Source organism: Lissotriton vulgaris, chromosome 8 (assembly GCF_964263255.1).
Source record: "Lissotriton vulgaris chromosome 8, aLisVul1.2, whole genome shotgun sequence".
Taxonomy (NCBI): Eukaryota; Metazoa; Chordata; class Amphibia; order Caudata; family Salamandridae; genus Lissotriton; species Lissotriton vulgaris.
Genome location: NC_141696.1, coordinates 59,288,571 through 59,576,928, shown reverse-complemented (window position 1 = coordinate 59,576,928; position 288,358 = coordinate 59,288,571).

The following is a 288,358-nucleotide window of genomic DNA, read 5'->3' as shown; positions in this document are numbered from 1 at the left end:
CTTCTCCCCTCTGCCTTGCACCCTTCTCCCCTCTGCCTTGCACCCTTCTCCCTTCTGCCTTGTACCCTTCTCTACCTTGCACCCTTCTTCTCTCTCCCTTGCACCCTTCTCCCCTCTGCCTTGCACCCTTCTCCCCTCCGCCTTGCACCCTTCTCCCCTCCGCCTTGCACCCTTCTCCACTCTGCCTTGCACCCTTCTCCCCTCTATCTTGCACCCTTCTCCCCCTCCGCCTTGCACCCTTCTCCCCCTCCACCTTGCACCCTTCTCTACCTTCCACCCTTCTCCTCTCTTCCTTGCACCCTTCTCCTCTTTGCCTTGCACCCTTCTCCTCTTTGCCTTGCACCCTTCTCCTCTTTGCCTTGCACCCTTCTCTTCTCTGCCTTGCACACTTCTCCCCTCTGCCTTTCACCCTTCTCCCCTCTGCCTTTCACCCTTATCCCATCTGCCATGCACCCTTTTCCCCCTCTGCCTTGCACCCTTCTCTACCTTGCACCCTTCTCCTCTCTCCCTTGCACCCTTCTCCTCTCTCCCTTGCACCCTTCTCCCCTCTGCCTTGCACCCTTCTCCCCTCCGCCTTGTACCCTTCTCCCCTCCGCCTTGCACCCTTCTCCCCTCCGCCTTGCACCCTTCTCCTCTCTACCTTGCACCCTTCTCCCCCTCCGCCTTGCACCCTTCTCTACCTTGCACCCTTCTCCTCTCTTCCTTGCACCCTTCTCCTCTTTGCCTTGCACCCTCCTCCTCTTTGCCTTGCACCCTTCTCCTCTTTGCCTTGCACCCTTCTCCTCTTTGCCTTGCACCCTTCTCTGCCTTGCACCCTTCTCCTCTTTGCCTTGCACCCTTCTCCTATCTGCCTTGCACCCTTCTCCCCTCCTCCTTGCACCCTTCTCCCCTCCGCCTTGCACCCTTCTCCTCTCTACCTAGCACCCTTCTCCCCCTCCGCCTTGCACCCTTCTCTACCTTGCACCCTTCTCCTCTCTTCCTTGCACCCTTCTCTTCTTTGCCTTGCACCCTTCTCCTCTTTGCCTTGCACCCTTCTCTTCTCTGCCTTGCACCCTTCTCCTCTTTGCCTTGCACCCTTCTCCTATCTGCCTTGCACCCTTCTCCCCTCCGCCTTGCACCCTTCTCCTCTCTACCTGGCACCCTTCTCCCCCTCCGCCTTGCACCCTTCTCTACCTTGCACCCTTCTCCTCTCTTCCTTGCACCCTTTTCTTCTTTGCCTTGCACCCTTCTCCTCTTTGCCTTGCCCCCTTCTCTTCTCTGCCTTGAACCCTTCTCCTCTTTGCCTTGCACCCTTCTCCTCTTTGCCTTGCACCCTTCTCCTCTCTGCCTTGCACCCTTCTCCCCTCTGCCTTGCACCCTTCTCCTCTCTGCCTTGCACCCTTCTCCCCTCTGCCTTACACCCTTCTCCCCTCTGCCTTGCAACCTTCTCTACCATGCATCCTTCTCCCCCTCTGCCTTGCACCCTTCTCCCCCTCTGCCTTGCACCCTTCTCGGCCCCCCATTTCCCTCTCCCTGCGGACGCCCATGGTGTGTTCTAACAAGCGTGCTTACCTGAGGGCACCATTTTTCTGCCTTGTCCCTTCTCATGTGAGCTTTGCCCTGGAGAATACTCTGTCTGGGGGGCCCCACTCCCAGCCTTGTCAGGGTCCCGAGCACTGCTCTGTGCTGTCTCTTGCTCTTGCTCTCTGAGGCCCCCACCCCATCCTTGTCCCTGTCTCTTCTCTTCTCTTGTGGGGTGGGCCCCCCACCCTCTCTTCTCTTCTATTGTGGGGCGGGCCGCCCACCCCATCCTTGTCCCTGTCTCTTCTGTTCTCTTGTGGGTGGGCCCCCCACCCCATCCTTGTCCCTGTCTCTTCTCTTCTCTTGTGGGGTGGGGCCTCCACCCCATCCTTGTCCTTGTCTCTTCTCTTCTCTGGTGGGGTGGGCCCCCCACCCCATCCTTGTCTGTCTCTTCTCGGATGGGGGCCTGTCCCTGTCCCTGTCTCTTCTGTTCTCTTGTGGGTGGGCCCCCCACCCCATCCTTGTCCCTGTCTCTTCTCGGATGGGGGCCTGTCCCTGTCTCTTCTCTTGTGGGGTGGGGCCCCCACCCCATCCTTGTCCTTGTCTCTTCTCTTCTCTTGTGGGGTGGGCCCCCCACCCCATCCTTGTCCCTGTCTCTTCTGTTCTCTTGTGGGTGGGCCCCCACCCCATCCTTGTCCCTGTCTCTTCTCGGATGGGGGCCTGTCCCTGTCTCTTCTCTTCTCTTCTCTTGTGGGGTGGGGCCCCCACCCCATCCTTGTCCTTGTCTCTTCTCTTCTCTTGTGGGGTGGGCCCCCCACCCCATCCTTGTCTGTCTCTTCTCGGATGGGGGCCTGTCCCTGTCCCTGTCTCTTCTGTTCTCTTGTGGGTGGGCCCCCCACCCCATCCTTGTCCCTGTCTCTTCTCGGATGGGGGCCTGTCCCTGTCTCTTCTCTTCTCTTCTCTTGTGGGGTGGGGCCCCCACCCCACCCCATCCTTGTCCTTGTCTCTTCTCTTCTCTTGTGGGGTGGGCCCCCCACCCCATCCTTGTCTGACTCTTCTCGGATGGGGGCCTGTCCCTGTCTCTTCTCTTCTCTTGTGGGGTGGGCCCCCACCCCATCCTTGTCCCTGTCTCTTCTCTTTTCTTGTGGGGTGGGCTTTGTTTATCAAGAGGAGAGAGTGGGGGCCGGCTCTGTGCTGCCTCAGAGGAGCAGTGGAGACTGCTGTCTCTGGGGCCCCCATCCTCTTTCTGGGACTGCCTCTGGCTCTGACTGAAGAGAAACAATGTATATTGATACTTTGTTTCTCTTCAGTCAGAGGGAGGGGGCGAAGGGCTCCGAGCAGGCTGCACCTGCTTCAGATGCAGAGGGAGAGAGGCTTGCTTCAGCGCAGACTTCTCTCACAGCTCTCAGAAGAGCTGAGGGGGCCGAGGCCCCCTGGGGGCCCCTTCATTAACTGTAGAGAGTGAGCCCCCCCCCCTCCCCCCCCTGCAGGGCGGGGGCTGCGGGGGCGTTTGTTACGCCCCTGATCCTCGTTTGTGTTACCTGGTTTTTTATCTAAGATTTCTTCCCTTTTCTAATTGGTTATGCTTGTATTTTGCCGCATTTCTTTGTTTATTGTTGGACTTGATGCGATGGTTGCTGTGGGGCTTGATGATTTTATTTCCCCCATGTTTTTTCCCCCTTTATTTTTGCTTATGTCTTGCATTAATTCATTGTTTGATATTGGGCTTGATGTAAAATTTAATGGCTTCGGCCATGACGTTTATGAAGTGTTATGACGAGTCAATTCCATTTGGGTTGTGTTTTGTTCCCTGTGTATCTGGACTTTGAGTATCTGGGGCTCTTTATTGAGTAATTTCTGTATTTGCGGTACTGTTGGGGGGTTTTGTGTATTGGTTTCTGAGAATTTTTTTAAAAAGGTTAGTGCTGCTATTGGTGTTTTAAGTTCTGCATTGAATGCTGATTTTCCTGTGCACGTCGATACTTCCTTCGTCCTCGGTAGGCCCGGAAGAGATTGTTGGGTCGTAAGGAGAGTGGCTCCTGGATTTTTCAGAAAGAAGAAAGCTTTGTTTGCCTCTAGTTTCTCCCTCTCGCCCTGTTTTTTTCTGAACATTGATGCAATTGGAGAGATAAGCTGGGTGGGTAGCACTTTTGTTAGACCTTTTTTTATATTTATTTTGTTTGGTGGTGTTTTTTCCTGATTTGCTTTGCACTGGTCAACTGGTAGGGATTTCTTTGCCTTTGGTGTCCGTTTAGTTTGCTTTGGTGGTGTCCTCCTTATCCTGCCTGATCTCATCCTTTAGGGACTGTGTGGATGATTTCCTAGAATACTTGTAGCCCGTTGTCTATACCCCCTGTGCCGCCTGCCCGCACCAGCCTTTGCCTCCCACTCCACTCCCTCCCAAGCCCGTCTGCCCCCACTGAGCAGGAGCAGCTGCCGTCAGGGAGGATGGTGAGGTGTAACTGCAGTACGAGGAGCGCTAGGAGCGGCTATGCTAGAGCCTGGCCTCTGCGATGGCGATGGCGTAGAGATTTTGATGAGGCAGGGGTGGTGCAGAGGAACTGTGCAAGATACAACAGCTAATAGTTAGTAGTCAATGGGAGGTTGTGGCGTCGCTTTAAGTAATTTATCACAGTTGGTGCGAGTTAATTACCCCCTCTGATCTCACTGTGAAGCGCTATGCCTCCCTCCTGGCAAGTGGTATCCGCGAACAATGGGCAGCAGTGTAGGCTGACCTGGCAGGGCGAGAAGTAGGGGCTTTGCTTGGATCCTTGACCCCTGCCTCCAGCCTCTGCCCTTACAGCCTCAGCTTAGTTCTCCCTCTGCCACTACTGCCTCTCTCTGCTGCCAGCACCTGCAACCAGCAGCCCCCCAATGCCCTAGACCTGCCTGCAGTCAGGCAGTCCGGGGGTCTCCAATGCGGCACCCACCTGCCAAGAGGCTGTCAGTCAATCGTGCCAATCCTGGGCTGTGGCTCAGACGCCTATCCAATGCGGGCTCTCTCCGACCTGATCCTCTGTCCTCTGTCCGCAGCCACCACCACACGCTGCCTTGATGGGGAGTCGGACCTCGTGGACCTCACGGACCTCGCAGCTCCTCCCTCTGCACTCCCTCTGCACTCCGTACTCCACACGGCCTTCAGGGGGCGAGGCAGAAGCAAGGCAGGAGCGAGGAGCGTGGGCAGGGATCCGGGGCCGGCCGGCGTCCGGTGCAGCAGTATCTCGGGAGAAAGCGGAGCCTTTTCGTACACCAATAGGCTTTCGGTTTTCGGCTTCTCTGCAGATCCGACTTTTCGTCTTGCCGCCCCGCACCAGGGGCCAAGGACCAGGGGGCCGGGGAAGCGGGGAGCTTTTGGCAGGTATGAATATGGCAACTGGTGGCTGGTAGCTAGCGTTTTGCTTGCTCGCTCCTGCTTCGCTTCTGCCGCTGTGACTCCCTGCTGTCAGATGCTCTCTGCCGCTCTCTGCTGGCCAAACTGGTGCTTCTCACACACACAACAAATGACTGGTGGCGCATCACACACCTAACAAATGACTGGTGGTGCATTACACAAACACAACAAATGACTGGTGGTGAACACACAACACATGACTGGCAGCACACCACACAAGCAGAACAAATGATTGGTGGTGCATCACACAAACAAAACAAATGACTGGTGGTGAACACACAACAAATGATTGTCAGCACACCACACACACACACACACACACAGAACAAATGACTGGTGGTGCATCACACAAACAAAACAAATGACTGGTGATGAATACACAACACATGACTGGCAGCACACCACACACACAGAACAAATAACTGTTGGTGCATCACACACATAAAAAAAATTATTGGTGGTATATCACACACACAACAAATGACTGGTGGTGCATCACACACATACAACGAATGACTGGTGGTTCATCATACACACAACAAATGACTGGTGGTACATCACACACACAACAAATGACTGGTGGTGCATCACACACATACAACGAATGACTGGTGGTGTGCCACACAAACACGCAGACCAAATGACTGGTGGTGCATCACACACACAACAGATTACTGGTTGTGCTTCACACACACGCACAACAAATGACTGGTGGCACATCACACACATGCAACGAATGACTGGTGGTGCACACAGAACAAATGACTGGTGGTGCATCACACACAAATGACTGGTGGCACATCTCACACATCCAACAAATGACTGGTGGTGAACACCCAACAAATGACTGGTGGTGAACACACAACAAATGACCGGCAGCACACCACACACACACAAAACAAATGGCTGGTGGTGCATCACGCAAACAAAACAAATTACTGGTGGTGAACACACAACAAACGACTGGCGGCACACCACACACACATACAGAACAAATGACTGGTGGTGCCTCACACACACACAACAAATGACTGGAGGCACATATCACACACACACAGAACAAATGACTGGTGGTGCATCACACACACAATAAATGACTAGTGGTGCATCACACACACAACAGATCACTGATGGTGCTTCACACACACACAAACACAACAAATGACTGGTGTCGCATCACACACATACAATGAATGACTGGATGTGCACACACAACAAAAGACTGGTGGTGCATCACACACACAAATGACTGGTGGTGTCTCAAACACACGTCACAAATGACTAGTGTGACATCACACACACGCAGCAAATGACTGGTGGTATATCACACAAACACAGCAAACAACTTGTGGCATATCACACACACACAACAAATGACTGGTGGTGCATCACACACACAATAAATGACTGGTGGTGCATCACACACATAACAAATGACTGGTGGTGCATCACACACGTACAACGAATGACTGGTGGTTCATCATACACACAACAAATGACTGGTGGTGCATCACAGACACAACAAATGACTGGTGGTGCATCACACACATACAACGAATGACTGGTGGTGTGCCACACAAACACGCAGACCAAATGACTGGTGGTGCATCACACACCAACAGATTACTGGTTGTGCTTCACACACACGCACAACAAATGACTGGTGGCACATCACACACATACAACGAATGACTGGTGGTGCACACAGAACAAATGACTTGTGGTGCATCACACACATCCAACAAATGACTGATGGTGAACACCCAACAAATGACTGGTGGTGAACACACAACAAATGACCGGCAGCACACCACACACACACACAGAACAAATGGCTGGTGGTGCATCACACAAACAAAACAAATTACTGGTGGTGAACACACAACAAACGACTGGCGGCACACCACACACACATACAGAACAAATGACTGGTGGTGCCTCACACACACAACAAATGACTGGAGGCACATATCACACACACACAGAACAAATGACTGGTGGTGCATCACACACACAATAAATGACTGGTGGTGCATCACACACACAACAGATCACTGGTGGTGCTTCACACACACACAAACACAACAAATGACTGGTGGCACATCACACACATACACACATACAATGAATGACTGGATGTGCGCACACAACAAAAGACTGGTGGTGCATCACACACACAAATGACTGGTGGTGTCTCAAACACACGTTGCAAATGACTGGTGTGACATCACACACACGCAACAAATGACTGGTGGTATATCACACAAACACAGCAAACAACTTGTGGCATATCAAACACACACAATAAATGACTGGTGGTGCATCACACAAACAACAAATGACTGGTGGTGCATCACACACACACAATAAATGACTGGTGTTGCATCACACGCACAACAAATGACTGGTGGTGCATCACACACACACACAACAAATGACTGGTGGTGCATCACACACACAACAAATGACTGGCGGTGCATCACACACACACAACAAATGACTGGTGGGACATTACACATGCAACAAATGACTGGTGATGCATCATACACACAACAAATAACTGGTGGTGAATACACAAATACAAAAAATGATTGGTGGTATATCACACACACAACAAATGACTGGTGGTGCATCACACACATAACAAATAACTGGTGGTATGTCACACAAACACAAAAGCAGCGTGTGGCATATCACACACACACAACAAATGACTGGTGGTGCATCACACACATAACAAATAACTGGTGGTACGTCACACAAACACAACAAACAACATGTGGCATATCACACACACACACAACAAATGACTGATGGTGCATCACACACACACACAACATATGACTGATGGTGCTTCACACATACACAACATATGACTGACGGTGCATCACACACACACCCACTACAAATGACTGGTGGTGCATCACACACACACAAATACCCTAACTCTACAACAGTATGATTTGAATTAAAATCGGACCCTGTGTTACCACACATTAATTCTAAAGCAGACCTGTGTCAGTTGGGGCAACAAGACATACACAGGTTTCTAGGCCAGACCGGGTGGGGCGGGGGCGGGCCAAGGGATGACAGCAGAGCCTGGGCCCTAGGGGTGGTGGTTGAGGACATTTGTTCTCTGTGTCCTGGGGTACTACTTTGGCTCTAGAAATTGGGACAGCTACAACCCTGCAACATTTCTTGACTCTGAAGGTAGCGAGGTGCTCTATGGAGTGCATTATGTATTTATCCCTTTCTGGTGTGTTATTTCCTGGTGTGCGTGTTGACCCTTGTGCCTGCCCTCACACGTGTCCTTGGTTCCCTTGTGCCCGAGTGTCTGTGTCTCATGCCCTCAGAGTTGTCCGTCCTGTGTTTCTGTAGTATACTTATGCTCCTCAAAAGATGGCCGCCTGTGGTCATTAGACCTTCCTTTGTGTTCCCACCTCCCCAGCCTCCCAGAATACCTGTGTGCATTCTAACTTGTACTGTCTGAAGGTTCCACTCTTGTCAGTTCATGGTCTGGTCAGCTGGCAAGGTGTGTGCTCTGCTGTATTCTTAATAAATCTATCTTGTAACTTAAAGGAAGTGTCCTGCTGCCTACATAACCACTTACAACAGTTTCCCTTCTTATTTGCTTACTATGCTATGTTCTGAGCCTTTGAATAGTGCAGATGTGGCCTCCCTTTTGTAACTCCTGGCTGTGGGGCTCAGTGAAGGATACACTAAAGTCTTGTGGGGAGGCTCTTTCACTTTAACTCACGGGCAAGCAGTCCAAGACTTCTCATGGAGGCCATGAGTGGGCCACAGCTCTGAACTCAACAGTCAGTGGGATGCCCACCTCAGTACTTATCTTTTAATTACTTTTAATCTCACACCAGAACCTTATACCACATAAATCAATGAGAACATAACATAGAATCGAGCCCAAGATGTGCTTCACAGTACGGTGCTATGGTCCCACTCTGCCAGTGATCTTTCTCCGTGCTTGGATTGGGATTCTATGTCTACAGTCCCCAACATGCCACAGTCTAGGCATGAATGAGACATGAGTCAAATCATCTTTTATCCCTCTTGCAAAGCCTCAAGTGCTTGAGGCAGACTCATCACACACTTAGCTTCTTGTCCTAAGTTCAGTCTAGGCCAGTGTTTGCCTGCTGGGTGTCAGTGCTGCTGCAGCATTGCAGTGGAGTGATGTCACCCTACACTGGTGGTTCCTCTCCTCTGGGGGCGGTAAAGGCAGCTTCACAGTGGCAAAGTGTTTGCAGAATGAGATCAGTGAGGTAGTGCTTTGTGACAATCCACCTCTTTACAACCAGTTGTAGACAAGAGCTTAGATTCAACAATTGATGTCTCCAGGCAAAGTCATTCTGAAGCGATGGCCTTCAGCAGTTGCGGTCTTCAGGACGATCAGGGCTTCCCTCTTTGGCTTCCATTTGTTGGTAGCGGCACAACCAGTCTTTTCAGCACTCAGCAGATTGCCGGCATCACAGTGGTACTTGCTCTGTAACAGTCTTATTATGGCTTATATGGGAACCTCACAGATAGACCAAGGAATCCCATAAAAGCACAAGGCAGTCTTTGCTTCACTTTCTGCAATAGATGGCTTTCTCTTGCTCCTCCACACACTGGCAACATGCTGAGCTTCTCCTCCTGGAAAGTCTCTTGCCATGCAGGGTGAGGGTGAGACATGCTCCTTCCCTCTCTCTGCAGGAATGCAGGCTTCTAAGCACTTCAGGCGCACAATAAGATCCTCCAGCAAAGCATGCACACTTCAGTCGATGTACCCTCACCTCTGGGAGACTGGCTGTCTTGCAGACACCAGCCCTGGGTGCACAGCAGCTTTTTGGGTACTCTATGGAACACTCCATCCTGGGTCAAGAAGAACTTGAGACTGGAAACAGGGGAGTGGTTCAGATCCCTCATAAATGCATATGTGCAGACAGAGAATATGGATCCACTCTCTAAGGTTCAGATCTGGCATGGGTTGGTTCTCTTTTAAATGTCATTTGCAGGCTGCTCTTTTGACAAAGCCTTTGTGCAATGTGATGGTTCACACAGCAGCAGGGTCAGACTGGCTATAGGGCAATCAGGCAGTGCTCGATGGGCTGGTGTAAAAGGTCTAAAAGATCAGTGAGTGGGCCCGTTTTTTAACTTTTGATTTCCCTGATATTATCACAAACATTGCCAGCAGCAAGCAGTTTGCCATAACTTGCAAAACACTTACACAGCGTTTTTTTACAAGTTCAGGACAGGCTGATTTGCAAATGTGGCCCACTTTTTTAGCTATCGGTTCGCAAATACATGCAACTTTTATTTTGATGCCTAAGCCTATTTTCGGCCCCAGTTCGACCCTGCACAGCTAGTAGCAAAGGTGCTGGTTTGAAGCAGGAGGGCGAACACCAGGCAGCGGTCGCACCTTGATGAATGTATGACTACAGGGAACTGCTCCTACCTCGCCATTTCACGTCTACTGACTGGCAGAACTCGATTCCTCAAGAGTGTGAGTTACAAACCCTTATCAAGAAGGGAACAACTCGAAACATCCTTAATTAGGACTGGAGGGTGTTTTGATTAGGATCCTGATGAATGCGGGAGTGACCCAACACTGAGGGCGCAGTCTCATCGGTAAAAACAAGTCGACAATTTTGCAGTAAGGACAGGTGAAAAGATACTAACTTTTTCCTTTCGCCACCATCTTTCACGTTTTTAACCCTGGCTTGGTGGTCCAGGAATAAAATAGTACCACAGACACATCCAAGACAGGTTTAACTTTCACAAACTGCACACTTCTTTGGTGATCCCACTATGTTATGTTTGTATTGTCTTCCCCTACCTTTTGCTCCACCCCAGGCATTGGTCTGCACAGGGGTGTCAGTTAGCAAGCCCCATGATAACGCTTTGCACAATTTGTGAGTGAGGGCAGTCTTTTCTCATAGAGCACGTGCCACTACAGAACCATAATACACATTCCCACCTCTCGTTTGTGTATAGGTGGGAATGCACCCCCCCCCTTCTTTTTGTGAATCTTGAATCAGGAGTGGTCAAAACATTGGTACAATGAAGTGTGAGATCTTTGCAGCCTTCATAAGGCAGTGATCAGATAGGCAGCTCTTGCTTAGAAATGTCCTCACCATTAACAACAGAAAGTGAAGTACTGCACTTCACCCCCATCTTCCAAATGGTAGTGCTCAGGAAGAACTAATCATCAGTCCTTTGCTAACAAGGCCCGCAATGAATTTGTAAAGTCTCCATCCTCCCTCGCTTCAGTGTCTGGGTCGCCGATGGGGTCTGGGATACTTACAGCCACAGGAATGCAGACAATGTACTTCCATTGGTTAGAGATGCTGTCTTCATCCTTCATCTTGTACTATGCTAAAGCAGGGGGAGTCAAAATAGATACTGGTAGCCCAATACTCAGACTGACACAGTGCACAGAGACCCACTACCACACACATGCTACACACTCATTGCACATTCAAGAATGTCATCGTTTCATATTACAAAAGAACTTTACATTTGAGGAGTCAGTAGACTTGCATAACCATGACACAGAGAAAAAGGTCCAGTTGAGTAAAAAAACACGGTACACCCCCACCACTGCATTATGTGATATAAATGTGGCATGGACAGTCGCCCAGTGCCTACTATGGGGGTTTGCATGTGGCACTATGTGTATTTTTAATGCTATGCATATACATGTAGTCATTAAGGTTTCTTTGTAATTTTTGTTTAACAGGCTTAATGGGCTGTTATCTGGTGTGGTAAATGTTTTTATGTGGGCAGTAAGTGGGTGTGTTTGTACTGTAGGATAAGTGCCCTTTTTTTGTTTTTTTAGCAATATGGGTGCATATTACATTTTGAGGTGCATAGTGAATTTTGCTTTTGTGTTAGGATGTGTTTGGGCTAGGTATTACTTCGTGACCAGGTGGGCAGTGGGTTGGAACATACCCTGTATATTCTTCATAATTCCCTGTGTGTGGGGATGGGTAAGGTGATACCCTGAGCGATAGATGTGTCCCTTTTGTGTTGGGTTGGATGACAATCTGAGCAAGCAAACAGTTATTTTATGTGTAACTGTCTATGGTTGTAGCCCTTTTATGTTGAGTTGTCTTTGGTTGTATGATACCTATAATTTGCTAGCGTGATGTGCAGTAGTGGCAACATGAGGATTCCTTTGTGCTGTAGTAGTTCTGCAGTGAGTACAGTTGTGGGGTGTGGAGGTTGCACCTGCCGGGAACACGTGTGTTCCTTTGCTTAGCAAGATGTGGTGTGCTGCAATGGTTCTGTAGTGCATACAGTTGTGGGGTGTGGAGGTTCCATCCTGCCTGGAGTATGTGCGTTCCTTTGGATAACAAGATGTGATATGCTGTAGTGTTTCTGCAGTGGGCACAGTTGTGTTCATCCGCTATATATGTAGATTTGGTGTTGTCTTGCAGGAAATAATGATATATGATATTTCATCTTTATGTGTGGTCTATCTTTGCAATGACCTTCCTTTACAAACTTCAGGAATGTAATTATGCGTGCAGTGTGATGTAATCTTATGCCATCTTTCTTTACAATTCTAGTAATGTACTGATTTGTGCAAAATAATCCCATGGATCATAGCGTTCAATTTTAGTACTTTGATTATTCTCGAAATGTGACTTACATGTAATGTATGCAATATATTGTGACCCTTCCTTGTGATTTAGGATTGGGTTACTTACATTTACAGGAGGTGTGGAATGCTTATGTTCTTTCACTTTGCTTCCTGTCATTTTTATTGTTTCCTGAAGGAAGGCGATGTGTTCTCTCCTGTGTCTCCTAGTTCCTTGCTGCTCAGCCTGTGTGAGTGTGATGCAATAGAAGGTTCATGAGTGCATGGTTTGGATGAGTGGTCAGTTGGAATGAGTGGGACTGAGCAGTAGGATGCTGTTCCCGGGACGGGGGTGGGAGGGCTGTACCATTTTACCTGTAACTGAATAAACCTACATATCTACACTACTGGCTAAGGTGCCGATTACTTACAAGGACTTTACTTTGTTTACAAAAGTACTTGCCATCTACCCAGATGGTAGCTCCTACCTCTTGACGCGTGGCTCAAGGCCCCGGTTTGTGCCACACATTTTAACAAGGGAGTCATGGCTTATGAGGACGCTTCTCTTTTTTGTGACATTTCTTTCCCATTGTTTAAGTGACTTTAATACCTTTAGGTCTTGTTCATTAATATCTTTCCTCATTGACAGTCATGCGGCGTGATTGTTTTGTGACGCACAAGCTGGAGTGAAGTGTGAGGCCTGTGATATTTGAAGGGAAGTTTAGACTCAGATCTATTCCGGGCACGGGGGCTTGTGTGAAAGAATGTGCCAGGAGTTTGTGACTGTTAGAAGAAGCGCTAAAGATGCTCCTTCTGTCCCGGTGCGAAGGTGACAAGGCGACGTCATGTGGGGCTACTAATATCTCAGGAACAGAGGTGCTCCTCTGCTTCCTGCCTTGTCTCCTTTCCCAACTATCTCTTTGACTATTAAGTACAAGTTTCTTCACCAACCATTATTGACATTTAAACAATCCGCCCCTTAACCCACCTGTCAATCATACATGTACATGACACACCTTGACAAGTTGGTCGGGACTCGCCACTAAGGAAAGTTCTGAAAAAGTCTCTCGGCTTCGGACTTGAAATTATTCCTTCTTTCTCTATTCCTTTGGAGCAAACCTCATCACACCTGTCCAATATCCAAAAAAGACCTTTCAAGGGCGTAAAATGTGTTTGAAAACTTGCAGAAGTACTTAAATGTTTCACGAGTGTGGCCCATAGCTCTAAGCTCTCCGTGCTTCCATTGTCCACAGATGTCACTCTCCTGCACCGGTCACTGATGGGCACCAGAGCACCCTGGTCCTGTCCTCCTTGGCCGGAAAACCGAGCCATATTAGTTTCCGTCTAGCCGCCCTGTCAAGATTCGTCACTTCCGTGGAAACTGATTGGCTGGCAGCCCTTCCCTGCTGGTGCAGCTCAACTCTGGAGCTTGCTTCCTGTGGAAGTCCAGAACTTCAAAAGGATTACGATAAAATTGAGGACCAAGGGCCCGATGTAGGTAGGGCATTACCGATCGGTATCGGCCGAAAATACCGATTTTTGGCCCTTACCGATCGGTAAACAGCCATCGCGATGTAGGGAACCAAAAACAGAACGAATCGGACAGAAAACCGATTCGGAATGAGTACCGAATGGGAAAGAATCCGATACGTACATACCGAAAATCGGATATGTAACGAATCGGAAAAACACCGAATCGGTTACAAAGACCGATTCGGTCCTACTACCGATTCGTTAGTGACACCGATTCGGAAAATCACCGATTCGGTCCTACTACCGATTCGTTAGTGACACCGATTCGGAAAATCACCGATTCGGTCCTACTACCGATTCGTTAGTGACACCGAATCGGAAAATCACCGATTCGGTCCTACTACCGATTCGTTAGTGACACCGAATCGGAAAGTCACCGATTCGGTCCATGTACCGAATCGGAAAAAATACCGATTCGGACATGAGCCGAATCGGTAATCATGCCGATTCGTATGATTCTCCGATCGGGAAATTCCCCGATTCCGACAGTTGGGGAGATGTAGGGAGGCACAGAAACACCGAAATCGGCTCAAAATCGGTAGAATTCACTCGGTATTTACCATGGATTGCAATCAGGTGGTAACCAACTCCAACCCATATAAACAGTCCCAAAATGCATTGCAACTTGCAGGATGGCAGCTTTCTATGTCATTGCGAGGCGGCTACGGCTACAGCAGGAAGGACAGAGGGAATGGCTAAGAAATGAACAGGTCTACAGACAGAGGATAACCCTGTTCATGTTCACTGAGGCAGAGATACTACAGAGATACAGGCTGGACTCTGACACCATACTTGAGCTCATCAGGGACCTTAAGCCATACTTGGACCACCACACCCCAAGGGCACACGCCATCCCTGCGCACGTCCAGGTGCTATGCAGCCTACACCTGGTAGCGTCTGGCAGCTATCAAAGTGGAGTAGCAGCAGCAGGAGGGGTGAGCCAGAGCAGCCTGTCAAGGTTCTTCCACATATTCCTTGACGCCATGATAGACAGGATGGACCAATACATCTCATTCCCTGCAACCCACGCAGAACTGCTACAAACCAAAGCGGACTTCTACCAGATGGCACACTTTCCCCAAGTCATCGGTTGCATAGATGGCACGCATATTCCGATTTGCCCACCAGCGGACACCGAATACATATACCGCAATCGGAAATCTACACACACCATCAACGTGCAGGTGATCTGCAATGCCAAGTGCACCATCACAGACCTGGTAGCAAAATTTCCAGGAAGTACCCATGACTCCTATATATTCCAACAGAGCGGCATATATGCACGGCTGATGGCTGGCGATTTTGGAGAAGGATACCTCCTAGGTGAGCCACATCATCAGACCCCCATTACACATAGTAGGTAGGTGTAATACATGTATGCATGTGTCTAATGTGACCCCTTTCTCTTCCAGGCGACAGTGCATATGCCCTCCGCTCATTCATACTCACCCCCTACCTCAACCCCTCCACACCCAGCCAAAGGAGGTATAACCGGGCCCACATACGCACCAGGAATGTTGTTGAACGGACCTTTGGCATCTGGAAAAGTAGATTCAGATGCCTGCACAAGAGTGGAGGTGCAAGGCAGTATACCCCCATCACCTGCTGCAAGATCATAGCTGTATGTGCAATGTTACACAACCTTGCGGTCAAGAAGGGCACTGAGGTGGAGTTGTCTGACTACGAGGACTATGACGACGACGAAGCTGTGCCACTGGCACAGCCAGCTGGGGTGTGTACGCCATGTGATGGCAGATACAGACGTGAGGAGATCACTGAGAACTATTTCTGACTGAGTACAGATGCAAAGACAGCTAAATGTTGCTTGCAAAATCAAATTTTTAATAGTGATGCACCACAGTTACATCACTGAAGTGCATCAAAAAATGGAGTCTGTAAAAACAAATAAAGTCCAGGGTTCTGGTTTGCCCATCCCCCCTTGCCAGCCTATTTTTTGGCCCGCTTTCCAGACCCACTGGGGTGTCCCTCGGCCCCCTCCGAATGGCCTGCAGCATCAGCGGATCGCCTGGTGCTCCTCCTTGGCTCTGATGCAGCGCTGGCCGGGCTGCTGCGGCTGCTGCTGTCTCCAGCATCACCCAGGTCCAGGGCAGGATTGGAGGCGGCGTTAGATATTAACATGGCCTCCATGGCCGTGGTGATCCTGGCCATCCCCCTGGTCAGCTCAGCCGTATGCTGACTGAGCACCGACTCCTGATTTGCGCTCCGATGGCACAGCTGTGCGGTCGCCGCTGCAAGGCGGCCCATGGCCCGGTTGAGCACCCGGGCATCCCTCCTGCGCGCAACCTCATGCTCCTCCTGCCTGGCAGAGGAGTGGGTGATGGCAGTGGTCAGCCTGCCCAACCCTGCTGCCACCTCCTTGTTGCTGTCCACAACAGCCTGGAAGCCCTTCACCAACTCCCCCATCTGCAGGTTGTGCTGCAGGAGCTGGCGTTGGCAGGCCATGGTGGATCTGGCCTGTTGGCGCTGGATCTTGACCATCTGGCCCTCCAGGCCCAGGAACACACTGCCCTCCCGTGCTGGTGCAGCAGTGGTGGTGGTGGTGGTGGTGGTGGCACGGCGTCTGGCACTGCTGCCTCCGGCCTGCTGAGTGGGCAGGGGTGCCACTGGTGGGGGTGTGGTGCTGGCCGGTCCCGGAGCCCCTGCTCCCAGGACAGGTAGGACGGGTGGCAAGGCCACGGTTGTGGCAGGTGCTGTTGTCGGCGGAATGGTCTGCCTTGTAGGGGAGTTCTCAGGTGAAAATTGCAAGGGGGGTGTGCTGGCCAGTACTGGGGAGTGCACTGCTTGGTAATCAATCACCAGGACTCCCTCCGTTCCAAGCCCTGAGTTGTCTCCTTCCTCATCCTCATCCTCCTCCTCCTGGCCAGGCTGGCTGGTGCTCGGCCCTGCCACTGCAGTATTTGATGTTGAAGCTCCCTCTGCTGCCACAGTGGTGCCGCCTGATGGTGCCCCTAGGTACAAAGAAGCATTTGTTAACTGAGTGCCGATGTATTACAGTCAGTACAATTATGGCATTCCACATGTCCTTGCATCTCCTTACAGCGTGTCACACTGTTTCCTGTCTTGTGATTCTGCACTGACATATTTGGCTAACTTCTGCTGACTACATGTACCATGATGCTTGTCTCTTGTATGTTGGTGACAGTACAGTGCTGGTGTTTGCCTATGCATTGTGTCTAATGGGGAGGTGTCTGGTAGGGTGTGTCATGATGCGCATGCTTCTTACCTGTAGCTGTGGCCATCGCAGTGCTGTCCAGGGTCCCGATCCCTACGATGCTCTCCCTCTCGATGGTGCTGGAGACAATTTCCTCCAGCTCGGTGAGGGGTGGCGCCGGGTTCTTGCCTCCTCCAGTGTGTCCAGCCTGCCTTTGGAGGTCGGCCAGCTTCCTCTTCGTGAGGCTGCGGAGGTCATAGAACCTTTTCTTAAGTTCCTCAATGGACCTGGGGGTGACTCCAGCAGCATTGACCTTCTGGGCGATGTCGGCCCACAATCTCCTCTTGGTGCTGTCTGGCACGTTGAGGGACAGCTTGCCAAAGAGCTGGCGGTGCACCCTCACCACCTCCTCAACCAGCACCTGAAGTTCTGTGGTGGTGAATTTGGGCTTCCTCTTTTGGGAGGACTTCTGGCTTCTTGCCTGATCTGCCATTTTCTTCTGCTCCTGCTCAGTCTGCAACCTCCTTCTCCCACTGCTTCTAACTGTGTGTTGGGCTCAGGCAGGCTTTCCAGATACTTCTAGAAACTTCTTAATTGGCTGCACCTGCCAGGGTTGCCACTCCCTGTTTGGGTGGGGGAGGGGGAGCCACCTCATTGGCTGAATCGCCTATTGCCGAGTCTGCTTTTACCGATTCGGTAAAATCCGATTCGGTAAAATCCGATTCGGTATTTTCCGATTCGGTAAAAGCCGAATCGGTTCATGCAATGCATTCCTATGGGCTTTTTCGCCATGGGTCTATGATTGCCGATTCGGTATTTACCGAATCGGCTTTTACCGATTCGGTATTCGCCGATTCAGAAATATCCGATTCGGTGGGAGCCGAATCGGTGTTTTCCGATTCGTTGTTGGCCGATTCGGTAATTTCCGATTCGGACCGAGCTGAATCGGAACGTACCGAATCTCATTACCGATGCCGACCGAATCGGTTTTCAATCGGTATTTTTTTCCTACATCTCGTTTTCCGATTTCAGAATACCGATTCGGCCCGCCTCGGTATTCTGAAATCGGAAAATCCCGTTTACCTACATCGGGCCCCAAGAGAGCAATCATAACAGGCGCAGCAAAGCAAGGAAGTCTAAACCAAGAGATCTGCGGGCGACTGTTCTCTCAAGGAAAGCGTGCACGTGAGAGAGTACACACGGCTCCGATTGCACGAAATCCATCAGTGATTGAGCTTGTGACTCCCTGACTTAAAAAGTCACAGGCACGCGTTTGAAAAATAGTAAATACCCTGACACATTTTAAAGTAGCAAACATTGATACAGTGTGAGCGCAGTCAATGAGACGCAAACTCTTGATTTGGAAGAAACATCTTTAAACTTCGACCCACGTGTGAACTGCTTCATTTACGTAGGTGTTCATTGGAAGCGGGAAACAGCCTTTACAACAAGGTTTTAACCTTTACTATGCATTTTTTAAGACATGGCCCTGCAGTTCGGGCTGGACTGTTCCCATTGGGCGCAGGGTCAGACTGATTTGCATATGTCTGGGTCCAAACTGGAATGGCATGGTGAGCAAAAAACGATGGATTTAGGTACTGGAGTGAATGTATGACATTGTTCTGCATTCTGTCCATCAATTGTTCTTTTTGTGCATGCATTTCTTACAACACATGTTTTTAGAAAGCATATGCTTTAGCATATGCTTTTACAACGTATGTCTTTGACAAGCATTTAGGGTAAGTGCATATAAATATAAACAATGCATGGTAAAGGCATACGTTGGAAAAGTATATGCGATCCTAAAAAATGCATGGTAAAGGCATGCAGAGTATTTTCCAGCGTTGTTCCGTCATACGAGCATTGAAAACACGTTTTCAGTGGGCAAAGGTCGGCATACTGGGTTCCGGTCAAGTCCTGCTTAATGCACACAGAGAGTCCTGGGTTGGCAGGAGCTTCCTCGCAGTGGCGGCTCTAGGCTCATGGCAGCCCTGGGCAGGGAGCATAGGTAGGGGGCCCTGGAAGAGGAGGCCCGGGCGAAGCGGAACGTGGAGGCCAGTGAAGAGGGGGGTGTTTGGAAGTGGAACAGAGCCGGAGGCCACTAAATCTCTGCCAGGGGCGCTACACAAATATGTATCCATCTTCAGAGGATTATTATATTAAGGATATATATTGGCGTGGTGACCCCTGGGGTTTGGCAACCCTGTGCAGGTGCACAGCTTTATTTATGCAATTTTTTTAATTTATTTATGCCATTTTATATAGCGCGAACTTTACCCGAAGGTGTCAGAGCGCCTTACATAGGATCCAGTTGAAAACATAAGGACTGACGGTTGCATGCGTAAGATGATTGCAAATTTTTGCATTACATAAGGACCAGTTGAAAGCATACGGATTTAGGATTACATGCGTTACAAAAAAGGTACAAACAGAAAAAATTGCAAATGTACAAGAGATAGAATCACACAAGGAGGAGATACAAATGGATATACTCTAGGCCTATACTAGTAATATCTCTATCAACATAGGGAGGGGATACACATGGATATACTCTAAAAGTCACCTAGGAGACCAGTCGTAAGAGTCACATACGAATGGTGGAGAGGACAATGGTCTACAGCATATACTAGTGATTAGAGCTATCTCTATATACATAGGGAAGGGAAAGGACTGGATATACTCTAAAGGTCACAGAGAAGGCAAGCATGTGAGATAACGAACTTTACCCGAAGGTGTCAGAGCGCTTTACATAGGATCCAGTTGAAAACATAGGGACTGACGGTTACATGCGTAAAATGATTGCAAATTTTTGCATTACATAAGAGCCAGTTGAAAGCATACGGACTAAGGATTACAAGCGTTACAAAAAGGTATACAAATGGATATACTCTGGCCTATACTAGTAATATCTCTATCAACATAGGGAGGGGATACACATGGATATACTCTAAAAGTCACCTAGGAGACTAGTCGTCAAAGTTATCTCTATATACATAGGGAAGGGATACACATGGATATACTCTAACGGTCACATAGGAGACTAGTCGTTAGAGTTATCTCTATATACATAGGGAAGGGATACACATGGATATACTCTAACAATCACATAGGAGACTAGTCGCTAGAGTTATCTCTATATACATAGGGAAGGGATATGACTGGATATACTCTAAGAGTCACATAGGAATGGTGGAGAGCACTACGGTCTACAGCATATACTAGGGATTAGAGCAATCTCTATATACATAGGGAAGGGAAAGGACTGGATATACTCTAGGAGTCACAGAGAAGGCAGGCACGTGAGATAACCGAGAGAGGGAAGTAGATAGTGGTGAATAAGACAGTGAGGAGTGTGTCAGAGGCAACAGGAGAGACAATAGGAAAGTCAAAAGGACAGTGAGAGATCACTAAAATGGCAGAAGAAAAAGTTAGAAGAAGAGGCAAGTCATACAGAGAAAATGGCGGGGAGCACGAAGGTCCAAGTCCGAAAGTTCAGGAAGAGGGCTGGCATAGCCAGCAGGTCCAGGGGGAGAAAGGCAGTCCGCAGCAAAGTCGCAGCCTCATCGTTCAAGAGGAGCTGGGGCAGAGGAGATCAATCCGGAGACCAGAGGAGGGTCAGGGGAGAAAGACCACAGGCGCCCAGGCAGAGATGGAAGGCAGCAAAGTTTGAAGCAAAGGTTTGAAGGGAAGGAGGGGCCTCTCACCAGAGCCCAATTAAGCACAATGTGGGTGGTGGCGTTGAACGTGTGGGGGTGAAGACCGTGTTTAAGCTATGGATGCGGTCGCGCTCGTTCCCGGAGAGTTGCGAGTGGGTTCATCCGACCTGGCATGCGTTCGTGTCCCTGGAGCCTGTGTCCGCCGGTCGTAGGAAGCGTGTCCCCAAGGGCGCCATCTTGGAGTCAGGCACCGTTGGCACGAAGCAGCGCGGTCAGCAAGGGGGGGGGGGGCACATCTCTGCCCTCGGGCCCAGGCCCGTCTGTTGCGGAGAACGGAGTATGGCCCCCGGAGCAGGTAAGCGAGGATGGCATGCCTAAGGCCGCCCCTGATCCTCGTCACTAGGGAACCTGCACCACATGGCGCAGGTGAAGATAAGGGCGACAGCCACCCTCTTCTCCTGGTGTGCTGGTCTTGTGGATACGAGCTCTTCTTCTGGTACTTGAGGTGAGTGCGTCTGGAGCCACGGTCTCGTTGGTTTCACAGCAGTGTTTGGCAGCGCAATAAAGACATGACTCGATGGACGGAGGTATTACTCTGTGCCACTTTGTTACCTAAACTAGTAACTTGCCAGCTGAAGTTTAATGTTCAAGACCCCCTTGTCTTCAAGCGAAAGTCTACATGTTGAGCGCACTATGCCTCGTGAGCACACTACCATGGTGATTGTCATGTTTTTGAGTTCTGCCTTCAAGTTGAGTCAATTGTTGGCGTTCTCTCTAGACATCTGTTGGCCCTCTCTAAAATCAACTGCCGGGGGAATTATTTGCAAAGAAAGTGACTTCACTGAATATTGTCTTTAGCGGAGAGTGTATCTTCCTGTTCCACATTCAAGGATCCATGAATATCGGCTTCTTAAATCAGCAACTTATTTTATTCTTTGACAAAACCAGAATCATCTGTGATTTCTTCATGGTCAACCGTGGATGGCTGCGGTTGGCCTTTCGTTTTCATTGTGGTTAAAACGGGGCATGGTGTCTGCTGCTTTTTGAGAGAAGCCGCTGACCTTAGACCGGAGGGTGTAATCTCCTTTCACAGTAGGTGCAACACTATCAACACTGCAGTTTTTACTCACACGCTTCACACCTGTACTGCGGAACACAGAGAGAAGACGAGCTAAAACCACGTATTGCTCCATGCTAGTGCAGATGGTGTGTCGTGGTGGTGTCTGGATAAAGAATTGTCCATCTGAATTTCCACTCCTAATGCAGACACACCGGGGTTAACAACTAGAATGAGTGGGGACCCTCACATTTTGATGATGCTGAGATGTGGTTGATTTCAGTTCAAGGCTACAACTGCGGTGTTAAATGGAAGGATAATCGCTCATGGAAAACAAGCTGTGGTTGATGGATCTGGAGATTACAGATGAGACGGCGGCTTTTCAGCTAAGCGCAATGTGAAACACTTTATGAGTGTGACATTGATAAACCCCACAGTAAGTGTTTTTTCTGTTTCTCACACTCACCTTGGAGTCCACAAGTGAAGCTGGCAGGCACATGTTTGTGGGTTGGTGCACAGGGCTGCTTAGTTGGAACTGTGAATAAGTATGATTGTTAAATGTGGGATCTTTTTTAAACAAAATTGTAGTGATTAATGCATGAGAAATCAAGATCACGCTAACTTAGGTGAATTTTCTGCTTTCTACAATTATGAATGAGGCATTGTTATATATCACGTGATCACTGTTACATTTCTTTTTCTCATTGTAGTAAAGAATTGTGGGCTTTAAACTGAAAAGACCAAGACTTTCCCAGTCACATTAAACACGATGTACCTAACCAAGGACAACTTAAGTCTCTCAGACTGAATAGCATACTATTTAACAAGTCATGGCTCCTGAAAAGACTCTGGGAATACCTGGGTCTAATGTAGTAGAATTGAAACGGGAATCCTTCAATGTCTTCTGTAGTAAATTGTTTTTTTCTTGCTTGTTCCCCATGGGTGCATACCTTGAGAACCATATATTTTTGTAGTGAATGCATGAAATCCTTTGTCTAAAGTTAAAGTTCTATAAAAGGACCATTTACTCTGTTTAGTGGGCTCACACCTTTTCCCTTTCTTAGAAGGCGATCTGTGCTGGAATTTCTCTACAACCTTACTGAGTTCTTCTTGTTCTCCATCTTATGCTTATATTATTAAACTGACTGAGGGCCTAGCTTATGTATTCTGTACTTATATTCTTTAAGTAAACTTTTAACCATTAGTCCTTTTCTGTCAGGCTTAGTGAGAATGGCTACAGCTTTTTCCTAATGTTTGAGATTGGATAAATAGAGCCGGGTCCATCGGGGAATGTCAAAAGTCCATTATGGACCATAACGCCCCGTCGAAGTAGTTGGAACGCTTTGGGCATGTAAACGAGACACAGGCTTGTGCACCGACAGAAATAACTCCTTTCCGCATAGCTCTCTCTTTAAGACCCTCTGGACCAGTGTTACTAAGGGCTTGTGCTGCCCTTGCATCACGCAAAGTGATGCAAGGGCAGCACAAGACATTGAGTGAGATTTCCCTTGCGATGCAGAGCCGCCTCCTATGGCTTTACATGGCACAGCAAGCCCTGAGTAACATATGGTAGCACAAGTTGTTGCCTTGCGTTACTTTGCCCCAGGGCGGCGTTCCATGGGGGGTGTGTGGGTGTTCCCACACATCCACCCATGGGTTTTGGTGCATTCCAAGATTTACTATCGGTAGTAATCCTAGAATTGCACCTAAATGATACGACTTTCCTTGCGGAGGTATTACAAGGAGAAATGTGTTTATTTATACTCGTTGTTTCCTCTTTCTATGTGTGCTGCACACTTAGATGAAGAAAAAGTCTCAGTAGATTTTTTTTGTGCAGGAGGGTGTCCTTTCCTTCACAAAACCAGTCCTGCCAACCACGCAGGCTCCTTTGCACCGTGCACAAGGGGGCCTGCGGTGGTCCCAGGCAGCACTCTGTTCGCCAGCGCAGAGAGAGAGCAGGAATGCAGCATATCGTAGATGACATTTAACGCAGCGCAGCAAATTGCCTTGCTGCGTTGCACTCCATCTAATGTTAGTAAATCTGCCCCTACATTTTTGGGTGTGATTTCAAACTCTGCCTTTCCCTTCTGTCTTCTTTGACGTTTTAAAGTCTGCAGCAAAGAAATTCACATTTCAGTCACTTGCTTGGATCATGAATATTCCCTTTTGTAAATATTTGTTACACGTTGTTAGAACTGGCTATTTCTGGTAGGCTAAGGCTGACGCCAAAGCCAGGCAGAAACCACCATTCTAGTCAGGGCAAGGGAGTCACACGCCAAGATAACCCCTGCTCACCCCCTGGTAGCTTGGCACGAGCAGTAAGGCTAAACTCGGAGGCAATGTGTAAAGCATTTGCGACAGCACACAACAGCAACAACATCCTAGGCACACCACAAAAGGAACTCCACACAAGGTTATTATAAAATAACTTTTGTATTGTAAAAACACATCAGATAGTATCACACAAAATACATGATGCCAACTGGCACGGGCACTATTCACAAGGGATTATGTACACAAGACAGGGCCACGTGGGCCACTGTCAGAATCAGAAATAGCACTTCTAGAATAAAGAATAATAAAGAATAAAAATCATAATAGCACAAATTAGCAACTATGGCACACAACCAGTAACCACTGGTAACAGGAACCAGGACCTCACTAGGACCACCTGTACTAAAAGAACAACCACCTAAGAAAAAAATACATTTAGGGGTATAAACAAGAACATGATGCATGAAACACATTCAGAGGAGTAGTAAAGGAAAAACCCATGATGCCTAAAAACATTCAGAGGTGTAAGACAAGGGAAACACATGATGCACAAACCTACACATTCAACGGTGTTCAGAACAAAGCACATGATGCAATAAAATACATTCAGAGGTGCAGCGCAAGAAGACACATGATGCCTAAAACATTCAGAGGTGCAGCGCAGGGAAAAGGAAGACACATGATGCCTAAAAACATTCAGAGGTGCCAGAAAATCCAATAGCGCAAAAATCACATGATGCCTAAAAACATTCAGAGGTGCAGGAATAACACATGATGCAAGAAAACACATTCAGAGGTGCAATAACCATACAATTGCGCAAAACACACAGTAGGCAATTACCATCCTAAACATAGCAGGTAACCACATTGCGCAAAACTCACATTAGCAATTACTATTAAAAACATAGAAATCACATTGCGCAGAAATCACATACCAGCCCCCATCTAATAAAGGGACTAAAAGAGCCCTGTGTCCAGAATGTCAGGGCGCGCTGCCATGCAGCGCCAGTCAGTGGTGCGCCACTGGCGCAAAACCTAAACGTAGCAGGTGCCCACTACTTGCTGGGCACCTGAGAACACTCACAAGGGCCTATACGCTGCAGCTGGCACTAAGTGCTGAGCAGCTGTGACTGGCTGGGCACCTCTGTGCCATTTCTGTCCCTCTCAGGGACTCACTCTCCATCTTGCCCCTAAACGGTGCAGCTGCCCACTAACTGCTGGGCAGCTGGAGATCAACAAAACTGCGCCAGGGCCCTCACTGACCCTTAGGCGCAAACTGCGCCACTGCTGGAGCCACACAGGCTCTGAACTGCGCACGTTGGAGCTACACAGGCTCTGAAGCACTCGTGTCCCTTGGAGCCCTCAGGCTCAGAAACCAACTGTGCCCTCAAGAGCCTCTCTGGACTCCAAACAAAGAAATGCGGCGTCGTTGGAGTCCCCTACTGGGGACTCTGAACTCACTATGGCCCCCAGAGCCCTCTCAGGGCTCTAAAAAAAGGGATGCCGCCTGGAGCCCTCGTGGCTCGAACACAACTGGGCCGTCGTTGGAGTCCCACTCGGGGGATTCTGAAGCCACAAATGCCCCCAAGAGCCTCGGGGCTCAAAGAACAAAATGGCCCTAGAGCCCTTTTAGGGCTTTCAGACAAATGGGGCCGCGCGGGGGCCTCTCAGCGCCCCCCGCAAGGACTCGGCACCACTGGAGGGAGGGCGGGCACCGGCAATGTGCCCCGAAGCCCTCCCCTCCTTCTCCACGCACTCACCGGCTCTCTGGGCAGCGCGGGGCTCCTCTTCGGTCCCGGAGCCCCGCTGGTACCTCCAGCCTCCTCTTCTCTGGGTGCTGGGCTCTCCCAGCCTCACGGGAGCCCCGCACCATCTCTGCCGCACTTCTCCTTCTCTCCTCGCCTCGCGGCTGCCATTCCTCGGCACCCGGGCTGCGGGGGCGGGACTTCCGGCCAGTCGCGCTAGGATTGGCCGGCCGCCCAACCACTTCTGGGTCGGCCCCGCTTAGGCAGGCAGGCGGGGAATCACGATCCGAGGGGTGGCACCCTCGATAAAAACAATAAAACCGCTACAAAGCGCTTGGGGGCAAAAAGAAAGCGCTCTCTGCGCTATAAATGAAATACAGCGCTTCTTGGCCAACATAAGGCGCTGGGGGAGAGATAAGGCGCTCCAAAGCGCTAGAGGCAACAATAAAGCAATTAAAAAGTCCTTCAGCAGTCCAGGACCTCAGCAGTCCAGGAATAAAAGAGGGAGCAGCATAGCCCCCAGCAGGAAAATCCTCCAGCATCCAGGAAAAGTCCATCAGGTGTCCAGGGGCTGGGCAGGGCCCAGGGATTCCCCTGAGCACAAGCAGCAGCACGCCCCTGGCAGATTCAAGTTAGAAACAAGAACAAATTGGAAGGGGACACAGCCCCTTCTTATACAGAAAAAAGTATTTGAAGTCTTTGTGCAGGCAGTGTGAGAACCAGCTAGAACTGGTTATAGGGAACTCTCTTCAGTGTCAGGGACAGAGGTGACAGTCGCCCAGCGGGAGGTGGAGCCAGCATTGTGGTCAGGCAGGCACAGCCCTAGTCACTCCCAGGTGCCATCTCCTCCCACTTCCCTGGCAGCAGATGCAGCCTTTCATTCACGGGCTGACTCAGACAACCTCCTGGGGCTCCCCAGCCCCTATCACCCTCAAACCAGACAGTCAGTCCACAAGCAGGCCCAGGCACTCCTGGACCAGGCTCACCAGCCAATCACACGCCAGACACAAATTACACAAAGATGCCAACCTCTAAAAGTGGCACTTCTAGACTAGACACAATCATGCCGCATATACCATTACGCAGCATTCAATCTCATGAGTTTGCACATATCAAACTCACCCCTGCACTCCCCACACATCAGGAACTACCATGGGCATACATATTCGCCATTCATTCCTATGGGAGGGCAGGTCACTCACCACACATACACAGAGAGCTCAAGCACTTTACACTGTACCACAGTGAAAAAGTGCGCAGAGGCCTAAAATCACCACCACCAGGTTCCAGAAACAGGCTAGGAAAAAGCAAAAAGTCTCGGGGTGAGCCTGCCAAAAGGGCCGGGTCCAACACAACCCCCTTCCAGCCAAAACGCAGGGTAGACCAATCACTCCACTGATGAGCTTCCCTGCTTTGGGCGACAAAACACGGACACGGACCCGCACAGCAGGGATACCTTCCGGTTTTTCGCCACTCTGAACCCACCTGGTGACCTCCAAACCAGAACTCTCTTCTCCTACCAGATCAGGACCTCACTCCCTCACTGGTCTACCACCTGGAAACTATTTCACTTCTGAGGTACAAAGCACACAGCACAGTTCCTCTTCAAGCAGGTGGGGGGGGGGACACAGCACACAGCAAAGTCCCCTTTCCTCTACCTTAGTGGAAACAACAAACTGCAGGTGAGCTCTAGATCACACAGCAAGGGCAGCCCCCTCAGTCTCTTCAGCTGATCCACTTTGATAGAGATTCCTCTTGACCTGGAAGCTTCCTAATCTCCCAACCTAGGATCTAAACCCTCAGGTTGCACCGGGGTCAGAAGTACACCGTCCCTCTGCACCCCCTTCCAGAGTTCTGCACCCTCCCACCTTGGAGCGGTACCCCTAGAAGCAAAAACCGGTCAGGACACTGATTACAGATGCCCTTCCCTCCAGGTCAGGCTGAACCTGAACCTGGCCTCCCCCCTCCTCGGGGAACAACCTCCAGAGGCCCCACAAATGGTCAAGCACTCTAGACGGTCAAATGCTCAGCGAGACAGGACTTCTGCTGCCTCCACTTAGGAGTGGTACTGCCCAACAGTAGGACCGCCGGAGTTCTGGTTACAGACACTCCCCGTCCTCTAGACACAGGAAGATCCTCCTCAAATGACCTGTATGTACAGCCTAGGCCCCTGACCTGGCGCTCCCATAGGGAACCCTCCAGGCCCTGAGGTAGGGTTTCGGGCCAACGTGGGACACACCGTCCCACACTCACTCCGCCTCAACTGAGACAGGGCGTGAGCCCCTACACCCCTACCATATTACTGGGACCTAGCTGGGTTACACATGAACCTCTTCCCCTTCACAGGATCATCAGATACACAAGCCACTCCTTTTAGAATCACTCCCTAATGCCTCTGCAAGACATCTAGCACACCGCCAGACATCCACCTTCTTATCCAGTGCCTCTGCAGGACCTCCTGCACACCACCAGAGGTACACCTCACGTGCAAGCTCCTTAAAAAAAACTCACACCAACTCCTCCAGTTCAAGACACCACTCATCCACACACTCCCCCTCCAGACTGTTGAGACAGTTCCTCACTGCCTCTGACTCTCAACCTGTACCCCTCTTACTGAGCACCAGGCACCATACTCTGGGAACTGGGATTGGGACTTCATACGCACTGGACACATTTAAGCTGCCACCACTGGATCCTACCATACTGGGGAATCCAGACACACACACTACACTCAGGGAATAACCACCCTCCCAAGCTAGTCATTTCTCCTCCACACTCCCTCTCTTCCATCTACCCACACAGGGACAGGAACAGGGATGGGCACTGGACCCAGCAAGGGATTCCTAATCTATGGGAACCTCCCCCTCTACTGGCGTCCCGCCCTGTCACTTTCTCTCATCTGCCACTAAACATAAAGCGCAGAAACACATTTGAAAATGACACTCTTGAGGAAAAAAAAAATCAAAAACAATAATCCCAAACATGTGACTATCTAGAAAATGCAGAGTTTTGTAATGTAGCCAGCTGTCGCTGTGGCACTGCGCAAACACAAGTCCAAATCCGCACCGCTGACCAACAATGTTAGAACTGGCTATTTCTGGTAGGCTAAGGCTGACGCCAAAGCCAGACAGAAACCACCATTCTAGTCAGGGCAAGGGAGTCACACGCCAAGATAACCCCTGCTCACCCCCTGGTAGCTTGGCACGAGCAGTAAGGCTAAATTCGGAGGCAATGTGTAAAGCATTTGCGACAGCACACAACAGCAACAACATCCTAGGCACACCACAAAAGAAACTCCACACAAGGTTATTATACAATAACTTTTGTATTGTAAAAACACATCAGATAGTGGTATAGAGACAAAATATCGACTCCAAAATATCGACTGGACATAATATCGAGTTTTAAATATAGACTGGACAAAATATCGACTGGACATAATATCGACTACAAAAATATCGTTTTTCAGGTAAGTGAAGTAATATCGACTGTATAAAATATAGATAGCAAAAATATCGATTTTTTAATAATATATAATATTTTATAGTGTATTTTTATGTAATAATATGTGTGAATAGTGTGTATTAATGTTATTAAATATTTTATTACATGAATTTTGTTTAGATAATATTTGCGTAATGTAATTCTGTAGCGGGTTGTGGGTTTATAGGGGAATAGGGTGGGAAGTAATTTAATAATAATTAATTAATTAATATATGTTTGTTAATATTTTTAATTAATAATTAATTGATAATTAATTAATAATAATTAGTTAATTAATTAATATAATTTTGAATATATTTTGTATTAGTAAATAATTGTTAATTAATTCATTGTAATTAGTTAATTACATTAATTAGAGTACATTTTTTATATATATAATTTTGTGTTATTTTTAAGTAATTAATTTTGATAAAATAATATTAATTATTAAAATAATTACACCTAATGTTCTAATATATTAATTTATTGTTATTGTTAATTAATAATTAATTGGTAATTAAATAATATTGATAAACTTTGGGTAAAGGAGCATTTTTAGGGTTCAGGGTCAGTTTTCAGTTCATGGGTAAAGGGGTATTTTTAGGGTTCAGGGTCAGTTTTCAGGTCATGGGTAAAGGGGTATTTTTAGGGTTCAGGGTCAGTTTTCAGGTCATGGGTAAAGGGGTATTTTTAGGGTTCAGGGTCAGTTTTCAGGTCATGGGTAAAGGGGTATTTTTAGGGTTCAGGGTCAGTTTTCAGTTCATGGGTAAAGGGGTATTTTTAGGGTTCAGGGTCAGTTTTCAGGTCATGGGTAAAGGGGTATTTTTAGGGTTCAGGGTCAGTTTTCAGGTCATGGGTAAAGGGGTATTTTTAGGGTTCAGGGTCAGTTTTCAGGTCATGGGTAAAGGGGTATTTTTAGGGTTCAGGGTCAGTTTTGGGTTTTTGGGTAAAGGGGTATTTTTAGGGTTCAGGGTCAGTTTTGGGTTTTTGGGTAAAGGGGTATTTTTAGGGTTCAGGGTCAACAAATAAGATTTTAAAAAATTATTTTTATTATTTTCATTTATTATTTTATTATTATAATTTAATTTAAGTCGTTTTAAGTATATTTTAGTAATTAAAATTTAATATTAATTTAATTTAACACTGTTTTTAATAAAGTCGATATTTTTTACATCTATATTTTTGTTAACGATATTTTGTACTCGATATTTTTGTACTTACCTGTTTGTAGATACAAACTCGATATTTTGACTGTCGATATTTTGTCCACGATATTTTGGCAAGTCGATATTTTGTCAGTCGATATTATTTCAGTGATCCCAGATAGTATCACACAAAATACATGATGCCAACTGGCACGGGCATTATTCACAAGGGATTATGTACACAAGACAGGGCCACGTGGGCCACTGTCAGAATCAGAAATAGCACTTCTAGAATAAAGAATAATGAAGAATAAAAATCATAGTAGCACAAATTAGCAACTATGGCACACAACCAGTAACCACTGGTAACAGGAACCAGGACTTCACTAGGACCACCTGTACTAAAAGAACAACCACCTAAGAAAAAAATACATTTAGGGGTATAAACAAGAACACATTACCCATGATGCATGGAACACATTCAGAGGAGTAGTAAAGGAAAAACACATGATGCCTAAAAACATTCAGAGGTGTAAGACAAGGGAAACACATGATGCATAAACCTACACATTCAACGGTGTTCAGAACAAAGCACATGATGCAATAAAATACATTTAGAGGTGCAGCGCAAGAAGACACATGATGCCTAAAACATTCAGAGTTGCAGCGCAGGGAAAAGGAAGACACATGATGTCTAAAAACATTCACAGGTGCCAGAAAAATACAATAGCACAAAAATCACATGATGCCTAAAAACATTCAGAGGTGCAGGAATAACACATGATGCAAGAAAACACATTCAGAGGTGCAATAACCATACAATTGCGCAAAACACACAGTAGGCAATTACCATCCTAAACATAGCAGGTAACCACATTGCGCAAAACTCACATTAGCAATTACTATTAAAAACATAGAAATCACATTGCGCAGAAATCACATACCAGCCCCCATCTAATAAAGGGACTAGAAGAGCCCTGTGTCCAGAATGTCAGGGCGCGCTGCCATGCAGCGCCAGTCAGGGGTGCGCCACTGGCCCAAAACTTAAATGTAGCAGGTGCCCACTACTTGCTGGGCACCTGAGAACACTCACAAGGGCCTAAACGCTGCAGCTGGCACTAAGTGCTGAGCAGCTGTGACTGGCCGGGCACCTCTGTGCCATTTCTGTCCCTCTCAGGGACTCACTCTTGCGCCTAAACGGTGCAGCTGCCCACTAACTGCTGGGCAGCTGGAGATCAACAAAACTGCGCCAGGGCCCTCACTGACCCTTAGGCGCAAACTGCGCCACTGCTGGAGCCACACAGGCTCTGAACTGCGCACGTTGAAGCCACACAGGCTCTGAAGCACACTTGTCCCTTGGAGCCCTCAGGCTCAGAAACCAACTGTGCCCTCAAGAGCCTCTCTGGGCTCCAAGCAAAGAAATGCGGCGGCGTCGGAGTCCCCTACGGGGACTCTGAACTCACTATGGCCCCCAGAGCCCTCTCAGGGCTCTAAAACAAGGGATGCCGCCTGGAGCCCTCGTGGCTCGAACAACACAACTGGGCTGTCGTTGGAGTCCCACTCGGGGGACTCTGAAGCCACAAATGCCCCCAAGAGCCTCGGGGCTCAAAGAACAAAATGGCCCTTAAGCCCTTTTAGGGCTTACAGACAAGTGGGGCCTCGCGGGAGCCTCTCAGCGCCCCCGCAAGGACTCGGCACCACTGGAGGGAGGGCGGGCACCGGCAATGTGCCCCGAAGCCCTCCCCTCCTTCTGCACGCACTCACCGGCTCTCTGGGCAGCGCGGGGCTCCTCTTCGGTCCCGGAGCCACGCCGGTACCTCCAGTCTCCTCTTCTCTGGGTGCGGGGCTCTCCCAGCCTCACGGGAGCCCGGCGCCATCTCTGCCGCACTTCTCCTTCTCTCCTCGCCTCGCGGCTGCCATTCCTCGGCACCCGGCTGCGGGGGCGGGACTTCCGGCTGGTCGTGCTAGGATTGGCCGGCCAACCACTTCCGGGTCGCTGCGGGCAGCGCAGCGGCCCCGCTTAGGCAGGCAGGCGGGGAATCACGATCCGAGGGGTGGCACCCTCGATAAAAACAATAAAAGCGCTGCAAAGCGCTTGGGGGCAAAAAGAAAGCACTCTCCGCGCTATAAATGAAATACAGCGCTTTATGGCCAACATAAGGCGCTGGGGGAGAGATAAGGCGCTCCAAAGTGCTAGAGGCAACAATAAAGCAAATAAAAAGTCCTTCAGCAGTTCAGGACCTCAGCAGTCCAGGAATAAAAGAGGGAGCAGCATAGCCCCCAGCAGGACAATCCTTCAGCATCCAGGAAATGTCCATCAGGTGTCCAGGGGCTGGGCAGGGCCCAGGGATTCCCCTGAGCACAAGCAGTAGCACGCCCCTGGCAGATTCAAGTTAGAAACAAGAACAAATTGGAAGGGGACATAGCCCCTTCTTATACAGAAAAAAGTCTTTGAAGTCTTTGTGCAGGCAGTGTGAGAACCAGCTAGAACTGGTTATAGGGAACTCTCTTCAGTGTCAGGGACATAGGTGACAGTCGCGCAGCGGGATGTGGAGCCAGCATTGTGGTCAGGCAGGCACAGCCCTAGTCACTCCCAGGTGCCATCTCCTCCCACTTCCCTGGCAGCAGATGCAGCCTTTCATCCATGGGCTGACTCAGACAACCTCCTGGGGCTCCCCAGCCCCTGTCAGCCTCAAACCAGACAGTCAATCCACAAGCATGCCCAGGCTTTCCTGGACCAGGCTCACCAGCCAATCACACGCCAGACACAAATTACACAAATATGCCAACCTCTAAAAGTGGCACTTCTAGACTAGACACAATCATGCCGCATATACCATTACGCAGCATTTAATCTCACGAGTTTGCACATATCAAACTCGCCCCTGCACTCCCCACACATCAGGAACTACCATGGGCATACATATTCCCCATTCATTCCTATGGGAGGGCAGGTCACTCACCACACATACACAGAGAGCTCAAGCACTTTACACTGTACCACAGTGAAAAAGTGCGCAGAGGCCTAAAATCACCACCACCAGGTTCCAGAAACAGGCAAGGAAAAAGCAAAAAGTCTCAGGGTGAAACTGCCAAAAGGGCCGGGTCCAACACACGTGTACTGTAACAGAGTTTTTTCCGATATGACGGCTCTTGTCCCCCTCTTCCATCACTGCTTGCCCCGAAGGTCTCTCTCTCTGCCGCCATGTCAGATGTGAGTTCAAGAGGGGAGCTTTGTTTGTGCTGTTCTCATCTTGTGATCTGTTGCTTCTTCTTAACTCTTGTGTTTGGACCAGTTTGTTTCAATATTTGAGTCCTCTACCCAAACAATAACAAGATCACACCATGGAAGTGGATTCCAAAGTCACACGGCAGATCCATGGCAGTCTCTTCCCTCCAGTCTACTCGCTGCAACAAAAGAAAACGATTTAACAACACTTGTTGTACTCTATGTGGGATGCATCATTGAAATTTTGCAGGCAAAGCTTTTATGTGATGCTTTGAATTACAGCTTTGCGTTATAGGGAAGCTCCAAAGGGTATTGCAATTTGCAACTCTGTATGGACAGTTGTGGTAAGTTCAGAGAGTTTGTATTTTGTACAGTTTCACACTTCCTGAGCTTTGCACAGTCCTGCTGGGAAATTATTCAGCCACAATTGTATTGGCCTAGAGCCTGGTCTGACTGGATCCACTGTGAGTTTTGCTCTACGCTACAGAATTAGCACTAAAAGAAGTATTGATCACACAAACTCTATCACTTTGGAATGTAACACGTGAGTGATTTGTCATTTAGAAACAGAATTGTATTTTTTTGATTTCAAAAGATTTTATTATTTTGAGGGAGCAAATAAGGAAATAAGGTATAAACATTAGTGATACCATAGAAATCAGATAAGTACAAGCAACATATGAGGCTAAAAAATAAATGTCTCAATGCATATGTCTAATACATTAAAGCTACTGAAGTCAGGTAAATAAATCACTAAAAGGAGAAAAAGTAATAAACAGTAGCCGTAACTGTCAAAAGTAACACTATCAGTTAATATATTAAGGGAAAAAAGGGGGAGGGAGAAGAAAGAATAGAAAAGAGGAAAAAGAGGACAGGGAAAGGAAGAAAGAGAAGAGAACGAGAGAAAAGAACGAGAGAAAGTGGACTTCAAAAAAAACCTTCCTAAAAAGGAGAACTCCATTTAAACAGACAAATCAAAGGGAAATTGAGCAACCAACCCTTTCAAGGCTGAATCCATGTATGAATCTAAGGCAGACCAAACACCAGCGGATATGGTAGGAGAAAGATGAGCAGGATCAACTGAAGTATGAGCACTCCGTAAAAAGGAGACCCAAGCCCACCAGGTATGATAGGAAAGTGAAGAAAAAGACTTCCATTCCATGAGAATGATTTTCACTGCCACGGTTAACAACAGGTCCAACAATTGCAATTCCGTAAAAGCCAAAGGAAGAGGGACCGGGGGAGCTAACGGGCCTAATAGAATTAATGGAAAGGAAAGGTGGAATTTAATACCAAAAATAAGCATAAGATGCTTATGTATTAAATCCCAAAAGGGTTGGAGGAGGGAGCACCCAAAGAACATATGCTGTAAATCCCCAGGTAACAAACCACAACTCCAACACAAGTTATCGTCTTTAAGATGAAGCGAATGCAAACGAGTAGGAGTCCAATGAAGGAGATTCATAGAGAAAAATTTAGATTGCATTAGTGAAGGGGCAATTTTATTACGAAGAGAAAACTTACCAATAAGCTGCCAGGTGTCGGGAGAGATATGGTCCGTAACGTCATGATCAAAGTGATGCAACCATTTCCGTTGTGTAACAGTTGAGGTAGGTAATAGAGAAGACGATAAGAATTTATAGATTCTGGAGGCTACATGTCCAGACCGTATCCATAAGTGAAAAAGGGTGATTGTGGGGGAAGAAGGATGAAGGTGCACCTTGGCAAGTGCTACTTTAATCTTAAGGAAGGTATAAAAATCCAAGTTAGTTAAAGAGAATTGACTTGCCAAGGAAGAAAAAGGTAACGTTTGATCATCAGCATCAAAGAGATGTTTAACAAGCGAAATCCCTTTGTTAGCCCAATAGGACACCAGAGAAGGATCAATATTGATTTTTATTTTAGAATTTCGCCAAATAGACGACCATCTAGATTTATGCAATGGAACCGCAACTCTTCTATCAATCTTGCGGACCGCAGCAATAGTATCTAAAATAATGGAACAGGAGAAAAGGATAGAAAGGGTGTTCGTAGTCATAAAAGAAGCGATCGGTAGTGGGGAGGCAAGAGTTTGTTCTATCAACAGCCAAGATGGAATATGAATAGAGGGGGAAGAAAACCATAAAGCACCTTGAGATGCCAAGAAGGCAACTTGGTACTTCTCCCAATCAGGAAGATTACATCCACCCATGTCACAAGGTTGACGCAAAGATTTATAGGCAATCCTAGCCCGTTTATCATTCCATAAGAATTTAGAAGTGAGAACATCAATTTCATGAAAGAAGGAAGCAGAAAGTTTAACCGGAAGCATAGTGGAAACAAAATTAATAATAGGGGTAATCATCATCTTAAGCGTTTGCAAGCGACCCCACCAAGAGATGTGTTTCGGAGACCAGGTTTCCAAAAGACGCCGCACTTTAAGAAGGGTTTGGGATTCATTATAAGAGACTGTAGCAGCTAAGGAAGAACAAAAATAAATACCCAAATATTTCAATTGTTTAGTTTGCCACTTAAAGCCAGCAGACCCCATATGGTGAGAAAAACAGTACGCATTCAAAGGGAACATCTCAGTTTTATCCCTATTCAAGGTGTATCCAGAGACCTTTGAAAAGAGAGAACTCGTGTCAGAAATGGCAGGGATGGCCAATGCAATGTCATCAGAGAAAATAAGGACATCATCTGCATAAGCAGCTGTTTTGAAACAATGCGAACCAAAAGAAAAGCCTTTAATATCTGGGTGCAGGTCAATCAGTCTGAGAAGAGGGTCAATGGATAATAAAAATAAAAGAGGGGATAAAGGGCAACCCTGTCTAGTACCTGGCGAAGGTTAAAAAAGGATGATGTAGCACCATTAACTCGTATGTTAGCTCTAGGGCGAGAATACAGAGACATAACCATCTGAATAAAGGAGTCCCCAAGATTATGGGCACATAAAATCGCACGCAGGAAAGGCCAAGAAACCTTATTAAAGGCCTTCTCAGCATCGAGTGCCAAGGCCGCAGCTGGAAGTTGAGAACGTTTAGCTGATCCAAGAATGTGACAGAATGTTCGAATATTGTCACGTGCCAACCGACCTTTTACAAAACCTGTTTGCGAGGGATGTATCAGATGAGGAATAAAGGATTCTAAACGTTTAGCTAAGATCTTCGCAAAAAATTTAGCTTCCATGTTAAGAAGAGAAATAGGACGAAAATATTTGGGGTCGGAATGATCCTTACCTTCTTTCGGAATCACTACAATCGTAGCATCAGCGGCAGAACCAGAGACAGAGCCATCTTTAATAAAAGCATCAAAGACGGATTGTAATTTGGGAACAATTACAGGAAGAAAGGTTTTGTAAAAAAGAATAGGGTAGCCGTCAGGACCTGGGGTTTTCCCAGAACGAGTATCTTTAATTGCAGCAGTAATTTCGTCAGAAGAAATAGGGCGATTCAAAAAGGAACTATCTTCCACTGATATCGATTTTATTGGAATTGTCTTTAAAAAGTCTTGACATTGCTCAAAAGATGCCTGATTAGAGGGAGTATATAATTTATCATAAAAATCACGAAACACCCCAAGAATCTCCTCCGTCTGAAATTTCTTATTACCCAAATGATCATTAATAGAAGAAATCCTGGTAGATTTACAAGAAGATTCCTGAAATTTTAAAGTAGCTGCAAGAATCTTACCATACAGAAAGGGGGTGGTGATGAACAGAGTGTCTGAATTAAGCAGACCACTCTTACCCAGTCAAGAGATCAGGGCTTGATCCATCACCGTTATTTAGCTCACTGCATCACCCCAGTTCAGAACCTGGCTATATGCAAATTAGTCTGACCCTGTGCCTCATGGGAACAGGGCAGACCAAACTACCAAGCCAATTCTTCACCGAAAAGGAGACAAGCTTCCAGGGACCGGTTTCTGGCATTTCAGCCGTTGTCGGCCCGGCTTGCTTGAATCCTGGTGGTGCAGTGAGCAAGGGACTCATGTCTGAGTATACCCTGCCACACCTGTAGTGGCCAAATACGATACAGAAAGGGATGGTGCAGTGAGCTAAAAAACGGTGATGGATCAAGCCCTGATCTGTTGACTGGGTACGAGTGTTCTGTTTAATTCAGATACTCTGTCCATCACCACCCCCTTTTCTGAATCGTTTTGTCCACCATAAGCGTGGAAGGGTATGCTCAGATGTGAGTCCCTTGCTCACTGCACCATCAGGATTCAAGCAAGCCGGGCCGAAGATGGCTGTAATGCCAGAAACCGGTCCCCGGAAGCTTGTTTCCTTTCCAGTAAAAGAATTGGCTTGGTAGTTTGGTCTGCCCTGTTCCCATGATGCACTGGGCCAGGGACAAACTAATTTGCATGTAGCCAGGTTCTGAGCTGGGATGGTGCAGTGAGCTAAAAAACGGTGATGGATCAAGCCCTGATCTGTTGACTGGGTACAAGTGTTCTGTTTAATTCAGATACTCTGTCCATCACCACCCCCTTTTCTGAATAGCAAGAATTTTACCAGCTCGATTTTTTAATAAGAGTACCTTAGACTTCTGAGCCTGAAACCCAATATGAGCCCTTCTGGTAACAATAGTATTATATGTGTATTTTAAGTGTTTAATGGATTGTAGACAGGATTTATCCTTAGAGTGACGAAAAAGAGATTCTTGTCTTTTAATCTCATCAGCTAAATCTGTTAGTTCCTTTCTAATAGCAGCATTCCTCCTTGACATACATTTAATGACCTGCCCCCGGAAAGTGCATTTAAAGGAATCCCATAGCATCACTGGTGAATCAACTGAGCCTTAAAAAAAACAGAATTGTATTTAACGCAAATATAATGTAACGTGTTCTAACCTTCAGGAGACTCCTCAAGACCTGGCTCTTCGAACAGTAGCAGCAAACCCCCCCCACTCCTCCCCCCCAGCGCCTTGAGACCCTCACAGGTATGTAGTGCGCTTTACAAATGCTATGATTGATTGATTGATGGATTGAATATGATTTGTAGCTAAAAATAAATATGTAAATGATCTTGTCTTGGAAAACTGATATGGTGATAAACATTTGTTCCTAGACACAGGACTTTGAGGCAGAGTTCACAGTATAAGGGCGCTGATTGCTGCATTTCCCTGTGAATTATAACTGTTGGTCTCTCCCCCCTAAAGGGATCCATACACAGACCTATGACCCATGTGGTCAGAGAGTGAGAGTATGATGAGTCAAGGTAAAGAGAGGAATCTGTTATCTCTGTAAACATATCTCGTGTCCTTGTTTCACTCTGTGTGTCCTCTCAGAGCCCCCTAAAGATGGCCAAAGGGGGAACCCATCCTCTGCTGCATCACCAGAAGAAAGCACAGAAGAAAAAGCCATCCAAAGTAGCCTGGAGCATGGTAGCCTTCTCGTTTCCACAGTAAGGTCTGTCTTGTGGAGATGTAAGATGGTTGCTGCAACGGGGGTATCTCACAGGTGAGGGGTAGCATCTCTCCCGCCAGCTGCCTGCTCTTCCGCCTCCTCCTATGGTGATGTAGGCACCATGATGCTGCAAAAAGCCATGCAGGAGCCGGGGCAGCGAGGAAAGAAGGGAGAACTATGGCCTCAGAGGATAATCAAGAGATCACAAAACATGGCCTAGGGAGGGAGGGAGGGAGTGAGTGAGTGAGTGAGTGAGTGAGTGAGTGAAAAGTTTTTATTGCGCGATTACTTAAAATCATTGCATTAGACCGAAATAATGCAGTCATATTTATCCCCATTAAAAACACCACTTGTCAAACCTGCAGTCAACTATTATACTAAGCATGGGTGAATTTTGCGAATCTGGCGTTCGCGAATTTTGCGGATTTGCGAACTCGCAATCCGCAAAATCCGCGAATTCTCGCGAATTATTTTTTTTTTGGGTGTTTGCAAGTGTTTCTGCCAGTTCGCGAGGATTTGGTACTAGTTCGCAATTGCAAACTTACTTGTCGGCTCGCAACGTTTGCGACTATGTTGTTTCTACGTCTGGTTCATCATCACAGCCTCCCAGCACCCTCTGTTTCACCACTGCCACCCTCTCTTTGACCCATGCCACCCTCTGTTACATCAATGCCACCCTCTGGTTCATCATCACTGTAGATGATGGGGGGGAAAAGCAAGCACACCTGCCCTGCTTCAACTGACATGAAATAATTTGGGGTTAGTTTATTAATGTGTCACTGTTTTAGAATTCCAGGTCTGGCACCTGCTTCCTTATCAGTAATTTGCTTTCTGTTGCAGTGCAATTTTTTTTTTCAGGACCTTTGTGGCCTACTTCTAGCTATTCTATGAGCCTGCTGTGAGGGTCAGAGCAGGGTCATACAATTGTTGCAACTAGCAACTGAACTCTGGAGGGGCCCCAGTCAGGAAGCACTACAGTGAATTGTTACTAATGATGAGTTTGAACTCTTGCACCTGCCGATTGCTTTCAGTTTTGCAAAACTCGTTTTTCTGCAATTTCGCGGGATTCGCGGGGCGCGAACACGCGCGAGATCGGATTCGGAAGCCGCGAATTCGTGTGAATATGCGATTTCTTTTTTTGCGGTGTGTTAGTTCGCAAGGTTTTTTGCGTATTCGCGAGCTTCTTGTAGCGCAAGGCGCGAAGTTACCCTCGCAGTCGTTCAAGGGCGCGGCCATCTTGTTTGCATGATGTATTTCCGTTTCCGGGCGCTAAGTGTAATCTCGCAAAGTGTGCGGCTCGCAAGTACAATTTCGCGAGTGTTCGCGAGGAACATCTCGTGCGAACTTACCCGCACGGTCGTGAACGGGCGCAGCCATCTTGTTTCTCAGTCATTGCTATGGTTTTGGGCATGCTTCTTGTATCCTCTCTAAATCTGTGCCATCCTTTGCTTGTTTGCAGTTTTTTTTAATCTATTTTACTTATTATCTACCCCTCTATTTTTCTAGCCCTATATTTTTGTGTTTACTGCTACTTTTTGTTAATTCTAAACTACTTTTTTAAACTCTTTTCTTTTCTTCTCTTCCCTATTCTATTTTCTTTATTCCTTTCCGCCCAGACCATGGTGAAGGGAGCCGGGAAGCATCCCGAGAAGGGGAACGGTCCCGCACCCCGTGCTCGGCTCCCGTGCGGGCGTTTGAGGGGGGAGACAGTTGCACCCCGGGAGATTTTCAGCCCGGAGGAGGTGGGCGCACTAGTGTTCTATGTACAGCGCCACCTCCCCAGGACCATAATGGCAGGCGGCAAGATCGGAGGTGGGTACGCGATGTGGGATCGCCGGAAGCGGTGGGATAAGGTGTGCCGGGCCATGTACCACCACTCTCAGGTCCGGCGCACCTACAACCAGGCCACCCACCGCTGGACGGATGTCCTGACCCGTGAACGAGATCTGCTCGACCTGCTTGGCCTCGAGATCCCCGGGCTTGGTGAGTAGTAGTAGTAGCTATTTCTTTACTACTCTGTTTTCTCCTGCTGTGTTATTATATTGCAATTTTTTTTTTTTACCAAGAGCAATAATGCTGCTCATTACATTGTAGGTATATTATATTTCAAAATCTTCTGTGCATTTCAGGTGCACTGCTCTCCTTCTCAGTAGTGTTGCTACTATGCTTATTTGTTTCCGATTTTGTGTTCATTTCATTGGCCTGTGAAATTATGTATGAGTGTAGTTTAAAGAACTGCGTAATGCTACACACTAAGGTTCAGATGTTTAATTACCGGCGCATCCCTGCAAAGTAGCAGGGATGCGCCAGTAATTGTGTGCCACGCCACTATCACCCATGGTGCGCCGTATTTACAATGCGGCGCACCATGGGCCCAAAACGTCACCAAAGCGTTACGCATCTGTGCCGTAAGGGCGGCGCATTGCTGGAGTTGCGTCGCAACGATGGCGCAGCTCCATCAATGCTCTGGGGTGCCCTATCTCCCCAAAGCTGCGTCAAGCCGTACGTCTGCTTCAAGCAGGCGCAGGGTTTGAGTCACGCATCATTGTCGTTAAAGTGAGTGATTGAAATCTTGTAGATTTCCCTCAGCCACCTTTAGGATGCGTTCCTGCGCAGGAACGCCCTCCCTTGCGCCGGAACGCCCCCTGATGGCGCAGGGCTTTACAACGTGATGCATCTCCCATATGCGTCACGTTGTTAATATACGCCGCACCATTGCGCCTCTTTTGTGCTGCCGCTGCGTCACAAAAGTCACGCAACAATGGAGCAAAAGAGCCGCAAGGGGCTTCTAAATCAGCCCCTACAGACTCAAGTCCAGTCCTTCCTTTGTACACATGGCGATAAGAAGAAATAGTGGTGGTGGATTGATAGTTTGAGTATTTTAATGACTGGTTAATGTAGTAGGAAACTTTAGTGTTGTCGCTGATCTGCAATCACGGTGGACTTTGGCTGTCACTTCGCGTGCTGCGGACTGCTGCCTGCCAATCCTAGGCAAACCTTTTTAGTACTTTGTGTAGTGAGTTACATAAGAAGTTTACAATTCGACGGTCCGCAAATCAAGCAATACTAATAACGTAGTAGACCACATGAGATTGGTCAATAATATATCCAGTTGAATAGTTGTCTATTTGCTATTTCGCCAAAATATTTTGTTAGTTCTTTTGAAATGTTTGATTTGGTTGACAAATATCATCCATGTTTTCTGTTTTTCTTTCTTTCATGTTGTACATCAGCTTCCCCCAGGGGCAAGAGGAGGACACAGGAGGAGGAGGAGGAGGAGGGTGCTGTTGAGGATGCAGGCCAGGATCGGGCAGGCGAGGGCTCCTTTGCTAGCCCCAGTACGTTTTAATTTTAATATAGAGTACTTATTTTTTCCCAGCGTTCCTCATTCGATTTTTTCTAAATCGTCTTTGATATTCTTGTAGACTGGATCTAAATTCTTATCCTGCCTCGACTATGACTGCGTGTGGTATTACTAGATTATTCTTATTAGTCTGTCTGTGTAGCTAACTAAGATTGCATATTTGGCAATTCCATTGGACTCCCATTCTAGTCAGCAATAGCTCTATGCACAGAGTGCAGTCCTCTGGGATTGTCCATAATGTCTTTTCAAGTCTTCTAAATGTTTATGCTTTGACAATTGCCAACAATAAAAAGGTGAATGACCACCAAGAAAGAATAAGATACTACTTTACTTTTGGTTTGGATAGAAGGACAATCCATTCTACTACTGTTGCAGGGACAAATCTGCACAAACAGAACTATGGACACTGTTAGAACTGGCTATTTCTGGTAGGCTAAGGCTGACGCCAAAGCCAGGCAGAAACCACCAATCTAGTCAGGGCAAGGAAGTCACACGCCAAGATAACCCCTGCTCACCCCCTTGGTAGCTTGGCACGAGCAGTCTAGGCTAAACTCAGAGGCAATGTGTAAAGCATTTGCGTCAGCGCACAACAGCAACAACATACTAGGCACACCACAAAAGAGACTCCACACAAGGTTATTATAAAAATACCTTTTGTATTGTAAAAGCACATCAGATAAAATCACACATATACATGGTGCCAATTGGCACGGGCAATATTCACATGGGATTATTCACAAGACAGGGCCACAAGGGCCACTGTCACAATCAGCACTTTAGTAGAAATGAAATACTATCAGAACTTAGACTAAAAGAGTATAAAATCACTGTAGCACAAAGTAACAGTTATGAATCACATCCAGTAACTACTGGGAACAGGTAAGTACACACTACGCAACCCTAAACCCCTTAGGAGCATGTCACGCAGGGAACCAGGACCTCACTAGGACCCCCTGTATTAGAAAGAACAACCACCTAAGGATAAAATCCACTTAGGGGTATAAATCAGAACACATTACCCATGATGCATGAATATACATTCAGAGGAGTAGTAAAGAAAGAAAGCACATGATGTATAGACCTACACATTCAGCGGTGTTTAAGAACAGAGCACATGATGCAATCAAAATACATTCAGGGGTGCAGCGCAAGGAGACACATGAGGACCAAACATTCAGAGGTGCAGCGCATAAAAAGAAAGACACATAATGCATAAATCATCCAGAGGTGTCAAGAGTAATACCATAGCGCAAATATCACATGAGGCCTAAAAACCTTCAGAGGTGCAGGAATAACACATGATGCAAGAGATCACATTCAGAGGTGCAATAACCATACCATTGCGCAAACTCACATAAGCCACTACCTGTGGCAGTCCCTAGGCCAAGGGCCTTGTTGGGGCTCAGACGCCCTGAGTCTCAATGTCAGGGTGTCAGTCTCAAAGTACAAAAAGCCTAAACGTGGCAGGTGCCCACAAAGTGCTGGGCACCTGGAGAACAACAGAACTGCGCCAGGGCCCTCACTGGCCCTCAGGCACCAACTGCGCCACCGCTGGAGCCACACAGGCTCTGGGAATAACACACATGCCCCAGACGTTGGAGCCACAGAGACTCTTAAAACACTGGTGCCCCTGGAGCCTCACCGGACTCTGACACGTTGGGGCAACCCACTGCCAACTGGGGCCGCCCTTGAAGCCCTCGTGGCTTCGCACTGGCAACAGGCGCGCTCTCGCGCCACTAGGGGGGGGTGGACACCGACGACGTGTCCCGGCGCCCCTCCTCTCTTCTGCCCCCCTCGTTGGAGTCCCCTACGGGGGACTCTGACCTCTCAAAAATGCCCCCAGAGAGTTGCTGGAGCGGCCCTCTGCCAACTGGGGCCGCTCGGCAGTGCACAAGAAACTGCCCCCGGGTTGTGGGAGCCTCTACAGGCTCTGCGCGACGTGGGGGCGGCCCGCTGCCATCTGGGGCCGCCCTACATTCACCAGCGTCTCTTGGCCGGTCAAACGCCCGAACCCCACTCACCGGTCTCCTGGGGCGGCGGCTGCATGTGAAGGCTCTCTGCTCCTGCCGCCGGAGCCCCGCCTGCTCCAACAGACGGCGGCTCCTCCCGCCGGCTTCAAGGTGGCGGCTTCCACTGGCGGCGGGGGAATCTCCGGTCTCCCTCTGCACACGGGAGACCGGCAACGACAATCAGAGCTTCCCCCAGGCAGGGGGAAGCGGGAACAGCTCTCTCCCGGCCGCCATGCGTCCTTCCTCCTCCTCGGCTCCCCACAACGTCATGAAAGCAGCTTCCAGGAGTCAGCCAACCACAGCGCGGCTCCTGGACCAGGCCCCCGTCCAAGGACCAATCAGAGCACGGCTCTCCTCGGGTCTCGGCCAATCCGGTCGCGGCCCCTTCGTGGTTTGTTTTCCTCCGCGGCAGATCGAGGTGGGCACTCGTAGATAATTAAACCAATGCAGGCAGGAATCCTCAGCGCATCCAGCGCTATAAACAAGCAGGAAAAGCGCTCCTAAGCGCTAGAAAGTCCAGAGAAAGCGCTCTCAAGCGCTTGGGGGAAATGAAGTGCTCCAAAGCGCTAGACAGCAGGCAGAGCGCTCCCCAGCGCTATCATCAAAGTAAAGCGCTCCTCCAGGGCTGCAAGCACCAAAGCGCTTCCAAGGCGCTAGAACACAAAGTTTCAAGGTCCTTCCAGCAATGCAGCTCCACCATGCTGCACAAAGGTCCCAGAGAGTCCCAGGGGGCTAAGCAAAGTCCCCCCTTCAGCCCAGGCAGGGCAGAGGGGTCCCCCAGGAGTCCAGGCATCCAGGGGCTGGGCAGCGCCCACCCCTGGTAGATCCAAGTCAGCCACAAGAGCAAGAACAAGAACAAGTTGGAAGGAGACACAGCCCCTTCTTATACACAGAAATGCCTTTGAAGTACTTCGTGCAAGGGACCCCGAGTACTGGAATGTTTCTGGTTTTCGTCTTCCTGACAGCTTCAGGGCCAGAGGTGACAGTGGGCCGTCAGGATGGAGAGCCAGCAGGGTGGGCGGCAGGCACGGCCCGGCACCACCAGACGCTCTTTCCTCCCATCCCTGACAGCAGAGGGGCCTTCATCTACGGCTGACTCAGACCCCCTCCTCTGGGGCTTTGCAGACCCTGCAGACCCTGTCCTACTCAAACCGGACAGTCCATCCACCAGCAGATCCAGGCACTCCTGGGCAGACTCACCAGCCAATCACACGCCAGAACCAACTTACACAAATATACCAACTTCCAAAAGTAGTACTTCCAGACTAGGCACAGTCATGCCGCATACATCATTTTGCAGCATTCATTCTCACGAGTTTATACATACCAAACTCGAACCCTGCACTCCCCACACAACAGGAACTACCATGGGCATACATATTCCCCATTCATTCCTATGGGAGGGCAGGTCACTCACCACACCTATACAGAGAGCTCAAGCACTTTACACTGCACCACAGTGAAAAAGTGCGCAGAGGCCTAAAATCACCAACACCAGGTTCCAGAAAGAGGCTAGGAAAAAGCAAAAAGTCTAGGGGTGAACCTGCCTAATGGGCCGGGTCCAACACGACCCCCTTCCAGCCAAAACGCAGGGTAGACCAATCACACCACTGATGGGCTTCACTGCTTTGGGCGACAAAACCACGGACACGGCCCCGCACAGCAGGGAGAGCGTCCAGTTTTTCGCCACTCTGAACCTACCTGGTTACCTCCAAACAATAACTCTCTGGCACAACTAGACACCCCACTGGTACTCCCTAGTCATCCACAGCCAAGACCGTCCAAATCACAGGTCCTAACTAATCCACAGAGCGGGGGGCAATAACCCCTGGCACACAATAGCCATTCTCCACTCTTTCTCTCAGTGTAGCTACAACTACCACTGATCCAACAACCTAGGGTCCACACCCTCAGGCTAACCAGAGGTCTTGGGCAAGAATGCCCCACCCTACCTCTACTTCTGGGTTTCCGCACCCTCACAGAGAAGCATTCACCAGAACACAATTCTCCTACCAGATCAGGACCTCACTCCATCACTGGTCTACCACCTGGAAACTATTTCACTTCTGAGGTACAAAGCACACAGCACAGTACCTCTCCAAGCAGGTGGGGGGGGACACAGTCCACAGCAAAGCCCCCTTTCCTCTACCTTAGTGAAAACAACAAACTGCAGGTGAGCCCCAGAACACACAGCAAGGGCAGCCCCCTCAGTCTCTTCAGCTGATCCACTTTGGTAGAGATTCCTCTTGACCTAGAAGTTTCCTAATCTCCCAACCTAAGATCTAAACCCTCAGGTTGCACCGGGGTCAGAAGTAAGGACACCGTCCCTCTGCACCCCCTTCCAGTTCCATGACTACAGGCCCAGTATGTCTCAGGCTAGACAGAGCACACGCCAGCGGCGTATCAGCGACACACTCTCCTCCAGTACTTTCTATCTCAGGGTGATTCTCAGTATGTCCCAGGCTAGACAGAGCACACGCCAGCGGCGTATCAGTGACACACTTTCCTTTAGTACTCCCTATCACAGGGTGATTCTCAGTATGTCCAAGGCTAGACAGAGCACACGCCAGCGGCGTATCAGTGACACACTTTCCTTTAGTACTCCCTATCACAGGGTGATTCTCAGTATGTCCAAGGCTAGACAGAGCACACGCCAGCGGCGTATCAGTGACACACTTTCCTTTAGTACTCCCTATCACAGGGTGATTCTCAGTATGTCCAAGGCTAGACAGAGCACACGCCAGCGGCGTATCAGTGACACACTTTCCTTTAGTACTCCCTATCACAGGGTGATTCTCAGTATGTCCAAGGCTAGACAGAGCACACGCCAGCGGCGTATCAGTGACACACTTTCCTTTAGTACTCCTTCCAGGTCAGGCCACAACCCCAACCCGGCTTTCCCCCCTCCTCGGGGAATGACCTCCAGAGGCCCCACCAATGGTCCAGCACTTTAGACGGTCAAATGCTCAGCGAGCCAGGACTTCTGCACCCTCCACTAGGAGCGGTACTGCCCAACACTAGGACCGCCGGAGATCTGGTTACAGACACTCCCCGTCCTCTAGACACAGGAAGATCCTCCTCAAAGGACCTATGTACAGCTTAGGCCCCTGACCTGGCGCTCCCTTAGGGAACCCTCCGGGCCCGGAGATAGGGTTTCAGGCCAACGTGGGACACACCGTCCCACACTCACTCCACCTCCACTGAGACAGGACGTGAGCCCCTACACCCTACCCTTTCTACTGGGATCTAGCTGGGCTACACATGAACCTCTTCACCTACACAGGATCATCAGATACACAAGCCACTGCTTTTAGAATCACTCCCTAATGCCACTGCAAGACATCTAGCACACCGCCAGACATCCACCTTCTTGTCCAGTTCCTCTGCAGGACCTCCTGCACACCACCAGAGGTACACCTCACGTGCAAGCTCCTTTTTAAAAAAAACTCACACCAGCTCCTCCAGTTCAAGACACCACCCATCCACACACTCCCCTCCCTCGGATTGGTAAGGCAGTTTCTACCACCCCTGATTTCTCAACCTGACCACACGTGACACAGGTACCAAACTCTGGGAGCGGGGAATGGGATTTCACGCGCACTGGACAAATTAAAGCTGCCACCACTGGATCCTACCACACTGGGGAATCCAGACACACACACTACACTCAGGGAACAACCACCCTCCTGAGCTAGTCTTTTCTCCTCACACTCCTCTCTCTCCAATCTACCCACACACACATGGGGATAGGATTTGGGATTGGACACTGGACCCAGCAAGGGATTCCTAATCTATGGGAACCTCCCCCTCTACTGGCGTCCCGCCCTGTCACTTTCTCTAATCTGCCACTAAACATAAAGCGCAGAAACACATTTGAAAATGACACTCTTGAGGAAAAAAATCAAAATCAATAATCCCAAACATGTGACTATCTGAAAAAAAACAATTGTAGAGTTTTGTAATGTAGCCAGTTGTCGCTATGGCACTGCGCAAACACATGTCCAAATCCGCACCGCTGACCCACCAATGTTAGAACTGGCTATTTCTGGTAGGCTAAGGCTGACGCCAAAGCCAGGCAGAAACCACCAATCTAGTCAGGGCAAGGAAGTCACACGCCAAGATAACCCCTGCTCACCCCCTTGGTAGCTTGGCACGAGCAGTCTAGGCTAAACTCAGAGGCAATGTGTAAAGCATTTGCGTCAGCGCACAACAGCAACAACATACTAGGCACACCACAAAAGAGACTCCACACAAGGTTATTATAAAAAATACCTTTTGTATTGTAAAAGCACATCAGATAAAATCACACATATACATGGTGCCAATTGGCACGGGCAATATTCACATGGGATTATTCACAAGACAGGGCCACAAGGGCCACTGTCACAATCAGCACTTTAGTAGAAATGAAATACTATCAGAACTTAGACTAAAAGAGTATAAAATCACTGTAGCACAAAGTAACAGTTATGAATCACATCCAGTAACTACTGGGAACAGGTAAGTACACACTACGCAACCCTAAACCCCTTAGGAGCATGTCACGCAGGGAACCAGGACCTCACTAGGACCCCCTGTATTAGAAAGAACAACCACCTAAGGATAAAATCCACTTAGGGGTATAAATCAGAACACATTACCCATGATGCATGAATATACATTCAGAGGAGTAGTAAAGAAAGAAAACACATGATGTATAGACCTACACATTCAGCGGTGTTTAAGAACAGAGCACATGATGCAATCAAAATACATTCAGGGGTGCAGCGCAAGGAGACACATGAGGACTAAACATTCAGAGGTGCAGCGCATGAAAAGAAAGACACATAATGCATAAATCATCCAGAGGTGTCAAGAGTAATACCATAGCGCAAATATCACATGAGGCCTAAAAACCTTCAGAGGTGCAGGAATAACACATGATGCAAGAGATCACATTCAGAGGTGCAATAACCATACCATTGCGCAAACTCACATAAGCCACTACCTGTGGCAGTCCCTAGGCCAAGGGCCTTGTTGGGGCTCAGACGCCCTGAGTCTCAATATCAGGGTGTCAGTCTCAAAGTACAAAAAGCCTAAACGTGGCAGGTGCCCACAAAGTGCTGGGCACCTGGAGAACAACAGAACTGCGCCAGGGCCCTCACTGGCCCTCAGGCACCAACTGCGCCACCGCTGGAGCCACACAGGCTCTGGGCATAACACACATGCCCCAGACGTTGGAGCCACAGAGACTCTTAAAACACTGGTGCCCCTGGAGCCTCACCGGACTCTGACACGTTGGGGCGACCCACTGCCAAGTGGGGCCGCCCTTGAAGCCCTCGTGGCTTCGCACTGGCAACAGGCGCGCTCTCGCTCCACTAGGGGGGGGGCGGACACCGATGACGTGTCCAGGCGCCCCTCCTCTTTTCTGCCCCCCTCGTTGGAGTCCCCTACGGGGGACTCTGACCTCTCAAAAATGCCCCCAGAGAGTTGCTGGAGCGGCCCTCTGCCAACTGGGGCCGCTCGGCAGTGCACAAGAAACTGCCCCTGGGTTGTGGGAGCCTCTACAGGCTCTGCGCGACGAGGGGGCGGCCCGCTGCCATCTGGGGCCGCCCTACATTCACCAGCGTCTCTTGGCCGGTCAAACGCCCGAACCCCACTCACCGGTCTCCTGGGGCGGCGGCTGCATGCGAAGGCTCTCTGCTCCTGCCGCCGGAGCCCCGCCTGCTCCTCCAGACGGCGGCTCCTCCCGCCGGCTTCAAGGTGGTGGCTTCCACTGGCGGCGGGGGAATCTCCGGTCTCCCTCTGCACACGGGAGACCGGCAACGACAATCAGAGCTTCCCCCAGGCAGGGGGAAGCGGGAACAGCTCTCTCCCGGCCGCCATGCGTCCTTCCTCCTCCTCGGCGCCCCACCACGTCATGAAAGCAGCTTCCAGGAGTCAGCCAACCACAGCGCGGCTCCTGGACCAGGCCCCCGTCCAAGGACCAATCAGAGCACGGCTCTCCTCGGGTCTCGGCCAATCCGGTCGCGGCCCCTTCGCGGTTTGTTTTCCTCCGCGGCAGATCGAGGTGGGCACTCGTAGATAATTAAACCAATGCAGGCAGGAATCCTCAGCGCATCCAGCGCTATAAACGAGCAGGAAAAGCGCTCCTAAGAGCTAGAAAGTCCAAGCGCTTGGGGGAAATGAAGCGCTCCAAAGCGCTAGACAGCCGGCAGAGCGCTCCCCAGCGCTATCATCAAAGTAAAGCGCTCCTCCAGGGCTGCAAGCACCAAAGCGCTTCCAAGGCGCTAGAACACAAAGCTTCAAGGTCCTTCCAGCAATGCAGCTCCACCATGCTGCACAAAGGTCCCAGAGAGTCCCAGGGGGCTAAGCAAAGTCCCCCCTTCAGCCCAGGCAGGGCAGAGGGGTCCCCCAGGAGTCCAGGCATCCAGGGGCTGGGCAGCGCCCACCCCTGGTAGATCCAAGTCAGCCACAAGAGCAAGAACAAGAACAAGTTGGAAGGAGACACAGCCCCTTCTTATACACAGAAATGCCTTTGAAGTACTTCGTGCAAGGGACCCCGAGTACTGGAATGTTTCTGGTTTTCGTCTTCCTGACAGCTTCAGGGCCAGAGGTGACAGTGGGCCGTCAGGATGGAGAGCCAGCAGGGTGGGCGGCAGGCACGGCCCGGCACCACCAGACGCTCTTTCCTCCCATCCCTGACAGCAGAGGGGCCTTCATCTACGGCTGACTCAGACCCCCTCCTCTGGGGCCTTGCAGACCCTGCAGACCATGTCCTACTCAAACCGGACAGTCCATCCACCAGCAGATCCAGGCACTCCTGGGCAGACTCACCAGCCAATCACACACCAGAACCAACTTACACAAATATACCAACTTCCAAAAGTAGTACTTCCAGACTAGGCACAGTCATGCCGCATACATCATTTTGCAGCATTCATTCTCACGAGTTTATACATACCAAACTCGAACCCTGCACTCCCCACACAACAGGAACTACCATGGGCATACATATTCCCCATTCATTCCTATGGGAGGGCAGGTCACTCACCACACCTATACAGAGAGCTCAAGCACTTTACACTGCACCACAGAGAAAAAGTGCGCAGAGGCCTAAAATCACCAACACCAGGTTCCAGAAAGAGGCTAGGAAAAAGCAAAAAGTCTAGGGGTGAACCTGCCTAATGGGCCGGGTCCAACAGACACTAAATAATGCATTGCTTAGCTTATCAATTATAATAGGTGCTGTTAGACTTTCCACATACCTTAGTGATAACAGACTTTGTAGTTGAGCCCCAATCTCCTTACTGACTAGATAGTGTGGCAGAGTCATTTAGCTCCCAAAGTCACCGATGATTATGATTATTCCCCAATGATGTCAGAGGCACGGACTCATGCTTGCAAAAATTGCAAAACCTTTAGCTCATCCACTCTAGTCTGGAGGACCAAAAACCACAGAGTCTATTTAAGTTTAAAAGCTTTATTAAAAGTAAACACATGTATTAAAATCAAGTTTGTCATAAAAGTAAACGTTTAACTGAAAATGGAAAAGTGCTTAGTGCTGACGATTAATTGGACACATTTCTTGTGGTCGAGCCGAGCTCTCACCTGGTTTGAACTTGATCCTGCTCGTGTTCTTAGAAGTCAAGCTTCTGTCTGTTAGGAGAAAAAGTGGTTTGTGTTAAAAATAAAAAGCAAGCATTCATCAGTTGTGCCAAAAAGTGCAGCAAGACAACAGCCTTCCCTGGAAAAAGGGACATTTTTACTTTACAGTAGACAGTCACAAATTATTAAATTATGTACTGTTTTTTTCACATTTCTTTCTTCCTCCTAGACCAAATATTATATAGTAATGAGTGGTGTATTCTAACATTATTAAATGTACTTTGTAGGTGGAACATCTGGAGGCGGGGCCAGCGCGGAGGTGGTGGTGGCATTGGACGAGGAGGACAACTCTGGGGAGGAGGCGGTGGAAGTGCCGGACAAATCTGGGGGGGATGACACGGTGGTGGCGGGCAGAGGTAAGCTATATATTCCTTACTCATTGAGATTGAAGACTGCAGAGTGTGCTTTCTGCACGGGTATATTATAAATAAACCAGGTAGTAGCCTCCTCTAAATGTACTTCGACTTAGCTGTGAAGTTTTTGGCGAGAAGAATCCCAATCAGATCTGAGATGAACTTGATGAATGGGATGAACGAAAAGCGAAAGAAGGGTGTAAGTAAGTGTGGAAGGACAAGAAATGTAATGATGACTGGCAAAGAAGAATGATATGTGTTTGCTTGGTCCCCGAGGTGGCTGGGAAGGAAAGAATATGGTATGGTGCATGGCTGGGTGAATGATGAAGCAAGGATGGGTGGAAGTAGAACAGCCTGGGTCGGTGAAACAGAAACTGTATGTGTGCATATACTTTGAATGGATGGATGCCTGGATCATTCATGGTACTATCTGACTCTTAGATAGCATACGTGTATCTAGAGAGTGTAGACGGTCACTGGATGAACTAGGTGTTACTTTGAAGAGCATGTAACACCACACCCGCACGTCCGTTCCAGTGTAGGAAAGGCAAGAAAAAGAAGTTGTAATTTTGTCCAAATACTACCATGAATAGTAGCAGTAGTTTGTATTGCAACTGCAAGCACAGCATATATCCGGTTATTACGGTGGACACTCCCTACCTCTCTTAATAACTTTAGTTTAGTAGTAGTACGTCATTCATGTGTGGGTGTATCACTGTTCACTCAATAATAAGCAAAGCACCTAAAGTCATCCCATATGCCATCAAATACATCCCATGTGAAGTGAAAGATAATCAGATTATTTAGCTTCTTCATTTTCCTTTTCTAATACTCATTTGCACTGTAGGGTGAAAGCTAAATTAATTAAGCAGTAGCCCTTTTAACAGAGTATTCTCAGTGCCACCCGTAATAGAAAAGTAAGAGCTTCACCACCTGCATGTACTGGACCGGTACAGTAACGCAAGTCTGTCTCACTCACCATGGTGTGCGTCTGTTTTTCTCGGGTGGAAGTTCACTGCGCTGGCATTATGCCGGCTTGCATAAGATAACGTACCAATTTTCCTAAACAAGAGAGAAGAAGAAGAATAAGACTGGTGTACTGTCATAGTCGACTGTAATGGAAGTCCATAGTGCTCGTAGAATTTGTTCCTTAAACTCCCACTAATGTTAGAGCAAGGATGAAGAAGTCGGAGGTTACATAGCTACTGTCCTCAATAGTTATGTACTGTGCTTTCAATTTGCTACTTGTACTGTGACAACTTTCTGCTCAATCATTTTGTGTTAATCTTAAGGAGCATTGGTTACAGACTATGTCTTTCTTTCTTCATGTAGTTGCTCCTTCCAAATCCAAGAGACCATCAAGGAGGAAGGAGCTGGCTCGAATGGCCCGGCAACGGAGGCTGGATGCCACTGTCGCTGAATATCGGCGGCTGGTGGCCCTGGAGGAGGAGGAGACGCAGTCTGGTAATACAACAACGTCCACTGGGACAGCTGCATCCTCTTCCGTGCGGGCTGCCAGCCAGTGCAGTGCTCCAGCGGTACGGAGCCGGGCTACCAAAGCCAAACGCCACCGCGGAGCAGCAAAGACAGCAGCTGCCCCCCACAGGATTTGCAAGGCACGCCGGCGCCGCTTATCCCTCAGACTGTCCTACCTGGAGCAGGAGGTCCTGAACTATAAGAACTTGGTGGAGGGCCTCCGCTTCGAACTTGCCACCCTCCGCAAGGAGCATGATGCCCTGGCTGCCAAAGTCAACAGCACCCTGCCATAGTGTCCCTTGCCCCTTTTTTAGAGACTTTTGGGGGGTGGGAATTGGGAGTTGGGTTTTTGGGGACTTTTGAAGGACAATCGTTGGGGTTAGGGAGGGTCTTGCTGGAGATTATTTTTTTAGGGCTATAAAGATATACTTTTTGAAACTTTATCTGACCATACCTGTTTTTTACTGCTTTTGAGTCTGGTGGGTGGGGTTTAACAGTAAGTTTGTTTTCCTGAATAGTCCTCGGACTTTAGTAGTACTACCGACAATCTCTCGTCTCTCCTAATACTCCATTATACTCCCTCCAACCAAACGCTTATCTTACCTGTAATTTCTGTTTGAAAGTAGGGCTAGGCCCAGGGCTGGCTCCACGGGAAATGGCGATTAAGGTTGCAATCCAGGGCGGCTGAAATTTCCTCCTCCTTGTGGTGGTACTAGTGGTGTGACACAGTGGCAGTTGCATGGCTATGGAAAAAAAGAAAATGAAAGCTCGTTTGTCCTTACTGTAGCATTACAACGGTACGATAGAGAATATAGCAGGTGACAGTACACTAGACTACAACAGTGCCACAATGTAGCCTAACAAATGGTAAAGTATTTATAGTATAACTTGTACTTGCGTAGGATTTCTTTGACATTGGCTAATACTACAAGAAATAGTACTGAAGCTGAGTAAGTCTAGAATATATCCTCGGATTCCTTCACCAGCCTGTTGCTATGACCTTATCCTCCCCAGCAAGTGTGTGGAATTATTGATGTCAGTTAGTCACACATCAAGAAAAACCACACAACCCGGGGGAAGAGGGTTAGGGTTTGTAAAATGGATAGGAATGGGGGTTCTTTTTGGGTAGGTTTTGTTGAGAGAAAAAAGAAAAGCACAGCATGGACAAACAATAATTGAACATAAAGAAATTTTTAGTTACAAAGCTAACCATAAATCTTTTACGTGACATAAAGGAAGTGCATGCACTACTGAATGCATTGTTACAGAAAAGTAAGTAGTACTTTCGACAACCGTGAATGCCAGAATGCGACAGTACAGGGCTACATTAAATTAGGTTAAAAAAATTGCCGAAGTAAAACATATAGAATGGCTGTAGGGATCAATTTAGAAGCAGAGAGAGATCCAAGAAATGCAGTCACACACACTCATTGAATAAAATAATGGATACTGTATCTGTATTGTTGTAGTTGTCCTGTTGAATTTGGTAAGTAAGTTGTATGCAGCAAACAATTCCTCTTATTAGCGGCACTCCTCCATTCCAGCTGACGCTTCGTCCATCAATGTTGGTGACCAGAAGACACCCTGTACACTGCCTGCCTGGCGGATGCTGAATTGCGGCTCTCTAAATGTGAAGCCAGACTCCATCCTTTTTTCCCCATTGCAGACTGAAACCCGGCCTGTAATTATTGAACGAAAAACAGCACTGATAAATAAATATAAGGTATGTACGCTGTGTAGTGCAAAAAGTCACACTTTGATTTTCCTAATAGACAGTACAACATTTTTGAAAGTGCATACTCTGTCTGAGTCACCTTTTCAAGGATAAATAAGTATGGGCAAATTAATTTAGGGGATCTTTCCCCTCAAGCTAGGTGTACTGTAAACTGTGTTTTAGAGCAAAATTAGACCTTCCCAGCAGTGCTTCCACCCAGACCCTTACTAAAGCCAGTTGCAAAAATGTAGAAGACCCCCAATCAGATCTCAAAAAACGAGGCCTAGCAAAAAACTGGTGACAAAACGTACTTCGAAAGTAAAAGTAGGCCCAAATACCCCCTTACCCACCGTGGATTGTATTCAAACCACTTGCAAGCAAGCAAAAGTATCCATAGCCAGCATTGCTCCAAGACTCGAAAACCCCCCCACCCAAACACATGCAATAGAAATACTGCTAACCCTAACGAGCCCTAACTTAAGAATAGTGGTAGAGGCTTTCTTTAACTATGCCAAATCCCCCCTTTCCTACCATGGATTTTCTTCAAATGACTTGCAACCAAAATTACACATTCTCACGAGTGCTCTAAGACCCCAGAACTCAGTTGCAAAAATCTAGAACACCCCAAAACACATGCAATCCTGCTGCTAGGGCTAACCCTAACGAACCCTAAGTTACAAAAAGTGCCAAAAGGCTTTTCCTTATGGATTTTGTCCCAACCACTTCTATCCGGTATTAGACCTTCCCAGGAAAGCCCCAAGACCCGCCAACCCACCCGCCAAAAAGCACAACACCCCCAAACAGCCCAAAAGCGAAATCTCATACTTACAATATTTCTCGGCCGTCGATCCAAACGAACTGTGTAGCTAGGCCATAACTCCGGTTTACCACAACGGATTTCCTGAAAAGCAAATGCAATCAAGAGTAGACTGTCCCAGCAGTGCTCCCAGACCCCGAAACCCACCCACAAACACCAGGAAGCCCCCCAAACAGGCCCCCGAAAACGCTACATTGAGCAAAATGTCAGAAATAGCAACAAAAAAAATCAGCGTGGATTTTGTCCCAACCTCTTCTATCCGGTATTAGACCTTCCCAGGAATGCCCCAAGACCCGCCAACCCACCCGCCAAAAAGCACAACACCCCCAAACAGCCCAAAAGCAAAATCTCATACTTACAATATTTCTCGGCCTTCGATCCAAACGAACTGTGTAGCTAGGCCATAACTCCGGTTTACCACAACGGATTTCCTGAAAAGCAAATGCAATCAAGATTAGAGTGTCCCAGCAGTGCTCCCAGACCCCGAAACCCACCCACAAACACCAGGAAGCCCCCCAAAGAGCACCTCAAAGGCAAGCAAGTCAGCAAAAACACCCAAAAAAATTCCGCCTCCGATTTGGTGCAAACCACTTTTATCCGGTATTAGAGATTCCCAGCAATGGCCCCAGAGCCGTCAACCCAGGAGAAAACGAGTAGAAGACCCCCAAACAGCCAAAGAGCAGAAGTACAAAAATGGGGACTTAGTCATTTTTTTGCCAATTTCCCAAATCACTCTGCGCGCGCTCTGCAGCTAGGCCCTAACTCCCCTCTGCCACCATGGATTTGCTTCAAACCTCTTGCAAAGTAAGGTATCCATAGCCAGCAGTCCTCCCAGACCCCGAAACCCACCCACAAACACCTCGAAGACCCCCAAACAGGCCCCCGAAAATGCTACATTGAGCAAAATGTCAGAAATAGCAACAACAAAAAATCAGCGTGGATTTTCTCCCAACCACTTCTATCCGGTATTAGACCTTCCCAGTAATGCCCCAAGACCCGCCAACCCACCCGCCAAAAAGCACAACACCCCCAAACAGCCCAAAAGCAAAATCTCATACTTACAATATTTCTCGGCCTTCGGTCCAAACGCGCTGTGTAGCTAGGCCATAACTCCGGTTTACCACCACGGATTTCCTGAAAAGCAAATGCAATCAAGATTAGAGTGTCCCAGCAGTGCTCCCAGACCCCGAAACCCACCTGTGAGAAGTTGGCCCGATATGCAACGTTCGCTATTCTAGCGACCGCTATGTATCGTTCCAACGACCCTTATGGTGTTTGGTTGTAAGTCAACCTATAGACCAGCTATCCTAGTAGCGTGGATACGAGCAGTCTAAGGCTAAAGACTCGAGAGGGCGCGTTAAGCCAGCTGTTTACCACACATGTACCCCTTGAACACCCAGTGAAAGGACACCACACAAGTGTTATGAAAATAAACAATATATTTATTAAGAATCACAACAGCCCTGTACTCTTTATGAGGACAGGGTACTAAGCACAAACCAAATCTCTTAGGCAAATACTTAAAGTGCACAGTTTAAAACAAGTGTCCGGAGACACGGAAAGGTTAAGGTCTCGGGCGGACCCGATAAGGCAAGTCGGAAGCGAGGGACTCGGGACCCTAGAGTAAAGAGGCTATGCAGGCACCGAAATGCCGAGTTACCTAGCCACGAGGGCTGCGGCTGCACAAGTCTTACAGGCGTCGGGGTCTTCGCTGACGAGCCAGGAGCCGGAAGAAAGGAGTTGCTGGCCGGCGACCAGTGCTGAATAGTTCGAAGAGATCCAAGCCTGGATCAGAAAGTGATGATACCTGAAAGCAGAGGGGACCAAGTTCGTACTACTAGCCAGTAGTTTGAGTGGTACCAGGAAGGCACCGGTTGGCCGTCACCTCGACTAGGTGAGTGGGCGACGCTAGGCTCTGCAGTCTCACGGACCAGGAGGCGTTGTCGGCGACCACGGTGGAGGTGCGAGCTGTCCCACGAAGGATGATGCTGTCGGCGTCGCTGGGCCCAGGATGGGGCAACAAGCCTTGGCAGTTCTCAGGGCCACGTGGTGGGCCTAAGATGGCGTCTTGAGTGGACCAGGAGGGTCCGGGGTGCTTCTCGAAGAGATGGAAGCAAGGGCCAGTCTGGAGCAACCAGACTAGCAGCGTTGGTTGTTGGTTGTCGTCAAAGAAGGGCACAAGCCAGCGGCTAGTGACCAGACAACGTGCTGAGCAGCGAGCAGAAGGGCCCCACGCAGATCGTGGAGATGCTGGGGGGCTGGACTTCGGTGCTGGAGCGGCTCAGGGTCGGGGCTTCTCGGACCCCAGAGCACTCACCAGGGAATTGCTTCTTAGGTCGTGCTGATTAAGAGCGTGCAGGTTCTGATGATGGCCGGTCCCTCGAGGTCTCGTCGCACCCACAGATCACAGCTGAGCTGATGACGTGGGTAGAGGTCAGAGGTGCCAGGGAAGCCGGTTCTCGTCGAGCTGGGCCGTCGGATTCCTTGAGGAAGGACTTGCAGCAAACCGCAGAGTTCTTAGATGGTGCCCGCTGATGCAGGGTGACTACTCCTTAGTCACAAGGGAGAAATCTTGAGAAGAGTCTCGAATGTCCTTTCGTAGAAAGTAGTTCTTGATTCAAAGATGATCTAATTTGGAAGGGTCCCCGCTCCGGCCTTTATCCTAAAGAAAGGGGCGGGTGCATGACTAGGTCCTGCCCTAAGGGTGGGACCAGGAAGGGGGGTAGTTACACCCCTCTCCCCCTGTCGGACTTTCCCCAGGCCAGGGCTGGCGCCCCTGGAACTGGTTCTGACCGGCAGATGCGTAGTGAGCACCGGGGTGCCACTCCGCAGTCACCTTCTCGCAAAAGCCCTACCTACCCAGAATACACAAACCCTGTCTGGGACGGTGCGAACACCGCCCTCGACAGGAAACCCTTTGTCCAAGCTCTCCTCGCTGGAAGGACTCCCAGCAGCAGGAGGTCAGACTTGTGTCTGTGGTGGCAGCATCCATTTTGTGGAGCTGAGGCCTTCGTTAACTTTAACCGGGGTTCACAGTTACGTACATGTCGTGTCCCTCTAGAAGGGCGGAATGCTAACCTCGTCGCCAGAGTTGGTGAGAGGGCAGCATCCCGATTCGTATGACACCTTACTCGACATGTCTTGATAACGCGGCACCGAAGTTACCGATGTGGTACGCGTTATCATGGAACAGCCATTGGGTCTTGGTTCCGCAAGCTGCAACCGGGCTCGGCTCGGGCCAGAGCCTAGTTCACACGAGCCCATGCACTCTGCCTTCAGGATTGTCAAGGCCTGCCATAGGAGTGACTGATAGGGACTCGAGTGTCCATTGGATGGTTAGATATAGGGCTACTATATCTATAGCAAAGCGTGAGTACACGACTTCGCCCCAGCTGTCGTGCAGCCAGTTGTGTCAGATTTAGGCGGCCAGCCAGGGGTGGCATAATACATGCTGCAGCCCCTGGCGGCCCTGGGTACACCTATGCCCTGAGTTACAGGGTCTGATAAGGTGGCCCAGTACCAATTGGAAATGTACCTAGGGTACATGGAATCCATTTTAAAGAGAGAGCAGTAGGCCTGGGGTCCTGATTGGCAGGGTCCCAGGTCGACTATGTCCAAAACCAGCTAAAACACAGGGCAAAAAGTTGGGGGCAACCATAGTCAGGAGGTACCTTCCTACACAACCCCCCCCCAAACGAAAGGAGATAAGGCTATCCTTGTCCAGGTAAGCCTCTATTACCTAAGTGGCCATATAAGGAAGGACCAGCTCTGGCTTGGTTTCCCCCTGTGTCATGGTCCACTAGGCAACCCCTCACCCTAAGGGTATCTGAGGGTCTCCACCATAGGGAATCTCTGTCTCTGGTGTGTCTTGGGAAAGAAGAAGGCTGATGCTGGGATGGAGTACTGAAGTGAGGCTCCTCTACCTTTGGGCTCAACTTCCTCCAATCACCATCCATCATGTGTGCCTTTCTTTCTTTAGCTGAGATGCACTGAGCTCTCAGGGTCAGCCTCTGGCTACCTAAAGCTGGAGGCTGAGTCCCTCTGTTTGGCTTACTGGAGGGACAGGTCAGGTTAGGGGTTTTTAGGCCCCAGGTTTGGCTGTGCCCAGCAGTGTCCAGCTGTGGGAGTTCCCTAACTAAGTTTAAGGGGGATCCCTCAGGAGTCTGACCTATTTTCACTTGGCTAGGTTTACCAGCTTCAGTGACCCTAATCTGCTGATTAAGTGGTTCTTTTGGACAGGGGGCCCTTTGGGGTCCACCACTGGCCTTCCTGACCTTTACAGCCCTGGGCTGATGGAGGCAGGGTAGAGAGGTGCAGGCTACCTGCTCCAGACTGGGTCCCACCTGTGAAGGGTCCACTGCCATCAGGGGCTCTGCCAGGCTAGGCCTGACTACCTCTGGGGCAGTTCCTTCAACAGGGGTAGAGTCAGTTCCCTGAGGAGGCTGGCTCTCACCTAGTGTCTGGGAGGGGGAAGGCTCTTCTTCCTCCTCAATACTCTCTGTTTGAGTGGAGTGATCCATTATTTCAGGCTTCACAACCTCACTATCCGTCTGAGTAGAGGCTGAGACCATTTCAACCTTGCCAACCTTTTCAGGAGGGCACTCAGTCTGTGTTTGGGCTGTGACTGTCACAGCCCTCCTATCCTGATCTGGAAAGTCTGTCTGAGCCTGGGCAGTGGCTACCACTGCCCTTCCAACCTTTTCAGGGAGGAATGGTGCTTGGACTGGGGCTGTAGCTATTACTGCCCCACTAACCTGTCTGGATAGGCCTATCATTCTGGAATGAGTTTCTTGCTCCACCTCAGCCCATGCTGAGAGTTCCAGGTCATTCCCCAGTAAACAATCTACAGGTAGGTTATCTGTCACTGCCACTCTCAGGGGCCCTGTGACATTACCCCAGCTGAGCTTGACTACTGCTGTGGGATGCCTTCTCTTCATTCCATGAATGTCTGTCACCTGATAAAGGAAACCAGGGGTCAGTTGAGCAGAGGGGACCAGATGGTCACTCACCATGGTGAGGCTGGCCCCTGTGTCTCTGAATGCCTCAACTTTCTGACCATTCACTAAAACTTCTTGTCTATACTTGCCCAAAATGTGGGGCCCAGTAGTGAAGTTGGCAAACCCCATGCCAGTCTCACAGACAAGAGTGTGGTCAGGGAACCTGGCTAAGCCATGGTCCTCCTGATTTCCCAAAGTAATGCCCACCACATTCTTGGGGGCACTCCCACCACCTGGGGGATTACCACTAGTGGTAACAGGAGGTCTAGGAGTATTACTTGGGGGTATGTTTTCCTTATTGCTATTTTTAGGGCATTTGGCATCACTTTTGTAATGGCCCACCTGTTTACAGGTATGGCAATAAGGTTTCTTCTGTTCGGAAGGAGTGTTCTGGGACCCACCACCCTTGTTGGAGTTTTGGGGCCCTTGGGAAGTCTTCTCTGTGGATTTATCCCCACCCTTCTCTTGAGGCTTGGTCGATTCCTTTTTCTGGTCACCGCCCTGGTTTTTAGGCCTAACCCTGGTCCTGACCCATTTGTCTGCCCTCTTACCCAATTCCTGTGGAGAGGTCAGATCAGAGTCTACCAGGTGCTGATGTAATAACTGGTTCTGACAATTATTTAAGATTTGCTCCCTCATAATTAGATTATACAATCCTTCAAAATCAGTAACCTTACTACCCAGTAGCCAGCCTTCAAAAGCCTTAGTGGCACAATCGACAAAATCAGACCAATCTTGAGACTGCGTTTTCGGGGTATCCCTGAACAGCACCCTGTACTGCTCAGTGGTTAGGCCGAACCCTTCAACGAGTGTATTCTTCAAGACTTGGTAATTGTTCGCGTCCTCTACCCTTGTGGTGAGGAGCTTGTCTCTTCCTTTACCTTCAAAGGAGAGCCACAAGATAGCTGCCCACTGACTCTGGGGAACGCCTTGCACAGTGCAGGCCCTCTCCAAAGCAGTTATCCATTTGTGGATGTCGTCCCCTTGTTTAAAGGGGGGCACTATCTTCCCAAGGTGTTTCGTATCGAAACTCTTTTCCCTATTGCTAGGTACATTGCTGCCACCAGTGGGGACTACCCCACTTAACTTTTGCTCTCTCGCAAAGGCAAGCCTCTCTTTGGCCAGGGCAAGTTCTTCCCTTTCGATCCGCAGATTAGCTGCCTTTTCCTTCGCTTCGTATACTCGTCGTTGAGGGGATGTCATCCCTCTCTGCGAAGAGTTTTGAGAGCCATTGGTTCGAAGGGATCTGCGCGAGTCTCTGGACAGAGATCGGGCTCGTCCGTTCCCAATGTTAAGCATACCCGACAGTGGTCCCGGGGGTCCCCCAGTACTGCTGTCGTGTTTACTTAAGTTGGACCTGCTGAGTCTGACGACTTCTACCTGTCCCTTTTCTGCCTCATCCCCAGAGGGATCCTCATCCTCATCATCCTCCACATCCTCGTTCTCGGGTGAGAGGTGGATGAGGTCAGGATCGTCTCTGGTTCCCTCAAGGGGAGGCATGTCTCCTTCTGGATGAGAAGGGCCGAGGCGGGCCTCAGCTTTTCTGGCATCATAAGTCTCCAAGAGACCAATCAGAAAGGACGTAGTGGGGTTGGACCCCTGCTGAATCTTCCGGGAGTGACACACTCGTCTTAACTCCTTGAAGCTCAGCGCAGTATATCTTGAGAGGATGACCTGTGGAGGGTCAACTGACACAAGGGGAGACTCAGAGTTTCCTCCTTGGTTCGACATACTGGTTCTAGTGTGGTGTAAGTGATGCACCTACCTACACTATGTGTTTACCTACTGATCCCTTGCTAAGAGTTGTAGCCAAGGTGTGCTAAGCCTTGAGGAGCTACAACAGCTGGTTCAGTAGAACTCAGAGTATTCTAAGCTTTAGTTATATGTACTAGCAGTACTCGTGTGATCTTTCAACAAGATATTCTTAGGATACGTGTGGTAAAACAACAGCAAGCTCAAATCCCAACCGCTGCTCACCAATGTGAGAAGTTGGCCCGATATGCAACGTTCGCTATTCTAGCGACCGCTATGTATCGTTCCAACGACCCTTATGGTGTTTGGTTGTAAGTCAACCTATAGACCAGCTATCCTAGTAGCGTGGATACGAGCAGTCTAAGGCTAAAGACTCGAGAGGGCGCGTTAAGCCAGCTGTTTACCACACATGTACCCCTTGAACACCCAGTGAAAGGACACCACACAAGTGTTATGAAAATAAACAATATATTTATTAAGAATCACAACAGCCCTGTACTCTTTATGAGGACAGGGTACTAAGCACAAACCAAATCTCTTAGGCAAATACTTAAAGTGCACAGTTTAAAACAAGTGTCCGGAGACACGGAAAGGTTAAGGTCTCGGGCGGACCCGATAAGGCAAGTCGGAAGCGAGGGACTCGGGACCCTAGAGTAAAGAGGCTATGCAGGCACCGAAATGCCGAGTTACCTAGCCACGAGGGCTGCGGCTGCACAAGTCTTACAGGCGTCGGGGTCTTCGCTGACGAGCCAGGAGCCGGAAGAAAGGAGTTGCTGGCCGGCGACCAGTGCTGAATAGTTCGAAGAGATCCAAGCCTGGATCAGAAAGTGATGATACCTGAAAGCAGAGGGGACCAAGTTCGTACTACTAGCCAGTAGTTTGAGTGGTACCAGGAAGGCACCGGTTGGCCGTCACCTCGACTAGGTGAGTGGGCGACGCTAGGCTCTGCAGTCTCACGGACCAGGAGGCGTTGTCGGCGACCACGGTGGAGGTGCGAGCTGTCCCACGAAGGATGATGCTGTCGGCGTCGCTGGGCCCAGGATGGGGCAACAAGCCTTGGCAGTTCTCAGGGCCACGTGGTGGGCCTAAGATGGCGTCTTGAGTGGACCAGGAGGGTCCGGGGTGCTTCTCGAAGAGATGGAAGCAAGGGCCAGTCTGGAGCAACCAGACTAGCAGCGTTGGTTGTTGGTTGTCGTCAAAGAAGGGCACAAGCCAGCGGCTAGTGACCAGACAACGTGCTGAGCAGCGAGCAGAAGGGCCCCACGCAGATCGTGGAGATGCTGGGGGGCTGGACTTCGGTGCTGGAGCGGCTCAGGGTCGGGGCTTCTCGGACCCCAGAGCACTCACCAGGGAATTGCTTCTTAGGTCGTGCTGATTAAGAGCGTGCAGGTTCTGATGATGGCCGGTCCCTCGAGGTCTCGTCGCACCCACAGATCACAGCTGAGCTGATGACGTGGGTAGAGGTCAGAGGTGCCAGGGAAGCCGGTTCTCGTCGAGCTGGGCCGTCGGATTCCTTGAGGAAGGACTTGCAGCAAACCGCAGAGTTCTTAGATGGTGCCCGCTGATGCAGGGTGACTACTCCTTAGTCACAAGGGAGAAATCTTGAGAAGAGTCTCGAATGTCCTTTCGTAGAAAGTAGTTCTTGATTCAAAGATGATCTAATTTGGAAGGGTCCCCGCTCCGGCCTTTATCCTAAAGAAAGGGGCGGGTGCATGACTAGGTCCTGCCCTAAGGGTGGGACCAGGAAGGGGGGTAGTTACACCCCTCTCCCCCTGTCGGACTTTCCCCAGGCCAGGGCTGGCGCCCCTGGAACTGGTTCTGACCGGCAGATGCGTAGTGAGCACCGGGGTGCCACTCCGCAGTCACCTTCTCGCAAAAGCCCTACCTACCCAGAATACACAAACCCTGTCTGGGACGGTGCGAACACCGCCCTCGACAGGAAACCCTTTGTCCAAGCTCTCCTCGCTGGAAGGACTCCCAGCAGCAGGAGGTCAGACTTGTGTCTGTGGTGGCAGCATCCATTTTGTGGAGCTGAGGCCTTCGTTAACTTTAACCGGGGTTCACAGTTACGTACATGTCGTGTCCCTCTAGAAGGGCGGAATGCTAACCTCGTCGCCAGAGTTGGTGAGAGGGCAGCATCCCGATTCGTATGACACCTTACTCGACATGTCTTGATAACGCGGCACCGAAGTTACCGATGTGGTACGCGTTATCATGGAACAGCCATTGGGTCTTGGTTCCGCAAGCTGCAACCGGGCTCGGCTCGGGCCAGAGCCTAGTTCACACGAGCCCATGCACTCTGCCTTCAGGATTGTCAAGGCCTGCCATAGGAGTGACTGATAGGGACTCGAGTGTCCATTGGATGGTTAGATATAGGGCTACTATATCTATAGCAAAGCGTGAGTACACGACTTCGCCCCAGCTGTCGTGCAGCCAGTTGTGTCAGATTTAGGCGGCCAGCCAGGGGTGGCATAATACATGCTGCAGCCCCTGGCGGCCCTGGGTACACCTATGCCCTGAGTTACAGGGTCTGATAAGGTGGCCCAGTACCAATTGGAAATGTACCTAGGGTACATGGAATCCATTTTAAAGAGAGAGCAGTAGGCCTGGGGTCCTGATTGGCAGGGTCCCAGGTCGACTATGTCCAAAACCAGCTAAAACACAGGGCAAAAAGTTGGGGGCAACCATAGTCAGGAGGTACCTTCCTACACCACCCACAAACACCAGGAAGCCCCCCAAACAGGCCCCCGAAAACGCTACATTGAGCAAAATGTCAGAAATAGCACACAAAAAAATCAGCGTGGATTTTGTCCCAACCACTTCTATCCGGTATTAGACCATCCCAGGAATGCCCCAAGACCCGCCAACCCACCCGCCAAAAAGCACAACACCCCCAAACAGCCCAAAAGCAAAATCTCATACTTACAATATTTCTCGGCCTTCGGTCCGAACGCGCTGTGTAGCTAGGCCATAACTCCGGTTTACCACCACGGATTTCCTGGAAAGCAAATGCAATCAAGATTAGAGTGCCCCAGCAGTGCTCCCAGACCCCGAAACCCACCCACAAACACCAGGAAGCCCCCCAAACAGGCCCCGAAAACGCTACATTGAGCAAAATGTCAGAAATAGCACCAAAAAAATCAGCGTGGATTTTGTCCCAACCACTTCTATCCGGTATTAGACCTTCCCAGGAATGCCCCAAGACCCGCCAACCCACCCGCCAAAAAGCACAACACCCCCAAACAGCCCAAAAGCAAAATCTCATACTTACAATATTTCTCGGCCTTCGGTCCAAACGCGCTGTGTAGCTAGGCCATAACTCCGGTTTACCACAACGGATTTCCTGAAAAGCAAATGCAATCAAGATTAGACTGTCCCAGCAGTGCTCCCAGACCCGGAAACCCACCCACAAACACCAGGAAGCCCCCCAAAGAGCACCTCAAAGGCAAGCAAGTCAGCAAAAACACCCCAAAAAATTCCGCCTCCGATTTGGTCCAAACCACTTTTATCCGGTATTAGAGCTTCCCAGCAATGGCCGCAGAGCCATCAACCCAGGAGAAAACGAGTAGAAGACCCCCAAACAGCCAAAGAGCAAAAGTACAAAAATGGGGACTTAGTCATTTTATTGCCAATTTCCCAAATCACTCCGCGCGCGCTCTGCAGCTAGGCCCTAACTCCCCTCTGCCACCATGGATTTGCTTCAAACCTCTTGCAAAGTAAAGTATCCATAGCCAGCAGTGCTCCCAGACCCCGAAACCCACCCACAAACACCAGGAAGCCCCCCAAACAGGCCCCCGAAAACGCTACATTGAGCAAAATGTCAGAATAGCAACAAAAAAGAATCAGCCTGGATTTTGTCCCAACCACTTCTATACGGTATTAGACCTTCCCAGGAATGCCCCAAGACCCGCCAACCCACCCGCCAAAAAGCACAACACCCCCAAACAGCCCAAAAGCAAAATCTCATACTTACAATATTTCTCGGCCTTCGGTCCAAACGCGCTGTGTAGCTAGGCCATAACTCCGGTTTACCACCACGGATTTCCTGAAAAGCAAATGCAATCAAGATTAGAGTGTCCCAGCAGTGCTCCCAGACCCCGAAACCCACCCACAAACACCAGGAAGCCCCCCAAACAGGCCCCCGAAAACGCTACATTGAGCAAAATGTCAGAAATAGCAACAAAAAAAATCAGCGTGGATTTTGTCCCAACCACTTCTATCCGGTATTAGACCTTCCCAGGAATGCCCCAAGACCCACCAAAAAGCACAACACCCCCAAACAGCCCAAAAGCAAAATCTCATACTTACAATATTTCTCGGCCTTCGGTCCAAACGCGCTGTGTAGCTAGGCCATAACTCCGGTTTACCACAACGGATTTCCTGAAAAGCAAATGCAATCAAGATTAGACTGTCCCAGCAGTGCTCCCAGACCCCGAAACTCACCCACAAACAGCCGGAACCCCCCCAAAGAGCACCTCAAAGGCAAGCAAGTCAGCAAAAACACACAAAAAATTCCGCCTCCGATTTGGTCCAAACCACTTTTATCCGGTATTGGAGCTTCCCAGCAATGGCCCCAGAGCCGTCAACTCACCCGCAAAGAAGTAGAACACCCCCACAAGTGCTGAGTCTTTCTTCATTGGGCGTAATCCAGCCCTCTGCTTTGATGGGAATAGGAGTCTGGAGGAGGAGGATAGAGGAGCATGTTCTTCTGAACTTGTGAACCTGAGGAATGCAGACTGCGGTACCTTCAAATCAATAAGCAAACAAGTGAAGACAGTTCTGCTGATGGGCTTGTTTTTGTGATTAGGTGATTAAAGTTTGAATTATATTAACTGTGCACAACAAAGAAAGACAGACACACAGGAATGAAAGTGAATAAGGATGAAAAAGAAAGTTATTGATTCATTGTCTCATTTTCAGGGCTCGGTGTTAAGGTCCAGGAATAAGAATAAGGCTTCGTCTTCATACTCTGCGAATTCAGGCAGGGTGAGCTCAGTGTCACCTGACAGAGTAGAAATTCCCTCATCTACGTTGCTGTCCACCTCGTCTTCATCCGGCGCGCTTTCTCGTACTCTGTAATCTGGTGGTATGAGGTGCTGATTCATCTTGATCATTGTTAACCTCTCCACATTTTTGGGCGAGAGGCGGCTTCGTTTGGAAGTTACAATGCCACCAGCAGCACTGAAAACACGTTCAGAAGACACTCTTGCGAGTGGGCAAGACAAGTCGTTTAAAGCCAGGTTGGAGAGCTGTGGCCACAATTCTTTTTTCCCATGCCAATACGCCAATGGGTCAGCATTAACATAGACCTCTGTTGAGTCATTCAGATAGTCCTTCACCATCGACTCAAGGTCCTCATCCAAGGTTCCTCCACTTTGCTTAGCTGTTGCTGTGCCTGTGACCTTTTGAGAACCAAACCCAAGCCGAGCTAGCCAATCCTCTTCAGCCTCCAATGTTTCTGTTGTGTCTGGTGCAGATGATCCGGTTGCCGGTGTCTTTAACAGCTGAGAGGTCACTTGTGCCACAGCCACAGGTGCAGAAGTGGATTGTTTTGACTGGGGATGGCCTGCTGATGCTGATGTACTGCCTTTTCCTTCAAATTTCTGCTGTTCTCTTTCAAACCTCTTGGCTGACAAGGCTAGCCAACGTTTGTACTTTGGAACATGTTCATCATCAAAAGGAAAGAATGCTTGGCCTGCCAGCGCCTTTTTGTAGCGTGGATCCAGAATAGTAGCACAAATGTAATGCTGTTCTGAGTGGATCATTTTAAGACGTTCATCACCTTTGAGGCGCTCTAATAATTTCTCCGCCAAAACAAAATGGTCTTTGTTTTGTTCATCTTTTTGAAACACAGAACACACCTCCTTCAGTTGGTGCTCCAGCATGTACAACAATGGGATAGCTTTTCCCAAATTACAGTCCTCCTTGCTGACTGCACGCGTGAATACCTCAAAAGGACGAAGCATGCGTGTCAGGCTTTTAACTATGTGCCATTGCTTCGCACCCATCCTCAGGTCCTTCTGAGCTGTACCCTGTGTTAAGAAAGATTGATCGAGTACCGTATACTGCTCATACAGACGCTCAAGCATGTAGAAGGTTGAGTTCCATTGTGTTGCCACCTCCTGGATGAGTGCTTTCACTGGCATTCGACGGTCATGTAGCAGGCTCCTCAGATGCTTCCGGGCCTTAAAAGAATGGCTGAAATGGTTGCACATTTTTCGGCAGGTCTCCACTACCTCGTACGCTGGACTCTCTTTATCACTCAAGAATTTTTTGACAACCAGGTTTATACAGTGTGCCAAACACGGCACTCTGAAATAGTGACCCAGCTCCATGGCCTTAACTACATTGGCTTGGGGTTTAGGTGGACGCACTGCGTATGTTGAGAAGCGTTTCAACAGCTGTAAGGTGCTCCGGAGTAACACCCTCCGACAAGGGGTGTAAGTAAATACTTGAGGTTGCACTGCCCAAAGTTGAGAAGTGACCCCCGGGCTCCTTGTGAGTCCTGATAAACAGGTTTCCACTATTAGTCATTCAAGTTTTAAACGTTAATTTTTTATTGTGTTTGACAAAACTCTTGTTGCGTTCACAAGAATATAATTCATTCAATGGATGAATTCATTTTTCGAAACAACATTTCAATAAATCCCAATGCATTTCGGCAATAATGCTGCCTTCTTCCAGGGGATAATTGTCTACAATGAGGAAAAGAAAAAACGAATCAAAACTACAAAACGGATATAAAGTGTTTAGATTTGACTAAAAGATGTGCCATTTAAATTCCGCTGGTCGGGTGAAAAAAACTGGAAATAGAAGTCCGTGCACATTAACACCAGTAAAAAGGGTGAGGGGTCAAAGCGGGTTCGAAAGACCGAGTGGAAATCATGCGTTCCAAGAAAAACGTCCGTGAGCATGCAACTTACTCGTAAGTGAAACGAGATGTCTTCGTTAACCCAAATGTATACAACCCACGGTTAGAACGCTTACCATGCTGGTGGTGTCGATGGCTTCTTAATGTGCCGGGTCCGCACTGTTTGTTAAATCCCGGAAGAATATGAACAGTCGGGTGGTTACTGCGTGACTAGTGACGTAGCTGCTATGCGCCCAAGGTGTAGGATAGAGATAGAAAGGACACTAAGAACGGGTGAAACTGGAAAGAGTGTAAAGATGGTGTCTCATAATGAACTAAAACGAAGGTGATACGAATAGTGAGCATGTGATGGGAACAAGATCGTAAAATAATGTATTATCAGTAAAAAAGATGATAATACGGGAAACAAATATTAGACACTGTGTGGTGTCAGCTAGAACTAGAATGTCAAACAGAGGTAAATAACACTAATGTGTATTTAAGAAACAGAAATAAATTAACTGAAAGGGAGATGTCCATCAGTCACAGTTAGGAACAAGTTCAATGAAAACCAGATAATGCAATGAAAATTCAAAGGTAACAAGCAAATTCCACACGGTCATTCAGGCCATTCGGTTTCATGCTGGACAAAGTAAAGATCCAGTAGTTTTCGCGTTTCAGAAGTTCATTATGGTTATCTTTGCCCTGTTCTCTGAAAACAGTCTCCAATGCGCAAAATCTCAATTGGCTGATTCCATGGCCTGCTTCCAGAAAATGTTGTGCTACCGTAGATTTAGTTTGGCTAGTTCTGATGTTGGATTTGTGCTCCGTTAATCGTGTTTTCAGTTTTCTTTCGGTTTGCCCAACATAAATCTTGCCGCAAGGGCATTTCAACATGTACACGACATTAGAAGTGTCGCAGGTTGCTGTGGCTCTGATTTTGATTTGATTCCCTTTCATGGGGTGACTGACTGTCGTACCTTTTATTACATTGTTGCAATGATTGCAATTCCAGCATGGTGTGGTACCTTTGTATTTATGTCTTACAGTTGTGGAGTGTTTAATGAGTTCACCGATGTTTTTAGCTCGGGTATAAGCGAAGATAGGTTCTGTATCAAAGATCCTATTGAAATCAGGTTCCACTCGGAGTATATCCCAATGTTTTTTGATAGTTTGCTTGAATTTGCGGCTGGAGGTAGAATACTTAGACACTATGGTGATGACATCGGTTTTTTGATTGATGGAATTTTTGAGTAAGTCATCTCTGGTTTTGGTTGCACATCTTGTTTTGGCCTGGTCAAGAATCTGGTCAGGGTATCCTCTGGCTTTGAAACGTGCTGTAATCGTGTTGGCTTCAGTGTCATATCTGTTGGATTCAGACGTAATTCTTTTGGCTCGAATGAGCTGACTGTAGGGTAAATGGTTTTTGAGTGGTTGGGGGTGGAAGCTTGAATAGTGTACCGTATTGTTCCTGTCGGTTTGTTTTCTAAACAGACTTGTCTCAAATCCAGTATGGGTGTTGGTAATTTTGACATCAAGGTAGTTAATGGATTGTGATTGAACTTCAAAGGTAAATTGTAACCGTGGATCGATGGAATTGAGTTTGATGAGTTCATTCATTAAAATCTCTTTAGGGCCTTGCCACATAAGGAAGATGTCGTCGATGAATCTGACAAATATTTTCAAGTGGTCATTCCATATGGTTTTACTCAAAATGTGATCCTGTTCAAACCTGTGCATAAACATATTCGCATAGGCCGGTGCGGCCGAATTGCCCATTGATGTGCCGGTTAATTGGTGAAACCACTCATTTTTCCACGAAAAGTAGCTATGCAGTAGTGAAAATTCCAGAAGTTCCATTAGGAATATTTTCAGATTTTGATCCAATTCTGTCCTCAACAAACAGTGTTCCACTGCCTCTATTCCCATGGAATGGGGGATGGATGTGTATAGAGCTGTTACATCCACTGTACACAAAAATAAGTTCGTGAAATCATCAACTTCCACAGTTTTGAGTTTGTTTAGAAAGTGGGTAGTGTCTCTCAAAAAAGTAGGTATTGAAGAAACGAAAGTCTGAAAGTGTTTGTCCAAAAATGTCCCCACCGGGTCATGTATACTTCCACATGTGGATACTATAGGCCTACAGGGAGGCGTCTGGAGATTTTTATGAATCTTAGGAACTAGAAAAAATTTTGGGCTCTTTGGGTGTTGTGTTGTTAGATATCTGCTGGTTTTAGTGGTGATTACTTCATTGTTTAGAGCTTTGCTGATGATCGAATCGAGTAATACCTTATATTCGGTAGTCGGATCATTCGGAAGTTTGTGATAAGTATTGGAATCCAAGAGGTGGAGGGATGCCTGCTCTTCATAGTAGGTGGTGTTTAAAATGACGATAGCCCCACCTTTATCAGCTTTCACACATGTTATTTGCTGATTAGATGCAATGGATTTGAGCGTGTTGTATTCCTTGACAGTGAGATTCTTGTATTTGGACTTGGGTTGGAAGTTCAATTTGGCAAGGTCTTTTTTAACCAAAGTCTCAAAGGTGTCTAAACTTTTATGTGACACAGGAGCTAGAAAGGTACTACGAGGACGAAGTCCCATAAGTTGGTCTTCTTCCAAAATGTCAGAAGGTTGAACAATATTTTGAAAGTAGTGTTTAAGGCGGAGTTTTCTCATTAATTTGAAAAATGAAACTTCCAGTTCCAGTCTGTTGGTGCTTGACGTTGGTATAAATGAAGTGCCTTTCTGTAAGGTTTTAATTTGGGTGATGCTGAACTGAAAATCTGAAATGTTTATGACTAGGTTGTCTGTTGTTGTTTGCCCTTCACTTTGTCCTTCTTGCTGGTTGCAGTCCGAGTCTGTGGCGGTTCTTTGGTTTTTTCTTTTTGCCCTCCTGGGTCTTCTTGTTCTGGGCCTACCTCTAAAAAAGGCTCCGTTGATGTTGATTGAACTTCAGGTGCCACTGGGGTGGTAGTTGGTTTTTGAAGGGTAACACAAGTTCTTCTGCTTTGTGCATTCAATGAGTCATCTTCAGATGATGAAGTTTCTGTGTTGGTTGTATACGGTTTGTTTTGTCGTCTCTTTGCGTAAATTTCCGCCAATGTGTAAACTTCTCCCATCTTATAGTCGATGGTGTCTCTCCTTAGTTTCCTTATTTTGCGTTCATTAACTTCGGTGGTATGTTTAGCAAGCTGTGAGTTAATATCCTCAATAATTTTTGTCAATTCTTCTGTAGTATAGCTGTTTTCTAATTCGGTTTTTACTGCAGATATCTCTTTGGATAATTCCTCCAAAATGTTAGACAGTTCTTCGATGATCAGTAAAATGAGATCCAAGCTGCACTTATTAAGGATGGCGTACCATCTGTCTTTGAATCTCTGTACATTTTTACAAAGTGAAGGTTTTAAGGGTATCCTGAGACCTCTTGGGATTTTTTGCGCCTTATGATACTTGACCAAAGTACTTGCGTGCAGGCGTTGGTTTATTTCCTTTTTAGAAAGGTAGAGGAGTTGTCTTATATTTTGTTCCTTCGTGCGACTGGTAGACAGTTCATTGGTTTCCTCATTGATGAGTGAGTAGATTCTTGTTGCTTCTTCATTAGAGCAGGCAAATGTTTCAGCTCTTAGATCCGTGAGCCGTATTATATCATCCATGCTTAGGGGCGTGCGGGTCCACTACATTGGCGCCATTTCGGAGAGTAGGTAGTGAGGTATTGTCAGCGCATAGCCTATGCAGCAATAAATCTACAGCTTACTATCTCAGAACGGGGCATCAAGGGAACCACGGACAGCTACCACCCACCGCTGTCAAGAGACAGTAAATTACAAAAGTAATTATTGTCACAATAACAAGTTTTGCAGAGTTCCCTGAGCACAAAAATATGTAAGTGTATCTGTATGATTTACAGATAATATCAATTCAAACAATGAAAGTCCATATCCATGTATCCAAGTTTGAAAAAAGTCCTTATTTTATTTTTCATCCAGATGATCACGAAGACTTGTAGATATAGCAGTACAGTCTTGAGATAATTTACAACAGCCAAACGCCAACACGTGTTTCGTCAAGGGGCATCACCCAATGACTTCCTCAGGGCTGAAACAACAAATTATACCCTATTATAAATCCCAACAATTGGGAAAACCAAGTCAAATTAAGAAATACCACCACCAAACATTGCACCTAAGTGTGCCGTTCAAAGAGAAAACCTCATACCAATAAGTAAGCCATCTCATAGGTCAAAAGGAAAAGAGGGAAAAGAAAAAGGAAAAAACAGAAATACGCCAGAAATAACAAATAAAACTAATTCCAGAAAGACGACCATCAGATAGAACCCTGTGACATAGGTAAAAGCATGCACATAGAACCAAAAGAAGAGAGGACACAAAAGTGAAGAACCTAAAGCGAACACCTAATCAGAGCAAATATGCTATCCAGTTAGTATAGTGAAACAGACTGAATGCAAATCAGTGCCATCACTAGGATGTATATAAACAACCAAGGACCTAGTAGTTTGTGTTGTGCTCAAGCCTGAAACTCACCATAAAATGATATCACTTGTAGATGTGAGAACGGCTGAGTATCAGGAAATTCTATAGAGCAATCCACTGCGAAATATAATATAAAAATCACAGAATACTTTAGAAATAAACTCAGTATAAAATCACTTAAAAAATAACAAAGTTTTAAGAGAAGTTGCCACATTAGGTAAAAACGATAATTCTCTTACCCTTTAAATGATATCGTAATTTTATTCCTCACTAGTGTCTTCAACAGTATAACAATCTCATTATGGAAACGATAGGCAAGATAAGCCTGTAAATCTTGGAACCATCAAGTATGTCTGTAATAAAACGTCAAGCAAGCAATTGTTTACCAATAGAATCTCCAATTTTGAATCATATTGACACTATAGGTGTCTATTATATGCATAGAATGCTTAACATCTAATGGTGCCAGTGTACTGCTATCGCGCTGAACCAAAGTCAAAACTTATGTTTTATGTTGTAAAAAATCCCTTCGGTATGCTCAATAGCGCCTAAACACAAAAATACTAAACGACCGGTATGCTAGTCCTATCCCCCGTAGTCGGAAAAAACATTGAATTATGTTTCCGACATTACGGCCATAAGCTGCCAATTATTATTAAATAGAGTAAGCATTAAACTCACCTCGGGTTCCCGTACACGATCATTATCATTCGGACGGCGTGTTGCACCCGCGCCATCTTGGGTAAGTATTAAATACTTACGCTGGGGCATGGATGTCGAGGAAGGACTCGACACAATGCCAAAGTCACCCCAGACAATTCAGACCATCGGCCGATAATAGTTACGGCCATCAAGATTACATTTAAAAGCTAATTTGTTGTGTTAGTAGTACTTTGCCTGTTATATTGCGGGAATTAACGCAATTATAAATTAGATCGTGAATCCGATCGTAATTAATTGAAATATAACGTTCAGTAGTACATTAGCGCCGGCACCATTATAGAGTAGTACTAGTAAGGGTAATACTCAAAACATATATATTTGTTAGTAAAACCAAATTAATATGTATTTTTATAAAAACGACTTCAAAAGTCCTTAATACTGCTGTATTTCCAGCAAAGGCTTTTTATGAGCAGTGTCTAGACACAGAAGGATTGAATTAAGGCAGTCTTAGTGGGAAAATTATTAAAGGAGAGTAGAAACGGAAAAAGGACAGCATTGAGGCAGCCCAAGTGAAAAAGAAGGAAGGAAATTAATCAACATTACTGTGTGACAAATGTAACCATAATTACATAATCAACTTGACATTCCTCATATAAGTGTATATGTGAATACATGAGCTGATCTTAAACATACACATCAATGTATATCATCATATGTACATTAGAGATAGACATAAGATCACTTGATCCATATTTAAAGCAGTACTGGGAAGAAACTTATATAATAAATCACCTCATAAAAGTTTGTTATAACAGTTAGCACTGAGGAGAAATATGGTTAGATCACATTATCTTCCCAGTGGACCCATATTTCGCAGTGGATTGCTCTATAGAATTTCCTGATACTCAGCCGTTCTCACATCTACAAGTGATATCATTTTATGGTGAGTTTCAGGCTTGAGCACAACACAAACTACTAGGTCCTTGGTTGTTTATATACATCCTAGTGATGGCACTGATTTGCATTCAGTCTGTTTCACTATACTAACTGGATAGCATATTTGCTCTGATTAGGTGTTCGTTTTAGGTTCTTCACTTTTGTGTCCTCTCTTCTTTTGGTTCTATGTGCATGCTTTTACCTATGTCACAGGTTTCTATCTGATGGTCGTCTTTCTGGAATTAGTTTTATTAGTTATTTCTGGCGTATTTCTGTTTTTTCCTTTTTCTTTTCCCTCTTTTCCTTTTGACCTATGAGATGGCTTACTTATTGGTATGAGGTTTTCTCTTTGAACGGCACACTTAGGTGCAATGTTTGGTGGTGGTATTTCTTAATTTGACTTGATTTTCCCAATTGTTGGGATTTATAATAGGGTATAATTTGTTGTTTCAGCCCTGAGGAAGTCATTGGGTGATGCCCCTTGACGAAACACGTGTTGGCGTTTGGCTGTTGTAAATTATCTCAAGACTGTACTGCTATATCTACAAGTCTTCGTGAGAACTGGATGAAAAATAAAATAAGGACTTTTTTCAAACTTGGATACATGGATATGGACTTTCATTGTTTGAATTGATATTATCTGTAAATCATACAGATACACTTACATATTTTTGTGCTCAGGGAACTCTGCAAAACTTGTACATTGGCGCCATTATCCATGGAAACATAACCAATCTGGCGTTTTTTGGGGGACAGCCAGTCAAGGACCTTTGTGTTAAACTCATCCAAAATGTTTTCTGCTGTGTGACGTTTCTCCAAACCAAACATGGCTAGTGTTGCATGTTTCCGAGCAGCTTTGAAAACTTGGTCTGGGTCAACACCTGCGTTTAGCTTTGCTTTAACCCCTGAAAAAGAGACCCAGTGTGCAGTGATGCACATGTAATCAGCGCCTGCGCCACTGGTCCACATGTCTGTTGTCAGATGTATAGCGTGAACAGCACTCTTCTGCAAAGCTGCCCCAATCACCTCCAGCACATCTTCATGTAGTGCTGGAACCGCAACTCTGGCAAAATAGAACCGGCTAGGAACCTTCCATTTAGGGCAGAGCGCTGCCACTAATTCTAGAAAACCAACCCCTTCTACAAAAGAAAAAGGGAGAAGGTCCAGAGCTAGCATTTTATCCAGCTTAGTGTTATACAGACGCGTCAGTGGGTGGTTGCGTTCATATTGCGCTTCTGTAAACAACATCTTTTTAATGTTGCCCTGGACCAAGCATTTACGGGATGATGATGATATCTTCGACCCAGTTACGCTCGCTGATGAACTTTTTCTCATTGGTGTTTCACTCTCTCCCACACTCTTAGTGTGGCTCACATGAGGTGTGCTGCTGACAGGGGTACTGGGTGTAAGAGAAGTGTTTGACACATCTTCTTCCTCCTCGTCATCATCAGATGAAAAATCAACATTTTCATTACGTGCAATTAGGGCTTCCTTGATTGCCTGTAGGTGCGCAAACCATTGGACAGGGTGCTGTCTCTTAAGATGACCTCTCTGGCCTCCGGTACCATAGTTGGTACCAAACTTACCACGACTAACTGCAACCTTACAAATGCTACAAATGGCGAAGTTTTCCCTTTTTGGGCAAACACTAAAGAAGTCCCAAGCTGGGGACTTGAATTGTCTGTGGGGGCCGGAGGAGGCGGCGATACTGGTGGCGGTGGTCTTGCTGCTAATGCCAGATGAAGTGGAGGATGTGGATTGCCGAACTTTAGTACGTTGTGCACTTTCACCACCACTAATTGAGGTCGAGGTGGATGGAGGTCCCTTCTTGCGAGGAAGAAATATGGAAGCGGTAGGTGTTGGTGTACTAGTTAACTCCAATGATTGTGGTGTTTCCATTGCCTCCTCGTCGACATCATCATCACGCTCAGCAGCTTCTCAGACTAGGGTCAAAATGTCTCTTTGCTGCATGCCCGCTGGGGCTGCAGTGACCTTTATGATGACTGGCTCGTCGTCGTGAGAGGCTTCATCAGCAGCAGTATCCGTCACTTCTTGTTGAGCCTCATCACACTCCATAGCTATGAGTTTTTCGACGACCTTCCTTTTACGCTTAGGTACCTTTGTCAGATCATGGTGTGCCTCACTCTCAGACGGCCGTGATGGTTCCCAATCTTCATCCAGATCATCAGAAGGAGGTGGGCTTGAAGAAGATGTAGACACCCCCCTTGATATTTTCCTTGCTAGGGATGTGGAAGACAATGAATGATCATCAGGAGGAGTGGCTTCCTCAAATGATACCTCGGTTTAATTGTCGATTTCCTGATGTGCCCCTACTTCGGGAGGAACAACTATTGTGGGCACTTGTGACCCTCCATGCACCTCTGCTTGCGCATCTTCTTGCGCTGCGTCTCCTTCCACATGTACTTGGGCTTGTACTTGCACATGTGGTTGTTGTTGCGGCTGTGGTTGTTCAACACTTGTCAGATGAGTTACAACAACCTGTGTTGATTCAGGGACATTGCTGCTACTTTCTTGCGATGAGCCAACATCACTGGTCGATGGTGATTGAAGAAGTACACTGACTGCCTCTACAGCACTCAAGGGCTTGGACTTAAGTTGGCGTGGTGGTGGTGGTGGCGGCATTGAGCCCAATGGAGCGGGGGTGCTGCTCCCAGCTTGGTCCCCAGCAGATCCCGCTGCTGCTGCAGGCGTACTTTTTACTCCCAAAAAACGTGGCGGCCGGCACACCAGTCTCCTTGATAACTTGCTTCTTCGGCTCCTTACTGGAAACTTTCTTGCTAGAGGAGCTACGGGGAACTCTTTTTGGGGCCATCTTCTTCAGAGCAGGTCAGAACAGCAGGCCGCAGTTGCACGAGTTGCAGAGTTGTCTGTGGCCAGACGTGACGTCGCGTGATGTTATGCTGCACACACACACCGCTGCAGGACTTCTTCCTGGCACTGGTGGTTCTCTTGAGTCTTGTGCACCTAAAAGCAATGGAAGACAGAAGAACATCAGTTCAGTTATACACCCCCAAAAAATCGAAAAACACAGAAAAATCAGCACAATCCCAAGCCATCCAGCCCCTCCATGATGTTTAAATTCAAGACAACCCACAGAAAGACTAGGCCCATGCACCACTCACTACCCCTGGTGAAAAGGCCACAACAGGCCAAAAAAACGAAAATTACAGAAAAAGCAGCACAATCCCAAGCCATCCAGCCCCTCCATGAAGTTTAAATTCAAGACAACCCACAGAAAGACTAGGCCCATGCACCACTCACTACCCCTGGGCATAATGGATGGAAGCTAGGCAAAATGGGTGCAGGCCTGAGAACACTGCCTGCATTCAAAATGGCCCCCTCCCTCCCAGCACATGGCCAGGGCCTGTAGCAGCACTCAAAATGGCCACCAACCACATGGCCTGTCCCCATGAACACCCCAAAAAATCGAAAAACACAGAAAAACCAGCACAATCCCAAGCCATCCAGCCCCTCCATGATGTTTAAATTCAAGACAACCCACAGAAAGACTAGGCCCATGCACCACTCACTACCCCTGGTGAAAAGGCCACAACAGGCCAAAAAAACGAAGATCACAGAAAAATCAGCACAATCCCAAGCCATCCAGCCCCTCCATGATGTTTAAATTCAAGACAACCCACAGAAAGACTAGGCCCATGCACCACGCACTACCCCTGGTGAAAAGGCCACAACAGGCCAAAAAAACCAAAATCACAGAAAAATCAGCACAATCCCAAGCCATCCAGCCCCTCCATGATGTTTAAATTCAAGACAACCCACAGAAAGACTAGGCCCATGCACCACGCACTACCCCTGGTGAAAAGGCCACAACAGGCCAAAAAAACCAAAATCACAGAAAAAACAATCCCAAGCCATCCAGCCCCTCCATGATGTTTAAATTCAAGACAACCCACAGAAAGACTAGGCTCATGCACCACTCACTACCCATGGTGAAAAGGCCACAACAGGCCAAAAAAACGAAAATCACAGAAAAATCAGCACAATCCCAGGCCATCCAGCCCCTCCATGATGTTTAAATTCAAGACAACCCACAGAAAGACTAGGCCCATGCACCACGCACTACCCCTGGTGAAAAGGCCACAACAGGCCAAAAAAACCAAAATCACAGAAAAATCAGCACAATCCCAAGCCATCCAGCCCCTCCATGATGTTTAAATTCAAGACAACCCACAGAAAGACTAGGCCCATGCACCACGCACTACCCCTGGTGAAAAGGCCACAACAGGCCAAAAAAACCAAAATCACAGAAAAATCAGCACAATCCCAAGCCATCCAGCCCCTCCATGATGTTTAAATTCAAGACAACCCACAGAAAGACTAGGCCCATGCACCACTCACTACCCCTGGGCATAATGGATGAAAGCTAGGCAAAATGGGTGCAGGCCTGAGAACACTGCCTGCATTCAAAATGGCCCCCTCCCTCCCAGCACATGGCCAGGGCCTGTAGCAGCACTCAAAATGGCCCCCAACCACATGGCCTGTCCCCATGAACACCCCAAAAAATCGAAAAACACAGAAAAATCAGCACAATCCCAAGCCATCCAACCCCTCCATGATCTTTAAATTCAAGACAACCCACAGAAAGACTAGGCCCATGCACCACTCACTACCCCTGGTGAAAAGGCCACAACAGGTCAAAAAAACGAAAATCACAGAAAAATCAGCACAATCCCAAGCCATCCAGCCCCTCCATGATGTTTAAATTCAAGACAACCCACAGAAAGACTAGGCCCATGCACCACTCACTACCCCTGGTGAAAAGGCCACAACAGGCCAAAAAAACAAAATCACAGAAAAATCAGCACAATCCCAAGCCATCCAGCCCCTCCATGATGTTTAAATTCAAGACAACCCAGAGAAAGACTAGGCCCATGCACCACTCACTACCCCTGGGCATAATGGATGAAAGCTAGGCAAAATGGGTGCAGGCCTGAGAACACTGCCTGCATTCAAAATGGCCCCCTCCCTCCCAGCACATGGCCAGGGCCTGTAGCAGCACTCAAAATGGCCCCCAACCACATGGCCTGTCCCCATGAACACCCCAAAAAATTGAAAAACACAGAAAAATCAGCACAATCCCAAGCCATAGGGGGCGTGGCTTGGACGCCGATCGGGATGGCGGCGTGAGCTCGCAGCTCCGCGCGGAATCCCGCTAATTCTCCTGTTTTCGGGACCCTAGGCGACCCGAAGACGACGCTCCTGCCCCCTGAAGTGTACGGGGACAGCTGGGCACAATCGGAGAGTCGTTGGGGGACTGCCGGCCCCGAGAAGATCGAGTGAAGGGGCGGCCGAGGTGTTGCCGAGGGTGCGAAGAAAATGGCGGCGAGGAGGTCGGACGGCCCCGAACTTCAGCCCTGAGCCAAGTTGTCGCCGACTGGCAAGAGATCCTGCAATCGGCTGATCGAGGCACTAGGATCGGAGGTGCTGTGCCCTGAGATCAGGGGACGCTGACCTGATTCGCCCAGGAGCTTGGGGACCTTCGTTGGCCACCGCCCTGAGACTCATCCTTCCCCCCTCAGGCTTCGGAGGGGGGCGTTGGACCGGAGTTCGTCTACTGGTCATTGCTCCTGAGCGTATCGGTGGGGACATTGCACTGACCGGTGCCCGGTAACTGGCACAGAACTACGGGCGCCGACGCAAAACGGGAGCCTGGCCCTGTGACGCAGCACCCTGGCATGGCGGCGATCGGAGGGCCGATGCCCGGGAATCGCGCTGAGGGGGGCTCGGCGACATCAACTCGGCTGAGCGAGAGTCCCTCCCCGGAGCTTGACCAAGAACAGCGGCTGAACCGGCGTTTGGATGCCATACTTGATGCGATCACTTCTACTAAGGAGGCATTGCACCATGACATTGCCCAAGTGGCCACGGGCCTGGGGCTGCTACGCGCGGATCACGCGAAGCTGGCTGACAAGGTCAAGGACCATGACCAACTGTTGCTGGACCTGAAGCCATCGGTGGTGTCCGCGGAGCACAGGATCACGGACATTTTGGCCCGACTGGACTCGCTGGAGCGGAGGGCGGAGGATGCCGAAGGCCGCAACAGACGGAACAACGTGCAGGTCGTAGGCCTGCCGGAACGGATTGAGGGGGAGGACGCGGTGGCCTATATGGAGAACTGGTTCCGCACTGTGGTAGCGCCGGAGGGGCTTACTCCCTTCTTCACCCTGGAGCGAGCTCACCGAGTGCCTGCCCGCCCGCCGGGGATTGGCCGCCCCCCCCTGACCGATGGTGGTGCGGCTCCTCCACTACAAGGACCGGGATCTCCTCATCCAGCGGGCCAGGATGTCGGGCCCATATGAGGTGGAGAACAGTAAGGTTATGATCTTCCCGGACTACACTCAAGCGGTCCAGAGGAACAGGGCATCGTTCCTCGCGGTGAAGAAGGAGCTCAGGGAGGAAGGCATCCAGTACTCCTTGCTCTACCCGGCTAAGCTGCGGATCATACTGGATGGCTCTACGCACTTTTTTCAGACTCCGGATGAAGTTTGGCAATGGCTGGAGTCATATAGAGCGGGGACGGACAGATCGCATAAAAGTAGGCGAGACCAACCCAAGCAGCCCCGGGTGAGGCAATCACAACGCATCAGATCCCGCAACAGGCGCCAGCGGGAGAAACGGGAGGCTCAAATGGCGGCGGAGAAGAGGGGTGCGCTCGCAGCGACGGCGGCCATTACAGGGTCACAACAGAACAGTGAACGGGCAGAAACGGACTCGGGAGGGGAAGGCAGCAGGACGGGAGAGGACCTCTCAGAGGCGGAAAGCTCGAAGGGGCCGATAGTGACACCACAGACATCGGATGGTATTTTCTGCGGCTGAGATTGACTTGGGACTAGATCGAGACTTCATGGTAGGGTGGTATCCTGTTGATGGAGGGCGGGTTGCCGGGTGGGGATGCTGTGTGCTTCGGAGGGGATGAAGGCGCGGGGCGCGGGCTCCGCTTGCTGGGGTCGGCGGTGACTCACCCCCCTTGGGCCCTTAAGGCCGACTGTGGTGGAGACCACAGGGTAAGAGTGCGAGAAGTTGGTTCAAGGTTTGGATGGGGGCGGCCATTGGGTTCGTGTGCTCTGTCCTGGGGAGTGGGGTTTGGGAAGTTTTTCTGTTTTGGGAATGTTCGGGGGGGGCAACTGCATTGGGGGGGCTATGAACCTTTGTTATTTGAATCGGACTGTACGTAGCTGGAATGGGGACATTACCTAATTTGAAATGCCTGACGTGGAATGTCCGGGGGCTACGTACTATGGTGAAACGCCACAAAGTCCATGCATATCTAGTACGCAGGGGGGTTCAGATTGCTATGCTCCAGGAGACTCATCTCACCAAAAAAGAGTGCGCTGCCTTGCAGAAAAGATGGCGGGGCCAGGTGTATGGCACCACTTACTCAGCGTATGCCAGGGGGGTGTTGATCTGGGTGAGGGCGGGGATACCCTTTCAAGTGCTGAATCAAGTGGTGGATCCTGATGGCCGGTTTGTGGCGGTGGAGGGGAGGTTATATGGACGGGATGTGGTTTTCTGCTGTGTATATGCACCGAACACTGATCAAGCTCAATACTTCGACAGCCTCTCGGGGTCCTTGGCCTCTTTCCTGGCGGGCCCGGTGGTGTTAGGGGGGGACTTCAATTCGATCACGGATGTGGCTCTGGATAGGTCCCATCCCCCCCTGGTGGACTCACCGGTGCGCAGGCTGGCCGCGCACAGGAAGGACTGGCAGGAACGTTGGGGGTTGCTGGATGCCTGGAGGGAGCGGCACAGGGGAGCCAGGGATTATTCCTTTTATTCTGCCCTCCATGATCTACATGTCAGGATTGATTTGGTGCTCTGTGGTGGATCCCTAGCCCCATTGATTTCTCATGCGGAGTACCTGGCTAGGACTATCTCCGATCATAACCCCCTATTGGTGCACATTCAGTGGCAGAGAGAGCGCTCAGTGATACCAACATGGCGGCTTCGGCCGGAGACGCTTGAGGATTCTGTGTTCAGCGACGCGGTTCGGCAAGGCATTGATACCTATTTCGGAGTGAATGAGGGCACGGCCACTAGTAGGTCCACTGAATGGGATGCAATGAAAGTGGTGGTGAGAGGGGTGTGTCTGGGGAGGTTCTCGAATGCTCGCACGACTGTGTTGAACGACCTAATGAAAGCGGAAGAAACTTTGAGGGACTTGGAGCGCCGCAGGCCGTCTAGGCCAGATTTACAGGCCCAGTTATTGGAAGCGAAGGAAGTGGTTGCCACCGAGACGGAACGTTTAAGGTGTTATGACCACAGGCAGTATATCATCAGGGCACATGCAGAAAGGGACAAGGTGGGTACCCTCCTGGCCAGACTCGCTAACCCGGAACTTAGGGGCTGCCCGATCCTCAGCATTAATAATGCGCAGGGAGAAGTGGTGTACTCCCAGGCAGCGGTATTGGAACGTTTTAGGGGGTATTATGAGGAATTATATCAGAGTCAGCTGGGAGTGGGGGTTCAGGACATTGCGGAATACCTGGGGGAGAGGCAGCTTCCGGTCATGGACGAGGAGGACGCGAAGGAGCTGGGTAGCCCGATCACGCTCACAGAAATACGGGTGGCCATCAAACATATGGCCCGCAACAAGACGCCCGGGGTGGACGGACTGCCGATTGAATTTTATCAACAGTATGTGGACAGTTTGGCTCCCAGGCTGCTGGTGGTGTATACGGAGGCTTTCGAAGCGGGGGCATTGCCTGGGTCCATGCGGGAGGCCTTGATTGTACCGCTCCTAAAGCCTGGCCGGGATGCCGCGGACGTGAGGTCTTATCGCCCGCTATCCATGCTGACGGTAGATTATAAGATCCTGAGCCGAATCCTAGCCACCAGGCTGGCCCCACATATGACGAGCCTGGTACACAAGGACCAGGCCGGGTTTATACCCACGAGGAGCACAGCGCTAAATATCCGCCGCCTGGTGGGAATAATGGACGCCATCTTGGACGGGGAGGGAGCTCCGGCGGTCCTGTCCGTGGACATCGAGAAGGCCTTTGATAGTTTGGAATGGTCTTTCCTGGATGGAGTGTTAGAGAGGTTTGGCATGGGCGAGGGGTTCCGCAGGTGGACGAGGGTCTTATATGCCTCGGCAACGGCGAGAGTGCGTTTGGGCGGCCTGGTGTCTGCAGCATATCCGGTGGGCAGGGGCACGCGACAGGGATGTTCTCTCTCCCGCCTATTGTTTGCTCTAGCGATGGAACCCTTGGCGGTCCATGCGAGGTCAGGTGACAGGTACGCGGGGATAGTCAGCGGGTGGCAGTGGCATTATATATCGCTGTATGCGGATGACTTGCTCCTGTACCTGGCTGACACTTCGGGGGCATTGGTCGGAGCGATGGATCTGTTGTCTGAGTTTGGCCGGCTGTCAGGCCTTAAGGTTAATTGGGCGAAGACTTGTGTATTCCCGCTGCGAGCGGGATCGCCAGTTCCGGGCAGCGATTTGGGCGTAGTATGGGAGCCCTCTTGCTTCACATATCTGGGTGTTTGCATCTACCACGCGACTGCGGACCTATTGGAGGGCAACATTGGTCGCTGTGTCCGGGCACTGAGGGGCAGCTTGTCTTTCTGGTCGACCCTCCCGCTGACGGTTCTGGGTAGGATTGCACTTTTGAAAATGGTGGCGCTCCCCCGCTTCCTCTATTATTTCCGAACGCTGCCTGTCTGGATTCCCCAGGGGGTCTTTAGAGATCTGCGGTCAATGATTATTGGCTTCCTATGGGGGCATGGCCGACGCAGAGTGGCCCTGAGCACGCTACTTCGCCCCAAGCCAGAAGGGGGCATGGCTGTGCCCGACTTCGAGCTGTATTATCTTGCGGCGCAGTTGCAGGTCCTTACACAGAACGTAGCTAGGGTGTTTCGGGGCCCAGAGGAGGACCGGGATCGGGGGATACAACGCCACGTGCTGTCCTACATCATCATGCAACAGAGGCTCGAGTTACGGGCCCTCACCATGGAAGAGCGGACGCTCCGGCTGTGCTGGCAGAGGAGCCTTCGGAGAGCGAGGGCATCGCGGCCGTATGCACCGGAGATCCCGATTGGAATGCTGACGGCTTTGCCGCATGGGGGGGATTGGTCCCCGTTGCTGGATTGGGAGGAGGCGGGACTGCAGGTAGTAGGCGACCTATACATAGACGGGACTTTGGCGCCGTTCGAAGCGCTCCGGGACCAGTTCGGGCTGCCCGATGGGGGTTTCCTCCTACACGCGGCAGTGGTGGCTGCCATACAGAAGCACTGGAAAGGGGGGCTCCTGGAACCCACAACGACTATGGCGTGCCAATATGTGGTGATGGCGGCTGGTACGTTCAAAGCTGTGACGTGCCTCCATAATAGGATGCTGCATGAGGGACTGGACCCACTCCAAGGGCTCAAGGCTAAATGGGAGGTGAGCGTAGGCCGACCCATACCGGATACGGCATGGGGCCACATCCTGCGGCGCACGTGGAAGGGCACGAGAAATGCGCGCTTTCAGCAGGTGCATTTCTATGTGCTTCATAGGGCTTATTTAACTCCTGAGAAATTACAGCGGCACTTTCAGGTGCCGGATGCCGGATGCCCACGGTGCTCGTCTCTGGGAGCGGACATGGACCATTTGTTTTGGGGGTGCTCACACCTGGGGAACTATTGGGCGGAGGTAGGGGAACTCCTGAATGAAGTGACTGACAGGGAGGTGGAATTCGACATGGCGGCGTGCCTGCTGCTCTGGTTCCCGCATACTAAACACACCAAGGTGACAAGCAAATTCATAGACCTGGGTCTGATATTGGCGCAGAGGGAAATAACGTGGCATTGGAAGTCCAGGGGGGGACCCTCACTGCGTAGATGGAAGAATGAACTGCTGCGGTGGACTGACTGCGAGAGTGTGCTCCGGATGAGGCAGGCTGTCAAGATGGGGAATGAAAAGGCATTGGAAGCGGCGCGTGCATGGGAATTAGTGGTACAAGCTTTGCGTGATTCTTTGGTAGAGGATGAGGATGGTGTGAACTAAGCCGCTGGACACCGCGGGGCGAACACAGAAGTATTGTACCACGCACTGTAGTGGATCCATTCAATTCAACGGGACGAGGCACACACCTTAGCAGTTGCCAGGGGAGGGGGGGCTTTGGGGGGTCCGGTTAACGGGAGTTTGGGGTGGGCCGGAAGCCATTAGATGGTAGCTCGTTAGGGCACCTTGGAACTACTGGGACGGTGGGTACTGCGTGGAATGTGGAATGGCTGGGGAGAGCGGCCAGGCGTGTCAGACCCATAGCGCCTAGGGCGGGTCCCGACCAGGGCGGTACCACTGATTATCACTGGGATGGCTGACGGGAGTGATGTTGCGGGTGGGGGGGTAAAAGCAGATACGTAAAACGACATCTCAACCATGGTCCCTATGGGACGTGCACCGTGATGTTTTCCTATTGAATGAAGTAATATGCCGCCCGGCCTCCGGGATGCGGGCTGAATGGCTGTGTACGATTGTGATTTCTTATTGGACGGGGGGATATCACGAGTGAACTGGCTGATTAAATTGTATCCTGTGGTTTATAATTCTGCAATAAAAATATAATTTAAAAAAAAAAAAAAACAACCCCAAGCCATCCAGCCCCTCCATGATGTTTAAATTCAAGACAACCCACAGAAAGTCTAGGCCCATGCACCACTCACTACCCCTGGTGAAAAGGCCACAACAGGTCAAAAAAACGAAAATCACAGAAAAATCAGCACAATCCCAAGCCGTCCAGCCCCTCCATGATGTTTAAATTCAAGACAACCCACAGAAAGACTAGGCCCATGCACCACTCACTACCCCTGGTGAAAAGGCCACAACAGGCCAAAAAAACGAAAATCACAGAAAAATCAGCACAATCCCAAGCCATCCAGCCCCTCCATGATGTTTAAATTCAAAACACCCCACAGAAAGACTCAGTGCACCCACCACTGAGTACCCCTGGGCAAAAGGCCCCAAAACAGCCCAAAAATCGAAAATTCCAAAATTGTAGTTGCAGCAACTGTAATGCCCCAAACAAACTTACTTGGGAAATTTCTAATCCAAAAGTGATCCAAAGAAAGTCAAAAAGGCCTCAAATCCAAATATCCAGCAGCATCCACAAAAAGTAATCCTTCCAGCTCCAGATCCAAATGAAAAGTGACCAGGAGATGGACAAAGCAATGGGAGGAGCCTGCTGGACAGGAACAGGAAGTTGAAGACTGTGGGGCACTTCCTTCCTCCCACCCCCACCCCTCCCCAAAATGGACTCCTCGCAAAAAAAGTGCAGGCAAATGTCAACCTGAGGAGTTATTCAGATAAAAATCATCATTTCCAGAAGGTTTATGCTGCTTGCTGGTGGATTTCTTGTGCAGAATTCCAAATTTTGTATTTTCGCGAGTGCGAGATTGTTGCTGCTCGCCGCATCTACAAGCTCGCAATTGCGAAGTACCGCGATACGTGATCACGGCGTACTCGCGTTGACAAACTCTCGCTGTGCAAGTTGGCAAGCCGCGATTACGTAATCGCGCTTGCCAAATTCCCGCGGGATCCCGCAGCAAGATCCAAAATGGCGCAGCACTCGCAAAATATCAAGAAAAACAACTCGGCAAACGCTGAATGACGGTAAGTAAACGCCGCGCGCCGCAAAATTGTATCACCAAGAAAAAAAAATCCGCTGAGTGCGAAATTACAGATTTTCGGTAAATTCGCGAGCGTTCGCGGATTGCGAATTTACCGAAAATCCGCAAAATCCGCGAGCGTAACAGATTTTGCGCCCATGCATATATTATACACAATTCCTAGTCTTAAGACAAACAGTGAAAAAACGAATGGCAGCCACTCATTATGCGTATCATGTGCTTCTTTTTTTTACATGTTCTAGTATATATCAATTATAAATGTAACTAAAAGAGTAATAGTCCCTAACTAAAAAAAAGCTGGCTTCAACAGTGCTCTGTGTACTTCGGTTTGCCAAAGTGCGTGTGTTTGCCACCTAAGAGCTTCTGCACCTCCAAGGCTGTCTCAGCCTCATGTATGGTTACTTGCCATTTGGATTTACAGATCACCGTCAGGACATAAGATCCCAGTTGTTCAATCTGCAAGTTGTGTCCTAACTAAAAGACCTAGCCACTAAAGTGCCAATGTGCTTGTTGTACCTCAGTGTGTTAAAGTGCATCCTAAAGGAACCTGAGGACATCTTCGTCTCCCAGTCCAATCAAACCTCGTGTTTGGTTGCTTGTCATTTAATCATACAGGTCAGAACAAGCGAATTTTGTTATGCTAAGCGAATTGGGGGGGTAAGGAAATTTGATAAAATTTGGAAATCTTTTTTTGAGTAATTTTGGAAGCTGTATTATGTAATCTGATTTTGAATTGTTTCATTTCAATGTAATATATGCATTTTTCTGTATTATTTGAATTCAATATAAAACTTCAATAATAAAATGTGTTAAAAAAAAAAAAAAATTTAATCATACAGGCCACATTCAAACCCTCATGCCCTTTTGTTTGGTCAGCGGGGAGTTGTTGGTGAATCCTGTGAAAGAAATAACTTTTTTTTTGTTTTTATTAAACAAGCCGTAGGATAAACATTGGTACATTAAATACTTCATAATTAGACAGAAATTTCCAGACAATATACAAGAGACAAAACTACACAAACTGCAATAACGTACGACTAAACGTTTTTCCTTTCATAAAGTGCTAAAACAAAGACGTAGTCAGATTGGAAATATAAAAACTATTGGTATGGAACAAACATCAAGATTGCAATACGGTTGATAAAGTGCTAGTGCAATGTAGTATGAAAGCCGCTAATTTAAAACAGCAAGAATATTATTGTACATTTTTTAAGTGCTAGTGCAGTAACATGTAAAGTTGGCATATATAAAGAGACTAGTGCGTTAAAGTGCGTGGAGCGACAATATATATCAGGAGGAGTATTATCATATTTCTTTAAAGTTCTTTAAAGTACAAATGCAAAATCGCGCAACATTAACAAATAAATATGTATATGATAAGGTACACAGACAACTGATATAATATAGCAGATTAAATATATAGTTGAAATTCTTTAAAATGTAGAAGCAATACAATCTAAAAATTTGACTTAAATAAGACAATTAACTTCCTTTTATCGATTCAAGCATCTCAAAATATTTCCAGTTCCTTTCAAACCTTGCAATCGCTCCCACTCTACCTGCATAGGCTCTCTCAAAGTTACATGTTCTTCTCATTTTATTAATCCATTTTAATTGGCATGGGGCTATCATAGATTTCCAATTTTGTAAGATCAAAGACCGTGCTACCGCCGTAGAGATAAAAATAAACACTTCTTCTGATTTGTTAAACCTGTTCCTTTCTTTACAGATACCGAAAAGGGCTACCTCTGCCTCTGGTAGTAGAATTTTCCCAATTGCCATCTCCAAGTCTGTAAAAATCCCTTTCCAAAAGGATTCTAACTTAGGACAGGAGAAGAAGATATGATACCAGCCACCCTGTTCCCTAGTTTTACATCTAAAACATTTATTCTCGTATTCAGGAAATATTCTCTGCAAAACCTCAGGGGTAAAATATAAAAACCAACGAGAAAAAAAGGACATACGTTTGTAATTAGCTGCTCGGAGTGCTTTGTTTCCTAAATGACATATAACTTCCCAGTCTTTATCTGTAAAAACACACTCAGTCATAAGGCTTATTTTTTTTAAGTGACAAGCAGTTATAGGAGATGGTCCAGAGGGGAAGAGCTTTTTATACCAGAATCCAGTACCCGTATGTTTCTCCCCACATAGAGCTGTTAACAAAACATTGGGTGTTGTGTCTAACCCTCGTATTTCTTTTTTTATAAAATTGACCAGTTGTATATATTCGAAAAACCTAATACGTCTAGGATGTGCTCTATCTATTACCGTTTGCCAGCCAATTACAGAATTTTGGATGAGTAGGTGCCTTATTTCCCCAAATCCAGCAGATTCCCATTCTAGCAGGTGATTCAAAGATATCTGAAGACCCATCTTAGCACATTCTATCAGTTTCAAATAAATAGATCCATCTGAGCCATATTTTTTCAATAAAAGCCGTAATCTTGATGCATATCCTATCAGTGTCTTATATCTGGTTTTCTTAGGAAGCTTTGCAATTTTTAAAAAGAAAAAAATTTGAGAGCCTGATTCCTCAAGCATTTTATCCCAAAAAAAATTGTCTCTTGTCTGTCTATTCCTTAATAATCCCGCCACTATGTCAAAAAAAGCTGCTTCATAATATGTTTTAAAATGGGGCAGAGCGAGTCCACCTAGGTTTACTGAAAGTTGTACCACCGAGAGCTTAGCTCTTGAGGCCTTTTTATTCCAAATAAATCTTCTCATTATGGATTCAAGTTCATTAAAAAAGGCCATGTTAACTTTAATTGGAATATTGCTAAACAAGAATAAAAGCAAAGGCAGTACGTTCATCTTTACCAAAGCCACTCTGCCAATCAAAGACAAAGGCAACAGGTCCCATTGTTCAAGTAAGCTCTTGATTTTGTTCTTCGTTCTTAAATAATTTAAACGAAAAAGTTCTTGATACTCCCTGGTCACATAGATCCCTAGGTATCTTATTGGATCCCGTTTTTCTGCTTGGGGCTGAAGTTCTAGCGGAAGAAAATCTAAATTTGAGCATAAAACAAGAACTTCTGTTTTTTTCTCATTGATCTTATAACCCCCAATCTTTTCATATTCCTTAAGATCTTTCATAAGATGAAGAATATTTTCTTTATCGGGAGCCATATATAAGATAATATCGTCTGAGAACAATTTTAGTTTTGACATTCCAACGATTGGGGGAGATATTGCTACATTATTCCTTAATTTTATTACTAGAGGTTCAATAAAAAAAGTAAAAAGCAAGGGGGATAAAGGGCACCCCTGTCTAGTGCCTCGATTTATTTTTATCTTCCCTGCTTGCCTAGCATTAATTATAACCTGGGCTGATGCCCCTTCATAAATATTCTGTAGCATATTAATAATTAGAGCAGGGAACCCAAAATAACCCAGGGAAGTAAATAAAACTGACCAGTTAACTAAATCAAACGCTTTTTCTGCATCAATCATTAAGATGCATGCAGGGATTGAGTTAATATTAAAAAAATCTAACGCCTGTATCAAATATTCTGTGTTAGCAGCCATATAACGACCGGCTATAAACCCCACTGGTCTTGATGTATTACCTCCTGGGCTGCGAACACAAATCTTTGAGCCCAGATTTTCATAAAGACCTTATAGTCCGAATTCAACAGACTAATTGGTCTAAAGGAATTCACATCCTCGGGGTTCTTATCTTTCTTAACGAAACTAATAATTGTGGACTCTTTGAACTCTGAAGGAACCGTACCGCCAATTCGAATATAATTAAATAGATTTTTCAAGGGATCTTCTAGTTCCTTCAAAAACACCTTATAAAACTCAATTGGGAACCCATCTATACCTGAGGCTTTCGCTCCCGCTGTTTCCTTTATACCATTTTGTATTTCCAGGGAACTTATTTCGCTATTTATTTGATTACGCCTGGAGACAGAAATTTTGGGTATATCCAGATTGTCAAAATATTCCCTGATTAATGTTTCTTCCACTTGAATAGCTGGAGAATAAATTCTCTTATAATGATCAAGGAATATTTTCGCGATCCCCTCGCTCCGAGTCTCTGTACCACCGAGGGGATCCTGAATTTTCAAAATAATAGAGGACTCTTGTTTTTTTCGGATCGAGTTAGCCAAAAGCTTTCCCATCAGTTGGCTATCTTCATATAGTTTTTGCTGGAAGGCCTTTGAGCTGTTTATCTCTTCCAGAATAAAGAAGTCCCTGAGCGATGCTTTGGCTTGTTCCCATTTATTAGGCATTTGATGCAGTTTTAATGCGTACTCTTTCTCAGCGATACACTGAAGGGTAGATATTTTTCCCTTACGGGCATTTGCCTTGTTGCTGGAAAATGCTATAATCTGTCCTCGGGCTGCAGCTTTAAATGCGCCCCATACTGCAAAAGGCTCTGCTGAATCCTTATTAACCACAAAAAACTCTTTTATCCATTCTCTGAAGCTCTCTACCCATAATGTATTCTGTAAGAGGGTACGATCCAGCTGCCACCTAGGACGCACCCCCTCCATACCCTCCAGAATCAATTCAATTTCAATCCTCCCGTGATCTGAAAACGGATTACAACCTATCAATGCGTTGGAGATTTGAAACGATCTGGAGGATAGAAATAAGTCTATTCTGGAGGCTGTCTGATATCTATTAGAATAACATGTGTAGTACTCAGTGTTGGGATTCAGTGAGCGCCAAGTGTCCCACAGTTGGTATTCTGACATAAAGGCCTCTAGCACCCTTTTCGTTTTTGGTTTTAATTGTTTCTTATTCTTGTTAGAGGTATCCTTCTTTAAATCCTGAATGTAATTAAAATCACCCCCTATTATAATTTGCCCCAGAGTACCCCTTAACGTTTCACTAATTTCAGTCAGGGGTTAAAGTGCATCCTAAAGGAACCTGAGGACATCTTCGTCTCCCAGTCCAATCAAACCTCGTGTTTGGTTGCTTGTCATTTAATCATACAGGCCACATTCAAACCCTCATGCCCTTTTGTTTGGTCAGCGGGGAGTTGTTGGTGAATCCTGTGAAAGAAAGAAGTGCGGTTAATAATTCCAAGATACCACACTGAGGTCAGCACTTCCAGCAACCACCTACACAGGGCATCTCTTTGATAATTAATTTAGAACAGAATAATGCGAAATACAAAGAACAAAGATTGAAAAGACACAAAACGTTCAAGTTATTTGTGGATAGATTTGTGCGTAGGTAATTGTGGTTGTGTCGTCGAATGATGATGAGGTTCCAGTCGCCGCATGGTGGGCGTGTTGGTGTAGATTTTTGGTTGAGTGGTGGTATATGATGGTGGATGAATGGTTGAATGACGGTACAAGTGTTGCATAGGTTTGGAAGCATGATGAAGGGTGTGTTAACATGGTGGTGGTGGTTTAGTGGTTGGATGGTGGCGTTGTACTTGTGTAATTCTGTGTATGTAGTCATGAGATGATGTTTGTAAGGGTTTTTGCGGTTATAGAATGGTGCCTGTGTGTATTTATAGGACGAAAGCTAGGCCATATCTGTTACTTAATGGTAAACAACCTAAAAGGGAAAATGGGCACATTAGTGACATCATTGTCAATGAAACTGGTAATGGCATTTGTGATGTCACCAGCGACATGATGTCATCAGTGCTGAGAGAAAGGAGATCATAGACAATGCATCGCAGTGGGGGGGGGCAGAGTTTTAAGGTTTTGCAAATGCATCTCAGTATTACTTTATTTGTGGTTTTTGCGGGTGAAAAGATAAAGGTGCTTGATCTACATGAGCAGTTCATTCTTTGAATCTTTTCTCATTGAAAATCAGAAGTTTTTCTTTAAAAAGTAACATCCTCATGAGTTTTTCCATTTTTTACTGGAAGTTTTCTGGATATGTGGTGGTCAGTGATAATGAGTCTGTGTGATGTTATACCAGTCCAGCTTGCAGCTCACTATCACTTCGTATACACTTCTGTCCTGAGCGAAGGGGATTGGCAGCAGACAACCAACCTCCCATGAGACCAACCGCAAGGTACTCGGGCTGTTCACTGGATAATCCCAATGTTGGTATCTGAACTCTTGTGCATGTCTGTCAAATGTCACCAAATTTCTTAGCAAATTAAATCTTTTTTGGTAATCATCTGATTTAACTTTGCCCTCCTTTGTTGGATCTACATGAATCCAAGCATCTCTGCACCAATAGAAAATTAAATATGAAAATTCTTGCCAAATAGTGTACGGAGTTGTCAAAGGGCGCCAAAACCATTACTCAAGTAACAGCTTCTTGGTCCACTCTTAGCCACGCCCCCTTGACAGATCTTCATGAAATTCAAAATATCAGAAGTGAAACATGCAAAGTGTGTGCAAAATGTATTTCAGATTCATTAAACAGTACAAACGTTATTGGCACATGAAAATGTTTTTGTTCCTCCCTTAACTATGCACCCCTTTGAAGGATTTAAATAAAATTGGCCCTATCACCAGAAAATTCAAAGAAAACTAAACAAGTTAAATGTCTTCAAATATCATGTGGATACATCAACAAAAGCCACAACTATTTGCAAATTACCAGTTTTTCCCCTTTTAACAGTTCTATCCCTTTACAGATCTGCACAAATTGAAATACAACAACAGTAAGTGACGCTAAAGCTATAGGCACATGAAAAAATACCTTTTCAACTGCCAAGAAGTTTCTAACTCTTCTGTTCCTGCTGGAAATATATTTTAATTGCTAATATCTCTAAAACTACAGAACGGATTTACACCAAACCATAAAGAACGTTCTTCTGAGTGAATCTCACATTTTGTGCCCTATTTGTTGTACACACCTCCAGCAGTTTATTGCTAAGTAGAGAGTTACATTTGTGGAGGAGCTTAAAGAGGAAAATACAAAAGTATGGGGAATTTACCTTAGGGAAAATAACTAGATTCGTCACATCTGCTTCCATCCAACACTATCTTTCCACCTTATTCAAGGAATGTAAGCTGCCTGGTGACTCCAGCACCAAAAACATGAAGGAAGTCTTCCACACTCTACTCAACCTTTTGAAAATAAAATGACATGTCACTAACCCAACACACTTCATAGGCGACACATTAGACATCATCCTCTCAGCATCCCCCAACATCCACTGGCAGACCCCTATGGCCCTGGTCTGGACTGATATTTTGGCCATCCTTTTCTCCATCATACATGCCACCCCGTCCCAGAAAAGCCAGGAGAAAAAAGAAAGACTAACGGCCACATGCATCAAGGTATTTAGGAATCGCAAACGGTGCGATTCGGTAAAATCGTCCGTTTGCGATTCCTAAATACCTTTTTAGTATGCATCAATCATTTTTGGAAAAATTACTATTTTTAGCGATTTCCAAAAATGCGATTGCTTCTAAGGAATCGCAAATTTGCGATTCCTTAAAAGCAATGCATGATTGTTTTTGAAATTGCGAATTCGCAATTAGGGGGGGCAAATTACCACGAGGGTGAACCTCGTGGTAATTTGCGAAAAAGGTTGAAAATGCTCAAATTAGCATTTGAAACACTGTCATGTTACAGACACACATGTCCGTAGGACATGTGTGTGTGAAACATCCATTTTAAAATACATTTCAGGGGTGCAGGGGGGGTCCTTTGGACCCCTCCTGCACCCATGGAATGCATTAACATTTTGCGAATTCCAATTTGCGAATTCGCAATTCCCATTGATTCCTATGGGCCTTTTGGCCCATAGGAATCAATGGGAATTGTGAAATCGCAAATTGGAATTCGCATAATATTTGCGATTCGGTAAAAATTGCGATTTCTACCGAATCGCAAATTTTATGCAATTTCAATCATGCATCCCGTTTTGCGATTCCTTATTTGCGATTCCCTAAAAATCGCAAATAAGGAATCGCAAAAACGGACTTTGATGCATGTGGTCGTAAATTCTCTCCTTCAGAGAAATCCTTCTGCATAAATTTCAAGAAGAAATGCTCAATCTGCCCAAACACCTCCAGCACTCAACAGACATCAATATCCTCAACAATTACAACTCCACTACGAGAGGACACTATGCTCTTCTGAAATGTCCAAGTCTGACCTTGGTATATTAAAAAACATACCAATACTAAGTGTGCCATACGATGACAGCAGTAGAATCAAGAAGATCTACACTCCAAGAGGACTTAACCCTTCTGACGCACTTCACTCCAATCGCTGATCCATCATCACCATAGCACAGGCTAAGGGGTAATCAATAGAAACAAATCACTTTCTAAAACTGTCAAACAGCGTGCCAATCCCAAACCAGAACCCTCAATCTCATCCTCGACTGAGAAATGTAATACTGTCATCCTCTTTTTCATGCAGAAATCAGCAAAATCAGATCTAACATTGCCATCACATCATCAACATTTCTACCACCAAGCACCTCCAGTTCTTATTAAACTAATTGGATCCCCGTCAACCTCCCTAACATCCTGAACTTGCTGAAGGCCACCTCCTACGAAGAAGGTATGCTTCCCTCCTCCCTCATCAAGTCCTGTTATCCCTTTTCATCGTCTACGTGTCACTAGCAGAGACACCTTTTCAGACAGCCTCAAATCCAGAAAGATCATCTGCTTGCTAAAGAAGCCGACACTTCTGACCTCACCAACTTCTGATTATATCCCACCTCCCATTAATTGGGAAAATCATTGAGAAGGCAATATGCACTTGGCTACCAGAGAACATTGGCGAGAATAACCACTGTAAGACTACCAATCTGAGTGTAGACCATGATACAGTATTGAAACAGCCATGCTCCAAGTGGTTGACAGTGCCTTTCCCCTCAACCTCAACAGCGAACCCCGAATCCTGGTCTTGTTCGACTTTTCCACAGTCATCGACACAGTTGACCATGCATCATTAACCCCACATCCTGAAAACTCACATCGGTTTCACTGGCTCAGTCCTGAAAAGCATCACATACTATCTCATCAATCAACAGCAACTGGTTCAGAGAGAAGAACCACTAGATCCCGTATACTTCTGCCCACCCACTATATTCACCCGGGTCCATCCACATGTCCATCATTTTTAACCCTTTTATAGGAAGCCTTGGAGTTATTCTTGAATGCACAGTAACATGAAAATCCAACAGTATACTGATGATTCCAAGCTTAAACTCAAAGGGGCATATTCAAGCCCCTTGCACAGCCAGTGGGTCACTTTTTGTGACACTCTGGCGGCGCATTTTGCAGTCCCATATTTACAAGGATATGTAAAGCCACCCTGCGTGATTTTTCGTGTGCTTGTAAATATGGTCTGTTTTTATGCAGCAATTTGAGTGAAAGGAGCTTGCCATGGGTGTTGCTGTGGATGTTCCCACGCAACGCCCATGGCTTCTGCTGCATTCCCAGATATACAACCTTTCCTAAACCTGGGAATGTGTCAGATTGCTAAGCCTCCCCAGAGGAGGGTCAACGAGGATAAATGTTTTCATTTCTCCACGTTTTTTTCTTTTTTTCTATGTGTGCTGCATTCTGCAGAAAGAGGAAATCACCTGTCTTGATTGCTTTTGTGCAGGAAGGTACCCCTTTCTGCACAAAAAGAATCTTCCCTAAACTGCAGACACCCTTGGACTATGGCAAAAGAGGGCCTGCGTTGGGGCATGGCAGGCCATTGTGCCCCAGCACAGGGGAAAGCACAGGGATGCGACATATCATTGTTGAAGTTGAAAGTACTTAATAGAGCGCACTGCGACCAAGCGGTTTCCTGGCGCTGGGGTTTGACAGAAGCACAAAGAGGCGGACCTGGGGAAATTTAAGAGGGATAAGCTTGGGCAAACAGGTTGGTCTTAAGCGCTTTGCGGAACTGGGGGTAAACAGTGATAGACCTGATGGTCAAAGGGAGACTGTTCCAGAAGCGGGGGGCTAGAATGGAGAACCTGGTTCCACCAACTCTAGACTTGCGGAAGCGAGGGACATTGAGAAGAACCTGATTGGAGGAGCGGAGGGTGCGACTGGGAGTGTAGAGACTGATCAGGGAATTTATGAAAACCGGGGCAGTGCGGGCACGGGCCATAAAGACCAGGCAACCCATCTTGAAGAGGGTTCTCTGAAGAATGGGGAGCCAATGAAGTGACTTGAGTAGGGGAGTGATGTGATGAAACTTGGGAAGATGGTGGCTTGATTCTGGATGGCCTGAAGGCGGAGCAGTTCGTAGGCAGGAATGCCCACGTACAGTCTGTTCCCGTAATCTAGACGGGAGAGAATCATAGCCAAAACAATAAGTTTGAGGGCATCAGGGGAAAAAAAACGAGAGATTTTACGGATAATATGGAGGGATAAGAAGCAGGATGAAGCAACTGAGCTAATCTGGGGATGCATGGATAGGTCCAGGCTAACTTTAATACCCAAAGTCCTAACTGAAGCAGAGGGGACCGGGGGAGGACCAAAGGAGGGGGGCCAAAAAGTAGCAGACCAGGGGCTTGAAGAACTACCTGTCAGGACCAACTCCGTCTTATCCGGATTAAGCTTAAGATAGTTATGATTCATACAGTCAGAAATAAAAGTAAGGGTAGTGTGGAATTTCAGGAGGGAGTCAGGGGAAGGGGAAAGGTTGAATACAAGCTGAAGGTCATCCGCGTAGTTATACACGGAGACCTCCATGTCAAGCAGAGAAACAATAAGGGGGTGAATGTAAAAGATTAAAAAGGAAGGGGGACAGGGAAGAACCTTGGGGAACCCCACAGGGTACCAAGCGGGTGGGGGCAGAGAAGCCTGAAAGATGGACCGCCTGCGACCGCCCTTGGAGAAAGGAGGCGAGCCAAGAGAGGGCGGTGCCCTGAACGCCCGCTGCCCTGACACGGTCGAGAAGGAGGGAATGGTCGACCGTGTCAAATGCAGCGGACAGATCAAGGAGCACCAAGGCTTGAGGAGAGTTGGAGTCAGCCTTGCTCTTCAGCTCGTCCAGGACGGAAAGGATCACTGATTCAGTTGAGTGGACCGGACGGTATCCCGCTTGGTGGGCGGCCAGGAGGTGGTTGTCCTCGATGTAAGCAGAGAGGCAGGTGGTAATATGACTCTCCAAGATCTTCCCTAAACAGGGGATTAGAGAAATGGGCCTAAAATTAGCAGGGAGGGTGGGGTCTGAACCAGGTTTTTTAAAATGGGAATGACTATGGCCGATTTAAAGGATGATGGAACTGATCCTTGAGATATAGAGGCATTGAGGAGAGAAAGGGGGGGATCAGGGCAACTAAGGAACAGCTCCCTTAGGATGCGAGCCAGCCCACAGTCCGCAGGGGAACCAGACTTAACTTTCCTAAGCAGGGCAAGGAAAGATTCCTTGGAGATAGGAGGAAAGTGATCAAGAAGGGAAGAGGGCAGGGGAAGGAGAGGGGGGGAAGGAAGAGAAGGTACCAGAGGAATGTTACGTTTGATATTAGCGATCTTCTCTTTGAAGAAATCATTAAGAGAAGAGCAAAGAGCTTGGGAAGGAACAAGATTAGGGTTGACTGTCAGAAGCAACCAAATTGTGAACAATGGAGAAGATCTTTTTAGATTTATTGGCCACCAATATGATCTTCTCAGAAAAGTATTTGGTTTTGGCTGAGAAGACAGCTCTCTTATAGCTGTTAAGAAGAGATTTGTATTTGGCCCGCAAGGCGGGGCAATAATTGTGCCTCCACTGGCGTTCTGACCGTCTAAGGTCCAATGTAAGAGTTTTAAGTTCATTAGAGAACAATTTGTTGGCTTCATGGGGGCGACAAGCCTTAACTTTCGTGAGGGGGCGACCAAGTCGCAAGAGGCGGACAACCAGGAGTTTACGGCGTCCACTTGGAGATCGAGGGAGAGCTCAGTTAGATCAGGAGAGGAGAAGGCAAGAGAGGTGCAAAGAGAATTGAGATCAACCCGGTTCCAGTTCCGGGTTAGAATGTTCTTGGGTAACAGGGGTTTATCTATTGCGCCAAGGTCGATGGAAAAAGAGATCAGCGAGTGATCCGACCAGGTGCATGGGAGAATAGTGGGAGAAAAAATGGCACGACTGGCGACCAAATGTGGTCCAGGGTGTGGCCATGAACATGGGTGAGGGCGTGAATGTGGGGAGAAAAATTAAGGCAATGAAGAGTAACCGAAAAGTCTTTAGAGGTCTGGTCTTCCCTGGGGTCCCCAGGCCAATAATTAAAGTCGCCCAAGAGAAGGACCGACGAGTTATTAACCACCAGAGTAGATAGGAGCTCCTGCAAAGTAGACACAAAGGAGGGCATGTTTTTAGGGGGGCGGTAAAGTAGGACTATAGTCAGAGGGACCAGGAGATTCACTGAACGGGCAACTAGAAAATCCACACTGGGGATGGGGGGGGTGAGGAAGGAGCTGGAACTGAAGGTTGGACTGGATGATCATAGCCACACCCCCTCCGGCTTTCCCGTCTGGGCGATCCGCCCGGAGGGCATAATAAGAGTCGGGGAGAGTGGATAGGACATCAGGCAGAGAATCTGCGGAGAACCAAGCTTCTATAAGGAACAAAAAATCGGGGTTTTCAGTATCCAGGAGATTAAAGAGTTCCAGCTGATGCCTGCCTGCCGAGCGGGTGTTAAGGAGATAAGCAGAGGCCACAGTAGGTGGAGGGGGGAGGAGAAGGAAGGGAAACCAGAGGGACAGGTGACGGGGGCATAAGCAAGGTCAGAGCAGAAGGGGGGGGAAGGGGCAGAGAGGTCTAATGCGGCAATACGTTTAAGCAGGGGAGTACTGAGGGGCCAGTTGCCATAGTGAGCGAGAAGTTGAACAGAGGAGTAAGTCAGAAAAGGGGCAGGGTCAGTGGCCCCGGGTCCCGACCGGTCGCGGACGGGCGCAGATGGGCTTAACTTAGGCGCAACTTCGGCGCACCTCCATCGCGCCTGCTGCGCGGCCCGGAAGATGGCGTCATTATGTAAGGAACGGAGGGGGCGTGGCGGGGGGAATGGCTGAGAGACACCACCGGCAACCCCAGAGCACCCTAAAGATGGCGGCAAGACCTCGCCCGTCCCCGCTCCAGCAACCAGGATGGCAGTGAAGGGGAGCGATCAGCGAGCAGGCGCTCTGAAATGCGGGCAGGTAATGAAGTTAAAAGCAGCAGCAGGAGGTGTGCACAAAGTCCAAAGTTACACTTTAAAATAGCAGGAAAACGTTGCTCCCGGCAGGGCGCCTCAGGAGATCTGCAAGCGATAGTCAAATATGATGCATCCTTGTGCGTTGAAAGTGACTCAATGCGGTGCAGCAAAATGGCTTGAGGTGCCACACTGAGTCACTTTCTTGCATACAAGGACTGAAAGATCGACTCAGGTACATTCAATACATGATGTCAACATAAGCCCAGTCCAGATTTCCAACAAGAAGGTGTTCCCCATTACCATTTGCAGAGGCGTGGCTTGCGTGGGATGCAATGTACAAATATCTCGAAAATAAGGTCCAGGAGTACAGTGTATGTTATGAACAGTGCATGTGATGAAAAAAGTGGACTTTCAAGTTGTGAGTTAAGGTGTGTAATCCCTGGTGGGTGTGCAGAGGGAAAATAGTATACACAGATCCACGAGTAGTTTACAAGAAGGGGACAAATGATGTTCCTTTGGAAGATGATTCCAGAGGGGAAGAGTATTGGACGTGAAGAGGGCATTGGACAAGAAGAGGGATTCTGTGGGGCTTGGATGAAGGAACGGAGATGAGGGTGGTTTGGGCGCGTGGTCATGTACGATGAATCAAAGAAGGCTGCTAAAACAATCAGTTGTAATTCCACTACAGTAAAAGGATTATATTCTTAAATACAGATGAGAATAAGGATTACTTGATTGTGCATGTACTTAGCACTCAGTTGTGATATATTTACTCTATGCAAACTGGTGATTACATGTCATACAGATTCTGTGTCACATTGAGGGTGAACTGGAAGGCCATTTGGATGGGGAAGCTGGACTGGAGATCAATTTACAGATGATCTTTATCTAACAACAAATCATGTCAAGTTATTGTGTGAGGACTGCATATGTTTAGTCCCTCCACCTTCCCCAACATGTACACAATGGTATGTGGACATGGAGGTAGGGATGGGCCGGGCAGATTTCTAGAGATGAACTCAAGTGGGGCCTGGTGACAACAGAGGTGGCCCTGTGAATTATCTCACAGTCAGCATCATGGCCTGTGAGCATTATTAGCCTCTTGCCCTGATGGTCTCCACCTTTGTCTCACCAGTCCTCACGGGGGCCTAATTAAAGTCAAGTGGATGCATAAATGTTGAACCAACACCTGCAGTTACAGTAGTGGTATGTGGACTACCTGCAGCAATACCCAGCTCTGTCTGCCAGTACCCACCCCCAAGCATGTGGAAGGGATGCATAGCAGTGCGTCTCCTGGTTCACTTTGCTCCCTACCCTCAGGAACAAGACGGTGCTCTGAGAGCCAAAGGCGGAAGCAGAACTGTGGCATGCTGCCAGAGCCACAGGTTGCAGTAGAGCCATCTTCTCCCAAGACTGCAGCTGAGAAAGAGAATCCAGGCCCCTTACCTGTGGGAAGCAGGGAGGTGCTAGCGAGTGTGGCTCATGTTGGCAAACAGATGTATTATTATCCTTGCAAGGGCCTGGTCTACCTCTCTGTTCGTAAAGGAACAATTATCTTACACATGCAATGATATCTATGTCCACCCTTTGACCGACATAAAGGCTCATGGCTTGGCGCTCGTCTCATATGCTGATGATACCCAGATTATTGAGTCTCTGTGCGCACAGGATGGCATGAGTCCACCAGGTCTTAGCCTCTGCCTTGCTAAGGTCGCTGGTTGGATGTGGAACAAATCTCTTGAGCGGAATAGAAATGAGACTGCGGTGCTTGTGGTGGACAATTAGCCTCAATTGTGGGGTCCATAGTGGTGGCCGGACGAACCAGGGACACGTCCCTCCCCGGGCACTGTGGTTGAGAATTTAGGCTTTTGGATGGACTCTAAGCTCACCATGGATCACCAAATAAGATGGCAGCTTTGCTGCTTTGGTCTGCTCAAAGGTTTTGAGGAAAATTCTCTGACTTCACCCTTCTTCAACTCAACAAACCATCATGCAGGCTCTGATCATTTCTAGACTGGACTAGTTTTGTATTTGGGTGCCAGTAAAAAGTCAGTGAACAGACATCAGATTGTGCAAAACATGCCACCTTTAAAGCTTTGCATGTGTGCGTTCCAATAGCTTCTGAAGACCTAGATATTCTAATTGTGTTGGCTGCCATATGCAATTCACTTAGCGATCGGAAGCCCTGTTAGGATAGCCAGGCACTTTACAAATAGGTACATATCTATCTATCTACAGATAGATAGATAGATAGATAGATAGATAGATAGATAGATAGATAGATAGATAGATAGATAGATAGATAGATAGATAGATAGATAACATTTGAAGCCCCCAGAAGGCATTTTGTGGTTTGGTGACAGGACGGTACTGTCCTTGCTATCTTCATGTATTAAGTCTAGTTGATATGTGTGCCCCCACTCCTTCAAGAATATCCATCGACAGCTTAGAGACAGCACCTTGAGATTTCCAACCAATCAAATAATGATTTCTAAGTGGCGGTCAAGAGAAGGCTGCATAATGCATAAAGAGGAGACCAAGAAAGGGGAGAACGAGGGACCTAGGTGCTTTAAATAGCAGCCACATATACCCTTCTCCTAGTGGGCTTGGAGGCAATTGCACGCAGGCAATGATGCATCAAACAAGCCCCACTGAGACTCGTGTGTGCTTACACAAACTGGGGTCACGTTAAGTTTGGCCAGAAGTTGTTTATTCTCAATTTCCAGTCCGGGCAAAATGTCAAAAGCAGCAAATGCTTCCACAGGAGAGTAATCCATGTAACTAATTGTTCTGCCACTGATAAAAGCCTCTTCCAGGGATATGGCCAGATGAAAGATCTCTTTCTAGTTGTTGGAAAAAATGTTGGCAAAAAAGTTCACTTATTGTGAGCCCGCGGGTGTCTGCAGCTGATGACAACAGCATCACAATACAGTATCCCACATATGGATCTGAGCTTCTATGTCCTCTCCAGCTCCCCTATCTTACTGCCCAATAAAGCATCTCAGTCTCTGGCTTCCATTAATAGATGTCTGGATAAGAAAGCTCCAGCTCAGTAAGTGCAGGGTCCAGAGTGGTACATGCTGCCTGGCTGGGGCAGCTGGCAGCCAGAGGTGGATAGACATTAAGGACAATTAGCCTAATCCATCCACAGATCTGATCTAACTTTAAATGCTGTAACACTCGCAGAGGCTTCCCCACCATTACCTCTCGGCCTCTAAACTTATTTGCAGTGACAGCGGCTAAGCTGCCATTTGGAAGGTGTCAGTGGCTATCACGACCGGACCGAGGAGCCCTTAAAAGGATGTTCGTCTTACTTATCTACCATGTTTTATAGAATGCTAACATTGTCATCTCGTGGCCACTTCATAGTGCTACGACTGTTGCGAGCTTAGGTTAGAATAGTGCAATGACTAGTCGCTGTGAAAGGGGAGTTATAAGGCATGCAAAGAACTTGTTGTCGGTTCTTACCAATTGTAGACTTTGAAAGTGTAAGGACAGTAGAGTTTTCAGATGTTTTCTGAAGGGCAGATGGCTGAGTCCTGCTCTGAAAAGGGGATTCACTGTGTTCCACCGGTGGGTTCTTGAACTCCCAGCACCTTACCCCTTTATTGCTGAAGGTAGTAAAAAAATCAAAAGACCACCTGTGGAAATGGAGCATCCATGACAACAGCCTTGCGTCAGTTGGAAAGGGAGACAAATAAAAAACCTTTACCTGCGATTCAAACTTTGAATATAATGAATTTTTGACACTCTGAGGACTGGGTGCAGGAGCTGCAAACGTAGTCGTCAAATCATGGTGCATTTCAGTTGATTTTTTATCTTCAACACTGAATCCCAGTGTTGACACTGAAGCCTGTGAAGGACAACGCCTCACTGATGAGACCCTGTATGCCACCCGGGACCACAACGCTACAGAATGTGTCTGCATCAAACATGAACTTCTCAACAACAACGACTATCAACCGTGGTGGTGGGGACACGCTCTCTCAGGAGTCTTTGCACCACAGAGGTGAACATGAACTAAGGTGGTACCTGTCAGTTCTTGTATTTTGTGTTTTACATTGTTCTTTGCTAAGATGTATTACTTACGTTTTGTTGAAATGTTGTCTTTACGCATCCACCAGCTCTCTCTGAGGTCTGGAACCTACGGTGTTTGAAAAGACAGTTGGTGGTTGGCGCGGTACAAGACAGGACGCTGGCTGGTGGGCTCACCTACATCGCTACTTCTACATTAAAGACGTTTGCTCTTTTTCACATATAATAGTGAGTGGGGATCTTTCTTCAAGCACACCACCAGTGCAGTGCATTGTGGGCTAGAGATGAATCACAGCTGCCTTAAAATGGCAATGCCCTTTTCTTTACAAAAAGTTAGCAACCTCTCGTTTTTTTTCTTTTTTTACTTTACGATAAGGCATCCTAAGAAAAAATGTATAGCTGCAGTTATTCACTCCTAAAATCTATTTTATTCTGCTGGATATTTGAAAACTAAAATTGAAGCCAAGTAGGATGCCTCTTTGTTGCAAAAAGAGAGCTTCTGTCTCTTGAAAAAGTGTTTCTAGGTAGGCAGGCACACCGCGATATAGAGTACTGGTGAATAAAGTCATGTATGGTTTAAGCATTGTTCCACTTTAGCATGTTATGTTTAATTACTCTAATAAATGTTGTAAAAATGTAAACACCTCAGGTGAAGGGCTGTTACGGTTCAGCAATGAAACGTGAAAAGTGCAGCAATTTCCAAGGCCAACTTTTACTACCCTTCTTTCACCCCAGCCTGTCACACTTACTATGATCTCAGTATTTAAAGGATCTTAAGATCTCGGCATAAAAAGGATCTTAGGATCTCAGCTAAAAAAACATCTCAGATCTCAGCTTAAAAAGGATCTCAGATCTCAGCATAAGAAGGATCTGAGATCTCAGCATAAAAAGGATCTCAGATCTCAGCATAAAAAGGATCTTAGGTTCTCAGCATAAAAAAGGATCTCAGCATAAAAAGGATCTCAGGATCTCAGCATAAAAAGGATCTCAAGATCTCAGCATAAAAAGTATCCTAGGATCTCAGCATAAAAAGGATCTCAGGATCTCAGCATAAAAAGGATCCTAGGATCTCAGCATAAAAAGGATCTCAGGATCTCAGCATAAAAAGGATCTCAGGATCTCAGCATAAAAGGATCGCAGGATCTCAGCATAAAAAGGATCTCAGGATCTCAGCATAAAAAGTATCCTAGGATCTCAGCATAAAAAGGATCTTAGGATCTCAGCATAAAAAGGATCTCAGGATCTCAGCATAAAAAGTATCCTAGGATCTCAGCATAAAAAGGATCTCAGCATAAAAAGGATCTCAGGATCTCAGCATAAAAAGGATCTCAGGATCTCAGCATAAAAAGTATCCTAGGATCTCAGCATAAAAAGGATCTAAGGATCTTAGCATAAAAAGGATCTCAGGATCTCAGCATAAAAAGGATCTCAGGATCTCAACATTAAAAGGATCTTAGGATCTCAGCATAAAACGGATCTTAGGATCTCAGCATAAAAAGGATCTCTAAATCTCAACATTAAAAGGATCTTACGATCTCAGCATAAAACGGATCTCAGCATAAAAAGCATCTCAGCATAAAAAGGATCTTAGGATCTCAGCATAAAAAGGATCTCAGCATAAAAAGGATCTTAGATCTCATCATAAAAAGGATCTTAGGATCTCAGCATAAAAAGGATCTTAGGATCTCAGCATACAAAGGTTCTCAGCATAAAAAGGATCTAAAGATCTCAGCATAAAAAGGATCTCAGGCGCTCAGCATAAACAGGATCTCAGCATAAAAAGGATCTTAGATCTCAGCATAAAAAGGATCTTAGGATCTCAGCATAAATAGGATCTCCGCATAAAAAGGATCTTAGGATCTCAGCATACAAAGGTTCTCAGCATAAAAGGGATCTAAAGATCTCAGCATAAAAAGGATCTCAGGCGCTCAGCATAAAAAGGATCTCAGGATCTCAGCATAAAAAGGATCTTAGGATCTCAGCATAAATAGGATCTTATGTTCTCTGCATAAAACGGATCTAAGGATCTCAGCATAAAGAGGATCTCAGGATCTCAGCATAAACAGGATCTTATGTTCTCAGCATAAAACGGATCTAAGGATCTCAGCATAAAAAGGATCTCAGGATCTCAGCCTAAAAAGGATCTTAAGATCTCAGCATAAATAGGATCTTATGTTCTCAGCATAAAACGGATCTAAGGATCTCAGCATAAAGCGGATGTAAGGATCTCAGCATAAAAAGGATCTCAGGATCTCAGCATAAAAAGGGTCTTAGGAGCTTAGGAAAATAGCACAAATATTCCAGCCCAGTTTAGCTGTGCTTCTTTTGCCCACATTTATTAGCATCTCAGCTGGTGCATGCTGATGGTTTTAAAGGGGGTCTCCAGTGAATGGTGTCACTTGCACCTCGGAACTCCAAGGTGACGTCATTGAACGTAGCGACATTCTAGATCACCTGTTGTTGGTGATTGTTAGAGATGCTAGACCGGGTAAGGAGAGCTGTGTTTTTTTGCTCCATTCGACTGCCCCTTTAAGGATTTGTAGCCAGTTTCTGAAGCACCCAGACTAGCACTTGTGTTGTGTTCAAGTGACAGACAGTCACTTGAACACAACACAAGTGTGCTAAGAATCCGTGTATAGACTCTGTAGCACAGCAGCCATCTTACATAAAGACAGTGCTCCTGGAAGTGTCCCTAGTGTCTGATAAATTATAGTCTGAGTCAACACAAGGACACTTTGCAGGCGCATTGTTTCTCTTTGAGTAGCTGAGAAGGTGCTTATTACCCAAAGCTGCCACTAAAACATAAACCTTTGTCTGCATTCCTGGAGCTTCGGATGCCTTTTTTGCTGACGCGTGGCAGTTGCCTTGGAATTAAATGCATCCAGACGTAGCCCTCAGACACAGGAAGTTTTGTATGAATTCTTCTTTATTCCTCAAAAGAAGTAGTACTGGAAAAAAGGTGCTGCCAGCTTGAAGAAGAACACAGGAATGAGCTCCACTCCAAGCACAAGCATAATGACATATATACATTCTAATGATGACCTTCAACAATTCTAACATTCTTTAAGTGGCATATTAAATATTTAACAATACTAAAATGGATTAATAAATAGAAGCATCACTACACATCCTCTCCCTTAAATAAATAAAAAAACAAATTAAAAAAACAAATTATTAACAAACAAAGTTGTTTAAAAATTTAGGAGCAACAACACTCCTTCCACTTCTGGTACAGACTGGAGATTGCAAACTCTTAGAGACAGAAGGATTGGTATCACAAGTAATCTGAGAAGAATCAGAGCTAATACCCTCAGGAATTTCAGATGAAGAAGATGATACTAAGGGGTCAGACTCTTCACCAACGTTCTGGGAGTCCTCAACCAACGACTCAGACCCGACCTGAGAAGATAGAAGTTGACTATCCAGATTGTCACTGCCACGAGAACCTATACTGGGATCTAAGGTCCCAACTGGATTCATCCACCAATAATCATCACCCTCACTCACCTCCCCTTTCTTATTTTTGCAAGAACCAGATCCTCTGTCAAAAGCAATCTTACTCATATGATGAATGGACCCATCATCTAACAACACAGTATTGCGCATTACTTTAGTAATGGTTTTGGGATCTGAAAAGCGAGGTTGCAACTTACCAGTTTTCTTGGAAGACTTAACTCTAACTAATTGACCCACCTCAACATGAGTATCTTTTGTACCATGTTTTCTATCATAATACATTTTGCTTTTGTCCTGAGATTTGCAAATGTTGTCGATAACATTGCCGGCATTCCAAATATATTCTTTGCTTCTGCCCATCCAAACAGGATTCAACTTGGAATAGGGAAACCTACCTCTCATTAAACCAATAGGACTCTCACCACAAGTTTCATGAATAGTAATTCTGTAAGACCATACCATCTTATCAAGTTCAATGTACCAATTCTTTCTGTTCTTGTTGGCCAGTTGAAGGGTCCCTTTAATGACTCTGTTAACCCTCTCTACAACAGAATTACCTTGAGGATGATAAACCGCAGAAAATCTTTGCTTGATGCCAGATGATTCCATAAAGACCCTCATGGTATCAGATTTGAACTGGACCCCGTTGTCAGTTAAGATAGAAGCAGGCAGACCTTCTCTGATAAAACACTCATCCAAAAATGCTATAACAGTATCAGTGTTCACTTTGTTAACCACTTTCAATTCTATCCATCTAGAAAATAGATCTACCAAGACTAGGATAAATTTGACAGAATCATCTTGCCACACAATAGGTCCCATAATATCTAACGCTAAATCCTCCCATGGTAATTTGGGACAGTTGAGAGAAGACATAGGAGGATTAAGCGTCTTCTGGCTCTTATCAGAACATTCACATTGCACACAGTTTCGAACAGACCTTTCGATTTCCAAATCAATACCAGGCCACCAATACAAGGCCTTTACAACTCTTTTAGTTCTGGCTATTCCAGGATGTCCCTCATGGCCCAAGGAAATAATCTTTTGACGTACACCTAACGGTGGTACAAGTTTGTCACCACGACATAAAAAATCACCGTCAACACTGAGCTCATCCTTGACCTCCCAGAATGGTTTATATTGGATATCTGATTTAGCTAAAACAAACCAGCCTTGGTTGATTTTTGTTCTAATAGTTTCAAGTACTACATCTTTACTAGATGCTGAATCCCAATCATCCTTTGATAAGCCATGAGGATCAGAAAAAATTCCTGCAATGCAACAATCATTCCAACTGTTCAAATCAATTTCCTTCATGGGTAAGGGTAATCTACTTAAGAAGTCAGCGACCACATTCTTTGCTCCCGGTACATATTCCATAGTGTATATGAAATCTTGAAGTCTCATGGATAAACGGGCAATCCTGGCTGAAGCTCTGGACAAACCTTCCGTGGTGAGAAGTTTTGTCAGAGGTTTGTGGTCTGAACGTAAAATAAATTGTTTACCCCAAATAAATTTACGGAAATGTTCCATTGACCATACCACAGCAAGAGTTTCGCGCTCGATCACAGAGTACTTTTCCTCACAAGGCGATAAAGAACGCGAAGCAAAAGCCACAACGATTTCATCACCTTGTTGAGAAACCTGTGAGAGAACACTACCCAACCCAACTCCACTGGCATCAGTGGTCAAATATGTTTTACCCGAAGGGTCTAAACCTTGTAGCATGGGTGCATTCACTATGGCATATTTGATCTCCTTAAAAGCAGCTTTACATTTTTCATCCCAAACAAAAGGTGACTTGTTCTTCATAAGAACACGCATGTGAAACGTTTTGTGTGAGAATTGATTAACAAATTTAGAGTAAAACTCAGCTAATCCAAGAAATGATCTGAGTTCATCCTTGGACTTAGGTTTAGGAGAGTTCACAATAGCTTCTACTAACTTTGCTTTAGGTTTTATACCCCCATCACAGATTTCATGACCTAAGTAAGTAACGGAACTCTCCGAAAATGTACACTTGCTGAGCTCCCCCACTAGACCATTATCAGCCAAAATTTTTAGCACTTTTCCTAGGAGGTTGTCATGGTGATCCTTATCCTTCCCCATGATCAAAATGTCATCTTGGAAAAAAATTACCCCTTTGATACGTCCAAACAGGTTGGCCATTAGTCTCTGAAATACTGCCGCAGCAGAAGCTAAGCCAAAAGGCATCATTTTAAACCTAAAGCATCCAAATGGGGTGGCAAATGATGTTAAATGTCTACTTTCAGGATCAAGAACAATCTGATGATAAGCTGCCGATAGGTCTAACGTGGAAAATATCTTTGCATCCTTTGTTAAAGACAACATTTCATCAATGCGTGGAAGTGGATATTGATCAACCAAAATTTGACTGTTCAAATATCTCAAATCCACACATAAACGGGCCTTACCATTGGCCTTGTGTGCGACGACCAATGGCGAAACCCATTCAGCTGCCTCAACAGTTTCGATAATGTTAGAGTTTAACAATTTATCTAATTCGGATTTGACCTCATCCTTAATTATGATAGGAATGTTCCTAGCTTTGTGGATTTTTGGGACTGCTTTGTCTTTTCATCTGATTTGATGATTAAAACCTTTTAGTTTGCCAATAGTGCCCGTAAATACAGAAGGAAACTCATCAATAACCCATTTCTTGGTGTCTTCACTTATGCAAGAAACCAAAACCTGTTCCTTACTGTTGGGATCTAAAATTATGTGTAGGCTTTTTTGGTCCCTCCAACCTAACACCGAAGGGCCCTCCTTAGATACATAAAGTTTACAAGTGGCATGCATCCCTTTAAACTTGAAAATCAAAGACCTGAACCCTAAAATCTCAATAGTGTTGTCAGTATAACTAACAGGTGAGATATCAGATGGTTCCAACCCATTACCAATTTGGTTAACAAATTTCTGATCCCAAACATGCTTATTCACAATCGTGTAGGGTGATCCGGAATCTGCAGCAAGTTGTGTTATGATTCCACCTAATGAGACTAAGCATAAGGGTTTACTGGAATCAATGTCAGAAATATTCAGTACCACCTTTTTTTTTACAACATTTTGCACCAATAGTATTTCTTCATCAGAAGATGAGGCACACTCCTGTGGGACCTCTTGAATGCAAGCAATTTTACCTTTGGAATTCTTAAACATTTTCTTCTTACAAACCTTAGCAAAATACCCTATAACCCCACAGTTCAAACATTTAGTGTTCTTAGCAGGACATTTAGGATAATGAGCAAGGTGAGAATGACTGCCGCATCTGTAACATACTGGTTCAGAAGTTTTTTTATAGTCAAAAGTTTCCTTTCTATTATTACCAAACTTGGAATCTTTGTTGCTTTTAACATAAGATTTCCCTTCGGAAATTTTGTTAACAATTTCAGTTTCTTTTTTATCACTAGAAAGAGAAGCCTTAGCACAACGTTCCGAAAGTTCTGCTTTTTTGACCATGGCAATAATTTCCTTCAAAGTTCCATCACCTTCAACCCATAACTTGTTTTGAATAGATTTAGTTTTAGTATACAGGACCACCTGATCACGAATGAGGTCATCATGAAGTTGAGCAAATTTGCATTTAACAGCTAATTTTCTAAGTGCTGAAACGTAATCCTCTACTGACTCGGATTTCTCTTGTTTACGTTGAAAAAAAGAATGTCTGGTGACCGCAATGCAAACACAAGGAGAAAAATAATCATCAACATCTAAAAGAGCTCAATTGAACACATCAATGTCACCAGAAGATCTATCAGTCTTGTCCAATTGATTGTAGATTCTTAATCCTTCAGGACCAAGACCTAATAATAAAATTCTTTTCTTCCTTTCAGGAGTGAAGAGTCAACTCACATCTTCAAGATTTGCAACATAGTTCAAGAAATATTCTTTCCAGTCCAACCAAGCAACAGGTGGATCCCCAGGAACAATCAAAAATTCTCTGGGAACATTTAAGTTCAAGCCATGCAAAGGCTTTTCAGTAGATGTAGTGGCACTATTAGTGTCAGGCATAATGTAAAAGAGTAAGGTAATGTAAAGTAATGTACTACTGTAAATCAGTATAATTAAAATTGAGGAAGAACAAACTTATTGCAGGCAGCACCTTAAATGAACAAATTCTGTGTAAAATTGGAAATAAATAGTAATATTGAAGATAACACTTGTTAAATACCATGAGAAACGAAGTTCCAAGTATCCGATTCAAGGAAAACGAAGTAGTTGCAGTGAAATGCGCAGGAAAATTCGTGAAAACCAATCCAAAATGGCCACCGGCGTGACCTTACGTGGGGTCGTACCCACAATGCACCGCACAGAAGGCTGACGTAGTTTGTAGTGACGAGCGGCAGCAAAGAAAGGTTCGGAGCAGAAATGCCGCGACGTTTGAAATACCTTGAGCAGGAGCGGAGACGCTGCAGCGGTTTGCCGAACGGCAATGTTCGAAAGATGCAGGGAACTGAGATGGTAGGAAACGCCGATGAAATGGATTTCTTTTTGAAAAATAAGTAAAAATCTCACCGCAATGGTAGTCACGTAGTTTAGATGAGAAGCGAAGATTATTTTGAAACGAAGGGTTTTCCTTTTAAACGGGAGGAAGGAGTTGTATCCTTGGCATAAAAAAAAATGAAGCAGAATACTTAAGAGTCTTCAATGATCACAGGTTTCCCTCGTCGCCAAATTTGTAGTGACTCAGACACAGGAAGTTTTGTATGAATTCTTCTTTATTCCTCAAAAGAAGTAGTACTGGAAAAAAGGTGCTGCCAGCTTGAAGAAGAACACAGGAATGAGCTCCACTCCAAGCACAAGCATAATGACATATATACATTCTAATGATGACCTTCAACAATTCTAACATTCTTTAAGTGGCATATTAAATAATTAACAATACTAAAATGGATTAATAAATAGAAGCATCACTACACCCATACACTGGCAGCAGACAGGGCATGGGCTCACCCATGTCTACAGAGGCTGGTGTGATGTTTCAAAATTTTACAGTATAGAGCCTTTACCACCTCTGCCCTTCTGTATACCACTGTGGTCTCACAGTATTACATACCAGAATGCTTACATTGGTTCATGTTTGGAATAAAGGTTCAGTGAATGTTTCTGATGGGGTTATTTGAGAAAGAGGGAACACATGAAGATGTTGGAGAGAGAAAGATAATTGGATGCTAGACATGTTGTGAGAGACGGGCATGTCAACGTTGGAGACGGGATAAAGATTCGAGCTCTGGATCGAGCTTGACCTGGTTCTAATTTCACTGAACCTAGAAGGGTTTTCAAATTATTTGAGAAGTAGCCAAAGCAGAAGTTGGCAGGATTTAGAATTTGAACAGTTTGGGTCTATATAACAAAACACGTTATGATTCTAATAATATATATGTAAAAAATGAAAAGAAGATGCAATGAGATGTACTCACAATAGTAACTCATTTAAAAGGGAAGACCTTGTTTTGCAAAAACATGTCAGGGAAAAAGAGAGTTTACAAGGTACCTGAGTAGTTCAGGGACTATGTAAAACTGTACAGTTTTGTGCTTAGTTCACTCGTGCCTAAAGTAACTTTCGTTTCTTTACGTAACAGTGTGAATTGGTTTGAGAGTTTATATTTCTTATATTTTTAAGGGGGAAGCTGTGTGATGTTTCTTAAGGTTATAGTACACAGCTGTTACCACCTTTGTTGTTCTGTCCACCACTGTGATCAAGCATGATTGTGTTCTAGAAAGTTGTCATTTGTTCAGATATGGGTGGTACAGTTGGACCTGAAAGGTGGCTGAGCCAATATTAAACTCATGTCTCTCCAATCTACCTTGTCGGTGGGTGCTACTCTATTATTTAAATTTGGTGTACTCCCATGATGCCCCAGCTGGTCGTCGTTGACAAAAGTGGGTTGCCTTTAAATTGCTATTTACCACTTATTTCACTTTCTGAAGGCTTTGAGGGGGTTAGGAGAGCACTGTGAATCACCATTTGAGGCAGATATTGACACCAACAATTATGCTTATCAAGTTAACCTGTATAAGTGAATTCCTTGGAATTTTGAAAGTGGGGCAGCCAATCAGATTCTTCGAAATGTAGTCTGTAACAAACGATAGATGCCCTCGGCTACAGTTATAGCTGCAGGCGACTGAGTTCTTAAAGGGGTAGAAGACGATCAGCGACAGAGCTGGCCTATTCATGTATGAACTGAATAACTCACCTTGGAAGCGGCCAATAACACACCTGGAAGCGGCCAAAACCACACCTTGGAAGCGGTCAATAACACACCTTGGAAGCGGCCAATAACACACCTGGAAGCGGCCAATAACACACCTTGGAAGCGGTCAATAACACACCTTGGAAGCGGCCAATAACACACCTTGGAAGCAGTCAATAACACACCTTGGAAGCGGTCAATAACACACCTTGGAAGCGGCCAATAACACACCTTGGAAGCAGTCAATAACACACCTTGGAAGCGGTCAATAACACACCTGGAAGCGGCCAATAACACACCTTGGAAGCGGTCAATAACACACCTTGGAAGCGGCCAATAACACACCTTGGAAGCAGTCAATAACACACCTTGGAAGCGGTCAATAACACACCTTGGAAGCGGCCAATAACACACCTTGGAAGCAGTCAATAACACACCTTGGAAGCGGCCAATAACACACCTTGGAAGCGGCCAATAACACACCTGGAAGCGGCCAATAACACACCTTGGAAGCGGTCAATAACACACCTTGGAAGCGGCCAATAACACACCTGGAAGCGGCCAATAACACACCTTGGAAGCGGTCAATAACACACCTTGGAAGCGGCCAATAACACACCTTGGAAGCAGTCAATAACACACCTTGGAAGCGGTCAATAACACACCTTGGAAGCGGCCAATTACACACCTTGGAAGCAGTCAATAACACACCTTGGAAGCGGGCAATAACACACCTGGAAGCGGCCAATAACACACCTTGGAAGCGGTCAATAACACACCTTGGAAGCGGCCAATAACACACCTTGGAAGCAGTCAATAACACACCTTGGAAGCGGTCAATAACACACCTTGGAAGCGGCCAATAACACACCTTGGAAGCAGTCAATAACACACCTTGGAAGCGGCCAATAACACACCTTGGAAGCGGCCAATAACACACCTTGGAAGCGGCCAATAACACACCTTGGAAGCTGTCAATAACGCACCTTGGAAGCGGTCAATAACTCTAGTTATTGTCCCATTGCCCTCTTAATGCACGCTGGCCGGTGCTTCTGCCACATATGTCAGTGAGGAGCAATATATGACATTATTGACTGGCTCTGCAGTCAGTAACTTTGAAATGTTTTGGAATTAGAGAAGTCCTCAGTTCCCGCAGCCCTGGCATGCCACTTCTAACACAAATACCCATACCAGCAAACAAACTCAAAGGGCCAGATTAACAAAGCTATTCTACAACTGTTTGTCACTTACACCAAAAAAAGTGTTACAATTAACAAATATATTGCTCTTCCAATTCACGTTAAACATACAGAATGCAGGCAAAATCTGCATTCTACACATATATTTTCTACATGTGTGTATAGAAGTTGGTGTTCCTAGGTGCTCTCAGGTTTTGCAAAGGCATCATAATGTCACTTTAACAGTGGGATTACAGGTGAAAAGGTGAACATGGTTGTACTACCTAAGCTATACCTTTTTATTTTTGTCATTTAATTTTCAGATATTTATCTTTTAAAAAGATCATCCTTGTGTGTTATTTCCAGTGTTTTACTGGAGGTTTCCTGGATATGTAAACATCTGCCAAGTGTTGTATTTGCGACTGCTGGTGGACTTTGGCCACTCTCTCAAAGCGCTAAGAGACCTGTCGACGATTACGCGCTATACAAACTTCAGTTAACATAACATATGTGGTGGGTGAATAGATGTGAGTGATAATTGTTGTGTATGATGTCATAGCTGTCCATCTTGCATCTAAGTATTGCCTCACATATCCTTCACAAATGGGAGTCACTCCAGGCAGCCACCCTCCCACCTTGCACTTTGCTATCGCTTCGTATGCACTTCTGCCCTGAACGAAGGGGGTTTGCAGAAAGCAACCAACCTCCCAAGGGGCCAACCTCAAGCTGCACGTGCAGTTCACATGATTATCCCAATTAGGGCGTCGCAATTATGTCTGTCAAATGGCTCTAATATTATTGTCAAATCAAAGCTTTTTTGATCTGCCTTGCTTTACTTTGCACCTTTTGTTAGATTGACCTGAATCCTGAGATCTCTTTAAAAAAATAAACGGACAAATTCCTGTCCGATGATTTACAGATTTGTCAAAGAGTGCCAAAGTTATTATCCAAATAACAGATTTTTGGTCCACTCATAGCCACGCCCCCTTGGCAGATCTTCATGAAGTTCAAAATATCAGAAGTGAAACATGCTGTCTGCAATGCTTCATATAGATTCATTAAACATTACAAATGTTATTATCACATGAAAATCTTTTGTTCCTCCTGTAACTCTGCACCCTTCATGGAATGAAACGTGACCTATGGGCAGGTAAGTCAAAGAAAACCAAACAAGTTGAATGGCTGCCAAATTCCTCGTGGAAGCATCCAAAGATACCACAACCGTTAGTAAATAACTATTTTTTATGCTCTTTTAACAGTTCTATCCTTTTACGGATCTTCGCAAATTGAAATATGCCAAGAGTCAGTGACGCTAAAGCTATATGCAAATCAAAAAACCCCTTTTCAACTGCCAAGATGGCTCTGATTCCTAACTCTTAAATTCCTGCTCAACACTTTTTTTCAAATTGCTAATACCTCAGAAACTACTGAATAGATTTACAACAAACCACAAACAGCGCTCTTTCTGAGTGAAGCTCTAAGTTTGAGTCCAATTTGTTGAAAATCCCTTCGGCATCTTTTGCTGACGTAGAGAGTTACATTCCCCAGAGGAGCTAAAATGGTAAATGCAAATGCAAAGTGTGGGAAATGTGCCAGAGAGCAAATAACAAAATTCATCACTTCCGCCTCCACCCTCCAACACTATCACTCCACTTTGGTGTCTTAAGCTGCCCCGTAACTTCAGCACCAAAACCATGAAGGAATCCTTCCACTCTCTACTCAACCCTCTAGAAATAAAATAACACATCATTAACCCAATACACTCCATAGGCAACACATTAGACCTCATTCTCTCAGCATCCCCCAACATCCACTGGCAGACCCCTGTAGGCCTGGTCTGGACAGATCCTCCTGCCATCCTTTTCGGGATGGCGAGAGGATCTTTCTGACGGGGTGGTATGTGTGATGACACATACCACCGCTTACCCACAAAGACCAGCAGAAAGAAAGAATGACTTTTCTCTCCTTCCGAGAGATCCTTCTGCATAAACTCCAAGAAGAGCTGCTCAATCTGCCCAAACACCTCCAGCACTCAACAGACATCAATATCCTCAACAACTACAACACCACAAAGAGAGAACACTCTATTCTTCTAAAACTGTCCAAGCCTGAGCTGTCAGGACCTTGGTATATTCAATAACTTACCGATACTAAGTGTGCTACGCGAAGACAGAACAAGATCTAAACTCAAGAGAACGCAACCCTTTTTAACTCATCTCACTCCAATCGCTGATCCATCATCAGCAAAAGCTACCTACAACAATACCACCATTTATGGGTTAACCAATAGAAGCAAAGCCCTTTGTAAAACCATCAAATTGAGGGCCAATCCCAAACAGGTACCCTCAATCGCATCATCGACTGACAAATGCAACAATATCAACCTCTTCTTCCTGGAGAAAATCAAGACAATCAGATCTAAAATTGCCAACACATCATCAACATTTCTACCACCAAACATCTCTAGTCATCATAAAACTGATTGGATGCCCTTCAAGCTCTCTAACATCCTGAACTTGCAGAAGGCCTCCTCTTACAAAGAAGGTGTGCATCCCTCCTCCCTCTTCAAGTCCTGCACTAGCGAAGAAACCTTTCCAGACAGTTTCAAATCTAGATGAATTCCCTGTTTGCTAAAGAAGTCTACAGTAGTTATCTCACCAACTACTGATCTGGTATACACCCGTTACAACGCATCTTTTACTCCGCACTACCATTACAACGCAGGCATTACTCCGCATACCATTACAACGCATTGCGCTGGGGGGCGCTCTAGGATAGGGAATAAGTATAATTTACTATCCAACACCTTCCCTAGGGTCCACGGGGACTGGAGTTAGAATAGTAAATTATACTTACCACTATCCAGCACCTCAAAGCGCTATGCGTTGTAATGGTATGCGTTGTAAAAACCGCGTTGTAACGGTATGCGGAGTAAAAGTATGCGGAGTAACGACATACATCCACTGATCTATATCCCAACTCCCTTTTGTTGGAAAAATCATTGGGAAGGCAATCATCACTTGGCTACCAGAGCACATCAGCAGCAATTACCCAAACTACCAATCTGTTACGCTCCAATCGGATGAGCGGGCCCTTCCCTTCACTTCAAAAACGACCACTGACTCCTGGTCTTGTTGGACCTCTCCGCAGTTATTGACACAGTTGGCCTTGTACTTTTTCCATCCATGCCGTTAATACTCGGATAGCCTTCATTGGCACAGTCCTGAAGTGGATCACATACTATCTCATCAATCAAGACCATCATGCTCAGATAGGATGCTTCCACCCACCTGCTGTGTCCCCCCCGGGGTCTGTCCTCTCGCCCATCATTTTCAACCTTTTTATGGGATGCTTGGAGCCATTCTTGCACACAGCAGCATCAACATCCATTGGTATGCTTATGATACTGAGCTCTGGCTTAGAATCTCCTCAACCAATTCATACATGGACTGAAAGATTGACTCAAATGCACTGAATACTGGATGTCAACATTAATCCAGCCCAGACCTCAAACAACTATAAACAAAGTGCTAATTATTATCATTTTCAGAGGCGTTGCTGGGGTGGGATACAGTGCAACAAAATCTCAAAAATAAGGTCTTGGTGTACAGTGTGTATTATAAATAGTGCAGTGGTAAAAAAGTGTACTTTGAAGTTGTCAGATGAAGGTGTTTACTCCCTGGTTGTGAGTGTACAAAGGGAATTCAATATACACATACCTATGAGTAGTTTGCAGGGTGGCTTTATGCACAGTCTGTGCGCCCCCACTTTGTCCTTAGTACTTTTATTATCAGTGACCCTCTAGGCACGCCTTCACATCTCTTCATATGCCAGTATTGTTGGTGCATTAGTTCTGCACCGCTATCAGTGACCCCCCCATAGACACACCCACCACATCTCTTAACATGCCAGTATTGTTAGATGCTTCCTGCCACAGTAAAAACGCTCAGATTGTGTCCAAAACTCCTCAAAAAGTGTAGCACCCTGCTCTACCACATCCGCTATGGCCTCCTTTCATTACTGCAGCCATGGAGGCTGAGATCTCGCGAGAGAACTCCGCCCCTCTTGATTCTATGTCAGGACCGGAGGCTCCGATTATGCTTCTGATTTCTTTGCATTTATTACACAGCAGCCAATAAAAACACTTTTTTATTCGTAAACTACAAATCCCATGAGCACTAGGTGCCCCATAACCATAGAGAGTACCCTATATAAGGTCCCACAGAGGTAATCACTTCCTCTTTCTTTCCCTCTCCGCAGCCAGTTAAGTGCCTTTCCCTTACTATTCCTTGATGCTGTAGTATATGCGCTTAGCCTTAAATGTGATTATTAATGCGAATCACTTAGACTAATGCCTACAATACTGTATGTATTGTCCTGTCTTGGGGGGTTTTGTGGTTATTGTTGGTTGTGAATGAGTGCTTCTTTAACGCGCTCAGAAGTTTAATTGACCGGTAATTAATTTTGTTCTTTTGCGCACGATTGGGAGCGCTTTTGCCCTTCCATGCCCCCTGTAGTTTTCAGGTGGAGTGGGAGTTTGGGGACGAGGACCGCACGTCGCTCGATCGCTCGATCGCGCGCAGCCCTCTTTTGTTCTCTGACAAACGCCCGGCACAGCACATGCGTGGCTGCCATTTTGTACACCTTTTCCTATTGGTGTACGCGAGTTGAACAGAGAGGGAAAGCGCTCCGTTTTCAAAATATATTTCAAGTATTTGGCCAATATCGTTATTGACACGCAATGGCCAACTTCTTCTTTGAAGATGACTATCTGGAGGAGGAGCCATCTGGCTCACTGTAGCAGGACCTCGCTGAGGCCCTTGATGCAGGGGTGCAACACTCTGTAAATACAGCTCTTATCAGGGCGATTGCATCCCTCAAACTCCACTTGAATAAATAAGCCCTCCAACAGGGGTGGATCCCTGCACCAAGCCATCGCCCACCAGCCAGTAGCATAAGAGGTACCAACCCTCATTCAGAGGATTTTGCTTGTCTGTCCAGAGCTTTGGTGAATGACCACCCATATACTGTGCCAAAGGAGTCTACGGACTCCATTCAGGGAGAGAAGGGAGTCTCATCACCAGACACGGATTCGGAGGATGACGAAGCTCCCAGACCGGCGAAGAAGTCTCGGAAGGAGCACCACCTTGAGGTTCCCACACAGCCTAAGCTCCTTTCGTTGGAACCAGCAGACATTGCCCACCCTAATTATACCACGTGGCTCCAGTCACAGGAGGTAGCGTATTACGTAAAATCGCACCTCTGACGTCCCTTCGACAAGGACGTCAGGGCTCGACTGCGGTCGGAATGCCCGAGGCCGGATTTAGCAGCGTGAGTTGTGGAAACTCCTGAAGTGGAACCTACAATGATCACATATTTGAGGAAATATGCGAAAGATCCCAAGAAAGGCATAGACCATGCCTGGCGGTCATGCCACAATAAATTATTAGACCTATCAGGACCGCTCACCAAAATACTGGAAATGGGGTTTCTGGCCAAGGAATCCAGATCTCTGCTAGACCCAGATGACCTGATCGAATGGGCGCAGCGGGCAGTGTGACAGTTGGGCAACACCAACTGCGCCATTTCAAGTGAGAGGAGACGGTCTATCCTCCTTAAGTTGGATCCGAAGTTAGCGGACTTGTCCTCCTCTGAGGCGGGGCCATAGACCAGGGTCTCCTTTTCGGTCAAACATTTTTGAAAGAATTGACAAAGTTTGTGGCAACTTTCAATAGCCTGGATAAGGTGCAGGAATCACTCAAGCGTGCCTTCGAGGGTGGTTGTTCGGCCGTGGATACAACCAAGGCGCCCCATGTGGCCACCAGCAACAAAGAGGAGGCTATCAGGATCAAACTCCTCCTTCTATCCCTCTCGAAGAGGGACGAACCGATTCCGTAAAGGCAGATTTGGTGGCAACCACCACGACAATGGAAATGCAGGTGAGACTCATTCTGTGCTCAGAAGTGGTTCTGGGGGGACAGATTAATTATTTCCTGCAGATCTTGCAAATAATCTCGCAGGATGCTTGGGTCTTGGAGACGGTTCAGGGGTACAAACTGGAATTGTACAATAATCCCTCCCAGGGTTCCCTTCCTCCTCTCATACATTTTTCCCATCAAGATCAAAGTTTCATTACAGACAAAATCCAAGCCCTTCTCCAGAAGGGAGCTATCGTTGTCACTCAGCGCCATCAGCGAGGTTTCATCACCAAGGTTTTCTTAGTCCAGAAAAAAGGGGGCAGCTCCATATTGGTTCTGAATCTGAAAGAATTCAACGGTTGGATCATTTACCAACACTTCAAAATGGAGGGCATCCATTTGTTACGAGACCTTCTGCAGGAAGGGGATTGGATGGTCCGTCTGGACCTGAAAGATGCCTATCTTTCAGTGCCCATCTACGCTCCACACCAGCAGTTTCTTTAGTTTCTCTGGCAGGGCATCTGCTACGAGTACAGGGTCCTTCCCTTCGGACTTTTGTCAGCACCTTGGTGCTTCACGAAACTCCTGCGCCCTGTCATGGAGTTGTTAAGTGCTCGAGGAGTTCGGTTGCTCATCTATTTAGACAACATCATTATCATGCACCCATAATGGGCCATCGACTTGCTTCAAAGTCTGGGTTTCATGGTGAATCCTCAGAAGTCTATTCTGTCCCCCCACACAATCTATAGAATTCCTGGGTTTTCAGGTCGACTCCAGGAGCTGCCAGCTACTCCTTCCCGCACAAAAGATCAGAACAATCAAGAAGAGTTGAGATTGATTGTGAACAAGCAGATTCTGTCCTTGAGGCCAGTAGCCCGAGTGGTGGGCCTGTTAGCCTCATCGATCCAAGCTATCTTTCCGGGACCTCTGCATTACTGCGCACTCCAGCATTTAAAGATTCAACATCTCCGCAAAGGCCTCAGATATGCGGAACAGATTCCTCTTTCAGAGGAGGCGAGGTGGGAAATGTTATGGTAGTTGGACCACATGGAGTCGTGGAATAGCAGAGCCATATTCGGATCCAGTCCTGAGATAGTGATCGAATCGGACGCCAGCTGCTGGGGCTGGGGAGCACGCTGCGGTCCGATTTTGACAGGGGGTCGGTGATCTCCGGAGGAACTTTCTCTACACATCAATTGCCTGGAGCTGCTGGCAGGCTGGTTTGAAATTCGCAGTCTCTCCCCGCAGAAGACGAATTGCTGTATTCTATTACGGATGGACAATGTATAGGCAGTCCGATACGTGAATGAACTGGGGGGAACGAGGTCACGGATTCTGGCAAAACTCACCAAGGATTTTTGGCACTATTGTCTGCACCACAAAATTTCTGTTGTGGCGGAGTATCTCCTGGGATGCAGCAACGAGGTGGCGGATAGGCACTTTCGGTACCTTTGCGATTACAGCGATTGAAGGCTTCATCCTTGAATGTTTCACTTCCTGAGTCAAATGTGGGGTCCTTGTCTATTAGACTTGATCGCATCTTGTCTGAGCAAACAACTTCCAACATTTTTCAGTTGGCGTCTGGATACGGAGGAGATCGCCTCGGACGCGTTTCTACAGATCTGGCCCACGATCTTTGCTAAGCCTTACCGCCATTTGTAATGATACCCAGAGTCTTGGCACAGGCCAGGCACCAGCAATCAGAGCTTCTTCTAGTCACTCCGTTGTAGAAAGCACAAGATTGGTTCCCCGTAGTTCTAGAAATGAGTTGTGCTATACCGATTTTGCTTCCACAGACATGGAACCTTTTGCTGGACCCTCACAAGAAACCTCAACCCTTGGTATTAGCAGGGCAGCTCCCTCTGGTCTCATTCTGAGTTTCAGGGATAGATGGGAGATCCCTGGCCTTTTGGGAGACGCTAATGCCTTCATTAAACAGACATGGTCCGATAATACCCACAAGTGGTATTCATCAGCATGGAACAAAGTGTGTAGCTGGTGCGCTCAACGGGATATTGCTAGACCTGACACCCTTGGCGTGGTTTTTCCCCATCTTTTTGCCTCTGACTCATGTATTTTTGATGCTGTGCTGGATTTCGTTTTTGCTGGTTTAGATGCTTTGGACCCTCTGCCACTGCTGATCAGTGTCAGAGGGTAAGTGCTCCCTCTGTAAATTGTCATATTGATTGAATATACCTGATTGGCATATTTGTATCACCATGAAGTCCCTAGTAAAGTGCACTTTGTGTGCCAGGGCTGGTGATGACAGATGCTACTAGTGGGCCTGCAGCGCAGATTGCGCCACCCACATGAGTAGCTCTAAAATGATGTCTCAGGCCTGCCAGCGCAGGGCCTGTGTGCAGTCAGCGGACTGCCATGTCCGCCTGGCCAGTCTCCCCACTGGCTGGGCCTAACCCTCCCCTGTCTGTGCACATCAGTCACCCCTATGGAAGGCTCAAGGTACCCACTTGGGCAGGGTGCAGTGTATGGATAAGGTAGAGCATGTACTAGTGCAGGTAACATGCTCTGGTAGAGAGCAGCAGCCATTTTGTGTGCTCACTGCTGTAGGGCTGTCTTGCTCCATAGAGTAACATGGGGGAGGCTGGTCCCATTGGATCCCAGCCTATCTTCCCATAGGAACAAGATGGAGCATAAGTGAAAGATATCCCTGAACTCAGAATTTAATAACACATCTTTTAGGAAGGATTATTTTTGAATTCTGTGTTTGAGAATAGTACTTTTAGAAAGTGGCTGTTCTCTTGTCTAAACCTTTCTGTGTGCCTGGGCCTGTGTGTGGATTGCCTGTGTGACAGGGGCTGCAGGGCCCCGGAGGGTGTCGGAGTCAGCCCAGGGGTGAAAGGCAACATCTGTTGCCAGGGAAGGGGGAGGAAGAAGAGCCTGATAGTGCCGGGCTGTGTCTGCCTGACCACCGTGCTGGCTAACTCCCCTGCCGGCCCACTGTCACCTCTGGCCCTGAAGCTGACAGGAAGAAGAACACCAGAAACATTCCAGTGCTCAGGGCCCCCTTGCACAAAGACTTCAAAGGACTTCAAAGACTTTTTGGGGTATAAGGGAAGGACCCCTGACTACAGAGATTAGATTCTAATATTCTACAATCAAGAGGAACCTCTGCCAGAAGAAGGACTGCGGCAGGAGCTGATGGAAGATTGCCTTGCTGTGTGCTTTAAGGGCTGACCTATCCTGCTATCCAACTGAAGGAGAGGAGAAGAAAGGGACTTTGCTGCGTGCTGTGACCCTGCCTGCTTGAAACTGCCAAGACTTGGCTGTGTGCTGTGTCTTTACTGAATCTCCAAGGGCCTGAGACGAGCTGGCCTCCTGTTCCTGGAACCCAGGGTTAAAAGGTTCCTAGAGAAATTCTTAGATGCTGTGATATCGCCTTCATTCCCAGCCTGCGCTCTGCAAACCATCCGCCAGCCGTGGGAGAGAATCGGTGTGTTTATCGACACACAACCGACGCTGGCCGAGGGACTGCTTTGCTTCCCCCGTGAGCTGCTGGCTGCGAGAGCTGAAAACGTTGAGGGCGGCCCCTCTACATCGTGTGCCTGTGGTGGGGACTGCTGTGCCCCGCAGTGCCAGGCCCGCGCATCACCGCCGCGACCCGGGACTCAGAACCGCTAAGGAAATCCACCGCAAGCGGCCCGGGACCCGTGAAGCAGCATCGGAGCGGCCGCGCTGGGATTGGCTCGCTCAGGGAGGCTCGCCTGAGAAGGACGCGCTGCCATTGGTCCACCGCCAGGGACGACACGAAGGAGCCGCGCTCCTATTGGCCGAGGACCGGAGGGGCGTGCGGCGTCATCGGGGGCTCGTCCCGAGAGCCGCGCACGGATTGGTCCCAGCAAGGAGCCCTTGCCGGGAATTACCGGGAGCCTCGCTGAAGCCGAGAAAGTAACGAAGGAGCCGGGGAACCTTCCCCGACCTGCTGCCTTCGCCGTGCCTCGCCCCGGGAGCAGTGTGGTTATCCCCGGCCTGCCGTCCCCGCCGCCCGCTGGATTGTCGAGGGCAGGCGGAGATCTGACAGGACCGGCCGGGGCTAGAGGGGGTGTGCTCTGCTCAGCGCGGTGCGCTGAAATCATCAGGGGTATGAGGACACACCGAGCGGCACGAAGGAGTCCCCGGTGAATCTGGTGAGGCGCGCTTGCAGCGCTTGGGGGCCCCTGGCTTTGTGGGCTGATGCTTCTGAATAGTTCTCCTACGGGCATTGCTTAACTTGTCCGGTGGTAGAGCCAAGTGGAGAGGAATCACTAGTATTATTTTTAATACTAAGATAAGAGACTAGAGACTATTTTCTTTTTAATAAGAACTTCCTACATACATGCAACCATTAAGAATTAAGTGCAACCATTGAGAAGAAGTGCTACGTTTTTATAATGAAGTAATAATCGTGCAACTGCTTGATTTACCTTGCTGAAACTAGATAAAGTTATATATTTTTATAAAATATACTTACCTGTGTGGTCTCAGTTTGTGGTGGATTGGGGATTATTGTTGTGTTAAGTGCAAATGTTATCCACATTGCCTCTGTTTAGCCTAGACTGCTCGCGCCATGCTACCTAGAGGGTGAGCAGGGGTTATCTCAAAGGGTTATTCCTTCACCCTGACTAGAAGCAAGGGTCCCTACTTGGTCTAAGGTACTTACCTCTGCCAACTAGAGACCCCCAGTTCTAACAGATATCGATCCCACTACATCAAATGTCTCCATGGTCATGAATTATCTGGCTTCCCTGGCCTCATCGGGTCTCCTGTACAGAACGGTTAATACCTTTCCGTCTACAATATCGGCGGGACATGTTCAGCTGGATGGCAAACCTGTAGGAGAACATCCCCTGGTTTGCAAGTTGCTTAGAGGAATTAGGATGGTCAAACCTCCGTGTCCAAAGTACTCGTTCCTATGGGACGTCACAGTGGTTTTATAGTTATTAGAAACATGGCACGCTAACACAAATCTATCACGCAAGCAGATCTCTGCCAAATTGGCCATGTTGTTATGTCTGGTCTCCTGCAAGAGAGTGTCTGATAGATTTGGCAGGTCGCCGTTTCTCTCCTGAAGGGGTCACTTTTACTATCTCCAGGCCTACCAAGTGTAATACCACCTCTGTTTCATATCCTAGTTTTATGGATAATCCAAAATGATGTGTGGCCAATGCCTTAAAGCGTACGAGGTAAGTACAGCTGAGTTTTTTCTAACATGCAAGGTCAACTGTTTATTGCTTTACAAAAACCGTTTAGTACAGTGACCCCAGCCACTCTAGCTCATTGGGTGCATTGGCTCATGAGCGAGGCAGGTATTGGTGTTTCTATATGTGGGGCTCACTCTGTTCGAGGGGCAATGGCCTCTAAGTCATATACGCTGGGGATAACGCTTGCCGATATAATGACGGCCGCTGATTGGTTGACAGAGTCCACCTTTAAGTCTTTTTATTATAAACCGATTGGGGATGAGGCATCAGTAGTGGTGGCTAAGCTTTGAACAAGCATAATCGGAGCTTCCGATCCTGACATAGAATTAAAAATGTGCGAACAAGTTGTGACAAGAATTTTCAATTCTATTAAGGACACTGATGAGTACAGACCTCAGCAAGGCCTGCGAATGCAAAGGGTTCACCCTTCTGTGCACGGAGTCCTCAGACTACACAAAGAAATTGGCACGGAAACTGGAAATACAAAGACATAGTTTAATAAACCTTTAAAGGTGGTACTACAACCCACACAACACTCTACAGTATTGTACAAGGTAGCACAAACAACTCAGACACGCAGTCCCCTTTTATACACAAAGAAGGGGCTCATAGGTAGGCAGATACAACTCAAAACGTGATTTACAAACATATATGGACATTTCTTGAACATGATCGATACATGGGTGGAGTTAACGGTTCTTGAAATCCGCTGAAATACACATTCCTATCTACGCTAATCGGAAACAGATGTGACTCCTACTGAGCATGCGCTAAACGCACAAGGAACTATGTATAGCTTGTTGCTGGGCAGATTTCAGAAGTGACTAGCAGTGAGGTAGGACTCGCCTTATGTCGAGCACATGGCAATGTATGGCACACAAGATGGAGGCCAGAAAACAAAATGGAGTCTAGCAGTATTTAAAGTACGAGCGGGAAAACGAGCAGAAAAACACAATAGCATAAGCTAATGCTTAACCCCTTGTATGCTGATGACGGAACCGCTCCGTCATCAGCTGCGGTGGCGCTGTGCTGATGACGAAGCGGTTCCGTCATGGCCCGCCTGCCGCTCATGCGCGGCACAAATTCCGCGCCTGCGCTGAGCGTTCTATTGAGCGGGCGGGGCCATGACTGAACCGCACCGTCATAAGCACAGCGCAACCGACGCTGGTGACGGAGCGGTTCCATCACCAGCATGCGCCTGCCGCTCTTCCGCCCCGCCCCCTTAGCACTGCGGCGGAATAGCCGCCGCAGTGAAGGGGTTAATACTATCGCTGTTTTATTTGCAACAACACAGAGGCGAGGATTATCCCACCCAAGATTATGTATTAAACTGAATCATATGTCATGAGTTACAGTGCTCAGTGTCAATGTTATTTTGACTGTATTATTGACTTATTTCCCACCCTGGTCTTGAAGGATTTAATGACTACAATAATTTCTGGAAGTGACCATTATTACGGGATTTTTCTCTTTGTTTACAGATACGAATGGCAAGTAAGGAATTATAACTTCTTCAATGGTTCGTTGGAGTGTTCTACCTCCCTTGAAGTGCTGTGGTCGTCGCCGATATCGAGACGCAGAGTTTTTCCTCCCCAAATAATGAAGTGTCCCTGTTGGACTTCAGAATGTTTGGTTATCGTAATGGATAGTCTGGTTAATGACAGTGTTAAAGATTGAATGGTTATCTCAAGAAGTTGAACTTAATAATTTTCAAAAGAATCACGCAAAGAAAGAGGAAGTGATTACCTCTGTGAGACCTTTATATAGGTATGGGGCACCTAGTGCTCATGGAATTTGTAGTTTACGAATAAAAAAGTGTTTTTATTGGCTGCTGTGTAATAAATGCAAAGAAATGAGAAGCATAATCCTCACCTCCGTGTCCATAATAGAATTGAAAATTCTTTTTTTTTTTTAAAACAATTTTTATTGCAGACGCTCAGACATAAAAAGGTGACAGCGGTAGCATTATTCAGGCATGCCGAATACATTCAGTATATACGTCTTACAGCCCCCAGCGTTATAACAATACATATTCCATAGATCAGTCCGACCCAATCTTCGGGTCACACTCCGCGCATCCGCGCCACAGTATAATCAGAGGGCGCATTAATCATCTGGGCATCCACTTTTTTGTTTTATTTTAGTTAAACTCCCCCCCCCCCTCCCCAACAAGTTCAGATGTGAGTGCAAAGGTGGTATAACATCCGCTCAGTCAAGGTCGAACATCACAATCGCAACAGGGGTACCTACCGTTCTCACCTTCCCCGTCTCCTCCCGCCCCCTCTCTTTCCTGAAGCCTATGGCCGGAGAAACTTTACACATGCATAGCGTGGTTGATGAGCAATGTCCATTCCTAGCAAGGTCTTCCCGTCGATCTCCCCCCTCCCCCAGCCCCAGGTCCTCTCACGGGTCCCCCCCCCCCCCAAGTCCACCATCCAGCCCATGGTAGTGTCTCCATTTTGACCAAACCCTTTTGAACTTATTCGGGCATCCCCTTGATTTGTACGTCACTCGCTCTGCCGCCATGTAGAGGTCTAATCCCCTTCTCCATTCATCTATAGTGGGTACCGTCTCCGCCCCCCAATATTTGGCAATGTCACGTTTTGCCACCACTAGGGCTAACGTCAGGAACGTCAGTAAAGGCCGGGGAAGGTCTACATCATTGGTCATGCCCAGTAGGGCCAGCTTAGGCTCCTGGTCGAGCGACACGGACAGGACCTCCTGCAATTTGATGAAAATAAGTGTCTAGTAGGATTGTATTTTCACGCAGGTCCACAATACGTGGAGGAAATCCCCTCCCTCCTGCTGGCATCTCAGGCACCTATCGTCCGTTGTCTTCCCCATTTTAAATAACCGCACTCGGTCAAAGTACGTCCTATGTAGCACGTTATATTGAATCAGGCGTAGTCGAGATTTTATGGCCACCTCCCTTGGATGCATAAGGATTAAGTCCCAGTCAATATCCTCCAGGGTTCCCACCTCTCGCTCCCAAACGGCCCTAAGCTTCGCCAGATCCCCCAGCATGTTGTTTGTGAGGGTTTTATATGTGAACGACACGGCCTTGTGGGGTATCTGTTCCTGCAGCAGTCTGCCTTCTAGGGGCGCGTACTCCGGCAGATCCTCTAGGTTCAGAGCCTGTGCCCTCCACGCATGGCGCAGTTGAACATACTTAAAAAACTGCGAGCGGTGGAGCCCGTATTCCGCCCTTAAGGTGGCGTAGGTTTTTAGCTCCCCTCTGGCGATGACATCTCCCACCGTGGAAATCCCAATGTCATCCCACTGCTTGAATCCCTTAAGTTTGTGGAGTTAAGAGAGCCACGTGCAGTGCCAGAGTGGGGTCTGCCGGGTGGGTTTCTTATCCCAGCCCGTACGTCTCATCGCCATTTTCCAAGCCCAGAGAGTAATATGTGTGGCCGGGAGTAATGAACGGCTCGCCGCACCACCGTATAAGTAGGAAAGCATAGGACGTGAGGCCAGTTTGGTACGTTCCAACGCATATGTTGGGTGGTCCCCGGGGGCGTGGAGCCAATCGTTAATGGGGGACAAGTGCTCCGCCCAGTAGTACGCTTCAAGGTTTGGAAGCGAGATACCTCCACTGTATTGGTGGCGTTGCAGGGTGGTCAGTGCAATCCTCGGCTGTTTACCCAGCCATATGAAAGATCTGAGGTCGGCGTGTATTCTACGGAGGAGACTGTCTGGTACTTGATAGTATTCGTTCTGCAGGGCATATAAATATTTGGGTAGCACGATCATTTTATACATCGCCGCCCTACCAAGGAGTGTCAGAGGAAGTTGGCGCCACCGGGCCATATCTGCCGCGGAGTTCACCAGTATTTTATCGACATTTCTGAGAAGTGACAGGTGCCTATCCAGCGTGATGAATACTCCTAGGTATTGGAAGCCGTCTGTGGATATTATCAGTCTGCCTGGGAGGTCCCTTTCACTCGCGACCCCCTTGGGGTCGAAAAGGACGGATTTGTGCCAATTTATTGCGTAGCCGGAGTGGCTGCCATATTCGTCCAGCTCCCGGAACAGTTCAGGCACAGAGGTTTGTGATATATAGGAGGACATCGTCCGCATACAGGGACAGTTTCTCCTCCGGGCCGTCCGCAGTAGTAAGGCGGAAGCCAGAAATCCTCTGATTTTGTCTGATTTTGGCCGCCAGTATCTCAATGGTCATCGTAAAGAGTAGCGGGGATAGGGGGCACCCCTGTCTGGTGGCCCGCTGGATCAAGAATTCGCGAGAGAGTCTCCCGTTCACCCGCACTCTGGCCCGTGGGTTGGTGTACAGCAGGCGAACCCATGAGCGGAATTTTGGGCCGAGACCAAATTTCTCCAAAACAGCCTCGAGGAATGGCCAGTGTACGGAGTCGAAGGCCTTTTCCGCGTCCAATGAGAGGAGCCAATGGGGTGGGACCCTATCCCTAACCTCCTGCAGCCAGTTGTGCGTGCGTCGGAGATTGAATTTCGTGGCCCTATCCGGTAAGAAGCCAGTCTGGTCTGAGTGTATTAGCTCAGGTAGGACCGCCCTAAGGCGTCGTGCCAGGATCGTGGCCAGGATTTTCACCTCTGTATTCAAGAGGGAGATGGGACGGTAGGACGCGCAGTCGTCCCGCGGTTTGCCCTCCTTGTGAATGGGAACTATGATCGCCAGGGTGAGGTCATCGGGTAGGCAGCCATCGTGATATGCCTCAAAATAGAGGTGTGGAGCTAAGATGTCGGCCGTGCACTTGAAGAATTCCGGGGGAAAACCGTTCGGGCCCGGCACCTTACCCGACTTCAGCCCCGCAATAGCAGTTTTGACTTCTTCCAGAGAGATGTCGGCTTCTAAGGCGGGTAGGGCCTCAGCATCCACCACGGGGAGGTCAACCCGCGACATGTAAAGAAGAGAGTCCCCACATGAGCTCAGTTGCCTGGCCTCGTAGAAGCGGCCATAGTAAACTGCGAATGTGTCTGCTATGAGGTTGTCTGCGCTTAACGTCTTCCCCCTCTCGTCTGCGACTGCCTCCACCCATCTCGCTGCCCTCTCCTTACGACTAAGCCAGGCCAGAAGTTTGCCAGATTTGTCCCCTACGTCGTAAAGACGATGTAATGTGGCCAAACGTTGGGTCTTCGCTTCATCCGATACCAGGTCACGATAGTGTCGCTGGTTATCTAACAGTATGCGTAAGGTGGTCGAGCTCTTAGTATGCAGGTGATCCCTTTCTAACTCCACTATAGTGCGTTCCACAGTTTCTACCTCCTCCAGGGTCCTCCGCCTCTCGTCCCTCAGTCTAGTATTTATTCTGTCCCTTAACACCGGTTTCATTGCTTCCCATAGAGTTACCGCCGAGTCCACTGACCCAACATTTTCAGCTAGGTAGACCCGGGCATCTGCTCGAACACCCTTGAGTATTGACTTGTTCGCCAGATAGATTGCACCATACTCCTGAGGCGGAAGCCGGGGGTTTAACTTGCCAAATAACAGATCTCTTGTTATTCTTAACCTTTTAATGCACTGCACTTTACACTAGCACAGCGCTTTTTTAAAAATTGAATTGCGACCACTGCTTTATTGTGTATTTGTGTCATTTGTAAATCCCCTTTGGAAACTTCCCCAGGATACCAAATTGAGCCGCTTTCACTGTACCTTATACCTCTAAGGCACGAAGCCATTCTCGAGGCTCACGGGCACACTTACAAGCCCCTCGAGGCAAGGAATCCAAGGCCGCCATCTTCAATCGGGGCCTGGACAGCGCTCTAGTGGCTGGGCGATTTGGGCCCAACCCACTATAAAAGAGCCAATCACTGACGTTCCTGCAGATAGATTGCACCATACTCCTGAGGCGGAAGCCGGGGGTTTAACTTGCCAAATAACAGATCTCTTGTTATTCTTAACCTTTTAATGCACTGCACTTTACACTAGCACAGCGCTTTTTTAAAAATTGAATTGCGACCACTGCTTTATTGTGTATTTGTGTCATTTGTAAATCCCCTTTGGAAACTTCCCCAGGATACCAAATTGAGCCGCTTTCACTGTACCTTATACCTCTAAGGCACGAAGCCATTCTCGAGGCTCACGGGCACACTTACAAGCCCCTCGAGGCAAGGAATCCAAGGCCGCCATCTTCAATCGGGGCCTGGACAGCGCTCTAGTGGCTGGGCGATTTGGGCCCAACCCACTATAAAAGAGCCAATCACTGACGTTCCTGCAGATAGATTGCACCATACTCCTGAGGCGGAAGCCGGGGGTTTAACTTGCCAAATAACAGATCTCTTGTTATTCTTAACCTTTTAATGCACTGCACTTTACACTAGCACAGCGCTTTTTTAAAAATTGAATTGCGACCACTGCTTTATTGTGTATTTGTGTCATTTGTAAATCCCCTTTGGAAACTTCCCCAGGATACCAAATTGAGCCGCTTTCACTGTACCTTATACCTCTAAGGCACGAAGCCATTCTCGAGGCTCACGGGCACACTTACAAGCCCCTCGAGGCAAGGAATCCAAGGCCGCCATCTTCAATCGGGGCCTGGACAGCGCTCTAGTGGCTGGGCGATTTGGGCCCAACCCACTATAAAAGAGCCAATCACTGACGTTCCTGCAGATAGATTGCACCATACTCCTGAGGCGGAAGCCGGGGGTTTAACTTGCCAAATAACAGATCTCTTGTTATTCTTAACCTTTTAATGCACTGCACTTTACACTAGCACAGCGCTTTTTTAAAAATTGAATTGCGACCACTGCTTTATTGTGTATTTGTGTCATTTGTAAATCCCCTTTGGAAACTTCCCCAGGATACCAAATTGAGCCGCTTTCACTGTACCTTATACCTCTAAGGCACGAAGCCATTCTCGAGGCTCACGGGCACACTTACAAGCCCCTCGAGGCAAGGAATCCAAGGCCGCCATCTTCAATCGGGGCCTGGACAGCGCTCTAGTGGCTGGGCGATTTGGGCCCAACCCACTATAAAATGGAGCCTCCCTCCCGTCCGCGCAGCGGGCGGGCGCAGCGGGCGCGCCGATGGCGCGCCGGAGGCGCGCCAGAGGCAAGCCCGTCTGGGCCCGTCCGGGCCAGGCCGGGCACAGGGCCATCCACTATGCCCGTTTCCCATAGTCACCGGATTAAACATTCACGCGACTATCTGCTACAATTCAGCACGCCAGCTTCATCCCCGATACCCAACTACTCATCTATGCCCCAAGATGAGTCCTTCGGGTCAACCATCCACCAGTCACCTTCTGGTATTAGCTTGGCTCTGTTGAATTGTAGATCAGCTCCCAAGCATGCACTTGAAATTAAAATTCTGATTCAAGACCACAATATTGATATTTTTTTCCTAACGGAAACATGGCTAACGCCCTATTCTGAGGCCGACATTGCCAACATGCTTCCCCAAGACTACCTCATTCAATATCAGAATAGAAGGAAGGGAAAAGGAGGTGGACTTGCGATTATCTATAGAAACCTCTTCACTTGCAGGACACAAGCAGGAGGAATTGAGGATTGCGAAAGTATCCACTTCTCAATTCAATTAAATCCCAACAATTCCCTTTCAGGTATCCTTATATACCGACCCCCTAGTAGCCTAGGAAACTTTGTGAGCTCATTATTAGAGACCTCTATCTCAGCCTGCACTTCGGCCCCAAATTCCATCCTGCTCGGTGATTTAAACTTGCACTTTGAGGACAGCAAAGATAAAATCGCTGCTAACTTAATTTCCGAACTAAAAGTATTGGATCTTCATTTAATCAATTCAGAGGCAACCCATAGCAAGGGACATCTTTTAGACCCCCTTTTCACTAATCTGCCAAAAATTGAGGTTCAGTCCGCACTTCCCCTTCCCTGGTCAGATCATTTTCTTGTCCCATTCACCTGGCAAACTCCCTTAAAAACTTCTCACATACCTATCCCCATAGAACACGACAGAATATGGTCCAGACTCTCATTTGAGCACTGGACCCAGGAGCTAGCACGCTCCGCTCCTCTGGCGGACCCAGACCCTGCAACAGCAGATAACAACTTCACTAGCTGGCTTACTTCCTCCCTGGACACAATCGCTCCCAAGAGAGACGTAAAGACAAAAAGTAAGAAATTCAAATCTCCATGGTATTCACAAGAACTTAGGAACCTAAGGAAAAAATGTAAAATCCATGAGAGGAAATGGAGGAAAAACTGGGATCCTCTCATCAAGGCAGAATATAAAACAGCAATGAGGTCCTATAAAGTAGCACGCAAAGCAGCTCAATCCTCTTTTTTTGAAAAGAAAATTAAAGAAGCATCTAACTCAACCCGTGAGACTTATGCAATAGTCAAGGAGCTCCTTAAAATACCTAATCCCCCCCCCAATTATCAACCCACGGTCGCTAGATGCAACCAAATAGCAGGTTATTTTCAAAATAAAATCACCAATATCCTGCAATCACTCCCCCCCAAAATAGATCATAGTCCCCTGCTGGCCCCTACATCCCCCACCACCAGTCCTACACTGGATGGCTTTAATCTGTTGTCCAATGAGGACTTTTTAAAAGCCCTCTCAGACCTAAAAAGTGGCTCCCCCAATGATCCTGCCCCCATCCGTATTCTTAAACAAATCGGACCCACTATAGCTTACTTGGCCACGAACCTCATCAATGCCTCCCTTAGTCAAGGTGTAGTCCCACCCAATTGGAAACATGCAATTGTTAAGGCACTACAGAAGAAACCAGGCCACGACCCCTCAGATCTGTCTAACCTTCGCCCTATTTCTCTTTTACCAGGCCTGAGCAAGATTGCAGAGAGGGCAGTCAATCAGCAAGTGTCTACCTTTCTCGAGTCTAACAACCTCCTCCGCCCCTCGCAGACAGGCTTCCGCCCTGGGCAGGGGACCGAGACTGCTCTTCTGAAAGTGGTCGAGGAGACCAGATGCATCTTGGATTCAGGGGGATCGGTTCTACTGATCCTCCTGGATCTAAGCGCTGCATTTGATACGGTTGACCACGAGATTTTAATCCAGCGATTATCCGGGCTAGGGGTGAGGGGCTCGGCACTCCGCTGGATCTCATCTTTCTTAGAAAACCGCACCTTTCAGGTTTGCGAAGGGAACATACGATCTGACATCCTTCCCCTCCAGTGTGGGGTTCCCCAGGGCTCATCATTGAGCCCTACACTTTTTAACACCTACATGGCCCCCCTGGAGGATGTGGTCACCCCTTTTGGGATAAAAGCCGTCACATATGCTGACGATACCCAAATGGTTGTTTCATTTTCGCTTGAAGAAGACAAACTGAAAAACCTCCATGACTGCCTAGAAGGCATTCATGGTTGGATGTCCAACTCAAGGCTGAAGCTAAATGGCTCAAAAACTGAGCTCATGCTGCTAGGACATCAAGTACCATCTCTTCCCCCTACCATGTGGCCACCATGCCTAGGACCTATCCCAGAACTCAAATCTGAGATTAAAAGTCTGGGCTTTTGGATGGAACAGAACCTCTCCATGATTACACAGGCAAAAAAAACAGCCGGTACATGTGTGGGTCTACTACGGTCAACCAGAAAAATTCTTCCTCTACTCCCAGCTCCATCCCAAAAAACGCTCATTCAAGGCCTAATACTGTCAAGATTAGACTATTGCAACGCTCTTTTCTTGGCAGCCCCGGAAGCTACGGTTAATGTTCTGCAGAGAACACAAAATGCCGCAGCAAGGATTCTCTTCGGGGACCTCTCGCAGAGAATCAGCCAAACCTGCCCTTAAAGCACTACATTGGCTGCCGATCCGCGAAAGGGTCAAATTTAAAGCTCTGTGTTCCACGCACAAGGCCCTGCACAATCTAGGACCCCCAATTCTTAAAGCCATGCTCTCCTTATACAAACCTAATAGACCCCTACGATCAGCCCAAGGCAACCTAGCCATGGTACATCGAACTAAAAAAGCCCGGACTGGAGGACGTCGATTCTCGGTTATGGCCGCTACCATCTGGAATACCCTGCCAATCCAACTGCGTTCCGAGCCGAATCATATGAAATTCCGGAAACTTCTCAAGACTCACCTGTTCCCTCAATAACCTCCCGCCTTATTCCCCCCACTTTCACCCTCAGTTGTTTCCTGCAATCTCAGCGCTGGGACGCTTCCGGGCAGCCATGCGCTATATAAAACCCAAATTCATTCAAAAATTCATTCATTCAAGCGGCGAGGCGCCAACGTGCCTCATTCTGGTGTCTATGACTGCCCACCGATATCAACAGCGGTGAGTGGTCTGAAAGACCTCTAGCCAAGTATTCCGCTGTACCCTCTACAGTCAGCTCCGGCCTAGACATAAAGACGTAGTCCAATCTGGAGAATACTTTGTGCACTGCCGAGTAGAATGAGTAGGCCTTATCAGTCGGGTGGAACAGTCGCCAGACATCAGTCAGCCCTAACCCCGACATCATTTGAGCCAGGGGAGTCTGAGTACGTTGGTGGTTGGTCGTCCCCGATCTATCCATGTCTCTGTTCATTACATCATTAAAGTCTCGCCCCACTATCTGTACAGTGTCTGAAGTGTCTAGTAGTATGGTAGCTAACAGTTTCAGTGCAGTAGCCTGTAGTTTAGGTGGTGCATATACTGAGACTAGGGTGTAAGTACGTCTGCGCCAAGATCCCTGCACTCCTACACATGTACCCAGAGGGTCCCCCCAAGTCCGCGTGACCTGAAACGGGGAAGTGTTCTTGATAAGAATAGCTACGCCCCTGGAGTCAGTTGTGTATCCCGCATGACCCAAGACCTTGTATCTACCCCGTGCTATGAACGCGCAGGCCGTGCCCTTCAGGTGTGTCTCTTGCAAAAAAATTATGTCGAGCCCATTCTCTTAAGGAAGTTGTTCACCAGACCCCGTTTAATTTTGTTACCCAGGCCATTGACGTTCCTCGTCAGTACACTCATTTTTTCAACGGCCATGGGTATAGTGGCGAGGCATGTCTACTCCAGGTCGAGGATCAGGCAGGCGGGTCAGCGCCCATACAGGAAGAACCAAAGAATGCGTCGAACCCCGTGACTGCATTGCGTATAACATCACATCTCCCCCCCTCCCCCTCCCCGCAAACAACCAAACTGCATAAACAACCCCCCAGCCCCCAACCCTCACCCCACCTGCACCCCCCGGCCGTCCCTCCCGTGCAACCATTGACGGTATGGGCCACCAGGCAGTAAGGTCTGTCGCCCACCCTGCAAACAACCCCAACTAAGAAAAGTCTAGTTGGTCAGAGTTCAAGTCTGGTAGTGGTGCGTGTCCACCCAAAAAACCAACAAAGAAAAGTTACTTGCGCGCCCCATGGCATGGACTGTTTCGGTGCATCGTCGTCCCTTCAGCTTCTCAGGAGTGGGAGTCCTGCGTGCCAGGGTCTGTGACCTCCGCGTTGCTTGGCCCTCCCTGCTCCAAGTCTCGGATGGCAACAGCTAACGGGTGCAAGGATTGTTCCGTCTGGTCTTCCAAATCCGAAACATTTGTGTCATCCTCCTGATCTGTAGCAGCCTCTGATTCCGCAAGGATGCACCCGAATCGCGATCCCCGAGTGGTGTCTCCCGCGGCAGCTGCGGTGCCGTCTCTCCGGGCTCCTCCAGTCGCCGTTTGCTGAGGCGGGTAGGGTGATCTTTGTGACTGCCTGTCCGTCCGGTGGTGTCCTGTCCTCTGCGATCCGTTCGTATTCCTCCTGAAGTTAGCCGCTGCTTGCTCTTCCCGAATTCTGCGACCTTCTTCCTCTGCCTCTTGCAGCAGCGGTCTCTCCTCTAGCCAGTGCCAGGCCTCCTCCGGATGGGTGAAGAAGTGCGATCTACCCTTAAACAGGACTTTCAGTTTCGCAGGGAAGAGGAGCATATAGGAAATGTTCAGCTCTCTTAGCTTTGCTTTCACAGTGTCGTATGAGCGTCTCTGCTTCTGCACCTCCTGGCTATAATCAGGGAAGATCATGATGACGGTATTTTCAAACTTTAGTTCTCCCAGTTTCCGGGCTTCACGAAGGACAAGATCTCTGTCTGCATAGTTGAGAAATCTCGCAATTATTGGGCGAGGTCTCGCTCCCTCCGGTGGTCTTGCGAGGAGCGCCCTGTGTGCTCTCTCAATCACGAAGCAGTTGGAGAAACGAGCCTGGGGAAACATGGTCGTCAGCCAAGAGTGGAGGAAAGCTGCAGTGTCGTTCTTCTCAATTCCTTCCCTCAGGCCCACGAAGCGCAGGTAGTTTCTGCGTGCCCTGTTCTCCGCGTCGTCTACTCGCCACAGCAATTGTCTATGTGAGGCCTGCAATTCTGCCATGTCTTTCTTGAGTGAGGTAACGGAGTCTTCGGATATCCTGGTCTCCGCAGTGCCCACTCTGTCGGATAGGTTCCGAAAGTCTTGCCGCAGCAGGAGAACCTCAGATCCTACCTCCCCGATCTTGGTCTCAAGGGCCGCCCTGGAGTTCTGGAGGTCCGTCCGCAAGGCCTGGATCGCCTCCAGGAGCAGGGCGGTATCCGGCTGCGAGTCCCGGGTCCCCCTATCCGAGTTCCTCGGTGCCCTCGTGCTAGTGGTGTAGGTTTCAATTGTCTCCTGCCTCACGGTCCGTGGCGCTGGATCCCTCTTGCCCATGGTGGCTATCGGGAGGCCCCCCGATGTGATAGGAGGACTGGGGAGGTAAGGAGCACCGCCCGTCAAGGTGACAGCGGCCCAGGGCCGGAACCAGTCCTGTGGATCTCCTGGTTCTACCAGGGAGGCGCTGCGCCACGTCCCCCCCGTGGGCCCCAGCTAGGCGGGCAAATCCAGATCCAGGCCAGGTCCTCTCTACGAAGTGGGGTCCTTGCACCCCCCCGAGGATTAGGGGGGGGGGAGCGAAGTCCGTCGGTAAGCCCCTCCGCAGCTCCAGCCAGGCAGCCCCAGGCTCAGGGGATCGCACACTGGCCCACGAGTTTCATAGCCTACCAGGCGGACCAGAGGCAGGAAATCTGGGTCCCGGCTTCACAGGCCCCACTCAACCCTCGGGAGGTCAGCTTGATCCAGGACCTCGCAGGATTCGCCCCCCAGTCACCAGGGGGAGGAGGGGGGGGAGGGACGGAGGCCGTTTGCGAGCCCCCCCGCAGCCCCAATCAGGCAGCTCCGGACCCCCGGGGAGCGTGCTCTCGCGCACGGGCCCCACAGCTCACCAGGCGGGTCACAGTCAGAAAATTTAGGTCCCGGCTGCACAGGCCCCACTCGATCTCTGGATGGGCAGCCTCCGGCTGCCGCTGCACGGCCCTCCGCAGTCCCCACTAGGTAGCGCCAGGCCCAGGGCAGCGCACGCCGGCCGAGCAGCTCACCCATGGGGCAGGAAAGCAAGGCCCCGGTGTCTCAGGCCGCAGATCGCTCCCGCTCCCGGAGCCGCCGCACCACCAGAGAAGGGGGTGGGGGGGAGGAGGCAAGTCGCCGGGCCGACCGTCGTCGCGTGGGGGTAGGGTGCCCTCCGATGTCCTCACCGCCTCTCCTGTGTCGCTACCTCTCCCCCGTCAGCAGTCGGACCCGATGGCTCCGGGCGCCGCCATCTTAGGGCTCAGGGTCTTCGGCTCCGGAGTGAAATCGTCGGACAGTTCCCCTCCGCCTGATCGGAAATTCAAGCCGAGGGGGCTCTCCAGGCGCCTCTCACCCTCCGCCGCCGTCACAGCCGATATTACGGGTGATTACCCGCTGTTTGGGTCAATGTAATGCGGGATCTATGCAGCCATGCCAGGAGCTGCGCTGAGGCACGTCTTACTCAGCCATGCAGCTGGCCACGCCCAGAATTGAAAATTCTTGTCACAACTTGTTCACAAATTTTTAATTCACCATGCACTTTGGGGCGTGGTCTATAAAGACCCCACACTAGGCCTGAAGGACTCTCTTGGCTTTTATTTTATTTTATTTATTTCCAGTATTTGTAAAGTGCGACACTCATCCCATGGGATATCACGGCGCTATAAAACGAGGGAGACTGCTGAGGGCTATGCTGGGGGATTCGTTTTTGGGGAAAAGGTGAGTTTTTAATTTTTGGCGGAACTGAAGATAGTTTATGGTGTGTCTGAAGTCTACAGGTAGCTCATTCCACCTTTTGGCTGCCAGATATGAGAAGGCGCGTCCGCCTGTTCTTGCCTTGTGGATGCGCTTAGGCTTGGCCAGGGCTGAGTGATTCGATCTTAGGTTCCTGTTGGGGACGTAGAATTCAATTTTTCCTTGGAGAATTGTGGGGCCAGTTTTATGAAAAGCTCTGTGCGCATGGCAGAGTGTTTTGAAAGTAGCCCTCTGGCGCATCGGTAACCAGTGAAGTTTCCTGAGGCATGCGGATGCTGAGTCTCGCTTGCCTTTATTACAGACCAGTTTGGCCGCCTGATTTTGTAGGACCTGTAGGCGGGAGAACAGTTGTTCGTTCATCCCTTCGAATAGTGCGTTGCCATAGTCTAGGCGGCTGACCAGTAGGGCTTGAGTGACTGTGCGTCGACAGTCCAGGGGTATCCAAGGAAAGATTTTTGCCAGAAGTTTGAGTATTGCGAAGCCTTTGCCCCAGAGTGATCGTATGTGGTCCTTCATGGACAGGGCGTCGTCCATGATGATGCGTAGATTTCTGGCGTGCTGTTTTGGGGTGGGGGCTGATCCCAGTGAGGGTGGCCACCATGTGGCGTTCCATGTAAGTTTTGCTCCTCCGAACAGTAGTATTTCCGATTTGCCGGCATTTAGTTTTAAGCAGTGGTTGCGCATCCATTGGGCCATTTCAGAGAGACAGCTGTGTAGCTTTTTCTTTGTTGTCTCCGACCCTTCATCCATTGTCACCATCAGCTGTGTGTCGTCGGCATAGGAACATATGCCGATGCCCCACTTTCTTCCAATGTCAGCCAGAGATGAAACATAGACATTGAAGAGAGTGGGGCTCAGCTTTACAGACCTGCCTGGTAACGCACTGAATACCAAATGAAAGGACACCACACAGGATATATATAAAATATAGATGCATTTCTTTTATCACTATCCCTCGGAACTCTGTATGAGGTCGGGGTGCAAGCACATAACAAGAAACGATTAGGCCCTGGCGGCCAAGCAAACAATATATTAAGAGGTGGTCTACGTACCAAGTCACGAGGAATGGGTAGGCCTAGGGCCGAGGGATTGACTGGGGCTACACTGATCTAACAATAGAAGAAGTAGGAAGCCCACGGTAGGTGCGTTCTATGCCTTTATACACAGGCGGGCCCAATGCAATGGCAACGGGAACTTAGAAGTTAGAAGATTTAGGTCACTTAGATTGGATCATGGTGGGTACAGATATAATTTGCATGCGCAACCTTGCAACGGTGTCGGTGTACATATCTGTCTCACATAAACTTATCAGAGCGCGCCAAAGGTGTGTATCAGGAGGAATGCAGCCCCTATACAGACTCTGGTGCCCCCGAGCGATCCCGTCTCAACAGTCTTAGAAGTGCGGGCAATTAGTTTATATTGTAACATTATCAGTATGTGGACAGCCACTTGCTACAGTTTTAAGGGCTTATTTAGAGATTAATAAGGCAATATACATAAATATACCAAAGGTATAGTGGCAGGAACAGGCGGCAAGAAACAATTTGCAGAATGTATCCTGGTGACGTGAATTGTGACACCGTTACAGAGCCGCTGGGACTGATAGGTGGTCCCTGGTTAGGGGCCTCTTAGTTACAAAGACTAGGAACCTTCATTCGTTCCATGAAAAAACTCAATTAGTAGAGGGAAGCTACAACAATAACTATGCGGTGTATCACAAGCTTATACATTCAATGACAGCACGATGTCAACTTATGTCAGCACAAATCTGAATTTGCACAGGAGGAGCATGAGAAGAGGTAAAATAATGTGCTCATCTTTAGTTCACTGCTTATTCTGCATTAGGAATAGGGCTTGCCAATTTCATTCGCGCAGTTCATACCTGTGGACCCCGGGCCGGTTATCTTATGTTTAGGTGTCTCGGCTGGGTCTCCCCAACATAATGTTATCTAGGCACTTGTAGGGTAGCTGAACTCTTTGTAGGGATAGGGCCAGAAGTCAATTGCTCTCCTCACAGTTCTGGTTGCTTGTCGCATAGAGCTGGTGGGTACCAGTGTTCCGGAACTTGCTGCAAGTAAAGAATTAATAAACTAACCATGTACTGTAAGGGACAGTGTAGAAAGCAAGTACAGCTCAAAATAAGGCCAGCGACGAGACTGTCGAGATGGGTGAAGGCCAACACCTGGAAGCATGGTTTTAACAACACAAATATATCGTGGTTCGGCTTCCCTGGGATGCACTGGGCAGCACTGATAGGGACGCTGCGTAGATTATTGAAGGAACACAGGCAAAGCCAAACATCCTGGTGGTGCACCTTGGGGTGAACGACCTGGTGGCGTTAGGCAAGAGGCGTTCATTAGACACAATGAGGAAGGATTCGAGCATCTTGAGCGGCGAATTAGGACAGTGCAACATATACTGGTCAGAAATTTCAGCTAGATCTATCTGGCATGGAGCAATATCACAGGAGGCATTAGAAGTCACTCGCAGGCGCGTCAACGCAGCAATGCGCAAATTCAGCGAACAAAGAGGGGTAGGTTTCAGCAGGCATGGCTTGCTGCACGCCAAATCCATTGGTTGCTGGGAATCTGATGGAGTACATTTGTCCAAAGTGGGCATGGCGATCTTCTTATTAGACTTGGGGGAGGCGCTAGAAACAGCCGGATGTAGATAAGGGAGGACTAAGGCTAGGTAGTGGGGGCTCTGGGCGCAGCGGGTGCCACGCCCAGGGCTGTGGATAAAGTACAAGGCGACCCCCCCCATGCAGGACAGGCGCAGGAACAGGACCTGAAGCCCCAGTGCAAAATGCACAGCGCTGTCATATATAAGCCGAGGGGCCCTTCTTGGGGACTTGGTTCAACGGCACCCCGTTAGTCCTTAGGGCGGTTGTCAGCCTGAGCAACCGGGGGCTTGCTAATAACGCCCCACCTGGATGGGCAAGGTGTGAGTTGACTCTCCCTTGTCTGGAGGGTGGGGCAGGTGGACGATAGGTCCACCGGTGGGAGGCTGGTGCCTCCCAGGATCGACACCTGGCTAGGGCCATTGTGTCTGCGTCATTGGCTCAACTTCAGGCGCCCTGCAACAAGGGGTTGCGGGGTATAGGGGGGTCGCCTGTCAGTTAACCCGCTCTGTTATTTGTATCACAAATAAACCTGCAACTTTTTATTCCCAACATACTTGTCTGTGTATCATTTGGGTGGTGAGGGTTGTGGGACGAGGTGTACCGATGCAACTACTATGAACACTGCGCAATAGAAACAGACAAAGGACAATTCGAGCACACCGCAGGTTGAGTACTTTGAACATTATCATTGGGGACTGCTCTTATGAGACAATGGGCAGCCTATGAGCGAATAGCTTTTGACACAAAGTGATAAGTTCTGCTCGACAGTGCATATTTCTTTGCACACTGATTACTATCCTATATTGGAATTAGTTTGATCACAGAATGATGGGTTCTGTTGAACATTGAGTGATTCTCCGCGCACTGATGACTAACCTGTGTTGGAATAGGTTTGATCCGCTTCTATGCCATGAGAATCAATGTTGATGGTGAGAGGTATTTATAAACACAGCTGGGTACAGTGCATGAAGGTGAATTGCAAGATATCAGTTTGAACCTGTATGTGCTACCATTGCACTTTTATTCTCCACGAAGGGGCGTGTTCCCCGACAGCCGCTGAGGCATTGCATTCCCAAGACCATACCATGACACAAGCCGGTGGTAGGCGCACACTAGACCAGTTTATTCTCATCTCCTCTTCCTCTTCTCCATCTCCCTTTCTCCCCTCCCCTAAAGGCTAATCGTCCTCACTCGTACTTCACCTAGTGTTGAGGACTAGCCTGAGGTGAGTGGAAGGCTTGCTCTGCGATCCTGCGGAACCCGGATTTCAGGTGAGTGGTACCTTGCGCATGACGCATGGTGGGGACAAATGATGTTCCTTTGGACAATGAATCTGAACTGAAGAAGTGTAAGACGTTAAAGTGGAAATCGGACAAGCAGATTGATTCTGTCGGGCTTGGATGAAAGAAGCAGTCCAGCATAATGACTGACTGGCACTATTAGCCTCTTGCTCTGATGGCCTTTGTACTTGTCTCACCTGAGTCTTTCTAGGATCAAAAGGCTCCATATATGTTTGAACTAACACCTGCGGTGACAGTGGCGGTATGCAAACTATCTGCTCAACTCAGCCCTGCCTGCCACTCCACCCCCACTCATGAATGTGGAAGGGTTGCAAAGCAGTACCTTGCCTTGGGTGGTGCGCTCACTGCCCTCTACAAACAGGATGAAGACAGAGTACACCAGACCCACAGGTGGCAGCTGAGCCTTGACTGCCCAAGTCTGCCACTGAGAAAGAGCTGTGTGTCCTCCCATGGGAACCAAGGAGGTGGAGATGAAAGTGGGGCTCAGGTTGGCAAGAGGTATCACTAAACTTGCAAGGGCCATGTCCCCCTCGCTGTTTGTACAGGAAGAATTCTCTTACATGAAAAATTATAAATAAGACACTAGCAGCCCCAGTGTCCTTTTTGTGGTTGGCTTAAGCAACTGTACAGGCCTTGCCATTGTCGTGTCTGAGTCTAGATGACAAGTGGGCCCCCCATCCAATTGACAGTCTAGAGACACCAACCCACGCAGAACCAAATGATATCTGAGATGAGGGAAGAAGGCTTCTCAAACTCACAATTCATGAAGATGGGAACAAGAAAGCAGACTACGTGGGGCCAGGGGGGACTCAATTGCTTTAAATAGCAACCATAAATACCCTTCTTGGGGTGGGCCTGGTGGACATTGTACACAGGCAGCCAACCGTCAAACAAGACCTATTGAGAACCATGTGCAATTACACAAACTGGGGTCACGTTAAGTTTGACCAGAAGTAGTTTATTCTCAATTTCCAGTCCTGGCAAAGTGTCAAAAGCAGCAAATGCTTCCATAAGAGAGTAATCCATGTAACTAAGTGTTCTGCCACTGATAAACGCCTCTTCCAGGGATATGGCCGGATGTAAGATCTCTTATAGTTGTCGGGATAGATCTTGGTGAAAAATGTCACTTATTGTGAGCCCGCGGGTGTCTGCCGCTGATGACAACAACATCACAATACAGTATCCCACATATGGATCTGAGATTCCATGTCCTCTCCAGCTCCCCTCTCTTACTGCCTAATAAAGCATCTCAGTCTCTGGCTTCCATTAGTAGATGTCTGGATAAGCACGCTTCAGCTCAGTAAGTGCAGGGTCCAGAGTGGTACATGCTGCCTGGCTGGGGCAGCTGGCAGCCAGAGGTGGATAGACATTAAGGACAATTAGCCTAATCCATCCACAGATCTGATCTAACTTTAACCAAAGTAGCACTGGCAGGGGTTGTCCCACCATTAACTCAGAGCCTCTCAGCTTATTTGCAGTGACAGCGGCTAAGCTGCCATTTGGAAGCTGTCAGTGGCTATTACCACAGGAACCCATAAAGGGATGTTCATCTTACTTATCTACTGGGTTTTAAGGCACGCTAATATTGTCATCTTACGGCCACTTCATAGTGCCACGACTGTTGCGAGTTTAGGTTAGAATAATGCTGCTACTTCTGGCTTTAAAAAGGGAGTTATAAGGCAACTGGAAGCAAAGAACTTGTAATCGGTTATTATCAATTGTGGACTTTGAAAGTGTAAGGACATTTCAGTTTTTAGGAGTTTTCTGAAGCACAAATGACTGAGTCCTGCTCTTAAAAGGGGATTCAGTTTGTTCCACAGGTGGGTTCCTGAACTCCCAGCCTCTACCCCCTTTATTTCTCAATGTAATAAAAACTTAAAAGCTTACTCCCAAAAAACTCTCAAAGCTATAAAGATAAAACTTTTCCCCATGATTCAAAGTCACATTCAAATTAAATCACTGTTCGTACTTGGCCATTAACTCTCAAAGGACGTCCCTGTACCATGTACAGTAGTGCTACTTAGTTGCACTTTAAGGCTATGATCCAGCACAAAACAAGTATAATAACTTTAAGTAAAGTGTTAGTAAATCTAGGCCATATATTGCAAAATATGTCTGTTAGACCTGTCATCCTTAGGGTGGTCTTCCCCCCAACTTTTGCCTTCTTACCTTCACTTTTAGCTGTGCCTTTTGTTAGCCATGGGTCTGAGCACTTTAACACTGCCAACCAGTGCTAAAGGGCATGTATTTCTCCCCTAAACATGGTGACATTGGTATATACCTGATTGACATATTTAGTTTACTTATTTGTCCCTTGTAAAGTGGTATGCCAGATACCCAGGGCCTGTAATCTAAACGCTACTGGTGGGCTCTGGTTATGCCACCCACACAAGTAGCTTTTAAAACCTCTTCTCAGGGCTGACATTGCAGGGCCTGTGTGTGCAGTTTCCTGACACTTTGACATTTTAAAGCCACTTGTCAAACCTTAAAATTCCCTTTTATGATGCATAGGTCACCCCTAAGGTAGGACCTAGGCAGTCCTACAGGCAGGGTGCTGAACATGAAAGGTAGGTTGTGTACTTTTACGTTTTACATGTTCTCGTACTGACAAACAGCTAAATTTGTTTTTCACTGCTGTGAGGCCTACTTCTCTCATAGGCTAGCATTGGGAATTCCTTTAAACACTTTTAAGCTGTATTTCCTGATTAAAAAGGATTAGCTCAATCATGTTTCATAGGTTTGAAATGGTAATAATAAATCCTCTTTAAGTGGTAAAGTTGGATTTGACATTACCATTTTAGAAATGGCCCTTTCTCTGCTTTAAATTGTGCTCTGTGTGCCTGCCGCCTGTCACCAATACACGCCTGGATTGGGTGAAAAATTGCGCTTTGTGCATTCCCTCTAGACAGCCACAAACACAGGAATGTGAGGCTCATCTGCATTCTGAGCACTCATCTGCATTCATCTTCATTCTGATGGGTCTTCTGGGGGAAGGATGAATGGGAGAGACTGACATTTACACTTTCAATAGATTTTGTCCTGTCCACACACAAATCACTGAATTATCCACACAGATAGTCTGGCAAACAGGACAGGGTTGAAAGGGATCTTTGTGCTCTTCGGAGTCACCCCTACATCAAGGACACTTTTGGGTATAAGTACTGGGGCTCTGACCCTACCAAATCAGTACACTACTGGACCTGGGAAGAACTCTGCTAGAGTAAAGACTGCTGTGTGGCAAGGATTGCCACTTTGCCTTGACTGACTGTTCTGAGGAACTACTTCTGTGCTTTGCTGAGCCACACTGCCGATCTCTCTCCTGCTGATGACAAGGACTGGACCCATCTCACTTGAACCCAGAGAGACTCCAAGGGCTTGCATTCTTTCCTCCTGTTTTCTGAAGTCTCTGGGATACAAAAGTCTTCCTGCATTCTTGGTGGTGATGCTGGACTCTGCCATTTGTGAGTCCTACCCTTGCCTGAGGTGACCCCTCCAGTCCCGGGACTCATATGTGGGTTCTGCAGCTGATTTCTGCAGAACCATATGCATTGCCCTGATCGGGTGAGAAATTCTGCCACATCGCCTTTCGGTGCCAACACAGAGGCTGCTCGACAACAGAGGATCCACAGCCTGTGCGACCCGACGATGATGCTCTGCGTGGCTTGATAATGACGCATTTCATTCACTTCAACAGAGCTTGACCACGACGTGGGACCCCCTTTGCGCAGATCCACCACGGTGCAGTAGGCTCTCGACACTTGCTCCATCCAAAGTATTTCTTCAGCAGGATATGCCTTGGTCCTGTAGCCGACCTGGCCTCCATTGCGGTTGACCTGAACTTTGAATTTGTTCCGGTCCTTTGCAACCAGAAGTAACCTTTTGACTGCTAGGGACTTCTAAGCAATATTTATGCATTATATTCTCGGAAAATGTATAGCTCGACTTATACGGATTGGAATTTTTTCATTTTAGTCTCTATTTTTGTAAACCTGCGTGGAGCCATCTGTGTGGGGTGTGTATGTGTGTGTCGCACAAATATGCTACACATTGAATCTCAAGTTAAGTCTACCTTCTCTGTGCCAAGCTACCAGAGGGTGAGCACAGGTTAATTTAAAATGTGTATCTAGCTTACCCTGACTAAGATTTTGGTCCCTCCTTGGAATGGGTGCAAACCTCTGCTAGCTAGAGACTCCATTTCGAACAGTTTCTTCACACGCAACAACATCAAATTCCAAGAACATCTCAACTTAAAAACTACACATGACATCCACTGAGGGAAGAAGTATCACAACCACATTCAAATCTTTATTAATCATAACCATAAATTCACCATGGGTATCTCTTCAAGCACAAACAAAGTGTGTAATACTCAGTTGTAGTTCAGTGAACGCCCACCTACTATTAATATCACACCACTGGCACCGACTACTCATGGCTTAAAGTTGGCTGAATAACCATTCACAGGTGATTATTGGCATCTTGGTCCCACAAGAGTACTCAATAAGCAGTCAGACAGAGTAAAGAATATTAGGTAAGAATTGTGATGATCCATCACAACTTTCTCAACTGCAAAAAACAAAAACCCAAACTTATTTTGAGAATCCATAAAACTAACATGGAGTTTACCACCAACAATCAATATCAACAAATAGAATTTATTATGCGTACAGGCTGAATGCAATTTTCATTGATAACTAATTGACTACATTACCTTTCAACAAACTCCTTGGTCAGTGAATCTTTACATCAGTAATAGTAACATTAGTCGGAAACCCACCATGTCCTAGGTACCAATGGCCATCCTTTTGTAGAACCCAGAAGCAAATACATGTGGCCAGTTCTATAACAAAACCACATAACACCACCAATGTTTTTAAAAGAACCACAAAAGTATTTACAAGACCCAACTCCACTAGTACCTTAGATGGGATCCAGGTCAAAACTCCACATGTATGTGCCCTATTCAGATTCACGTTTAAGGAACTATTGAGAAAAGTTATGTCAAGCGATGCGGTTGTTAGCATATTGGGCCACTCCAGAGCTACGCGGATCTTCATGACAGAGGATTCATTCAGCAGGTTAGAACCTTCAGTAAACAAGGTATAGGTGTAAAGACATGAATGAAAATGATGGCTTCTTGATCATTCAGGTACTCAGATGGAGATGGGCCCTGTGCACCTTGAAATGACATTCTGACATTTTCTCTTTCTTCTACGCGTAAATAAGTGTGTATTTAATATTTAAAGTTATTTTAAATCATTTTCTAGAGAAAACAGATCCCTCCTACACTCTCTCACAACTCGAGAGGGTGACTAAGTGATGGAACAGTGGACAGGAGAATTGTGGCTAAAAGTTTTAAAATACTAAAATGTTTCTCACCAGTCAAGGATATCATGGGCCCAGGGCCCTCTTGGAATTGCAGAGTTTTCAAAATATCCAACGTTTCCTGACTAGGTTTATGAGTTCAGATGTTCAGTTTGGTCACTACCGTCACGCTTACTATGGAGAAATCAATGAGGCCATCAAAAGGAACATTTCCTGACTGTGGACAGTCGAGGGACATCAAAAGGTGCCATAGAATGTAATAGAGCTCAAGTGCCTTGGCTGAAAGTAGAGGTAACCTTGTGCAGTGTTGCAAGCAGAAGGGTAATTTCTGAGGTGTGGTATCTTCCATACAACTGCTGCTTCATTCCTTCTCTCTGGTCTCTGTAGAAACTGCAGCACCCAGAACAACAGGGTAGGTTCTGATGGAACAGGAGACAAGGACAACCTGTGCTTCAAATGTTGGACATAATGAACATTCATCACTCTGAGGACTGCCTGCAGACCCTGGTAACGCCGTTGTCAGTTCTTGGTGTATTTCAGTTGATTTCTTGTTCTTTAGCAGTGAATCTAAAGTTTGACCTTGAAACCCATGAAGGATAATGCCCCAAGGATGAGACCCTCTGTGCCAAGTGGGATGGTGACTCTACAAAAGGTGCCACCATTGAGCAAGAATCTCTTAATGACGACTATCAACTGTGGTAAGGGAATACTGAGCGTTCTCAAATGAGTGTTTGCACGACAAAGAGGGAACATGAACCGAGGTGGCATATGCAAGTGCAATGCATTATGGGATAGTGGTGATTTGTGGCTGCCTTAAAATGGCAGTACCCTTTTGTTTACAAAAATTACCAGCCCATCTGTTTCTCCTTTGTTTATTTTACAATACTGCTGGTTAAGAAAGAATTTATAGTTGTAACATTCTTTTCTAAAGTCTATTTTGTTTCCATTGGCGATTTGAAAAAACTTGATTCGATCCAAGTAGGCTGTCTCTTTATTGCAAACAAAGAGAGCTTCCGGTCTCTTGAAACTGTGTTCCTAGCTCAGGCACGCGGGCAGAGACATAGAGTACTCGTGAATGTAAGTTATGTATTACTTAAGCACTTTTCCACTTCAGCATTTTATGATTAATGACTCTAATAAATGATAAAAATAATGTAAACACCGCAATTGAGGGGATGTTAAGGTTTTGCAGCGGATCATAAACAGAGCACACATGTTCCAGCCAATGCTTCCTATACTCACACTTACTAGGATCTCAGCTGGTGAATTCTGGGTTTTTAAAGGGGCCATCCGGTCAAAGACGTCACACTACATCTCGAACCGCCAAGCTGACGTCATCAAACATAGCAACATTCTAGAACGCCTATTGTTGGTAATTGTTGGAGAACCTGGACAGAACTGTTTTTTTCCACTACACCGGATGGCCCATTTAAGATGGAACACTCTGAATATTTTTCAGTGAAAGTTTTTTTTTTATTAACATGAGATAGTATTTGGGGTATTAGCGTGCTTTAATGTCCAATGATTCCTTCTTTTATTTCTGTATATTGTCTACAGTGAAGAAGGTCTGGGCAAGTGAGTATCAGCTAAAAAAAAATATTTTGAAGATAATCACAACATTTTTGACATTGATGTTTTTTAACTATCCATGCACCTAACGAGTACCCAAATAAATCTGGGTCGGATAGTAGACTGAAATGTGCCAGTCAATGAAGGTTTTGCCATACGTGTGTGAAATGAGCAGAATACACAGGGATGACTCAATTACTTACCAGTAACATTCATTACTCCAAGTCGTGGTCTTCCTCGTCCCAGTTGATGCCATTGGGTAGTCTGTGTTCTATCTACACATTTCACCCATAGAAGTAAACAAACTAATTTCCCCACCAAATAGGCCTGTAAAGAAAGTTCCCGTCACATGATCCATAAAGGTGCGGTGAACCCAGAGTTCTTCCTGTAATACCAAGCTAATTACCGAAAAGTAAAAAATTTTACTTCCCTCCCATAGGGAGGAAGAGAGGGATCTATGAAGAGAAAGAATGTGAGTCGGAGTAATGAAGATTACCAGTAAGTACCAATGAGCCGCTGGGAAAGGAGCATCTTGTTACGACTAAGAGCAGGCACAATCCGATTTGTACTCTGTTTCCCACTGGGCTATAACAAAACAATTTATCAAACTTTGTGCCCTAGTGATGATAAGAGCGAGCAAACCACTATGCATTTTATATTTTTCTGTAAATACTGTCTTAAATATTCTAAACAGTTGCTTTACCCATATTTTAATAAGCGAAGACCAATTACCCTGGAGGCAGCATATCGCCGCACGCTAGACTTAGACAATGTTGAATTGATTTTCCGCCCTGGCACTTTTCTTAAAACTGCAATAAGGGCGCATAGGTCTATGATGGTTTCTTGATATTTACGCAATTTGTAAACTGTTTTAATTAATTAGTTGTATATATCAATATGATGATCGTTCTTGCACTAGCCACTTAGGATATACGTACATGGAATTTTACCTTTTAAATCATTATGACGTATTTATATTTTTGCACTAGCTATTTTGGATATATGTACATAGAATTTTTATCTTTTTTTTTAATCATTGTGATGTATTCATATTCTGTGCTTTTATGGCTACTCTTGTATCCGAATAAAGTTGAACGGACTGACTGACTTACCAGTAAGTAACTGAGTCATTCCCCCCCTCCTCAACTTGTAACAAAAGTAAGTTTAGAAGACCATGTGGCTGCCACACAGATGTCCTTCAATGAAGCACCGTTGAGGGCTTCCCAAGCGGAAACAACTCCCTAGCTGAAGGGCCCTGAACTGCAGGGGGAGGAGTCTGATAAGCAACGGGAATTGATGTCCTAATCCAACGAGATAAAGTTGAAGGGATGGGATGAAGACCCTTATTTGCAACTCCAAAAGTGACACAAAGAATACAACCTTCCTTAACTCCTTGCGTGCTGATGACGGCTCCCGCCCATCATGCATCAACGGTGGGCATGTGCTGATGACAGCCAGGAGCCGTCATGACCACGCCAGCGATCGGAATCTGCCGCACAGGCGCAGAATTCCGGCAGCAGTCAAGGGGTTAAAAAAGGCAGTTTTCGCACGATAAACATAAAGAGCTCTCTGCAAATCAAGAGAATCCAAAGCATTTCCTCATCCATAGACGGAGAAGGAAAAAGGCTGGAATAATGATGTCTTCCAGTCGGAGGAACCTTGGGTGAAAAGGAAAGGACCTTGTCCTGAAATAAACTGAAATATGTAGGAAGTGATAGAAAAGCAGCAAACTCACCCAAGCTCTTCCCAGAGGTGATGACAACTAGAAAAAAATATTAATTTAAAGGTCAGAAATTTCAGAGAGACCAAAGATAAGGGTTCAAAGGGGGCTCTCTGCCAAGCATTAAGGACTAAAAGCAAATCCCAAGGATGGACAGAGAATGTAGCAGTGGCCTCTTCAAATAGAAACTCCTGAGTAAACAAGAAACCAAGGAGTCAAAATGCAGGAGGGAAGGAGCTAATAGCGTTCACTGACTGCTCCCCACTGACTACGTAGGGTGGACACAGATGACCCCAACAGAAAGCCACCTCTGAGGAATTCCAGCACCTTACCCCCTTCACAGGAGTCCGGGGGCAAAGCCCTGAAAGCACACCAGGAGGAAAGGTTCTTCCAGTGCCTCATGCATGCTAAGAGTGCTCACCTTCGAGAATTCTCTATAGGAGGGGCAGCCTACGAGGAGGAAGGGAATAGACTTATTAGGTGGAAATAAATGTTAATGGTAAAATATTGTGACTTCGCCTAGAGGACGATGGAGTTAGTCAGAGTGACTAACTGCTGGGTCACTTAAACACACAGACTCATGCTTGGTTGTGTTCAAGTGCAGACAGGGGTTGTTATTGTGCTAAGGGTCCGTGTACACACTCTGTAGCACAGCAGCCATCTTACACAAAGACAGGGCTCCTGGAAGTGGTCCTTGTGTCTGATAAAGTATAGTCTGCGTGAACACAAAGGCACTTTGCAGGCGCATTGTTTCCCTTTGAATTGCTGAGAAGGTGCTTATTACCCGAAGCAGTCACTAAAACATAAACTTTTGTCTGCATTCCTGGAACTTCCAATGCTTCCTGCTCATCTGTGCTGCCTTAGAATTAAACGCATCCTGTCAAAGCTCACAGTTCTTTCTGGAGACAAGCTATTTTTTAGTGGAATGGAAAGGAACCAGGAACAGAGCTGGTCTATTCGTGTATTCACTGAGTTACAAACCTTGGAAGCAGTCAGTATAACTCTAGTTATTGTCCCATTGCTCTCCTTACGCATGCATGCCTGTGCTTCTGGCATATGTATCGGGTGAGGGCCAATATGTAGTATTAATGACTGGTGCATCAGCATGTATTGAATGTCCATGGCCCTGAGGTTCTTTTTCTCTTCCAGAAATGACTCCTGAAGGAGCTGCAGTGTAGCTGTGCAGTCGCAGAAGATCATCACTTTATTTTCCTCGCAGTGAATGTCGTGGAGTCTGTGTGCCCACCGCACAGTGGTATCCCTGTCTGCATAACTGAGTACCCAAAGATGACGGGGTAGAGCCCCGGGTGAGGCTTTGGGGCCCTCTCTAAGATGAAACAGGAGGATAGTCCATTGTTGGCAGCAGGGGCCGGTGGACAAGCGCCACAGTCGGACAGGGGCACAGCATTGTCAAGAGCCTTGCTAAGAGTGGCCCCTCTACTTCCAGTCTATGTTCTTCCACTGTACGCTTATGCATAGGACAGAAAGTCAGTAGCACCGTTTTTCCACAGTTGTCAATACCACTGGCATAGCAGCTGCATACCTCAGCTCCTCAAGGCAGTCTCCTTCTCAGGTGGCATCTCCAGAACTTCCCAACACAATTTGCAGGCAGTCCCCACACCAGGTGGCTTTCGCTGGGGTCCTCTCCCCTGTTTCCTCCTGGACCCCCGCCACCAACACGTGTCGGCTCGCAAGCCTGTCTTTCATAGTCTTACCAACAGCACACCAATGGCTCAAGTTGAGAGTCCCTATATGGACTTTGGTTCTCCCCAATTGAACCTGTCAAGTATTACAACTTTAAATCTCCGTAAGAATGACAGACACATGGCGATTCAGGGTGTAGAAGGTTAGTCTTTTCTTGAGGTTTTGCTGGTCCGGCGTTGTGGAGTGCTTTGTGAGCGTGGGTGTGGAGCTTGAAGGTGATTTTCTTGTTGATAGGGAGCCAGTGCTGGCCTTTCAGGTGGGCTGTGATGTGGCTGTGGCGGGGGATGTCGAGGATGAGGCGTGCAGAGGCGTTCTGTATGCGGAGTAGTCGTTTCTGGAGTTTGGCAGAGGTTCCTGTATAGAGGGCGTTGCCGTAGTCCAATCTGCTGCTGACGAGCGCCTAGGTGACCGTCCTTCTGGTTTTGGTGGGGATCCATCTGTAGATCTTGCTGAGCATGCGGACGGTGTTGAAGCAGGAGGAGGAGATGGTGTTGACTTGCTGGGTCATGGCTAGAGATGAGTCCAGGATGATCCTAAGGTTGCGTGCGTGGTCGGTGGGCGTCGATGCTGCTCCCGGTGCGGCTGGCCACCATCAGTCGCCCCAGGTGGAGGGGGTGGATCCGATAATCAGGACCTCCGTCTTGTCTAAGTTCAGTTTCAGGCAGCTGTTCTTCATCCATTTGTTTTTCATACATTCGGCAGGTATCATGAACTCAGTAAAATTAGATAGAAAATGCCTTGTAAGAATGGGAAATCGGGAGGGCGGGGTCATTTACAAAGAAAAAACCTGTCCTTTATAGGACTTTAGACAAAGGTTTTCATACATTACTACTCAAGTACCAGGTTCTCTAGATATGCACCAATGAGAAGAAAGCACCATAAAACATTTTACTACAGAACACATTCAGGGATTCTCTCATACTGAGTTTTCAGAGTTTATTCAAACATTATAACTGACAGATCGTATGACCTATAGTCTGAGACAGGTGAGATATCCGTAGTTAGGTATCACGAGGTGAGAAGCTCCTGGGAACGCTCACCATCTTTTAGTGCAAAGCTTTGTTATTTAGAACAGAGAAACAGCAGTACTAGTCATCACGTGGCATACTACGACATCATTTTGAGATGAAGGACAACGTAAACACAGGGAAGAGGAGTTGCCCTAACGGTTAGGCATGCCTGTCAAGTATCACGCATCAGCCATGACGCTCACGCATTTCAGTGCGGTGTGCCGCATCACCGCACTGAAATGCATTGTCATGCATTTGTGCCACTCTGAAATGTTGGCTATGCAGTTGCCAGCGCGCACCACCGGCGGCGCCTGTGTGCCGGCTCTGCTGCTCCAAGGCATGCTGCCAGCAGCTGCTTGCTGGGTTCAGTACGTTAATAAATAGTTAAATATTGTTCCTCTCAGCTCTGGAGTGGCCGAGAGCGCAACAAAGAAACAAATCTGCCCAGCCTAGTGCATGGCGCCAGGCCGCATTTCCTGCTGCGCGGCGGTTGTACTGCCTTGTAACGTCCGGTCCTGGAGGAAGGGGAAGTAAGGTGTTAGAACCGGCTGTCTCTAATTGGCAGAGGTATACACTTCTGACAAATAGGGACACACCTTTTCCAGTCAGGGCAAGTGGATCACACCCTTCGATAACCCCTGCTCACCCCCTTGGTAGCTTGGCAGAGCAGACAGGCTTATCTCAGAGGCTGTGTGTTAAGCATTTATGACCACATACAGTAATAAAGTGAATACACTACAAATGGACACGACACAGTAGTATTATTAAAATAAGTATTTTTATATAAGGCTTAGCACAAGACCAAATAACGACAAAAATGTACACAATCTTAATAAACACTCTGGGAAGGGAAAAAGGATAGTTCAAAGGTAGTTTCTTCTTTAGCACAAAAGTCTTTAGTATCAAAGCAAATCTTCTTCTTGGCAACACAGTTCTTAGCAACAGGGTAACCCACACGGGGGCTACACGACGTCGAGGCAAAGTTAATCCAAAGGTTCGGCGTCGACCGCGAGGAGCGCTACGTCGAGCCCGGAGTCACACGGACCCCCAACAACACAGTACCTTAGGAAAATGAAGCACACAATGATCAGCGGCGTCGAACAATCCGGCGTCGCGTCTTCGGTGTCGATCAGGCCTCAGCCGGCGTCGTTGTCGATGATGCGGTTGCACAGAGTGAGCAGCGCTCACGGCGTCGAGAGGGCACGAGGGCGATGCGATCAGCAGCGGTGCAGACACGAGGTCCCTTGGAGCTGGAGCCGTACTCCCACTCACTGGCGTTGCTGCTGGCGTCGGTCGGGCCCGGCGGCCGGTCGTCGAGGAAGCGGGACACTGGGGCCGTTACCCACTATGTCGAGCTGGATTCGGCGACGTCCGTCGGCGTCGAGGTTGCCGGCTCTTTCAGAGGTGCTGGATTCACGGTTCCAGCAGATAGCACTTTAAGCAGATGAAGTCCTTTAGCCCTGTGACTTCAGCAGGAGACTGGCACTCTTCCAGTCCTTGGGGATTTTCTTAGCAAGCGTGAGAGTACACACACAGTTCCTCTCTCCTGGTTCCTTGGCAAAAATAAAGAAGCACTGCAGGATTCCCCCCAGCAAACAGCACACTGGCAGAAGGGGTAGACAAGTCCTCAGATCAGCAGGCCTCTTGTCCTTGGTTACAGGGTTCCTTGTCAGAAGTGATCTAAATTCTTGGTTCAGGGGTCCTTCTCTTATACCCCTTTTTGGCTTTGATCCCTTTGTCCATGCAGGGGAATTTCCCAACATCCTGGGTCTGTTGTGGGTGGAGCCAGGCAGAGGCACCTGGCCTATTCACTGAGCAGGGCTGGGTCCTCAGACGCCCAGCAGGAGGTGGAGCCAGCATTGACACTGGCAGGAGCAGAGCTATCGGCCTCCTGGCAGGAGGTGGGGCTAGGATCGTCCATGGCAGGCACAGAGCCATCAGCCGCTTGGCAGGAGGTGGAGCCAGCATTGTACCAGGCAGGGCAGGCTATCAACAACTACTCTCCCCCTACTCTCAACGCAAATGTCCCACTCATCCCACACTGACTCATCCAGACCTGTGGAGCCACTCAGCTCCTGTCACACACATGCAAGACCAGCAGAAACCAGATATGGTTAGACAAGAAAATAGACACTTTCTAAAAGTGCTATTTTCAAACCCAGAGTCCAAAAACCATCCACACCAATGGATGCGTAATTAAACCCCGAGTTCAGGGATACCAAACTCGACATTGCACCCTGCTCCCCCAGCCAGCTAGGATCATAGCATTAATAATCCCGGCGGCCCATTCTAACTAATGGAGAGGAGGCTACCTCGCAATAGTGAAGAACGAAGATGGCGGTAATTCACTATTAGGACATGCCAACTTGGTCAGGCGTGTCCTACCTTATACTTACAATGCACCCTGCCCGTGGGCCTACCATAGGTGTGACTAACATGAAGTCAAGGGAAGGTTTGAGGGGCTGGCAAGTAGGTATACTTGCGCAGCCTGCGTGACAGCACTAGGCTGCACGTGGGTCTCGCAATGACCGACCCGTAGACATTCTTTTACGAGGCCGCTCCTGTGGGTGGCACAACACGTGCTGCAAGCCCACGAGCGCCATTTGTATTTACAAGCCCCGGCACTCCTGGTGCGCTAGACTAGGGACTGACAGTAAACCAAATAAGCCAAACATGGATTCAATAGATACATCAATTTAACATCGGGAGCACTTGCGCTATGGCACTGATCAGCAGTGACACAGCGCCCAAAGCATATACCAGCAAAACATCGTAAAACAGTGGAGGCAAACAGAAAAAATGGAGGAGAGACTCAAGCCAATGATGTCAGGTCTAACACGTGTCCCCTCCAGCTGAAATGTGGGGAGAATTACCCTTGACCTAGGGAGTCCTCTTCACTAAGGCGGAAAAATCTGGACAGACCATCAGCATTGGCGTGATCTGTACCAGGGCGGTGTTCCACCGTAAAGTCCATCCCCTGTAGGGAAATGGACCACCTCAACAGTTTCGGATTCTCACCCCTCATCTGCATCAACCATCTGAGGGGCCTGTGGTCTGTCTGAACCCGGAAGTGAGTCCCAAACAGGTAGGGTCTTAGCTTCTTCAGCGCCCAGACCACAGCAAATGCTTCTCTCTCTATCGCACTCCACCTCGTTTCCCTGGGAAGTAACCTCCTACTGATGAAGGCTACAGGCAAGTCTCGGCCCTCTTCATTCACCTGAGCTAGAACAGCCCCCACGCCATGCTCTGAAGCGTCCGTCTGGACAATAAATTCTTTCGAAAAGTCGGGTGCCTGGAGTATAGGTGCTGTGCACATTGCAGTTTTCAGGGTGTCGAAGGCCGTTTGACAGGCATCAGTCCAGATCACGTTTCGTGGCTGTTTCCTGGAAGTCAGCGAAGTCAAGGGGTGCACAATGTTACCGTAATCCTTGACAAACCTCCTGTAATAACCCGTGAGTCCTAAGAAGGCTCTCACCTGAGTTTGGGTTTTGGGCGGCGCCCAAGCCAGGATGGTATCAATCTTGGGTTGCAGGGGGGCATCCTTGCGGCTCCCTACTTGGTGCCCCAAGTACACCACAGAACCCTGCCCAATCTGGCACTTACTGGCTTTGATTGTGAGGCCTGCTCCGCGCAGGGCCAACAACACTTCCTGGAGGTGGCGCAAGTGTTCCTCCCAGCTGGCGCTGAACACTGCGATGTCGTCCAGGTAGGCGGCACTGAAATCCTCCAGTCCAGCCAAGACCTGGTTGACCAACCTCTGGAAGGTGGCAGGGGCATTCTTCATTCCAAAGGGCATCACCCGGAACTGGTATAGCCCATCTGGTGTGGAGAACGCGGACCTCTCCTTTGCCCTATCAGTCAAGGCGATCTGCCAGTACCCAGACGTTAGATCAAACGTACTGAGGTACCGGGCAGCCCCCAACCGATCGATGAGCTCATCAGCTCTGGGGATGGGGTGCGCATCAGTCTTCATGACCGAATTGAGTCCTCGGTAATCCACGCAGAACCGGAGTTCTGGTGAAGCACCAGGCGCTGCAGCCTTCGGGACCAAGACCACTGGACTGGCCCAAGGGCTGCTAGAGGACTCAACCACCCCTAACGCAAACATTTTGGAGACCTCCTCCTTAATGTATGCTCGGACCTTGTCAGTCACCCTGTAAGCCTTGTGCTTCACAGGAGGGCTGTCTCCGGTGTCAACGTCATGGACGCACCAATGAGTGACACCCGGAACCAAGGAAAACAGATCCGGGAATTGTCCCAACAGTTGGCGACAATCCTGTTTCTGTTCAAGGGTCAGTGTGTCAGAGAGGACCACACCATCCACTGACCCGTCTTGCTCTTTAGCACACAGGAGGTCAGGAAGAGGCTCACTCTCCTCCTCCCTTCCATCATCCGTAGCTAGGAGCATGCCCACTTCGGACCTTTCTAAGTGGGGCTTCAAACGGTTGACATGCAGGACCCGCAAGGGGTTCCTGGGAGATTTCAAGTCCACCAAGTAGGTGACATCGCTCTTCTTCTCCACAACCTTAAACGGTCCAGTCCACCTGTCCTTGAGCGCACAAGGTTCCACAGGGGACATGACCCACACTTCTTGACCAGGCTGAAGCTCTACCAGAGTGGCATTCCGGTCGTACCAACGCTTCATCTCCTCCTGGCTGGCCTCAAGATTTGCCTGAGCAAGTTCTCTGAAGCGCCGAGTCTGGTTCCGAAAGGCCAGCATGTAGCTGTATACATCCTGGGGAGGTTTCCTGGGAGATTGCTCCCAGCCTTCCTTGACCAGACTCAAAGGCCCTCTTACCAGGTGACCGTACAAAAGCTCAAAGGGGCTGAACCCTAGAGACTTCTGCGGCACCTCACGGTAAGCAAACAACAGGCATGGCAAGAGGACGTCCTATTTCTGCCTCATTGGTTCTTCAAGACCCATGATCATGCCTTTAAGGGTCCGGTTGAATCTCTCAACCAGCCCATTTCCTTGAGGGTGGTAAGGAGTGGTGAACTTGTAGGTTACCCCACACTCCTTCCACAGAGACTTCATATAGTTCGAAATGAAGTTGGTGCCCCGGTCTGACACCACCTCTCTGGGGAACACCATCCGGGAGAAAACACCCATCAGTGCCCGTCCCACCACGGGGGCCGTCACTGTTCTGAGAGGGATGGCTTCCGGGTACCGTGTGGCATGGTCCACCAAGACCAGGATGAACCTGTTGCCCAGGGCTGTCTTAGGGTCCAGGGGCCCAACAATGTCAATACCCACCCAGTCAAAGGGGGTACTGACCACTTGATGTAAATATTTAATTTACTATCGGAATTTCTATGCAGGTAAGTACTTAATCAATAATAACTCAATCGGAAAGAAAAAAGACAGAGTCCGTGGTGTTAGAGTTCTAAGGGGTTTTATTCCTGTAAAAGGAATGGTCATGACCTGGATATCATATTCCTGCAACCACAGGGGTTCAGGAAGGGATAGAGCATTCATTTATTGACAATACATAGCTTATATACTTAAGTTGCATTATGGAAACCAATACAGTAGGCGTAACAGCTGAGAGAGACAAGATAACAGTATACACGTGATAAAATACGTAAGCAGAAGGCGTAAACTAGGCGTGAACATGGGCGTGAGTATTGAAAAACGTCACAGGTAGGTGTAACAAGTAGGTGGGTACTTGGCAAAATTGTGCAATGTCAGCAGAAATCGGAGACTTGGATGCGCGCGCAGCTGCATGACGTGTAGCTAAGAGTGACAGGGAACTTTGACATTTACACTAACGGAAAGAGACAGAAGTCTGGCTTGTCAGATCAACTCGTACCTAGATCATATCTAGTATCTGATGTTTGGGAACTAGACTATCGGGAGTGAAAGGTCTCTGGAACAGAGGCTATTCTATACTGACTATGAGTGTGTGTAGGCGTCTTTGTGTCTGCATGAGATGCGAGGGGCATGGGCCTTCCATGGTAACAGAGTCTATGAATTACTTGAGCATGACAGCGTGGCCGGGCCCTTTGCTCTGCAGATGGGAGAATGTTTACTTAACTAGTAGGCAAGAATGCATTTTCGAAGAGCGGACAGATAATTCGAAGGTCGGATACAGTCTTGGCAGGCAGCAGGCTGAGCCGAACGCCATGGGCCGCACAGAAAGTAAGGCAGAGTTCAGAGATGCAGGTGGGGGCTGCTTGCTTCGGAGTCAGAAAACAGAAGAGGCTCGATGGCAGAATTCGGGCCTAGTTTGCCAGAGCTGGGAAATCATGTAGAGTGTGCCACAAAAAGACGTTGGCAAGGCATATTTAAGAACTGAATATCCGATCCATTCATGGTGGATCTGAAAGAGGACATGTTAACGTTGGACGCAAATGTATTTGCGTCTTCATAGCTGGCACAGGAGGGAAGTTACATGTACTTTTAAACTGATACATGGAGACGGTGGGGTACACGCTAGGGAACACTTCTTGACCATAAAATTATATTTCCTCACACTGGAAAAGGTTGGAGGGGAGCCTTCTGCTTCCTTCCGCTTTTCCCACTTGCCTGGCAAGTGTGACAAGTCTTGCAGTGGATGTCTACATCCCTTCGCATCTGAGGCCAATAAAAATGGGTGACAAGCCTGTCATAGGTCTTGTCCTGCCCCAGATGTCCAGCTAACGGAACATCATGAGCCAAACCCAGTAGGAAGGCTCTGAAGCGCTGGGGTACCACCAGCACACGGGCTGACCCAGGCTCAGCAGCCTTAGGCTCGCTGTACAGGAGGTCGTTCTCCCAGTACACAAAATGTGACCCTGACTGATCACCTGAGGATTGGGCTGAGGCCTGTTGCCTCATGCCCACAAGAGAAGGGCACACTTTCTGTTCCGCACAGAATTCCTCCCTGGAGGGACCACCATCCTGCTGCCAATGGGTCAGCTCGGGCAGGTCTCCCAGTTCGGCAATTTGTTCCCCTGTGGGCTCCAGGGCATCCCCCTCAGGGTCTGCCTCCTCCTGGACCACGGGAACTACGGGGGCCGGTTTCCCGCGCCTCCTGCCTCTTCTCTTCACAGCTGGGTCCTGGGCCATACTTTCAGGCTCCGGGACCCCATCAACACCCTTACTCGCTGTCATCGATCGAGTGGTTGCACACACCCACTCTGGCACACCCAACATTTTCAAGTGCGCCTCTCTCTCCACCTTAGCCCAAGGGGAGTCTTCTAAATCATTGCCCAGGAGACAATCGACAGGCATGGCGGGCCTCACAGCAACCTGAAGAGTACCTGAAACTCCCCCCCATTCAAAGGAAACCTGAGCTACCTCACACTCTTTCTGGGAGTTGTCGGCAGCTATCACGGGGTAGAATGCGTGGGGAACCACCTGCTCTCTGGACACCAAGTGACACTTGACAGCTGTCACACTCGCTCCGGTGTCTCTGAGAGCTTCCACTCTATGGCCATTAATGGTCACCCACTGCCTATATTTACTAGTGTTACTAGGCAGAGGGGGTGGAGGGACCATTTGCATGTCTCCTAGCGAGACCAGGGACATCTCTGCGGGACCCCTCCCACCATGGACAACCATCTCCTCCCCTCCCAGGGCTACACTCGCCAACTGACGGGGGGCGCACTCGGCGGTGCATTCGATTTCTTCATGGGACACTGGGGATCGTAATACCGGTGTCCCACCTGCACACAAGTGTAGCAGGTTAGGGGGCCCCTATGAACAGGTTTACCCGTCGGGGCCCCTGGCTTCTTCTCAGGGGGAGGCTGGGAACCTTTCCCTTGGTTCCCTTGGGGATTACTTTGGGGCCCTTTCTGGGACTCCTTCTGTTTACCCTTGTCCCCCCCACTCTTCTGCTGGGGACCCTGCCCACCTTTGGCTGAGTCTCCCACTGGACCCTTGTGGACCCTGGTACTGACCCAGCGGTCCGCCTCCTCAGCAAGTTTTCTAGGGTTAGATATCTTGCTATCAATCAGGTGCTGGCGCAGCTCTGGAAAACAGTTATTAGACAAGTGCTCCCAAGCAAACAAATCATAAAGAGCTTCATAACTTTCCACTTTGCTGCCCTTTACCCAACCATCCATGGCTCTGCAAAAATAAGACACATATTCAACCCACGTCGTACCAGGCAACTTCTTACATTCTCTAAAAGCTTGTCTGTACTTCTCGGGGGTTAGGCCATACCGCAACATTAAAGCATCCTTCATATGAGCATACGACATCCTATCCGCAACAGGCATGTCTAACAGGGTATCTCTCCCCTCATTCACAAAGCGACCCCACAACCCCGCTCCCCAATTCTTCTCAGGGACCTGGTGGGCCAACAATGCTAACTCATATGCTTTGAACCACTGACCAATATCTTCGTTCCTATGATAATCTTTTATCACATCTTTGGGAAAGTAAAACTTACTTTCTGCAGGCCCAGATGGAATGCTGCCACCAGAGGGATTCAATTCTAAATTTTTAGCTTGGATATCCAGCTCCCTCAACCTGGTTTCACGCTCCAAAGCTAACTTCTCTCTTTCAAACTCTAACTTTTTGATCTCCAAATCAGCTTCTCTTCTACCTCTTGCATTTTCTAACTCCAACTGCCCATTTATCTTTAGCCTTGCCATTTCCATGTTGTATGCACGCTCCTTCGCCCTTTCTTCTCGTTCTTCAGGGGAAAGACCCTTGGAGGAAACACTGCTTCCGGGAGAGGACTCAGGCCCATTCGCTGGCGCCTCCTCATCCCTTTCCACTGGCGGTACCACCACCGGATCAGTGGGATCTCTGTACTCCAACCAGGCCTCCAGAGCTTTGCGAAAATCCTCTTTCCTTTCGAGGCCTGTTGTAGGAACTTTAAGCTGCTCGCAAAAGTGTTGCAGCTGCTTTTTCCTGTATTTCTTCATTTTCTTCCTATCAAACTCCTCCACAACAACAACAACAGGGGTAGTGACTCCGTTGTCACTCATGGTCAAAACTGGCAGTGTTCAAAAAATCAAGTTTCAGAAAAGCGGAGAACCAAAAATAGGATCCTTCCCAATTAGATTGTGATTGCGCTATGGTCTGCTTTCACTATGTAGCGCACACTAATCACTGTACATGGGTCATAAATGCAAGGTCCAAATCCTCACCGCTGCATCCAATGTTAGAACCGGCTGTCTCTAATTGGCAGACGTATACACTTCTGACAAATAGGGACACACCTTTTCCAGTCAGGGCAAGGGGATCACACCCTTCGATAACCCCTGCTCACCCCCTTGGTAGCTTGGCAGAGCAGACAGGCTTATCTCAGAGGCTGTGTGTTAAGCATTTATGACCACATACAGTAATAAAGTGAATACACTACAAATGGACACGACACAGTAGTATTATAAAAATAAGTATTTTTATATAAGGCTTAGCACAAGACCAAATAACGACAAAAATGTACACAATCTTAATAAATACTCTGGGAAGGGAAAAAGGATAGTTCAAAGGTAGTTTCGTCTTTAGCACAAAAGTCTTTAGTATCAAAGCAAATCTTCTTCTTGGCAACACAGCTCTTAGCAACAGGGTAACCCACACGGGGGCTACACGACGTCGAGGCAAAGTTAATCCAAAGGTTCGGCGTCGACCGCGAGGAGCGCTACGTCGAGCCCGGAGTCACACGGACCCCCAACAACACAGTACCTTAGGAAAATGAAGCACGCGATGATCAGCGGCGTCGAGCAATCCGGCGTCGCGTCTTCGGTGTCGATCAGGCCTCAGCCGGCGTCGTTGTCGATGATGCGGTTGCACAGAGTGAGCAGCGCTCACGGCGTCGAGAGGGCACGAGGGCGATGCGATCAGCAGCGGTGCAGACACGAGGTCCCTTGGAGCTGGAGCCGTACTCCCACTCACTGGCGTTGCTGCTGGCGTCGGTCGGGCCCGGCGGCCGGTCGTCGAGGAAGCGGGACACTGGGGCCGTTACCCACTATGTCGAGCTGGATTCGGCGACGTCCGTCGGCGTCGAGGTTGCCGGCTCTTTCAGAGGTGCTGGATTCACGGTTCCAGCAGATAGCACTTTAAGCAGATGAAGTCCTTTAGCCCTGTGACTTCAGCAGGAGACTGGCACTCTTCCAGTCCTTGGAGATTTTCTAAGCAAGCGTGAGAGTACACACACAGTTCCTCCCTCCTGGTTCCTTGGCAAAAATAAAGAAGCACTGCAGGATTCCCCCCAGCAAACAGCACACTGGCAGAAGGGGTAGGCAAGTCCTCAGATCAGCAGGCCTCTTGTCCTTGGTTACAGGGTTCCTTGTCAGAAGTGATCTAAATTCTTGGTTCAGGGGTCCTTCTCTTATACCCCTTTTCGGCTTTGATCCCTTTGTCCATGCAGGGGAATTTCCCAACATCCTGGGTCTGTTGTGGGTGGAGCCAGGCAGAGGCACCTGGCCTATTCACTGAGCAGGGCTGGGTCCTCAGACGCCCAGCAGGAGGTGGAGCCAGCATTGACACTGGCAGGAGCAGAGCTATCGGCCTCCTGACAGGAGGTGGGGCTAGGATCGTCTATGGCAGGCACAGAGCCATCAGCCGCTTGGCAGGAGGTGGAGCCAGCATTGTACCAGGCAGGGCAGGCTATCAACAACTACTCTCCCCCTACTCTCAACGCAAATGTCCCACTCATCCCACACTGACTCATCCAGACCTGTGGAGCCACCCAGCTCCTGTCACACACACGCAAGACCAGCAGAAACCAGATATGGTTAGACAAGAAAATAGACACTTTCTAAAAGTGCTATTTTCAAACCCAGAGTCCAAAAACCATCCACACCAACGGATGCGTAATAAAACCCCGAGTTCAGGGATACCAAACTCGACATTGCACCCTGCTCCCCGAGCCAGCTAGGATCATAGCATTAATAATCCCGGCGGCCCATTCTAACTAATGGAGAGCAGGCTACCTCGCAATAGTGAAGAACGAAGATGGCGGTAATTCACTATTAGGACATGCCAACTTGGTCAGGCGTGTCCTACCTTATACTTACAATGCACCCTGCCCGTGGGCCTACCGTAGGGGTGACTAACATGAAGTCAAGGGAAGGTTTGAGTGGCTGGCAAGTAGGTATACTTGCGCAGCCTGCGTGACAGCACTAGGCTGCACGTGGGTCTCGCAATGACCGACCCGTAGACATTCTTTTACGAGGCCGCTCCTGTGGGTGGCACAACACGTGCTGCAAGCCCACGAGCGGCATTTGTATTTACAAGCCCCGGCCCTCCTGGTGCGCTAGACTAGGGACTGACAGTAAACCAAATAAGCCAAACATGGATACAATAGATACATCAATTTAACATCGGGAGCACTTGCGCTATGGCACTGATCAGCAGTGACACAGCGCCCAAAGCATATACCAGCAAAACATCGTAAAACAGTGGAGGCAAACAGAAAAAATGGAGGAGAGACTCAAGCCAATGATGTCAGGTCTAACATAAGGCATAAGCGGCGCGGGATTCAATGTGAGTCCACAAGTCCTCTGGTCCAGTGCTGACTGTCTGCTGCAGTGCACCGCACCGGAATGAATCTCCCCCCTTTTTCTTTGCCAGACCGGTGGGGGGCGCCGAGACCCAGAGTGACTGAATACTTTGGCCCTCACCGACAGGACACTCTGGCCGCCCGCCGCGCATCAGAGGCATCGGGTGATTGCAGGCGCAAACTAGTGCACCGGGCGGGCCGGGGACGAGTCGGTGAGTCAGGCAGTGTCTGGGAGAAAAAGCCTGCTCTGCTGCAGCTATGTGGCCGCGATTCCCAGTCCCTGTGCGGCTCAGGCCGCGGCCGCCGGACGTCAGCAAAGGAGCTAGATAGACTTTAATTTCTGTGCTTGTAGGGTTTTAGGATTTCACCGGAGTGTGTCAAAGGTCACGTGCAGTATTATACCTCTAATTGCACTTTGTTTTCTCTTGTAACCTGCACACTTGTCACTTTTTCCTCCTGTGCACTTTTTGCTACCTCATGTATTTTGTTTGCTCACAATTGTCACTTTACCTTATGTAACTTAACGTCTGATTTGTATTCTGTTCACGTGTAATGTTCTCCTCATGTGTCAGTTCTGTTCCTATTGTGAAGCGCTCTGACGCCTTCGGGTAAAATGCATAAAATAAAATAAATAAATATTAAGAGCAGATATGGACGCATTATTATCCAGGCTTCCTTAGACGAAACTGAAGGCCGTTTTACAACAATTGCCGCTCCTCGAGTCGAATCACACAGTAAGTTGCCTCAGTGAGGTATCAGTTTTCTTCAAACTGTACTTTCCATTTTATTAAAAGCGCTAGCGCGCTGCCAGTCCTACTGCTTTCAGTGCCAGAGAACTCAGCTCACGTGCTCAGTATCTATGTGTTAGCTCTGTGACAGCACCTTCTGAAAACAAATGTGTGCAGGGCCCTTCTGTACTGGGCAGTGTGCGGGCTTTCTAGTCACATTATGTTACGCAATTATTTCTTAACCTGTTGCAGAGCCTGCTTGTGAATTGTTTAGCATGGACACTAGTGTATTTAATCTTGTATTACACACACTCTGGGTCTTATCTAAACGACTGCGTTTTTGTCTAAACGATTGCATTTGCAATTTCTATCTCCAAGGAGTTTATTAAGCCTTTTGCTAGCATGAATTATAAAATGCGTCCAATCATCCCCTTCCTGTAAGTTAACATTCATATTAGAAAGGGGCAGTAGGTTAGTAACTTTACAATTCAGAGACTATGCAGCAGCTTATAAAGACTTTCCAAAGCTTATTACGGTTTTAAAGGGTGTAATATCTGATATTTAGCTTTTTCCATGGGCGTAAGTGTTTGGTTTTATTTCAGGGGGAAAATGTCACTGTGAACTGCAGCAATGCAGTCTGTCTCCTGTTTGATGACCTTGTTAGAGTTTCTTGTTGCTCAAGTGGGTGTAATTTCTGATATTTATCGGTTTCCCTAATCTTCATTAGTTGATTTAGCCCGCAAGACAGTGTCACTCATAGTCATTGAAATGTCACTCATATTTTCACTGAAATTATGAAAATGTCACACATAGCTGTCGTGTCCTTCTGGCATACAAGACTCGGACACGGTTAGTGGGTTGAAGGAGCTTTATTCTCTACTTCCATCTCGTGTCATGTCCCTACTCTATCTGCCCGCTTTCCGGTTCCTTCCCCTCCTCTTCCTGTTACCTCCCTGACTCCACCCCAACAACTAGACTGCAGTACACAATATTACATCTCCCCCTTTTTAGGTTTTGCCTGGCGAAAAGATGCGCTCTGCGCATCTTTTTCGCGCAGGCGAAAACCTATTGCGATGTATACGGGAGACAGGAACGGCCTCCGTCTTTCATTGGCTAGCTCCATAAATGGAGGCTAGCCATTGGAAAACGGGCCTGTCCGTCAATGCCGGACCAGATTCGGGGGCGTTCCCGAGAATTTTTGGCTTTTGGCTACGTCACGCGACGTCAGCCAAAAGCCGGGAACGCCCCCGAATCTGGTCCGGCATTGCCGGCACCCGCCTTCCGATGCAGCATTTTCATTGTTACTATAAGCTTGTTTATTTTATATGTTTTAGCGTTGTGGACATTAAAAAGGACTGAAATGATGTACATATATATATGTGGGGGGGAAATGTCGAAATAATTTTATAAGAAGCCGCGGGCAGTTGAGTTAATGCAGTGTTTTCGATTGAGGAGGCTGCGATCGATAACGCATGCCACACTCGGACAGAAGCAGGCGGGTGTATAAACTAAAATGCAACACTGTACGTTTCTAACATAATATTAATCTTATTCTAAAAACCAAAACCGTGTGAATATCCGTTTTAGAGTTAGGTCCTTTGCTGGATGTGTTTTATTTCATGGGAGTAAAGTATACCAAATTCACGCTGGTTTCTCTTTATTTTTATGAGGCGAAAACAGACTAATTTGTGCGGTGATAAATGTCCCAGCGGCGAGCATGCTTCTTTTTTTTATTTAATGACAGCCTCATTAGATGAAGTTATTTATTTAGAGCTTCCCATGTGTTACCTATTATAGGGCACCGACCCCCACTGTGAAACCACTAACTTTCCACTTTCCGACCAGAAAAGTGCACCCGGGATCACAGCATCGCCTAATTGTGCACTTCCCGCGGCAGCGAAAGGCCACGAGGCAGCAATATTGTGCTACTGAACACTGCCTGACCCGCTGGGCATTGACAAACATTGATGCGTATTAACACGAGGAATAAAAAGGTCTGCTTACTACAGAACAAAGGGAATATTTCAAGTAGATAAACTTCCAAATAAGGTAGGAATCGTAAGCTGATAGTTAAAAAAAATGTTTATGCTGTCGCACTTTGAAACTTCCTGCTCACCTTTTGATAAAATTTCGTAACGAACATCAGGCAAACAAAGGAACCGAGAGTGGATTTTAAGGCGTGCAGATTCAGAGTGCAGATTCAGAGTCAGAGTGCAGATTCAGAGTCAGAGTGCAGATTCAGAGTCAGAGTGCAGATTTAGAGTCAGAGTGCAGATTTGGAGTCAGAGTGCAGATTCAGAGTGCAGATTCAGAGTGCAGAGTGCGAGTGCAGAGTGCGATGGCAGAGTGCAGATTGAGAGTGCAGATTGAGAGTGCAGACTGAGAGTGCAGATTGAGAGTGCAAAGTGCAGATTGAGTGTGCAGATTCAGAGTGCAGATTCAGAGTGCAGAGTGCAGATTCAGAGTGCAGAGTGAAGATTCAGAGTGCAGAGTGCAGAGTGCAGATTCAGAGTGCAGATTCAGAGTGCAGATTCAGAGTGCAGATTCAGAGTGCAGATTCAGAGTGCAGAGTGGAGATTCAGAGTGCAGATTCAGAGTGCAGAGTGCAGATTCAGAGTGCAGAGTGGAGATTCAGAGTGCAGATTCAGAGTGCAGAGTGCAGATTCAGAGTGCAGTTTCAGAGTGCAGATTCAGCTTGCAGATTCAGAGTGCAGATTCAGAGTGCAGATTCAGAGTGCAGATTCAGAGTGCAGAGTGCAGATTCAGAGTGCAGATTCAGAGTGCAGAGTGCAGAGTGCAGAGTGCAGAGTGCAGATTCAGAGTGCAGATTCAGAGTGCAGAGTGCAGGTGCAGAGTGCAGATTCAGAGTGCAGATTCAGAGTGCAGATTCAGAGTGCAGATTCAGAGTGCAGAGTGCAGATTCAGAGTGCAGAGTGCAGATTCAGAGTGCAGAGTGCAGATTCAGAGTGCAGATTCAGAGTGCAGAGTGCAGATTCAGAGTGCAGAGTGCAGATTCAGAGTGCAGAGTGCAGATTCAGAGTGTAGATTCAGAGTGCAGATTCAGAGTGGAGATTCAGAGTGGAGATTCAGAGTTCAGAGTGCAGAGTGCAGATTCAGAGTGCAGATTCAGAGTGCAGATTCAGAGTGCAGATTCAGAGTGCAGATGCAGAGTGCAGATTCAGAGTGCAGAGTGCAGATTCAGAGTGCAGATGCAGAGTGCAGATTCAGAGTGCAGAGTGCAGATTCAGAGTGCAGAGTGCAGATTCAGAGTGCAGAGTGCAGATTCAGAGTGCAGATTCAGAGTGCAGATTCAGAGTGCAGAGTGCAGAGTGCAGAGTGCAGATTCAGAGTGCAGAGTGCAGATTCAGAGTGCAGAGTGGAGATTCAGAGTGCAGAGTGGAGATTCAGAGTGCAAAGTGGAGATTCAGAGTGCAGATTCAGAGTGCAGAGTGGAGATTCAGAGTTCAGAGTGCAGAGTGCAGATTCAGAGTGTAGATTCAGAGTGCAGATTCAGAGTGCAGATTCAGAGTGCAGATTCAAGATTCAGAGTGCAGATTCAGAGTGCAGAGTGCAGATTCAGAGTGCAGATTCAGAGTGCAGATTCAAGATTCAGAGTGCAGATTCAAGATTCAGAGTGCAGATTCAGAGTGCAGATTCAAGATTCAGAGTGCAGATTCAAGATTCAGAGTGCAGATTCAGAGTGCAGAGTGCAGATTCAGAGTGCAGATTCAGAGTGCAGATTCAGCCCTGTGTGTGGTGAGGAGGGCCCCTCAGTGTTTCACATCCTTTTACGGAGGTTTAGGGACCTTGTTGCTTCACTGCTGATTGGGCTCTGAGACGACCATCCTGCCTAGTTGCCTGTTGTGAATGGGTATAAACAATAAACGTCCGATTATGGTGCCGGTTGGACCTATCCCCCCTCAAGAACACAAAGAACCTACTGACATTTTCTACCTGAAATAGACCATCTAATTTGGAAAGACCACCCTGTGTCCTTCCTGATTTTATTTTCACCCAGTCACTAATCTCAAACTTATACTCCTTTCTCTCCATGCTCACATTTGTCCCCTTGCCTCCTACACCATTTCAACCTTTCAGCCATGCAGGGACCAATTTAGTACCAGGTAAGCATCACACATCTATTGAAATGGGGGTCGCAGTGTGTAGGGCTTGCAGTGTGTGGGGGGGGGGTCGCAGTGTGTGGGGGGGCTCTGTGTGGGTGTGTGTGGAGGGCTCCGTGTGGGTGTGTGTGTGGGGGGGCTTTGTGTGGCTGTGTGTGTGGGGGGCTCTGTGTGGGTGTGTGTGTGGGGGGCTCTGTGTGTGTGTGTGGGGGGGGGCTCTGTGTGTGTGTGGGGGGCCTCTCTGTGGGTGTTTGTGTGTGTCATTTGCGAGAGATAAAGCTAGTTGCATTGTAAATGACAATGCCATTTATTTATGTTTTAAAAAAACACAAATAAAAATAATGTCAAGAGCAATGCCAATAGCTCTAACTTTAACAAAGGCAAAACCATTGCATTGTAAATGCTTGTTTAGTAAATGAAAATAAACGTCTGACTTGCTCAGAGTTCTTCAATTAGCCGGACTGGTCTGCGGATGGTTCGTTTTGGTCGCAGAGAGGCCTCCTCTTTCCCGGATTCTGCTCCGGTCTGGTCTTCTGGTATCAGCGTTACAGAGTCCGTTTCAGTAGTCTCTTGCCTTGGTCCGGACACCGCTGGGGTGAGGGCGTCTTTGACCGCTGGGTTGCATCGCTGGAAATGTTAGATATTTCGCATGATTCTCTTGTTTTCCGACTCTGCCGTTACCATGGTTCCTTTCTGCTGTGTCACCACTAACGGTTCAGCTCGGAATTTACTGTCTGTTTTCTTGTGCTGCTCCTGCTTGACTAGCACCCAATCCCCTTCTTGGATGGAGAGGGATCTGGCCCTTCGCCGGGCATCAGCATATGCCTTCATCTTGTCCTTTTTCTTGCGATCAGTGACCGTTAGTTCCTCATGCACATCAGGCGCAGACACGGGGCGCGGCACGTCCTCCCACATGGGTATCCGTGTCCGGATTGGTCGTCCCAAAATGAGGGTGGCGGGACATTTCCCAGTTGTAGCATGAGGGGTTGTGCGATAAGCTCGCAACACTTCATTTAGGGCCACTTGCAGATCTTTCTTATCAAGTGTGGCTTGTTGGAATGTCTTTTTCAAAGTGGCCATGAATCTTTCTGCCATTCCGTTTGCTTGGGGCCATAACGGGGTGATTTTGCGAGGTCGAAAATTGAGATGTTTCGCAAACTCCTCAAATTCATGTCCGTTGAATGGCGGCCCATTATCTGTCTTTATTTCCTTCGGAATGCCCCACGCAGCGAAGACTTCGTCCAGGACCACAATGGTGATGGTGGCATTGGTGGACGGCACAAACTGTGCGATGGGAAACCTGGAATATTCATCTACTAGAACGAGCACATATTTTCCAGACTGAAGGGGTCCATAAAAGTCTAGGGCCAGTTCCTGCCATACCCCACTCGGGAGTCTTGACAATTGCAGAGGAGCCGGAGGGTCTCCTTGACTCACCAGCTGACACTGGGGACAGTCCTTTAAAGTGAGTTCGACCATCTGGTCTAGTAGAGGAAACCATACTCTTTCTCGGAGTGCCCGCTTAGTGGTTACGACCCCTCGGTGGCCTTCATGTGCAAGATTGATGACGCCCTGGCGGAGTTGCATTGGAATGACTATACGTTGATCTCTCAATATGAGTCCTTCTTCTGTGGCCGATAGTTTGTCGCTTACGTGCCTAAATGCTTGTATCTCTTGTCGGATGTTTGGATCCTCACTTTCATCTTCACAGGACTGATGCCATTGGTTCGTCAGTAGTCGTCGCTTCACCTGTTGCAGGACGGTATCTTGGGCTGTGGCTTCGCATATGGCTTCCAAGGGAACCACTGGTGGTCTAGCTTGATCCACAACAAAGTGGATGTATTCCTCTGCTAGGGACGATACTGGCACAGATGACACCCGGGGGTGCCTCGACATGTAGTCGGCAGGATTAGCAGATTTCCCAGGTTTGTGCACAATAGTATAGGTGTATTCCTGTAGTCTCAGACCCCAGCGTTCTATTCGAGGTGGCATCTTTGCCCTGGGATTTCCGAATATGGTGACTAAAGCTTGATGATCAGTCACTAGTGTAAAATGCTTTCCATATAGAAAGATGTGAAAGTGTTCACAGGCCCACACTACGGCAAGACTCTCTTTCTCTGGTTGAGCTCCTGCTGGCGTATGCCACAACGTGTCTCTGATCTGACTCGGGGTCAAACTGTGCAAGGATTGCACCTAACCCGACTGGGCTGGCATCAACAGTAATCTCCGTTTTTCTCTTGGGGTTGAAATAAGCTAGGTTGTCGGCGGACTCCACAGCTCTTTTAATTTCCTGGAATGCATGCTCACATTGCGGGGTCCAGGTAAACGGCTGCCCTTGCTTGGTTAAGTTCCGCAGCGGGTGACTGATGGTGGCATAGTCTTTAAAATATCTGGCACAGTAACTTGCCATTCCTAGAAAAGATCTGATGTCACTTACATCTTGTGGGCTTTTCGTGTCCTTGAGAGCTATTACTTTGTCGGGATCAGGCTTCATTCTATCTCCGGAGAATATGTGTCCAAAGAACTTTAATGTGGACTTGTGAAACTCGCATTTTTCTCTGTTGAGCGTTAAATTAGCTTCCAGGAGGGCATGGCACACTCTGTCTAAAGCCTTGTCATGCTCTTGGGTATTTGCGCCATATATCAGTATGTCGTCACTGTAGTTCAGTGCGCTTGGTATGTGGTGTATGGTCTGGCGGATGGCTTCCTGGAAAATTTCCGCGGCAGATGAGACTCCAAAACTGAGTCGCTTATATCTGAAAAGTCCTAGATGTGTGGCAAACGTTGTTATATATCGCAACTTTTCGTGCAGTTCCAGTTGATGGTACCCCTTATTTAAATCCAGTTTTGAGAAGACTTGCGCACCGTTGAGAGCTGAAATCATGTCGCTTAGATGGGGTCCTGGATGACGCTCCCGCTCGATCGCGGTGTTAGGGACCCTCATGTCTACGCACAGACACACTTTTCCAGGTGTTCCCCTTTTTGGCACAATTACCACAGGTGAAACCCACGGGGTTGGGCCTTCTGTCCGCTCGATGATGTCTGTTTGCAGCAATTGTTGGATTTCATCTTCTACGGCCTGCTGGAGGTGGAACGGGACTCGCCTATGATGTTGTGCGACAGGTCGTACTTGTTCATTGATGTGTAGGCGAATCTTACGTTTCACCATCTTCCCTAGTCCGGTGAATAATTTAGGGAATTTGTGTATGATGTCTGGGTCATCGCTTACTCGGTACAAGCTCTCAACCAGGCGGAGGCGCTCAGCTGTGGGCAGACTCAGGAGGCAATCGGCTTCCGGCCCTTCGATGACATGGATATGTGCCGGCACAGATGTGTCTTTTTTGTGTGAGCGTAGTTGCGAATTTTCCCAAACATGGAAGAGGTTGTTTTGACATCCAAGTGTACACTCTGAAGTACGCTGGGCTCAGAGTGGGTGGCGGTATCATTTTCTTGTATTCGGTCACTGGGATGTAATTGAGTGATGCACCACTGTCCAATACGAACTTGGTTGCGTGTTTTCCTATGCGAATGTCCAATCTGGGATATTTCTTTAGTTGATCTGGATCGGCTACCATGCTGATATATTCGTCACTGTATACCACCTCCGGAGACGCCGACCTCAATCCTCGAGACAATGATCTTCTTGTCCATTGTGATTTTTGAGATTCCCTACTCGACTGAGAGGACCCGGAGGATGATCCTTGACGGTCTTGGACAGCTTTGGCATAATGTCTTTTTGTAGTGGGACGAGAGGATATTGACTGTTCCTTCGATCTGTCTTTACGATAGTCACTACAGACATTCTCGAAGTGGTTGTCTTGTCTGCACTTCCTACACTGTTGTCCGAGTGCTGGGCAGGCATCCGTATGTGGGAAGTCATACCCGCACCGATAGCATCTGAGTGGACGTTCCCGTCTCCTGTTTCCTCGGCTGGACTCATGGCGCTTATGCCCTGTATATTTCTGGCGGGAGTGGTGTCTAGAGGTCCTCCGTCTGTCTTGAGAGCGCCTGCGAGTGGTACTGGTTTGTAGACGGTAGGCTTGATCCCGCTTGTCAGTACGACCCGCTTCCATTTTCTTTGTGTGCTCTTCCGCCTGACTCTGGTCATTTCTTCGATCTCATCTAGAGTATGATTCTTCCTCAGCAGACGCCTTCGGAGGGTCTCTGACAGGCAACCCTCAACGATGCGCAGTCTGATTGCATCTTCTGTTGAGAAATTGTCAAAGTCGCAGTATCGGGAGAGCCGTCGAAGCTTCGTTATGAATGCGCTCATTGATTCTTCTTTTTCCTGACAGGCCAAATTAAACGTGTATCTTTTGTAGTCCACATTTTTCTTATGTAAGAATTTCCTGTTTAGAGCATCCCGTACTTTGACAAAAGTGCCGGCGTCATCTGTGGGCAGTTCTTTGATTATTTTGCTGATTTCTTTTCCAACTAAGTTCACCAGAGCAATTAGTTTTTGTTTATCCTCAGTGACATTAGATCCCTGCATAAAGTCCTCGAAATCCTCGAGCCATTCCTGCCATCTGAGGCCCATTTCTCCTCCTGATGTGAGTGTCAGTGGCTCTGGGGCGCGCAAGTACGAGATGCAAGTCGTGCCAGTTTGGTTTTGCGCAGCTGGGTCCACTGCTTGCCTGGGTGGTGATGTCGCCATCTTATTCTCTTCTAAGTGTGGTCGGTCTCTTACTTGTCGGTCAGCTTCTGTTTACTGTTGCCTTTGCCCGTGTTTGTTTGTCCTGAATGTTGTCTTAGCTTATGCTTGTTTGATCTTTTGTTGTGCTTGTCCCTCTCAAAAACCTGCACTTTGTATTTGCTTGTGCTTGTTGAGTAAGGCTTTACAGTTGCTTGTGCTTGGTTAAATTCGCCGAGTGCTGTCTTCAAAATGTCCGCTTAATGCATTTGATAGGGGATGGGAGCAACTCTGCCTGACCCCAAAATGGCCACCGCTATGAGAATCTCTTTTTCGACGAGATTTGGGTCTCCCTCACTTTCAGTTTCTCATTGGCGGTGCTCACTCACCATACCGGCTGTCAGGCGGTGTGACGCTCGCGGAGGTCAGGGCCACTGCACCTCTCTGCTGGACCAGGTAGGACCAGGGTGGGCTCCCGACATCCTTGACTTTTCGCCGCGTCTATCTCGTGCGGCCCTGCGTAACCTCATGCATCGGGGGTGAGCACTTGCGTTTATTTTTTTGGCGCGCGACGGCGCATGCAATCTCGCGCCTACCAGCACTCCCAGGCAGGCCCGCCCTCTGGTTTTCTTGGCTCCAGAGATACGTGGCTGGGTCACTAGGTCGTCCGCATCGACCTTTCAGCGGTCCTCTCTCGACAAGTTTGTCGCTGCAGCAACTTGCAGTTGGCGCTTTGTGGGACGGGTTTTTCAGCTCCTGGGACTTATGTGGATGGCATACTGTGACCATCCCACCCTCGTCGCCAGTTGTCGTGTCCTTCTGGCATACAAGACTCGGACACGGTTAGTGGGTTGAAGGAGCTTTATTCTCTACTTCCATCTCGTGTCATGTCTCTACTTTATCTGCCCGCTTTCTGGTTCCTTCCCCTCCTCTTCCTGTTACCTCCCTGACTCCACCCCAACAACTAGACTGCAGTATACAATATTACATCAGCAATCTGAAACCTTGGGGAGGAGCTTAGCGCGCATCCAAGATGGTCGCGTGAGCTGTGAGCTCCCGAGACCCTCGCTGCCTCCACCGACTATCCTGGCACTAATCCTGGTTTAGACGACGGGTTCTTCTTGCCGCGACTCTCCTGATCTGAAAGACCGTTTTCAGAATTTGATTTGGACGCCGGATGCCCGACTTGCTCCTTCTGGAGCCCTGAGGCCTACACCGTGGCTGATCCTGGACCTTGGGCATTGGGAGCACCCCGAAAGTAGTTGAACAACAACGGCCTGTGGTATGAGACAGACGCCCGGGAACTACTTTCTGTTTCGTTTTTCCCTGGCCGCGAAGATTGGAGATAGCTGATCTCGAGCCTGCTGGCTGCTACAGCTCCCTGCCTAATCCCCACTGTGCCCAGTGTTTCAACACCTTGTGGAGTTTTCCTTCGTGGGAGCCATTTACACCAGATCTCGGAAGCCCCGGCGGGGCGGATTATCCACCATGGTGGCTAAGTCGGAGGGTGACAAACGGTCTCTCAAGACTGCAACTCGTGGTGGCGGGACCCAAGCTTCCATTATGGAAAGATTTGCTCGGAACAAGGGCTCGCCGAGTGGGACTGGGAAAACCTCGGAGGGCATGGGTAGTGGCACCCAGGAGTCGGAAGAACCGACTCTTCGAGACATAACGGGAGCTATCGCCAGCATACAGTCGTCGATGGGCCAACAATATGAGACCTTGGCGGCCAAGATTGACACAGTGGCGGTGAACGTGGGCCTGATCAGGGCAGATCTGGGAAAAACCAACGAGAGGGTGAAGTCGTTGGACATTAAGACTGCCAGTCTAACTTCGGATGTATCCGAGCTCCAGACCGAAGTCCGCACCCTTCGATCCTCTAGCGAACGGTTTGCCCGCCGCCTCGAGGATTTTGAAGGTCGTGCTAGGCGAAATAACATCCGCATTGTCGGAGTTCCGGAGACATCGGCGGATCAATCGACGGACCTTCTTGTTGAAGACTTGATCATTAATCATCTAGCCCCTAAAGGCCTGAGCAAGCTTTTTGCTGTGGAACGCGCCCATAGGATTCCGGGCGGCAGACGAACACAGGGAACGGCCCCGCGGCCCATCATTGCTCGGCTCTTCAATTATAGAGACAGAGACGCCATCTTGCAGGCATCGAGGATCAATGGCCCCACCAGGTTTGAGAATACCTCCGTTAACTTTTACCCTGACTTTACTCCCCTGGTGCAGAAGCAGAGACTGGCATTCTCCAGGGTGAAACGTCGACTACGGAATTTGGGCATGAAGTATGCCATGCTTTTCCCCGCTCGTCTGCGTATTGAACACAATGAGCGGATGCTCTTCTTCGATATGCCTGAGGTGGCTAGTGACTGGTTGGACACTTTATCCACGCCTAGAGACAATGATGACAACACTGGTGGTGCTGAGGGAGGCCAACGGGACCAGGAGGAGTAGAGGCACCGGCATATGCTCCATTGTACTGTGTTCCGACATTTTGTTCTTCTTTTTTGGGTCGATGACTTTTATACTTGGGACCCTGGGGCGGCGGGGGGGGGGTTCGGGACTTCTCCTCCTCCGGGGGTGTTTTTTCCTTTTCATCTGTAGTTCTAGTTCTTGGGGTAGGGCGTCAGGCACACTGCAGAATGGGGTGCTTTTTTGGTTCCTCGCAGGGGTGCAGGGTGGGGGGTTGTTGTTCTGGGGCTTGGGGGGAGGGGGGTTGGGTTTTCTCTATTTTGTTCATACTGCATTTGAGGCTCCGTATTGTTGCTACTTCTGTGCTTCCTTCGTGGGGTTGGGTGGACCTGATTTCTTACTTCCGGGATGGGGGTAGGGGGCTACGGGTCTTGAGCTGGAATGTCAATGGCTTGGGGGACAAGATAAAGCGGGGAATTGTACTTCAATATGTGAAACGTCACTCTCCCGACATTAGACTCCTGCAGGAAACGCATCTGGTTGGGAATACGTTTCATGCTATGAATCGGAGGGGCTACAGGCTGGTGGCGCACTCGGGGTTTACTTCGGGCTCCAGAGGGGCTGGTATTATGCTCCGTAATTCCCTTCCCATCGAGATAGACGACACGATCTTGGATGACAGGGGTCGATACGCTGCAATTGTTGGGAGGTGGGAGGGAAGAACTGTTATTGTCCTTTCGGTTTATGTTCCCCCTGGCCTGCAGACTACCACGTTTGTTGACTTGGGTAAATTGTTGCTTGGGCTTCCCGAAGGGCTTCTAGTGATGGGAGGTGACTTTAACTCTGTCATGGATGGTTTGCTGGATCGACACCCTCCCAGGACGCTCACACCTTCCCAATCTGGTCTTAGTGGGTTGCTGGATACATTTGGTATGGTAGACTGTTGGCGGATGCTGCATCCGGGTCAGGCCCAATATACCTTTCACTCTGGGGCGCATGGGAGTCTGGCTAGGCTTGATTATCTATTTGTGCCTGCTGCCCAGGCCACGGCGGTGCGAGAGGCCCGACATTTGCCCAGAGGCATTTCGGACCACTCCCCGCTGTGGTTTCATATTGATCTTCATTTGAACGCGGGGGGCGAATCGCCCCAATCAATCCTTGGCATCTCCGGACTCCAGAGACTAGAGCGGGGTTGGTTAAAGCTGTGGACTTTTATTTTGCGGAGAATGTGCGCTCTGTTTCGTCCCCAGTGTCCCTCTGGGAAGCTTTTAAACCTGTGATACGGGGCCAGGCGCTCTTGCTTATTGCTGGCGCGAAGAGGCGGCACAATGAGGAGGTTGAACGGCTGGAGGCGGAGGTGGCCACTCTAGAGAGAGAACTTGAAACTGGAGTCACGCAGGAGAAGTTGCATATTCTGCAGTTAAAACAGTCTGACTATAAGGCCTTGGTCACGAATGCTGCGAAAGCCATGAGTCTGGAGCAAATGGGCCGTTTGTATGATGTGGGTGATAAAGCCGGGAAGTTGATAGCGTGGTTGGACAAACGGGAGAGATTGAGTCGTGTGGTGCCTGTGATCGAGCGTGAGAATGGGGTACGTGTGACGGATCCGCTGGAGATAGTGGAGGAGTTTGCCTCGCACTTTCATAAGGTGTATGCTCCGGTCTCGGATCGGCCTGAGGAAGATTCCCGTCTTTTGCTTCGAGATATCGCCTTGCCTTGTCTGTCCGAATCTGATAGGGAGCAAATGGAGGCGGATTTTTCCACAGATGAGGTAGCGCTCGCTATTCGCTCCATTCGCTCGGGCAAAGCTACGGGACCAAACGGTCTGCCCATCGAGCTGTACAAGTTGTGCCCAGACAAAATGGCATCGTATCTTCGTGCGATGTTTTTGGAATCGAGAGAGAGAGGCCGACTTCCCCGAGATCAATGACTCGCCTCCATTGTGTTGCTTCCCAAGGAGGGCAAACCATGTGAGCTCTGTACCTCGTACAGGCCTATTTCTCTCCTAAATGTCGAACCCAAGGTTTTGGCTAAGGTGTTGGCCAACCGATTGATAACCGTTATAAGTGATCAGGTGCATCTGGACCAATCCGGTTTTATTCCTGCCCGTAACACTGCGCTCAATCTACGTCGCCTTCATGGCGTGCTGGCGAGAGCGGACGCGCTGCGTGAGCCGGCCATTTTTGTCTCGTTAGATGCCACTATGGCGTTTGACACTGTGTAATGGCCGTACTTATGGGCGGCTTTGGCTAAGTTCGGCTTTGGGCCGGTGTTCATTGGTTGGGTCCATTTGCTGTATGAGGAGCCCTTGGCACAGGTGGTCGTTAATGGTAGCGTGTCGGCTCCCTTCGCTCTGGGTCGGGATACACGACAGGGATGTCCCCTTTCCCCGTTGCTTTTTGCCCTGGCGCTGGAGCCTTTGGCAGCTTGGTTGAGATGGGAGCCCTTTCTCAAAGGCATCAGGTGGGCCCCCGGTTTTGAGGATCGCATCTCGCTTTATGCTGATGATATTCTTCTTTACCTAACTTCCCCGCGGAAATCCTTGGGAGTACTATTTGATGTCCTTAGCTCCTTTGGCAGGAACTCGGGATTAGTCATTAATTGGACTAAGTCCTGTGTGTACTCGCTTACGGAGGATGTCCCACTAGTACCACGTACTTGTCCGAAACAGATTTCGTCCACGGGATTTAAATATTTAGGCATTCACATCTCACGAGACCCGACGACAAGATACCAGCTTAATCTGCTTCCCCCGCTCGCTCGGCTACGAGCAGATGTAAAGGCGTGGAATAGGCTACCTCTGTCCCTGGTGGGTAGGGCAGCCTTATTCAAAATTATGTCCCTTCCCAGGTTTCTGTATGCTCTCCAGAACACGTTAGACCTAGTGCCCTCTAGCTATTTCCGTGAGTTGGAAAGCTTGCAAAGGAAACTGGTCTGGGCTGGCCGTCCCTGGATTGCCCTGGCTAAGCTTACGCTTCCATGGTACGATGGTACGATGGCGGAATTGCGCTACCGGATATCCGTCGGTATTATCCCGGACAGTACGATTTCATTAATATATAAGAAATTAATAAACCATCAGGTGGACCTTCTTGTGCAGCTCCGCACGTCTTGGACCGGCGATGGAGTGGAGCTTGACGATGAGGACTGGCAGGCGGCGATATCCTCTCCAAAGGAGGTGGCGATCCCGGCTCGTCTGAGTCTGTTGCAATTAAAAATCTTACACCGAGTGTATATGACGGGTCCTCGATTGTTGCAGATGGGGTTTGTTTCGGATGCTTTGTGTAAGCGTGGCTGTGGTATGGTGGGTACATTCCTCCATATCATATGAGAATGTCCTGCGGTTGCCTCATTCTGGACCCGTGTGCATGGTGTTATGTCTGAGGTGACGGGTGTTTCGCTTCTGCCTGAGGCTCGGAGATGTCTGCTTAATGTATGGGAGCCCAACGACTATAATGTTGCCCAAACGCAGTGGGCCACCTTGGGCAATATGATTGCGAAGCGTGACATTGCGCAATTGCGGGGGTCGGCGAAGCCTCCGAGTCTGTCTGCCTGGTCTAAGAATATGGATTGGTGCATGTTCCATGAAAAAACAGTATATGTTGCTAGGGGCACGCCCAAAAAGTGGGGTAGAATATGGGGTCAGTGGAATCAATACCGTGGTGAAATCTGCACCCCTCCCTTTGAGCCGCCACCGGAACGTCTCCAGTCCCCTTAACATGACATTCCCTCTTCTCCAGGTTCCATTTGCGTTTTGTTGCCTACTGCCTGTTCCCTCGATCATTCCATTCCCGACATCCAGTTTGTTGACAATGCATCTGTGCAGACACGGTGCCCCTCTCCAGAAGGATTCACCAAGATTGGTTCTTTTTATTTTGAGCCCTTGCAGTATTTTTCTTATGTTTGTTGGTTGGGGGGGTTGTTTTCTAAAAAGATAAAATCAAAACCTTCTCTTCTCCTTTACATGTACATATGGCTAGACATGGGTTTCTACTTGCCGCCGGGCCCTATGGGTTGTCGGCTGAAGGGCTGTGTACCTTTTATCCAGTACTGTATTGTGACAGATGCCGGCCGATCCACAGATGCCGTATACTTGCTTTTGTATTTTCATGTCTTTTTCAATAAAGGTTTTAAAAAAAATTTTTTTAAAAAGCAATCTGAAACCTTGGCAGCTATGGTTAGGGCGGTTGACCTCGAATCTGGGGAACCGGGTTTGAGTCCACTCTCTGCAATGACGACGAACATTCTGTAATTCTGGGCACATCACTTAATCTCCCTGTGCCTAAAAAAATGAATGTGTCCTCGTGTCACCGTAGGGAAACCCTGGTGAGCGAGGGGACTCAAGAAAGAGAACTTTTTCTTTCTTGGTGATTTTCAAACTCAGATTGAGTTCAGAAGCTAGGTTCTTTTACCCAATACTTCCGGTTGTTCACGTCTGACAAGGAGAGGACACCATGGTCGCATGTTTTTGTGCGTCACTGCGTGGATGACGCAGATGTCAGTGATTTGTTTTGTAATGCGATGGGGCACATTGTCCCAAAGTTTTCCTTTTGTTCTGCTGGAGCTGCGCCTGAGCCACTGGACAACGCCAGAGCAGAGCCAATGCTTGCTTGTTCAGGCCACCTTCCCCACGGTGAGGCAGAACTACTCATGCACAAACATGGAAACAAACAAAGTTGTGTTTATTTTAAGCAAGTAACACGCGCGTCATGTGTTGAGAACTCCCTTCAAACAAAAGAAGCCAACGGACGTGAATTAATGAGTGGAACAAGAGAGGGAAAAAGAAATGCAGCGGCGGCCAACGGAACACAGAAGGCCTCAAGGAGCGAAGAGAAACATGTTTATGCAATTAAGCAATGCCAAGGTATGCAGGAGTATAAATAACACGAGGCACAACAACATATCACAACAAACCACGCTGGCCACATGCGGAGATGCCTGCTAGCCAGAAGAGTCTGGCGGCCTCTGGACTCTGCAGCTGCTGCTGCGCCTTGAAGTGCGGCCAGGGCGTCGAGGAGCTAGGCAGGGCCTGAGCCTGTGATGCCAGCATCCGGACACTGGCCCGGAATGTCTGCAGAGGGTCAAGGGAAGAAGGACATGATAGAGGCACGACCCACATCATCTGAGTCTGGCTGCCCAGCTAAGAGGCAGGTTTGCCATAGACCTGATGGAAACGTGTCACTCTGCTTCGATGACACAGAAGGTTCTGGGGCACAACATATGCAGGGGCAGGGAAATCCACAACAGATGCAGACTGCGCGGGAGGCGTCCGTGCACAGATATTGCTAATGTGAAACCCAGATTACGTCGTGAAGATGTATTACAATTCCAAATAGAAAGGTTACTATTGGTCAAAGGCCTTAAAAACCCCAGTGTTGTGTCATCGTGAACAGGGCTGCACAGCGCATTCTTCACTCATCGCTGACACAGGCATGACTTGGAGAAGAAAAATATGTAACGGACACTCTCGACTTACTGATTTAGAAACAAGGGGTACCTCACACGCATGACACGGCGAGAATTAAAAAGATCTCTGCCAAAGTGACCCTCCGCGGGACCCGTAGGGCCTTGCAGCACCGGCCCGACGCGGAGCACCCACCCTATGATGAAGCATGACACCCCCTGGGGTGTGTTAGGGCAACAAGTAAGAGTCTCGCTGACCTTTTCTCCTACACCCTAGATGGACCTTTCTTCCTTTAGGAACAGTGACCTCCCCCCATTTATTGGTTTATACAATAAGGCAGCGCCATAATGTTGCAAACATTGGTGTCCGTGTACTATGGGGGACCCTTATGTCAAAAGTTACATTGATATGCCGATGACCGAAACATGTCAAGGATGCCCCTGACATATGCCGCGGTTGTCCTCCTCTATGCCAACAGTTTCCTCCAGTGTGCCAGCACACACATTTTTCCACTGGCGCCACCAATGCCAAGAATTTCCACCAGTCTGCCAGCGAAGGCATTTCTCCGTGGGTGCCCCATCCAAAATGTACGGACAGTGTGCCCGCATTAGCATTTTGCCGTGGGTATCCCATATATAAGTATTGCTTCCAGGATGCCAGTGTTTTGCCATGGGTGCTTGCATAAGCCAAGAAGCATGCCCGGTCCAGCAGCAGACTAGCAAGAAGCAAGCATAACAAACACTATCACTCAGGCTCACTTACATTCACTTACTCACACTCACACTCATTCTCCCACACTCACTTGCTCAGTAGCACTCACTTGCACTCATTAATGTTCCTTCAGTCTCTTGCACTCACTCTTACCCTGACTCGCTCATTCACACTCTCTCAGTCACTCTTATTCTGGCTCACTTATACTTACTGGGTCACTTTCACACACACACATAATCCCACATATAAACATACATGCTCACACATCCACACGCTCTTTCACATGAGTTCACTCTCACCCACATGCATGCACACATCATACATTTAAGGCCATTTTATTTTTCTTTCCTAAGATTGCAGTGAAGGTCTGTTCCAGACCCTGCTGCTCCGCGTTTTAGTAGACTGATACAGAATAATAGACTAGTATTCACTATTAATGTAATAAAATTGAGCAGAAAATGAGGTTGGAGCGTGACGCTGATAATATGAGACACCTCTGTGTTCTTGGCACTGATTCTGCCACCTCAGAGGCCAGGGGTTACAAAGGCAGTGCCACAGGTCGCAAGGGGCAAGCCAGGGGTTGCAGCGGCAACCCCTGGTGACCCCTAAATAACGTCCGTGCTGCACCAGGGGAAGGGCGTTGGTGAAAGCTGCTTTGAAACTGCAGTCCCGTCTTTCACTAGGGGCGTGGCAAGTTAAGAGGGGGCCGGGATTCCTCCAGGGATGGTAACACTGAGTGGCTACACCTGCCTACAGCATGGTGCCAGGGGGCCTGGGGCTCCGAAGCCCCCTTCCTGGGTTACACTTGGAGATAGGACGGCTCACTCATTGTGTGCAACCTCCGATGCTGGGCAGAATGAATGTGCGTCTGCAGTCCCTTCTGTAATTCCACTCTGCCCAGGCGGGGCACAATGCGGGCTCCATGCTTGTTATGCTCTGGAGGCCCTCTGTGCCATAGTGCACACTCATCAGTAGTGAAACATGTGATCACTGTCCCTACTTTAAGAGATATGCCAGAGTCGCGTCAGTTCATGCCGGGAAGGGGACGAGGGTTGCACGTTGTGTGACACTGCCATGGGGGCGTACAGCGCTTCTAGTTTTAATGCGCGTAACATGTAGTATGTCGGGGCAGCTGCACGCCTGCATGCAGGGTCAGAAGAGAAAGCACTAGAGAAATGAGGCACCATGAGGTCACATGGTGGATCCCCACAGACTCCACAGGTGGGACCCTGCCTCACGTGCAACCCCTTCATCTCTGCATGCCTGTGCTGGCCTCCAGCCTGAAGTGTAAGGGGTTGCATTCCCACCACCAACTGGTTCTGCCTTGGATAAATGAAAGGAAGGGCTTCTTTGCAGGGACTTTGCCTCACACTGCCTCAAGGTGCCTCCTTCTTGGAGGTGAATTTAACCAGAGGTTAGTGTGAAAGGTCCCAAGTTGAGGCATCCACATCCGTGGTGATTGGACCGAGAACGTCCGGCTGCCTTCTCCCGCCTGAGCGGACGGTGTTGCTGGTGCATGATTTTCACACCGGCACTCTGGCTCATCAGACACTACTGACACTTGTGACATGTCCTGTGGAGTCCTTGCTGTGGCCCATAGTGGTCAAAATCAATAAAACAAATCTAGATTTTTGCTTACCCCAAAATGCTCCCATCACTGGTGACTGCTTTTCTGTGAATTTAGTTTATCAGGTGGCACAAGACAGCACAGCAGGGCCATTCCCCTGGCAATAAAGCGAGATAAGATAAGATTAAATAACATAGCATAACATAACATAACATAACATAGCAGAGCATAGCATAACATAATAGAGAATCCTTGCATAATATTTAAGTCATCCCAGATGCAATAGACCAGGCTGCCATTCCATAATATTTCTGTACTTCATATCCTACAGCTATAAAATGATCTAATCTTGTATCATTGTACCCCATGCTCAACCATCAGGATGCAGAGACACATGTGCAACCTGCCCTGGTCATGGTCAGCATTTGAGGGAACTGGTCTGTGGCAAATCAGTGTCAGGCGCCTCCAGATATTGACACTTGCAGTCTTTTATCTCTGGTGTCCTGGGGCCACCTCCCCACTGAACCCAAACCTGGGCACCAAGTGCCCCCTTCAAGGCATGACTTTCAAGGGAATTAGGTAGAGTGGCCCAAGGATTATTCAGAAAAGTGGTGTTTGGTAGAAACTCAGGGGCATATTATCAACAGCAAGCGATATTTATCGCTAAATTGACTTAGCGAGTATTTTTTTTACGCCAAGCATCGCCGAATATTATCGCAGAGATTACGTGCTATTAGCAACGTTTATCTCTAAAGCGATATAATATCCAGCGTTAGCGGAGAAATGCGTGAATATCACTGGTAATCCAGCGATATTCACGCATTATCGCTAATGAGGACTTAGCCATAATATCCAACTCCCATTGGATATAATGGATCACTGACATAATATCGAGGGACATAATATCGACTCTGTAAAAATATCGTTGACAAAATATCGACAGACAGAATATCGAGTTTGTATCTACAAACAGGTAAGTACAAAAATATCGAGTTAAAAATATCGTTTACAAAAATATAGTTTATAAAAATATCGACTTTATTATAAACAATGTTAAATTAAATTAATTAAAAAAATTAATTACTAAAATATACTTAAAAATACTTAAATTAACTTATAATAATTAAATAATTAATGAAAGTTATAAAAAAAATATTTTAAATCATATTTGTTAAAACATATATATATAGTAACATAATATAATTAAATAATATCCAATATTATTGCCGTACAATAGCGGAAGTGTAAAAATTACTATTCCCACTCCAGAGAGTGCAACAGTAGGAAAAGTGTTGGATAGCGTAGGGATAAAAATTACTATTCCCACTCCAAAGAGTGCAACAGAAGGGAAAGCGTTGGATAGCGTAGGGGTTAAAATTACTATTCCCACTCCAGTGGGTGCAACAGTAGAGAAAGCGTTGGTTAGCGTAGGGGTAAAAATTACTATTCCCACTCCAGTGGGTGCAACAGTAGGGAAAGCGTTGGATAGCGTAGGGGTAAAAATTACTATTCCAACTCCAAAGAGTGCAACAGTAGGGTAAGCGTTGGATAGCGTAGGGGTAAAAATTACTATTCCCACTCCAAATAGTGCAACAGTAGGGAAAGCGTTGGATAGCGTAAGGGTTAAAATTACTATTCCCACTCCAAAGAGTGCAACAGTAGGGAAAGCGTTGGATAGCGTAGGGGTAAAAATTACTATTCCCACTCCAGTGGGTGCAACAGTAGGGAAAGCGTTGGATAGCGTAGGGGTAAAAATTACTATTCCAACTCCAGTGAGTGCAACAGTAGGGAAAGCGTTGGATAGCCTAGAGGTAAAAATTACTATTCCGACTCCAGTGGGTGCAACAGTAGGGAAAGCGTTGGATAGCGTAGGGGTAAAAATTACTATTCCCACTCCAGTGAGTGCAACAGTAGGGAAAGTGTTGGATAGCGTAGGGGTAAAAATTACTATTCCCACTCCAGTGAGTGCAACAGTAGGGAAAGCGTTGGATAGCGTAGGGGTAAAAATTACTATTCCCACTCCAGTGAGTGCAACAGTAGGGAAAGCGTTGGATAGCGTAGGGGTTAAAATTACTATTCCCACTCCAGAGAGTGCAACAGTAGGGAAAGTAAATACTTCATATATTATTTAAAAAAATATAAATTTATATCTATAAAAAATTAATTAAAAGTAATTACCAATTTAATATAATATAATAATGAATCTATTAAAATTACTAATTAACATTAATTATTACAATTAGTTACCTATTCATACAAAATAATTACAAATTAACAATTAATTATTTAACAATTAAAAATTAATTAACAATTAAGATGTAAGATGGCCGCCGGGTAGGAGCTCTTGGTAAGAGCTCCAAGTGCTTGGGATCCCATTTTTGTATTTTATCCCTGTTAGCACCCAGCAGCATTTCCAGCATTTCGAGCAACGCAACTACCTCAAGTAACTGGATTTGAATAATAACATCCTTACCTGTTTGGCGGTGGCTGGAAGCTTCTGAGGGTCCCCGTTCTGCCCGGAGGCTGTGATCGTCGCAGGAGAGGACCGAGTCACCCCCACCTTCTACTTCGGACCCTGGGCTGTCCCTGGCCATCGGCAGAGCACGGCATGGATGCTTGTTGCCTGGAGCCCGCTGAGCTCTAGCAGCACTAGATGGACGACTGGTGCACATTGTGACTGCCTGCGAGTTGAGCTATTGCGGACCATCGGAGGTGTCCGACCCGCCTGAAATCACCGCCACTAGCGCCGGACTTCGTGGGTGTGGACCCGGGCCTGGATCCCTGCTGCAGCCGACATCAAGAGGCTCCGGACGGACGACTGGAACCCACTGCCCACGGGAGTGCAAAGGTGTCCTGCCCGCCTGCAATTTATTTATTTATTTAAAGTTTTATATAGCGCGAACAAGATCTTTGCAGATATCAGAGCGCTTTACAGAAACAGTAGGTAGGATAAACAAGACTCTTAAATCAATATGAGATTCCGTAGACAGTGAGTTGCAAAAATAGGGTATCAATCATACAAGAGTATACAGAGTAATAACAATCAAGAAACAGTAATATGGAAACAGTACAATGTCTAAACGGATAAGATTATAGCACCCCAGAGGGTGAATAAACACAATGTTGAAGGCAGAGCAGTAGTCAGTAGTGGGTGCATTGCAGGTTATTGAGGCACTCAAGTCCTAGTGTACAAAGGTAAGTATTCAGACAGCCGATAATGAGGGAGCCAAATTCTGTCATTGTTCCAGTATCAATAGTGTTCAGGTGTATTTAGCCATAAGGATGGCCTTCACCTCTTTCTTGAAGAGTATAGTGGACGGGATAAGCCTGGTTTCTGGCGGGAGTGCATTCCAGATCCTAGGTGCCATTCCAGAGAAGGAGCGTTTGTATGTTTTTTCCTTCCGGAATCTCCGTGGTTTCAGGAGGAGAGTGTTTGTGCTTCTGTTGGATCTTGAGCCTCCTGATATGGTCAGCTTATGAGAGAGGTAGTTGGGTGCCTTGTGGTGTACGGCCGAGTGTGTCATACAGGCAATTTTCAACTGAATTCTGGCTTCAATAGGCAGCCAGTTCAAGGCTTTTAAGTCAGGGGATATATGCGAGTGTTTTCTTGAGCCGGTGATGAGTCTCGCGGCCGCGTTCAGGGAGGCTCTTAGGGGAGCCGTTGTTGTCAGGGGGAGCCCGCTGAGAGCCACAATTCCGTAGTCTATGCGAGGAATGACTAAGGCTTGTACCACAGTTTGGAAGTCCTTGGGTGGTAGGAAGGGTTTGAGTTTTCTCAGCGTGTTGATTTGGAAGTTGGCTCCTTTAGTTGCTATGCTAATATGCTGCTGTATGTCGAGATTGCAGTCCAGTGTGATGCCAAGGGATTTCGCTGAGTCCACGATGGTGGGTTGGACATTGAGTGTGGTTAGATGATTGAGCCAGGTTTGGGTGATGGCCTTTTTCGCAGGAGGAGAGATCAGAAGGAACACAGTTTTCAGAGCATTTAGTTTGAGGTGATTGTCGGCCAGCCAAGCTTGGGTGTTTCTTAGTGTGGCATTCAACAGTTTGATGTCTTCAGGGGATTGAAGCTTGAGGTAGAGCTGAGTGTCATCGGCGTACATATGGAAATGTACCTTAGAGGATTGAAGCAAGGTGGTGAGTGGTTCCATGACGAGGTTGAACAATGTGGGGGATAGGGAGGAAACTTGCGGAACGCCCAGTGTTACTGGCACAGGCGAGGACAGTGCGTTGTTGATCTTGAACCTCTGAGAACGGTTGTGCAGAAAGGACGTGAACCATTTGAGAACCGTCCCGGATATGCCCATTCTGGTATTTAGGAGCTCCAGTAGATTCTCGTGTTTGACCGTATCAAATGCTGAAGAGAGGTCAAGAAGGATGAGGAGGCAAGACTCATTGTGATCAAGGATTTGGAGGGCATCATCTATTATGTGTGTCATGGCCGTTTCCGTGCTATGCTTTGCTCTGAATCCGGATTGGTGAGAGTTGAGGAGGTCAAACTGCTCAATGTGTTTTGTCAGTTGGAGTTGTATGCATTTTTCTAACAGTTTTGCTAGAGTGGTGATATTGGTGATAGGACGATAGTTGTTTAGGTCGGCCGGGTCAGCTGTGGGTTTCTTGAGTATAGGCGTGACTTGCCCAATCTTGAGGGAATCTGGGATGAGCCCTTGTTGCAGGGAACAGTTGATGATTTTAGTCCAGAGTGGGAGGAACAGGGGGGTGAGGACTTTAACAGCATTGGCAGGTAGGGGATCTGTGTGATGATTGGCGGGTTTTAAGGTGACCAGCAGCTTGTGGATTGATTCTTCGGAATAGGTGTCGAAGGACGTCCATGAAGCGTTGTTTTTAGCATGAGTGTTAGTTATGCATATGGAGCCGGCCTATCACCACCTTAATCACCCCCATCCTGCCCGTGGACCCAGGACAGGACGTCGCTCGGGCCGCAGCGAGGGAGATTTGTCTTTGTCAAACCGGGAGGATTGCATGGTCTACCGCCGGAGGTCCCGGGTGTCCATTGGACCGTTACTACCAGACCCTACGTGGGGCAGACTCCAGAGCAGGGTGGCTGGACCTATGTGTCCCGGTCGCGTTGGGAGTGATCACCCTGTCCTACCCTGCGGTCTGTGTGCCTGTCTGCTCGCTCCTGGGCTGAATCCCTCGCACCCCGGCGACGCCCGGAGGAGGTGGCGTCCTGTGGCCATGGAGAGTTTGGCGCCCCCCCCCCCACCCCAAACATTGTCATTGCCGCCAGGCGAGAGTCATGCAGAAGAGAGTCAGCGCGGACCGACCCAGCGCAAGTGATCGAGGGAGACCCCACCCCCGTGGAGACTCTCTCGGTAACGCGGAACATACGTTTTGTTTCAGCCGGATGCCCCCCCCCCCAGAGGAACAGCGAGAATAGAGACTGCCCCCAGCTGCCCGCTTCTACACTGGCGAGTTTGGCAATCAGGGCGTCTCCGGTGTGCCCTGCTTGCGTGATCGGGCAGCTACAGCGCAGCTCTGCTTTTAAAGTGCCTGATCTGAGCAGCCTCAGTGCAGCCTGACGACCATGATGATCACAATGTCCTGAAGGTATCTGCACGCAAAATTTATTATTTTGAACATTCATGCTGGTTTTTCTTTCATTCTCTGACCGGAATCTTAACGTGGTATCTGCATGCAAACTAGTCTCGCGGACATAGCGGTCTTTCCAATTTCCATTGTCTAAAATGGCTGGGGCCATAAACTGGAGCCATAAATTGCCTCCACTGCCCACCAGATGACCATGAGGCTGCATACCAACGCCGTCAGGGGTCATCAAAACAGAGATAAGTCTCTCTCCTCACCACCAAGCAACATAGAAGCTGAACGCTCTCCTCCCCACCAAGCAAAATAGAAGCTGGACTAACTTGACTTGCCCCAGAGTAGAAAGGGAAACTAAACTCTCTAAATCACAACAACAACAGACAAAGGACTACTACTCTTGTCTCTCTATATGCTATTTTGGCTGCCATCTTTGACTAGTCCTCCACTTTGGTGGCCATCTTAGACTAGTCATCCTCCTCAACTGCCAAAACCCAAGGCTATCCTCAATTTTTCTTTTCTTTTCATTCTTACAGCCCTGTAACCTCACACACTCACCCACGCAAACACCCCCCTCTTCTACCTACACCTCTTCCACCATGGAACGCATGGGCAAGCACACATACAAAATTAACTACCCACCCGAGTTCACCAAAAAAAACGCCAAACGCTTCAAACACAACTTCCTGAAGGCCCACCCTGAAACCCCGTTTGTGGACACCTACTTTTCACTGATCAATGGAGCCACGAGCACCAATATCATCCTCTACACTCTACGTAGAGCACAGTGGAGAAAAGCGTTCCTCTCCATTCTCACTATCTCCACCACCAGAAAATCCGCTCATGGCCTAACGCTCTCTATCACACCATCCCAAGTTTTCCCAGGCAGAGCCACCATCACCATCTACAACAACGGGACCATCCTATTCCAATCCACTGATAGGAACCTTGACCTACTCGACAACCTGTTCCCCACCTTCATAGAACACATCCCCAACCGGCGGACCTCCATTCCTAACACCTCAGACTACACAACACCCTCCACTTCCAATCTTCAATCTAACATGCCTAACCTATCACAACAGCTGAACGACACACGCCTCTCCCATCCCCCAGCGCTGTAGTCAGTCACCCACCCGTTGTAACCTCTCCACACCCCTCATTCACTGGCAAAGTTCACTCCTCCTCATACATCCTCCATTCCCCCACCTTCCCTACCCCCACCTCACACCTCCTTCGAGTCTCGCAGAACCCACCACCGCCCTGAACTTATCTCCCCCGCCCCGCGGCAGGTCCAGCTCCCACACTATCTCCCCCCCACTCTCACTCCCCACTACCCCACTCTCCCAACTAGACTCACAGAACACACCACCTCCCCTACCTTAATCCCCCCTTCTCTCCCCCATTCTCAGCCCCCACTACCTTCCTTGCACCCCCACCGCCTCCAGCCTACACTCATCCCTCAACCCACCTGCGCCGCCTCCCACCAGCGTCCTCACCTATGCCTCCAACCTCCCCCCTACCTCATCCACACCCCTCACCCACAAATTCTCTCACCCATCGAATGCCACCCCACTTACTATTACCGCAGAGCCCTGCACTAACGCTAGCATATCCCTCCCCCCTCCCCAGTTCTCTTTCCAGCTCCCTACTCAACCACTCGCCCACGGCTCTCATCCCCAACACCATCCCCAATCCAACTCTGGACATGATTATATCCACCCTCCTACAAGTCAAAGAAGATCTCCACACCATCAAAGAACTTCTTTTCACACACCCCCTACCTACCACCACTTCCTCACCCAACAAGTCCCCCACCCTCCCCACAGACCCTCTCAATCAATACTCCCTGCGTTGGCTCTCTATTCCCGCTGGCAATCACACCTACCGCCCCCGTCGCGCCCTCAACACCCTTTCGGACCACGACTTATGCACCCTCTTTCGCTCATTTGGCCCAGGTCCCTTAAAACACACAACCACCACACACCTCCCTATACCCACAATTCTCACAAATCCCCTTAGGCCCCCCACTCTAAGCAACAGAAGTTCCGTCCCCAATAATCTCAGAAAAGTCCCCCTCTCTCTAGAATACTCGACCACCCTTCTCACCCCCAGACTCAAATGCATCCTACTCAACTGCAGATCGGCCCGAGACACTCCTCCGACATCGCGGATATAACCATAATAATGGATCTTGACCTAGCCATTCTGACTGAAACGTGGCTAACTGAAACTTCAACACCTATAATGGACATACTAGTCCCCCCCAACTACCACATCATTAGACTCGACAGGACCGGCAAGACGGGCGGGGGAATCGCATGCATTTTTAGGAGCAACCTCTCTGTTACTAAAGTCACCTCCCCCTCCCTCACTTCCTGTGAACTCTTCTGCCTCGATATTTCCAGCGAGGGCAAACCTGTATGCTCTTTACATGTCATCTACCACGCGCCCGGGGACAACCTCCCCTTCACCCAACAACTCATGGACACGATCTCATCCAACGCCGGTCGGCAGATCACTCAAATCTACCTGGGTGACTTCAATCTCCACTGGAACGATCAGAAAGACGCAGTGGTGAATAGTCTCAAAACTTTCCTTAATCCGCTTGACCTCACCCAAATCTGCAACAGCTCGACACACGACAAAGGCTCGATCCTCGACCTTATCATCGCCAAAGAGGACTCTACCCAACTGGGGGCGATCCAACCCTGTGACTGGTCAGACCACGACATTATCACTTTCTTCATCAACGAAAAAGTTAAACCTAACCCGGCTCAACCCACCAAATCCAAGATCTGGAAAAGGGACATGAAGAATCTTAACCCTAACTCCTTTCCTTCCTACACCTGCAGTCTCCTCCTCCCCCCTTCGGGCGCCTCTGATGTTCAATCACTGACCGACCTCTACCTCGATTCTATGAACTCAATAATCAACAAAGCCGCCCCCCTGCAACTGAAGAGAGTCTCCACCAAGAACTCGAACCCTTGGTATGATGGTAGACTCAATGAAGACAGGCGTGCTATGCGAATGGCAGAGCGCACCTGGAGATCTGACCCCTCAGCACTGCACCTTAAAACGCTTAAGAACAAGAGAAATGTATACTTTAGGAAAATCAAGCGCTCAAAATCTGAATTCTTTAGCCTCCAGCTGGACCAAGCAAAAAACCGACCAAGAAAACTGTTCGAACTAGTCAAAACTCAAACCAAGATGCAACCCTTACAATCAAACAGCACAACAAGCGATATTCCACGCTGTGAAGACTTTTCTGCTTTCTTTAAGCTAAAGACCGACAACATAAGAAGTGATCTCGTCAATGATGTAAGCCGATACTCCAGCCCCATCAGCATGACTACCACTCAACCTAAAAACAACGCATCATGGACGTCCTTCGACACCTAAAACAATTCACAAACTGCTCGGCACCTTGAAGCCCTCTAATCACTTCACAGACCCCCTACCTGCTAATATTGTAAAAGACTTCACTCCCCTGCTCCTCCCACTCTGGAATAAAATCATTAACAGCTCCCTTCAACAAGGACTCATCCCAGACTCCCTCAAGGTGGGGCAAGTCACGCCTATACTCAAGAAACCTACAGCTGACCCGGCTGACCAAAACAATTACTGCCCTATCACCAATATCCCCACCTTGGCCAAACTGCTGGAAAAATGCGTACAACTCCAACTGACAAAACACATTGATCAGTTTGACCTCCTCAACCCCCATCAATCAGGCTTCCGAGCGAAACACAGCACGGAAACGGCTATGACGCACATAATTGATGACGCCCTCCAAATCCTTGATCGCAATGACTCCTGCCTCCTCATCCTTCTTGATCTCTCCTCAGCATTTGATACTGTCAAACATGAGAACCTACTGGGGCTATTAAATACCAGAATGGGTTTATCCGGGACTGTTCTCAAATGGTTCACTTCCTTCCTACATAACCGATCTCAGAAGTTCAAGATCAACAACGTGCTGTCCTCATCTGTGCCTGTAACTTTAGGCGTCCCACAAGGATCTTCCCTATCCCCCACATTGTTCAACCTCGTCATAGAACCACTCACCACCTTGCTTCAAGCATCTAATGTACACTTCCATATGTACGCCGATGACACTCAACTTTACCTCAAGCTATAATCCCCGGAAGACATCAAACTTCTGAACTCCACACTCAGAAACACCCGATCATGGTTGGCCGATAATCACCATCACCCAAACCTGGCTCAATCACCTAACTGCGCTCAATGTCCAACCCACCATCGTGGAATCCGCGTAATCCTTAGGCATCACACTTGACGCCAACCTCAACATGCAGCAGCACATTAGCAAAGCAACTAAAGGAGCTAATTTCCAAATCAACACTTTGAGGAAACTTAAACCCTTCTTCCCAGCTAAGGACTTCCAAACTGCTGTACAAGCCCTAGTCATCCCTCGCATAGACTACGGAATTGTGGCCCTCAGCGGACTCCCCCTTTCAACAACCACACCCCTAAGAGCCTCCTTGAACGCTGCCGCGAGACTCATCACTGGTTCAAGAAAACATTCGCATATATCCCCTGACTTAAAATCCCTGAACTGGCTGCATTTTGAAGCCAGAATACAGCTGAAAATTGCCTGTATGACACACTCGGCCGTACACCACCAGTCATTCAACTACCTCACTCAAAAGCTGTCTATATCAGGAGGCTCGAGATCCAATAGAAGTACAAAAAATCTCCTCCTGAAACCTCGAAGATTCCGGAAGGAAAAAACATACAAACGCTCCTTCTCAGGAATGGCACCCAGGATCTGGAATGCACTCCCTCCTGAAACCAGGCTTATCTCCTCCACTGCAATTTTTAAGAAAGAGGTAAAAGCCATCCTTATGGCCAAGTTCACCTGAACTCTATTGTTATTTGACCAAAGACTTTGCACGGTTTTTGTATTATTGGTTACCTGATTGTTTATTGGTATTATATTATTACATGATTGCTATCCTATTTTGATTCTCACTTACTACCGACTACTATATTGTACCCAATAGTTTGTTGGATCACCCTCTTGTTGCCCCTACCCCTTGTTTCTGTAAAGCGCTCTGATATCTGCAAAGATCTTGTTCGCGCTATATAAAACTTTGAATAAATAAAATGAATAAATAAATAAATTAATTATTTCAAATTAAATACATTTAATTATTTAATTAATTATCAATAAATTACTTCCCACCCTATTCCCCTATAAACCCACAACCCGCTACAGAAAATAAATTAGTAAAATTAACATAATTAGCAATTAATAAATTAAATTAAATTAATTGCCAATTATATTTTTATTTATTGCCCATAAAAACTTAATTAACAATTAATTCTAAATAAATACCACTAAATAATTTTACATATTTAAATAATTATAATTAAATTACTTCCCACCCAATTCCCCTATAAACCCACAACCCGCTACAGAAAATAAATTAGTAAAATTAACATAATTAGCAATTAATCAATTAATTAAAATTAATTGCCAATTAAAATTTAATTAATACCAAATATAAATTAATTAACAATTAATTCAAAATTAATACTAATAAATACATTTACATATTTAATTAATTATAAATAAATTACTTCCCACCCTATTCCCCTATAAACCCACAACCCGCTACAAAATTAAATTACGCAAAAATTAAAAAAACAAAATTCATTATTTTAAAATTAATTATAACATAAATACACACTTTTCACACATATAATAACATAAAAAACACTATAAAAAATTCGATATTATTAAACATTCGATAATTTTAATAACCTATATTATATACTTCGATATTTTAACTTTCTATATTTTTAACATTCGATATTACATTACTTACCTTAAAAACGATATTTTTGATGTCTATATTCTGTCCATTCGATATTTTGTCCATTCTATATTTTAAACTCAATATTATGTCCATTCGATATTTTGTACTCGATATTTTGACAGTTTACCGGATATAATGGCTAAGAATCGGTCTGAGCAGGCGTTAGTTTTTGGAGATATTCGCGCTTAGCGTGAATATTTCCATCGCTACACCTGCCTTGCTAATAGGCGATAGCAACTGCTTTCAGTCGCTAACAGGTTGGGTACGCCCACTTTGCATGTCATTAGCAATAAATATCTCTGACATGCAAAGCGGGCCCCAAACCGGTCGCTATCACCTACAAGCTGTCGCTAACTACTGTTAGCGACATCTTGCTAATAGGGCGATAGAATTATCGCCCCTTAGCGGCCAAAAACGATCGCTAAAGCGGCGATAATAATATATCGCCCGCCTTGGTAATATGCCCCCCAAAACACAGCAGACACAGCAGTATCACTCAACAGTGACACCAATCCAGCTAAGTCAAGTCAAGTCAAGTCAATAAATTTGTATAGCGCGCTACATACCCAGAGGGTCTCAAGGCGCTAGAAGAAGGGTGGGGAATTACTTGTCAAATATCCACGTTTTAAGTTGCTTTCTGAATGCTAGGTGGTTCTGAGTAAGGCGAAGATGAGTGGGAAGTGAGTTCCAGGTTTTAGCTGCCAGGTAGGAGAAGGATCTACCTCCCATGGTGGTTTTGTTGATGCGAGGTACAGTGGCAAGGGCTTGGTTGGAGCATCGTAGCTGGCGGGAGGGGGTGTAGAAGGACAGTCGTGTGTTGAGGCATTCGGGTCCGATTTCGTAGAGTGCTTTGTGTGCGTGGGTTAGGAGCCGGAAAGTAATCCTCTTATTGACGGGGAGCCAGTGGAGGTTTTTCAGGTGGCCAGAGATGTGTTCTTTACGCGGTATGTCTAATATGAGCCTGGCTGAAGCGTTCTGGATGCGTTGGAGTTTTTTCTGGATTTTTGCGGTGGTACCGGCGTAGAGGGTGTTTCCGTAGTCCAGTCGGCTCGTGACCAGAGCGTGAGTGACTGTTTTTCTAGTTTCGGTGGGGATCCAGCGAAATGTTTTCTTGAGCATGCGAAGAATGTTGAAGCAAGATGAAGAAACGGCGTTGACTTGTCTGTTCATCGAGAGTGAGGAGTCCAGGATGACGCCCAGGTTGCGTGCGTGGTCAGTCGGGATAGGTGCTTTTCCAAGGGCCTCTGGCCACCAAGAGTCATCCCAGGCGGAGGGGGAGGTGCCTAGGATGAGGACTTCTGTTTTGTCTGAGTTCAGTTTTAGACGGCTTTGCTTCATCCATTCGGCTACTTCTTTCATTCCTTCATGCAGGTTGGTTTTGTCTATGTTTGGGTCTTTGGTGAGTGAGAGGATCAGTTGAGTGTCATCAGCATAGGAGATGATGTTGAGGTTGTGTTGGCGAGCGATGGTCGCGAGGGGGCTCATGTAAACGTTGAAGAGGGTGGGGCTGAGTGAGGACCCTTGGGGTACGCCGCAGATGACTTCAGTGGCCTCTGACTTGAATGGTGGGAGGCGGACTCTCTGGGTTCTTCCGGTGAGGAACGAGGTGATCCATTCCAGTGCTTTTCCATGGATTCCGACGTTTCTGAGGCGTTGTAAAAGGGTGCTATGACAGACCGTGTCGAAGGCTGCGGAGAGGTCGAGGAGGATGAGGGCGACTGTGTCTCCATTGTCCAGTAGAGTTCGAATGTTGTCTGTTGCTGCGATGAGGGCGGTTTCAGTGCTGTGCTTGGCTCGGAAGCCGGATTGTGAGGAGTCGAGGGATTTGTTGGTTTCGAGGAATGCGGCGAGCTGGTTGTTGACCGCTTTCTCGATGACTTTGGCCGGGAATGGAAGGAGTGATATAGGGCGGTAGTTTTTGAGTTCGGTGGGGTCAGCTGTGGGTTTCTTCAGAAGGGCGCTGAGTTTGGCATGTTTCCAGCTTTCCGGGAAGGTTGCGGAGTTGAGGGAGCAGTTGATGACGTCTCGGAGGTGCGGTGCTATAATGGAGTCTGCTTTGTTAAAGATGTGGTGAGGGCATGGGTCTGTGGGGGATCCTGAGTGGATAGAGTTCATCAGATGGATGGTGTCCTCAGTGGAGATTGGCTTCCAGTCATTGAGGATGTTCAGGGTGGTGGGGGTCCTGCAGGGGGTTGGGTGGGTTGGTCTTCGGGTCGGTTGTTGAAGCTGTTGTGGATGTCTGCAATTTTGTTGTGGAAGAATGAGGCTAGGGAGTCGCAGAGGGCTTGAGAGGGGGTGATGTCGTTGGAGTTGGCCGAGGGGTTGGTAAATTCCTTGACGATGTTGAATAATTCCTTGCTGTTGTGGGCGTTGTTATCTAGTCGGTCCTTGAAAGCGGCTTTCTTGGCAGTCCGGATCAGTTGGTGGTGTATGCGGGTGGCGTTTTTGAAGGCGTCCTTGGTGCTGGTGGTTGGGTCTTTTTTCCAGGCCTTCTCAAGGGAGCGGCAGAGTTTCTTGGATTTTTTAAGATCATCGTTGAACCAGGAGGCCTTCTTGCTGCCTAGTTTGATTTGTCGTTTTTTCAGTGGTGCTAAGATGTCGGCGCTGTTGGATAACCATTGGGTGAGGTTGGTGGCTGCTTGGTCTGGGTTTGAGGAGTGGGCTGGGGGGTTTTGAAGAAGCGATGAGGAGATCTGGTCGATGGTGATTTTGTTCCAGTTTCTTTGCAGAGTGGGTCGGGGGTGGTTGTTGGAAGTGGGCTTGTTGTAGGTGAAGTGAACGCAGCTGTGGTCAGTCCAAAGGAGAGCTGTGGAGTGGCTGAAGGAGACATGTTTGCTGGAGGTGAAGATAGGGTCGAGTGTGTGACCTGCGATGTGGGTGGAGGTGGTGACAAGTTGTTTAAGTCCGAGGTTGGCGAGGTTGTCCAAAAGGGTGGTGGTGTTGCGGTCGTTGTTCTTTTCAAGGTGAAAGTTGAGGTCTCCCAAAAGGATGTAATCCTCGGAGGGGAGCGCGTGTGGAGTGATGAAGTCCGTGATGTCTTCACTAAACTGTGCGCGGGGTCCTGGTGGCCTGTAAAGGAGGGTGCCTCTGAGTGTGGTTTTGGGGTCGATGTGGATCTGGAAGTGAAGGTGCTCAGAGTTGGCGAGATTGACATCTGAGCTGGTTGAGATGCGGATGGATTTCTTATGGACGATAGCGATACCTCCTCCTGTGTGGCCGGTACGGTCCTTGCGTATGATCTTATAGTCTTCCGGGATGGCAATGGTGATGTCTGGGGCTGATGTGGCGTTCATCCATGTTTCTGTTAGGAAGGCGACGTCCGGAGAGGTGGTGTCTAGTAGATTCCAGAGGTCAATGGCGTGCCTGTGGACCGATCGGGTGTTGAGCAGGATGCATTGTAGGTGGTTGGGGTCGGATATCTGTTGTGTGATCGTAGATGAGGGGATGTTCTTGGTGCCGTCGAACTTGCAGGAGTTGCAGGAAAAGGGTCCATGGGTGTGTCCAGGAGCGGCATGGACGCAGTTGAGGGAACGGCCGGAGTTGAGGGCTAGGAGGGTGGTGGCATCGTAAGTAATGCGGGAGGGGTGGACATTACGAGGACTAGGGGCTCTGGCGCTGTGCGCGGTCCAGGCGCGGACGGGCGTAGACGGGCTTACCTTTGGCGCACCTTCGGCGCGAATGGGGCGCGGTCGCTGCACGTGGACGCTGCGCGTTAGGTCATTGGTCATAAATGGATGGTGGAGGGGGCGGAGCGTGTACTTTTTATTTGAAAAAAAAAACGTTATGTGACACAGCTGAATACTGCACATAAATTACAAATGCCCCAAATGAAAATCAACCCTCTGTAGCTCATTGTGAACTAGAGAGAGGTGTGATAATGTCTTCATTGTTAACAATGCAAAAACCCTTCCTATGGAGTTTGTCGCAATGCATAGTCCATTCATACTGCATTGGTCAGTAAGGTCACTATGTGAAACCTATCCTACAGCTTTTTAAAAAAAAGCTGACTTTCACACTCAAGATTTGGGTACAATGTTGCATTTTTTTTTACAATGTACTTCTATGATATCCATGCTGGAGAATTGCCCCCTACACCAGGGGTCGCCTCTGTGTACCCTGCTGGAGATTTGCACCCTACACTAGGGGTAGCCTCTGTGCACCCTGCTGGAGATTTGCACCCTACACCTGGGGTAGCCTCTGTGCACCCTGCTGGAGATTTGCACCCTACACTAGGGGTAGCCTCTGTGCACTTTGCTGGAGATTTGCACCATACACCATCTCTAAATGAATTGATATCAGAGCGGTCCCCAATATCTATCTGTACAGGAAGTGACTTACCTGGTCTCCCCACCAAAATCATGTTTAAAAGAGGCCGGGCAACCAAACTTATTCATTACTGAAGTAAGTAAAGTACACCACAAGTTGACACTCAAGTGGAGTGTATTCTTACCATTCGAACCCCTTACCAGCGTTGGATCCATGCACGCGTCCAGAAACAATCAAACATAACAATGCGCATTACATAAACATTCCAGATTACCCCATGTTAACATCATCATTATACTACACTTACTAAAGGAAGTGACACTACTGAAGTTCCCAGCATCCATCGCCACAGGAAATGACATCACTATATTTTCTTGTATTCTGGAAGAGATATCTCTGGTTCCCCTTAATCAGTCTAATCCTTTGGGCATCCCAATACCTGGTCCTCCGCAGCTAGGGGCAGAGTCTCACAAAGGCATTACCTGATTGGGCATGTTAGGGCCACTAAAGGCCTTGGATCAAAACACCTGGCCACTGAATCCTCAGCAACCACCAAACACATAAGATCTCCTTATGTATACCAGGTCCACACTCCTATTTACACATGTCCACAACCATGCCTTGACCACAAACACGGTACAAAAGGGGGTTGGTGATGGACGGAGCATCTGAATCAATCAAACACTCACACCCAGTCAAAAAATCTGGGTTTAATCCATCACCGTTCTTTAGCCCACTCTGCCACCCCAGTTCAGACATGGCTATATGCAAATCAGTCTGACCCTTGCCTCATGGGAACAGTCCAGCCCGAACTGCCAAGCCATGTCTTCCCTGGACCGGAAACAAGCTTCCGAGGACCGGTTTCTGGCATCCCAGCAGTCTTCAGCCCGGCTTGCTTGAATCCAGTGGCAAAGTGAACAAGGGACTCACATCTGAGCATACCCTGCCACACTTATGGCGGCCAAAAGCGGTACAAAAGGGGGTGGTGATGGACAGAGCAAGGGACTCACGTCTGAGCATACCTTGCCACACTTATGGCGGCCAAAATCGGTACAAAAGGGGGTGGTGATGGACGGAGCATCTGAATCAATCAAACACTCACACTCAGTCAAAAGATCTGGGTTTAATCCATCACCGTTCTTTAGCCCACTCTGCCACCCCAGTTCAGACATGGCCATATGCAAATCAGTCTGACCCTGTGCCACAAACACAATCCCATATCCTCACAACACATAGCCCTATTCTCATAGACACCACGTGTACCACTGAACACCTCAAACTACTAAACACACTCTGTGACTGATGCTTATTGATGGTGCAGAATGTGGATAGTGACTCCAGAAAATTGTTGGACCTCATTATTGAGGTCTAATATTGTGAGCACAATAACATTGAGGAACAGAATAATGAGGGCAAGTAAACAGTTTTTCTTTAGCAGTAATATCGACGATGTAATTCAAATATCGTTTACTAACATTTGGTTTTATCTAATATTGATTTTGAATAGAATATATTTAGATTTTTGTTCAAAGTAATATTGTTAGTAGTAATATTAAATCATTTATAAAAATGTAACAATTATGTTTTGGGGTTGTTGATAGAAGTATTGGGTGGGTAGTGTTTTATATTAATAATAATGATAATAACAATGCTTTATTGTTTATGGTTATTTAAAACCATTACAATTTAAAAAGGCAAGTTCAATTAGTAAAACCGGCTCAGATTCAAACGAGTTGAGCAAAAGATGAGTTCACACATATCAAAACAGTATATTCCACTATAAAAAGGAAGGCTACTAAGGTTGCTACATTGGACGGCTACATAGGGATATCAAATAGTTAGTCCACGTTTAAAGCAGCACAAAAATGATGCAATACAGTGCAAGTGCCATGAGACAACAGTTTTTACAGAAAAAGATGTGGTGTATCGGATTCAACAAATCGATAGCCAGCTGAGAACGTCTGAAAAATGCTCTTCATTGGAGGCAACACAAGAATTATGGAGCTCATTACGATGGCGTAACTATCGCCACCGCCGAGCCGGCGGTGGCTACCATCACGCCATCGTAAAGTGAAATACCCCGTCATATTACGATGGTGGTGAGTATCGCGGCGGACGGACGCAAAGTTCATCCGCTGCTTTTCCACCGGCCGGCAATTGTTACGATTGTCGGCTGGGCAGAGCTGGGCGAGTAATATGGTGGCGGTGCCCAGCAGGCACCGCCAGCCATGCACCAAGTGGCAGGCACCGCGTGGTGCCTGCCACGTGGTGCCCAGAAATGCTGTGCATACACTTCCACCATTGCGTATGGTGATGCATACCACCATCTCTAATATATGTTTGGAGGAATAGAGTTAAATATGCATATTCATTTTTAGCACTTTTTACTGTCATAAATACATTTAATCTTCCTAATTTTATCACGTGATTGCCTGCAGTTTTGTTTATCTCTTTCTATTGGACAGTGTGAACTTAAGACATATGCAAAAGTGTTAGCATCATGTGCTCCTCCCATCTAGGCTGACATTTTTTTTTATGTTATGGTCGCTGTCAAGCTAATATGGACACTAACAGTGGAGGCGGACATGTCTGTTTGTGAATTGAGATGATGCATTTGTCCCAATACTTATTTGTGCTGTTGGGACTTTAGTGGTGCAAAACTTATAAATATAGGATAACATTCATTGATCAGGAGCCATAAATATCCTGTATTTGGCCATAGTTTGGATAGGCTTTGTGACAGCACGAAGAGGCTAGAGGTCACACCAGCTTGCTGCTCACCAGCCCCAGTCAGGGTTGCTCTGGCATTCTGAGAGTGGCATAGACAATTGTCATTTAGCCCAGGACTGCTTCCATGGCAAGGGCTGCGCTAGAGAATAGCTAAGCAACTATTTCTAACTTAGCAAGCATTGGCATGGCCAATAGGTCAAGCCTTTGGGACCCTATAAGTGCTTAGCCATGCTGTATAACTAAACACTTATAAGGTCCCAACGGCGAGACCTATTAGCTATGCCAATGCTTGTTCTGAAAAAGGTGTGCACAAGTAGGCTTGTTTCTGTCATGTGCCGAACAGTAGTGTAGCAAGGAGGCCATGGAAAATAACCCCTGTGAGTACTGTTGGAGTAGTAAAATACAGCAATTATCAGGATTCAATGGACACTTCAGGGCTTTGAGCCCCAGTGCTACTGCACCTGCTGCACAAATGGTAGCTACACCCCTGGTGCAGCAATGAAGGAACTACGGTATTCCACTTTGCGACTTATATGGGCTGTTGATAGTAAAATTGACTTTCTGTGCTGTCATGCAAGACAAAATGATTTGTTACTGAATAAGGTTTTCAATAATAATTAATGAATATTTATGATTTTTTAAGACACCTTTCGATTGTTTATAGTGAGGACACCTTTTGTATGAATGTTAATTAAAATGATACAGTGCTAAGCTTATAGTGTCATATAAGTTGGTTCACCGTTGTCGCATAATGGCAATGGTCTAATGAAATCCTAATCGACCTTGACCTGGCAGCATTCATCTACTAGCGGTGCTTTTTCCTTGCATTGACACGTAAAAAAAGGGGCCAAATTTTGCATGTCTGTTTTGCTCTCAAAACATCATCACAACCCCTGGATTACTTTTCCGGGTGAATGCTGCGTGCACACTGCCAGATATGGTCGGTATTTTTAACTCCGTGATCAAGTGGAAGTGCCACTTTCAAAACATGCCTGCGGCTTCAGTGACATTGCAACAGACCACCAGTCAACAAGCAAGCAGGGTACAAAGTGGCGTGCGTGCTGCCAAGGGGCGGGAGATTGAGACGTGTTACTCAACGACGGCGGGCTGAGAAAGTGCAACTCACCGTGGAAATAATGGCGTTACATTGCGTTAGGCTTCCTTTTAAACGGATGCTTTTTACATCGAACTTAATTTCCACACTCTTGGAAATGTATTATAGCAGGGTCTAGGAGCAGCATTTCTGCTCATTGTGGAAACGGTCACTGTAATAAATAATGTTTGTGCGTGTGGTTAGACTGACATTTTATTTCTCACAAAACAAACACCATCAGTGTTTATGCTCTTCCTGATGAGACCATGAAAAATGTTATTTGGTGCGGCCCGTCAGCATGTAGATGGAGCATAACTGCTCGTGTTTTTAAACTGCGAGGCTATGCTAGTGACAGAATGTGCGTACAACAAAACATTTGCGTTTGTGAGTGTATGTAACAAGCACGCGCAATTCGCGCTGAGAACAAAACAAACAAGCGCTGAAACACAAGCGAAAGTTAATTAACGAGTACTTGTGCGTGCGCAGGATGCTCTTTTTCAAAGCACATACTCGTGCTTGTGGCGTGCCGCTGCGCACTCCCGCAAGCTGTATGCCGCCACAAGCACGAGTATGTGCTTCGAAAAAAAGCTGAACGAAGGCTAAAGGTCTCCTTTCAGCACATGCGCACTGTGTAGGTGAGACCTAAAAAGGTGTGCTGTGAGATCCATCCAAGGAAACTGCATTTATAGGCTTGCTAGTTTATTTTTCTGCTAAATTTGAGCACAGCACTTAGAAATAGTGATAGTGTGTTAGGATGCTAAGAACTTGCTAACAATGTTAAGAATGTTCATATTGTTTTTGCATTACTAAATTTATGTTCACATTCCACACGGTCACACTTATGAAATGGGCTTTAAAAAATAAACATTTTAAAGTTTTATCCTTGCTTTTTTTAGTTCTGTCTTGAGTGTGTTGTTCATTAATAAAAGAGAGTTTGGAGCTCCTCTGTGTTCCTGAATTCATGTAGAAGGACTAATCCTGACCAGAGAACACCACCCACACAGTACGTCTTAGAGGGTTGCGTTCAGGTTGCAGTCCAACTGGATTTCTGATTTGTGTTGGTGCACTGAACTAAGGGTCATATGTATGAAGCCAAATTGCGATCGCAAACGCTGAAATTCGCAGAATTTCAGCCTATGCGATCGAAATTTAGGCAGTGTGCAATGTAGGACACAAAAATCCACTTGCAAAATAAGGAATTGCAAAATTTGCGATTCCCTATTTTGCAAATGCATTCAAGGAATCCCAAATTGCAATTCCGTAAATGCAATGTAGGAAGCACCCAAGTTGTGCGATTATGGCTTAAGGAATCGCAAATTACCACCAACTACAGGTTGGTGGTAATTTGCGATTTCTCAGAAAAATGCCCTTTTTTGCATTTCTCAAAGTGCACACATGCTTATTTCAGGGGTGCAACAGGGTATCCTATTGACACCCTAGCAACCTTGAAATTGTACTCTCAATTTGAGATTCTCTAATTAGGAATCGCAAATTGAGAATGTCTTCCGATTCATTCCAATGGGCCTTCTAGCCCATAGGATTGACTAGGAAGGTATTCCATATTTGCGAATTTCAATTTGCAGTTTGCAAATAAGGAATATGTAGGATTCACAAAATATTTATCTAATCCAACTTCAATTGCATTTTACGATTCTCTAATTGCGATTCCCTAAAAATCGCAATTTGAGAATCGCAAAACACGTTTTTGATACATATGTCCCTAAGTCCTTGCACCATGGGGTTGGAAATCTGACTCTCCTGGCTCTCTGGGGACCCTCCCTGCACCAGCCCCAGTTTTATAAATTCAGTTGCGTCACGTCCTCCATGTGCACCTCACCGAAGGCACGCAGATTCCCGAACACAGCCCACCTGAGGCACAGATCACGCTTGGGGAGTTGGGGAAGGGGGGAATCTCCCGCATCTGCTGCACACTGCTCAATAACACCACAACTACCCTAGACCGACTACACCATCAATGGGAGCAATTGGTGGGAACTCTGGATAAGGAGGAGTGGCGCAATGCCCTTATGGCCCCCAGGACGGTCACCGTTTCCGCCAGATTCTGCATGGTCCAACCATATTACTTGCATGCAGCCTACCTGACTCCATCTCGCCTTCATCAGGCTGGTTTTTGCCCGACCCCTGCATGCACCAGGTTCGCCCCTGAACCAGCTGACTTCTTTCACATGGTATGGGCTTGTCCCAAGTTGACCCGGTTCCGGGGTGACATTGAAGAGTGAAACTCACAGAGGTGTTTAGTTGGGAGGTTCCCCATGATCCTCAACACACACTTCTGGGTAATACAGATGGGCTGGATTTGTCCAGGAAGGAAACGTTTTTGTTCACTACTGCAATGGCTGTGGCTAAAAGGAACATAGCTGCTTCTTGGAAATGCCCGGACCCCCGAGCTTTAGACGCTGGTGGAGCGGGGTTGACTGGTGTGCCACGCAAGACACAAAAAAACTGTACGAGGCACGTGGTTGTCTCAAGAAATACAGTAGGGTGTGGGGGAAGTGGTCGGGGGATTGGTTTAGATTTGCATGGAATGTTTACTTATACTACTTTTTGGACCCTACCAGATCCGCATTTTGGGAAAGTCTAGCCTGTGAATATATTTATGCCTTTTCATTGTATTGCGATGAGTGACTGAAATAGTGTGAGAAAACAATAAAAATTTGTTTATCAAAAAAAAAGTCCACATGAATTAAGTTTATGGTCTTTAGTCTGTTAAATTGCTTTAAGAACACATGAATGTGACGGCTAGGACAACTCTTTTCCCTGTTCAATTATATGGCCCTGTCCAGCCGCCTAGGGCCAAACCCCATCCTGTTATAACAAAGGCATATTGTGGCATGTGCAAGTAGAATTTTGTCCCAAACAGAACCTGATTACTCACAACCTTTAAAAGAAAGCTTAGCTGTGGTATGAGCTTTGGAACATTTCCCTGTCTTTCTGAACGGAAAGCCTTTTATGCTAGTAGCTGATCATCAAGCTTTACTGACTATATTTGGTGATCCAAAGGCCAAAATGCTTCCTCGCATTGAACAATGGGGATTACAATTACAAGAATATAATTACACCATTGTGCATCGTCCAGGGAAAGATCAGAACCCTGCTGACTATTTTTCCAGAGTACCTATAAAAGGTCATGGTGCTCCCTGTATGACTGCTGAGGCCAATATCAATTTCACTGTAAAATCAAACACACCAGCTGCTATTTCATTAGCCCAGGTTATCATTGCCACAAGCCGTAATAGTGACGTGTTAAAGTTGAAGTAAATAATTTGTGGAATCAACAACCTTGACGGCTAAACAGTGATGGTGAATATCAGGAATACCAAAATGTCAAAGATGAAATGTCTATGACTCAGGAAGGATTCGTCCTACAAGGATCAAGAATTCTGATTCTGAGACAGAAAATAATTGAAGTGGCCCATGAATGATATCGTGGAATCGTTGCCACAAAACGAGCTTGACGTGATTGTGTTTGGTTTCCTTATCTTGATGATAGGGTTTGAAAAGGAATTAAAGGCCTGCCATCTACGCAACTGCTTTTCTACTAAAATTACACACCACACTTTAGACATGTCTGAACTCCCGAAGCATGCATGGGAGAGAACAACCATTGACTTTTTCGGTGCACTCGACAATGAACATCACCCGCTGGTAATTATGGAGGAGTATTCACGATTTCAATTAATTGAATATCTTTAATCTACTACACAAGAAAGAGTCCTTGAAAGAAGACTTGATGCATCTTTGTGACATCGGGTGTTTCAGCCATAGTGAAGTCTGACAATGGCCAGCCTTTCAATAGTCGAGAGTTTAAAGATGTCTTTGAGAATTTGAATATAAATCATCAAAAGAGCACACCTTTGTAGCCGCAGGCCAATGTTGAGCGGTTTATGAGCACACTAAGAAAAGTAGTGCATCATGCTAATCTTGAAAAGCTTGATTTGAAAACTGTTGAATTCTACCTTGAGAGCTTATCATTCGACACCCTACTCGACCACGGGTGAAAGTCCTGTGACACAGATGTTCAGGAGAGCGATGAACACCAAGTTGCCCCAATGGACCAATCAGAGAAAGAGAGAAGAGAAAGCAACTCATGAGAAAGACTTGGTGAACTAACAAAAGATGAAAACATATAGTGACCACAGACGATGTGCGAAGAACATTATTTTTGGGAAAGGAGATCGAGTGCTCCCATGACAGATGTGGAGGAGAAAATCTGATGTTCCATTCGGTGCAGAACTTTTTAAAGTGGTGTCTACCAAGGGACACATGGTGACTTCCCAGCACCCTGGGAAGTCTATTATGAGAGAATCTTATCACGGAATCGGTATCTTATTAACTAATCGTTCATCAGTTCTAACTGTTGAAGGAGAGACTGGGTCAGACATTTCAGTGACTGCTGTTATCTCTACACCGCTGATGCAAATCCTGGACATTGGTGATGGCAGCTCCCAGTTTCCGAGAACAAGATCAGGTCAAACGATTAAAGCACCAAAACGATGGATTAAAGACATAATTGATTGTGCATGTCTATCTATGGATATATATTTTGTAAAAAACAATTGTAATTTTTTATTTTAACAGAAGGGGGGATGCAGTATCTGAAATGAAAGAACCTTTTTGGCTCCTGAGGGACTCCGTAGAGCTGTGATGTAAGTGTTAGAGCAGAATGCATTGAAGGCTGGTTTAGAATGTTGAGTTCTCAGGTACACGCAGAGGAATAAAGACGTGTAAAACTAAGCTCCGTGTGTGGAGTAGTCATTGGCAGGTACCCAGGCTGGGGAGGATGCTACAATATGCACAGAACTTCTTGACTGTCACTCGCACTCAACTTTATTGCACCTGAGGAGGTGGTCACAGATTTGGGGGACAAAGGGGTAAAGAGAGTCGCATCTTCACACAAGTGCGAGATTCAAGACCTATTACTTTGCAAGTTCTCCACAGATTTTCAATGTGTTTGCGGGGTTTATCCCAGCTTAACCTCCCCTTACTTCCTCATCACCTCACCAATACATCTCCGAGACAGAAAGGAAGACCAGGATGTCCAGGAGGTCCTCTTGGAGACACCAGGCGATTATTGGGCATCATTGACAATGGGGCTCAAACAGTCCTGCACAGATATTGTGACCTTTGCTCCTTGATTAACCCAGACCACACACAACTCTCCATGGGCCATCAAGCAGCTGGGCTTGTATATCCACACTCCAGCATCCTCTTCTCCACAGCACGTAGGCCCTACTGCACTGAAGGCAGCTAAACAGATCACAAAGGAATTTGGAACTGGTTCTGTTCCACAACTTGCAAATGAGTGAGCAATCATAGTAGCTAGTGCTGGACACACCGGTATGGGGTTTCTCTCCAGTCAATGCAAAATGCTGGTACATTGAGCAAGGAACTATGCAGTATTTAATAATTAACTGTATTTAAATTAAGCCTAGTGCAATACCCTCTGTACACAGATGAAGGAGGTTTGTGCTCAGGGCCTATCTGAAGGCCATGAGCATGGCATAATGGTTACATTACAGGTGAGTGTGGTATAGCTTTAACAAAAACTTGAAACTCTCTGAAAAACACAGTTAACGATTAATTATGGTTCAGTAAACACGAAACCAAACAAGCCCTGAAATTTGCTAGGTATAGTGTGCCTCGCACAATGCGTACCATAACTCACAAACACCAGCCATGCACAGCTCACCTGTTTTCAATGTCTATTGTCTTTTATTTGTTTGTTTTTCAGTTACATTCTTCTATGTCTTAACACTGTGCTCCTAATCTCATTTTCAACTTTTATATAAATCCTAGTTCTTCCTCACAGACTGTCCTCAGGCTGAATTCTAGCCTTTCCAGGAGCTGGCAAGTAAGTGCACATAACCTTATTTTCTGTACTTCTGGGTGCACCTTACTTCAAATCTTCTTTTGTTTCCGACAGGTTCTGTAGTTTAGCATGCTTTTGCGCTGGAGCGCCGCATTAAGAACACAAAAGGAAAGCGATCTTCCTGGAATACAGTCGAATCCTTTAAAGAAAAGCAGGGGACACCAGCGCCCCCTGTAGCCTGGATATCAATTTATCTTTAGCAGGAAAAGCATGGCTTTTATACAGTTGCCCAATCCAAAATGGCCGCCGCCCTCCGGAGATCTATTAACTTTTTATGGTATCAGTACATCATGGTTCAAGCTTGCTAAGTTCTTTCCGGTCACATATAACGCTTCCATACAACCTCAAGTGCTGTCACTGGGGCATTTTCCTAATAGCTCATCATGCTCTGTTTATCCTTGTAGCCAGGTCCACATAGCATTTAGAGATTTAAGCACTTTAATGGCCTCCTCAGAAACACACCATCAAGACTCTGCAATTGCACAAAATATAGACCCTTGTCATTTAATGAGGAGTCCTCTAACACACAGGGAGGCCATCCAGACTTGGCAGAGATTGGGTATAGAGATTGAGAAATGTGATCAAATACAGCCATAATTGCATTGGCCAATGGGAACCTAATCTTTCGGTTGCTGAAAATGGAGATAGAAAGGTTGACATTGAAGAGTATGGAGGGTGAGACCTTAACGGTTCATTCATAGGGGATGTTACTCAACAAGTAGATTTGTAGGTTCCGGTATAGAAAGTGTAGCACTCAGTTTGTGTTGTGAGTGGAAATAACAAGGTCGATGTTGAGGGATATCTTCCAAGTATGGTGGTATTGGTCGCCAATGACATTTCTGCGAATTCTCGTCAGAGCTTACGTCTGGGGTTCTTCTTTGCTTCTTTGGGTAGATTTGGAGCAGGGGTGGTTTTAACCCGTTGCATGCTTGTCACGGCCGGGAGCCGTCACGCGTCATGGTAGGCGTGTGCGGAGGACGGCCCCAGGCTGTCCGAATCCCTTCCACTTATTTAAATCCCCACTCAGCGCGTAAATTCGCGCCACATGCAAGGGGTTAAATACGTTGATTCCAGAGTTAGACAGGTGTTTTGAGAATGAACAGATGTCTGAGTGGGACACACTGACTATTGTGTAGATGGAGAATAGGATGGGTAAGAAATGTATCACAATTTCTGTGTAGTTTGTAACAAGTGAAGCTCTTAAGAGTAAAGGGCTTTCAGAGTAAAGAGGCTGCAGACCATCATTGGATTAGACTAGTAGAGAGCACCCAGTCCATCTAGTTAAACATCAGGTCCACGGTGTGGGTCCAACGACCTTTGTCAATAGAGCAGATTGGAGAGGATAAAACAAGAGTTGTGGAACTCTGGTGAGATGCCTCATATGGACATTTTCTCAAACTGACCCTGGCTACAGGTAATCTGGGGGAAACCTTCTATGAAAATGGTATTGCTAATATACAAAAAGCCCAGGGCTGCAGTTAAAACTAATGGGTTGATAAACTATTTTTTTTATTTAGGCCAAGGGATTAGTCAGGGGTGTCTGCTTTCCCCTCTTTTATTTATTTTCAGCTAATACTTTAAAGAAGTCTAAATTTAGATTAATGTCCTGTCTAGCAGATCAAAGACTGAACAATATGTCTTAAAATGGAGTAAAGTGCCTATTAAGTACTTGGTTCAATGTTTTGAGAAAACATGAACTGAACATCAGTATTTTATTGAAAACTAGCAGCCCGCCCCAGCGTTGCCTGGCGCAGAAGGGGGTTGGGGGCAGCATTTCTGGATTACGGCAGCGTTGCCCGGGGCAGAAGTGGGCTGGGTCAACATTTCAGGCTTGGGTGCACTCCTGCACCGGCCCCCGACATTGCCCAGACCGCCTCCCGCCTCGCCTTTGCCTTACCCCACCCGCCCCGACATTGCCCAGACCGCCTCATCTTTGCCTTACCTGAGCCGCTGCTCTTCCCCTTGCTCCGGACTTCACCGCCAATCCTCGCTGCTTGTCACCGCTCCTCCCCGCCTGTCGTCATCACGCACGTTGCAGACATCGCTAGGTCGCGGCCAGCGCTACGTCGCGGCCGGCACTACGTTTAGGGGACTACTTTGTTTTTAAAGTTGAATTTTTTATTTCACGTTTTTTTTTATTTTATGCACCCTATGTCCATATACACACCCTGAGGATTACAACAACGTATTAGGTGTGTGGATTGGCGCTGTGGTTCCCGAGTTTACCTTGCCAAAAGGTTTCTGTTCTCTCTTTATAATAGTAGTATAGATGCACAAATGGTCTTCTTCATACTAAGCGGTGGGGACAGGCAGGCTCAGTTAAAATGTTGCTAACACCTCTTTAACTATGTGAGGAGTATGTTGAAATCTACCTCTGACGTGTTTGGTGTAAAGGAAAACATACAGTCCTTTGTAGATGGAAGCTTGACTGGAGATCAGAGGCTCACAGATTGGAAGAGGCATCAAAATGTCCTCTTACTAGATAAGACACCCAAATGGTTTCTAAGGAGAGTTAATGAAAATATCAACCTGCAGCAGTTTGTAGTTCAAAGATGAACAATGATAACAACTACTTTTTAGTCACTCGGGACCCGAGGATAATTTCTAACCATCATATGTTTACAGGTGATTTTGGATTTGGCATCCCCACCTATATCTGTGGAACAAAGATCAGAAGATAAGATCGACGACATCCGCTGACTTCTCAATGAAATAATAGGCTTTTGAATATTGATGGTTCTGTGACTGGCCAAAATGGAGGAAGAAAGCTGTTCTAAGTGTCAAGGAGCCAATGCACGTCACCCGTCACGCTCTCTGCATGCTGCTCCTGATGGGCATGTTTATCCCTTCTTGAAACTTAAAGGTTCGACCTCAAAGCTCATACTCTGCAAGTCCACCCATCATGTGATTGGGTTGTTCTCAAAATTACAAATTAGACATTAACTTACCTCCAGATTATACAAGGCATTAGATGCTTCAAGACATTACATAGGTTTTGGCCAAAAGCCATGTGCAGTGGGGGCTGCCCTCCACCATGTGTTACCCCCCGCTGCGTATGGCAGATCATGTTCCGCATTGACTGGCCTACCACGGCATGTCATGTTCCACATGGACTGGCCTCCCATGGCAGATCGTGTTCCGCATGTAGTGGTATCCCATGGCATGTTCCACATGGACTGGCCAACCATGGCATGTCATGTTGCTAATGGACTGGCCTCCCATGACATGTCATGCTCGGCATGGATTGGCCTCCCATGGCGGATCATGTTCCTTAGAAACACATGACACCAAGCTCGTCATGAAACTCGACCTTTGCTGAAGAAAGTGCTTTGCCTGGTGTAATCCAACCATTAGCTTTCCAGTAGTTAGTGTTACAAAAATGTGCTGGTTGAGGGTGAAAGAGTTAAAAGTCAGAGATATTTGGATTATGAATTCGTGGAACTTCCAATGATGTCCAAATCCACTGAAGATTTGCAGATCCAAATAAAATAAAAAATCCACGTCATTAGATGGGGAGTTTTTTCTGCTGTCGTCCATTGCGGATTGGTGGATGAGCCTGGCTGCCCCAGCACTCTTCCTTGTTGGCTGTCAGTGGAATGTGTCTGTTGTGGCCGCTGTTACCTTACACGGGGCACTCAGCACTGTGCTGTGCGAAAGGGATAAACAGAAAAGGCTTAAAAGGTCAGGATGAGCCTACCCCAACCCCTGAACCCAAAGGGATTTCACCAGCATTAAAATAAATATTTTACAAATATTTTTACCACAAGATGTCTGAATATTCTGCTGTAATCACAAATTCTAGATGCTTCTTGGGCCTTAGCAATTTGCATATCTGCCACACAGCCCACCTCCCCTTGTCTGCCTTATTAGGCCTCGGGTATCCCATTTTTAAGGGCCATACCAATAAACAAGCACTGGCGTTGCCAATAGGTCTCGCAGTAGGAAAGTTGGAGCTATTTGTTTTGTAAATGACAAAGCCCTTTATGTTTTTAAAATGAAAACAAAAATAAAAGGCCGTGTTATTTGCAATTGTAATAGCTCCAACTTTCCTACTGCGAGACCAATTGGCAACGCCAGTGCTTTTCGTGTATCCCCGTGTGCCGCCTCTCTACTTATATTGTTGCCTTGTTGTGGTTCTGAAGACTCTTCTGTATGCTCTATTATACCAGTGTAGTAGATTGTCCTTTTCATCTCTTGATTTCTATCCACTTGTGTTGTAATATGTTATGTTTTCATTCTTCTTGTGTAATAATAATCTGTGTTATTTTCCTTTTGTGTCCAGACCTGTATGTGTTGTTGATCGGTATCTGGTTGTCTAGTGCAGTGGAGATCCAGTTGTAGAAGCTTGTATATTTTGACGTTGCATAGTTAATGAGGTTCTTTCGAGATGAGTTTTGGTTTTTGAACGCTAGTTGGTTTTTTTGGTTAGTGGTTGTTGGTGTATTGATGTGTTATTGATAGAAGAGATGATCCTGAAGGGAATTATATTGTGGTCTCTCCAGATTACTGAGGAATTGGGTTTTTACTGTGGCTTGTCCCAAGGGCACAAATATGGCTGCTGGATTGAGTTGGGCCAGAAACAATTTGTTAGCGGTTGAAAGCCCCAACCCTGGCTGTGATGGCTTTGTCCAACTGCAGTGCCCCAATGGCAGTTCTTTAATTTTGGTGGGCTTTGGTCATGGGAACCTGTGAAGCGAGTGCTGCCAGAAATGTGAAAAGGTGCGTTGTAGCCATGCCATTCGTGGGAAACCAAAGCAGGGCAGAGAGTCAAGGGTCCTGTTGCTTTCACTTAATGGCCCAGCTGCCTCTCACACTGGACCAACTTAACATTTTAGTTTTGTCCCACCCAAAGATCTAATTAGGGGACCTGTTGTGAACCCCTACCTTTTAGTGATCCTTCGCTAGATGTTAGGGCTTCTTACCTGTAATTGCAATTTCAAGGTGTACAATTCGAATTGGAGAGGTACTCATTCATTCTCAGTGTGAAGGGATTTTTTATGCGCTCCCTCACATGGATTATGTTGGACTTGCAGGTCTCTTGTAGTGCCTGCCCTAGTTGCCCCGGTGTAGCGCACTCATGATGGCCCTGGTCCTTGCACGTGGGCTGTCCAAGGCCAAGACCTCGCAGACGCTTCTTGGCGTGCGGTTCACGTCTCTCTAGCCCCCTACGTGTCTAAAGCCTTCGAATAGTTTCGTCTAATTATTGGCTTGCGTCGAGGACCCGTCTCCAGCGCACGCACATTTCAAACCGGGCTCCCGTCCGATCGGTTCATCTAATCACGCAGCTCGCGGCCAGCCAACATTCCTCCGTTTGAAGTTAAATGCTGGCGCTGCGAACGCAGGAGATAAGTCAGGGATAATATTTCTTCGAATAATTGGGAACCGTTAGAACAGCTGTTGTGTGTAATGCAAGCATGCTTGTGCGTGGACCCGTGTGTGTAGTGATGGCCGAGAGGGGGCTATGTAGGTACAGTACGAACTGGCCTGCGGATGTCTGTGTAGCATAGCGGTGTACAGGAGCCTGCATGGTGATCCGTGCATGTACCTTTGTGTGCACCAGTGGGTGCTGTGCCCACGGTGTGGGTGTTGGGGCGGACATACGCCAGAGTGATGTTCCCGTGAGACTCTCTAGATACCGTGTCTGGATATCAATGGTCCGACTATAACGGGTGCTTTGCACACTTACAATGTGGGTAGGGGCCGGGAAATATGGGAGCTGCGCTCGTCTATGAGACAGGCAGGAAATGAATATAAACGACGCGTATATGTAAGTGGCGAGAGACTGCACGGACCTGAATGGTTTAGTTGGGCAGCAGTTGCAATAATTACTAATGGGGTGTCTGTAAGAGGGTGTTAATAGCACAGCATTTTCGGTATCAACTGTTTGTGTGCCTAGCAGCTCCGCGCCTAAATCATTTCACGTGACGCGGAAACTGCCTTGACTAACAAGACGAGGGAAGGCAGGGGAGGGGGGAGGAGAAATGCGACACGGCGGGCAGGGGAGGGGGCCGAGTGGGGAGAGCGGTGAAAAAAAATGTGATCAAATGCATGCGCCGGGAAACTGAGCCATAAATAATTAGGGGAGGAGAAGCCGAGAAGCCGCAGAGCGCACGCTGGGCGAAGCCCTTTGATGTGCTGTGCGGCTTTGTGCTTACTGTGTAATTTGAAACTGGCGGGAAACTGAAAGTACAGCCGGCCTACCGGCCGGCCATGGTACATTAGGGGAGGAGAAGTGTGTTGGGGAGGAGAAGCCGCAGAGCGCACGCTGGGCGAAGCCCTTTGATGTGCTGTGTGGCCGTAGGGGAGGAGAAGGGAATGCACGTGCTTGTTTAATCGCGTGATTCACGTGAACTTAAAGAAAACCGCGGCTGAAAGCCCGTGGTTTGAGGAGGATTTTGCCGACATGAATTTTCGCTCCGCTCAATGCGCTTGCGCGCATTGATAGGTCGCGAGACCTAAAAAGGGAAGTGAGCCATGTAGCTCCCCTCCCCGAGCCTCATTAGGCCGTGGGTACACTATAGCCCAGGGTCTTAAGTATTCTAAAGGGAAAAGGCGCCATGTGGCTTACATCCCTTGGCCTTATTAGGCCCTGGGACACCCCATCGTCCTGGGCCTTTGTTGGATTGAAAGGGAAGAGGGGTGGTGTGGCCGTCACCTCCCGATCCTCATTAGGCCTTCAGGATCCCATCCCCCCCGGGCATTTATATTTTTTTAGGGGGGTGTGGCCCCCCTCACCAAGCCTATTTTGGACTTAGTGACCCATCCCCTGGGGCCTCTATAATAAACTGGTGGGTACTACACAGAGCACCCACCATGTACAATACTGGGGGCTGCGGGGGGAGCCCTTGGGGAACCCATGACCCCAGCTGGCCCCCACATACTCCAAGAGTAGGCATTGCTCCCATCAGCAGGGAGCATCTATTTTTCTCTTGATCTATTTCCTTGCCTGCTTCAGTGTGGGTAGGGAAACAGATCAAAAGTCTGCTACCAGCTCCCGGGAGTATTTTTAAAGCTCCTGACCGCTGGGAGCAGACTTTGTGTTGCTCCCATTTGGCAGACGTTCTAGAAAATGCTCCCACCAGGTGGAAAAAAACACAAGTTTCCATGGCCGTGCCAGAGCGGGCAGGTAAACTGGTGTGTCTAATGAGTTGGCACCCTGGGAGACAGCAACTGTGCCGACCCTAGGGGTGAGCTCCCCGTAGCCTATGATGTTTTTATTTTTTTGCAGAGTTTTATATAGTGCAAACTTGACCCGAATCCGAATCAGGTATCAGAGCGCTTTACATAGCACCAGTTATGTTACATGAGGACACACATTCATTTTTGTTAGGTACGGGGAGATTAAGTGATTTGCCCAGAATCACAGGATGTTTTAGCGTCATTACCGAGACTCGAACCCAGGTCCAAGGTCGAGCGTTCTAGCCGTTAGGCCAACTCAGGGAGGAAGGAATGCGGCCCGCCTCCCCTTTAATTGAAGATATCAGCCTCAGGGCACGGGAGCCCGGGGGCTTTGAAGGTTCAGGGAGAGGTGCCACACGGGCCCCTCCCCTTTTGTGCATATTATAATTCACCAGGGGTGAAGTATAATATTTTGAAGGTGGTGTGTAACTTTAAATGTGAGTTATAACCAGTGGCGGCTGGTTGGGTTTTCAAATCAGTGGGCCAACAAGGGGAAGGGGCATAGGGGAATACAAAAATAAGCACAGACAAAATAATTAATAAAAATGATAAAACTTTACTTATCTGCTACAGCTGTCGCCTCATTGCTCCCCCGATCCTCGATTCCAGGGCTGGCTGGTGCACACTGAGCAGGCTCTCAGCTGCCAATCCTGACGCTGCTCTCATGCTGGGAGATAGAAGCACTGGGATTGGTCTGAGCAGCCTGCTTTGCCGCTCAGACAGTGCCTGGGAGCCTGTGGCTTTTCTCCACCCGGCTGTACAACACAGACTGTTGGACAAATGCTAAGAGTCCATGACGGTTTGGCAAGTCTAAGACAACCAGCCAAACCACCATTGGCACCTAGTAGTGTCCATCAGCCCTCCTCCCCACTGCTGTCGCACATAGATTGAATGGCCCCACCCCACCCTATGACCGGGCTCGCTGGCAGCTTGTAGGTAAGAAGACAAAAAAAGTTATAATAAAATTAGTTTATTATCATTTTATTTTTCATGTGTTTAAATCTGCTGCCACCTAGTGGGGTGATGCTCCTGCGCCACAACAGGGGCCGCCCTTGGTTATGCCAATCACTTATAGTAACTTCAAAGCGGTGCGTAAAGCATAAATTAAAGAGATAAGTATAACTGTTGAATTTCTAATGTTTGTGTAGTTTAAGTTGCGTTGTATACAAAAAAAAAGAAAGTTTTCCTAACCATGACTTACCTTTAACCGCATCGCTGCTGTGGCGATTTTTGCGCTGTGCGGCCTTTTTTTAAAAGCCGCGTTACATGACGAGCTCAGCTCGTCATCAGCACACGCCACCCGTGGGTGATGACGAGCTGAGCTCGTCATCAGCATCGAAAGGGTTAACCTTTTTGTTTTAATTGGAATTGGAATTTTTTTTTATTATTCTATCGGACAGTTTAGTGTTTTTTTGAGTGTCATTAAGTGGACTATGGAACAATATAGTGGAGGATAGTGTTGTAAAGTGTTGTGTGGTACAGCATAGTGTCGTACAGGGTTGTGGAGTGGAGTAGAGTGGAATGCGGTAGACTACAGTGCCGTAGAGTGGATTGGCATGCAGTGGAGTAGCGTAGAGTGAACACAGATAGAGTAGAGTGGCGAACAGTGGAATGGCGTAGAGAAAAGTGGCGTTCTGAGGAAGAGCGTATAGTAGAGTGGCATAGAATGGATTGATGAATCCGTTTTTATGGTAGCTGGCCCCACAAAAAAAAAATCCTGTAACCTTTAAGCACAGGGCCAAGTTTTAACCAGGATGGATAATTTTAATACCGAAATCTTCTTTGAACTCTGACCTTAGATGGAAACCGTTGATAAGGAAAAATGAAAATAACTTGCAAACAGCTATCACTGGTGGGCACGATTTTGCTAGGCGAATAGGGCACAAGCACCCTAAACTTATCTTAGAGGTTTACAAGGCTAAATGTATACCAATGGCCATTTCTATGAGTGAAATCTGGAGCCACACTAACATTGATCCCATCCAGGCAATCGAAAACAGGCTCCTGATACATTTTCTGGATGCCAGCCAGAGCATCCAAGCTGAAACTGTCCATGAAGAACTGGGTTGGGTTCTTATCTCAGATCTGACCCGCATTCGTCCATTGCTCCATTGGTGCTCTGTCTGGTTTAAAGTGGATCTTAACCTGAACAGACTCATCCTCTAGGACTCTCTGACCCTGGATAAGTCCAATCAGATCCCATGGATCTAATACATCAAGAAATCTTTTTTTTTTAACTGGGCCATCCAAATCTATTTCTTGACTTCCAGGGCACTGTAAAAAAAGGACCTAACCTGGGTGAAGTGGGTCTTTACCCAGAGAATGGTGGCTGAGAAGGAGAACTCTGCTCTAGCAAAAAAGTCATTCCAAGGCTATGTCCTGGTAAAATCAGTTTCAGGAATGGAGCCCTACCTTTCTCTGGAAATGTCCAGCTACCACCTGCACCTCTTAACATTCCCGAGACAGAATATTTTTAATCAGTTGTTAGTTCCAAAGAGTGTTTGGTTCTCGCATTCCACCTACCCCTTTGTACCGGTGACCATGCCTCTATTTGCACTTCCATTCATATAGTTGTATTCTGTCCAAAATTCTCGGCCCTGCGACACACATTTTTAAGACCCATTCTAGTCACTCAGGGATTTAGGCAAATTAGACTGGCCTATTTATATCTGCAACTCTTAGCCACTCCCAAAATGTGCTTTCTTGTTTCTTATTTATTATCCTGTGTCCTATGTGCATCTGGTTAGTACTGTATTTTGTTTCAGCTCTTATAAAGGATTTTAATGCATGTATAAATCTAATGTGCCATTGTAATAGTTGTTTGTATATATTTTAGGTGTTGACTTGATAGTTCATATATTAAGATTGCTTGTTTTAAATGAACACACTTTTAATATACACTTGTATGACTTTCCTTGTAAGTCGAATAAAAGTTGATTGATTGATCAACTGATTGGGGTCCAGTGGAGTAATATACATTAGGATAGTATACAGTGGAGTGTGGTCCAGTGGAATTATGTACAGTGGAACACCAAAGAGTGTACTGGTGTACAGTGCAGTAACATACAGTGGAGTGCTATACACTGGAGTGTTGTGCAGTGTAGCGGTATACATTGGAATACCGTATACTGGAAAAGCATAGAGTACAGTGGCATACAGTGCAGTCTGGTAGACTAGAGTGGCATAAAGTGGAATAGCATGGCCTGTAGTAGCATCGAGTGGAATGCAATACAGTGGAGTGGCATAAAGCCGAGCAGTGCAGAGTGGACTTGCACACAGTGGAGTGAGGTACAGTCTAGTGATGCAAAGTCAAATAGCATACAGTGGAGTGGCGTACAGTGGAGTGGCGTACAGCAGAAAAGTGTATATTGGAGTGTTGTAGATTGTAATAGCGTATAGTGCAGTGGCATATAGTGGACTAGCATAATGTGTCGTGGCATAGAGTGGAGTAGCATGCAGTGGAGTAGTGTTGAGTGGAATGATATTGACTTTAATGTTGTTAAGTCTAGTGACGTACAGTGGAGTGGCATATAGTGGAGTAGCGTAAAGTGTCGTACAGAGGAATAGGGTTAACTGCAGAAGCATAAAGTGTAGTGACATACAGTGGAGTAGCATTTGTGGGACAAGCGTAGAATGTAGTTTTGTAAAGTGTGATAGCATACAGTGGATTGTGGTAGAGTGTTGTGGTGTATACTGCAGTTGAGTTCAATGGAGAGCAGTAGAGTGCCGTGGAGTGGCATACAGTGTAATAGCAAGTGGATCTGAGTGGAATGGCATACAGTAGAATAGCATAGAGTGGAGTTGCAAACAGAGGAATACCATACAGTTGAGAGACGTACAGTGGAGGCGAGGACAGTTAAGTGACACACACTGTAGTGTCATAGAATAGAGTGGGGAACAGTATAATAGCGTAGAGTACAGTGCTGTAGAGTGAGTTGGCGTAGAGTAGAGTAGAGTCACATAAAGTGGATTAGCACATAGTGTAGTGTCACATATTGGAGTGATGTAAAGTGAAATGGCATAGAGTGGAATAGCATAGAGTGGAGAGGCATAAAGTGAAGTTTTATGAGTGGAGTGGCGTAGAGTAGTGTGTCTACATTGAAGTAGACGTACTGTGATAGGGCATGAAAGTGTTCTGGGTTAGGGTTTGCGTTCTGCTGCATTCTGGGTTAGGGGCTTACATATAGGTAAGTATTGTTTTATTGTTGTTGACTACCTAGTACCACTTTATTTGGATATACCTTTAAATCCCACATTCTTTTCCCCCGCAGGGAATCACAACGCGTTCATTACAACGACCGCGTTGTGATTCCGCATACCAACTTACTATTCCAACTCCAGTCTGTGCGGACACTAGGGAAGGTGTTGGATTTTAAATCCAACACCTCCCCCCCCTCCGCAAGTCGGACCGACCCTGCGGGGTACAACACGGTCGTTGTATCAACCGCGTTGTGATTCCCTGCGGGGTAAAAGATTAGTTGTAACTGCTGTTTACCCTTTCTTTAGTTTGTAATAGTTTAAAAATGTTTTTTTGAAATTTCTATATATTTTATAGCTGTCTAGGGTGAACCTCATTTCTTTTTAAGTAGCTCTATAATTTTTAGGGATTAACGCACTACTCCGTACCCTTTTTGTGCATATTAAAATATGTTAAAAATAGAAAATAAACTTTAGTACACTCTATTTGTAAAATATAGTGTATTACAGTGTATTTCTAATTTTTTTACTATTTTTTGCTCTGTTTTTTTAGAACTATATAGCCCCTTATAAATATTTTTCCCTACCTATTACCACTTTACTAAAGTGGTAATAGGTAAGGGGACAATACCAAACCTTAGACATACTTAGATCTGAAGGTGTAACACAGAACACAGGCAAATTGTACCTAAAAACAACATAGTTGCTTTTTAACTCTTTGAAAGGCAGTCATAAACCAATCACCTAATGACTTGTCATTGCTATATACCGCAGTACTACTGCGAAATACCACAACATTTTTTGATAATACCGCAGCAACAGATATCACTAAGTTGAAATATCTTCTAACTTACAAAATACTTACTCTACTTACCTGCACTGCCCAAAAAATAATCTGTGCACCTTAATACGTGTTGCTGCCAAATTTCATTAAGATCCGGATAGCCTTTTTCACACTATGTAAAATACAAACATCTATGTAAAATGTATTGTTTCAAGTGTGTTTTGGGACCACCCCCCTTTTTTCTTTGCACCCCCATGACCAAACACCATGAAACGTTCAATTCTCGGACAATATAACAGGTGCAACAAGTCTGCAAAGTTTGCAGAAGATTCGTCAAACGGCTGTGAAGTTATTAAGGGACAAAAGTATGAGAACTCCCTATCTCTGGTGACCGTACCTATAACCACAGAGTGGAGACAGACAGTCAGACAGACAGACAGACAGACAGACAGACAGAGTGAGGACGATAGATAGATAGAGTGAGGACGATAGATAGATAGATAGATAGATAGATAGATAGATAGATAGATAGATAGATAGATAGATAGATAGATAGATAGATAGATAGATAGATAGATAGATAGATAGATAGATAGATAGATAGATAGATAGATAGATAGATAGATAGATATTCTTGTGTGTGTGTTTTTGTGTGTACGTGTTAGGCTCAGGAAGCCATTAATATCAAACAAATCTACAGCCATTGACTGGACTCAAATCACCTCACAGATACAAGAGTGTACGTAGTATTTCTGTCACAACTGTGAAGAATTGTATTCTGGATATATGTGTGTGTGTCTGTGTGTTGGCGTGTGTGTGTCTGCCTGTGTGTTGGCGTGTGTGTGTCTGTCTGTGTGTGGGTGTGTGTGTGTCTGTGTGTTTATGTGCAAAGACATATTCATATATTTATTTAATACGAGTTATTACCATTATAGTAAGTACATTCATATATATTTACCTACTATCAATAGAATGACTCTTGGGATGTTATGACTCCTGATGCAGCTGTACATACAAAGACCCTCAATGTACTTACCTGCAATGTAGTTGTTACAGTGTAATCAGGGATGTAACTCAGGCCCTAGCACCCCCTGCGGCAGAGGGGCCCCCCAACTCTCTAGGGGGGCTGTGAACCGCAGGGAGGGTGGGGGGGCTCCCTCTTCAGCCAAAGGCTGATTAATATCTGCAAGATGCAAGAGATTCAGGGCCCCTCATCCCATTCTGCAGTGGGGGAGGGGGGCATTATTTTGCATTTTGCCACTGAATGTAATTGCTCCTCCAAGTCCTAAATGCAGGGTACAGGTACCACACATCAAGTGCTCTTGTTGGCAAGTAGCAGGAGATCTTCTGGGTGAGATACCAGTGGGCAGAGGTGCCCGGCTCCAAGGAAAAAGGTGCAGAGCCCCACATATACACTGTTTTTAGCTGAGTGTCCACTGAACTAATGGTCTTTGGGACAGGTGTCTGTTTGCCTGTGGAGCATTACAAGTGTGCGGGTGGCAAAGATGTTGCTTTCCCCAGAAAGGCTATAACCAAGCTTGCTCATGGCCACAATGGGGATCATGATTTGGGAGTGTACAGGGGAACGTGTGGCAGAATTTTCTGGACATTCAGATGATGAAATTACAGCCAGCTGAAGAGCAGTGTATGGAGGAAGCCAGGCTCATGTTTGAGTCACTCTGTACACAGAGGATCCTGGTGGAGGCTGAGTGTGAATGCGTCTCGAGGAAGGAGCTTGAGGCAATCACTACAGGGACTTTGGATACAAAAAGTAGGTTTGTTTCAAACTTGAAAGGATTAGCACAATGTAGGAGAAGGCCACCCTGCCTCTGATAGCATGAGTTAGAGATTGTATGGCCCTGGTGGGAGGTGGCAGAAATGTAAGACATAACAATCTCTTTAGCATCTGCAACAAAAGATGGGAAGAGAAGCTGGAGGTCTCTAGCATGGGCAGCAAAAGATTTGAAGAGAAGCTGGAGGTCTTTAGCATGGGCAGCAAAAGATGGGAAGAGAAGCTGGAGGTCTTTAGCATCGGCAAGAAAAGATATGAACAAAATCTGGAGGTCTTTAGCATTGGCAAGAAAAGATGGTAAGAGAAGCTGGAGGTCTTTAGCATCGGCAACAAAAGATGGGAAGAGAAGCTGGAGGTCTTTAGCATCGGCAACAAAAGATGGGAAGAGAAGCTGGAGGTCTTTAGCATTGGCAACAAAAGATGGGAAGAGAAGCTGGAGGTCTTTAGCATCGGCAACAAAAGATGGGAAGAGAAGCTGGAGGTCTTTAGCATTGGCAACAAAAGATGGGAAGAGAAGCTGGAGGTCTTTAGCATCGGCAACAAAAGATGGGAAGAGAAGCTGGAGGTCTTTAGCATTGGCAACAAAAGATGGGAAGAGAAGCTGGAGGTCTTTAGCATCGGCAGCAAAAGATTTGAAGAGAAGCTGGAGGTCTTTAGCATGGGCAGCAAAAGATGGGAAGAGAAGCTGGAGGTCTTTAGCATCGGCAAGAAAAGATATGAACAAAATCTGGAGGTCTTTAGCATTGGCAAGAAAAGATGGTAAGAGAAGCTGGAGGTCTTTAGCATCGGCAACAAAAGATGGGAAGAGAAGCTGGAGGTCTTTAGCATCGGCAACAAAAGATGGGAAGAGAAGCTGGAGGTCTTTAGCATTGGCAACAAAAGATGGGAAGAGAAGCTGGAGGTCTTTAGCATCGGCAACAAAAGATGGGAAGAGAAGCTGGAGGTCTTTAGCATTGGCAACAAAAGATGGGAAGAGGAGCTGGAGGTATTTACCATCGGAAAGAAAAGATGTGAACAAAAGCTGGAGGTCTAGCTTTGGCAACAAAAGATGGGAAGAGAAGCTGGAGGTCTTTAGCATCGGGAACAAAAGATGGGAAGAGAAGCTGGAGGTCTTTAGCATCGGGAACAAAAGATGGGAAGAGAAGCTGGAGGTCTTTAGCATTGGCAACAAAAGATGGGAAGAGAAGGTGGAGGTCTTTAGCATCGGCAACAAAAGATTAGAAGAGAAGCTGGAGGAGATGGTGGAGCAGAGGAAGATGGGTTAGAGCACAAAATATGACACTTTAAGAATAAATCTTGGGGGCGTCCACTTGTACCACCTTGAGTATACAGCATGAACAGTACCAGGAGGCAGAGAGGAGTCCTTAGAGTGATAGGAGGTTTCTTTCTGGTGGCTCCGAGGACCAAAATCAGATGGCAGAGTTGTGAAGGGTCGAATTCCTCTGAGAAGTCGAAAAGACCACAAATTCTGGAGAGGCAGATGTGGCGGGCTGTGGTAAAGATGGCCACCTGTGAGAGCGGTCGTGAAGGAGTGGAGTTGGTGGGCTCTAAATTGTAGGAGGTTGTATCGGGTATGGGGTGAAGAAGAGCGTGAGCCAGATAAAGACAAGGGGAGACAGCACTTCAGTGAGGACGGTGAATGGACAGACCAGACAACCCCGGAGAGGGGGTGAGGGTTCAGCTGTCAGCCCCAGGAGCAGAGCCCACCTCAGCATTGTTGAAGCATTGCAGGTCGGGGCCAGAGACAACAGAGGGAATAAAAGGCATGAAGTGCAAGGAAGGTAAGCTGGAGCAGAGTAACAGGGTTTTAAAGAGTTGTGGCCCACAGACATGAGATGGGTCACAGCTGGCTGTACTGAAAAGACGTACCCTTTGCACACACTCAGTTATGCTCTACACATTGGTTAATGTATACGTTTCTTAAAGGTTGAACAATTATGCAGAGAAACAGCAGTAGTGAACAGTAATATCACGTAGACAGTAATCTCAAATGATTAAGATAACTAGATAGAATCTTAATGTCCTTGTTTAATTATCAAGGCTTGACAACAACCAGCCGACACGTGTTTCATTGCATCACGCGAATCTTCAGGGCTGGAAATAATACAGAAAAAAAGCTTTTGTGGACATTATAAATGTACAATAGAATGAAAAACATCAAGGTTAACCCATAACCGGCGTTGGAGACAAGAATCACGCCATATAATATCAAAGACAAATCGACGCTCCTGAGAAGGTATGTGGAAGACATCCTCAAGTGCAGTGCACGTGGAGGCAAGATTACAAAGAGCCCGTGATCATGCTAAACTGACCATATCTATATTTGCATTGCTAATTAATGGTGTCATATCAGCAACTCGTGCTCGAGAGATGTGTCATGCATATATGCACTCGCAGATTTCTAGTCGGCATACGTGCAGTGAACAGTGAGTCTGTGATGCAGTTGTATCTTAGTGAAATTCGGCACTCTTATTAGTGACTTGAGTGACATGCGTGAAAATTGTGATCCGTGACAAAATATATGCACTCCAACACATACCTCTAGGTGGCTGTGCTTAAGCCAATCGGTCTAAATAAGTATTAAAATCGGGGCGACATTGAGGGGGGGGGGAGAACAAAAAAAAGTGGGGGGGAGAAAGAGAAAAGGGCGGAATTAGTGTCAGAGGGTTGGAAAAAACCTCTAATTTCCTGACTAGATGTGTGAATCAAAGAGCCTAGGGCCTGTTGAAGTGATCATCAATCAGGCTGATAGGTAAAAACAGAAGCTCACCGCTCTTCCGGTGATAATTCCGACCCGGAAGGGCCCAAGACCGGCAATTGCTCCAATAGCCAATGGTTAAATATAGACTATAACAAAGTAGAAAAGAACACGAATATTAGGTGAGAACAGTGGCCAAGTGCTGCTGTTTTCTCTAGATAGATTGATAGCGGTATTTGATGCTATATAGGGAGCAGTATCCGATCTTTTCGCTGTATCTATTCTCGAAGATTCAGAGTGGTGATGTATATCAAGTATTTCATTTCATTGCTGTACGTGATTAGGTAGCCTAAATAAGGTCCACAACGATCAACTCGGTGACCCTAAAATAACACTGCATTGCGTCACATGCCGTTATAGTAGAAAAGATATATTATCTTAAGTAAGACACAAGTGGCTAGTAATGAATTAGTATTGACTGTTTATAAAGTGTCACTGAGTGAAAGGGAGAAGAAACATAATCCTATGTAAGCACAAAATTCGTACATTAGGGCAATGGAGGAATCAAGCAAGAAATCGTATATGACATTATAAATGCTGGATCCTCTGGGGAGTGGGTACTAGGATTTCACTAGGAAAAATATTTAAATCAAATAGTGCTAAAGCTTGCGGTAAAAGAAGGAACATGCATTCAAAATCTCATATGTGCAGTACCTTAAAGCGAAATGCGCTTGTAAAGTCACCCGGGAGATGTTGTGTAAAAGGAGAAGATAGGCAGGTAACTTCCGTATCTACAAATGTGTAAAGAAAAACTTATTTAGCCGAAAATGATCATACTTCATGTTCGGGACACATCTCGAAAAGAATATATGGGATGACAATCCCAGCTTACCCAATAGGTTCGTCGTGTATTGCCCGAGCAATAGAGGTAGCTCTATGCTCCCGTGATTTCAAAATTTGCAAACATTCGTGACAAGAATTTTCAATTCTATTAAGGACTAGGAGGCGAGGATTATGCTTTCTCATTTCTTTAATGAAATGCTCAGCAGCCAATAAAAATAACCAAAAAACTACATTTCCCATGAACACCAGGAGTAACCATAGAGTGTAGTGTATAAAAGGTCCCAACATCAGTCTGTCTTCCTCTTTCTTTGTGGAAATACGTCCAAGTTAAAGTAAAATCCCAAATACAACAGGAACAACAATTCCAAACAAGCCGCTGTCATCCAGAGGATCCTGAAGTAGGCAGCCGAAGAACCATGGGTCCAGAAACCAGGAGGAGAAACAGATTCCGCCAAGGAACAAACAACATCATTTCTGGTCTGAACCTGGAAAAAGATACAGAGCCATAATATCCAAAGTAATAATACTGTTCAGCAAGTCAGGGAGGGAGAACAAGGAGTGAAATATTTGTAATTGCATGTATACAGTCATAATACATTAGCATACAAATATGAAACACGGGTGGGATAATCCTCGCCTCCTAGTCCTTAATAGAATTGAAAATTCTTGTCACGAATGTTTGCAAATTTTGAATTCTATGTCAGGACAGGAGGCTCCGATTATGCTTTTTTAAAGCTGATCCACCACCACAGAAGCAACACTATCAATTGGTTTAAAATAAAACGTTTTAAATACAGAAGCAGATGACCAATCTGCAGCTTTCATGATATCAAACAGAGTAACACCCATGGAATAAGCTTTGGACGCCATCGCTCCACGAGCAGAATGCGCGCCAAACACAGAAACATCAATCCCTGCTTCAGACATAAGCCACCGCACCCAGCGCGCCAAGGTAGCTGGAGAGACAGGGCGAAAAGGCTTTTGTAAAGCAATCAGCAGTTGACCCTGCATGTCTGAGCGCAAAGAAGCGGTACTCACCTCGTAATCCTTTAGGCACTGAACCACACAAAGGTTGGGATGAGAAGGAAAAGAAGGATAAGTAATAGAAGGTGTATTAGATTTTGTACGTCTGGAAAGACGAAAAGAAACTCCTTCAGGAGTAAAACTGCGACCCGCAAGATCTAAAGCGTGTACATCTGACACGCGCTTACATGAGACCAAACATAGCAACATCGTCAGTTTCGCAGATAATTGCTTGCGAGACAACAAAGAATTTGAAGGCCAGGCTTCCAAGAATCTGAGGACAACTGAAACATCCCATAAGGTAACATACTTAGGAGTGGGAGGTTTCGCAAAACGAACCCCTTTAAGTAACCTGGAAACAAAAGGATGTTCACCCGCAGGTTTCTCATCGATGTGGGCATGACCCGCTGAGATAGCCGAACGGAAACCATTGACAGTCGAATAAGCCAGACCAGAGGTGGCTAAAGAGGCCAAGAAATTAACAATCACACTGACATCTGCTGAAACGGGATCAACTTGTCGTTGAGTACACCAATCGCACCAACGCTTCCAAGACCCTTTATACCGTTTGTGAGTATTGGGAGCCCATGCCTCACTAAGGAATTTGGAAGCGTCGCCTGAAAGGCCCGGGAGCGACCAACGATCCCCGAGATCCTCCACGCGAGCAGTTGCAGGGAGCCTGAGAGGATCAGGGGATGAGGATCTCCGAGAGGATCCAATAGGAGAATCCACAATGGGGGAAGGAGAAACGGCGGAGGCGAACACATTTCCAGAAGCACCGGAAACCACGCTTGAGCCCTCCAGAGAGGGGCAATCAGAATCAGATCCGTCTGAAACCGTTTGGAGTAAGCCAACACTCTGGGAATCATTAGAAATGGTGGGAAGGCATAGCAAAGAGTCGATGGCCACTGTTGGAGAAAGGCATCCGTGGCCAGAGCTTGAGGGTCCGGTCTCCAACTGTAAAAGCGCGGAAGTTGCGCATTGAGGCGAGAGGCAAAAAGATCTAGCTGACAAGGACCCCAACGCCGATGGAGAACACGGAAGACTCGAGGGTGCAGCCTCCAATCGCTGTAATCTCGGAGATGTCTGGAGTGCCAGTCCGCTATCTGATTGTGGCATCCCGGAAGGTACTCCGCAATAACAGTGATCTTCTTCTGCAGACAGAAGTGCCAGAAATCCTTGGCGATCTCCGCCAAGACTTTGGACCTGGTCCCGCCCAGTTTGTTCACGTAGCGGACCGCAGATACATTGTCCATCCGGAGAAGGACACAACAACTCGGTTGCAGGGGGGAAAAACATTTGATTGCAAAGGAACCCGCTAGGAGTTCCAGACAGTTGATATGTAGAGTCAATTCCTGAGGGGACCAACGACCCCCGGTCGAGACCGAGCCGCAGCGGGCTCCCCAACCCCACCGACTGGCATCGGATTCTATCACTAGATCCGGGGATACCCCGAAGAGGGCTCGACCATTCCAGGCCTCCATGTGGTCCAACCACCACTGCATTTCCCAACGGACCTCCTCCGTAAGAGGAATCTGATCGGAGTATCCGAGGCCCTTCCGGAGATGTAGAATTTTCAGTCGTTGCATTGCCCTGTAATGTAGAGGACCCGGAAATATCGCCTGGATGGACGATGCCAGCAGACCTACTACTCGTGCCAACGACCTCAATGACACAGTCGGTCTGGAAATAACAGATGTCAACTCTCTCTTGATATAACGCATCTTTTGGTTGGGCAAGAGAAGTTGACAAGCCACCGAGTCGATCTGGAAACCCAGGAATTCCATACACTGGGCAGGAACCAAAACCGATTTCTGAACATTGATCAGAAAACCCAGAGACTGTAAAAGAGTGATGGACCATTCCAGATGTTGAAGAAGTTTGAGAGGACAATCCGCCATAAGGAGAATATCGTCCAGATAAATAATCAACCGGACACCCTGAGACCGAAGATGTTCCACAACCGGTCTCAACAGCTTCGTGAAGCACCATGGTGCCGACGAAAGACCGAACGGGAGAACCTGATACTCGTACCAGACTCCCTGCCAGTGAAACTGGAGAAAACGACGATGCGGTTTGTAAATTGGAACCGAGAGGTACGCATCCTTGAGATCCAGACGGACCATCCAATCCCCTTCGCGAAGGAGATCCCGCAAGAGATGGATACCCTCCATCTTGAAATGTCGATAGACCACCCCTCCGTTGAAGTCTTTCAGGTTGAGAACTAGGCGAGAGCCGCCCCCTTTTTTCTCGACCAGAAAGACTGAGCTGGCAAACCCCTTCGGATGACGGGTGGTTGGAAGAATCGCCCCTTTTTTGAGGAGAGCGTCTATCTCTCCGGAGAGACAAACCTGATCCTGAAGAGAAAAATGTAAACAAGGAGGAGGACGGATTTGATGCATCGGGTGATAGAATTCTATTCTGAACCCTTGAACAGTTTGTAACACCCATGCATCGTTGGAGAGCATGCGCCAATTTTGCAGGAAAAACTGAATGCGACCCCCCAACATCACATCGCATGCACGAATCAGGCTCACCTGTAGAGTGGGTATCCTGGTAGTGTCCCTGCTGACCACCTGAACGTCCTTTGCCGTACTGGCCTTTTCCTTTTCTTGAAGGGTAAAAGTTGGCTCTGGTTGAATAACCGGCGTCGTAAGATCCTCTGTGCTGAGAGGAATTGCCTCTTTGGGACTGATTGGCAGAACCACGGCCGAACGAGCGTCCCCTACCTCGTCCGGCCTTAGCAAAAACCGGACGCATGGCTCGCCTCAAGGAGGCCTGCGCCTTGTCAATACCACTGAAGGTGGAGACAAACCGCGTGAGCTCTTTAAGAAATGGCTGACCAAACAGGAGGCCGTCCGCCTCAGGTCCAGATTCCGAAGTGGCCAATTCAGAGAGCCTAGGGTCAAGCTTCAACAGGATGGACCTGCGACGTTCTGCAGACATTGCACAATTGGCATTTCCCAATTGGCAGATCGCCCGTTGTGCCCACTCAATCATCTCTTTTGGATTCACAAGGGTAGAGGCCTCCTGCGCTCTATAACCTAGATCTAAAATCTTGGTGAGAGGGCCAAGCAGGTCTAACATTTTATCTTGACAAGACCGCCAAGATCTATCAAGGCCCTTCTACGGGTCCTTTGCATATTTTTTCAAATATGTGACCATCATGGGGTCAACCTCTGGTGTCTCGGCCAAATGGGCAGACAAATCAGGCCTCGGGCACTCTGAGCGCAACCTGGCCCGAACCGAAGCTTCAAAAGGTTGGCGAATATGTGCCTCAATGTAGGAGGCCACAGCCGGTGAAGGCATCCATGAGGAAGAGTTCGGATGAACGATGTCTGCAGGCTCGAAATTGAGCACCGGAGGACGCTCCGGGGCGTCCACAAAATGTTCCTTACAGACACGTTTCTTAGGGGGAGGAGAAGCATGGTCTGAAGAAGCGGAAGACTGTGCGTTGTCCGATTCAGCATCGTGTAGAAAAGAAGTAGTGGAAGGCGCAGTCGCCAAACTCTTTGCCAGACGTTGAAAGTCAGTCTTATGAGGATTAACAGGAGATTTAGCTGTTTTCTTGGAAGCAGGCAACCAGCCCTGCTGCTGCGCATAGAGATTCAAGTGACGCTTTAAGGGGTTAATAGCACGTACTAGTGCTTTGTTAACGGATTGCTGAACACCCTTATCCAACTGTTCAACCAAGTCCTGTTCCAAGGAGCCTTCCTCCTCATCAGCATAATAATAGTCGTCATCAGCGTCATCATAATAATCAGCCATTCTACACCAAGGTAGAGATAAATTGCCCACAAGACGACTAGAACAATATGGAGTGTTGAAAAAACACAAGTCAAGGGGGAGTGTTGAGACCCCAAAGCAGGCTTGGAATAAGCAGGAACAAACCTGACTTGCCAAGGAATAAAGCGTGGAGGGAGCCAAAGCCTGCACAATATAGAACACTGTAGGCAGAGCCTATGCCACGAAAAACAACCAAAGCCCTCAAAAGACCTCGGTGTCCGACGGGGTTAATTCCGATGAGAGGCTGTGGGCAAGACGTCAAAACGCCATCACTCAACCAGCTGAGGAAACACCAACAACCGGAAATGGGACAGCGCGCATGCGCGACTGTCGCCTGCCACCGAAGACCGCTGCAAGAGCGCTCGCGCTCCTAAACAAAACGGAACCCCTGCTCCCGCTCCACTAGCAGCGCGCGAGCAGCTAGTAAGCGCTCGGGCGAAGAAAAACGGAGGTGAGGCACACGCTCCGACAGCAAAGGAAACTGCACGCCAGCAGCGGTAAACAAACGCGCGAAGGTACAACGGAGACAGAGCCCCAGACGCGCGACCACAATGCGCAAAGGCAAAGCACAAAGATAACAGTAAGCAACAATGCACAAAGTTAATAAGCAGTAACAATATGAGAGAGTAAATATAATGCACTTAACTGGCTGCGGAGCAGCAAAGAAAGAGGAAGACAGACTGATGTTGGGACCTTTTATACACTACACTCTATGGTTACTCCCTGGTGTTCATGGGAAATGTAGTTTTTTGGTTATTTATATTGGCTGCTGAGCATTTCATTAAAGAAATGAGAAAGCATAATCGGAGCCTCCTGTCCTGACATAGAAATAAGAATGTCTGAAAAACATTAATGTAAACACCAGCCGTTAGGCTACGTTCACACTGTGTCAAGGGATTTAACAGTTCTAAAGTAAGAGCGCTAAGTTCCACTCTGTTGAATTCACTCACGTTTCGAAGTATTTGAAAGACGTGTAACTCCCGGGTCGCCGTGTTCCTGGTGTGGACACGTGACCCGGAAGCAGTATCATCCTTATGTAGGCCTGCCCTTTGTGATTTCCTCACAACAACTAGACCGTATTTCTTCCAAGGCGTCTAACCGGAAATTAGACCTGTTTGCCTCACATCCTGTATTAAGTCTTGTCCTAGCCCGCACGTCCGACAGTTAAAGATAAACACCTCGCAGAATTATTAGTTGAACGGCGGAAATGCTCCCAACAAATGTCCTCCGCAGAATGACATTGAGAGGAGCTATGGATAGTTATAAACTTAAATTTGTCCTCTAATCTACGAAAATCCAAACGACACGTATAGGAGAAATAAGTCAAACCCATTCAAATACAGACGTGTCAATCGGCGTAGTGAGACTACTCAGTTCATTCAAAAACAGTGCATATCCATGCTGTGATCCAAGAAAAGTATTAGGTTGTGGACTATCAAGTTATCGAATCATAGGTACTCACCATAGATATATGTGAATCCCAAATGGCGTCTCATATAACTTGCATGCACGAAAATGCAGGATAAAAAAAAAGGGTGTATGGATGTTTTCCCAACCTCTCTTACAGTATATTAGCAATGTAATGCGATACATAATGAACATTCATAATGATAGCAGTTAGAGACTGCAGTGACAGTCTCATATATTATGTAGAAAAAAATATAATAGTTCATGCGTGGTAGACATTAAATACGATATTTGAATGATCAAGACATTCTGTAGATATTCTTACATACAACATACTTTATAATTAGTAAACCATCTGTATAACACTTTCCATATGGTTAATAGTTGTGTGTATAGGAAGTATATCTGCCTGTAGTCAATGAGTAACCCTTGATTATTGACCTTAGGTTAGTCTCCTAAAAAGAATTGAAGTTCAGAATCGTAGTTGAGTCCTAATCCCACAACATACATTTTCATGATCCACATTGCTTCCGAGCGTCTGAGCTGGAGTTCCCTGTTTCCCTCTCTGACCCCCAAGTTGACTGTGTCAATGCCATAGAAGGAAACAGCTCTGTTACTTTCAGATTGTTGGCATCCTGCTACATGTAGGGCCACAGGATATTTAGGGTCTTGTTTTAGTATCGCTCTTATGTGTTTCGAAATTCTGTCTTTAAGGGGTCGTATTGTACTCCCTACGTATTGCTTGCCACAATTGCATTCTATGATATACACCACGAATTTGGTCATACAGTTGATATTGGTATTTATAGTGAATGTATCTCCCTTGGGATTGGAGAATTTCTTGGTGTCGTGTTTAGCCCATCTGCACATTGCGCAGAAACCGCATTTGTAGAATCCAATACTGCGCGCAGAAAGCCAATTAGTTGTGCTCAAGCCATGTGGTACAGTGGGACTGAGTCTGTTTCTGAGGGAGTTCCCCTTAATAAAACAGATCTGGGGTCTATCCGTGACATATGTCAGTAGAGATTTCTCTGTCATCAATATCCCCCAGTGTTTGGTCATGCTTTTTCTTAGAATATGATGAAAGGAATTGTATTCAGTGACCAACCTAATTGTCCTTTCTGTAGATTGGGGTTGTCTTTTGGGTTGTAAAGTGTCCATTCTCTTAGCCTTGGCTATTCTAGATTCTGCTTTTTTGATGGTGTTTTTCAAATAGCCCCTTTTAAGGAACCTATTCTTCATATTATGTATGCAGTCTCTAAATTCGAGTTCTTCACTGCATATCCTAGCTCGCAGAAATTCCCCATATGGCATGGAGTTTATCTGGTGTGGAGGATGAGAGCCGGATGCATGTAGTACTGAATTACATGATGTAGACTTCCTGAAGAGTTTGCTGTGCAACATGTCATTAGCAACATAACATTCTATGTCCAAAAACTCAATTTTAGTTTGACTATATGTCATTGTGAATTGGATCTCCCACGAGTTGTTATTCAAATGTGTAAAAAATTCGGTTAGGTGTCTCTCTGTTCCCGACCATAATAAGATGCAATCATCTACATATCGTCCCCAGAAGATAATATAATCAATGTATTGTGTGCCTTTTAGGCCCCAGATAAGATCCGCTTCCAGAGTGCCCATGAAAAGTTTGGCGAACGAGGGGGAGAATTTGGATCCCATCGCTACACCCCTCTTTTGGCGGTACCATTTCTGGTCAAAGACAAAGAAATTATTGATCAAGACTGCGGGGAATGAGATTTTGATACCGTTTTTTAATTTGATATTAATCTCATTCTTGTTTGGACCGATATTTCTGTCTTTGAGGAAGGGACAATCGCTGAATAGGTTAGACCAACCCCAAATGATTGATACAACTCTAAAGAACCACTGACAACTAATAAAGTTTAAAAGTTTTATATAAAAGTCAAGATTAAATGCAATTACAAATATCCTTTCAGGATCAATTTCAAGAGTATAAAAACTAATACAATGAAATCTATTCAGAATCTTCAGTTGTCTTCTTCTATGTGATGTGGTTCTTTCGTGTGATCTACAGCAAGATAAAATCAACAAGTTAGCTCTGTCCCTATTCTGTACTAAGTGACATCCCTAATTCGCAATTTCCTTAACCTAAAAAGGTGTCAGCAGTTTGACTCCCTAAGAAGTTCAAACTCTCTTAGCCTCTAAAGGTATCTTAAGTTTAAGAAGCAGTACCCTCTCTCTGCCTACCCATCCGCTCTCTTAGGGTCCTCGGCCTACTGCTCCCTTGCGCTCTGATCTCTATCAGCGCATCTGTTCTGAGCTAATTGCTAATCGCCAATTGCTCTCCTCTCTTTGTCTTCAGGCCATCTATCCTGAGCTAACTTCTCCCCTGGGTGCTGTCCCTAAATACACAATCACCGTGTGAATGGAACGCCCCTTTGACGCCCACCACATCTCAATTTACGCAAAGTCATTCTCTGGAAGTTTCCACTTCTTCCTTCCTTCGCGTCGTCCATTAAATTGACCCTTCTCCTTTAGTCGCCATCTTCCGTCTTCTTGTCGATGACTTCATCCGACCTTTCACTTGACATTAAAACATACTTTGACACTCACATCAGTACCTTAAGTTTTATTTCTATACTTTTAACCCCTACTGGTCCTGAGAACGAAGTTCCCAAAACATGCATCAAATTCTAGGCGCTCCTTGTCACGTTCAGGCTATAATGTTGTCACCTTAAATCTAACAAGTGCTAGACTTCTTGGCTCTCTCGTTCACAGCAAATGTTTCACGACTCCTGTGAGCCCACTAAATTATCAAACAGCGGACTACACCCCTGTGAACCCTTGGCCTAACAGGTTAAGACTACAAATGACCTAAACCCTTCTAACGTTCACACAAAAAGCCCTCTACACAGTGTAACCTTTGGCATACATTTCTATTTCGTATTTTAACTAAAACTCTTACATAGAATATAAGTAAATATCATCTAAGAATACAACTACATAGAATATAACTATACAATATAACTATACATTCTCATTTGCCATATCGTTTTATACATCACTAAACATTTCTTATACATTTCGTTTCTCCGTTTAAAACTACACACGTTATATGCATTCTACTTTGCACGTTCTATATGTCGTACATATTTCTACATCCGTTATACTTTAGCCCACTACTTGTTCAGGCCTTCTAAATCTAATACATTTCTACAGTGAATACAGTCACATTTCTATATTATTCTTTCAACTACATCGGTTAACCTTATGCTGTAAGCGTCAACTTCACGTTACGATGTGCAACTTTCCCTACGTTATGTGCTGTGCTTGTAAATATGACTACCACATACATATAGCTCAAAATTTCGCTCTCTCAGTCCCCCCTTTGATGACTTTTAGGAGTCATCACTAAAAGCAATTTTGAATAACATTCTATATAGAACTTGTATCTACATTCCCTCTTTTCATCGTTTCAAGTGCTCTTAAGCTTTTGTATTGTTGATCTTGTAAAGCTGCTAATCGCCTTTCTTGTTCTTTCATTGTTCTTTGTAAACGGTTTGACCTATACCATTTATACATTTTTACTAAACCTAATAATGTAATTATACAAATTATTATTATAAACACAGGTTTCAATATATACCATACAATGCTTTTACCAAGATTGGCGAACCAACTACCAACCTTTCCCACTCCATGACCAACTTTTTCCCATACATTTATTTTTGATAAATCTCCAATTTCTTGATGAATCTGTGTAATGTTCTGTATGACTTTCTCAAGTGGTTTTGAATTATCAGGAATGTAAGTGCAACATTCTTGAACCTTCAAAGCCTTACAAACTCCGCCTTCTTTTGCTAGTAGTACATCTAAAGCAAGTCGGTTTTGAAGAACCATTGCTCTAATCGACTGCATCTCACCTTCTACTAACGTTAATGACCTTGCAGTACTTGCTGATAGTCTATCTACAACAGTCGCTAGTCTCCTTATCTTAACATCGTTAAGTATTAAACCTAACAAAGGAAACATCGCTCCAAATACATCACCTACTACTTCCGCATCATCTACATCCCTTTTCGTTCTCTTCGAAGCCTTTCCTTCTATGATCGCTAAATCCTTTGCATGATATATTTTGGGGAAGACAATTGCCAAGTAACACGAACCAAACCAATTGTCGGGCAGTTTTACATAGGCATTTCTTCCACATACAAAATACACATTCGGAATTGCTTGCATCCCCTTCATAAAGTCCTTGGTGTAGTACTCTATTCGGAAGGAATGTTCGCAATTCACCTCACCTACAAATACGTTCTCATAATATGTCTTGCTTCGAGTTAAACATAACTTTCCCTTCTGCGTCCTATCCAATGCTATTGGACCATTGCTACCCTTCTTTTTGTGTGCCTTCTCTTCTTCGGTCCAATCCGTTTTCCATTGACCTGACATCTTCAATATCTTTTGCCTTCTGTACCTGTCGTCTACTTGTCCTATAAACTTTTTCTCTACCTCTGACACTTTGCAAGTCAAATTATTTCTGCGTGCATATGAAGTATCTAATGTATCCCAAGGAAGAAAGAATTTTGCTAGTCTATCCTCCTTTTTATGATAGTCCCACTTATTCATTTGTTTATAATTCGGAACTTCAGGCAGTACCGAATCATAATTTGAAAAGTAGTACTCAAACCCTTCTCTACCATAAAATATACTGAGTAATAAGCTACATGTTATCCCATACGTTAGTGGGAGATGATGATATCTGATGCCTTCGTCTACGGAAGCCGGTAACTGCATACATACATAGCATTCCTTGGCCTCCATCGCATCAACATATTCATACAGTAGCTTGGCATATGCATTTGACCTAAAATTTCCTTGTGATTCATCTATGTGTAACCTACGTTTTTCATCTGTCAGTAACGCCTTTTCACGTATAACATTGCTCTCTCCCTCCTTCTCAGCAAGATTAGGTTTCAAAGTTGTTACTGGCTTTGCATCGGCTATTTCTTTATCAGTTTCATGTCCTATTACATATGATATAGTTACTACGGTAATTATAAGAACTATTACTACGGCTATAAGTGTACCTACTATACATCTAGTTTTTCGGTTTGGGTTGTCACTCTCCATGTTATCAAAACAGTTTAACTCCTTCTGTTGCGAAAACCTTGTCTGAAGTCGTTGCTTTTATTTGCTTCTTCAGTCTGTAAAGTGCTTTTTATCAACAGTGTCTCTTTTTCGCAACAATGTCTTTTTCTTTTCAACAATAGACAACCCTAACCCTTCTCCGTCCTCTAAAATGTAATCCCTAATTTTATTCTTCTTTCCACTCGGCGCTAGGTTATCTTCTTCTTGATAACTTATATACAAAGTCTTTTATGCATCCACAATTATTCTTTCACCTGTTGCTTTCACAACGATTATCAATAATTCAAAACGAAGGACTTTCTCTTCTTCTGCTGTCATTTGCTGACCAAATGTTGGAAATTTTAATCTTTTCAATACTAGATCTTGAATTTGACTCAAGTATGGGGGTATAGGAAGTGTGAAAGTCAATAACCCCTCAGTCTCGAGTCCAGGAGTCAACATCCATATCTCCACTGCCACAAATGGATTGTGATCGATTATTTTCACTTTCTTTACTCTCCCAGATTTCTGTCCCCAAGACATCTGCCAGATAAGTCCACTCTGGGGTAGCGTACCTTTTGCACGGAACACGTACCCTTCTCGATCTTCTTGGACTTTCTGTTCCAGAGTCTGTAGTCTCTTCTTCTTGGTCTGATTCTTCAGCAATTGGGACAAGTGTTCTTTCGTGATTTGCTTTCAGACTCGACCTTTTCCTTCTCTCTGGCCAAGTAGCTTCATCACTTCTTGTCCTCCCGCTCCTTGTCCGTGGACCTGTTTCTTGGTCGCTTTCCGTCTGTTCGGTTTCCGATTCAGTCTCCCAATCACTTTCTTTTTCTGAAGCGACTTCGGTTTCACTGGGATTCTGTTCTTCGTCAACCTGTTCCGTTCCAATTTCCGCTTCTTCGCTCACCTCCACAGCTTGGCTTTCCCCCTCTATGGCTTCTCCACTTTCTGCTGGAATCTCATCCGAGAGAGGAGCTGTGTCTTCTAGAGGTGTTGGCACTCTTCGGGTGTGTGAGGCATGTATCCAGTTCGGCAGACCTCCACACTTTACTGCGGTATTCGTCACAAGTATGACTTGAAACGGTCCTCTCCAGCGCACGTCTAAGCAGTTCTTTCTGACATGTTTCTTCACCAGGACCCAGTCGCCAGGACTCAGGTCATGGCACAAGTCTTGTGCTGATGGAACCTCTGCAGCCTGGACCTGGAGGGACACAGAATTAACGGCGTCAGATAGTCCCTTACAGTAGTCCAAGATCAAATCGTCTGTGATGTTCACTAAAGCTGCAGTTGGAACCGACGGCAATCTCATAGCTCTCCCCATTAGCACTTCATGTGGAGAGAGGCCTGTTTTTCTATCCGGTGTACTACGTATACTCATTAGAACCACTGGAAGTGCGTCTGGCCAACTCAGGGATGTTGCTGAACAAACTTTGGCAAGTCTGGACTTAATCGTGCTGTTAATTTGCTCTACGATCCCTGAAGCTTCTGGTCGATAGCTGCAGTGTAACTTCTGATCGATACACAGAGCTGAACATAACATCTTCACTATTTCGCTGTTAAAATGAGTTCCTCTGTCCGATTCCAAAGAGGATGGCACCCCAAACCTCGGTATTAACTCTCTAAGTAACAATTTTGCTACTGTGAGTGTATCACATCTACGTGTAGGGTATGCCTCAACCCACCTGGAAAATATGCAAACAATCACTAAAACGTATCTGAGTCTGTTGCATTTTGGCATTTCTATAAAATCAAGCTGCATTCTATTGAAAGGCCCCCCAGACCTCCCAATATGACTCAACGTGACTGGTGTTCTCTTCCCTACGTTTAGTTGCTGACAGATAGTACATCGCTGACACACTGCTTCTGCCGCTACTCTAAACTTAGGATTAAACCATGTTTGTCTAAAAACCCTCACCATAGCATCTCTTCCTATGTGAGCTGATCCATGCAATTTCCTTGCCATTGGACTAACAAGTTCATTTGGTAAAACTGCTCTCCCATCGGCAGAAACCCAAAAGTCTAATTCACCTTTAATACATCCAGCTGTTTCCCAACTCTTTTTCTCATCATCTGGTGCATTTTCCTGAACACATTTCAATTCATCCCACGTATCCACAGTATCCAAAAGCATGGTCAATTCTGTTCTTTCTTGAATTCCCCCCACTTTCACATCAGTGTGAGAATATCCCTGCTCTGCGCAGTAACGTGCTACTTCATCTGCATAGCGATTACCTAGAGATACAAAATCCGTATTTTTGGTATGCGCAGCGCATTTAACCACTGCGATAGCTGTTGGACCTTGTAATGCCTCTAACAAAAGTCTCACGAATTCTCCATTCCTGATAGGAGAACCCGAGGAGGTCATATAACCTCTTTGAGACCAAAGCTGCCCGTAATCGTGAACTACCCCGAAACCGTACTGGCTATCGGTGTATATGGTGACTCGAAGTTTGTCGCCCGCTAAGCAAGCACGAGTCAAAGCCACAATTTCAGCTACCTGAGCGGAATGTACTCCTTCCAGGCAAGCGGCTTCTATCACCCTTGTAATTGTGCAAACCGAATAAGCTGCTCTCAGCTGTCCGATATCATCTCTTACGCATGAACCATCAACAAAGAAAATTTCGTCTGGGTCAGTCAATGGCTCATCTACGATATCGGGTCTTGGTTTGGTGCATAGTTCAGTCACATCGAGGCAGTCATGGTCTGTACAGATTTCATCCTCATCCACTTCATTTGGAAGCGGCATCAACGTTGCAGGATTCAAGACGGAGCATCTTTTTAGGGTCACATTCTCGGCAGCCAGTATGACTTGCTCGTAGCGTGTGAGCCTGCTATTCGTCAGATGCTGAGTCTTAGTCCTGGTCATTAACAATTCTACAGAATGAGGTACATAAACCAAAAGCTGATGACCCATTACCACTGATTCTGATCGTTCAATGCTGACACCCGTTGCGGCTACGGATTTGAGACATCCGGGCAACGCTGCGGCTACTGGATCTAATGTAGCCGAAAAATACGCCACTGGCTTACGCGCATTTCCATGAATCTGGGCCAAAACTGCTAAAGCGCATCCCTCTCTTTCGCAGCAGTAAAGCAAAAATGGCTTTGTATAATCTGGCATCCCTAAAGCCGGGGCACGACATAAGTCCTCCCTCAGCTGCAAAAATGCCATCAAACAGTCTTTGTCCCATGGTACCGGATCACTCACTCCTTTATGCGTCAGTTGTAATAAAGGTTTTGCCTTCAGTGAAAAGTTAGCTATCCACTGCCGACAATACCCAACCATGCCTAAAAACATCCTGACTTCTCTTTGTGTTGTAGGCGCGTTCATTTTCATGATCGCCTCTATTCTGTCTGGAGACACCTTTCGTTTTCCCTTTTCAATCCTGTGGCCCAAGTATTGCACTTCAGTCTTACAATATTGCAATTTACTTGGAGACACCTTGTGTCCATTCTCAGCCAAGTGATTTAACAAGGTTATAGTGTCTTCTCTGCAAGCTTCCTCAGTTTCTGACGCAACTAGGAGGTCGTCTATGTACTGGACTAGAACTGAGTTCTTGGGCAGTACTAGACTTTCAAGATTTCTTTTTAATAGCTGGTTAAAGATCGATGGGCTTTCTGTATACCCCTGAGGAATACGACACCATGTTAAAACACGATCTTCCAGCTTAAATGCGAACAAATACTGACTCTCTTCATCTAAAGGAATCGAAAAGAAAGCTTGGCACAAATCTATCACTGTGAACCATTCAGCTTGGAACGGTATCTGAAATAATATCACTGATGGATTCGGTACCACTGGACAACATGAAACAACGATATTGTTGATTTTTCGAAGATCCTGTACTATTCTGTACTTCCCACTAGGCTTCTGTAAACCCATAATCGGGGAGTTACATGGACTTCCCACGATCTCCTTCAGAATTCCCTGTTTAATCATGAATTCTATTACAGGCTTTATTCCTGCTATAGTTTCTGGAGTCAACTTATATTGTGGAGTTCTTGGATACTCAGCATTGGGTTTTACCACGATCTTTACTGGTTCTACCCCTTTAATCAGTCCTATTTCCTCTCCTGTAAAATCCCACACTTCAGCTGACACTTTCTCCCTCAAATCCTGTGGAAGCCCCTCTATTGTTAAAGTAGGATATAATTCCACACACTCTTGTGAGTTTATGATTTTAAAATCCGCATCCTCATCATTTGTCTGTATTTCTACTCCTTCAGGTGTGCAATGTATTGTGCAATTCAGTTTACACAACAGATCTCTTCCTAGCAAACACACAGGGCTAGAATCACAGATCACAAACTGATGTTCGTCACTGTAATTCCCTATTTTCACTGACACTGGTTCGGTCAGAGGATTCGTCATCCTCTTGTTCGCAACTCCTACCACCTGAATCGTCTCTCCCGATATTGGTAAACCTGGGACTACCGCTGATCTCAACGTGGATCGAGTGGCCCCCGTGTCCACCAAAAATGTTGTAGGACATCCCGCTACTTCAGCTTCTACGTATGGTCCTCTTTGATCTACTTCCAAGGCTGCACCTAAAGTACAATCTTCCTCCTTATTCACTCGCTGTCCTGTAAGAGGATCAACGTAATAGCATTCTTCTCCTCCTACAAACAATGGCATCTGTCTATAGGTTTTCCCTCCGTTTGTGATGCGAGGTGGTTGAGGAAACGGGGCTCGAGGAGTCTGCGTCCCCCCTTTGATAAACTTTCTCTTTGGGGCTGCTGCTCCCTTAACCACGTTATTCTGTACCTCTTCCTCCTCTTGTTCTAATTCCCCTGTCTCGACATTATAAGGACACTCGCGTCTCCAATGTCCCACTTCGTTACACTGATGACATCTCGTTGTCCTTTTTAGTGTCGCAAGATCCATTCTTGGTCTTGGTCTTTCTTCCTCATCTCTATTCTGATTATTCTGTTTCTTTGCTTGTGCTCCTGCTACCTGTTGTCGCTGTCCACCCTTTCCAGCTGCTTGCATTTGCACCAGCATTAATTTTTCCTTAAGCTTTTTGGCTTTTGTCTCTATTTCGTCGCTACAGTATCTTGCATATCTCAGAATTTCGTCTAACGGTTTATTCTGCCAGCAAATCAGATGCTGTTGTATCATGAGGCTTATGTCTGGTCTCAATCCTAAAACAAACTTTGACACAAACTGTCCTATGTCTTTAGGATCCATCACGTCCAACCCACTATACTGCTTGAACGCTTTCAAAAGCCTCTCGTAAAATTCGTGAACTGTCTCCTTGGGCTCCTGAGTTGTTCTATCTATCTTAACCCAATCTATGTCTTGTACTGGCACTTTCTCTTTTAGCCATGCTATCACTCTTTCATATTTCTCCATGACTCTATCTGATGGACCATTTGTTCGCGCATCTCTCTGAGGCTCACAAGCCGGCCAGTCGACACTAAGCTTGCATGCCGTCCACAAATCTCCGGGTACTACGATATCGAAGAGTGTGTTTAAATCGATCCACAGTACTTTCGAGATCTTCACAAACCTCTCTACTTGCTTGTACCACTCAACGGGATTCTCTCTAAGCTTTGGGAAGGAGTTGGTGAATGCCGCCAAATCCCCCCTGCTCCATGGTACATGAACATAGTTTCCATTCGCGATTTCTCGCAAAGGGAAAGCTTCCATTCGCATTAAGTCTGTATCTGGAGATTTCACAAGTGTACTTCTCCTAACCGATCCCTTCTTAGACCATTTATCCTCCCATCTTTCCAGATCTCTCCATATTCTGATACACATGACTAGTTCTCGTATGTGTACTTTTAATCCAATCGTTCTACGCTCATCCAAATCGAGGTCTGTGCAATTCAGCCTATGATTGGGCTGTAACGCTTTAGTCCTTGACAAATCTACCATGTATCTATTTGCCAAGTTCGTTAGATTTTCATGAGCTGATCTCGCTCTGCGGGTAATATCTTTGGACAAAAACAGAATTTCGTCCGGAGCATACAGTTCTAACCTCTCTATCGCCACTGTGCCATCAATTATTTCGTCTAAATCTGACTTCAGACTCGTTACATCGAGCCGTCTTGCTTTTATTTCAGCTCTCAGTACTTCTGTCCTAGGTGGTTCGGTTCTAGCTCTCTCATCTCCACTATGCGCCCTACGCCTGGACACAGGTGAGTTATGAGGAGTTTTCCTTCCATCTCTTTGTTCCCATCTCTCTAGATCCCAAGCCTTTCCATCTTCTCGTGGGGTGTGGTGGAACAGTACTCCATCCCCCATCCCTACATTGCGTCCTTTCGGCTCGGTTTCCCTAGATTCGAGATAAGATCCACCGTTCTGTTCTAAACCACTGTAACTCGCTTGCTGTCTGGTGTCGCTTAATAACCGATAAGGTCCTTCATGGCCCTCCATGCTCCCGCGATCTCGTTCTTGATCACCAGAAGTATGGCGAGACCCTTCGCGACTCCCTATGTTCTCATGACTTCGTCCATGATCACCGGATGCATGGCGAGACCCTTCGCGACTCCCCATGTTCCCGTGATTCCAATGTTGCACTGTTTCGCCCGGGGTATGGTGAGAGCACTTAAAGGTATTCCTGTACTCTTGCGTCCTTCGTTCCCCCTCACTGAAGGTGACACGAGGCACTTCGCCACACCCTATACTTCTATCCTCGCACATTTGCCTATTGTCGCTAATGTTAGGACAATTAGTTCTTCTGCTCTCCTGACTTCCTCTCTCCCACTCGGTGCTGCTTTCGCCAGCTCCACAATGAGAAAGAATCCTGTTATCCTGCTCTCTACGCTCCGCTCCTGTTTCTAAACTTCTTTCCTGTCTCTCTTCAGGAGTGTCCCATTCTTTCAGATATTCCCTTAGTTCTTTATAGGATTTCGGTTTCGGTCCCCTCAAGTCCGTTGGCCCTCTTTGACCCCTTTGTTCTACACAGGGACCTATGGCTGAGTCTAATGGGGTACTCCGATTTCGTGGTGCTAGCATCTGTCTCTGAGGATTCATCATGGTATCCCTATTCTCCGTCTCTGATCTTTCCCTTTCCCATCGTGCCTGTTCCTCCTGCTGGACCCCTTCTGGGTTATAGATAGACACAATAGGACCTATGGTAACCGGTACTTGTAGAGCATCTGGCATTTGGTACGATCTCGTACATTGCGTTTCCGGTACCTTCTGGACCACGAATCTTCCTACTACTCTCTGTTCGGGACTAGATCGAGGTACTTCCTCTTCTTTCCTGGCATCCCATTCTGTTACGGGGATCGATTGATATTCCCCCCATCTAGTTCCTTCTACTTGTGGTACTATAGGACTTGCGGCCCCTCCACTGTACGGAGGTGGTCTGTCTGTTAATAACCTCTCTATCAAGTCCTCTTCCGTCTCGCTTTCCTCATCTTCCTCTAGAGGTTTCTTTTCTCCTGTGGCTTCTATCATTGTGAATAGTTTATCTGCTTCTATTTTCTGCACCCTCCATTTCTTAGCTTCTTCGTCCCATTTAGCATCCTGTACTGCCTTTACTGATCGTCTCACTCTTTCCTGGCGCCTCTTTAGACTCTTCTCATGTGCTGTTCTGAACCACACACTGAGTGCTTCGAACTGTGTTGGCCTCGGTAGAGGTCTTGTCGCGAGCATTATCGCTTTTAGTTCGTTCAACACATCTAATTTAAACGTTCCGTATCTCGGAAACGTCAGTTCCTTTTTCTCTTTAGTTAGCTTATTCCACTCGGAGATCCATAATATCGAGTGCAGGCCTATATTTACTGCCATATAATAAGCTGGTGTGCCTTCTGGTGGAGCTTCTTCTCCAGCATATAGATTTCTCTTATTCCTCTTAAAGAGTGCTCTTAAACTCTTAAAACACTTCATTTTTCAATAATCTACGATTTTCCTTTTAATTTCCTTGTTTACGTCCCGATGACAACCACTAACCAATCTCTACGCAGCTTCTCGTTAATTGGCCAATCTCAGCGCGACTCTACGCTGACGTCTGACAAACTAACCAATCTCAGCGCGGTTCTATGCTGACGTCACTCGCTCTCTCTACAGCAGTTCTCGCTTACTTCTCAACCCGTTTCACGATCTCATATGCGTTTTCATTCATACATTGAAAAATGACTACTTCCGACCAAGCGATCACTTTTCTCTGACTGTACGTCCACAGTCTAACTGTAATTGTCACCTTAACTGACGAAACGTCTTTCCTCTCACGGTCGAACGATCGCCTCAACTGATAGGTTACTTACACACAGTAAACGTTCGACCAGCGTCCGCTTACTCTTTCACTCACTCATACGCTCCCCCTATCAACGGTCTGTCGGGAAATCAATGGTACCTCATGACCCCCTTTCAACGGTAGACAAATTACTCTGAGTGTTCGATACACCCGAACCACTTAAGCTCTCCTTGAACTCAAGATTTTAATCCAGTTGCGCGCGCTCACAACCTTCCCTGAATCACACTACAGGCATTCAAACTCCGCTTGACATTACAACACAGGAACAACACAAAACACCGCAATCTTACAACGCATGACCCTTATACTCACTCTCGACCGATTCTGCTGCTTTTCTCTCGACGCACCGTCAGCACCGTCTTCGGCTGGAATTCTTCTTCTGGTCGTCGATGACTAGGGACCTTGGGGAAATCTAAACCTGGCCTAGGTTGTCTTCCTCAAGAAGAAAACCATCATACTTCTGCTACCAACTGCGGGGAATGAGATTTTGATACCGTTTTTTAATTTGATATTAATCTCATTCTTGTTTGGACCGATATTTCTGTCTTTGAGGAAGGGACAATCGCTGAATAGGTTAGACCAACCCCAAATGATTGATACAACTCTAAAGAACCACTGACAACTAATAAAGTTTAAAAGTTTTATATAAAAGTCAAGATTAAATGCAATTACAAATATCCTTTCAGGATCAATTTCAAGAGTATAAAAACTAATACAATGAAATCTATTCAGAATCTTCAGTTGTCTTCTTCTATGTGATGTGGTTCTTTCGTGTGATCTACAGCAAGATAAAATCAACAAGTTAGCTCTGTCCCTATTCTGTACTAAGTGACATCCCTAATTCGCAATTTCCTTAACCTAAAAAGGTGTCAGCAGTTTGACTCCCTAAGAAGTTCAAACTCTCTTAGCCTCTAAAGGTATCTTAAGTTTAAGAAGCAGTACCCTCTCTCTGCCTACCCATCCGCTCTCTTAGGGTCCTCGGCCTACTGCTCCCTTGCGCTCTGATCTCTATCAGCGCATCTGTTCTGAGCTAATTGCTAATCGCCAATTGCTCTCCTCTCTTTGTCTTCAGGCCATCTATCCTGAGCTAACTTCTCCCCTGGGTGCTGTCCCTAAATACACAATCACCGTGTGAATGGAACGCCCCTTTGACGCCCACCACATCTCAATTTACGCAAAGTCATTCTCTGGAAGTTTCCACTTCTTCCTTCCTTCGCGTCGTCCATTAAATTGACCCTTCTCCTTTAGTCGCCATCTTCCGTCTTCTTGTCGATGACTTCATCCGACCTTTCACTTGACATTAAAACATACTTTGACACTCACATCAGTACCTTAAGTTTTATTTCTATACTTTTAACCCCTACTGGTCCTGAGAACGAAGTTCCCAAAACATGCATCAAATTCTAGGCGCTCCTTGTCACGTTCAGGCTATAATGTTGTCACCTTAAATCTAACAAGTGCTAGACTTCTTGGCTCTCTCGTTCACAGCAAATGTTTCACGACTCCTGTGAGCCCACTAAATTATCAAACAGCGGACTACACCCCTGTGAACCCTTGGCCTAACAGGTTAAGACTACAAATGACCTAAACCCTTCTAACGTTCACACAAAAAGCCCTCTACACAGTGTAACCTTTGGCATACATTTCTATTTCGTATTTTAACTAAAACTCTTACATAGAATATAAGTAAATATCATCTAAGAATACAACTACATAGAATATAACTATACAATATAACTATACATTCTCATTTGCCATATCGTTTTATACATCACTAAACATTTCTTATACATTTCGTTTCTCCGTTTAAAACTACACACGTTATATGCATTCTACTTTGCACGTTCTATATGTCGTACATATTTCTACATCCGTTATACTTTAGCCCACTACTTGTTCAGGCCTTCTAAATCTAATACATTTCTACAGTGAATACAGTCACATTTCTATATTATTCTTTCAACTACATCGGTTAACCTTATGCTGTAAGCGTCAACTTCACGTTACGATGTGCAACTTTCCCTACGTTATGTGCTGTGCTTGTAAATATGACTACCACATACATATAGCTCAAAATTTCGCTCTCTCAAGACTAATTCCATCATTTCTGATAACATTTCTGTGTGTTGGAAAAGTGATGCCGGTCGGTTATGTAAAAATCTATTTATTGCTTGTAAACCAAGATCTATGTTGATACTAGTATATAATGATACTACGTCCATAGTAACAAGAATTGTGTTTGGTTGCCATTGAATGTCTGATAGAGTGCTCAGAATGTGTCTGGAGTCTTGAATATAGGAAGGAAGATTTTGTACTAGTGGGCCGAGAAATAGATCAATATATTCAGCCATCCTTTCTGTTGGACCACCTATGCCTGAAACTATTGGTCTGCCCGGGGGAAAGGGTGTATACAAATAAGCTCCGCTAGGGAGGTGGGAGGATGCAAAGTGGACACAGCAGGGCGGAGAAGAAGGAAGATGGTGGTATGATGGCGTGGAATGGTGGTTCATGGGGTTCTTGATGAGGCTGATGTTGGAGTAATAACTGAAAACTAAGTTACAACTTCCTCCTGTTCCCATTTAGCACACCCCTTCACACTCTCAGAACCAATAAACTATTGCCCCTGTGGGGATCCTAAGGGGCGAACAGCAGACATCCCTGATTCAGTAACACCTGCCCCAGTGCACTCTGGGTAGCAGTCTTCTTTGTAAACATGAAGGCAGAAAATGCCACATCTGGATGTATTGAAATAAGTCAAAGCTAACCCCCAGGATCCCCCCACGCAACTCCGCCCGCCCCTCCGCCCAAGCTGTCTCTCTTCCTTGTATTGAGGTGAACCGGCTCCTTTCTCACGAGACCTGTGCCCGCGCATCAATCAGACTCCTGCGGACCTGTGCACGCGCATCAATCAGACTCCTGCAGACCTGTGCACGCGCATCAATCAGACTCCTGCGGACCTGTGCACGCGCATCTGACTCCTGCAGACCTGTGCACGCGCATCAATCAGACTACTGCAGACCTGTGCACGCGCATCAATCAGACTCCTGCAGACCTGTGCACGTGCAGCAATCAGACTCCTGCGGACCTGTGCACGCGCATCGGACTCCTGCAGACCTGTGCCCGCGCATCAATCAGACTCCTGCGGACCTGTGCACGCGCATCAATCAGACTCCTGCGGACCTGTGCACGCGCATCAGTCTGACCACTGTGCACGTGCATCTGACTCCTGCAGACCTGTGCACGAGCATCAGCCTGCTGCATGCTCGGCAGGCCAGGGGTGAGAAGAAGGTGTACAGTCAGTGACCGTGGCCAGCTGGCCGGTGGCTGGGCCTTCCTGTTTTGAGTTTGGCCAGCAGACTCCCAGGTCCGTGGAATGCAGCTCCGAGCCCCACTGTTCCTCATAAAGGAGAGATTTAGGGTCTCCCCAGCCAAAGCCTGTAGTAATATTAGAGCCGCGATCTCATAAAGCAAGGTACAGAGGGAGGGGATGTCTGGAGATTATTAGCAGCCAGCTGCTCCTCAGAGGGGACAGAAGAGGAGGGGGGGGGGCAGGGGGGAGGGAGAGTAAATAAGGCATCGCTGGGAAAATAACACCGCGATGGGATGAAAGGAGAAAGGGGGGGCACGGGTTCGGGGTGAAATGCAGGAAAAGGTGGACGCACGTGATGCACGGTGGATAGGACCGGCGTGTTTGACATGCGGGTATGGCATGTTAGCTCAGTCGGTTAAGCACCTGCTACGGCTAGGGTGGTCGTGGTGCGTGTGGAGTAATCGAGAGAATCAACTGGGAATATAACTTAAATCAGGAGAACCAGAAAGGGCAAGAAGGGAGACGGACGTCGGACAGACACCATCACAGCAGACAGAGTGACAGGCTGGAAGGAGCAACTGAGACCGAGGGCCTGTGAATAACGGGGGAGGAGTGACAGCCAAGGAAGGAGTAACTGGCAACTGGGCACGTCACGTGCGCCAGACTCTTCCAAATCCAAATCCAAATCCAAATCCAAATATTTTATTTGATATGAAACTCCTACGAAGGTCCACAAAAATACCCAAACTTAAAAAAAATAAAAATAAATACTTCAGGTGCAATACAAAATCCTTCCATTTTCAACCATCAAATATTACAATATACAAAAATATCATTAAAAAATTATCTAATAAGTACCCAGAAAATATTTTTTTTAAATTGATAAATCTTAAAATATAAAGAGGAAATAGATGATTGTGCTGAGAATTGTGAAAGAGGAGGCACCCCTTACTAGACACAGGGCTGATCGTACGGGGCGGGGACCCTGGGTCTATCAGCTTCACCACATCTTGCTGACCAACAAGAAACACCTGCCACAAAACCTATGGAGAAAGGGTGGAAGCTTTGCAAACATAATTTGGGTTTGGAGGCCAGGGCATCTAAGAGACAGTGCCTGAGCAATATTGGTCCATCCACAAGCCCTATTACAGGACCTGGGAGCTATTAGAGCTGCACAATTACTTTATACACATATACATTGTAATATATAAGGAAAGATTCACCAACATTTCAGCTGAATTAATCAAGCTACTTAAGAGTTGTTAAAAAAGCAAAAGATGAGATGATGAGATATTATTCAAATTATATAAATACGTCTCTCTCTCCTGCTGAAGGCCCGAGAGCCGAAACGTGCGTAGAGAGTTGTGCATAGATTCAACGTGATATCTGAGCAAAATGCGAAGTGCAGCCAGCATTACAATTGTATAAGATTTATCAATTGCTGTTGATACTAGTAGATAGTGTGCTTTTCGTCTTAATTTAAATTGCAAACAATTGTGTCCATGAAAATTTGCAGGATTGTGTCCAAGAAGTAGACCGAATCATTCAGAATTGTGCTTCATTTGTTTAACAATTTATATTTTTGTTTTGTATGGGTCATGATTCATGTGATTGACTGCTATGGTGTTATTAGAGCTGCGATTTTTGACTGTTTTTACACCTATCGATATGTTACATGTGTGTATAATGTTTAAATATTGAAAATAAATAAATGTGTATTTTGGTTAATACTGTGTTTATAAGTTATGTTAATTATGTAATATTTATGAATGTGAATAAGTAGAGATGTTGCCTAAGGATTTATTGTATAGTTATATTTACCCTGCCATGGGAACTTGTTACTAGTGCAGGGGTGCCCTTATATATACATTGACACCCTATGATGCTGCCATCAAATCCACCTGCTGCTGCTGGACAGATAGACCTGCAGTTGAATGAGGATGCAGATCTACAATCCAGATGAAATCATGTTCACAAATGTAGTGTTTACTGTTTCTACATTTTCTGTTCCCAGGTCCAAGCTGCTTCACCTGAGTGCCCATCCGAGGTCTGCCACCCCCTCCAGCCCGGTGACTGGGGCTTTTACGAAGTGCACCAGCCCAAACCATCCTGCAGCCCCTGTGAGGCAGAGGCACACATCGAAGTGTTGTGAATTGCAAAGGTGGGTCCCAGTGGCTCTCAGTGCCAGCATGCGGTACCCCACCCAGACGTCTGCGCACTGGCGCCCATCCCCAGCCCCGCCCCTGCTCCCAGGCTGGGTCGACTTGCTGAAGCAGCTCCTGCCTCCTAGTATTATTTTCCCACTCTAAGTGAATAGCGCTTTCGCTTGGATCCAGAAGCCTTCCTCGTCACTATCACTGCACCACCATTCTCCACCCACCTGTATTACTATACTTGGGCTTTGCCTAACTGGTTTATCTTCTCTGTTTTGTAGTTCTGCCTTTTCCTCGCTTCTTCTTTCTCCCTCCTTCCTCGTTTCCTCTTCTTATTTTCTTCCTTCTATGGCTTATTCTGTCTCGCCCCTGCCTCCCTTTGACACCTTTTCTTAAATATTGTATGTAAATACTGTGGGGCAGATTTATGTTAACTGGCGCATCCCCAGGGATGCGCCAGTTAATATGCGCCACAGTGCGCCACAGCTCCGCCAGCCATGGTGCGCCGCATTTATAATGAGGCGCACCATGGTGCAAAAACGGCACAGATGCGTGACGCATCTGTGCCGGAAATGTGGCGCATTGCTGGAGTTGCGTCGCAAGCGCGACACAGCTCCAGCAAGGCTCGGGGGTGCCCCATTTTAACAATGCTGCGTCAAGACCTACGCCTGCTTCAAGCAGGCGCAGGCTTTTGACGCAGCATTGGCTTAAAAGTAACTGAGTGAAATCTCATAGATTTCACTCAGCCACTTTTGCGAGGCGCACCTGCCCCGGAACGCCCACCCTGCGCCGGAACGCCCACAAGCGGTGCAGGGCTTTACAACGTGACGCATCTGCCTAGATGCGTCGTGTTGTAAATCGTTCGTAGGGATGCGCCACGTTTACGCCGCCTTGCGTGACGCAACAGCGGCGTAAACGTGGCGCAAGGGCCTCATAAATCTGCCCCTGTGTGTTGTTCGTGCATGTATCACAATTAACATCTGTAACTAAGTATGGGGATAATCTAAACGTGTATTTGTTATTGCTCAATTCTTATTTTTGACCAATAAAATAATCTCTACACGCAAATAAAAAACAGCTCCTTTCATTCCAGGAAATGTAGATTTGCCCCATTCTAATGATAGAAATTGTGACCCAGCATGCTAAGCTGACAAGCCTGAGTTTTCTGCTCAGCAACACCTTTCACCTTCTCCCAGCGGTGAATACCTGAGTGCCCGCCATGAAGCTCACCGAAGCCCAGCAGCGCTCATCTGGCATCCCTCAGTATTACTTAGCTGCCAGGTGCTGATACCAGGAGAGTGGTGCCGGGCAGAGCATGGCACAGCAGAATCGGGCCTAGATTTAAGAAGTGTCGGGGAGCGTCAAGAGGCAAAGGTCTTCCCCGCCCCACAAGCTTCGTGAATCTTTTCTCAGCGCTTTGCATGCTCAGAAAAGAATGCAGATGGTTAAATACGAGAAATTATCTCATAAAGGTAGAAAACCGTAAACCCAATTTTAGTGGGAGAATTTTCTTTCACATATGTTTTTTTGCAACGGAATTATTCAGCAGAAACCTTCTGTGCAATAACTTTTGCCAATTAGTGAACACTTAAGGGCCATATGTATCAACACATTTCCCCATAGACACAGAATGGGCAAAACCCTTTGATACATCTGACCCATAGCTACTTTGCAAAATTTGCGAAGTGCAGTGTTTGTAAATGTTGCAAAATAAGAGGACAAAAAAACATTTCACCCAGCCCCAGGTAAGGTGGCAGTGGTTCACTGATGTGGGGAGTTGGTGATGCAGCGAGCGCAAGGTAAATAGTTTTATTTTTTCACTTACTTTACTCCTAGCCGTCGTATGTCCGACTCCACTACCCCCTTACCCTGCCCCTCGCCGCCCCGCCTCATTGCCTGCAGAACTCCCTCTGCGAGCCGCCACTGGTTAAAAACACCTTCACAGTTGATGAACGGTTTCTTTATTTGAGTGATAAATTCACATTTACATTGCCTTTAATACTACAATTCATTCAAAGACACAATAATGCAATTTTACTTTTTAACCCTCCTCCCCAAGCACCCCAAGCATCTCATCTCATCTCCACTGGTGAAAGATCCACTTACACCCAACCGTACCATACACTCAATTCGACCATGTGGCCTAAATCTTCCTCCGACCACAGAGGCTCAAGTCAAGACCTCATGGCCATCTGCACAATCCTCGTCCTCCTGGCCGGGCTTTTTCTTGACCAAACAGGTCCTCTGGTCCAGGAAGAGAAGGGACTGCATCCAATCTCCTTTCTCCTTACCCGAACGATGTAACCCAAATAAACTTTGCCACATCACCTCACATCTTATAAATCCCATAAACAGCAAGCGGATACTAAACTCATCCGATATCTGCCCAGACCCCTAAACATCTCAACCTACCCACTTTGGACTTCACCTTTTCCCTGTGACTTCACGACCCCCCAGAATATTATTGAAGTTCACAGTTTGTTCGCAGATCTTCCAACTTCCAAAAAACACCTCAAAAACATCTCCAAACTCCCTGTCCTTCGTGGTGTTTTCTTCTCCATTCCTTTCCCCAACTAACCTGTTCTATGAACTAACCTGTCCATTTCTCAGGCCAAGGCTTGCCTTATTAATTCAAGCAATCCACGACACGTGTTTCGCTTTCCTCAGTGCAACAACCTAAGTGTGGTGAGAATCCCTAGGCGTGGGTCCCATGCTGTCTGGGCCACAGGTTTCAAACTGCACCCTGCTGATGAGGCCCAAATAGACAGGACCATGGTTGATTTGTTGATGGCGGGTTCCTGTCTGAGGTGGCACTGAGGGCAAACATGCTGGATTGCAATGCATCCCGCAGTCATTACCAGTGGTTGAGTTTAATTCGAGCAATCCATCCATCGCTTTATCCTCAGTATGGTCCTACCCTCTGGGGCTTATATGTCAACACTCAAGGATATTGCCTGATGTGTATTGGGGCCACCTCTTTTACACAGAGACTGCCTTGAATTTAAAGAAATCCTGTGAAGAGCCTTCTCGGTTTTCTATTAATTCTTGTCTGTCAAAGAACAGGATGTGAATGCCACTAACTTTAGGGTTACCACGTGTTCTAAATTTACTGGGACAGCCCCTAGTTTTAAACATCTGTCCCTTGCAAATGTTTGTAAATTTAGCACATGACCCAGTTTTCAAAGATGGTCAACTAAACACAGATGGAGGCAAGTCTTCAAGAAGTACAAGTGAAGATTTTGCAGCCCTCAAAAGAGAACAAATGAATACTAATAACACTGTGTGGAAAATGTGCTTTTAATTTGCTGTTAGTGCCTCGTTGTTGAGGGTTTCCTATTTTGATGATGCTGCCCATTGAGCAATTCAGTATCCGGGTACTGCTTTAAAATTGTAGTCCTATTTCTATGTTTGTTGTGTGTCCAGGTTTGTTTTTTAAAATCTGGTCATCTTAACTAACATCCAAAAGATAAACCTTTGCTAAACAATGTAGGAAGCGGGCTCTTTACATAGTATATTAAAAAGAGGTATGCTGTGTAAAGAGTCCAGGTATCTCTTATGAGTGGACGGGGCTTTCTCTAGTGATGTAATGGTGCTCTTCCTAGAGCGGTGTGGCCGAGCCGCCTTAGATGTATCAGAGAGCAATGTTAGACATTTGTTGCACACACAGAGTCAATAAATGATGAATACACTCAAAACGGAGATCCTCGCCAAATAAAAACAAAACAGGTATTTTATATATATTTTGAAATCAAGAACTTCGTACAGCGGTAAGTACCTTTTCGTAATAGACTTTTTACATTTTTAGTAATGTTAACCAACAGTGCGTCTTTACACGTAATGCTTTCCTATGGGAGAAAGAACACTGACTGCATACATGTATTTGCAATTTTTAGGTTTCGCCTATTATCTCATTCGCTTGCGAATGTAATAGGCGAAAATTCAAGTGCTCAATCGACTCGTGAAACCACTGCGGTTTTCTCACAGTGCATGTGAGTCGCGTGACCACAAAAGCTGGTCACGTGACCACACAAGCACTCGCATCTCCCTAATCCGCCTCCTACATGTGGAGTGGTGTGGCTCACTGGTTAGAGGCGGCAGACCCGGAAGCAGAGAACGGCCCGGGACCAGGGTTCAATTCCCGACGCGGCAGGGTTGTGGACAAGGGTCAACGGACTCGATAATTTTCGCCTCGGTGCCTACTCTAACCAGGGATCACACTCGGCAACTCTGGGCATTAAGCTTGCCTCATCTCTACAACGGCCCCCCACAGACGCCGGGGATGCCTGGTTTCACCTTGGAGATACCCAGAAGGGACCATCTCACAGGGAAAGCCAGGACGGGTTCCCCAGCGGTCTTCAGCGCCAGGACACCCCGAGATGGGGTAACAGTGCGCTTTACAAGTATCATCATTACATTACATTACATTACACTTCTCCTCCCCTCGCTCGCATTCCCGCCCCCCCCACCAGGCTCTCCCGCCCCCATCCGGCTTCCCTCCGCGCATCTCCCTATTCCGCCTGCCACACTTCTCCTCCCCTCGCTCGCATTCCGGCCCCCCCACCAGGCTGCTGACGTTTTTGTAAGTAAGACTCTCGGGAAGAAAACCAAATATGTATGGAGAGATTTACATTATATTTGTGTCTGTCTCTGCGTGCGTGCACATGTGTGGGGCGTGCTCTTAAATGAAATGATATCAACCTCATTTCACAGGCCGAGGACATTGTTTCACAGCTGCCTGTTAAATACGATGTCATCAGTGCCGGACCTATTCTCTGCATGATTTGCATCCCTCCGGTGCGTTAGCCTCTGAGCATAACACTCTTTTTAGACTATGAAAGCTACAGGCCGTTCTACGGAGTTTTATCATTTCCCATTGTTTAGACAACATTTAATTCGTGAAAGGTTAGCAAAACACCAGAATTGTAATGCAGGCAGCGCCGGTGTTTAGTTCACATTGTCATGTCAGCTTCAACGAGCGCTCCATTCTACAGACAGTAAAATATGTTTTTTAACAAAACCAGTTGTTTTTTTATTCTCAATTCTTAATTCTTCTTCTCGCCTTTGTACTACAGAAAAAAAAATATTTTAAATAACAACAGCGTTTTCAAGACTCGCATTTATAAAGCCACCAAAACCTTTGGCGGGAATGTACAGCCATACTGCATTGCTATCCATTCTTTAGCCAACATAGATAGATAATATAATTTTATATAGCGCTTCGTAAGCACTTCTGTCTTTTCTAAGCAGTGTAGACAAAAGGCGGCGCCGTTTTGAAGAAGGAGTTACTAGCCCCAGGTGGGTCGTGGACTCTGAGGTCTCCGCACTGGCCCTGGTCACATGCCTCTCGAGCAGTGGGCCAACATCACTTTGTTGGGATTGGTGATCGGTTCAAGCGCACTAAAATATCAACGTGTTTAGTCGACTGACATAATTTACAATAAACACGTTTTGTAAGGCGCTCTCCACTTTAAAGGCGTTTCATTGAAAATACCGTGCCTGGGACTTTGTTGCGTGCTCGAATACGTGGATATTCTTACTTTAATTACAATGAATTTCTTACATATGTGTAGATGTATATTTTGTTACGCATGACTGAACTCGCAGAGGACTTGCCAGAATAGTCGAGTTGACCTTCTGCGCCACAGCCAAAAGCTCTGTTCGTCGAGCAAGACTGAGAACAAAGCACGGAAAATGCCTATTCTTGTTTAAAACCACTGTCCTGTGTGGGACCTCTGTCGGCGAGCCTTGGTATTGCAGCACTTTTTCGATACTACTGCACACTTTAAGGACATTTTACCACAATATTTCAATTGAATAAAACTGTCTTCAGAACATAAAATATGATGAAAATAAATTAAACTGCGTTTCAGCTGCATGGGCGTATATAGTTCTGTTTTTCCCTCATTGTACTCTGATTTCGGTAAATGGTACTCACTCCGTGTTGTTTATTTGTCTCTCTGCTTATTTCAAACTACTTGCAGGAAATGTTGTCAGAACTGAGCAGGGATTGAACCCGGATATGCTGGCATCACATGCTCACTGAACAACATAATACCGGTTTGCACTGTATTGGAAAAATATCAGTTGGCAAATATAACAGAAACACGCTCGGCCAAGGACAATTAACTGTGCTATCCTTAGATTTGGAAGCAGTAACGCAGGTTGTGCCTATAACCTCCCTCAATCAAACTGAAGCAACAGATGCTGCCTTAAGTGACCTCGCCGGTGACCTTATTTATTTCTTTGCTATTGACACTGCTGGTGGCATCAATACGGATACATTAGAATTTATTTGTATGCGTTATGTAACGATATGTTGTTAAGTCCTGATATATATTGATATATATATATTGTGAGGTAATAAGCTGTCCATTTTGAGTAGAAAGTAACTTATTTTCACAGTTGGGCGGAAGCTTTGTTTTTTTGTGGCTACCCTTAACAGGTCGATTTCAGCGAGATTTCAGTTTTATTTCATAATAGTTTTCTTCACCTCGTGTTTTATTTGAATATCTAAGATTTGTTTTAACTGTGTTAAAAGGCTATAAGTAGACGAAATCATAAATTAACCATTACGTTGTTTTAGTGTATATGTGTATTCATATAATATGCATTTTACTTTTAACATCACTACCAATATCTGGAACACCTGTATAAGTTGCAACCTCATTTGCCCAAGACTCTTTTCTTTGGGAACGTCTTAACGAAGTCTCTATTGCTGGAGCTTTCTCTTAATTGAGAAGAGAGGCGCTTTAATTGCGCCTGCCACTCAGTGTTGCTGTTCCACAAACCCGCTTGCATCGCAGCCTAACAGATGATATCGCCTATTATCATTCGCTTGCGAATGTAATAGGCGAAAATTCAAGTGCTCAATCGACTCGTCAAACCACTGCGGTTTTCTCACAGTGCATGTGAGTCACGTGACCACAAAAGCGGGTCACGTGACCACACAAGCACGAGCATCTCCCTAATCCGCCTGCCACACTTCTCCTCCCCTCGCTCGCATTCCCGCCCGCCCACCAGGCTCTCCCTCCCCCATCCGGCTTCCCTCCGCACATCTCCCTATTCCGCCTGCCACACTTCTCCTCCCCTCGCTCACATTCCCACCCCCCCAACAGGCTCTCCCGCCCCCATCCGGCTTCCCTCCCGCCATTTGCCAGCATTACGTCGGTAATGCGGACAATTGCAGCGTCATTCGTACAGATTGACACTATTTTCACAAGAGATGTGTGCAAATTGTCACGGATTTTACAAGATGGTAATGCGGACAATTGCAGCGTCATTCGTACAGATTGACACTATTTTCACAAGACATGTGTGCAAATTGTCACGGATTTTACAAGATGCAAATGCAGACAATTGCAGCGTCATTCCTACAGATTGACAATGTTTTCACAAGTGATGTATGCAAGGTATCACTGATCTCACAAGATACAAATGCAGACGATTGAAGCCTGTCATTGTATCACAAGAGACAGATGTAAACTCGTGCTGAATGACACTGTTTTCACAAGAGATTTGTGCAAGGTATCCCTGATCTCACAAGATGCAAATGCAGACGATTGAAGCGCGTCATTGTATCACAAACTCGTGCAGATTGACACTATTGTCACAAGAGATGTGTAAAGTATCACTGATCTCATGACATACTAATCCAGAAGATTGGAGGATGCCTCTAAAACCACGATTCAGATGCAAAACACGTGCAGGGTAACACTAATGTCACAAGACACTGGTGGGAAGTGGCTCTGACGTCACCATACCTAGACGCAGAAAGATGTAGCATGAACTGAGATCATTCACAATCCACGGGAGAGCAGCGGCACTGACGTCACACCAGTTAGACACGGGCAGGTGAAAAGTGTATACCAATACCACAAGGGACAGATGCTCATTGGAAATGATTTCTCAATAGGCGGTTGCTGGGTGGCACAGATATTACAAGGCGCTGATCCACACAGGTGCAGAACGACGATATTTTCACAACAAACGTGTGCAAAATGGAATAGATGTCACAAGAACAAGCACTGGCATTGCCAATAGGTTTCGCATTGGGAGCTATTGGTTTTGTAAATTACATTTTATATTTATATATCGTTATTTCGGTCATGAGGTGGTAGAGGGACAAGAACCAAAGTTCCACCAGCAGATCGGTCTCATCTGCCCTGGTGAGTTCGGGTGCAGCGGTGCTGGATGGGTTGGTAGCCTTGCGCGTTACGTGGTAGAAAGGAGGCGGGGCACCTGGAAATAGACTGTAAAGGGGGATTTGAGGACAAGTCTGGTAACTCCCAACGGTGGGATTGAGTTGTGAGGGTCTTTGGAGCATGGGGAAACAGCCGGTTTCCCTAGGCCTGGGCCAGGCATCTCGTGCGCTGAGTGTTTGTAGTTGGCTGGCTCTTGTGCATCAAGACGCTTACCTTCGTTGGTAAGGATCAGTAAGGGGGAGAAAAACAGGATAGCTGGGTCACTCTCCGGGCTGGCCTCTGTGGGGCTGGTGTCCCTCGTGGGCTGGTCTTTGGTGATGTTTCTGAAGTCTAGGCTGGAATTTCAAGAAGCTTAAATCGCAGCAAGGGTCCAGTACCCCGGGTGTTAGTGCAGGAAGGCTTGTGGATGCCCTGGTGTCTTCAGGCTAGACAGGAATATGGATCTCACCTCCTTGAGTGTGCTGGCCTTCTCCTGGGCAGCTACTGCTTGGTGGACCTGGTGGACAGCAGCGTATTTAAACCGGATGAGGCGGTCAGTGCCTATAGGCTGCAGGGGAGTAGTTCTTCGACTCCATAGGGAGATTTTGGCTGCTTGGGGAAGTGCTGGCAAACTTTCCGGGCTTGTGAACGATGCCAAGCTGCAGGTAGAGTTGGGTCTTTGCAGTTGTCGAGTTTCTGCGTGGCATGTACTGGTTAGCACCAAAAGTCCACAGTAATCTTCAGTTCTTGCGGGGATCGGCTCTTCAGTGTCCTCTTCGTCTTTGTAGTCAGTGGAGTCTAAACTTCTGGATTCAGGGAGCCTCCTAAATACTAAACGTAGGGCGTGTTAGGGGAGTGGAGAGTAGTAGCCAATGGGCTTCCTAGCCTTAGGGTCATTTCTACCTCTATGTGACCACTTCCAGTGGAAAGTGGGCAAAACCCTGTGCCAGTTTCATAAATTCTGCCATCACTAGGATGCCAGAATTTTCCTAAACTAACCTTGGTGTGCTCCACACCTACTTTCTATACTAATTTCCCACCTGTCCTGGTGCCAAATGGGCCTCGGGGCAGGGGGTGGCATCTCCCAGGTCTGGGGGATGCCAGGGTCATGATCAAAGGTGGCAAAGGCTTTAAAGCCTCCAACCTTGGTATGCTGATTACTAACCATCCTATTTGGAGTTGGTGTAAACAACTCTTGCCAGAGCAGGCATTATTCCTGACCTTTGAGAGCGGGGCTCTCGCCTCCTAGGGGGCCAGAAGCGCATCAGCGGTCGCAAGTTGGACAGTACCCGTCAGCCAACACACTAGTGGATGAGTAAGTTTCAGGGGTACCTCGAAGGTACGCTCTAGGTGCATGTATTAATAAATCTATCACTGGAATAAGTGTGGGTTTATTAATACAAGATGTTTGATACCAAATATCCTTGGTTACAGTGAAGCCATCCTGTAGGTGGTAAACTCGTATTCACCAGTGTCCAGGACATATACTTAAGAGGTGGCTCAATGGGGTGACTTACCTGAGAGAAGCCGACATTACAGCCTTACGTAACACACCGTGGAAAAACCCCAGCAGGGGTATGTGGGCATCCTTGGACAAGTTCCTAGTACCCTACGAGTCCCCATGAAACTCCTAGCCAAAAAAACAACCGAAGGGACCATACCCACTCAAAAGTATTAGAGGAGGTCACCCCCCCTAAAACTCTTCCCACTTCCCCCTTTGCTATTTTTCTGTCAGAGTAGAGAGTTGGTCAGGGGGCCGGTCATAAGTACACACTTGGTAACACACCGACCAGCCGGACGGCTACCCCAAGCACCAAACGCCAATGATTATATGTCTATATGTTACATGTGGGACTGTAGAACTGCAGCGAAGGGCCAGCTCATGGGCACTAGGGGCGTACTGTATAACTATAAGCTAAGCTGCATGGGCTGTCACCCGTGTAAACACAAATGCATTGTGATTACTGTAGGAAGGTGGATACCTGACTATGGTTGCCCCCAACTTTTTGCCTAGTGTTTAGCTGGTTTTCGACTTAGTTGGCCTGGGATCTTGCTATTCAGGACCCCAGGCTATCTGCTCTCTCTGAAAAATGGACTCCATGTACTGTAGATACATACCAAATTGGATATTGGGTCACCCTTGTGAGTCCCTGTATAGTGTATCATAGGTACCCAGGGCATTGGTGCACCCAATGCCTACCAGGGGCTGCAGCATATATTATCCACCCCTGGCTGGCCACCTCAATTGAAACAACTGGCTGATCACTCAGCTGGGGCAAGGTTGTGTAATCACCCCTTGCTTAGGTGTAGTATTCCTATACCTACTTACATATAGACACATAGTAACCTATAAGTCACTCCTATGGCAGGCCTTAACAATCCTGGAGGCAGAGTGCTTGGTTATATGTGAGATGGTGCTCTAGGATGAGCTGAGCCTGTCTGCAGCTTTCGGAACCATATCCTTATAGCTGTTCTATGATACTGCCATACCATATACACTTGTGCATTATGAACCTCGCGGTTAAATGCTAACTTTGGTTTGGCTTTATCCAAACATGTCGTGTAAGGTGTCATACGCTTTGGAATACTACCCCCTCGCCAATTCTGGCAACGGGGGTAGCATTCCGCCCTTCTAGAGGGAGAAGACATGTTAGTTCTGACTATCCCGGTTAAAGTTAACCAGAGCCCCAGCATCACAAAATGGATGCTGCCGCCACAGACACAAGTCTGACCTCCTGCTGCTGGGAGTCCTTCCAGTCACAGAGGTTTGGACAATAGGTTTCCTGCTTGGGGAGATGCGAGCACCACCCCAGACAGGAGGATGTGTATTGGGACAGGGAGGGCTGAACAGAAACAGACACTGCCTGGAGCACTCTAGGTGCTCCATGCATACCCCAGTTCAAACCGGTTGCTGGGGCACTCCACCCCCAGCTCTGGCGCGAAACTGCACAAAGGAAAGGGGGTGAAACCGCCCCCCTTCCTGGTCCCACCCATAGGAGGGACCTAGTGACCAAACCAGCCCCTTTAGTTGTATAAAGGTAGGAGCTGACCCAGGAGACTTTAGATTAATCCTGGAATCGGCTGAAGATGAAACTCTGGACCCTTCGACATTCACCTGAACTGAAGACTGTGGCCAAGGAGTGACCACCCTGGGCAACCAGGCACCATCCAGCAACTCGATGGCTTGCTTTGTCCCCGTTCCCGCCGGAACCCAAGCACAGAGCCTGACAAGACCTCAACTCCCGGATCCCTCTGACCCCACTGCACGACTCCAGCACAGCTGAGCCCTGTGGAAGGCGTCGGGACCCGTGGAAGCAGGCAACTTGGAAAATCTTCAACTTGCTAACAGCGCAGCTCCTGAGGCCTCCTCGAAGCTGTGCACTGGGGACTGAGACACCCAGACACCGAGCTCCACCTGCACCGAAGAGCAGCCCTCCACACTCCACGAGATTTGCGTGGGGCCCTTCTGCTTGTGTTCTGCTCGACGCGTTGTCCGGTTGCTGGCCCGTTGGCTAGTAGCCCCTGGCGACGATCCTTTTTGAAACTCCATCGCTGGTCTGGTTGCTCCAGACTGGCTCTTGCTTCCCTGCATAGGTGAAGTACCTCAGACCCTCCTGGTCTGCACCAGAAGCCTTTTGTGTATCCTGCGTGGGTTGCCTTTGCTTAGGCTTGTTGGCTCCGATCTTGAAGCCGACCCCTTCATCTGCGAGAACCTTCATGGGACAGCTTCTCTCCAGCACCTGGTCATCCTCGACGCCTCCTGGTCCGCGTGGCTGCAATGACAAGCTTCACCCCTGCACCTGACTGCTCCTCGACGACGTCTGGTTCCACCCGGTCACTGGCTAGTGACCTAGACTCTGTCCCCTCTGCTTTCAGGTCTCCTTCAACTCTGATCCACCCTTGGATCCACCCGGACATCTTCCTCCTGGTCGCCTGCAGCATCTTTCTTCACAGGCTCCATAGACTTCAACGGCGAAACCCGACACATCTTCACACCTATGCACCCGCTTCCTGTGGGTGAGGTAACGCGAGTATTTTGGTGCTCTCAGAGGTATTGACTATCCAAGTTTCTAGGTTTTTAGTTGTTTCCTTCTAGCTAGACCAGAAGTGTCCTAAATCTTCAATTACTTACCTTCTAAGTTCCCATTGACTTTCTATTGACTTTCGCGTGAGTGTACTGACACTGCACGCGCCGCCTGTGGGCCTCCTACTCCTAACCTAAGGGTCAGACAGTGTAGCCCAGCGATTCCCTAGGCCCTATGCCTCTTCCTTTCCCAATTCGTGGTTCTTATACCACTTACTTAATATATGGTTTTACATGCCCCTAGGGCCCAACTGTAAATTGTGCTATTTAAAGATTTACTAAGTGTAACTTGTTATGTGCTTTTGCCTCTGATCTCATAAAGAGTTCAGGGGAGGTTGTTAGTGAATAAATACATATATATTTTATATATATCCTGTGTGGTGTCCTTTCATTTGATATTTAAGGGGTTACATATGGTAAAACAGCTGGCTTTACACGCCCTCAAGAGTCTTTTAGCCTAAGACTGTTCTGTCCTCTAGGATAGCTGGTCTGTAAGGTTGACTTTACAACCATCACCATAAGGGTTGTTTGGAATGGTGCAAGGTGTTCACTAGAATAGTGAACATCATATACCAGGCCAACTTCTCACAATTACATGTTAAGTGTTGTGTGCTGTATATGTTAAAAATACAAATAAAGAAATAAAAAAAAAATGTCTTCCATGTACACTGTCTATGTCAATGTCTATGAATCAACTTCGACCTCACCCACACATGTATTATAATCCACCCTGCCTTAGGGCTGTAAGTCCTGCTGTAGGGGTGATTTACATATATTGCATGCAACTAAACCCTTCAGTCCCTGTTGAAAGGCTCTTCACAGATTATCACTGTTCAAATCTTCCCCTGGGGTTTGTTAAAAGAGAGTAACTAATGCCACAATACTTGACTACAAAGACAGTCTGCGAAAATTAGTGTAACAAGATATCTGCCTACAGGCTTTAACTCGGTGTAATAACAATTCACCTTTAGGGCTACTGACTTTAACATAGGCTTTTAACAATAAATGAGTCAGGTTTACTGTCTCCATCACAATGTATCAGAATAAACAGATCAGACCTTTGGCCTCTTGCATAACCTTTCCCAGTAATCTAATCAGGCTTGCAGCCTTGATCATTGGTTTGTCATCATATTGTCATCATATTGTCTCCCACCCCCTCCCCACCTCTTCCCTCCTTCATTCTTTGCCTGCCTCACCCATTCCTTTCCTCTCCCCCCTGATTATCTCTCCCTCTGGATACTTTGCTTTTTTTTGTGCCAATTCTCCGCTTAATCTCCCTCCCGTCACCCTTTTACATTACCCCCTTACCCTTCTACTCGCCATGAACCAGCGGATGTAACTCTTAATTGACGTACCTTCTGTAACAATATGTAACTTGTAACCTATGTTACTGTCCTCATGTAAAGCACTTTAATACCTCCGGATCTAGCCGGCGCTATATAAAACTCAAATAAATAAAAGAAAGAAATGAATGTCACACAATCTGCAATAGCAGTTTTCATGAGTGTGGTGAGGATCCAGTAGGGTGGCTCCTTACATGCTGCAGCCCTTAGGCACCTTCTTTAGTACCCATGTCGTAGGTCCCAGGAGTAACATCTACTAGGGGCTTCCAGGTGTGCTAAAGATTTTGCCAACTGGGGAACAATTGTACAGTTTTAGGGAAGGAGACCTGTTAACAGAAACCTGGTCAACAAGAACCTGGTTAACAGGAACCCAGTGCACTTCAGGCAAAATTGCATCAAATATCATGCCAAAAGTGGGGGTGACCCTGTCAAATGGGGGGCACTTTCCTACAAACAGGAGTACTATTCACACACTTCGACTATTCTTTCTGGGACAAGGCAATGGCTGGGAATAATATGCATCTGCCCCCAGATGGTTCATTATAATAATGGGGTAACCCTAAAGGTACTGGACCTGGGTAATTAGTAATATAAACAAACAGTGGTCCGAGACCCAAATTTTTGAAAGCGAGAAATCAAAATTTAAGTAGTTCACGGTGTGTATTAAATTCACAGACCTAAACACAATTAATGAAAAACAGAAGAATAGGCAACAGCAACAACCTCAGACTCTTTCATAGCATTTAATCCATTTTCTGAAACAAGATTCAATCTACAAATATTTTACATTTTATATACAATGCCCCGTATCTAGAGCGTGCAATAAAGGAAAAGAAGGTGTTGAAAGGGCGTGATCGTGAAAAGGTGAAAAGGAGAGGTTTCACACAGAGTATACAAAAATTATTATTCTGTATTATTCAAGGAAAAACCAGTCAACAAAGAACTGGAACAATAGATCCTGGCCACTTAGGTAAATCAATATGTAGTCCTTCTAGTTATTCAAGAGACATAAGATGTGTCAATGTCTGCACTGGGGGGAAATTAACATTAGTGGTCCAGGTATTATTGGATGTCGACGTTTCGACTCGTCTTGCGGCCTTCCGGTTGATTATGCCTGGGCCATGCGAGTCTTCCTCAGGACAGGTGCAACGGGGCAAGGGGTCTGGCAGATGACCCCTTCACAGGATGAACACACGTGTCTACTTTGAAGCACCGTGCATATCCTGTAAATCTGCCGGTTAAGGTTTTGGATCGGCGAGGGAATTTTCCTTCATTTGAAGCGCTTATAAACAGCCCAATTCAGGGTAAATTAAAATGTGAAGACTTCTCTAAGCAGCACAATTAACAATGGATTGTGATTGAGGAGACATATATTGTTATATGGTCTCAGTATTTTGATAGGAACCCCTACGCACAGAACAAGAGGTTCTGTACATTACCCCCATTTGAATTATTTGGACCAAGTTACCTTGGAAGACATTACGCCTACTTCATCCTGTGAAGGGGTCATCTGCCCAGATGGTTTAGGCTCTGAAGAAACTTAGAGTAATTTGGTATACAAAGCTCAGCCCAGAAGAACAGAAAGTGCAGCATCTAACGTCTGTTTCTATCAGCAAGGGCTTTTGAAACAAGTTGAGTTGTTCTCTGTTTACTCTCCTCTATTTGCACACAGAGAAATACGGGCAAAACTGGATCACAGAATGTGAAAGTGTAAAGCAACCGCCAGTATACTTCAGGAATAAGAGAGGCACCGATCCAAGAGCCATAAGGGCCTATTGACAAATGAGTAAATTTACAGATGCAGATTTAATCAGAGGTAAATTTAATCTTACACTTTGGAGTAACTTTACTGCTTTTGGCTGGTCACCATTTCCAAGTGTAAAGTAATTCCAAAGTGGAGACTTACATGCCCCCCTCCCAAACTCAAACTAGGCGGTGAGGCTAAATTTAACAGAGTAAAGTTACTACTTGTAACTTTTAACACTTAGCCAGAAGCCTCCACCAACTGGGCAGAGAGCTCCCTATGGTAAATTATAATTTAGTAAAAACACTTACGGCCTCATTACGATGTCGGTTAGAAAGGCTCCGAACAGCGTTAGGTATGTCTGCATCTGTGTCGGAACCCATGTTTCCGACCGACTGAGAAACATTTCCGACCTACCGATTACCATAGTTAGGTCGTTCGGACTTTACGAATCCGTTCGGACTTTCCGACTCGTTTACGGGCGGTATTCGGAAAAAGCAAGTCGGTCAGAGTCGACTCATACAGGTCTACGGATTGCGTTTTCGACCGACGTATTACGATGTCGGATTAGGACAGCATTTCTGACTCGGTTTGTCCAACACGGATCGGCTGTCGGAGTCCAACTTTGGGGGCCCATAGCAGGACCCCCTTCACCCGGAGTCCTCCGGTTGATGCCTGTGGAGGTACCCATGGGACCCCTCTTTCCAACCATGTATGATGTGGCAGGCACCATGGGGTGCCCACCACAGGGTGCAAAGTGTTTTCAACCACCCCTTTCTTCAAGGGGAGCTTGTGTTGTCGGTCAGAACACAGGCTCTCATTGGAGTCAATGGGAGTCCAACCGAATGGTGTTCGAAAACATCATAATCGGTCGGTCGGACTCCCCGAATTCGTTTCAGTCGGAAAGCATTCCAACAAGGAGTTGGTAAAGAGGCCCTTAATTGTTAAATGTTAACATAAAATAATTGCATATATTTTGAAGCCTAGAACAAATAAAAAAGTTGCAGGACTATGATCTTAAAAGTGTAGTAAAAATGTGTAATTTTAAGTATATTTATTGTAAAATAATGCATTTAAAGATGCATTAAAAATATTCAATGTATAGTATTTTTCATTCAATTTATATTACCAATTTTTAAAAGTTATGCAGAGTTAATTTGAATTAATTTCTTAAAATGTATATATTAAGAGAAATTACAGCATTACAGTTTAATTTACTTTAACGTTTTAAAGCCATATTACAAATCCTGACAAGATAATATTCATTTTGTAATTTAATTTTTGTAACATATATAGCATATATGTTACATAGCATAGCAGCGTGAGCAAGGGCATCCGTGTCCGAAACGCGTCGCTGATATATGGCTGAGTGAACTGCAAGAAAATAAAATACTATTTGCCTGCCAATTTGGTGGTTCGTCTCTTCCTTCCTGTGGTTGGCGTGGAGGCTGTGTCCGCATACGCAGAGCTAGAGTGAAGAGATTCTACGTTCTCATATATATATATATATATATATATATATATATATATTCACTGAAAAAACCATAGGTTATAGACCATATATAGTTAGGAATTCGCATTTACAAAACCTTATTTTACTCACACAAAACCATTGAAATTCCATATATAGTTAGTTGCACTAACTATATATCGCGCACCCGCAATCCACTGCTGATGATGTCACATATTACATCATTCATGACATGGTCAGTGACATCACTGATGACATCACTGATGACATCTCAAATGACATCACTGATGACATCACTGATGACAACATCCAGTGACTGTATGTTTCTGTAAAGTTAAAATATGTCTTACATATTGAAGAATGAGTGGATGTATAAGTGTCTGGATGAAGGATTTAGTAGGTGCATGACTGACTGTATGAGTGAGTGATTAAATGTGTCTCACTGAGTGCATGGGTTAGTGACTAAACTGTCTTAATTTGTGCATCATTATGTCTGTTCTGTAAACTGTTGCATGTGTTGATAAGTAGCTATATGAGTAACTATATGGGTTATTGATTGGCTGCCCAAGTATTTGTATGGGAGACTGAGTGTGTGTGTGGGTGGCTGGGAGGTGTATGACTCTGTGCATAGATGTGTGAGCAGTTGATTCACTAGATGTATGGTTTCAAAAGTGCATGTGGAAACAGCTGTATGGGCGGTTGACTGTGTGCATGAGTGTATTGGTGAGTGAATGGATATCTCAGTGCTACATGTCAAAGTAAGTACATATGTAAAACACAGTACATGTGAGAGTTGACATATATAAATAACTGTGCATAAGAGCCAGTGAATGTGTGAGTGGCTGTATGGATCATTGTGAACTTGTATCAGGGATTGTATAAGAGAGTAAATATGTGTTAGTATATGTTTGAATAAGTAAAGTTTGTATAACTGTATAGTTGAGGAAATGGAGGTGTGATTGATTCTTTGCATGACTGACTAGGTGTGTGAGTAACTCCATGGATGAGTGACAGTCTGTTTACAGTGATTGTATCTAAGGTTATATTAGAGTCTGAAGAGGTTCATCGTATTATCACATGAATAATATCATCAGTGATGTGATCAGTAATGTCAAATGAGATGTCATCAGTGATGTCATCAGTGATGTCATTTGAGATGTCATCAGTGATGTCATTTGAGATGTCATCAGTGATGTCATCAGTGATGTCACTGACCATGTCATGAAAGATGTAATATGTGACATCATCAGCAGTGGATTGCGGGTGCGCGATATATAGTTAGTGCAACTAACTATATATGGAATTTCAATGGTTTTGTTTGAGTAAAATAAGGTTTTGTAAATGCGAATTCCTAACGATATATGGTCTATAACCTATGGTTTTTTCAGTGAATTTTCAAGGTTTTGTAAATGCTAATTCCTAACTATATATGGTCTATAACCTATGGTTTTTTCAGTGAATTTTCAAGGTTTTGTAAATGCTAATTCCTAACTATATATGGTCTATAGCCTATGGTTTTTTCAGTGAATATATATATATACATACATATATAAACATATATCATCTGTATATCTATATAAATACAAACATAAATGCATGCATACATATACTTATATGCATACAGATGCATGTTATTTACATGAAAGTTGAAAAAACACTAATAAAAGCAAAGCTAAAAAGCCACCTCATTGCAAACAAAATGGCTTTAACTTAAACGAGGGCGAGATCTATTGCATTTTCAATGCTTGTTTACTTTGGTTCCATCAAGAAGGCATTCAGATGTGTCACACATTTGCCATAAATTCTGAATGTTAGCACTCTAGTTGCACATTAGATCACTGTAGTAAAGCTACTGCTCACCAGGGACGTCTGCTGCTGGTATTCAAAGTGCATGTTTCAGTCTGCATGTCAGAATTATTTTAATGAAATAGAAGAGGATTTGAGAAGTCACTCAAAATGATCCCTAATTTTTCTTTCTGAAGCACTAATCATACTTTCTATGGCAAAATTAACCCCCTCATGTTGTTCCTTTTTAAATTGAGTGTTTTCAGACTTACCACTTCATTCCAATCAAGATGGCTTCTGGTGTGCCATACTTTTGTCATAAGTAAGACTGTTAGCGCTCTAGTTGTTCTTTAGAACACTCTGGGACATTCTGTCATTGGGCTATACTTGGGGTACATCTGGGTGATATTTGGGCTACATTTAGGCTCTTTTGTCTCTGGTGGCCATCTTGGGAGACTGTATGTCAGAATTTTTTAATGAAATTGAAGAGGGTTTGAGAAGTCACTCAAAATGTGCCCTAATTTTTCTTTCTGCAGCACTAATCATAATTCATATGGCAAAATATACCCCCTCATTTTGTTCCTTTTTAAATTAAATGTTTTAAGAGTTACCACTTTATTCCAATCAAGATGGCTTCAGGTGTGCCATACCTTTGTAAAAAGTAGGACTGTTAGCGCTCTAGTTGTTCTTTAGAACACTCTGGGACATTCTGTCATTGGGCTACATCTGGGTGATATTTGGGCTACATTTGGGCTCTTTTGTCTCTGGTGGCCATTTTGGGAGACTGCATGTCAGAATTTTTTAATGAAATAGAAGAGGATTAGAAAAGTCACTCAAAATGTGCCCTAATTTTTCTTTCTGCAGCACTAATAATACCTTCTATTGCATAATATACCCCCTCATTTTGTTCCTTTTTAAATTAAATGTTTTAAGAGTTACCACTTTATTCCCATCACGATGGCTCCAGGTGTGCTATACCTTTGTAATAAGTAGGACTGTTAGCGCTCTAGTTGTTCTTTAGAACACTCTGGGACATTCTGTCATTGGGCTATACTTGGGCTACATCTGGGTGATATTTGGGCTACATTTGGGCTCTTTTGTCTCTGGTGGCCATTTTGGGAGACTGCATGTCAGAATGTTTTAATGAAATAGAAAAGGATTTGAGAAGTCACTCAAAATGTGCCCTAATTTTTCATTCTGCAGCACTAATCATACTTTCTATGGCAAAATATACCCCCTCATGTTGGTTCTTTTTAAATTAAATGTTTTAAGAGTTACCACTTTATTCCAATCAAGATGGCTTCAGGTGTGCCATACCTTTGTAATAAGTAGGACTGTTAGCGCTCTAGTTGTTCTTTAGAACACTCTGGGACATTCTGTCATTGGGCTATACTTGGGCTACATCTGGGTGATATTTGGGCTACATTTGGGCTCTTTTGTCTCTGGTGGCCATTTTGGGAGACTGCATGTCAGAATGTTTTAATGAAATAGAAAAGGATTTGAGAAGTCACTCAAAATGTGCCCTAATTTTTCATTCTGCAGCACTAATCATACTTTCTATGGCAAAATATACCCCCTCCTGTTGTTTCTTTTTAAATTAAATGTTTTAAGAGTTACCACTTTATTCCAATCAAGATGGCTTCAGGTGTGCCATACCTTTGTAATAAGTAGGACTGTTAGCGCTCTAGTTGTTCTTTAGAACACTCTAGGAGGCTGCAGTAGAACACAAAGGAATCAACTGACAGTCTCTGTCCTTGTTGGATGTACATGTTTTACTGAGAATGTCAGACTTCATTTTCACATGACTGAGAAAGATAATGTGAATTTACAGAAAATATGCTTTCAGTTTAGCTTATAGATCCCCTTCCAAACCACTGTGGGAAAATCATGAGATATTAGTTTTCTTTCAAACAATATTCATGATATCACAGCAGAAGGTTTTTTCACATGGTAAAATCACCTTAGAACCCACCACAATTCCTAAAACGAGTATGGTATCATCAACAAATGATTTATAATGTAACTAAAGTCCTAAAACCCTCTATTAACTACAATGCTTTTTAATGAGGTGCTATCATGTATATTGGTCCCAAGATGGCTGCCAACACTTCTTGGATGAAGTGCTGACAGCCAATCAGATCAGATGTGTGGTTAGGCTCCGCCCAGATATATATCTTTTTTTGAACCTAAATTACTCAAAATCCACTGGAGCACATATATTGAGACCTAGCAAAGGCACATCGGGCTAACAGTCCCTACAATTTTGCCAAGTTTCGTGCAAATCCATTCAGCCGTTCGAGCTAAAAGTGAGGCCAACCGCCCTATGGAAATTAACATGGGAAAAAGGCGTTTTGGGACCCCGCTTCTTTCTCGGCCCCCCCTTGATGAAACCCCCCCAAATTGTCAGGGGCTGCTCAGAAACAAAATGTTCCATTTTCCTGAAAAATTCAGCCAATTCCGTCCACAAACGCCAAAGTTATTAGACATAGAATTTTCAAAAATCCCATAGAGAAAAAATCCTAACTATATATACCTACTGGCGACCGCCAGTAGGTAAGATATATATATATATATATATATATATATATATATATATATATATATATATATACATATATATATATATATATATATATATATATATATATATATATATATATATAAATATATATATATATATGTGTATACATGTATATATATATATATATATATATATATATATATATATATATATATATATATATATATATATATATATATATATATTAAACACACAAGAATACCCTTTTGAAGATGCCCACACAGGAAGGTTAACTCCATCTTTATTCAGGAACACTGGAAAGCGTGCGGAGCGCCTCAGTATAACAAGCAGCCTGACGCGTTTCGAATGCAGTTCATTCTTGTTCACAGGCCATTAACTGACTGAACCCAGCAGCTGCGTTGCTCTTCACGCCTGCATTGGAACTGAAAGTCCCGCCCATAGGGCGTTAACAGCCAAGTGCTTCTGGTAGTTGCAGTTTAGAAGGCAACGGTCCATCTCATGTGAGCGCCGTGGGTATGAGGCAGGTAAGTAGTATTACCCCAGTGGGTTTGCAAACAGGGGCGCTGCCGTAAACTCCCAATTTTTAACAGTCCTGAAACGTGGTCTTTCCTGTTCGTCTTGCGCAACCCGGGTTGGTTGCACAGCATTGATCCGCCACAGCAGAGGGGCATCTTCGCGACCGGGCCGGCCGCCTTTCAATTAAACACACAAGAATACCCTTTTGAAGATGCCCACACAGGAAGGTTAACTCCATCTTTATTCAGGAACACTGGAAAGCGTGCGGAGCGCCTCAGTATAACAAGCAGCCTGACGCGTTTCGAATGCAGTTCATTCTTGTTCACAGGCCATTAACTGACTGAACCCAGCAGCTGCGTTGCTCTTCACGCCTGCATTGGAACTGAAAGTCCCGCCCATAGGGCGTTAACAGCCAAGTGCTTCTGGTAGTTGCAGTTTAGAAGGCAACGGTCCATCTCATGTGAGCGCCGTGGGTATGAGGCAGGTAAGTAGTATTACCCCAGTGGGTTTGCAAACAGGGGCGCTGCCGTAAACTCCCAATTTTTAACAGTCCTGAAACGTGGTCTTTCCTGTTCGTCTTGCGCAACCCGGGTTGGTTGCACAGCATTGATCCGCCACAGCAGAGGGGCATCTTCGCGACCGGGCCGGCCGCCTTTCAATTAAACACACAAGAATACCCTTTTGAAGATGCCCACACAGGAAGGTTAACTCCATCTTTATTCAGGAACACTGGAAAGCGTGCGGAGCGCCTCAGTATAACAAGCAGCCTGACGCGTTTCGAATGCAGTTCATTCTTGTTCACAGGCCATTAACTGACTGAACCCAGCAGCTGCGTTGCTCTTCACGCCTGCATTGGAACTGAAAGTCCCGCCCATAGGGCGTTAACAGCCAAGTGCTTCTGGTAGTTGCAGTTTAGAAGGCAACGGTCCATCTCATGTGAGCGCCGTGGGTATGAGGCAGGTAAGTAGTATTACCCCAGTGGGTTTGCAAACAGGGGCGCTGCCGTAAACTCCCAATTTTTAACAGTCCTGAAACGTGGTCTTTCCTGTTCGTCTTGCGCAACCCGGGTTGGTTGCACAGCATTGATCCGCCACAGCAGAGGGGCATCTTCGCGACCGGGCCGGCCGCCTTTCAATTAAACACACAAGAATACCCTTTTGAAGATGCCCACACAGGAAGGTTAACTCCATCTTTATTCAGGAACACTGGAAAGCGTGCGGAGCGCCTCAGTATAACAAGCAGCCTGACGCGTTTCGAATGCAGTTCATTCTTGTTCACAGGCCATTAACTGACTGAACCCAGCAGCTGCGTTGCTCTTCACGCCTGCATTGGAACTGAAAGTCCCGCCCATAGGGCGTTAACAGCCAAGTGCTTCTGGTAGTTGCAGTTTAGAAGGCAACGGTCCATCTCATGTGAGCGCCGTGGGTATGAGGCAGGTAAGTAGTATTACCCCAGTGGGTTTGCAAACAGGGGCGCTGCCGTAAACTCCCAATTTTTAACAGTCCTGAAACGTGGTCTTTCCTGTTCGTCTTGCGCAACCCGGGTTGGTTGCACAGCATTGATCCGCCACAGCAGAGGGGCATCTTCGCGACCGGGCCGGCCGCCTTTCAATTAAACACACAAGAATACCCTTTTGAAGATGCCCACACAGGAAGGTTAACTCCATCTTTATTCAGGAACACTGGAAAGCGTGCGGAGCGCCTCAGTATAACAAGCAGCCTGACGCGTTTCGAATGCAGTTCATTCTTGTTCACAGGCCATTAACTGACTGAACCCAGCAGCTGCGTTGCTCTTCACGCCTGCATTGGAACTGAAAGTCCCGCCCATAGGGCGTTAACAGCCAAGTGCTTCTGGTAGTTGCAGTTTAGAAGGCAACGGTCCATCTCATGTGAGCGCCGTGGGTATGAGGCAGGTAAGTAGTATTACCCCAGTGGGTTTGCAAACAGGGGCGCTGCCGTAAACTCCCAATTTTTAACAGTCCTGAAACGTGGTCTTTCCTGTTCGTCTTGCGCAACCCGGGTTGGTTGCACAGCATTGATCCGCCACAGCAGAGGGGCATCTTCGCGACCGGGCCGGCCGCCTTTCAATTAAACACACAAGAATACCCTTTTGAAGATGCCCACACAGGAAGGTTAACTCCATCTTTATTCAGGAACACTGGAAAGTGTGCGGATCGCCTCAGTATAACAAGCAGCCTGACGCGTTTCGAATGCAGTTCATTCTTGTTCACAGGCCATTAACTGACTGAACCCAGCAGCTGCGTTGCTCTTCACGCCTGCATTGGAACTGAAAGTCCCGCCCATAGGGCGTTAACAGCCAAGTGCTTCTGGTAGTTGCAGTTTAGAAGGCAACGGTCCATCTCATGTGAGCGCCGTGGGTATGAGGCAGGTAAGTAGTATTACCCCAGTGGGTTTGCAAACAGGGGCGCTGCCGTAAACTCCCAATTTTTAACAGTCCTGAAACGTGGTCTTTCCTGTTCGTCTTGCGCAACCCGGGTTGGTTGCACAGCATTGATCCGCCACAGCAGAGGGGCATCTTCGCGACCGGGCCGGCCGCCTTTCAATTAAACACACAAGAATACCCTTTTGAAGATGCCCACACAGGAAGGTTAACTCCATCTTTATTCAGGAACACTGGAAAGCGTGCAGAGCGCCTCAGTATAACAAGCAGCCTGACGCGTTTCGAATGCAGTTCATTCTTGTTCACAGGCCATTAACTGACTGAACCCAGCAGCTGCGTTGCTCTTCACGCCTGCATTGGAACTGAAAGTCCCGCCCATAGGGCGTTAACAGCCAAGTGCTTCTGGTAGTTGCCCGGGTTGCGCAAGACGAACAGGAAAGACCACGTTTCAGGACTGTTAAAAATTGGGAGTTTACGGCAGCGCCCCTGTTTGCAAACCCACTGGGGTAATACTACTTACCTGCCTCATACCCACGGCGCTCACATGAGATGGACCGTTGCCTTCTAAACTGCAACTACCAGAAGCACTTGGCTGTTAACGCCCTATGGGCGGGACTTTCAGTTCCAATGCAGGCGTGAAGAGCAACGCAGCTGCTGGGTTCAGTCAGTTAATGGCCTGTGAACAAGAATGAACTGCATTCGAAACGCGTCAGGCTGCTTGTTATACTGAGGCGCTCCGCACGCTTTCCAGTGTTCCTGAATAAAGATGGAGTTAACCTTCCTGTGTGGGCATCTTCAAAAGGGTATTCTTGTGTGTTTAATTGAAAGGCGGCCGGCCCGGTCGCGAAGATGCCCCTCTGCTGTGGCGGATCAATGCTGTGCAACCAACCCGGGTTGCGCAAGACGAACAGGAAAGACCACGTTTCAGGACTGTTAAAAATTGGGAGTTTACGGCAGCGCCCCTGTTTGCAAACCCACTGGGGTAATACTACTTACCTGCCTCATACCCACGGCGCTCACATGAGATGGACCGTTGCCTTCTAAACTGCAACTACCAGAAGCACTTGGCTGTTAACGCCCTATGGGCGGGACTTTCAGTTCCAATGCAGGCGTGAAGAGCAACGCAGCTGCTGGGTTCAGTCAGTTAATGGCCTGTGAACAAGAATGAACTGCATTCGAAACGCGTCAGGCTGCTTGTTATACTGAGGCGCTCCGCACGCTTTCCAGTGTTCCTGAATAAAGATGGAGTTAACCTTCCTGTGTGGGCATCTTCAAAAGGGTATTCTTGTGTGTTTAATTGAAAGGCGGCCGGCCCGGTCTCGAAGATGCCCCTCTGCTGTGGCGGATCAATGCTGTGCAACCAACCCGGGTTGCGCAAGACGAACAGGAAAGACCACGTTTCAGGACTGTTAAAAATTGGGAGTTTACGGCAGCGCCCCTGTTTGCAAACCCACTGGGGTAATACTACTTACCTGCCTCATACCCACGGCGCTCACATGAGATGGACCGTTGCCTTCTAAACTGCAACTACCAGAAGCACTTGGCTGTTAACGCCCTATGGGCGGGACTTTCAGTTCCAATGCAGGCGTGAAGAGCAACGCAGCTGCTGGGTTCAGTCAGTTAATGGCCTGTGAACAAGAATGAACTGCATTCGAAACGCGTCAGGCTGCTTGTTATACTGAGGCGCTCCGCACGCTTTCCAGTGTTCCTGAATAAAGATGGAGTTAACCTTCCTGTGTGGGCATCTTCAAAAGGGTATTCTTGTGTGTTTAATTGAAAGGCGGCCGGCCCGGTCGCGAAGATGCCCCTCTGCTGTGGCGGATCAATGCTGTGCAACCAACCGGGTTGCGCAAGACGAACAGGAAAGACCACGTTTCAGGACTGTTAAAAATTGGGAGTTTACGGCAGCGCCCCTGTTTGCAAACCCACTGGGGTAATACTACTTACCTGCCTCATACCCACGGCGCTCACATGAGATGGACCGTTGCCTTCTAAACTGCAACTACCAGAAGCACTTGGCTGTTAACGCCCTATGGGCGGGACTTTCAGTTCCAATGCAGGCGTGAAGAGCAACGCAGCTGCTGGGTTCAGTCAGTTAATGGCCTGTGAACAAGAATGAACTGCATTCGAAACGCGTCAGGCTGCTTGTTATACTGAGGCGCTCCGCACGCTTTCCAATGTTCCTGAATAAAGATGGAGTTAACCTTCCTGTGTGGGCATCTTCAAAAGGGTATTCTTGTGTGTTTAATTGAAAGGCGGCCGGCCCGGTCGCGAAGATGCCCCTCTGCTGTGGCGGATCAATGCTGTGCAACCAACCCGGGTTGCGCAAGACGAACAGGAAAGACCACGTTTCAGGACTGTTAAAAATTGGGAGTTTACGGCAGCGCCCCTGTTTGCAAACCCACTGGGGTAATACTACTTACCTGCCTCATACCCACGGCGCTCACATGAGATGGACCGTTGCCTTCTAAACTGCAACTACCAGAAGCACTTGGCTGTTAACGCCCTATGGGCGGGACTTTCAGTTCCAATGCAGGCGTGAAGAGCAATGCAGCTGCTGGGTTCAGTCAGTTAATGGCCTGTGAACAAGAATGAACTGCATTCGAAACGCGTCAGGCTGCTTGTTATACTGAGGCGCTCCGCACGCTTTCCAGTGTTCCTGAATAAAGATGGAGTTAACCTTCCTGTGTGGGCATCTTCAAAAGGGTATTCTTGTGTGTTTAATTGAAAGGCGGCCGGCCCGGTCGCGAAGATGCCCCTCTGCTGTGGCGGATCAATGCTGTGCAACCAACCCGGGTTGCGCAAGACGAACAGGAAAGACCACGTTTCAGGACTGTTAAAAATTGGGAGTTTACGGCAGCGCCCCTGTTTGCAAACCCACTGGGGTAATACTACTTACCTGCCTCATACCCACGGCGCTCACATGAGATGGACCGTTGCCTTCTAAATTGCAACTACCAGAAGCACTTGGCTGTTAACGCCCTATGGGCGGGACTTTCAGTTCCAATGCAGGCGTGAAGAGCAACGCAGCTGCTGGGTTCAGTCAGTTAATGGCCTGTGAACAAGAATGAACTGCATTCGAAACGCGTCAGGCTGCTTGTTATACTGAGGCGCTCCGCACGCTTTCCAGTGTTCCTGAATAAAGATGGAGTTAACCTTCCTGTGTGGGCATCTTCAAAAGGGTATTCTTGTGTGTTTAATATATATATATATATATATATATATATATATATATATATATATATATATATTCATTCCGAATGCCCCTGAACACAAGGACGCCACTCCGCTGGTGCAGTGCAACAACACTCTTTATTTCGTGGAACTGCCAATTAAGTCCGGTTTTCATGCATCTCCCCGACGCGTTTCGAAGCAGACTTGCTTCTTCTTCATGGGGTCCTGGGCAGCCTGTTTTCAGCGCTGGTGCTTCGAAATTTGGGACTGAATCAAGTGCCGGGAACCCACTGGAGGGCTCAAAACTATTTTCCAGAGGCATTTAAAATTGACACATAACGGACTCCACCGAAGGAGCATATTGGACTGCAGCCCCCAGCATGCCTCACTAGGGAGAGCATGCAGGTTGGTTAAAAGCACAGCTGCAGTCAATCCCGCTATGTGCTGCCCAGGACCCCATGAAGAAGAAGCAAGTCTGCTTCGAAACGCGTCGGGGAGATGCATGAAAACCGGACTTAATTGGCAGTTCCACGAAATAAATTGTGTTGTTGCACTGCACCAGCGGAGTGGCGTCCTTGTGTTCAGGGGCATTCGGAATGAATTTGCACGCGGCGGCCTCAGCCGCGGAGGATGCACCACCCGGCAGGACCTCCTACAACGGGACTGAATGGCGGGGCTCTCCCTGCCTGTTTTCAGCGCTGGTGCTTCGAAATTTGGGACTGAATCAAGTGCCGGGAACCCACTGGAGGGCTCAAAACTATTTTCCAGAGGCATTTAAAATTGACACATAACGGACTCCACCGAAGGAGCATATTGGACTGCAGCCCCCAGCATGCCTCACTAGGGAGAGCATGCAGGTTGGTTAAAAGCACAGCTGCAGTCAATCCCGCTATGTGCTGCCCAGGACCCCATGAAGAAGAAGCAAGTCTGCTTCGAAACGCGTCGGGGAGATGCATGAAAACCGGACTTAATTGGCAGTTCCACGAAATAAAGAGTGTTGTTGCACTGCACCAGCGGAGTGGCGTCCTTGTGTTCAGGGGCATTCGGAATGAATATATATATATATATATATATATATATATATATATATATATATATATATATATATTACCTACTGGCGGTCGCCAGTAGGTAGTTATAATTAGGATTTTTTTCAATGTTAAATCTCAAAATTCTATTTGGAATAACTTTGGCGCCGGTTGACGAATCTGCCTGAAAATTTCCTCAAAATGGCCTTGCGGCGCCTCGGTCCTTCCCTGAAAGTGTGGGGGGGATTTGTCAAGCGGGGGCTGAGATAAAAGGGGGGTCCCAAAACGTGTTTTCCCCATGTTAATTTCCATAGGGCGGTCAACCTCACTTTTAGCCCGAACGGCTGAATGGATTTCCACCAAACTTGGCAAAATTGTAGGGACTGGTAGCCCGGTGTGCCTTTGCTATGTCTCAAGATATGTGCTCCAGTGGATTTTGAGTAATTTAGGTTCAAAAAAATATATATATCTATGGCAGCGCCCCGGTACGCGCACCGGGGAGCGCTCCGGGCGCGCCACGCGACTTGCGCACGGAAAGCTGATTGGCTCTCGGGTGTCTGTAAACATTCGAAACAGTCCGGAGCGGCCGCCATCTTGTGTCTCGGTAAAATCGAGACATAAGAGGTGGAAAAATCAAAGGGGGAAATGACCATAAGGGGGCAGGGATAGACCCCCCCTGACCCCCTAGGTTTGATGTGGGGGCCATAAAAGGGCCCAGCGGGGCAAACAAATTTTTTTTTTGATTTGCGCGGGGGGAGTGCCCGGTACGCGCACCGGGGAGCGTACCATGGGGAAAAAAGAATGACAGACTTTTCCAAAAATTAAGCCTTTTTTTATAAATTGGAGGTAGTTCTAAAAAGAACTGTTTTTTTCTTCTTTTTGTTGTTTTATATTTTTTTTTGTTTTTTTGAACATTTTGTACTTTTTTGGGGTTTTCTGAACAGTTTTATATTTTTTTGTATTTTTCATGGGGAGAAACGAAAAAACAGGGAATTGAAAATGGCTCAACTGGAGCAAAAAAAAAAAAAAGAAAAGAAATAATTAGGGTTGATTGGGGCATTTGTGGTTGTCCCCAGCAAGGACGATGAGCTTTACGCTCTGTTCTCCGTAGGAGATGGTCTTCCCACAATATTTACAGATAGTTCTGAAATCTGCAAATCGTGGCTGAATGCAAGGCATCGTCTCACTTTCCTCTGGTGCCGACGGAGTGGGTTGCTTCCTTTTTGAGGTGGTGCTTGTGGATTGGGGAGGGTTACTAGCCAGTTCCCTCATCTCTGCAGCAGAATAATTTATTGGATGCTTGCGCTGCATGTGGCGTATCATCGTGTTGTTCCCAAATGAATATTTCGTATTCGGGTTTCCCCTGGAAAGTTCCACGCCACAGATTCTGCAAGTCACCTTTGCTGCATTTACTTTTTTCTTCCCCTGTGGGATAGAAAAAAACTCCCAAATAATGTGTGGTCTTGGCTGGTATGGGGTATTTTGTTCTTGAAGCCATCTTGAACTCCCCTCCTCCTCCTCTTCCTCTTCTTGTTGACCACCAATGATATCTTGAGGTGGTCCTCTTGGTGGTTGTGGTGGTGGTGCAGATGCACCAGCTGCTGCTACTACTGAAGCCATTATATTGTTCAAAAAGTTACAGAGAGGTACAAACAGGTCTTCCTAAGTCAAAGGACAAAGTCAGAATAAGGAAAAAAGGTGGGGTCTTTCATCCTTTTGAAAAAAAAAATGTATTGAACCAATGAAAAGTGTTATTTTTAGGTCACATGACTAGGGGCTTCATCATTATGAAACCAAAACTGTTATGAACCAATGAAAAGTGTTATTTTCAGGTCACATGACCCGACGCGCTTACCCAAAGCGCCCCGGGGCGCGTCGCGTAAGCGCGTCGGACGCCTACGTTGCGCGATCGTATTCACTTGAGTGCTTCCTTGTGCGCTTACGCCGTGCGTATCACGCGGACGCGGCTACGCGATACGTCACGATCATGTTTTCATTCGCGATATTGGCGCTTACGGGACGCTCCCCGGTGCGCGCCCCGGGGCGCTTCATAAAACTACGCTTTCCGGGGCGCTCACCGGGGCGCGCACCGGGAGCGCTCCAAGGCAAAAAAAAAATTACAAAATAAATAATAATTTGGCAAAATTGTAGGGACTGGTAGCCTGATGTGCCTTTGCTATGTCTCAAGTGGTTTTTACGAAAAATAACTTTGAAAAAATATATATTGGGCTACATTGGGCTATGTATATGTTAGAGCCCAAATGTAGCCCAAATGTAGCCCAATGTAGCCCAATGTAGCCCAAAGATGGCCACCAGAGACAAAAAAACAAATGTAGCCCAAATATCAGCCAGATGTAGCCCAACTATAGCCCACTGACAGAATGAACCAGAGTGTTCTAAAGAACAACTAGAGCGCTAACAGTCTTACTTATAAAGTGAGACTTATAGTTAGGAATTAGCATTTAAAAAACCTTTGAAATTCACTGAAAAAAACATAGGTTTCACACCAGTTATAGTTAGGAATTAGCATTTAAAAAACCTTTGAAATTCACTGAAAAAAACCATAGGTTTCACACCAGTTATAGTTAGGAATTAGCATTTAAAAAACCTTTGAAATTCACTGAAAAAACCATAGATGTCATGAGTGATGTCACTGACCATGTCATGAGTGATGTAATATGTGACGTCATCAGCAGTGCATTACACGCGCAAGTTATAGTGAGTCCAACTAACTATAACGTGTAATTTCATTGGTTTTATGTCAGTAAAATTTCCAGCTAACTATAACTGGTGTGAAACCTATGGTTTTTTCAGTGAATTTAATAGGTTTTTTAAATGCTAATTCCTAACTATAACTGGTGTGAAACCTATGGTTTTTTCAGTGAATATATATATATATATATATATATATATATATATATATATATATATATATATATATAGGATAACCAGGAAAACATTCTATTTAAGAAAATCCACTTTTTCCATAACGGAACAGAAGACTAAAAACAAATGTCACTTTTTACTATTTTACATTACAAGAAAAAAGAATAGACAATCATTCTGTTTTGTCAACTGATATTTACAAAAAATGAAAGAAAACAGAGGAGAAGCCAAAGAACCAATTCAAAACACAGGCGCTGAAATTGTTCTCCTCAAACCTCAGAATGAAGCAAATTACGCAACTAACAAACAAAAAGAAAACAGTCAAAGAATCAATATGAAAATATTTACAAAAAATCTGCACTTTCTTTCTCAAAAATAGAACAGTAAACATGGAAACATGGTCTCAGCGACCTTTGCTCTGTCAAGGAGGCGGAGCCAACTTTTCAAGCACAATGGTACCATTATATATATATATATATATATATATATATTTAGAAGGCAAATAAGTAAATCTATTATAACATTACTCCCTATGGGGTTTTATTTTAAGTCTCTGCCTCCCTTATTTTCTATGGAGGGGTTTTGTAGTTCTAGTGGTTGGCCACATGTGCTGGTGAAGTTTCTTCAGGTGTGAGATGGGGTACATTTATGACTGTTTTGGGACCGTTTTGGTTGTCTGGCAGCATGCATAGTCATGTTCTGAGAGACCTCCTTTTGTGCTGCACCAGAGGGCTCATTGGAAGTGCAAGTTAGTGCTCTTATCTGTCAACGGTTCTTTCAAAGCGCTATTTAGGTAGAAGAGACAGTGCAGTGATGCTCTGAGGTCCTTTCCACAAATTCCCCCAGAGTAATTGCACAACCCTTGTAGTGACCAGTGAAATTGTAAATAATTCTTCAAATGAGCCCTAGTTCAGTGCATCTCTCACTAAAAAATGGTACCATTGTGCTTGAAAAGTTGGCTCCGCCTCCTTGACAGAGCAAAGGTCGCTGAGGCCATGTTTCCATGTTTACTGTTCTATTTTTGAGAAAGAAAGTGCAGATTTTTTGTAAATATTTTCATATTGATTCTTTGACTGTTTTCTTTTTGTTTGTTAGTTGCGTAATTTGCTTCATTCTGAGGTTTGAGGAGAACAATTTCAGCGCCTGTGTTTTGAATTGGTTCTTTGGCTTCTCCTCTGTTTTCTTTCATTTTTTGTAA